Source organism: Miniopterus schreibersii (genome assembly GCF_964146895.1).
Source record: "Miniopterus schreibersii genome assembly, chromosome: 10".
NCBI classification, from domain to species: domain Eukaryota; kingdom Metazoa; phylum Chordata; class Mammalia; order Chiroptera; family Miniopteridae; genus Miniopterus; species Miniopterus schreibersii.
The window spans coordinates 73,462,031-73,747,842 of record NC_138110.1 but is presented as its reverse complement, the minus strand read 5'-3'; the positions used below and the strand labels follow the sequence as shown (position 1 = coordinate 73,747,842).

General features: G+C 47.0%; 5 protein-coding genes across 10 annotated transcripts in view; 2 read left to right on the top strand and 3 right to left on the bottom strand.

The window, feature by feature from the left end:
- Positions 1–7,224, bottom strand: part of MGME1 (mitochondrial genome maintenance exonuclease 1) — a 9,057-nt gene extending 1,833 nt beyond the window's left edge. The window contains exons 1-3 of one of the 2 annotated variants that reach the window (XM_081148538.1): positions 7,139–7,224; positions 5,437–6,016; positions 2,184–2,400 (exon numbers count right to left, since the gene is read on the bottom strand). In XM_081148538.1, coding sequence (XP_081004664.1) covers positions 2,184–2,400; positions 5,437–5,950 — 731 coding nt within the window. In that variant the 5' untranslated portion in view covers positions 5,951–6,016; positions 7,139–7,224. Of the gene's footprint in view, positions 1–2,183; positions 2,401–5,436; positions 6,017–6,801; positions 6,944–7,138 lie in introns of those variants that run through there. The other variant, XM_081148537.1, reaches the window with a different exon arrangement.
- Positions 7,119–33,858, top strand: SNX5 (sorting nexin 5). Of its 3 annotated transcripts, none has more exons than XM_081148534.1 (14): positions 7,127–7,213; positions 7,449–7,534; positions 16,814–16,918; positions 18,545–18,655; positions 19,668–19,789; positions 21,597–21,720; positions 22,881–22,976; positions 24,173–24,278; positions 24,366–24,441; positions 25,559–25,598; positions 25,683–25,769; positions 27,543–27,702; positions 31,308–31,393; positions 33,061–33,858. In XM_081148534.1, the coding sequence occupies exons 2-14, from the start codon at positions 7,481–7,483 to the stop codon at positions 33,109–33,111; spliced, it is 1,218 nt and encodes a 405-aa protein (XP_081004660.1). In that variant the 5' UTR covers positions 7,127–7,213; positions 7,449–7,480; the 3' UTR covers positions 33,112–33,858. The 3 variants fall into 3 exon arrangements, with proteins under 3 accessions (XP_081004662.1, XP_081004660.1, XP_081004661.1); XM_081148535.1 differs by having other exon boundaries at positions 7,173–7,262; XM_081148536.1 differs by lacking the exon at positions 7,449–7,534 and having other exon boundaries at positions 7,119–7,213.
- A 100,618-nt stretch (positions 33,859–134,476) lies between these two features.
- Positions 134,477–182,706, bottom strand: BANF2 (BANF family member 2). The gene is made up of 4 exons (XM_081150040.1): positions 182,614–182,706; positions 173,906–174,030; positions 144,705–144,832; positions 134,477–139,106 (listed from the first exon to the last, which is right to left on the bottom strand). Exons 3-4 carry the CDS (start codon positions 144,828–144,830, stop codon positions 138,960–138,962), a joined length of 273 nt encoding a protein of 90 aa, XP_081006166.1. The 5' UTR covers positions 144,831–144,832; positions 173,906–174,030; positions 182,614–182,706; the 3' UTR covers positions 134,477–138,959.
- Positions 182,707–182,972: 266 nt separating this feature from the next.
- RRBP1 (ribosome binding protein 1) lies at positions 182,973–238,847 on the top strand. 3 transcript variants are annotated; one of them, XM_081149652.1, is made up of 24 exons: positions 182,973–183,271; positions 201,443–203,816; positions 213,549–213,697; positions 214,874–214,996; positions 220,022–220,174; positions 221,080–221,198; positions 223,363–223,516; positions 225,312–225,450; positions 226,757–226,935; positions 227,088–227,122; positions 228,245–228,335; positions 229,198–229,290; positions 231,273–231,365; positions 231,446–231,529; positions 231,668–231,757; positions 232,434–232,526; positions 232,816–232,887; positions 233,467–233,562; positions 234,096–234,179; positions 235,848–235,943; positions 236,755–236,838; positions 237,096–237,191; positions 237,719–237,862; positions 238,298–238,847. In XM_081149652.1, the coding sequence occupies exons 2-24, from the start codon at positions 201,464–201,466 to the stop codon at positions 238,331–238,333; spliced, it is 4,656 nt and encodes a 1,551-aa protein (XP_081005778.1). In that variant the 5' UTR covers positions 182,973–183,271; positions 201,443–201,463; the 3' UTR covers positions 238,334–238,847. The 3 variants fall into 3 exon arrangements, with proteins under 3 accessions (XP_081005778.1, XP_081005777.1, XP_081005779.1); XM_081149651.1 differs by having other exon boundaries at positions 235,848–235,952; XM_081149653.1 differs by lacking the exon at positions 235,848–235,943.
- A 4,507-nt stretch (positions 238,848–243,354) lies between these two features.
- Positions 243,355–274,728, bottom strand: DSTN (destrin, actin depolymerizing factor). The gene is made up of 4 exons (XM_081150250.1): positions 274,264–274,728; positions 250,120–250,427; positions 246,909–246,985; positions 243,355–244,572 (listed from the first exon to the last, which is right to left on the bottom strand). The coding sequence occupies exons 1-4, from the start codon at positions 274,264–274,266 to the stop codon at positions 244,463–244,465; spliced, it is 498 nt and encodes a 165-aa protein (XP_081006376.1). The 5' UTR covers positions 274,267–274,728; the 3' UTR covers positions 243,355–244,462.
- Between the last annotated feature and the right edge of the window lie 11,084 nt (positions 274,729–285,812).

The following is a 285,812-nucleotide window of genomic DNA, read 5'->3' as shown; positions in this document are numbered from 1 at the left end:
AAAAAGGCAGCCCCTCTGAGCTTTCTCTCTCAGGATTAGAAAGATCTGATGTTCGCTTTGCTCTGAACCCTTTATTCAGTATATGAGCCTGTCATGGGTTTGATGGACAGTGTTTCCTAAATTGCACCGGTGAGACCTACAGATGCAGGCCCACATGGGAGTGCTGGGGAACAACTTTTCCTCAGTTCAAGTTTCTATGCTCTCTCAAAATTCCTTGGAATCTCCAAGGCCTCCTCTCTTTTAACAGGTGACGGGAACTGAAACTACACCTATTATTTCTTTAGTTGATTTTGCTTCAAATGTCTATCAGAATGAACCACAACAGACCAGTAACAAAGTCCTCATCATAAAAGACTAAACATCATGGTGCTTCAGAAATTCTCTTGCTCAAAAACCAAGGCTGGGGTTCAAATCCATCAACACTTAAAAATGCAACTCTACAATGAGATACCACCTCAAAACCCATTAGGATGGCTACTATCAAAAAAACTAAGTGTTAGAATGTGGAAAAATTGGAACCTTTGTGCACTGTTAGGAACATAAAATGGCATAGCCCCTATAGAATACAGTACGGTTTCTCAAAAAATTAAATAGAATTACCATATGCTCTAGCAATATTCCACTTCTGGCATATATCCAAAAAAATTAAAAGCACAGTCTTGAGAGATGTATGTATACCCATGTTCACAACAGCATCATTCATAATATCAAAAACCTGAAAGCAACCCAAGTGTCCACTGACGGACGGATAAGCGAAATGTGGCATATACATACAGTGCAATATTCATCAGCCCAAAAGAGGAAATTCTGACATATGCTGCAACATACATGAACCTTGAGGGCATTATGCTGAATGAAATAAGCCAGTCAGAGACAAATACTGTATCATTCCACATATACGACAGAAAGTAGAATGGTGGATGCCAGGGGCTGGAAGTAGGGGGGAATGAGGCGGTTACTATTTAATGGGTACAGAATTTCAGTTTTAACAGATGAAAAGTGTACTGGAGATGTATGGTGGTGACGATTGCACAGTATAAATGCATTTAATATCACTGAACTACACACTTAAAAATAAATGGTCAATTTTATGTGTATTCTGCCACATTAAAAACATGGCTTTTTAAAGAGTGGGAGGCTTTTGTTTTTAATTCAGTTACAGTTGACATACACTATTATATTAGTTTCAGGTACACATACTGACCATCAAAAATTCCTTTTAAATTTCTAAAACCTTAGTTTCAAAAAGGTTCAACGTTCATATTCTCAATGCTGATGTGATACTCTGTGTTAAGAGCAAAAAACAAACAGCAGTACTATGGACATGTTTTGTAATCCCTATGAAAAGTGTCTGGTAGCAGGAATTTCTTATAGGCCTTTGGTAGAATTACTTGTATGGCTTCACTGGTTAATCTGAAGGGCAGCCAAATATAGCCTATTAAATTTCTAGGCACAAAGGGCTCTTCTCAGATATGAGGCAGCTATGGCATGAAACTATGGTAGCCTAAAACACAGTAGTTTCCAGAGTAATATTGTTAATTTTTTTAAATTTAAACTAGAGTTCCAAGGGTTACACCCACAGATGGTTTTTCTCCCATCCTATTGTATTGCTCACATATTTTCTTTGGAATAGGGGTATCCGCAGGTTATATCTACCCTTGGAATCTGGAGTATGTGGGAAGGAAGCTATAGTAAGCTCAGAGTTCCTACCCGTGTCAAAAAGTACCTGGAGCCAGGAAAGAGGTTGACTTTCAGGGCCAACAGATTAAGATGTTGTGCTCGCTTCGGCAGCACATATACTAAAATCAGATTAAGATGTTATTTTTAGGGGCACAGGGAATAAAATGCAGGAATCAAATTGGATCTTATGGTTAGTACCTGGCTTGGGGAGAGGGAGGAGGAACATGCTACAAAACAGGCCATCCTAGGGATATTAAAAAGTTTTACCTTTGCCTCACCAAACATTTTGATTTTGGAACACAAATTTGCAAGGATTATGTGGCTCTTCCCCCTGTACCCATTCTTACCCAATTCTTTTACCTGTCACATAGGTTTTGACTTTACAGAGGCTGTACCTTGAAGCCGGAGTTTAGATGAAATAAGTGTTTGACAGGCACCATCTGTCCCACTTTAGGACAGATTAATTCACCTCCACACTTTGATAAAAACAATCTAATACTTACTGATACTCAGCCACACAGTCCAGCAGACCTACATACTTTAAGGTCTCATGTTGAACAGCGCTTTCAAGAGCTCGAACTCCATTGATATCTTTTAGAATATGCTGGACACTTTCGATGTAGCCAGATTCGAGATTTTCATCTCTCTCTTTTAAGTTCCCCTGGGGTGAAAGTATGCTTTCCAAGGCTTCATGGAACTGTTTCCCTTGTAAAAATATGTCTGAGAAAAAAAAAAAAAAATCAAGGGAAAATGAAAAAACAAAACAAGAACAAACTAGTACTAAAAAACAAATACTCTAAAAAACTGAGTAATAAAATTAAAAATTACACAAGATTTACCTTTAAGTGACAACCCCTGAAACACCACATTTCAGCCCTTGTGAAACCCAAGAATGCACTTTGAAAACCAAAGAGACTGGAATAGTTTAGCCAATAAAATGGCTTAAAATAAAGTCTTTCTAACTGAATTAGGCCAAAACTAGAATTAAAGATCTGGGGCTACAGGAACACACTAATTTATGGTACTGTGAATTTAAGTATCCATTTTAATAAGTTAACGGGTTGTGGTAAATTATTAGAAATTTAGGAAACTGTACTTTTGTTTACTTCTTTTTGCAATCAAAACTTAACTATGGACATAAAAACGGCAGGGAAGCCTTTCACTAGCTGGCTTATGACTGGCAAGAAGTGAAAATCAAGGCACATACAAATTAAAAAGGAATTGTTGTGGGGATTTTGTGGGACTTGGAGGGAGGGGAGGAAAATATGTGATTCTTCTCTTGCACTTTTCTAGGGTAGGGTAGTTGCTCTGTCCTGAAATTTTTTTTCCTCATACACTTTTTTTTTAAAATATATCTTTACTGATTTCAGAGAGAGGACAGGAGAGGGAGAGAGAGAGACAGAAACATCAATGATGAGAGAGAGTCATTGATCGGCTGCCTCCTGCACATCCCCTATTGGAGATGGAGCCCGCAACCCAGGCATGTGCCCTGACCGGGAATTGAACTGCAATCTCCTGGATCCTAGGTCAATGCTCAACTGCTGAGCCATGCCTGGCCGGGCTCCTCATATACTTTTAAGAGAAAAGGCCATGAACATACTCAGCAAATGAAAGAAATATTACATATTCACTTGATTCTCAGTAAGGGAAGGGAAGAAAGAGGGGGCGTTGTGTTAAACAGTGGCCTTGGTGCTTTCAAAATACTGTTATTTATTCTTTTTAAGCAGGGGAGAGTGTGAATGCAGTCCCACGCTACACTATCAATAAGAGTGAAAGGGCAATACACAGAGTGGGAGAAAATATTTCAAGTTATATATCTGATAAAGAATTGTCCAGAATATTAACAAAAAACACCAATGAGATTTAAAAATAGGCAAAAAACTCAAATAGACATTTCTCTAAAGATAAACAGCCAATCAGTACATGAAATGATGCCCATCATCACTAATCATGAGGGAAATGCAAATCAAATCTATGAGATACCACCTCACGCCCATGAGGATAGCTACTATCAAAAGACAGAAAATAATTCAATTTGTTAAAAGTAAGTTATAATTTTTAAAAAGTTTACTGATTTTTTTGAGGGAGATAGAGGGAAAAGCATCAATTTTTGTTGTTCCACTTATCCATTCATTGGTTGATTCTTGTACGTGCCCTGACTGGGGATTGAACCCTCAACCTTGGCGTATCAGGACGATGCACTAATCAACTGAGCTACCCGGCCAGGGCAAAAAATTTTTTAAAAGATTCAAGATTTATTGCAGATAGCATCAAGTCAGAGTAGTCACTCAATAAGTTAAAGGAATGAAAGTGAAAAGTTTTCAAGTTCCAGTATATAAAGGGCATTAAAAAAATTCATAAGTCTCCAATATTCTGATTGATAGAATTGACAGAATGGAAAATATTTTAGGGTTAAAAAAATTAGTAGCAAAAAACTGAAAAAATAAACCCCAGCTATTTCCACTATGATGGACACATGTAAATCAGAGTAAGTCAGACTTTCTTATTCTCAGCAAACTTCAAAAGGTAAATTGATACTTGAGAAACTGACAAAAACCTTAAGATGCCATTAAAAGATTATGTTGCTTGTTTAGAAAGCTGAGAATACAGGCAATACCTTGGGGATATTGGGGGCTCAGTATCACACACACCACTGTAATAAAACAAGTACCTAAAGTGAGTTGTAACTTTTCTCCTTCACTTAGTAAAAAATGCAACACCTGTGAAATAAAATCACAATAGATCGAATCACAATAAAATGAGGCATGTCGGTAGTTTGGTGGTTGTTACTAATCAACTTTCCTCAGAAGGCAATTAGCCACTGCATGGAGTCTTTGTCCCAAAGAGCTGAAAAATGTTATAAGGCACTACGGTCTTGACCATTTCTGCCATATCTAGGTGCCACCTATATACGTAATAATTTTCTTTAAAACACGTGACCATTTGTTTAACATGTGTGCACACATGCACTTTTTTTCTAAGGTGCTTCAAAATAAATGCATTACTCTTAAAAATAAACGTGCTTGTGTACCACTAGGGGTACACATACTGCTCTCTGGGAAGCATAGGCGAAGGAATGCTCAATGTAAAACAGCTTTAAGACAACTACACAGTCCTGATGAGGATCAGCTAATTCATCTGTGCATTTGAATGGACTGTTTTAAGGAAGCTATTCTCTTCACTTGTCTAGTAAGTTTGTAAGTTAGGAGTTGAAGGCTAAAGTTTACTTATTCTCAGTTCCTAATCAAGAGCATCTGATTATCTCTTTACCAAGACCCAAATACAGACTGTGTGTTCTGGCTTATTGTTTTAATTCCACTGGTCTGGCTTGTCAGCCTACGTTAGTAAGTAAAACAAGGGATTATTTACTAGATTCTGAACAGAATGCCTAGTAAACAACTAGAATTCCATCATCATGCTCATTCCATAATCAAAGAAAACAGGCAATTCTAATACTTACGTTTATAGCTTATAAAATACATGAATTTTATACATCACTTAGTCAAAATACTTGACCTCTGCGCTTCAGTTGCATTTGTGAAATGGGGACAACAGTATCTATGCTTTGTAGGGTTGTCATGAGGATTAAAGGAGTTAATACACAAAGTGCTATTTAAAGCTAATTATTATCATTTGAAAGGAATTCCTCACTAGTTAAGGTTAAAAAACAAAGAACACACCTTAGAAGAATGACACTAGTGCTCTATAATTCTAGAAAACACAGTAACAATACAGAACCAGGATTAAGAAAATTACTTGATGTATATTCTGCAAAGCCATCCTCTCCCAGTTCCAGAATCATCCGCTGTTTCCACCTCTCCAGATAGAAAATCTGCTCTGATGTCATGGTCTGCTGAAGGACGCGGGTCACACTAGGTACCTTACTCCTCTGCAAAGGGATTTTCAAAGGACTCGCGGCATCACTCGCTGCACTTGGTTTGAAGCTTTTCTCTGGATTGAAGAGAGGAAACCAGTTTCCCGGAACCCTCGCTTCCTCGTCGTGCTTCGGGGGTTTACACTTACTCACAGGCCCATAGAGTAAAGTGTCTTCCTCGAACAACGACTCTGGAGTCTGAGCGGGGCCTCTGGACGACAAGACAGACTGTACTAAGTCGTCATACTTCTCCTGGTTCACCTCTTGGTAAGGGTTCGCTTTTTTCTTCCGGCCGCAAGCGGAAGCGGAAGTGGAGAAGCCCACCTGCGGGCAGGGTGCTGCAGAAAACCCCCCTGCCCTCCTAAGCTGCCTGCAGACGGCCTGAAACGCCTTCATCTTCAGACTCCGCACTCTCCTCTAGTCTCCCGTGCGGTGCCGAGGGCCTGTTCAGTGTCCGTGATCCTATTAGAGAGAAAAGTGGTGTTAGGCGCCAAAAGTGTTCAGCGTTTTCACTATCAGTGTGAAAGCTGCGTCAGTACGATATTGCACATTTAAAAGCCTCAGCAAGCCCGGCCGCAGGGGCTCAGTGGAGGAGCGCGGCCCCATCCACCGGAGGCCACGGGTTCGACTCCCGTCAGGGCAAATGCCGAGCCAACCTGGATGTGTCTCTCTCCCTGAAATCAATAAAAACGTAGTTTTAAAAATTTAAAGGAAAAAAATAAAGTCTATTCAGTAAGCTTTTGTGACGTGTTTGGACAAAGCTATTTCCAAAGAAAAGGCTCTCAATACGAGGGCCAACACTTATTTAATGCGAAATAGCAGGCGGCTTGGGCAAGACGTCCCCAATGCTCGGTCACAAGGGAGACGCGCAGGAAGGGAGGCGCGAGACAGAAAAACCACCCAGGAGCCCATCCTCTAACGGCCAGGAGTCCGTTAACAATTAACCCCGGATCCTAGGTACCGTGTGGAGATTTCTCATTTAGCCCTCACGCCCTCTAAGGTGGGTGCTACGCCACCCGCTCTGCAGACGCGGGGATCGAGCTGCCGAAGGGCCACGTCAGGTCCGAGCAGGTGAGGGCGGCCAGCAGGGCGCACCGCCGCGATCCCCGTGAGTCGGGGGCTCCCGCTCCTACGCCGCCGCCGCCGCACTGCGGCCGCGACAGAAAAGCAGTGGCCCCTATGGTGGGAGTCAGGACTGGGGAAGAGGCGGCTTAAAGAGAAGCCTAGCCCAGGGCAGGCGTAGGTACCTCAGAGGCCACCACGCTTCGCTTAACAACCACTCCGGACGCGGATTTTCATCGGTCCCGCGCTTTGTTCTCGATTTGAGTTTCGGCCACGGACGGCGGACCCAGCAGGCACCGCGCGCCGCGGCACTCAAGCCCCGCCCCTAGCCTCTGGTTCACCTCCATTGACGTGCACGCGATCCGTGGGGAGTCCCGCCCCTTCGGCCGAAGCGCGGGCGCCTCCAAATCGCGCCCTTTCGCTCTCGCGAGATCTTGTTTACGTCACACCTCGTCGCCATCTTGGGCCCTGGCCGAGTAATAAATATCCCCGCACTAGGGCGCGGTCTTTCTTCAGACGCGCCTTGTCGGGAGTGTTTCTGGCTCTGCGTTCCTCTCGCGGCTCTGTAGTCTGCGGCTTCCGTGGCCCGGAGCGAGGGTAGGCCCCGCGTAGCTTCTTTGCCCGGCTCCAAGATGGACGGCACCGGGTACGGGGGAGGCAGTTGTGGGGGAGCACGTGGCGCGCCTCTAGCCTTTCCCGGGGCTTCTGGGATGGTGGCGGAGTCGCCAGGCCTCCGGCCGCCGTGGGGCAGGGAGGCTAGCGGAGGCGGGGCCGCGTCCGCCCCTCTAGGCGCCCCCGCAGCGACGGCCCAGCCTCTTCTTTCCTCGCACAGCCCGGCAGCCCGCGCTCGAGGCCCGCGTCGCCATGGCCGCGGTTCCCGAGTTGCTGCAGCAGGAGGAGGAGGAGGACCGCAGCAAGGTGAGGCCTTACGTGCGTCCAGGCTCCAGGCGGAGGCCCCGCCGACCTCTCGGCGCCCCACATTTCTTTCCTCGCCCCAAGGGGACTCGGGGGGCTGCTCGTGCACCCGGGTCTCGTGGCGAGGGGCTCCCCCACGTGGGAAGCACCTGCTGGACCCCGAGCGTTCTTTGTTCTCCCTGAGGGCTGAGGGCCGCCTGGTGGTTCGCGGCCCGGTGCCCGGTACCGAGCGGGCGCGCGGCCGAATTTCTGGGGACCCGAGAATGTGTTTTTACGTAAAAAGTTTTTAGAACTTAACCTTGGCTTCGTGAAGACTGGACGGGGAACGTGAGAGCCTCCTAACATGCAGCAAACGGCAGTGCGGCTTAGTTGCCTCCCCACAGTTTGAGAAAACTCTCTTCGGCCCCAATACGGGGACATTTCAAGTCAGAAACCCGAAGCCTGTGTCTTACAACTTTATAAAAGCTAAATGCGTCACTGCGGGAGTTGTGCAATTTTTAGTAGGTGCTCCAGTACTTGTTGAGCTCGGTTTTCACTTCTAAAATGTGGGTATTTGTGTGAGTCACCCCCGTGCCGCCTAGGTCGCGAGGCCCGGAGGCAGGATCCGCCTCCCGGGGCCGGTGGGCTCGGGGCGCCCCGCTCTGCGGCGCCCCTTTGGGCTGAGCCAGCTTCGCGGCTCGTGCGCGTCGGCAGGAGCCCCGAGGCTCTGTGCAGAGTCCTCAACAAAAGTTTTTCTGACAGAAAGTTAAAAAAAAAAGTAATCTGAAGATGCAAGGTACCGCTCCGATTTAACCTGGAAGACGTCTTAAAAAATGTTTACATCTATTTTCTCAGTCTTTGGAGAGGCCGTTTTTGGTCTAGTCAGTACCGAGTTTTTCCAACAAGGGCGTCCCTGCTGTATTTTCGTTGATGAAATACAAGTTTGTGATGAGGGTAGTAGGGTCTTGGACGGAGTATTTTTATTTGAAAGTTGAGAGAAGTTGTTCTTTTTACTAAGACTCAAAAGTGGGGACTTGAGACTCCAATTCTTTCTAGGACAATCCAAAGGTAGATTTCTCTCTAGAAGTTTGGGTGCGAAATAGGCGTTTTGAGAGCAGTTTGATCCACACGCCGCTTCCCTCCCGACCCAGGGTGTTCGCTTTAGACTCACTGCCCTGGGGCCTCCCTCTCTGTCGGGTGCTTACGGAGACTTGCCCGTCATTCTGATCCTGCAGCAAGATTGGAGGATTTTGAAGGCTGTTTTCTGCCCCCATTCCCCTGGTTTTAGTGGCTACAGGAAAAGGACTTTATAGAATTATGTTTCTTCTGATTTTTTGATTGAGAAGTCGGGAGATAATAAAACTTGCTACATTGCTCCAGCACGTGGCTGCACTTGCTTCCCGACCTAATGCCGGTCCTGTGCTGTGTCACCTGCAGGTGGTCTTCTCTGTTCACGTAAAGGGTGAATAGAGGCCAAGTCTTGGGCAAATCTGCGCTGCTTGTTAGTCAACTCAAATGTTTTTTACAGAAAATATTTTAAGTTTAAACTTTCTGATTATTGGCTTTGGAATTTCCATGAAAATAAGAGGTTCATGGGGTTTATTTTTTTAATATCTTTATTTTTATAGAGGAAGGGAGAAGAAGAGAAACATGTATGTCCAGCAGCTGCCTCCTGCACACCCCCTACCGACCTTGGTGCATGGGACCTCGCTCAGCCAGCTGAGCCACACCAGCCAGGGCAAGAGGTTCATGGAATTTAGATCAGCTAATAAAGGAGGGAACATAATTGATTCTTGAGGAATTTAAATACTCATAAAATACTCTTTGCTAGTTCAGCAAAACTGAGAGGAATATTGGTTTTTAACTGGTGTCCTGACACTTTGATTTGGTGAAGGTGTTGGGATTTGCCTCCTTGCCCAAAAAGCAGTCTAAGGGAAGAGTTGCGTGGTGGTTAACGCGTCCTCTACTGATGGGAAGATTGTATTTTGGTAACTTAGAAAAGTAGGATTTTACCAGATGTCACCCCTGAAAATGTTAACTAAAGCATTAACACCAGTGGGCCCCATCTTTATAATAAACTAGTACTGTGCCACCGCCCCCACTCCATGGATGTCCTCAGATGTCTGGAGTTTTTTAGTGGGTAGGGGGGAAATAATTGGAGATCATGTAAACTTTGTTCCTATAAAATAGATTACCCTAGTCTCTAGTTATTTTGCATCTTATAGGTTCTCCAGGCCTTCTATTTGCCAAAAAGCTATTTAAATAGCTGGGCATCATGTGTAGATTCCTACTCACAGATTCAGTGTGTATCTTTCTGTGGCGGTGAGTCTCCTTCCCAACAGTCTAGTAAACGAACAGCAAGTTGAGTATGGGTCTTGATTGCCTCCTAGGACTTTTTTTTTTTTTTTTTTAACGATTCTTAAATTGCTAATAAACTGAAGTTGAGCACATAGGAAAAGCTTTGCAAGGACTAGGTGGTAGCCCTTCCCAGCCTAGTGGCTATTACAACTTGGTTCACTAGTTGGGTACATGGGTTTTGGGTGGATGGTGTCTCCTCAGAGCCACACATTGTTTATGCTGTTCTGGTTTGCAGTTTTTTGTTAAGAGGTGTGAAAGTTGTCTCTAGGGACACTTAACTCTCTCTACCAGCTTAGTGGAAGAATGTTCTAAAATTTGTGTTACTATAGGAACAGTCCTGAACTTTGACCAACACTACGGTAATTCAAATTTACTAAATTTTGTGGACTGATGTTTTTTACATTTAATGGCTTGACTTTTTTTTTTTTTCCCTAAATTCTGGAAGTGTAGGACTTACCAAAGCTGCCCAAATCTTAGTTTTGGGTCAGTAACTTGCACACAGTGTCTTAAGGTCTCCATGATCTCACATTTTTTTGGCTGTAGGAAGAAATGGCCAAGGGAGACTATTAGAGAATTTTCTAGATCCTGAGATCTAAGTTCTCATTTGATGTGAGACCTAGTAAGTGACCAACATCTAATGTAGAGCTTTATTTTAAACCAGGATTTTTCAGCCTGAGCACTATTGACATTTTGGGCTTGATAATCTTTTGTTGTGGGGAATTGTCCTGTGCCTTGTAGCTTTAGCAGTATACCTGGTCTCTACTGGATGACAGTAGCTCCCTTCCCTCCAGTAGTGACAGTCAAAAATATATGCAGACATTAAGTGTTCCTTGGTTGGGAATCACTTTCTAAAATGGTGTGACATGAGTAGGTTCAGGTTGTGTTACAGAGGCTAATCTTTAGTGTGCCAGTTTTTAATTTTTTTTCAGACATGTAATTGTTAAGTTGTAAGAAAATAACATGCTGTATAAAACATAAGTGTCGTTGACTGTCTTTGGGGGACCCAATATTGAGGAACCTTATCAAAAGATGTTAAAAGGTTTTATTCAGTGGGTTCTGGGGCAGTTTAGGATTACAAAGAGGCAGCTCTGCGTTTACTATGTTGAAATTTATTGTCCATTTTGTTTTTAGAGCCCACTTTGGATAGTGGAAACCTGAGGCTCTGATGCTAACAGCACTCAAAACATTGTGGACTAGAATTGCAGTTCGCTAACAAGTGTGCTGCAGGGTAGAACTTAATTTAAAATCGTACTTTTTAAAACATTTTGCTCTATTGTCAGGGCCTGGTTGCTTGAAGTTTTTCAAGTATAAATGGAAAGTTTCTCTGCATGATCTAGCTTTCTAAAAAGCTTCACCTTCAGCATGTTTATTTTGTGATTGGCCACCGAGTTACTCTTAAGAGATAGCCCTTCTAAAAGAGGAGCGTGAGATTAATTCATCAACTGTTTCATAACCCAAAGGCAAACCTTAATATAGAGGGAGGAGTGTGTAAGTTGCAGGAAGAGGCTCAGGAAGCACTGAACTTCAGTTCAGATATTGCGTCCTTGGCTTGACTCCTCTTTTACGAATTTGGTGTAACTTTCAGGCACTGCTGTGTGGTCTGGAGAGAAGTGTAATTTTCTCGGAATAGCTGCTTATATTAACCTGTGGTATGCATTTTGTGCTCTAAGAGTTTATAGTTTACTTGCTTTTGAGGGGCAGGCCTCTAACCTTCATTGTAGTCACTGTTGATGGTGAGTACAAATGCAGAAGCCAACTTCTTGGTCTTTCACTTTATTTTTCTTGAAGAGCAGTACAAAGCTGTAGGTGAGTGATAAAATGAGGTATTGGAATATTTACATCTTGATAGGGGAAATGTGTGGGACTTCTGGCTCAAAGCAGAACTCTCACCAGTAAGCAGGCAGCCTTCTCTTCTCCATGCTGCCATTTGTGTCTCAAACTTAATATAAGCTTAAGCTCAGATAGCTATGTTGCTGAATGATCTTTGTTGGTGGTGAAGGTAAATTTGTGTATTTAACCTATTTCCATCTTGGTTTGATCATAAAGGTCAGGCAGTGAATGTTCTTAAATACCCTCATCAACATGTGTAATGTGTAACATGTCAGGTGTGTAGCAGAGGGCTGTGGACTTGACATACCAAGGAACTTTGGGGGAGGGAGCCTTGGTAGGATTGGGTAGTAGGTGAAGGGCTTTAGCTTTGAATAGAAGAAATTAGTTTTTTATTTGTTCAGCTGCTTCCTCTGTAGCAGTGCTGTGTTGATTCACAGTAGAATTTCTGTGCCAGAAGATCCTTAGAGATCATATAGTTTAACTCTTTAATTTTGTGAACTCATTTGAAAATAATCCAGGTATCTAGTAATTAGATGAACTTCCTGAAATTAATGTTGTTTAAGCCAGTCATTCAACTTAATCTTTCTGGTTCCATGTTGGGATTTGACTAATTCATGGGCTTTGCAGCCATGTGAAATGATGATTGAGTTTATCCATTCGCTGAGTACGCTGCACTTACCTTCTTACAAGCCTCGGTTCCTGTTCTAGGAATTTGGGGCTAAGTAGCCTCCAGATGCACTGCGGTCTGTGGTGTTCTACCATGGACAGCTTGTGTGCTGGTGGACTACCTGTAAGAATGGTTGGTATCAGCAGGGATGGGTCCCTCTAGGTCCCATCTCACCAAGATGAGTGGTGGAAATCTGATCACTTGCTGTGGCCCTTTATCTAGTTTTTTAAGCTTATGGCTAACTTCCTTAACTTTTATCTATGTTAGATCTTCTAGGGGGCTTTGGCTCTGTTGTCCCTGAAGATTGCTTGGTACTGGCAGACCTGAATTATAGGGAAGGGAAGAACCAGTTGTGGGGTGAGGCGGGGGCAGGAGATGAGAAGTGCATAGGTTTACAAGCAGAGCTCATTGCTCTAGTCAGTTAGGTGGTTTTCATGCACCAGTGCATAAGGGAAAGCTGGGATAGAGTGAATAAACAGGTTTCGGTTACCTTCAGGGTGGAAGAAAACGAACATAATTTGAGTACCAGTACTTGAACCATGAAGATGGATTTGGAGAAGGAGATGGCATTAGAATTTCATATAGAGTACTTCTTTCTTGTGGGTCGAAACAGTAACAAAGTAATATATATATTTCATAAGCGTGTGTCCCGTGAGTCTTGTTTTTAGAAGTTAATGCAAATCTAGTGTGTCTGCAAGCAGAAGAACATTTTTGGATTTATTTCCTCAGTAATGAGTATTGGACTAGGCAAGGCATGTATACCTTTCTAGCTGAAATATGGTGTTTTCTGCTTCCTGTGATCAAAGAGAAAATGTGATCCAGGAGGCAGTCTTTTTGCGTGTGTCTTGGCTTCATGCTGCTGACAGACCGTTCTTGGATGTCTTTCCATATTGGCTCTGTCCCTGGTAGGGGTCCCAATTCTGTATGCCGTGGGATGGATAAGAGCAAAATCCTTAGGAGAGAGAAACCATGAAGGGAAGATGCTGATGTGACATGTGCATTGCTTCTGCTTTGGGAATGGAAACAAGAAAAACACTTAAATATATATAAGTGGGCTGCTTTTCTATCTGTTGTAGTTTCCTTGCAACATTCAAATTAAAATGGGGATATATAGAGGCTGGCATATTCAGCAGCTTCTTACATTGTATACAAAACTGGTTAAATTTTAAATGGCTATTCAGCTAGCTCACATTCTAGCAGATCACAGGTACTGTGGCGATGGTTTGTTTCCATTGTGTCTTGTTATTTTGGCTGTATGGCTCTAGTGTAAACCGGAGTCTGTAATCGCCACAACACCACTTATATTTTCTATATGTATATTCTCTGTTCTCCCTTGTGGGTTCTGAATTTCAGAATCTAGCCTTCCATGTTGTCCAGTCACATAGGTGCCCGTTGCCGTCTGTGAGCCATTAAACCTTTTGAAGAGGGATCTTTGTCGTGAGATTTGGACCAAAAGTCGTCCTTAGCTTAGAAGTCTGCAGTTGTCCTGCAGCCAGTGTCATGTCCCCCAGCTGGGAGACTGATGGATGGGTAAAGAAATGCACAGGGATTCTGTATCAGTTTTTCTCTTTTTCAGGCTCTCTTACCAAGCATTTAGAGTTCTTAAAACAGTTAAAAGTTTGCTTTCTAAATGAAACAGTGCTTGTTTATCCCCTTTCTTTCTTGTCACAAGATCATTGTCATGCTTACTGTAAGAATTAATCTGGTAGGAAAGCACATTGGGGACTGAAACTCCACCTAAAACTTGGGGTATATGATGCAATGGTTTCTATACAAATCTACAAGAGAAAGTCAGTTTTAAAACTTACATTCCATTGTTTGAGAATAGGTGTTTTAAATTTGATTCTCACAAATGACCTAAGGGAACTGGGAAATTGAAAAATTAACCCGACTTGGTTCTGAAGCCTGCCTTTCCCCACTGATTTAAACAGCCATTCTTGGCATTTTGACATCAGTAGCTCAAGTCAGAGACTTAGTGTTGGCCAGCAGTGCTAAGCAGTACTCTGGGTGCTTATTTAGGGTAGGGGATAGAGGTGGGTGAATGGGGGAAAGTATATGGAAGGGTACAACCCAGTTCTTATACCCTACATCCTGCTGATTTATTTAACAAGTACTGTGCCGTGAGATTGTGGGGTGTTGGTTTTGTTGACTAAGCAGGAGTAACAATGCTGAGTTTTAAGCACATTTGATGCTTCCGGAGTAAGGGTTCTGTGCTGACTTAGAAGTTTTAAACATTTCACAACTTGTTGCTTTTTGTTGATTTATTATCTGCCTCATTTTCTGGAGGGTTATATGCTACACTATAGGTTATAGGTTCCTCATCCTACTTATACCAAAAAAACATACCAAAAACCGTATTTCTGTGGTGACAAGAGAGGAAGATAATAGTATAGTAAATAGTCTAGACTATTACCTCTGTATGGTTAGGTGTATGGGGAAAGAGGTGAAACCAGAAAATAATTGTTGAGTGAGACAAAAAGCAGCTGGTAAAGTTCATTTTAACTTTGATGGTGGTGCTTAAATAAACCCTATTTACTAGGTTGCATTCTCCTTGGTCCTTCAATCCCTAATTCCAAAGCTAGTCCTTGTGGCTCATTAAGTTTGTTTGGCTTGTAGTGAGCTAAAATGGAATTGTCAGCATGTTCAGAAATTGAGAGATGGCTAGAAACCAGGATTTGTGACTTCTTTAGGAAATGGAATCTCAGGAAGCATGGCACTAGTTGCTGAGCTCAGGGGAATGCACCTTAAACCTACCCCATCTTTCTACCAGTGTCAGTTGCCCCTTTTACACCTTCCCACTTTGTTGCTGTTCTGATTCTGACAGATACAAACATAAGATAGGTGGGGAGTTGAGTATTCTCTGCAGTCAAATTTTAGTGTATATTTTGAGGTCTTTTTGAACTTTGTATTTGCCCAGTGGTAACCTTCTGAAAGGAAGGAAGCTTTTTATCAGAAATGTGTCAGCTAGAGTCACAGGACAAATTGAAGTATCCCTGACCTTTGAGTCTTTGTTTGTAGAGATCTCAAAAATGGACGTAAGAAATACTTGCTTATTTTGACTTAATTTTCCTAGGAGTCAGGAATTCATCTAGGAGAAGAATTTAAATTGAGGTGTCAGGGACTTAAGTATATTGTAATCTTACTAATGCCTGATGTTAAAATCAAGCTCTGGTAACAGAACTTGAAGGTTGTTTTCTTTTGGAAAGCCATTGGTACAGTACTAACTCTGGTTTTTGCAATTTAAATTTTTTCTTAGTGCTAAGAGGAGAACGGAGGTACTGACAGTTTCTAAGATACGGAGGAGAGGGGTAATTCATGCATTTTTAGTGGATATAATTAGTCTTTTTATACTTGATTGAACCAGTTTTTCTAATTTCAAAAGTTAAGTTTGTCAGTTCTTGGTCTTGAACTTTTTATTTTGAAGAAAAGACCCCACAATGACATTTAGGGGGGAAATGCCTCAATATTCCCTGTTCTCTCATTTACTTGACTCCAGTCTTCACTTGGCATTCTCCCTGTGTGCAGTAATCTTAGAGTGTTACAACAACTTTACTTTAGCTCTAGCTTACAGTTGAGGTGGGGTGGGAATACATGAGATGCTTATTTTATGCCGGTTTTCATGCCTTGTTTGTTGTCAGTCCTTGAGATTGACCATCAATCAGCTTGTCTGCTTTAAGAATTATGGAATATATCATACTTTAAATTCAGGACAGAAAACCATTTTAACCACTTTTTCCTAACATTCTTCCAAAAAAATTTTTTTAAAACAATGAACGTGGAGTTGGGTGTTCTTTTCCTCTGAATTTCTAACTCACGAAATCTGTTGCTTTTGCTTCCAGGGCAGTGCTCACACTTTTCCCTTACATGTAACCACAGTGGGATTCTGCTAATTAGGGCCTTTTGTTAGTTTTACAGTTTATTGTATCTAGATTTCTATTCTCTCTGCAACAGCCCCTGAATATAAATAGGTCTACTCTTGAGCCGGGTTTTTCTTTATCTTTTGACCTAGGATCCCATGCCACATGACTGTTCTGTTTTCCTAGTCTCTTCATTCAGATATATGAACGGTCTAGTTAATGCCACTTGTGTGTTCCTTGTACTTTGGGCTTTTATGTAAGAAGTTCAAGATTTCATCCTGTCTAGTTCAAGCCTTCTTAATAACAGTTCTTCCAGGTATTTGGTAAAAGGTATTTTTCATGCAGATGTAAGAATGCACATGATGTTAAAATCATAGTTGCTTTGTTCAGATCACAGGAATGCTTTGTACCTATCCATATGTTTAAGAGGAGATTTCCCTACGGTTTCAAATAAACTTAGATTTATCTCAACTGACTTTGTTCTAAACGATCTTCTATAGACTGCTTTTTAATTGCTAGCTCCCATTTTTTGAAGGATACTATTTAGGACTAAAATGAATTTGAGACTAATAACCAAAACATGTATTTCAGCTGAGATCTGTATCTGTGGACCTGAATGTTGATCCCTCGCTTCAAATTGACATACCTGATGCACTCAGTGAAAGAGATAAGGTCAAGTTTACAGTACACACCAAGGTAAGTGACAGAATGACTTCAATAATAAAAACAATGCTAGGCTGCAGCATTGTTACTAAGGGTGGCTGTGAGAAGACACCTCCCTAACTGAAGTGGTTGTCATTTGTTTGCAGTGTAGCACTACTTCTACATGAGTACCTGCTTCATCTTGTAGTAAGCCTCTAAATATGTGCTCTTGCCTCAGTGTTCTCCACTATGGTGGAACCCTAGGGTATTGCCGATGTTAAGTGTGGATTGTATTCTGCTCTATGGGGAGAGCAAATTAGGCAGTGATGTAGGCAGAGTCATTTACTTATCTACACAGCTGAAATCATCTTCTGACTTTTTAATTTGTATGCATGGGAAGTGCTTGCTTTTCGCATGTTTACTAAGTTCTTGGCCTTTGCCCCACTTATTTCTTGTGATTTAAAAGACTTCTCCAAATTTTAATTTTTATAATTTTTAACCTTTTTTTTAATCCTCACTCAAGGGTATTTTTCCCGTTGCCTTTCAGAGAGTGGAAGGAGGGAGAGAGAGAAACAGAGAAACATCTATGTGAGAGAGACATATCTGTTGATTGTCTTCCACACGTGCCCCAACTGGGGCCAGGGATAGAGCCTGTAACAGGTACATGCCCTTGGCCGAAATCGAACCCTGGACTCTCCAGTCCACGGGCTGATGTTCTAACTACTGAGCCAAACTGGCTAGGGCTATAGTTTTTAACTTTTTAAAGTGATTAGAGAGAGAGAAAGAGAAACATTAATTTGTTCCACTTATTTATGCATTCATTGTTTGCTGCTTTTATGTGCCCTGACCAGGGATCAAACTCACAACTTGGCAAATCAGGACAGTGCTCTAATAAACTGAGCTATAGGGCCAGGACAGGTCTCCATTTTTAAAAAAAATTTTTTTTTTTTAAATTCTCACCTGAGGATATATTTTTTTATTGATTTTAGAGAGGGGAAGGGAGTGGGGAAACATCTATGTGAGAGAAATATCCATCAGTGGGCTCTAACTGAGTCATCTGGGCAGGGCTGTCTCCAAATTTTTAATTTGACAAAAGCAGTATGCCAGTCTGGAAAATGTAAAAAGCTAGCTTAAGTTCTCAGGATGAGTTCTTTTGAGAACACTTTCAGCTTCCTTTTCTCCTTCCATAGTAGTTAAATTGTATTGAATGCTTGTCTTACCCCATGAGCGGTCAAAGGGTTTAATGGGTTTAATTGTCTTTTTAGAACAACCTTATGGTGCTGTTTTATTATCCCCACTTTATAGGGGAGGAAACAGGCACCGATTTAAGTAAAGCAAATAAATATAAGGTCCTTTCCTACGTTTTTTTTCTCTTAATACCTTGGTGGCTTGATTAGCAAACCTCAATTACTCAAAAGTCAGTGCGAAGACTATATATCTACCTGAGTTGACCTAAGAGGTGGAAATTTGTGAAAAGAATTCCTTAAACACATGTTGAATCTTGACTTTGATTTTTCATAGTGGCAGGGAGATTGTGTGTTGCTGCTTTTTGTTCTTTAGTGGATCTCATTGTGATGTTTTGTTTTATTTATATGCAGAATTTCCCATAGTGCAGCTCAGGAAACTGAAACCACTTTATGTAAAATGGTGGTTACCAGTTAACTTCTCTTTTATTTACAGACCACGCTGCCCACATTTCAGAGCCCAGAGTTTTCTGTTACAAGGCAACATGAAGACTTTGTCTGGCTACATGACACTCTTTCTGAAACTGCAGACTATGCTGGGCTTATTGTAAGTTCATTTTGGAAAATGAAACAATTACCGAAGCAGATACCTTCTAACATGCTGTTCATTTTGTTTAAAGAGACTATTACCCTTTTTTTTTTTCCATAATGGATTGTGGAAAGTCTGATTTCATCTTCCAACTAGGGTATGTGCTAGTCGTTACTGTTAAAGTCTAAAATATATGAGAATAGTGTTTTATATCTGTGAATGAATTGAAACATACAGTCTCATTCTCAAAAGTGTTTTAGTCTGCTCAAGGAGTAAAGGAGGCAGTTTTTCTTGTGTTTAGCTCTTGAGAGTTAATGAATGCATGGCTGCAGGAAGAGATTTACTGATTTTAAAGGAGAGTTAAGTGTGGTTTGTCCTGTCATACTGAAGAATCTGGCAAAATAACAAAATCAGTACTGAAACTTATATTTAAGAAATGTCTCTTCACTCAATATTAGAATCCTTTGGTTATCTGGAATTAAAAATTCCTTTTGAATTCTAGAGACTGTTATCTTGATTTTTCCTCAGCTCTATTTTAGTGTACTGATTGTAATATATAAATTTTAAACTGACTTTGAAGCAGCATAAACACTATTGTATCCTACCAATTGTCCATAATAGATAAACTGAACAAGTGAGTGCCCAATTGTAGGGAGGACAGTTTTATTTTTTAAATATATCTTTATTGATTTCCGAGAGAGGAAAGGAGAGGGGGAGAGAGAAACAGCAATAAAGAAAGTCGTCAATGATCAGCTGCCTCCTGCACGCCCCCCGACTGGGAATTGAGCCCGCAACCCGGGCACGTGCCCTGACCAGGAATGTAACTGGGATCTCTTGGATCCTAGATTGATGCTCAACTGCTGAGCCATGCCCGGCCAGGTGGGAAGGACAGTTTTAAATAGACAAAAGGAATAATGTTAAGAGAAAAACAGGTTGACCACAGACAGGGCTGGTGGCCTGTGCACAAGCCCCAACCAGAATATCATTGCTGGGACAAGAATGCCCATGAGTTAATTTTCCTCTGCTGCAGATTCCGCCTGCTCCTACAAAGCCTGACTTTGATGGCCCTCGAGAGAAGATGCAGAAACTGGGTGAGGGTGAAGGGTCTATGACCAAAGAAGAATTTGCCAAGATGAAGCAAGAGCTGGAAGCGTAAGTGGATCTTCTTGATGGGACAAGTATAGTAGTAGTTAATTAGTTACTAGTGCTGTCTTCTAAAACTACATTTTGCAGAGTGTGGGGCATAATCTTGAGCTTTAGACCTTGACTTCTTGGGGCCACTAGCACTGGATAGACGAGTAGTTTTCCCCTATCGTAGACCATACTGGTTATAGAATGCTGGTCTGGCATGGTGAAGTAAACCATTGTTTTTTCATATATAAATGATTCTTCAAGCTGCTGATAGTGTAGGATGCTTTCTTCCCTGAAGCTTGATTACTGGAAACATAGTTGAAACTAGATTGCAGCGAATACCATTACAAAGAAGCATTCTCAGTGATAACTACATTGCAGGTTTGGAAGAAGTCCAGGTCCATAGGAAGTTTATTTTACTTTGATTATAATTTAATTAAAACAAAAATAGGGTTTTTTTATTCTGTATCAGAGTTGGAGGTTTTCATTAAAGTTTCTTTTGAAACCATCCTTAAACTTTATCTTGGCTTCCTCCCCCTGTTCTACCATCAGTGTATTGGAATTCAGAGCCTCATTTCAGCAGTTCTCTTTAATGCTCTGCCCCAAGTCCATATTGTCTAGGGCCAGTGCTCTTACGCCTCTAGGTCCTGAATTATTCATGCATTTGAGATACTGTAATTACCATTGCTGAGGATAAAGCACTGAGCACAAAGCCCACGTTCCCGCCATCAGGAAGTTTAGAGTGATCTTTAAAGTCTAGATTGAGATAAAGCCTCTTGATAATTTTGTGTGTGTATGCGATTTTGAGAGTGCATTTATTAAAGCTGGGGGCAGTACCCTGGCCAGTGTGGCTGAGTTGGTAGGAACAATAAGGTCACGGGTTCAATTCCGGATCAGGGTTGATCTCTGGCCCTGCTTGGGGTACTTGTGGAAAGCAACCAATCAGTGTTTCTCCTCCCCATTAAAAATAAATGAAAATCTCCTTGAGTGAGGATTTTCAAAAAAGGCTGGGGACAGTGAAACAAGGAAGGGGTTAGGATAGAAGAAGCAACAGGAGAGAGCCAGAGCCTAGGTGGGACTGCTCTGGCTCCTTAGAAACATTATGGGAAAGAAATGAGCCAAGGTAGGGTTGCTGTTGATTCACTGAAAAGTCAGAGAAAAGGACGCCTTGGAGGTAGGTCAGGGGGTCAGCCTTGGATGAACTGCCACTGCCTGTTGCTCTCTTGGTTGCAAGTCTCATGGGGACCTTTAGAGTTTAGGAGATGCATGCCTGAGTGGGAAGAAAGGGGTGAGTGTGTTCCTGGAAGGTAGAGCTCTGGGTCCTTTGTCTTGAGGGCTTTTAAAGGCGGGGAGTTTAGGGGAGGATCTTAATAGTGTATTCATCAGCTTTATGCTGATGTGCCAAAATGAGGTTTATTCCCCTAACTTCATCTGTCCTTGGATGTATAATTTCTGATGATTCTGAGCCTTGCTAGACTCAGTGCTGTCTATATAGCTGCAGAATTAAAGGGTTTTCATTGTTTTTAAAAAAAATCCACAGTGTTCTGTTGGCTGCTAAATACCAGCAATATTTGCATGTAGGTTTCAGGCTTTGCAGACTTGCTCCATGAACCCCAGTTACAGTTTCACTTTCCCTCTTTGTTTGTTCATGCCACAGATTCCAAAATGGCAGCTAACTTATTACTTAATCAGATATAAAGTTACACTAAAATGTTTAGGTCCTGTTCAGATATTTTGCTTAGTGGCACGAGCAGAACTGAAAACTGCGTGTGGTAGTGGTTACTAGTTGAACAGTGCCAACTAAATGTCTTATATACTTCTCTTTTAGTGAATATCTCGCTGTCTTTAAGAAGACTGTGTCCTCCCATGAAGTCTTTCTTCAGCGACTCTCTTCTCACCCTGTTCTCAATAAAGATCGCAACTTTCATGTTTTCCTGGAATATGATCAGGATGTAAGGCACTTTTTAAAATTCCATTTCCAGGATCAGTGAAATGTAACAAGAGTATACTTTAAAAATATACTTGATATATTTTCTGCAAAATTGACTTTTAAAGTTCTGAATTTCTTACCAACACAGTGGAAACCTTTTGTAGGTGCTGCTTCCCCTCCCTGGCAGATCAGTTAGACATTTTTATAAAGGGCTGCTTAAGATTTTGACTTTTTCCCCCTTCTAAAGACCAGTTTTCTTTCTCAGTTAAGTTTGGGATTGTTAGAAGAAACTTAAATTGATCCACATTTGTTTTCTTTTTGGCTACCTTTTTGTTGACAAAAGACTTGCATGCTTTTTTTTTTTTTTTTTATGTTTCTGTTAATATGTATGAGGCAAGCCCCAACTTAGAAATTTCCTCAGTGTCTTCTAACCAGTGAAGTTTAATAAACAACATAGAACAGAACAAATTTTACTGAGGATTTAAAAGCCAGTAAGACTTGGTACCTGGCCAGTGTGGCTCAGTTGGTTGGAGCATTGTCCTGTACACTGAAGGGTCGCGGTTCAATTCCTGGTCCGGACAAATACCCGGTTATGGGTTCGATCTTGGGTCAGGGCATGTATGGGAGGCTACTGATTGATGTTTCTCTATCACATCAGTGTTTCCCTTTCCCTTTTTCTCTAAAATCAATAAAAAAGGAGAGAAGAAAAATCTTGGTGCCCAGATAGTTTTCAAAATATCTTTTAGGCCATACTTTTAGAATTGTGACCTGTATTTCAGTTTAGCTGTTTATTCAGTATTTTATTTTAATTTTAAGTGTCTTTATTGATTTCAGAGAGAGGAGGGGGGAGAGAGAGAAAGATAGAAACATCAATGATAAGAGAGTCATTGATCACCTGCTTCCTGCAAGCCCCCCACTGGATGGAGATCAGACCCACAACCCGGGCATATGCCCTGACCGGGAATCGACCGTGATCTCTGGATCATAGGTCAGTGCTCAACTGCTGAGCCACGTTGGCTGGGCTGTTTATTCAATATTTTAGATATGGTGGTTAAGATGGAATTTGTCTTACCTCTTTATCTTAATGTGTGTGCCTTAGAAGTCTTACTTGGAATGTATTCAGGACTTAGCTAGAAAAATATATTTACCATAAACTATTCTTTTGGAATTCTCTTACTTCAGCTAAGTGTTAGGCGGAAAAATACCAAAGAGATGTTTGGTGGCTTTTTCAAAAGTGTGGTGAAAAGTGCTGATGAAGTCCTTTTTTCTGGAGTCAAGGTAAGTGGCTTTTAGCTGTTTAAAAAAGTGCTTGACTTCATGTGGATAGGTGACCTTTTAATTTTTCTGAAAAGATATTTGTGAAACAAATGAGTTCTCAGAAGTGTAATTTTTTCAAATTTTGGATATTTTTCTCTTTGTTGAATTGTCACTTATTTTTCCAAAAATATCCTGTTGTCTTCCTGGAGAGAGGATAAGAACCTTCCTCTTAAGTCTCTGTTTTCTTTTTTTTCGTAAGGAGAGATGTTAAATTATTTTTAAGAAGAAAATTAGCTACAAGATTTAGTCTTTCATGCCATTCTCCAGAACTATACTCTCCGTCTTGGTAGCCCTAGACACTTGACATTTTTAATTTTATTTACATGCTGGTTTCCAAGGACTTGATATGAAGAAAAGAATGTAATATATCTCACTGATACTTTTGTTTTAGATAATACTGAGTTAAGTAAAATATTTAAAGTAAGTTCGCCTGTTTTTTTATAATGTGGCTACTAAATTTTAATGGCACGCATGGGTCACACATTTCTACTGTTCAGTACTGTTCTAGAAAATAAAATGAATATACAAGTCTCTCATTAACCTCATAGATATGATTTGTTTTTTCATTCCTCAGCCCCCTTTTTAACTGTGTTACCTTAATAGCTACTGTTTGATGTCTAATTTTGTCACTTGGGGGCTTGAGTAAGGAGCCCAGAATATAGGTGCTGTGTACAGGGGGCATTGCCAGAAATTTGGAAGTTTGTTGACAGTCTCATTGGCACAGTTTCAGGTGTGTGGGACTGGCCTGTACCCATGCATTTGCAGGGTATTTGGTGTTCCTGGCTGGTGCCCACCAGATTCCAGTATTGCCTCTTAGTCTGTAAATAACCGAATTCATCTCTCTTTAACACGCACAAATGTGGTCTCTCAAGGCTAGGTAACAACCCACTAAGCAGAACTTGCGCTAGGAGAATTGCTAGATCTTAGGATATAGGAGTGTTACTGGGCATTGTTAAATGGTTCTCTGTTGACATTTCTTGCAAACACTTGATTTTTGCTAGTCTTGGGTATGAAATGGTATTTTGTCAATTTGTATTTCCCTAGCTTATAGAGGTTAAACTTCTGCATGAACTTATTTCCTTAGTGTTTTTTCTAATACAAAATACATATTCATATTCTTAAAAGTTTTGCTTCTCAATTTTTCTCTCCTCTTTTAGGAGGTAGATGACTTCTTTGAGCAAGAGAAGAATTTCCTCATTAACTATTATAATAGGATCAAGGATTCATGTGCAAAAGCTGACAAAATGACCAGATCTCATAAAAGTAAATACCATTCACCCACTAGCCACCTAGCTTTGCTAATGTGCCAGCTCTGTTCATATAAATAAAGGGCTGTCCTTGTTTCTGCAGGTGTTGCAGATGACTATATCCACACTGCAGCCTGCCTACATAACCTGGCTTTAGAAGAGCCCACCGTTATCAAAAAGTAAGCTTTTGGGGGGAGGGCTTTCCCCCTAATTCTCTAATCTAAAACTACCAAGTGGTATAATTAAAAGTATGAGTAATGACTATAGTTTTAGTTCTGCTCTTGAGTACAAGCTCATCAAGGGTAGATAGTCTAGCAACTCAAATCTAACACACACTCTGAACACAGACACTTTGTAGAGAACTCAGAGGGCACTTGTGTACCAAAACATGAGTGTTTTGTCAAAGCCTTTATTTCTGTCAAGCCTTTATTACATGTCTCCATTTCTTTTTGATTATTTGAAATTTGCTTTGTGTGTTCAGTGGCACATGGTGCTTGCCACTTTACCTGGCAATACCTTGGACTGACTTGAAGAGATTTGATGAAAGTGGTCATAAGTATAATGTGATGACCCCAGTCTAATCCTGAACTTTTTTAAGAATTACATCCTGTTTCTCTATCCTGGCCATTTTTGGAGTGAGACATTGTATTCTTTAATACCTAGGCTTGGTATAACAGGTGGCAGTATTTCTGATTTGAGAGTGGAAGTCAGCTAATGGCGGAACCAAGATGAGATAGTCTTTACTTAATGGCTTTGGGAAACGTGGTGGTTCATTAGAACCTGACCTTGCTTAACAGTTTTGGCATTGGATAAGAATTGGGGTCATGCCCTGGCCAGTGTTGCTCAGTTGGTTGGAGCATCGTCCTATACGCCTATAGCAGGTTCGATTGTCAATCAGGGTACATAGCCAGGTTGTGGGTTTAATCCCTGGTTGGGCCGTGTGTGGGAGACATCTGATTGATGATTCTCTCTCTCCTTTTCTCTAAATATCAGTAAAAAATTATTAAAAATTAAAAAAGAAAATTGGATACAGATTCTGCATGGCAGGATGGCTGAAGGGGTAGGCTACCAAGAGAGGTTGATACCCATGACTGGCACTATAAATGTGCTCAATTTTATAATCATCTTCTCTACTAGATTGGGTGAACTGTGATGAAAGCACTACTTTGATATGTTAATTCTAAAGCACCAAAGACTAGGACTCCCGAATTTACCCATTCATGTCTTAGAGTACCGATAAGATCATATGTCATACATGATTTGAGACCTTAAACTAAAATCATGTATATATTTCAGGTACTTATTGAAGGTTGCTGAGCTATTTGAAAAACTTAGGGTAAGGATTTTTATGTTGGTCTTCATTATATATTTTATAATCTATAGATTTCTGCTTTGATGATGGTGACCTTTATTTTAATAGAAAGTAGAGGGTCGAGTCTCCTCAGATGAGGATTTAAAGCTGACAGAGCTCCTTCGATACTACATGCTCAACATAGAGGCTGCTAAGGTAAGTCCTTTAAGTCTGCCTTGCTATGACCTAGAAGAGGTCTGATGTTAGAAATGTATTCTTTTTGTTCAAAATGAAGGAAGATAGGAATTTTATCAGGATAGTTTGTGTACTTGATATGGACCTAAATAGAGATGTAAACTGAGGTGAGCTTGAGTTACCAGAAATTGAGTTTATTGAGGAATAGCAAAGGAATGGCAGTTTGAAAAAGGCATACTGTAGCAAGCTACACGTGAGTCTGATGTGGGTTTGGGGTGGGTTGTATTTATGGGCAAGGAGGGTACAAAGAGTGGGAAGTCCAGCCAGAGTTCAAGTAGTGTAAGTTCAAGGGTGGATGTTCATTGGTTAGGAGATTCTTCTGTAAATGGGGCATTTACAAGAAATTGGCCTCTTAGTTCTTAAGTTCTATTCTGTGGGCACATGCATGAGGTTCTTCATGTCTTCCAGTTTCATTTTAGATTGAAATCTTTCCACAATGTTATGCCTTTTTGTGGCATTGTATCCTTAGTTTATATTGCTTGAGAGCAGTAGGGGTTTTGCTGAGTAGACAGATAATAGTTTGGGGGGTTATGAGTTACTGGGTGCAGGACATAACTGAAGACTTTCCAGAGGAGCTATTTCTGAGGCAGAAAAGGTTCTGGGATTTGTGAGTTTTTATTGAATTGCAGTTGTCACTGCAGCCTGTGAGTCACAAAGCATTACTAAGCAAGACTAAGTAGGGAGCAGAATGACCTTTTAGAATGAAACCTGCATTCTCCACTATCGACCCAGCCCTGAACAGAAATGTTTAAGTTATTTTCACGTGAAATATATTGAATCAGGCGACATAAAATTGGATAGGAAAGTGCTGTCAGGATGTAGAAATTCATTATTTTTCCCTTAGTTTAGTTAATTTGTCTTTCGGCATGTTTCCTTAGTCTTATTTGGGTTTTTTTCTTTTTTACATACACTTGACTGTCTTTATAATGGATTTAGGTGCTGATGATAAATAAGATTTTGCATATACACAAAAGTGGACATAATTGAACCTCTTGTATCTGTCATACATACATCATAACTTTTTCATTTTAGATACTGAGGTAACTTTGCTGCAAGATTGCAAAGACTATTTCAGGTTAGATCCTCAGGGCAGACCTCCAGAGGCAGGGTTTTCCAGACGGATTGTGAGAATGTTCTAACCGCTCACTGCCCACTTGCTTTCTGTCCTCTTTTTTTTTTTTTTTTTTTTTATTCTCACCCAATATTTTTCCATTGCTTTTCAGAGAGAGTGCAAGGTTGGTGGGGGGGGTATCTATGTGAGAGAGACACATCAATTGGTTGCCTCCTGCACTCACCCAGACTGGGACGGGATTGAACCTGCAGCCTAGGTACTTGCCCTTCACTGGGAATTGAACCTGAGGCCTTTTGTTTCTCAGCTGACACGCTAACCAGCGAGCCATACCAGTTTGGGCTCTCTGCATCATTTGACTCACCTTGCATTAACTGCACATGTTTTAACACATACAGGTTAATTTCCTGAAATTATTTTCCTAGAAAAAGAAATCTTAGGGTTTTCACTGTTGGGGTTTTTTTTCTCTTGACCCACATATTGAGTTCTGAAAAAGCTCTCAATAATGCCATAAGAGTTCCCAGCTTAATCTTGAGATATAAAAAAATAATGGGAGGGAATAATAGAGGTAGATTACATTTCTGCCATCTAACATTTCAGACAGTGCATTGGTACTGTAGTACTTCGAATATTTTAACTGCCATGTTTTATCTTTTACTTCTCAGGATCTCTTATACAGACGTACCAAAGCCCTCATTGACTATGAGAATTCAAACAAAGCGTTGGATAAGGCCCGGTTAAAAAGCAAAGATGTGAAGCTGGCTGAGGCACACCAGCAGGAATGCTGCAAGAAATTTGAACAGCTTTCTGAATCTGCAAAAGAAGGTTGAGCAGGGCTGCTCTTTCTCTTGTACTTACTATTTGTAAATTGTTTCAATCTTACAGAGAGAAGTTGCGCAAATAGTGCAAAGAACACCATACTTATACATCCTTGGGGTCACCTACCTGTCCACAGTTTGTTCTTTCTGCTTTGTCACTTGCCACACATGCTCCCATGTATGTGTGTGTGTCTGTGTTTTAACCATTTGAGTTTGAGATTAAGTTTTATGTATTATGTCTTTTTTTTTTTTTTCCCTAAAAAGTTTTTGTGCATTTCTCTTTAATTTTCAAAGAACCCCTCTCAGGCTTTTTTTTTAAACACACTTCTTTGCCTTTTTGAAGACCATAATCTCTTTACAAATAGAATGTTTCTCATTTTTGGTTTGCCTATTTCCTCATGATTAGATTCCAGTTAGGCATTTCCAACAGAACACTATGTAAATAGTATGTGCTTAGGGTATGGTATCTGAGGGCATGTTCTGTCTGTCTTCCCCTAAGCAGTTTCAAAATTTTGTGGTATTAATGTCTATGTTGGGCCTTGTCTGAACCAACCTTTACCCTGGTGGTTGCAGAAAGGTGATTTCCCCTTCCCCCAATTCTAGCATTTCCTTTCCTCTAGCATTCCCTTTTCTCTAGCATTCCCTTTCCAAATTAGCACTTGACATTATCTTTCAAGCACAAGCCTTCCCTTTTTCCTACTTTATTAGAGTCATGGGTTCCTATTTTTGAAAACAGTTTTAAAATGTACTATTTTGGTGCTCAGATTGTACAGACTTAGCGAGTGAGGGGTGCCTTTAAGTTGACATGTTCTTATGACATACCACCCATTCTTTTGAACAGTTAGATGTTCTTTGTTAATCATACATTTTCTATTCTGGGCCTGGAAACTGCCATTTCTTTCAGGAGCCTGGATTCTTATTACTTTAGGAATAGTAGTAACAAGATTGGGTTCCACATAAGCTCTTTTTGCTCCGGGAGAGCCTCTACTTCTGGGCCCTTCTGCTGTCAGCAAGGAAATATAGGGTGTGTGCACATGCACTTTGCTTCTCTCTCCCCTCAGTAATCATGAATCCATGATGATGATTCCTGTTCATATCCACAGGATTTTTCTTGTCTTCTCCCGCTCCTTTTTAATATTGCTTTGCTTTCGGGGGAGATGGTGCACCATGTAGTCTTTTCCTTTTTTTTTTTCCTTAAAAAATATATTATTGATTTCTGAGAGAGAGGAAGGCAGAGGGGGGAGAAAGAGAAATATCAGTGATGAGAGAGAGTCATTGATTGACTGCCTTCTGCAAGCCCCCTACTGGGGATTGAGCCTGAAACCCGGGCATGTGCCCTGACCAGGAACCGACCCATGATCTCCTGGTTCATGGGGGGTGGGGCTCAACCACTGAGTCACATCAGCCAGGCTGTGTAGATCTTTTAAAATATATCTGTGTCTTTGATGACTAATAATCTAACATTTTCATGCACCCTGAAATCTTTTTAGACTGTGACTTTAGAAATCTTTGCGACAGACAGTCCAATCCCCTGATTTGGAAAGAAGTTAACTGAGACTCAGCTCATCCCTCTGTGGCGGTTTGAGGGAGCAGCCCTGATGCATGCACTGGTCTGGGCAGTAGTCTTTTTATTTTTAATGTTTATTTATTTATTTATTTTAAATATATCTTTATTGATTTCAGAGAGAGGAAAGGAGAGGAAGAGAGAGAGACAGAAACATCAATGATGAGAGAGTCATTGGTCGAGCCCGCAACCAGGGCATGTGTCCTGACCGGGAATCAAAACCCGGATCGCCTGGATCCCAGGTCGACGCTCAACTGCTGAGCCACGCCCGGCCGGGCTAATGTATCTTTATTGATTTCAGAGAGAGGAAGGGAGAGAGAGATAGAAACATCAATGATGAGAGAGTCATTGATCAGCTGCCTCCTGTGCACTTCCAACTGGGGATTGAGTCCACAATCTGGGCATTTACCCTGACCAGGAATCGAACCGGGATCTCCTGGATGCTAGGTTGATACTGAGCCACGCCCAGCAGGGCAGTAGTCTTTTCCTTAAGAGATCTCACTGCCCTATAGTTCTTAGGGGCCATGGAACATGCCAAACCAAAAAGTAAAGAATGTGTCTTTCAGAACAAATGTAATTATAGCGAGTCTGTACTTGATTCACCCTCAAAACACCTTCCCTTACCCCCAAAGGCTCAGGTTCCCTTGAGAAATCTGTCTCATTTTAAGACTGTTTTCCCAAAACTCTTTTTCCTTCCCTGTGGTTTCAAAATCTTAGGCATATTTGGAAATGTCCTGTCTGTAATAGCTGTCTGTGAACAATACAGTTCTCCTTTGTCTTGGCTCATACCTATTCAGGACTGTAATACCTTAACTGAGGAGCAGAGCTTCTCTGTACAAAAACTCTGCAAATGGCAAGTGGATACGCTCATGTGGCTGTCTTTTAGATTCTTTCAAAGGAGCCTCCTTGCTGCCCTATTAAAATAAATTCTTGCACTTCCCCTCTCCTTTTTAGCAGCTTATTTAAATTTATAAGGAACACTTAAAACTATATATAGGCCAGAGTTTAGTGGCTCTGAGAGTTACAGAGAGGGGATTAACGAAAAACCAGTTGGCAGTTCAGAGATTAATGGATCTTAACCTGCTTGTCTTTGGTCCCAGTTCTTTGTAAGATTTGTGGCTGAACTGATTCTAGTCAGTTGAATGAGCGTAGTAAGACAATGGTGTGGGGGAGACAGAAGGGTTAGTGTAGAGTCGTGGTCTTGTGTGCAGGCCTTAGAGGAAGGACGTGAACTGATCTTGACATCTGGGAAGACCCACTTAGCCTAGTATATTCAAGGTATGGCCATTAACACATCACTATAAAAATTGTGTGTTTTTACTTTTTAATGTGGCTGCTTGCATTATATTTCTGTTGGACGTGCCGTATAGACATGGTACAGGAGGATAAGTTTATTCCTAAGTACCCAACAGCACCAGCTTGAGCTAGGGAGGATTTTCAGAGTTTAAAAAAATATCCTTTAACCCTTTGTGGTCGTTTGTCTGCTCTCAGCCACCAAAGCTTTTTTACTGTTCCGGTCGTATGTCTGCTCTTAGCCACCACAGCAAGGAACCGTACAAATCTTAACTCCATTCATGTATCAGTTCATAATTTCTCTTGTTTATCCTTCATAATCTTGCATGTTATGTATCACTGCTCTTTCAATGGAAATTAATTCCGACCAGTATGACACCCATGTCCAAATTTAATACGACCGCAAAGGGTTAAAAAGCTATTGATTCAAGTATGTGTCACTTACTACCTCCCCAACCCTCTATCTACAAACTGGTTAAAGGCAAGGCTGCTCATCTTAGAGATTCCCCAAGTCAGTAGCCCTTCTCTGAATTTTGATGCTCAGTGATTGGGTGGTGGTTCTTATTTAAAGGCAATGGCAAGCATATCATTACAGTGTCCATAAAATGGGGTGGGTACCAATTGCAGAGAGAATCAGAATGTGAGAAAATATGGTAGTGCTTCAAAGCTTTGGAGATGATTTATTTGGAAGAATAGTATTTGGAAGTTACATGAAAATTGTTCAACTTTTTTTTGGTAAACTTTCTCTTTTGTAGAACTAAGCAATTTCAAACGAAAGAGAGTGGCAGCATTTAGAAAGAATTTAATTGAAATGTCTGAACTGGAAATAAAGCATGCTAGGGTAAGTATTCAGATTAAGCCAACAACTTTTTTAGGGTTGTTTTTTTTAAAGTTATTTTCCAATTCATTATCCCAATGTTATTAGGCAGATGGAATTTGCTTTGTGGTTTTAATCCTGTGTAGTGTAGGTGGGGTACACTTGTTAAAGTGTGTCTATTGTACTGCAAAACAAAAATTCATAACGTCTTGCTGAAACACTGCTTTTGAGAAGATCATTCTTAGTAGTGGCTATCCTGCCTCCTCAAAGTCCTGTGGACCATATTTTGAAGAACCTGTTCTAACAATTTGTAAATGGTATGATAGATGTGTTCACAGTTCTTAATTATCTGGAGTTTTCATGGGAAATTTAAAAAAAAAAAATGTCTTTATTGATTTCATGGGAAGAGAGAACTATCAGTGATGAGAGAGAGTCATTGATCAGCTGCCTCCTGCATGTCCCCCATTGGGGGGTCGAGCCCGAAACTCAGGCATGTGCCCTGTCTGGGAATCGAATCTCGATCTCCTGGATCATAGGTCGATGCTCATCTGTTGAGCCATGCCAGCTGGGCAAGAAAACAAGTTTTTAAAATAAATTGTCTTCTAGTTTTGCTAAATGTCTTCTGATATTCCTTTTTGGTTTAGAAAGGAAGAAAAACTTCCAAATATATATATATATATATTGATGTCTAGCTTAATTTTGCACAGAAAAGTTGGTTTTCAGTGGTAGGTGCACATTAGAATTTACTAGGGACTTTTTAAGACTTTTTGCTGCCCAGACCCATTCACTCAGAACCTCTCAGTGTGGTTTTTTTGGGTGGTTCCTAGGTCAGCCCTTAGTCAGGGAATTGGAGGAGGGAACTGTGTCACTGGCCATCAGCATTGCTTAAAGCAAGAAGACTTAGAATATTTGTGTGTTTTAAATTCCTTTATTGTGACTACAACATAAATGGGTTTATTCACTTGTCTGTTGGTCCTTTTAAATTAGAGTTTAAAGTATGATTTATACATAAATTATATCCATAATGTTCTGGGTGATGTAAGTTTTCTGAATTCCTTTAAAGTGAGAACTATGAGGCAATTGGTGCGAAGTCTTATACAAACATCATTTGTTTTCATTTAAAACCACCCATAACTAATTTTTAGCAACTTTTTATCCAGTCTTCTCAAGGCCTTTATCCTCAAAGAACAACTTATTTATGTAGTAGTTAGGTTAATTCATATAAGCAGAATTGACATGACTGCCTTTGGTAGCCAACCTGGGGTGGGGAGGGTGGAGGTGCTGGAGCTGCAACCACTAGCTTTTTAGCTCCGAGCAGTCCCAGATCCTCTGAGGGAGAGGAGGTTTGTAGGTTGTGATTTTATTTTTATGTTTTTAATTTTAGAGGAAGGGACAGAGAGAGGAAAAAAATATCCATGTGAGAGAAAAATACCCGTTGCCTCCTGCATGCGCTCCAACTGGGACTTTAACCCCCCACCTTTTGGTGCGAGGGACTACGCTCCAACCAGCTGAGCCACTCCGGCCAGGGCTGATTGTGTTGTGATTTAATGAAGAAAAGCACCAACCCAGTTTGGTTGGTTTTGTATCTTGTGAAGAGCTAGGGTGGTGGGTTTGAGTTTAATTCTAACAGATAATAGAAAGTCTTAGGCTCCAGTGAGTCACTGGTCTACCTTCACTTGTTTTTCTTCCAGAACAATGTCTCCCTCTTGCAGAGCTGCATTGACTTGTTCAAGAACAACTGATCTGCCTTTTCTCTGAACGAAGGATATGAATGTGAAAGCCAGCGTCACTTGCACTTAAATCATTACAACAGAAGATTTATTACCTTTGACTTTAGTTTAAAATTATGTTAATAAATATTTTGATTTCTAAAAATCTTAACACTTAACCATGTTGGTTTAAAAATATTTCTACTACATGCTCCTTGGACATAACTAATCTCCTTAAGCATTTACTAATTCAGAGTGTGCAGAATCTAAAACTGGGTTCTCTGTAATTTTCTTTAGTTATTAAGAAAGGGTACAGGAAATATGTGCCTTCTGGAAGCAAGCATAAGCAATTGCCTGGCACATGTAGTCTCACTGTTTCATGTGCCCGTGTCCCTACAAACCAGATATATTAGGGTAGGTGCCAATTACAACCAATAATTCAGCTGCTGTTACAGGTAACAAACATTCCATTCCTTAATGAGGTAACTTTCCCCCTTCTTACTGAGTTTTTAGTCATCTTTAGTGTTTGTACTATAACAAGAGCAAGAACACCTCATTTATCTTTCTATACCCTTTGCAGCACCATTTTTGTAGTTGGGATATAAATATTCGAGAGAGAAGTATCTTAAGGGTATAAAAATGAATTTGGTTTATTTTAGAAAATAGCCGGGTCTACATTAAGAAAGATGTGAATGCCCTCCCTAATTGGGTGGGCGGGGGGTGTGTGTGTGTTTGTGTTTGGACTTTTTGTAAAGTGTGTAATAAAATAATAAACTGTGATGTCATATGGAGTGTTTTTGTGGAAAATAAGCCCAAGATTGCAGTTGCAGCTAAGCCTTGGCAGTGGTGAAGGGCTTCACTGTCTGCCCAGTCCTCCTGGCCTCTGTTCTAATCTTAATGTTAACATTTTTGAAGTGTTTCAGAAGGTCCTCAGATCTGGGTTTGTCTCCTTTTGATTTGATTCAGGTTTGTGTTTCTGGCAGGCTTTATATGATGCTGTGTCCTCAGAAAGGATGTCTGTGTCATCATTGATGATGACCGAGCACTTAAGGTAGTGCCTTCCAGGTTTTCTCTGTGAAGTTTTACATCTTATCTTTGTAATTAGCTATTGGAAAGATACTTTGAGACGGTGTAAAAAATGTTTACCCACCACTTTTAGCCTTTACTCTTAATTAGTTGTAACTGGTTGTAGGATTGCAAAACATCGATATTTGAATACCATAGCATTTTTTTCGTACATTAAACTGCTTTGAAGTCTTACCTCCCCAGCCAGGCACAGGTAGCTGAAATTCACTGAACATAGTAGCTTCTACATTTACATATTTGGGAAGCATGGTGCTGAAAATGAGTGTGTTTAAACTGGTCTGCTTACCTGTCAACCCCCATACTGTCTATAGTAGTGGTTATGTGTGGTCGGGGTGGACAACTCGGTTGCAACTGGTCCAAGGAGCTCTGACTACTGGACCACCTTGTCTCAAGACCTGCTGGGGCTTTGCTACCCTTTGCTCTAGATCTGTTGCTGGGTATCAAGTTAGGGATGCTGTGTTGGGTCCTGGCTCTGCTTGCTGAGAGGTCTAAACGGGTACCCTCCGAGTCAGACACATCTGTATGCTGCAGCAATAATTAAGGTGCCCCTCTAAGTAACTAAGTCTGAAGGTCATTCATGAAACTTCACGCGGTTCTGAGTGGGTGAGGGGTTTGTATTCCTTTTCCTACCCATGTCAGTCAGCCCTGTATGTCCCTGCACTCAGGAACCAGCAGAGTCAGGAAGCAGGGCAGTGTGGGACTAGAAGCTGTGTTGTCCTACATGCCACTGAACCTGTGGGGATGGGGTAAGATCAAAGGAAGGCAGCTTCCCAGTGGGTTCAGGAGGAGAGCCAAGAGGCTGAGGAACTTTCCAAGAAAGCAGGTGGGCATGGGGAGAACATTTTGAAATGTTTTTTCTTAAAGCCACTAGATGAATGGGCCATTTCAGAGCAATATGTTGGGAGACTTGCAGGGGCGTCTGTCTGAAGCCTCAGTGAGAGTGTGCTGTCGATGGTTCGTGATCTTAGGAAGGTTGCGTTGTAGCACACAACCACAGTTCTTAGGTAATGAATGCATTTTACCTAAAGGAAGATAAGGGGATGTGGATCTGCAAGGGAAAACCACCCCTGGTCTGTAAAGCTTTGATAGAAAATAAAGGTTAGTGGTGGCAGTCCAGGCAGTGGGCCAGCTACCTCCCCAAGTGTTCACTTGTTCCACCCCTATCTTTTTGTGTCTGTTCCTTTGGCATTTGCCTTGCCTACGTTTTGAGTTTTCCGGGTTTATTTGAGGGAATGCCTAGACCCAGCTCTGTGAGTTGTGATTTTCATTGGGGAGCTATTTCCAGCAGACAAGTGCCTTGCACCTTCAGCCTTCTGCCTATAGGCGGCAGAGGCACCCAGGGTAGCTACACACACTCAGCTTGTGGGGCTCTTTAGGCGCAACTGAGGGGGTAAGCCTGGCATTCCTACAGAGTTGCTCAAATGATCATCTGTAACAGAAATGTCATGGGGTCTAAGATTGCAAGTTCTTCTGGATGGTGTCTTCCTATACGAGCAGTCCTCTCCAGAATTCACCTGCGCCTCAGATGCCTGGTGATCCAAGATAAAGTCTGTGTTGCTGAGGCTGCTCCTTCTGTTCTGGGACTGATGTTAAACAGCTGTAGGGCGATGGGGTTCAGAGCTGGTCTGTGCCACATGCCTGAAAGGAAGGCGGGGAGGACCCTCCCCTTGCCTGGGTGGGCAGAGCAAAGATTCTTTATTGGAGGTTTGGTTTGTTGCTATTCAAGGGCATTTAGCTTTTTAAATCTTCAATTTTTGACTAAAAGCAATACATTTAAAGAACTGGAACTATAAATTTATAAACTAGAAAGAAGTCCTCTGTTTTACCACATTCCATAATCTTATTAAATGTTTCTTTTTCCTATCCAAATATGTAGTGTGTTTTACAGAAAATGATTCAGAATGCCAGAGTTGTGGGTGGTATCAATTTCTGGAGGTTTCTAGCTCTTTGTTTCTGGAATTGTCTCCATGTTCCAGAGGCCCGAGCTCCTCTTCTGCACCTGACCTTCCCACTGCCCGTCCCACTGGAAAGGGCAGGATACAGGAGGACATCTTGGTCCTCCTGGCCTGGGCCTTCCCTTCTGCAAACCTGGCCTCCTGCAAAGGCTTCATTAGTTAGACCGAATGACTTACGTAGCCCTTTTAGGAGAATTTTAATTTTAACCGTTTTTTTGTTGTTTTTTTTTTAATCTTTATTTACATGCTTTACAAAACTCCTTTAAAGCTTATTTTTTTAAAAAATTGATTTTAGAGAAACACTGCTGCTTCCACTCATTTATGCATCATTGGCAGTTTCTTGTATGTGCCCTGACTGGAGATGGAGCCTGCAACCTTGGCATGTCAGGCCAACACCAACTGTGCTAACTGTCCGTGGCCGATAAAGCTTGCTAAGCTATGGCACCACTCGGGAAAAGGAGAGCCCATAATCGCAGCACACTGCCGTTCACCTGGTGCACCTCAGCTGACGGGGAGCTCGGGGTTCAAGGTGTAGGATTTCTGCTGAACCTCGCTGTGAAGGTTCTGCAGTGGTAGTCTGGCCAGCTGCTTATGTTTCAGGAACTGTTTATTACTGGCCTTATTTTTCTAACTGCCACATCGTAGATTTTTCCCGTCCTTTTGGTGTAGTTTGGAGATGGAATGGAGATCTGTCCTTTGCCTTGTTGCCTCCACACTGCACAACAGAAGGGGACTATTCATGCTCCAAAGATCAACCTAAGACAAGGCAAGATTTGGGAACAGCAAATAAAAACAGTGCTGCCGGGGTGTTACGCTGGTACTAATGACACTTGATTTGGGCCCGATACTCATAATTTTTGGCATAGTTGATGGAAGTCCCAACTTTCCGTTGCTCTGCCCTGCCAGGGTAAGAGGTTTCTGTAAAGCAGGTGAGTGCTGGAAACTTCAAGTTAGAATCAGCCTTTGAGACTCCAGTCAGCTCCAACTTTGGCACCTGGGGCCTCTGCTTCTTGGCATTTTGGGTTTTTTGTTTTTTTTAGTTTTAATGTTTTGATTTTAAAGGTTATTTTTAGAGAGAGGAAGATATGGGGAGAGAGAAACATCCATCTGCTGCAGACAGGCGACCTCTTGGTTCATGGAACAATGTTCAACCAGCCGAGCCATACTAGCCAGGTTCCTTGGAGTTGTTGATTGCATCATGAGCCCATAGTTGCGTTGGAAGGCAGGCAGCCCAGCCTGTCATGTACTGGGGGGCAGAAAAAGTGGCAGGAGGAAGAGTACAGGAAAAGGACGTTCAGGGTGAGAGAAGGAGCCAGTGAGCAAATGGGTGATGCGGGAGCTCCACTTCCTCCCGTGAAGCTGACCTGGGCCTGCTCTGCAACAACCAGCCCGCCCCAGAAGAAACCCTGGCTGGGCTGGGCGCTGGAGAGGGAAGCAGCGGACATTCCTGCTGTGAATCCTACAGGACTTGCAGAAAGGGTTTTTCCCAAAGTCTGGTTTGTGTCTGCAGCGCTTTTGACCCGATTCACTGTCAAAGCGCTTGTCACAGTAGGGAGGGGTAGCGGACATGGAACTGGAAAGGACTTGCCTGAGAGGAGGCCAGTGTGAAGGGGCTCTTGCAGGTCCTTGTTGGGCAAGCCAAGAGGGCGTGTGGCAGGGGGCAGGGGCTGTTGTGGCACTCCAGCATCACCAGGCCTGGCGGTCTGATTCCAGCCCAACCATGCAGATAAGCACCCACTCCCTACATTAGCCTCTTCTGTTTCATTTTAAAACCGAAGTTCGAGCATGATCCTTTTCTGCAAAACCCTTCCCCGGCTCCACGTTTGATTCAACGTAAAATCCCAAGTCCTTCCAACTGCGACCAGGCCCTGCCTGATTGGCTGCCCACACCTTGAGGTTATAGGTTCCCAAGGGGTCCCCAGTAGGGTTTCTAATCCTTTGCAGTGAATCTGGCCTGGCCGCAGTGACACGTTTGTAATCCATTGAGAGGAACAAGTGGCAGGGCTAACTTCCCAGGAGAGACCACAGAAAGCATTGCTCTCTAGGTGCTCCTTGCTCCCTCTGGTCTCTCCCCTCTCCTCTCCTTTCTCGCTGATGCTGGGAGAAGAGAAGCCAAGCCTCACGTAGGAGAAGCTATGTGTCCTAGCTAACTTTCAAGTCATCCCAGCCCAGGAACCAGATGAGTGAAAAGATCTCTAGATAACGATGCCCAATAGAACTCTGGTGGGAATATTCTCTACCTGTGCTGTCTAATACAGTGGTCACTAGCCACATATTAGTGAGGATTTAGATAGAGCACAGAACACCCCATTAAATTTGAATTTGAGATAAATACTTTATGCAATATTTGGGATATACTTGTACTAAAACATTGTTTATCTGAAATCCAAATTTACTGGGCATTGTGCATTTTTATTTGCTAACTCTAGCACCTGGAATGTGGCTAGTGCAATCAAGGAAGCGACTTTTGAATGTTTATTTTTTTTAATCACCTGGGGATATTTTTCCATTACTTTTTTTTAGATAGGGTGGGAGGGAGGGGGAAAGAGAAACATCAATGTGAGAGAGAGACACTGACTGGTTGCCTCCCAAACTCGCACCAACTTGGGCCAGGGGTTGAGCCTGCAACTGAGGTAAGTGGCCTTGGCCAGAATCGAACCTGGGAAAAGAAACCTAAATGAGATCAACTTGCTGGCTGACACCACTGAGCAATGCCAGCCAGGGCTAAATTTTAATTTTAATTCAAAATTAAATAGCCGTATATAACTGGTGGACAGTGTACTCTAGAATTCCAGATCCAGTCGTTCTTGTCACACCAAGACAGTCATGTTTCCGCAGCAGAAGCCCCAGACATTGTGTAACAGACTATTCCCATGAAACCTTGTCCAGATTCTTGACCCACAGAATCCCTAAGTTTAATAAGATGGTGGTTATCTTATGCACCAAATTTATGGTGGTTTATTATTCAGCATTAGGGGCTGGAATTCCCGACTTCCCTGACCATCTCTCCTTGGATCCCTCAGTCCCGTCCTGCCTCAGGCCCTTTGCTCCAGCTGCTCCCTCTGTTCAAATGTCGTGTGTTCTCTTGGCTCATTTTCTCACCAGCATCCAATCTTTGCTCATATCTCACCTTTCAGTGAGGCTTTCCCTTACCACCCTATTTAATCCCTGACCACTTTATTAAAAGAAAATGTTTTTCACAAACCTCTCCATCTTTACTCTTTATATGTATAGCTTATTTTCCACCTCTGTTTGCTTAACTGCACACTCAAGAGGGATAAGCAGGGCTCCTCACCTTTCATGCCTGGAACATGGCCCTTCACACAGGGTCCTGAGTAGGTACTTGTGAAATGAGTGAGCGAGTGTTAAGTAAATGAGGCGATGCCCTCTTTCCAAATGTCCCTCAAGTATGGCTGCTGCTGCTCGCTGCCTCTAGATCCCCTGTAAGTTTAAGGTTTTGTTCTGTCAAGAGGATTCATTCAAAAGACACTTTATGCCAGGCACTGTCCCAGGCCCTGTGACAGATGAGGGCCTTGTCCTCAACCAGCTTCTATTCTAGGAGTGAGGATCTGGGAGGACAACCCCCAAATCCACCATTTAACTTGGAAACAGGCTTGGGCTCCTCCAGGTGCCCAGAGTCAGAGTCACCGGGACAAATGGTGCATCTGGGAGTCCCTTGGGCCCTCCCCCTGCAGTGAGGGGACAGGGTCTGATAGGAAGGCAGAGGCCTGGGCCTGGCCTTTGGGAGGGCCCACAGTCCCCCAGGAATTACCTCCCCCAGGGCCTCTTACCATAGCTCATCAGGCTAATGAGAGGCTCTCTGGCCCCGCCCACTCCCCCTCTATAATTTGCTCATTGCCTTTCCCTCTAATTTTATTGCCTCCTCAGCAGTTTCCCAAGACCTGGGGGCTGGTTTTCAGTGGGAGGCCCCGCCCTGGCTTAATGAAAGGGGCTGCTTTCCTGCAGCTGGCCAACTCTCCTGGGGGGGCGGGGGGAGGGCGGCTTGTTTGCAGAGCTCTACGAGGGTAGGAAGATCTGTTGACAAATGTTTTAGAGTAGGAGGCAACAGCCCTTCCACTCACCAAGGGCCACTCAATACTTTTTCAGACACTTTAGAAACTTCACATTAAAGAGGTGGGGGGGGGGCAGGACACGTGGGTGCCGGACATCCAGCTCTAGGTGACAGCCCCTCCGTGTCACTGCCTTGTGTGGGGTTTAACTTCTCTGCTCAAGTTCCTCGGGTCTTGCTTCCCTGCTGGACTGGGGCTCCTGTGGGAAAGGAGCCCTGCTTTGGAATCATCCAGGCCTTGCATGGACTGGCTCCTGTCTCACTCCGTGGACAGGCTCCTGAAGCTCGCTCATTTCCACATTTATGAGGTTGAGAGGGGTTACTCCAAACACAAAAGGAGGGTCCATTTGGTGAAGTTTTTGCCCCCCCCCCCCCGCCCTGGCTGCACCTACGAGGCATCTGGAATGGCAGTCCCACCTCAGATGGGAACAGTTCAGACTGGTTCTAGGGGCCGTGAGGACCAAGGGAAGCAGTCCATGCAAAGCCTTCATGCTCGCCACAGAGTAAGTCTCAATAAAGTGTCATGTCCTTGGTCCCTGCCTGTCTCCAGACTGCGGGCTGTGCACACTATAGACCTAATGCTATTTGTTCCACTGATTTGGAGCCATTTACCTGGGGGCTAATTCTAGAAGTTCCATCTCTGCCAAAGAGTTCATGTCTCAGGCATCCACAGTATAACCAGAGGTGACGGGCTGGGGCTTTACGTGGCAGGCGGACAGCTCCTGCAGCTGCCTGGTTCTCGCTCCCCTTGAACCTGGAGCTATCCTCCAAAGACCAGATTTGCACAGGTGCCTTTGTCTCAGCCCCTTAGCTAGGCGGGCTCCGGAAATTCAGTGCCCAGCCTGAAGGTGGAGAGTCACCAACACAGATCCTCGCTCTCACAGCTGAAGTCATTTTTTGATCTCTGTCCCCTGCAGGTTCCTTGTTTTACACAATGCTGTTATCAATTGTCCCCAGGGTCCTGGCCACTGAGGCCACCTGCAGCATGTTCCTGAACACACAGAGACTGACCCCACCTCAGGACCTGCCTCTCTGGCCCAGGGCATGCCTGCCTGCAGGGGCCACTCTGCCAGCCCAGGAATGCTCTCAGGTAGTGCCCGGCAAGGGGCAGGGGCTGGGGGGATGGATGGAGGTGGATTCCACACAGTCCCTGCTTGATGATCCCATCTCACCTCCATACCCCCTGCCGGGGCTTCCTGGGGCCACCTCCAAAATAAAACCCTTATGCCCAAATCTTCAAATTGGCTCGTTCTTGGAGGAGTCTAACTAAGGCAAACATTACTGAGAGGTCACCAGTAGACTCCAGAGACTTGCACTTTGTGCTTTCCTTCCCAAATTACCAAATTTCCCCTGAGGTCCCTGGAAGGGAGGCAGCAGGGAGGTTGAGGTGCAGATGGGAGCAGCCTGGAGGCTGCAGGGGAGCCCCCTCCTTGCCTACACCCTTAGTCTCTCTGAACCCTGAGTGTGGAGGGGCTGGTGGCCAAGGTCTAATAGCCCTGTTGCATGTTTTGGGGCTTCATTCCTGGTTGTCCCAAGTGTCATGTGGGATGGGTGGGGCCCAGGAATGTGCATTTTTACCCAGCACCCCAGGGGCCTCTGATGGGAGCCCTGTACTCTCACACTTGAGAAGCTCTCCTTGAGAAGGCCAGCAGGCTGTGTGGACCAGGAGATCCACCGAGGACCTGCTGAGGCGGGAGCTAATCCAGGACCTCCCAACCTGGCACCGGTCAGATTAAGGGTGCTCCTTTTGGGGCACACCTTTGCCAAACACAAGCTGCTGAGCCCCTAGAGTGGCTCACTGTCCTGGTGGCTTGACTCAAAGTACTCCAGGGTTCTGGAGCATCGAGGACATCCGTGAGAGGCTCTCCAAGGCCCTGGGGAGCTCAGTGGCCTGGGGATTCCTGGGAACCCTTCCCAGGCCATGCGCCCTCTGTGGCCTCGGCCACCTGGCCTTGTGCTGTTTCTCACCTTTGTCATTACTTCTTCCCTGGCCTCAAACAGTCTGGTATTTGCTTAAAAGGGCAGGAGCAGGCGCAGCCCCCTTGCCCCCTGTTTTGCACTCTGCCTCGGGCACTTCTGCGCAGGCTGCCCTGTGTCCTGCGGGCGCTCACCCAGGCAGCCGGGCCTTTCCCAGGCTCCAGCACAGCCCTAGTCCTGAGAGCTCGCTCACGTCACTCTCGCCTCCGCTTCCCCCCGGGGGCACCTGGAACCTGTCCTCTGGCTCCACACGCAGCATATCTGGCCTACAGACCTAGACCTGAGGCACTCAGAACATTCTAAACATTCCAGAAATACTCCCGGCTGCAGCACTGGCTCCCGGTCTGATTTGGAAGGAGCCACCAAGCGGTTGTGGTGAAAGGTCATGTTTTTGGAAACAGATATGCACTTCATTTTCTTTCTTTTTTTAAAAAAATTATTTTATTTTTTCTATCACCCTTTATTCCTTCTATGCCCTCTGCACGCCATTCTGAATGAAGTCAGGCCCTGGCGTTGGCGGATGCCACAGCATGGGCCTGGGAGATCTGAACTGGGAGCAGGGAGCTCTTAATGCTGCTGAGAAATGTGTGCTCGGCCTCAGGCAAGTCACTGAACGTTTCTTGTGCCAAATCTATTCCGATGGGATCTTGTCATGTTTGCTTCCTTTGAACCTCAGGGGCACATTTCAGAGAGAGACTGCCTGGGCCGACCCTCCCCACGCCCCCCTTCCCAAGCGCTGAGATGCGTGCCTCGGCCTTGAGCACTGCTCAGACCGCCGCGGTGCAGAGCTGCTCCTTTCCAACCGAAACACTAGCTGCTGTTTCTTTAACTCGTTATTTGGAACTACATTTAGAAAAGTAGTGGCAAAAAGGAGTAGCAAGCGTAGTAGGCAAGTTGCAAGAATAATACAGTTTCCCTGTGTTCCCCCCCTGCGCCCCCGACCCCACAAAACCATAGTGCCACGGTCAAACCAGGGCGTTCACCTCGATACAACGCCTGCAATCCCACCGAAGGCTCTGCGAGGAGCTTGCGTGCTTTTCTAGGAACGGCCTCGTGCTCCAGGAGGGCATTCAGGAGCCCGCATTTGCCCTTGTTCTGTTCTCTCCGGTGTCCAGCCGTCTGCAGATTTCCTGGGTGGTTCCTTGCCTTTCAGGACCTGGATACGCACAGAGAGTGTTGATCAGTTACTTTGCTGAACATCCCTCAGTTCAGGCCTGTCTGGGTCTCCTCAGGATTGGATGGAGGTCGTGCATCCCAGGCAAGGACATCACAGAAGTGGTTATCTACTCTCCACGCGAACATCTTGGGGGAGATCACTTGAGGTTAAACAAATCCCTTTTCTCCTCAAACCTTCCTGGATTCTAGCACCTGTCAGCAGATCTTGTCTGCAACAGTCACCTCTGTGCTGTTTGCCTAATGCTGATTCCCCCCTTCCCTCTTTCCTTCTACATTTATTGATTGGGTCCCCAGTGCAAGAAAGAGTTGTCCATTAATTTATTTAATCAAGTATTTATATCAATATGGACTTATGTATATTTTATTCTATGGGTTATAATCCAATACTATTTTTTAAAAGTATGTTTTTATTTCTTTTAGAGAGAGAGGAAGGGAGAGGGAGAGAGAGAGAAACATTGGTGAGAAACATCGATTGGCTGCCTCCTGCACGCCCCCTACTGGGGACTGAGGCCACAGCCTGGGCCTGGGCCCTGACTGGGAATCAAACCAGTGACCTCTTGGTACATGGGGTGATGCTCAATCCACTGAACCACATCAGCTGGGCCCAATACTATTATTATTTATATTATTGTTCAAATTATTTTAACCCTGGCCACTGGGAAGTCTGTCAGGGCTCCTGTGTTCTTTCAATAAGCCCCCATTTTTTCCGGTCTCACACAAAATTCCAGGATTTGCTGCTGGCCTTGCTCAGCTAATTGTTAGATATCCCCTCTGAGTTCTGCATAGATGGTGAGCTACTGAGGCCGCAGATTATATCTTCTGTTTGATATCAGTTATGGGCCAGATTATGCCCAAAAACATGTTCCTTAGTTGATTGGTGTGTTGGCAGAAAGTCCCACAAGTTGGAGCTGGAAGTTGTGATTGTTGCGTTGGGAGCCGGTAAAACCAGGCAGAACCCAAGTAGGCTCCAACTCTACTGTCTTTTACAGCTTGTGTTCCTTCTACCTGAAAGTCTCCACAGGCAACACCTTGAGTTTAAAAGCTCCAGAATACCCAATCATATTGACTTGTAGCTCCCTTTGCCTGGCTCACAGAAGGGTGCCAAGATTTCATGATGATAACCTTGCCCTTTGCCCAAGCTTTACCTGATTTTACCAACAACTGAGAAAGTTGGGAAGTTTCTTGATTTGGGTTCCCCCAGAAGCTGACTTTACTCTAAGTCTTCAAGTGCAAATACTTTCTATGGGAGGTGACCTCAGTGGGGAATAGAGAAGTGAGCGAGGGAACGGAGGGCCGCCACTATTGCATTATTGTATTAGCAAGCACATCATTACTACGTACAATTGGAGCCCGGTCCTGCTGGAGAACCCGGGAGACAGTGTAGGACACGCACCTAAGAGTTCTCCTGTTCCTCAGGAGCTGGGGTGTTTATGTACCAACTCCCACTAGTTTTTGGTTGAGGGCTGTTCCTGGGCATGTTAATTCTCTAGCTCTTCTAAGGACACAGGTAGCATGGGCTCTTGCCGCTAGAGAAAGTTCTTGGGCTGAGAAATAGGAAGGGTCTACAGGATATAGGTGGGGCACCAATAGCACCCACTACAGGCATGTCCTCACTTTACAGATGAGGAAACTGAGGTGCAGAGAAGCTCAGTGACTCTCCTGAGGTCTAGAAACGGGACGGAGGGCTGGTACTTAAGGCTATGAATTTGAGTAAGGGCTGTGTTAGATGCTTCTCTGAAATCTTCTCCCTTTGCCTCTGCTTCTTAGGGCAGGTTCTTCCTCCATTGCTTGCTCGCTGGCCTGGAAATGACCTCCCAGGCTTGGCAGGGAGTGTGTATTTGCACAAGAGCACACCCCAGCAACTTGAGTGATGGCTTGGCCTAATGTCTTGGTAGTTGCAAGTTCGTTGTTTGAGTTGGATGGGGACAGGCCCCTGTATTATTTCAGGAGGCTTGGTTATGTCAACCCCACCAATAAGCAGTGTTAAAAGATTAGACAAATAGGTGGAAGGAACTCCTGGCTTCTTGTTTGCTTAGACTGTCGGGCTGACAGAGAATCTGTTTATCTCCGACAGGTTCCTCTGACACTTACAGGAGGTAGGACCCTCCGCCCCTCGCACGAGGCTGCACTTGGTGTGTCCCAGTTTCTCACTGTTCCCAGTCCTCTCCTGGACTTCCAGGTCTAGTTCCTGGTTCTTTTTCTGACTACCCCTCCCCACGGCCCCTCGTATATTACCAGGCTCTTCCCCTGGTTAGCTTTGGGCCCTAGGCTCTCCTGATGAGTTTGGAGGGAATTTTGTGCCAGGAGACCTGGGCTCTGCCGACAAATAATCGGGCGTGTGGGAGCGGGCTGCTTCCCCAGCCTCAATTTCCCACAGAAAGCATGGAAAGTTTCAAGAGGAAATTACCCTCGCCTGGCTGACCTCCCCAGACTGCCCGGGACTTCAAAGCAGATGAAGTTACCAAAGGATTGTCACATCCCAGGGCCTGGCTCACTTCCTGGGCTCCAAGAAACATCAAAACAGTTCCTAAGCATATGAAAAGGAGTCCCACCGCTCCCGTACTCAGGAACAGGTGAGTTAAAACAAGATACTAGTGGTGGGGGCAGGGGCGGTGTCCAGCTCCTGGAGGGGCAAGTTGACACCATCTATCACAATAAAAAAGCCATATCCCATATCCCAGAGAATCACTTCTTTCCATCTGCAGCAGACAGTCTCATGTACAGATGCACAAGGACACAGGTGCGCACGGAACCGTTCCCAGCGGCAGAGCTTCTCAACGGTCCATGGGCAAGCTCAGCCTTTATTTCCAACCTGTTGCAAACTTGTACATTTTTACTACAACGCAAGACTAGAGAAGTGAAATTTTCAAGGCACAAGCCCTGGATTTTTATTGTGAAATTTGACAAAACATCACCCTGGCCAGTTGCTCTAAAGGCTCCTAGTGCTTACCCCTGTCCATTGTCATGTCATCAGGGGCTGCTAACAGCTCAGGGCCACACCGGGCGTGCAGCCACAGGCGTTGAGTGCTACTGTGCTGTGCTGCTTGCAAACAAAACAAAAAACTGGAAAGAACCTAAATATTTATCAGTAAGAGAATGTATGCACAAACATATTATGTCCATACTATGAAATCCGTGTACTAGTAAAGAATCAGATGGGGGGATTTATAAATCCTGATGAGGAAGGGTGGCTGAGAGACTGAGTGGGAGAAAGAAACAGAAGCAAACACGCTGCTAAAGGGTACAGCTTTCTCGTGTGTTGAAGGTGAAAAAAATCTACCATAAAACAACACTATATATTTCCTCTGTGTGTATAAATCTGTTTAAACACATATAGAGAAGGTACTGGAAATGCTATTGAGAATGGCAATGGTTTCATTTTTATGAAAAGAATGCATTCAAATATTACCTGTATAATTTTAAAAAACTAACATTTAAGCAAGATTGATCTAAGGCAGGCAAAGCCTCTCCCTAATTCTCAAGTCACATTGGAGACTGAATTTTCCAGACTTTTTGCTCCCTCCCCACTGAGGGACACACCACACACTGCTATGCAGGTGAAATATGGATTAAACGAACGATCAATGTCCAGGGCAAACTCGTGTGAGAAGATGCCCTGGCCCCAGCTGCAGCCTGAGAGGCTGGGAGGGGGCCTAGCTGGTTGGTTGGTAGCACCTGAGCCCCTCGTGAGGTGGCCAGGGGCAGAATAAAGGATTTGGATTTTAGATTCAACTGTAGAGTAAAATTCTAGCACCTGGGTTCTGAGTTGAAGGCAGATTGAACACAGGTAGTTAGTCTTGGCTCCCTCCCGAATGCTGGTTGAAAGGCCACTAAAGGGAGACAGGGCCCTGCAGAGATGGGAAGACAGGGGCTGGAAGGCGGGTGAAGGGATGTGAATGAGTCTAGAGCAGAAACCTCAGTGGGCAGCGGGGAAGGGGAGGCTGCCTGACTTTCACCCAGGACCCCAAAGCCCTTTTGCTTTCCCCTCTCTGGGTTCTTTGACCTTAGAGTCCTGACATTCATGCTGATTTACCTTCACGTGAATCTCCCGGTCTGGAAAATTGCTTCCTTTCATTCTAGTAGCTTTATTGCATAATTGCCTTGATAATCTCCTCCCCACTGTTTTCTCTCCTCTTTTCCTGGAACTCTTCCTAGCTGGATGTGTTTTTCTTGTTTTCTTTCCTAGTTTCCATGTTATCATTTCAAGGCACAAGCCCCGGATTTTTATTGTGAAATTTGATGCTGATCTACTTTTGAAAAATGTCATTGTCTTTATCTTCTGAATGCTTCTATTGAATTTTTTTAAAAAGTTAAACCTTATATTGTGTAGATGCACATGTGGTTGTAAGAAATCATAAAGAGAGAGCCTGTGTACCCTTTACCCTCCCTCCAGTCATAACATCTTGCAAAACTACAGGACAATATTACAATCAGAATATTGACATTGATGCAGTTGAGATACAGAACCCTTGGTCACCACAAGGATCTTCCACGGTGCCCTGTCACACACCCACTTGCCTCCGGGGCCTGTTCCCTCTAACTTATTTCTATAATTTTGTCATTTTAACAATGGACTCATAAATGGAATCACACAGTGTGTGACCTTTTGTGATTGGCTTTTTTTTTTTTTTTTTGTGATGGGCGTAATTCTCCGAGATCCATCCAGGTTACTGCTTGTATTAATAGTTCACGCCTGTTTATTGCTGAGTAGTATTCCACGTTATTGATGGACTACCATTTCTTTAACTATTTGCCACTTAGAGAAATTTAGTTTGTTTCTAGCTTTTGGCTATTGCAAATAAAGCTGCTGTAAACATTCCTGTACAAGTTTAAATGTAAGTTCCCGTTTTCTGAGATGATTGCCCAGGGGCGCAATGCTGGGCCCTCTGGGAGTTGCATGTTTAGGTTTTTTAAGACCCTGACAAACCAGTGTATGAGGGATTCATTGTCTCCACACCCTTGCCAGCATTTGCTGCTGTCACTGTTTTGTGTTTTAGACATTCTGATAAACATCTCATAGTGGTTTCAATTTGTATTTCCCTCATGACCAATAATGTTGCACATCTCTTTATATGCTTACGTGCTATCGGTGTATCCTCTTTGGAGATGTCTCTTCGTGTCTTTTGCCCATTTTCTAATTGGATTGTTTGCTTTCCTACAGACGAGAACAAGTGTTTGCCTTCTTTCTGTATGTACCAGAGCAGCAGAACTTTGGTTGGAGGAAAACTGTGCAGCTGAGCTGACTGGCTGAGTCCTCTACAAATGAGTTATCTCAAGCCTCACGGGACGCTAAGAATGCCATGCCGAACCTTTTCCCTGTTTGTTTATTTCATATTTTATTGTGGTAAAAAATGCATAATGTAAACTTTATTATCTTAACCATTTCTAAGTGTACAGTAGTGTTAAGTATATTCCCATTGTTGGGCAACCAAGCTCCAGAACTTTTTAGCCTGCAAAATTGAAAGTCTGGACCCATTAAACCACAGTTTCCCATTCCCCATTTTCCCCAGCCCTTGGCGACTATCATTCTGCCTTCTGTTTCTATGAATCTGACTACTCATATAAGTGAAATTATGTAGTATTTGTCTTTTTGTGACTGGCTTATTTCACTCATTGTAATGTCCTCAAGCTTCATCCGTGGTGGAGCATGTGGCAGAATTTCCTTCCTTTTTAAGACTGAGCAATATTCCATTGTATGGATATGCCGCATTTTTTCAATCCATTCATCCATCGATGGACACTTGGGTGGCTTATACCTTTGGCATTGTGAAAAATATTGTTATGAATATAGGTGTATACATAACTTTGAGATCATGCTTTTATTTCTTTTTGGAATATACCCGGAAGAGGAATTTCTGTATCATATGGTAATTCTCTGTTTAATTTTTTGAGGAAACTTTATGCTGTTTCCATAGTATTTTTAGTATTTTCCATAATTTTGCACCCTCACCCACGGGGCAGCCAAACTTCTTATATTTCTCTGGCAGGCCTACTTCGCCCCTTCCACCAGTGATCAAGCCATACTGTACCTTCCTCAAAACTCACTCCTCTCCTCCCCCACTTTTACTTTTAGGTTCAGCTGCAGACTTCACCTCATTTCACTGAGAAAGTAGAAGCCATCAGATCCAAAATACTTACCCTCCTCGCATCAGACAATGTTCCTTCCTTTTGGCCACCTTCCCATCTGCTGCTCCCTGTTTGTTACAACCAAGGAGACACACCCGCTGCTGGTCGTGGCTGATCCCATCTTCTGATTCCACCCCCACTTCAAGGAATCCTCGCCTCATTCATTTTTCCAGTTCCTTCCCCATTGCCTGCACCTGGCTGAGTATTTTCTCTTTTAAAAAAACTCCCTTGAGCCCCAGCCGGGTAGCTCAGTTGGTTAGAGCATGGTTGTGGGTTTGACCCCCAGTCAGGGCACATACAAGAATCAACCAGTGACTGCATAAATAAGTGGAACAAGCCTCTCCTTCTCTCTCTAAAATTAATAAAAACTCTCCCTGGAGAAGTTCACATCATCTAAACCAGAAATGTTTAACCTGAATCCAACCATGAGGAAACAATCAGACAAATCCAGGATGTGGGACATGCTACGTGACAACTGGCCCGAACTCTTCCAGACTGTCAGTGCCATGAAAGACAAAAAAATAAATACAAATACAAATACAGAGGACTGTTTTAGATTAAGGAGAGTACAGAGACGTGACAACCAAATGGAATTTACAAACCTCGATTGGATCCAGCACCAGGAAAAAAGAAAGCAGCTGGAGAGGACGTTTCTGGACTGCTGGGAAGCATGGATGTGGTCTGTTCATGAGGTAATGTTACTGCTTCAGGAGTAAATTCCGTCAGGTGGGATATGGCACTTGAGGTTACGTAGGGGAATGGCCTTGTTCTTAGGAGAAGCGTGATGAGTATTTAGGAATATCTACAACTTATTTTTCAGTGATTCATCCCAAAATGTTTCAAAAGCTCCCCATGGTTCTGATGTGCAGCCGAAGGTGAGAGCTCCTGGTGCATGGCTGGGGTACAATGTGGCTGGAGCTGCACAATTCCAGGAGAATAAAAGGCATTTTAAATCCAGAACCTTCCTAAAGGGCTTTTTCCCTTGTCTAGTTTTCCCTTACATGTCAGCCCTGCACAACCAGTGTGCTCAGGGCCCCACAAGTTTCCTCGTAGGACCTGCAAAGCCTTGACCGTGCCTCTGAGCAGGGCTGTGCTGGGCCTGGCTGTTAGCACTTGGCCCCAGGTGCTGCTGGAGCTGTGAGAGGACCACTCAGGGGAGCTAGTCCTCTGAGAGCTCTGGGCAGGGCCACAGCCCGCGTGGCTGGAGAGGAACATGTCCTTTTTGATACTTACTGCTGGTGAGCCAAGGGCTCGGGACTGGGGCTGTATTTGAGGCTGTTCTGTGATGACTGTGTTCATTGTATTACGTGCAAGCCTTCGATGCTCAGCCATGCTTCTGTCAAGTGTGGCCACCCAAGACTTTTAATTCTTTTTACTCTTTTACTGAGGCACAATCCACGTACAGTAAAATGCACACATCTTAAGTAGGCAGATCAGTGAATTTTCACCTACGTGTACACCATGTCACCACCACCCAGATCCGCATGGAGAGCATTTCCGTCACCCCAGTAAGTTCCCTCGAGGCACATGCCCAGGTTTCAGGCTTGATCCCTAGTAGGGGGCCTGCAGGAGGCAGCCAATCGATGGTTCTCTCTCATCAATGTTTCTCTCTCTCCCTCTCCCTTCCTCTCTCTAAAAAAAATCATAATAAAAAATCAAAAACATATTTTTAAGAAAGAAATGAGTGTTTATACACAGCAAAGGAAACATACAAAAATGTATATATCCTTTTAGTCAATTCTCAACTCCCACTGCCCCAATCGTTGCTCTGTATTGACATAGATGAGTTTTGCCTGTTCTTGAACTTCATATGAATATTGTCACATGGGGTGTGTTCTTCTGTGTTTGGTTTCTTTTTCTTAACATTGTCTTTGAGATTTATCCATATTATTGTGTATAAGAGCAATTCATTCATTTTCCTTCTGTGCTATACACAGTGTATTTACCCAGTCTCCTATTGATGGGCATTTGGGTTGAATTTAGGTTTTGGCTATTATCAGTTCAGCTGCAGGGCACATTTTTGTATATATCCTTTGCTGTGTATAAACATATTTTTAAGAAAATATGTTTTTATTGATTTTTAAATTATTTATTATTTATTTTATTTTTTTAGAGAGAGAGAGGAAGGGAGAGGGAGAGAGAAACATTGATGAGAGAGAACCATCGATTGGCTGCCTCCTGCAGGCCCCCTACGAGGGATCAAGCCTGAAACCTGGGCGTGTGCCTTGACTGGAAACTGAACCGGCAACCTTTTGGTGCGCGGGACAACACTCAGCCAACTGAGCCACACCGGCTAAGGCCAGAAAGAAGTTTTGAGGAGGACACAGGGAGAGAAATACAAACAAGGTCAACATTCATTTCTTTTGAGCATATACTGGGAGTGGAAATGCCCAGTCATATGTTTATGTTTAATTTTAGAAGCAATTGCCAACCAGTTCTCTGAAGTACTTGTACAAATGAGGCACCCATCAGTAGTATATGAGGGTCTGGTTGCCCCCCAGCCTCACTCATCCTTGCTATTTTCAGAAGTTTGATTTTAGCTATTTTAGAGAGTATGTGGTTGCAGCACATTGTAGTTTTAATTTTCAGTTTTCTGTAACCATTGATGCTCAGCATCTTTTCACAATTCCTGGCCATTTGGACATCCCTTTGTGTGAAGTTCCTACCCAAGGTATTTGCCCATGTTTTTCTATTGGGTGTCTGAACCTTTTAACTAAAAGTGTTGTGAAACAGTGTCTTACTTATGCCAGGAATTGAGAGGGTCTCAAGTGAGTTTGTGAAAAGGAAGATGACAGAGATAAGGGCCCCTCTTACTGAGTCTGCTCCCCAGGCCCCTGAAACTTATTGATCTCTGTCTCCCCAGCGCCTAAAAGAGGGCCAGGTACAAGACTGGAACCCAGTCAAAGTTCATCAGATATGGGACTGTCCTTTGTTTTTTTTGGAAGGGGTGGTGAGCTGTTGTGGACCTTGCAATCAATGATATTCGTCACTCTCTACTCTTTCATCCCTCTGAAGCTGCGTCAGATCTTGGATCTCTTCCAGTGCTGGACAAGGGGCTCATAAGCAGCCTCAGACCACAGATAGCTAATACAGCCCTGACTCAGACTTGTTGATAAGCCTGCTTGGGTCCCATGAATACCCTCCCCAGAAACTGGGGTCCTGCACAGTCCCCTGGGATTGCATCACTATTTATGCTTCAGTTTCTTTAAAGTCAAGATTTGCATCCAATGGCACAGGTTTCCCAGCATCTAGATCCCTAGATCCCCAGAAGAGTTCCCCAGAGACCTCAGCCTGCCCTCCCTGCCCAGGTCTTTGTTGACCATTTGCTCTACCTACGATGATTTCCAGATTGGGAATTAACGTGGGATACATTGTGTTCTTTTGTATGCAGGACTCTGATAAGCAGCTTCCAGCTCATCTCCTTTGCCACCTGGCTCCCAAGCAGTCCAATCAGTTTGTGAACTGAATGGAGAAATGAATGGTTTAGGGTCTGACTCATCCCCTACTCAGGCAAGCCATCTTTCACTCCTGCCACCGTGGGCCAAAGGAAAAAGCAAAAACATCTTTTCATGATTTTCCAGAGACTCAAAACTTTGGATGTCGTCTTGTCCTTGATGACTTCATGAAGTCCTAACATCCCTTGATTATTGAACATTTTCGTGGCTGCTAAATTGTTTGAAACAGTAAATCCCGTTCCTGCACTGACATCATAATATAAGATGTGTCCAACTGGTAAAAAAAAATGTTAAGAGGGCCCTGGCCAGTTTGGCTCAGTGGTTAAATCATCGGCCCACAGACTGAAGGGTCTCAGTATGATTCCCAGTCACGGGCACATACCTGGGCTGCAGCCAATTGATGTGTTTCTCTCACATTGATGCTTCTCTCTGTCTCTCCCCCTCCCTTCCACTCTCTCTAAAAAAATCAATGGAAAAAATATCCTCGGGTGAGATTAACAACAACCAAAAAAAAAATGTTAGGGAAAAAATGCTTAGTGATGCAGTTCTAGGATCCTCAGAATCAATCAATCAGTCATTTTAGTTAGTTACTTAACTTACATTTATTATGTATGTCTTTGGTGCCAGTCGTTGGGTGATGTATATGATACTGGAGATTTCAGTCTGGTGGTGAAAGACTTCTCTGACTCAGTTTCTCCTCCTGACACTCACTCCTGATCCTCTCCCGGTGTGGGATTTCTCCAGCACCTGTGGATCCTCTGACATCCCACGGAGGGCTGTTGGATCCCAGTCTGGCCAGTTTCCAGTGTCTGATTGTGCTAGGTTGTAATTCCATGTGCTGCCTGTAGGTGCCTCCCTTTTAACACCCGATACTCCAGTGGCTGAAAATTTTGTTTTACATGTGACACATGAGAACAACGTAAAAGTAAACTTGGTGAATTTGAAGTTTTATTTTAAAAAAGTTAATTTTGAATGAAGAGTGACCTTGGGTAGTGCAGGATATGTAAATTTTTCTGGACTAGTGCCTTCCAATAGAACTTTTGACAATCTGAGTTGTCCAATGTCAGTAACCAAGAACCATGTTTCACCAATGAGCACTTGACCTGTGGCTAGTGCAAGTGAGAAATGAAATTAAAAATTTTAATTTTAATTAACTTAAATAGCCATATGTTCCCAGTGGTCATTGTTCCAGGCAGCATAGCTTTAGAACCCACTGTCCTAATGGATGGGGACCAGCGGGGGTGGGGTGGGGGTGGGGATTCCTGTTCTAGAGCTGGACTGGGGAGGTCTCTTTGTCTTTACTAAAGAAAGGGGGTCTTAGATCATCCCAAATGGGAACTGGGAAGGTCAGCCAGGAACTGGAGTTGTGGAGGGGAGATGCTCTTGTCACAGAGCCAAACATGCATGTGAAGAAAGGACAGCCCTGAGGCCTGAAGGGCCTGTGGTGCCTGAGGTTTGCCGGATATTTTCCCTTTTAACTTTTTATTTTAACGTAATTTCAGACTTATAGAAAAACTGCAAGAATAGAACGAAGAATTTTTTTTACTCTTCCCTAGATTCCTCTGTGTGTATTTTTTTTTCTTAATAAGGTGAGAATAAGTTGCAGATATGATGCCCTTTACCCCTAAAGATTCAGTTGTACAATTCCTAAAACTATAAAGGACATTCTCTTATTTAACCGCAGTGCAATTACCCAACTCAGGAAACTTGTATCAGTTCAATACAGTTATCTAATCCCCAGGCCTTACTCAGATTCAGATTTCACCAGCTGTCCCAATCATGTCCTGTCTAGCAAAACAGCATCCAGACCACACGCTGCGTTAGCTACCTGTCTCTGCTCTCCTCCAGCCTGAACCCGGTCCTCAGGTCTTCTTTGTCTTTAGAACACGGGCATTTTTGAAGGATATGGGCCAGGTGTCTTGTGGGATGTCTCTCAGTTCAGGTCTGTCTGGTGCTTCTTCATGATTACGCTCAGGCTGTGCATCTTTGGCAAGGACCCTATGTGAGGAATGCCACGTTCTTCTCAGTGCCTCATACCAGGCGATCATGAGGCCAATTTCTTGGTTAGGGAGACTTAAAACAAAGTTCCCTTACCCATGTTTCCAGTGGGAAGGAGAGTCAAGAAGCCTATGGGAGCCTGGTGAGTTCTGCACGAACAACGCCATTAGCTCTGGGTTCTGAAGGACAGGAGCAAAGGTTCCAAGGCAGAGGGAGGAAACAGAGGACACTCGCTGAGGACTGACGCCCAGGGTGAGCTGAGGCTATGAAAAATGCTGAAGGCAACCACGCGTGCTTTTAAACTGCTTACTTAAAAAACACTAATTTGTTATTCTGTCAATTAAAAATAGAATGTGCCTATGGTAGAAAATACAAAAAGTATAAAGAAGGAAATAGCTACTCCCTAAGTCCTGCAACTAGCAGCCATGGCTAATTTTTGGCACAATCCCTCCAAGCTTTCAGAAAGGGCATTTAAAGCTGTGTCCGAGCATGAAACAGAGTGAGGAAGAGCTAAGACTTCTCTGCTGGGGAAGGTGATGTCACACCAGTGGAGGCCAGCGAGAGAGGGTGGCCTGTGTCCACTCCCTCCGTGAGGATGGCACCTGTAACCTGGGGAGGGGAGAGCTGAGCCAGGGAGAAGGCAGAGCATGTATTCGAGAGCCCAGAGCGGCTGACCTGGTCTTCCAACACTCAAGCTGGTTTCAAAATGACTGGAGCTGGGTACATATTTTACTGATTTGTAAAAATAAAAGGGAGGAGGGAGATTGTGTGGTGACTGGGAAGTCTCAACTTGAGACTTAAGCTCTGTGCACTCCTGATTCAGACTGGGGAGGCCCACAAGGCAGGGGCCGGTGGGGAACATATGTCACCCAAAATAGCCTTCGCAACTGTCTGTCCAGGTGGGTATTTCTCATTCCTGTTTTACAGACAAGAAAACCGAGACTCAAAGGTAAATGACGTGGCAGAGACCATGGGTGCCTCACCCAGTGACCCCAGTCACCAGGAGAGGTCACCCAGAGAGTCCCAGGATGTGCTGATGGCTTCCTGCATCTCCCTGCAGGGTGATCTCTGGCTTTGGAATGTGGGGAATTAACACCCCAAGAGAGTGACTTCCACCCAAGGAGCTGATGGTGGATACCTCAACTTGTTTGCTCTTTGATGAGACAAATTTTTTTATTGTGGTAGAAAATACATTACATATGATTTACCATCTTAATCGCTTTTAAATTTGCGGTACATAGTGTTAACTAAGTGCGCCTTGTTGTACAACAGATGTCTAGAACCTTTTCATCTTACAAAACTAAACTGCTATACCCCTAGAACAGCTCTCTTTTCCCTTCCCCCAGCCTTGGCAACCACCACTCTGCTTTCTGTTTCTGTGAATCTGACTGCCTGTAAGTGGAATCTTGCAGTATTTGTTCTTCTGTGACTGGCTTATTTCACTTAACACAATGTCCTCAAGGTGCATCTATGTTGCAGCATATGTCACGTGCTTCAGGTTACATGGTTAATAGGTGGTTTGTCTGAATATTTATTGCTGTATAACAAACCACCTAAAACTTGATGGTTTAAGACAACAGATTATTGTTGCTCTTGGTTCTGTGTTGTCACTGAGCTTGGCTGGGTGCCTTCCATGTGGGGTGGAGCATGGTTGCAGTCAGATGTTGGTGGGGCTGGAGGCACCCGAAGGCTCGTCTGTGCTGGACGTCCATGCTGGCTGCACACATGCTGGACGTCGGTGGCTGGAGCTTAGCTGGGGCTGTCAGCACAGGTGGCCTCTCCACGTGGTGTGGGCTTCCTCACAGCACATGGCTGGCTCTAGAGAGGAGCATCCTGAGAACAAACGTTCCAACAGGCAGGAATAGGGCACTAGCCCAGGCAAAGGCTTGGCCTCAAGTGGCACAGTGACGCTTACACCATATTCTATTAGGGAAAGCACTCACAGGCTCACCCAGGTTCAAGAGACCCGCTCTTGATGGGGGTGGGGTCAGGTCCACATTGCAGAAGAGCATATGGGCTGAGAGATATTTTTGTGCTTATCTTTGGAAAATACAGTTGACCACAGTGATGGGCTGAGGATTCAAACCCTGGCAGTCTGAGTGGAGAAACCATGGTCTCAACTGCTGGGCTGCCTCCACTTAAGAGATGCATTCTAGGGATTCCTGTCATTTCTAGGGAGGGGGCTGGAGAACCTGCAATAATAGCAAATGAGAAATGCTGTTTTTGTTTATTATGACACAATTTTTATGTCCAGCTTGAGGTGGCCTGGGGAAGTATAGGTCTCAAGTGAATTCTGAAAGGTAGAGAGAGTAACTTTGATGCTGGCTTTTGGAAAATGATGGCACATGGCTTGGCTTCTGTGTAAGCTTTAGGAAGAATGCAGTGGTCATGTGGCGGGAGAGCTTTGCTCCCCTGCAGTGGGCTGAATAATGGCCCCCAAGAGATACCAGGCCCTAATCCCTGGAACCTGTAAATGTTACAAGGAAAAAGGGTCTTTGCAGATGTGATTAAGGATTTTGAGACAGACCCCCCCGTATTAGCTGGGTGGGCCCTAAATGCTATCACAAGTGTCGTTATAAGAGAGAGGCAGAAGGAGACCTGACACACATGCAGAGGAGAAAGTGATGTGAAGACAGAGCAGAGGAAGATTTAAAGATACTATACTTGAAACTTGAAATTTGGTGTGATTTGGCCACAGACTTAGGAATGCCAGCAGCCCCCAGGAGATGAAGAGGCAGGAGTGGATTCTGCCCTGGAGCCTTCAGAGGGAGCACGGAGCTGCAGGCACTTTATGGTCCAGTGACAGTGCTTTCAGACTTCTGACCTCCAGAGCTGTGAGAGAATAACCTCTTATTGTTTTAAACCACCAAGTTCGGGGTAATTTGTTGTAGCAGCCACAGGAAACTAATACACAGCTAAGATAACGTAGACAGTGCTGGTGAATGGAGTGCATAAACTTGTGTGCGGCTAGCGTGTTAATAGAGGCTTGGCAAACTCATCAATAATGAGAACGTTCCAGGGGACTTATGGCAGGTTGCCCAACTCTCTGCATGGTGTTTGTCATTAAGGGGATTCTGTTACCCAGGTGGCGATGGAGTCCGTAGAGGAGTGCTGAGGGCTCTAGGGCCAGCTTTGCCCAGGTCATGATTTCAGTCAACTTTCTGGGTGCAGAATCTCTGGCATCACATGCTCAGGTGACGCAACGTTGGAGGGAGGAGGGAAAGAGAGAGCCAAATTGAGATGAAAGTTATTTCGATAGAGGGTTTTGGAAGTCAATAGTGTGGTGTAGTTTTTTAGAAGAACATAACTTGGGGCAACTTGAGGGAGGGTAGTGCCAGCTTATGGAGGGGGATGGTCTTAGGAATTGCTGGTTGGAGTGCATTGGACAATTTTGTTCCTTATTTATTTATTTATTTTAATTTTTGTTTATTGATTTGAGAGAGAGGAAGGGGGGAGAGAGATTTGTTGCTCCATTTTTTTATGCATTCACTAGTTGGTTCTTGTACATGTTCTGTCTGGGAATTGAACCTGCAACCTTGACATGCTGGGATGACACCCTAACCAACTGAGCTGCCCGGCCAGGGCTTTGTTCTGTTTTTAATGCTTCCTTCCCCTCCCCCTCCCCCTCCCCCCTTTCTCCCCCCCCCCTCCATTTTTAAATGAGAGGCAGGATTGTAAAGAGTAAGGATCCAAGTTTGCTGAATTAATGACCTTTTACCCTTCCATGTCCATTCCCTGCCTTTCTTTACTCTGCTCTGAGCTGCTGGAGGCTGAACTTTTTGGACTTGAGCACCCAGAATATTAAACTAATGCTATGAAACAAATCACCTTGTGTAACAAAACGCAGTGGCCTGAAGCCTCAATAATCATGAAATGTCTCATAATTTCTGTGGGCCCAGAACCTAGGAGCAGCTTAGCCCTGGGGCCCTGCCTCAGGGTGTCTCATGAGGCTGCCATCAAGGTGCCGCTGGGTCTGCATCATCGGAAGGCTGAACTGGGGCTGGAGGACCGGCTTCCAAGAGGGCTCCCTCACGGGGATGCTGGCCGTTGCCAAGAGGCCTCCATTCTCCCCCCGTGGATTTCTCTATGGGCTGCCTGAGTGTCCTCACAACATGGCAGCTGGCTCTCCCCAGAAGAAGGGATCCCAGAGAGAGGAAGGTGGAAGCCACAATGTCTGCTGTAACCTTCTCACATTCTGCCATTTCCACGACCCATTACACAGGTGAGCCCTATGTAATATGGGAGGGGACAGCACCAGGGCTGGAGTGCCACAGGTGGGTCCACCTTGCAGCCTGGCTACCACAGGGAACAGCGGGTGGGGAAGTGATGTGGCCAAAAGAAAACCTGGAGAGGCGGGAGCTGGAGGGTGTGATGAAATCTGCTCCAACTCAGGTTGGCCAAGCTCCAGCCCTGGTTCGGGATGGAGCTCTGCGCTCCTCGGCCTGTCAGGGGCCTCTCCTGCCGGTGCGGGGTGGGAGCGGGGCCTCCTCTGGGCCCTGCCGGGAGCGCACTGCTGCATCCACAGGGGGGCTCGGGTGGGGAGGGCGGTGCATCGTGAAGACAAGGGCTGTGGGGCCGCTGGCAGGAGACAATGGCCTCCATTGAGGAAATATGACATAACAGGCCAGGCAGTCCACGGCCACCACGGCAGGAAACAATAGGTGTTTTAAGAGGGCACGGGAGGTGTTTCTGAGTGGCCAGCGAAGCGGTACCATGCCCTTCACATCCTTCCCACTCTGCCGTCTCAGACACGGTGCCGAGGGAGAAATTTTGCTGGGATTTGTCTGAAAAGGTCAGTTGTTCAAAACAGCTTTTTAAACACACAGTGTCTTCTAACCTTGGTGCAGTTTGTCCTCACTTGGTTCAGGGTGGCGCTTCCCTGACCCATCTTCCAAGTTTATAGTTGTTCTCCGTTAGCATAAGGCGAGGAGAGGTTAGGAACTAGGAGCAGGGGGTCTGAGCATGACTGGTTTCCATGATGTCCATCTCTGAGATCACGGGTCCACCAGAGTGCTGGCTGACATTCTGTCCCAGGAGCTGGGCCTGTGGACGAAGCCACGTGTCTGCTGGCGAGGGGGGTGTCTGTGGGTAGCTTGGGCCTTGGCATTGAGCAGAACCCCCAGTTAGATGCAGGGTCTCTCTTGATTGGTGCCATATGTTAATTTCCAGGGAAGCACAACTTTGCAATCATGTCTCATACCTGAGCACAGAAAAGTTCCCTTATAAGGACTCTGCTTGGAAATGCTGGCAGCTGCCAGGTCACCAAAGGCAGGGGGCACCATGGTAGGCCTGAGTATTCCTGATGGGAGCACCGAGAGAGAACATCTTTGGGAAAGACACTGCTGATTGGGCGCTTAAAGATCATAGTTCAAGGTGTAAGGCTGCCTGGAATATTTTCCAGACCTGTTGGGGAGGACAGGCTGGTATTTCGATCGGGGTTTAGCCACTTACCAATGGGGTGACCTTTTGCAAGTTAATTTGCGCCTCGGTGGAATGGAGGGCTGACATCTCGTGGCCTTCCAGCAGCTGCTTCCCCTTTCAGCAGCCCTCTAATTTCCTTCTGGGCAACTATCCACCCTCCCCCTATTTGAATGTAATCAAAAAGGTCCCTGGAGGGGACGTTTGCAGGAAATGTGCTTAACTCAAAGCCAACCCAAGTTTGCTCCATACCTGTATTGACCTGAATGTGTGGGGTCCTGAACAGCTCTGAGCAAGCTGAATTTTCCATAAATAAAACCATATTTTATTTACAGGGGTAAGTTTATTCTTTAAAGGTAACTGGTCTTAAAACTGAAAAATCATTTGTGCAAACAAATCAGTTGTGCAAATAATTACTCCCTAGTTTCTGGTCACTAAATTCATAATTTCTAGTTGGGTTGTGCATTTTCAGAGCATTGTGAAAGTTATACCTTTTGCTCCTTCCCGGGCTACCCTCCGAGCCCTCCCTGGTCCCTGCCCCCTCTGGTGGGTGTCCTGGGATGCTGGGCCCTTAAGCCTGCATCAGTGGGCAGCCATGGCATCTAGTTTTCCAGCTGGGGCTGTTAAATGAGATGATAATCGGGGGGCAGGAGGCAAGTGAGGTCTGAGTATTTGTACTCCAGCTCCTTCCTTTCTGGATCCCCACGGGTTGGTTGTACCCGTTGTCCTGAAGGCCCCAGCTCTTGCCCAGGGTCCTCTCTGGGTTGTTCTCTCTGGGTTCTCATAATCGTTCATTCACCTTCGGGAATGGTCCCCTGATGTTGCTGGCCCCGGATTTTGCATCACCGACACTGGTTTCCTAAATTCTCCCTACACCTTTGTAAATAGTCTTTTGATCAAACTTCCCTCAAATTGCCCAGTTTGAGTGTGCCATTGTCTCTCCAGCTGCTGTGACTGCCATGATATTCAAAATTTTATTCTGTACAACATTTTTTAAAAGCTCTGCAGTGTCCTCTTCTTTTGAAGGCCTCTGGAGAGATGTGATGCGTGTGTTTAAATCATGATTGTTTGAACTTAAAAAGCAGAGCTGGCCTTTGGAGAAAGAGAACCGCTTTGTGCTTTTCTTCAGCTCAAGAGTGAACCATTTTTTTAAAAGTCACCGCTGCTGGGGAGCACGGACCAAACCGAAGATGGCTTTGTCCCCAAGGGGGATATCTCCAGAAAGCTCAGAGGAAGTCACAGCGGGACTGGAGAGGGAGAATGCTGTCTGTTTGCCACGGCCGAGGCGGTGAGCTTCAGGTGAAGGCCAGGTTAAGGGCTGGGGCGGAGGAGAGAAATGAAGGCAGAGTGGGTGGGCCGCCTGCTTCAAAGGGGTCATGGGAGCTGGCTCTGGGGAAGGGGCGTGAGTCCCGAACACCAGCGACAGTTACTGCGAAAACATCCTAGGCTACGGGACAAGTCACGAAATAAAACATTGGTAGAACATCCGGTGGAAGGTGGTGCTGTCCCCTGTGTGGAAGAATCGTCAGTGATGTGGGCGAGGTTCCTGGTGATAAGCGGGTAAAAGCAGGTTGTGGCGCAGAAGGCAACCGTGAGCCTATTTTCGTGGAATGAATTCTGTATTTACTCAGAGTATATAATGAACTGGAGGGGAACCATGCTTGGCTACACGCAAGGTGTAGCAGAAAGACGGGGAGCGGGAGAGAAACAGACATGAAGAAACAAGGGGGACCAGCAGGGAGAGCCTGAGTCTAGTTTCTCATTTTCATCAGGACTCCCAGTGCCCTTCCATAATCCCCCCTCTTCTCCTCAGTGGGCCTTAAGAGGGGTCTGGTATTAGCCACGTTGGGAATACTGAGACGGTTAGCCTTGCTATTATCAGACCCATTTTCCAGATGTGGAAGAGAAGACTGAGAAAGGCTGAGAGACCTGAAGGTAAAGGGTGGCCCTGAGATTTGAACCTCGGTCATCTGGGTCCAATATTGAAGATTTGCCTCTGTGCTGGAGCTGGATGGCATCCAGATCTGTGGGTCAGGGCAACAGGAGCCGCGCAGCAACTCAGTGGGGTATTTTCTTAGTGGTGGGCAGAAGGGAGGGAGCCCCAGGGGAGTTGAGGACTCGCAACAGTGGGGAAAGGACCAGGAAGAGAGTGTTTGCAGTCACTGGTGAGAGGAGGGCCACATGGCAGGAGGCCCTGCCCCTAATGGCATTGAGGGGAGAGGAGAGGAGGGTGGGATACTCTGCCCCCTCCCGCCCAGACCCCTGTCTCCTGTAGGCTGGCTCCCGGGGAAGAGGAGTTCTAGAGGTCCAGGCAACACAGTCCCTGGGGCTCAGCTCTCCAGGGCGCAGGTGGGGCAGGGGTGACCTGGGATGCAGAGTCTAGCTGAGTCCTAAATTGCCTGGGCCTGTAGGACCACAGCAGGCCAGGTGTGGACGGAGGGGTCTTCTGGACAAGGCCCTCATTGAGCTAACTGCTGCTCAGGTCCTGGAGGCACTAAAGGAGACACGCAAAGCGCTATGGGACTGCATAGACCAGGCGTGGCTCACAATAAAGGTTTGTGGAGGGAATGTTCTCGAAGTGCAGGGAATGGAGACTGAATGGTTGGAGAGGACTCAAGGGGGGCGCCTCTGGTTCTGCTGGATAACAGCCATCCCAGAGTGTGAAGGCAAAGGGGCTGGTGCCACAGGGGCAGACAATGGGGCGAGATGAGCCTCGGCAGGAAAGTGATTCTGATGAGGAGGACTCTGAGTGCCTGGTGGACACGGCTTTTGCCTGCAGACAGTGGGGACCGCCACAGGTCTTTGTGCCCATCACTGGTGTCTTTTTCAAGGTGGGTTGAAGGGCATGGGAAGGCCAAGGGCAGGGATCCAATTAGGGGAGGGCTGGATGAAGCCCTTCTGCCATCAGCTGGACCGACCCTCAAGGGGACAAGGGGCCTCAGAGAGACTGATGCCCACACTGAGCCAGCGAGCCCAGAACCGGCCACTGCTGGCTGGACGTGCTGGAGCCTGCCAGAGCCACCTGAGGGGCTTCAGTGGAGGGTGTCCCTGCCGCCTGGCCCGCAGACTCCGAGCAGCAGCCTCAGGGGAGATTCCCATGACTGGGCCGTAGTGCCTGGCAGGGAAGGGAGGTGGTGGCCCTCCCAGCGGAGCACACAGACCAGTCTTTGTGCTGAGGGGCACAGGGGCTGTGTGGGCTGTCTGCTTGCTCAGTGCTGGGCCCAACACAGGCGCTCTTTGTGGGGCCCAGGCCCAGGCTGGGGGTGGGACAGTGGCTGGAGGCACAGGAACAGGTTTTCCATGGAGCAGCTCCACTGTGGTGTGTGGGGTGAGGGCCCCACAGAGACAGGGTGGGAAGATGGCAAGCTGGGTATGGGAGGTCCCCGGAGAAGGTTCCCTTGGGCCAGCCAGGCAACACCACACAATGGGCAGCCGTCACAGCCTGGCCTGAGCTGAAGGCTCTCCTGACTTGCCCCCTTGCTAATTCAAGCTGCTCAGCACTCAGGGGCCAGGGGGCCCGCCGGTGGGCCTTACACATCTCAAAAGCCCAAAGTTGCTCATGCGAACCGTGAATGTTATCATGTTTGCTCTGGTGACGTGCTTGGTGAGGTGATGGGTCCCTGTGAGTCTCTCACTCAGAACCCCAGCCCCCCAAGGCCCCATCAGCTCCTCCTCGGCTACTTTCTCTGGCCTCCCCTCTGGCTACTTCTCTGACAGCCAACATTCTGTAGTTTACTCAGGTGGTCTCGCCGGGAGGCAGCCAATCAATGCTATGCTCCCACGTCAATGTTTCTTCCTCTCCCTTCCTCTCTCTAAAAATCAATAAGAATCTTCAAAAAAAATCTGTCCCCTTCATTTTATTGCCATCACCATGGCCCTAGTCTGTGGAACATCTTATACTAAGCATTTTTTTCCGGGTTATCTAAAATTCAAATGTAAATGGGCATCTTGTATTTTAAGTCGGTGAGTCTGCCCCCCTCACCCCAATGAGGGGCCACAGCTGGTCAGTGCCTGCACCCATTCTGACCTGGCCCCTGCCAAGGAGGTGTCAGACCCCGGTGGACGCAGCAGAAACCGGGGGAGCCCCGCCTCCCCAGCCTGCCCTCCAGCATTCCCTTCCTGCGGCACTGAGGGGGCCCCTGAATCCTCCACAAGCCCCTGAGAACTGGGCTTCTGTCCTACTCTCATCCCAGGCGCCTGGGACACAGATGTTTCCATTGTACGTGGTGCCAGTGGTGCTGGCTCCAGAGTTCCGATTTTAAGGGCGGGGGCGGCGGGGGGACTGATATTTGTGAGGGTCCGAGGGGAGGGCCTGGTTCACTCAGTGTCTGATGACGATAGTGCCCCCTCGATAGTGCCCCCTCGGTGCTCCTTGTATCTGCTCCCCGCGTTGACACAGCAAGGGGCTATAAAGGTGGGGAAATGGTTCTCTGAAGGGGAATGCGCCTCTCTCCTGGAGCAGGCTGCTTGTGAAATCACTGTGTTTCAACCACGTGGAGTAGTGGTGAGGAGTCCTGTTTAAGGGCAGTTCTGGGAATTGCAAGGACAAAGTCTGGCCTTGCAACTGGTGGAGCAACATAGGGGTGTGGACACTCCTGTGCAGGCTCCCCGAGCCCACAAGGGACAAAGTCCAGGCCCCACACCAGGCCGGTGGCCAGCCAGCCCTGGCTTATCTTTCCAGCCTGGCTCCTCCCGCTCATCTTTTCTTCCTGGCAAACTCCTGCCAAGCGTAGAATCAGAAAGAGCTGGCCATTTGGGATCCGGGAGCAAATCCTTTTACTAAAAGTCTGCACATGAGGAAGCTGTCGCTCGCTCTCAGCGCCTCTACTTTATCATCAGCCAAATGGGGCTAAGGAATTCTGCCTGCTTGCTTTGCAAAGCAAATAGAACCTCCCACACAACCTGAGAGCTCAGAAAGGAGCAAGATTTGTCTCCAGGCCTCCAAGCAGGGAAGTGCCCCAAAGCGCCTTCTGTCCCTTTGAGACCCAGATCCCTGTCACCCAACAAGGTCTCCTAACTGCCCTCACCGACTTGAAGCTGGACACTATTACTGACTTCAGCAATATGTGCTTGGTGACCATTTATTTTTACGTTCCTTTCTGCCACTGCATCTGAGTTCCTTGGTCTGCAGGAAGCCATGGTTCCCTGCACAGTGCCTGGCACACTGGCTCAGTAAGTGCTCAATGAACAAACATAGATGAAGTCTGACTGCCTTGGAGGTATCTAGAATAGAGAGAGAGGCCCTTTCAGCTCCCTACTCCCCAGTGCCTATTCCAAAACGAGTTCATTTCTGTCCCTGAAAACAGGGCCCTCCTTTGGCTGACAGTAAGCCTTCTTGGGAAGAATAATGCTCTAAATTCTGATTAGTACTTTTTATCCCTATGGGAGACCAGCCCTGATTTTAAGCCAGGTTCTTTTATTTGTGTTATTTTATTTAATTCTCACAATAACCCTACGAGATGGGTACTATTTCTACCATCCCCACTTTACTGCTGGAGAAACGAAGGCCCAACGAGGTTAAGTAATTTGCAGAAGTCACAGCGCTAGAAGCAGTACATAAGGAATTTGACCCCAAGCTGCTCTAATGCTAGAGTGCATGCCCGTGAACCTCTGGGTTACGCTGTCTGAGGGTTATAAGGGCTCTAAGAGGAAAGCTTGGGGGGACAGGGTGCTGAGTGGAGGGATGCGTGTGCACTGTGTGTGTGAGTGCGCAGGGAAGGGGATGCTGCACAGCAGAGGGGGCCTGGGGCGGTGGAGAGAGGAGCCGGCGGCAGGGCTGAGCAGAGAGAGCCCAGGCTGGGGAGGCGGCGCTGGGGGACGCGCCCTGCCAAGCCCGCCCTCCCGGCCTGGCCCCCAGCCAGGTTTCACTTGTGCCACTAATGAGAAGCAGATTGAGGACTGGGACAGGCTAGAGACCGGAAGGCTGGCTCTCTGCTACGTGGCGTCCTTCAGCTCGCCCAGAGCTCGAGCTCGCTGTCAGCCCTCTGAGAGCCAGGCGGGGCTTCACAGCTGGCCCGAGGTCTCCCTCCGGTTTTATTTCAGCTCAGGCTGGATTGTAGTAAAAGATGGATTTAAATGCTGCCAGCTTCAGTGCATAATGCAATGGGCGCTGATGGAGACAGTGGCCACCTGCAAGAGAATGTCCCTTTTGCGATGGATCTCCCTTTCTTTCCCCAACATGTAAACAGTCCAGCCCACAGGCCCGAGTCCTCCGAGGCGTCCTGTGGCATCCCCCCGGGAGCCAGGGGGCAGAGGGCTTCAGCAAGGGCTGCTCTGAAGGGTCAGCCTTTAGCCTCCAGGGAGGGCATAGGGGTGGCAGGCTCCATTAGCTTGGAGTCTGGGCGGGTCCTGGTGACAGCTGTATCTCTAGCACCTCAAACCGTGTACCTAACAAACATTTAACCTGCCTAAGATAATATCTCGGCAAACAAGGTCTGAAATGAGCCATGGTTTGAACCTCAGCCCTGGGACTGCTTACTAGTCCGGGAGAGGGCTTAACTTTTCTAAGCTTTAGTTTTCCTATCTCCTAAATGAGAGTATTTACCTTATGAAGGAAGGGTGTTTGGAAGATTGGATCCAAAATTTATGGAGGACTTTGTGTCAGGCATCATTTTAAGTATTTTGCCTGTTTTCACTAATTGAATCCCCACAACCACCTGCAAGTTATTGTTTCCATTCTATGAGTGAGGAAACTGCCACCCAGAGAGGCTAAGTAACTTTCTCAAGGTCACACAGCTGGCAAGAATCAGAGCCAGGCTTCACACTCAGGCAGCTGGCCCAGGGCTCAGCTCTGAACTCCTCCCCACTCTGAAAGGTGCAGAGCTTAGAACGGTGCCTGGCGCAGGGTAGGTGCTCCAGGAAGGTAGCCATTAACGGTTAATTAGCAAACCAGTGGGAAGTAAAACGGAATGCCCAGGGTTTTCCTGAAAGAATTAAAATGATGGGATTTTGTACCAGTCATTGTTTATTCATTCAGCCATTCAATCTTCAACAACTCTCCTGCAAACTTTGCCCCAAATGCAGGGAGAGTGGGTGTTGGGGAGGAAATGGCTCTGGGTTTGTCAGGATCCTTAAAGCCCGTTTAGGGGCAAGGAGCAGAGAGCCCTTCAAGTGAACTCCAGAAGGGTTCCCCCGTAGGTACCTGGCTCGTAGGAGGAGCCTCGCAGCTTCCCGGGCCAGAGGTTGCCAGGCAGCCTGGGGCTGTGGTCCCTTCTCTGCCAGCCTGATCCCCTCTCCCTGCAGACTGACTATGTCCCTGAGGCTTTGTGCTTCTGCTCCCCTCAAACTCAGTGTGTGACAGACTCTGGGTTACCATGGTAACAACCCCAATTTTATATGTTCTTACCGTTCCAGGGTCCGCATCACTTGACTGTGGTTGGGTCTTTCTGAGTCCAAATTCTAATCCCCACCAGGGGCCGGGGTCATCTATTTCAAACCTGGTTGTCTGCTGCTCTGTCCTCGGCAAGGAGGGAGACACGTCCAAAAAATATAGAGTCCCTAGGGAGGCACCCTTTCAGATGGCTATTTCTACTTTTATTTTTATCATCTTACCTCTCTTATCCTGGCCCATTGGACTAGGAGGCAGGGACTTACCACCCACCAAGATCCACACAATGGGAGCACCTTTCCCCAAATAGGGAAAGAGCTGACAAAAAGTGAGGACCGTCTACCAGTCTTTTCTTGAGACTAAATTGTGCCTTCTGTAAGTACGGTCACCACAAAGTACACATGTTCCCTGTTTAGATAGTCAGGAGATTGCTGAGGGGCCCAGTCCAAAAGAGCCTGTGGAGACATCATGAATTAAATATGTTAAATGTGGAATTGGAGAATGTCCCCCTGGGCGGGTCACGGAAGCCACCTCGAGCGAGTCCTCTCATTTTCCTCTTGAGGTCACTGAGCTGCATGCTCTGCGGTTCCGTGTGGCCTGTAAGAGGGGCCCAGTCTCATGCTTTGGGGATTGTCCGTCAAATGTCCGTGAGATGGGGCATGCCTGCTCACGCCCAAATCTGGATATTGTCACCAGTGGGAGGGAACAGCCCCCAGCTGATTTAAAACAGCATCCCGAATAGTGCTTGGCTCCTGGGCCGCTTCCCAGCTTCGTTGGCAGCAGACTTCTCTTCACAGTATGTTTTGCTGACGTGGCTGGTCGCGGGGAGCTGGAGGCACATTTTTCTGAGGACCCGTTTGCAAAATGAAACCCTCTGCACATCACAGCTGTGAAGAGATGTGGCTAAAGGCCAAGGACAGCCTTCCAGCAAGACCCCTGTATCCCCCCACCCTGGGGTGCCCACAGCTCTGGGGACTGGGCAGCCAGGCTGCACTGTGTCCCCTCTCTCAGGCCTTTTGGGGGGAGCGGGGAGTGCCTGTCTTCTCCCTGCTGAGGCTCCACCCTCCCTCTCCCGCTTCTTCTTCCCCCTCCCTCACGCACATCTCGACTTCCAGAAGGCAGGAAACTCCTCCTTGGCTCCTGGGGTCCAAGTGTGACCCCTGGGCCTGCTGCACAACCAGCTTGGGAAGACCAGGGTGTCCCATATGGCTGGGGGCTCCAGGCCTGGACTGGGGGTCTCCAGGAGGGGTGAGGAGGGGCTCTGGCCGACAGGCACATCCCCTGTCCCCCAGCGGGAGGCCCTTGCGCTTTGGTGGAGGTGCCCCTGCCAGGCCAGGGCAAGAAGCTTTGTGCCCAGCTCTCTGTTCCTGTGGAGCAGCTTCCTCCTCTCCACCCAGGCACCCTGCCCAGTTGCAAAGAGACCCAGTCTGCCCATTGCAGCCCCTTGGCAGCCCTCACTACCGCCCCTTCTCTCCTCTGTTTCCAGTCAGATCCGGGTTCAAATCGCCCCACTGCCACTTACTATGTGCCCTTGGGCAATTTGGTTTCCTTATTTGTAAAATGGTGACAATAAGACCTGTCCCAAAGACAGTGCGTGCATATAAATTGCATGTGGGGCCACTATTATTGTTGTTTTATATGTGTTTTTGTCTTTTTCCCTAGTTGGATTAGGCGATGAATCTCTCTTTCGTTTTCTCTCACCCTTTAATTTCCTACGGTGTATGGCACCCAGTAGGTGTGCAAAGGGTTGCTGGTTGAGACGCTGGGGAAGGGGGTTAACACTGCTGAGCTCTGGCTGGTATCTGCTGCTGCATCTGCTTAATGTTCATCTGGTTCTGTGAGGTAGGGAGAGCTACCCATCTTACAGATGGTGAAACTGAGGCTGAGAGCACAAGGAGGTGGTGAACGCAGCCTCACCGGCCTCCAAAGCCCACGGTCTTCCTGTGACACCGGGTTCATGGTGGATTCCGCCTCTTCCCTCTGCCCTCTCTCGTCCTTCTGTCCTTCTGCTCCGTCACTCAGCAGACAGCCCAAGTGTGGTTGACGAAGCAGCAGGAGGGAGGGCAGGCGGTCAAGGTTTCCCGGCTTTGTCTTGTTTTTAACCCCCTTGTAGACATTTGCCTGCCCATCTGAAATGGTCTCGGGCCTCGTGTTTGGAAAGAGCCCCAGATCCCTGCGTACAAAAAATTCCTTGCATTTCCTCGTAAAAGTTTTTAGCTGAAATGGTGGAGGTTGCACCTTTCTTCCCTAGCTCAGGAAACCCGGGGAAGAGAGGACCCCACTGTGCTTCTGGGTCACCTGGGGCTTTTCTGCCCCCAGAGTTTCCTGTTTGGTGAGGGAGCCTCCCAGGCATGCCCACATCACAGCCCTCGCCTGTCCTGTCGGGGTGGGAGGGTGGTGAGGGGGAGGGTGTGCACAGCCTGGAGTCACATCTCCCCCGTCACTAGACCGCTCTGTGAGCCTCCCGGAGCCTCAGGTCTCCGTCTGTAAAATGACTCACTTCGTGGCGTGGTTGTGAGGATTAGATGAGCTTAGGCATGCAGCCACCAAAACCACTATGTTTTAACACACGGTGACGTTTCCCACTCCCCAGATGGTGCCTGGGATCGAGGCTCTTCATTTTCAAGAAAGGCCTCGCCCAGTCTTTCACTTCACGGAGGCTCTCAATTACTTTATCTTGAACAACCAGGCGCTTGTTTGAATGAGACGAGTTACCTGAAACAACCTCCGTTGGTGGTCGTTAGGCCATTTACTGAGGTCATCTGATGGAACTGCACACAGGAGGCTAGGAAGTCTAACCCAGATTTGGAGCTGAATCCCAAGGGTGTGGTGTCATCGCTTTGCAAAGTGAGCGTGAGCAAGTCTTTTAAGGACACTTGAGAAAGCCATAGTCAGTGGTTACATTATGGGTACCACGCTGCTCACGGACACCTCCCCTCCGGGATGAATGAACAACCAGCTGCCCTAGTGTTATGCAAATAGGTGCTCCAGGCTTGGGATAAAAATTCCTTCAAAAGCCTCCTCCAGATTCCAAAAATGCTGTATCACCAAGAACCCAGATGGGGGGGAGGGAAGAAGCTGAGCTCAGAAACCTCTGATGACTCAAAAGATGGCTTTGATGATGGCAGAGATGAGTTGGAAGAAGCAGCAGGAAACTGAGCTCTGGAAGGAGGGTGCATTCGTACAGTGGCCCATGCGATATAGGGTTGTAGGCATGCGGGGCAGGTAATAAATGAATTGTTGGAGACAGATATTTAAATATTGCATCTACTTTAACGAAGATTGTAGATTCAATTAGGTCACATATTCTTGGATCTTTTGAGTGGAGAAATGGGGACTCACAGTTTTGGAATTTTTTATTTGGGTGCTGTTGGTGCCCCCCTTTCCCAAACATCCCCTTTCCAGAAGGCCCCACTCCTGACAGCTATCTCGTGTGACTCGGACCCAGGGTTTCCTCTGGCTGCCTGCATAAGGAATGGCTGCAAACGCAGGGCACTGACACCCTAGCATCAGCCCTCGCCCAGTGGCTAATGGGCTTGGGGTGTAAATTCTCCAGCTCCCTCAAACCTTAAAGGAGATGATGCTGAAGTGTGTTTTGCACGGGGTCCCGCAGTTCCCGGGGTAAACTGCTCAATAACACACCCTTTCCTGGCTGACTTCCATTCTCTGTCTCACTTTTCCAGGGTCCCCTGCAACTAAAGTAGATCGACTAGAATGTCTGTCTCAGGATCTGCTTTTTGGGAAATCCAGCCTATAGTAAGCACATCTGATAAAGGATAGCGGTTCCTATTATCACTCTTCTTATTATTTTGATTAAGATCAGGGAAATGCAGTTCCAGCTTCATGCCCTCCTTCCCCAGGGCTTGTGGGAGCCCAGCCAGAGATCTCTTAGGTCTGCTCAGGAAGGGGGAGGTCTGACTATATATTTATCTCAAAGCAATCTCAAAGTGATTCATTCTCTCTCTCTCTCTCACTCAATTATATGCTTGAGCAGCTAAGCCAAAAATCGGTCCATCCAGAGCAATGAAAAGCTTCCTTTTCCAGACCGTGGGGATTTCTCTCTGATCAATGAGAAAAACACGGCAGCTGGAAAACAGCCGAAACCAAGAGCAGGGCAATCGTGTCTTAGCTGTTCAGAGGAGCCAAACACCATTCGAATGTGTTTTCAGGAGATTCCTTCATTTTCCAATACGGAATTAGAGGGGCTGCTATACACATGGACCAGAAATGTCTCACTCGTTTTCCAGCCCTTTTGTCCCCAAACCGGAATTCATTTGCGAAAATTTGTATCTGGCTCCACTTATCAGCTCATGAGCCATTGTAGGGTATTTATTTTTATATTTATGATTTAGTAATAAAATAACGGCAGCAGAAATCATGTACTTTGTAGTTACCATGTGCTGGTCACTGTGTTAAGAGCATCATGTGTTGTATCTCAGCTGATCTAATGATACTATGAAGAGGCCACTGTTATTGTATCTATTTTATGGATGCAGTGATTTGGGCTCAGAGAGGTTAAATAACTTGTCTGAGATCACACAGCCAGAAAGTAGCAGAAGGGGGTTACCAACTCAGGTAGTGTGGCTTCAAAGCATGGGTTTTTAACCATGGGAAGAGAACCTGCTTTTCACCCCAGAAGGAAAGGAGGGACAGACTGGCTGGGTTGGTTTTCTTGGTGAAGGCCGGGCTCACCGTGACTTGCCTTCCCCAAGGAGCTGGAACAAGGCGGATTTTGATTCTCATGCCATTTCTCCTCGCTGCTCTCTTTTGTGGCGAAGCCGGAGAGTTTTGTAAACGGGGTTTCTCCAGGTCTCAGCTGCCTGTGGCTGCAGAGGGGGCCCCAGCCACAGGGATGGTGGACACTTTCTGGGCGTGCCGTGCCCGGACGCTCATGCGGCCCTCCAGCCCTTCCGAGACGCCTCTGCGTGTCTGCACACAGCCGGTTCTCACTGGAGCCCGCTGCTGTGGTCGGGAACAGTGATCGCTGATCTGGAAAGACAAGGCCATGCAGAAAACATATGGTTGTAGTCATGCGCCACCGTTGGTGACCCACCTTGGGGGGCAGGAAGACCAGGGGACTCTGGGGTGCCCATGGAGCCAGGTAGTGGATGAAGGGTAAGGAAGGTCTCCAAGGGACGTCTAGGGATGCTCCAGGGAAGAGCCATCCCAGGTCCACCTGGCCGTCATTCATTGTGTGACTTTGGCCACATCACCCCTCTGTCCTCTTTCTGCCTTGAAATGGGTGGATGGTTCAGAGGAGCCCCGAGGCCCCTCTCCACACTCAGGGACCCATGGGCGACACCCCCACCCCGTGCTCCATGTGCTGTCTTCCTTTTTTGCGTCCTTGGGCTAATTTGTATGCTTGAGGATTCAGCTGGACCGTAAGTTCGAGAGGCCAGTAAATGAGAACGTCTTTGTGTTTGGATCTGCGCAGAGTAGGGCTAGCACAGTGGTTCCCAACCATGGGCGATCTTGCCCCCTCGGGACATTTGGAAATATCCGGAAATATTTTGGGTTGTCATGACTAGGGGAAGGGTGCTACTGAAATCAAGTGGGTAGAAGCCAGGGATGCTGCTAAATGTCCTGCAATGCACAGGACGGCTCCCAAAGAAATGATCTGGTCCATAATGTCAGCGGGGCCACAGTTGAGAAGCCCTGGTCTAAAGGATGCTACATGGATTCACAGGCTCTAGACACCAGGGACTGTCACGGGGCTGTCCTGTGCATTTTAGGATATTTAGCAGCGTCCCTGGCCTCCGCCATTAGATTCCAATAATGTCTGCAGACACTGATAAACATCCCTGGGGGCTCTGGTTAAGAACCACTGTTTAGAGATACCCTTTGTATATTCTCGCATATATGTATTTATGAAAATATGTCTTTTTCTTATGGTGCTTGGCACATGTAGATGCTCAATGAGTATTTATTAGAAAGAATGGATAACTGAGAATTAAACAATTTGAACAATAAACCAGATCCTATCTTAATGCTGCAGGAGTACAGGTTACATGTATCTTAATGCAAATACAGGATATGAAAAATTTTTTTCCTAGTTTTTACTTGATCAGTTTTGTTTTAAGGAATCCCTTTTTAAAAAAATATGTTTTTATTGAGTTCAGAGAGAGGAAGGGAGAGGGAGAGAGAGAGAGAAACATCAATAATGAGAGAGTCATTGATCGGCTGCCTCCTGCATGTCCTCGACTGGGGATCAGGCCCACAACCCGGGCATGTGCCCTCACAGGGAATCCAACCACGACCTTCTGGATCCTAGGTCGATGCTCAATGGCTGAGCCAAGCCCGGCCATCTCTTTTACTCTTCCCCAACTCTGTTCATCTCACTGCTAAAGACTCGGATGAGGGGCCATGTTCCAGATGCCTCAAGGGCCCATCCTCAGGAGCAGCTGGGCTGCCTGCAACAAGGGCTTCCCTCTCCTGACAGGCTGGGAGAGGCATCAGGGATGCGCCTCATCTGCCCCCAGGGGCCCCTCCCATCCCACCTGTCCTGCTCTGCCAGCATTTGGCTCTCGTGACAAGCTGTGGCCTTGGTTCCAGAAAGAGCACTCTGCCTAAGGAGATGGGGGTGTTAGTCCAGCTTGGGCAATCAACTCAAAGTCCATTTTGTGTAATTCTGGGCAGCCTGCCCAGCTTTTTCCTGGACTGCAGCTGGGCCTGGGATGGTCTGTGGATTTTCCATGTTTCCTGGAGTGGAGTGGGTGGGGATCTGGGAGCTGGGCAGGTGACCTGTGCCCATGACCATCAGGACCTGCTGAGGGAAGACACTTCACCCAGGACCTGCTTACTTATCACTTACTCTGGAGTCAGGGTGGGGTGTATATGGGAATGTATAGGGAATGCACAGTGAGGCAAGGGGTGCAAGGCTTTGTGAAGCCTCCCAGGGAACAAGGCAGATTATGGTCACCAATTATGGTAAGAAATGTGGCTGGATGTGTTGGCTGGGAGCTCATCTGAGGCTGGGCTCGGGGTCTCTCTTTGTCATGGCTTTAGGATAACTTACTACACCATGACTCAAGGCTTCAAAGACACATGTCCCAAGAGAGAGAAATCTGGGGAAATTTTCATAGCCCTGTCCAGCTACAAAGGTGAGGTCCACCCAACATGGTTTATGCCAAACTCTACTAGTTGAGGTAGTCACAAAGACCCATTAGGTTCAAGGTGAAGGGACACACTCACCTCTTGATGAGAGTTTCAAGGTCACATTGTAGAAGAGCACATGGGATAGGAGATACGGTTGTGGTTGTCTTTGGAAAATGCCATCTGCTGCAGGGCTGTAACAGAGTCCAGTCCTGGAGATAAAGGTGAGACCCAGGCTTCTCCAGGTACAGTCCAGGAGCCTCAGAGCCCCGCTAGCTCCCGCTGACTGTTCCCTGCTAAGCTCCTCTCAACAGCTAGGACAAACAAAGCTTGTCCTAGGGACCCAGATATGTTCTCTGCCCAAGTCTCTTCTTTCTTCAGCTCCTCTGCGCCTGCATTACGTCCCACTGATGGGAGGGTTGGGGCAAAGCGAGAAGAGAATATGCAGGTGAGTTTGCTAAGTCTGTGCTTTTAGGCCAGCAACTTTTGTCCATCCCAGAATCGCTTTCTCCTATCCTTGGATTTGTCCCTCTTCCCACTCCTCCCTTCCTCGATATCAAATCTGTTCTCAGCATTGTCCCATGTTTCTTCTTCACGGAGTGACTTTCAGTTTTTCATTGACCTGGAAACCTTCACTCCTCTGAGACTGCTCTCACATGGTCTCTAGGAACCCCTAATCACCAACCCTTTCAGCTCTCCTCGTGTTTGCTTGGCCTCCCTGTGGCATTGATCGTGGTCTGCCTGCCTTCTCGGGACTCTTTCCTTGGCACCCCACGTCTTCTTCCACCTCTCAGACTGGCTCCTCCATCCCAGGATGCATCCTTGGCTCTCTCCTCTCATTGAACCCCCATGACTTCCTCTGTCCCCTGACTACAGAATCGATTCCCTGATTCCTACTTATCTCATGAGCTCTGAATCTCACATTTCCAAATTTCCATTAGATTTCCCCAAAATGGCTGATCGCCGACCATCTGGGTTCCACTAGACCAAAGTTAAACTCAGTGTCTTCCTCCCACTTTGCTCTACTCCTTCCCATGACCCTGAGCGTCACCATGCAGTTTACCAAGGCAGAGACCTTAGCGTATCACTAACGGGTCCTTTTTCCACTGCCGCATTTTAATCGTATGAGGTTCTAGCAAGTCTGTTGCCAGAATATCTTTTTAACCCTTCACTCCTTCCTTCCTTCATTTGTTCATCCTCTTAATTAGCACATATTTATTGGGTATGTACTCCAGGCACTGTTGTGCTGGCTGAAGATATACCAGTAAGCCAAACAGAGTTTTTACATTCTGTGAGGGGCAGAAAGACCACAAGCACACAAATGGGCAAACGCAGAGTACAACAAATGGTGGTAAGTGCTGTGAGACAATAAGGCTGGGTGAGGGTTTGGGAGAGGAGATAAGGCGGTTCTTTTATGTCAGGTACACAGGGAGAGCCTTACTGATCCGTAGCTACAAGAAGGTAATGGGGGTCAGCCATGTGGATATCAGGTCTTTCTTCTCCATCCCCATGGACAGCCTCTCTTTCTCTGCCCCCAAACCATGGCAGTCACCTTCCAAATGGCAATGACCTCTTTGCTTTCACTTTCATCCTTCCCTCTCCGACCCCTTTCGGTGGCTTCTTGTCTCCCACAGAATAAAGTCCTAACTATGGCCAACAAGGGCCGTGACAATTGCTCTTTCCAGCTAAGTCTTACTGTGGTGGGCAGGATGCTAACATGACCCGCAGTCTTCACCCTTCCTTGTTACCCCCTGTGTATCCCTCCCCTAAGCACAGGTACTGGCTACTAGCCAACGGGATAAGGCAAGCGTCACATTCTATGAGATTCTGTCCAAGCCAACTTTTGCTAGAGAGGCTCTTCTGCTGGCCTTGAAAAAGCCAACAGCCATGCTGCCAACTGCCTGTGGGACTGCGAGTGCCTCCAGTAGCTGAAGGCGGCCTCCGGCCTCCACCCACATGAATTTGGGGCTCAACCCTGGAGTCACAAGGAAATGAACTCTGCCAGCCACCCGGAGGAACTGGGAAACAGGTTTCCCTCATTGAGCCTCAGATGGGATCACAGCCCCAGTCAGCCCTGTTTGCTCCTAGAGAGCTGAGGACCAAGCAGACTGTGCCCAGTCCTGACCCACAGGAGCCTGTGCTGGTTCACACCTTTGAGTTTGTGGTCGTTTGTCACACAGCGATAGAAACCCAACACACCTGCCCTTTAGATGCTATATAAGTCCTCAGGCCATCCCTGCTCCAAACAGGTTTTCTTTTCCATGCCCCGCAATGAACACGAATTCTGTACATAAATTCTCTAATCCTACATTTTCTCTCTGGTAAAATCGTGTTTGTCTTCAAAACCATGTTCAAATCTCTTCTCCTCCGCACTCTGGTTGCACGCTGGCTTCTCTCCCCGCCCGTGGTCCCGCACTCGGAGTGCTGGCTGGGATCTGCCTGCATGCCTGTCCTCTGTCTGCTCCCTCTGTCCAGCTCAGGATCTGGCTCAGTGCCTGGCTCCCAGCACATCGAGGGTTCCTCAACTGAGGATGGGGGGGGAGGTGGGTCATGGATGGGGTCCATACTATCCATAAATTCCCTGAAATTGCTTGGAGAATACTGCTTCTGAGCAATTCTGGGTCCATAACCTTCATCAGATTCTCAAAGAGGCTGGAGGTCCTAAAAAGATTAAGATTGATTGAGGCAGGGTGTCGATACATGTTTCTTGAGTTTAAGCCAGTGGGTTGTTGCCCTCTAAGGGGATTTTCACTTTAAGCTTTGTTGCTAATTGTGGCTTTGCTAGAGGGATTTGAAGCTTCCTGGGCATTTTGCTGGAGAGCTGCGATTTGGACATGTGTAAAAGCACAGTCGTGTAGGAGCCCCGGGCTCCATCCCGAGAGGAAGGGGGTCCAGGCTGGGAGAGAGAAAGGAGGCAAGGACAGAGCAGGGGTGCAGGGAAGCCCACACATTCAAGAAAAAGAAACAGAGGAAGAGTCTTGGAGGCAAAGGGGGCAGGGGGCCCTGGAGGCTGGCTAATTCTGTGTTGAAGGAAGGACTGCGTTTCTCCTTTTAATTGTGCCAGGTGCTAGGATAACTGTTCCCCACACTGGCTCCCCTGGGCTCTCGAAGACTGCCTCTGGCGGTGCCAGTGTATTTTTAGGCCTCAGTAAGTGGAACAAAGCCCTCTGAGAGGCAGTGCTGTGCTCTTGGCTCTTGGCTCCGGGCAATGCTCAGCAGCTTTCTGAGAAAGTGCAGGACTCCCTCTTCATCAGCAGCCAAGATGTGGGTCCAGTTCCTCTCCTCTCTCTGAGTCTCTCTCCCATAGGGGCTGGGGAGAGGAACGTCCTTGCCAGCTGGAGGGGGCTGGGACGTGTGCCTGGGTGGTTTGGAGGAGAGCAGACAAGCTGGTCTTTCACCAGGAGGGACACTGCACAGTGCTGATGCCCCCTCCTCTAGCCGCTCACTCTGGGGGAGAAGATGATTTGTCCTGGGACCACCTGGGATTAGGTGGGCAGGGCAAGGAGCTCTAGGACAGGGGCTGGGAGGCTGGGTGGCCCCTGACCACAGCCAGAAACAACCATCCCTGAAGGAGGCAGTGAGGGCAGGTGCAGGGCAGAGCCGCCCGAAGCTGCTTCATGATGACCCGGGTGATGGACTGGCAAGGTCAGCCTTGAGCATTGATCTGCCAAATATTTGTCTGGATCACTGACCCAGTGGACTTCCCGCCTTCACCCCTCCCCGCTTGTACCCAGACCTGCGACAACCGGGCAGCCCTACTCCTTAACCCTGGAAGGGTCAGTGCTCTTTCCCAAAGAGGCCTCTCCAGGCAGGTGTGGCTGGCAGTCCCCTCCTCAGGATGTGGGCTACAGGTGAAGGTAGGTAGGCTGGGGCATGGGCCTGGCATTCCCATAGACCCTTTGTTTGAAGTGGCTACCTCAGCAAAGCTGGGCCGATGTGGTCAAGGTTCAGTGCACCTGCCCACGTAAAACCAAACTCCACAAGGCCAGGCCCCCACGGCCTTCTCCCCGTAAGAGCTGTCCACCCACCCACCTGAGCCTGGGAGGGAGAGGGAGGCTGAGGGGGGTTGGGCTGGGCCTGGGACGAAGGAAAGAACTACCTCAGTCTCTCTCTCTCTTTTACACACATATACTCCGCTTCTCCGCCATGCTAAATTCCAGACGGGCCTCACCCCCAAATCCTTGTGACCCTGTGATCTACTCTTGCTCCATTTGGCTTAATTGAAAACCGGGATTCAGAAAGATTAAGCAACTTGTCTGAGCTCACACAGCCAGGGAAGGGGAAGCTGGGTGTCACACTGATGCCCATTGGACAACCCGCTGCTCCTGAGAAGGGGAGAGAGAGGGAGAAGGTCCTGCAGCTGTTCTCTGAGATTCTCGAATACCAGGTGGGATGAAGGGCTGGGTAGAGGGCAGAGCTGGGTACCTGTGCCTTCCCAAGATTGTGATGGGGAGAGAATTACACTTCTGTTGTTTGGGGTTTTCTGTCATTAGAAGCCTGATACTAAATAATACACTTGTGGCCTCAGTCCCACTCTCTGCATTTGCCTGTCTTGTCCGCTCAGGCTGCAGCCTGACCTCTGGCCATTACAGTCTTTATTTATCCTTTAAGGCCCAGCTAAAAGGCCACCCCCTCCAAGATGTCTCACCTAATCTCCAGCTCCACAGGAACTATCAGTTCCTTTCCCCCTAAGTCTCCAGTCTCAGGTTACTTCCTGTACTGTGCTCTTCATCTTCTGATTGGTGCGTCAGAACTTTCCCTCCGTATCTGTTCATCTTACTCTTTAGATGGAAAGAAAAAGTCTTTGTCTGCCCTAAGGGCAGTGGTGTGCTATAAACCAGCTCCCTGGAAGAAAAAGCGCTCTGATTTGTAGTGCTTGCCAATTCCCGTGGTATAAATACTTACTGTGACCAATTTCAAGCTATGGTGGTTTAATATCAGGCTCAGAAACTTCCTAACTATTTAACAGTTGCCTCTTGTGAACCAGTACTTGTGGGCTCCAGCTCATCACAGCTGACAGGTCTGACCACTGATTATGTTTAAGGTTCGCACTTGGCTGGTCACCTGAATCCTTGTTTGGGTGGGTAATTTGATTCAACTCTTTTCTTCTGGAGCCCCTACTTTGTTTCTAGAAGAGTTTAGAATAGACATCTGGGGAAGGTCATTTGTGAACATGGTGACAGCCATTCTTTCCTCCCTATATCCGTTCCCTTTTGCAACGTGACTTTGCAGCCTCTCCCATAACATCTGGGGCCAGTTTCCCAACCCTTGAATCAGGCTTGGCCTCGTGACTTGACTTAGCTATTGGATTATGGTGGAGGTGACTTCATGACCATTCTAAGCCTGAGCCTCAAGAAGCCTTGAGTCCTTCTGCCCTTGTCTTGGGATCCTGCCAGGTGTATAAAGCCCAGGCTACCCTGCTGAGAATGAGAGGCCATATGGAGCAGAGCACACTATCGCAACTGAGCTGACCTTGATCAGCCAGGTCCAGCACACCCAGCAGCTGGTCACAGATGGGAGAATGAGCCCAGTTGGGACCAAAAGACTTGCCCAGTCCAAACTGCTACCCTGTGGAATCATGAGCTAAATAAATTGTGGTTGTTTGAAACCACAAAGTTTTGGGGTGGTTTGTTACTCAGCAAAAGCTGATAGAATACTATCCTTGCACTCAGAGGTAGCATAGCTTTCGACTGGATTGTTCGTCTGTGACTGAGGTAGAAATAGCCTCCTGCTCCCTGTTACTGCTCAGCCATGAGCCAGAGCTCCAGGGATCAGCACTGTTGACCCCTGCAGCTCACCGGTTCTGGCAGAGTATTAATCCTCTCCTAAACATGGCCTATAGGAACCAGAAGATGTGGACACACTGGCTCCCTGATAGAAGAGTTGGACTGTGTGGACACAGACCTGAGCTAAAATGAGCTCTCCCCTCCTTTGACTTTGCCTGTCCCATGAAGCCACAGGACTGGGACTGAGCAATAAAGACTTAATTGCCTTTTGGAATGGGAAAATTCACAAATTCCTCGTCACTGCCCTGTAGAATGATCTTTTATGATGGTAGGAATAGAGGGTCCTAAATTTTGGATGAAGAGGAAGGAGAGAGCTATGTCTTAAACCAAACTTAATAAAATTCCCCATTCAGTTCAAGAGTCAAATCTTGCCTTACTGCATGAAGAAGTATGTGAAAAACCCAACCCAGGCCATTCTGCCCTCTAGATTTGAACTCCTGAAACTCTGTAGTAGCCAAGGGGCATTCTAGAAAACATGAGAGGAAGCAGACCATGAAACAGATGTGCAGCTGTGTGTGGGGGGTTGTGTGTGGTTCTCTTCTCATCAGCTGTGTGACCTTGGGCAAGTCACCCATCCCCTCTGGGCCTGCAAATGACAAGGGAGACTAGAGAGCTCCACAGCCCCTTCTCAATGTGGTCTTTTCATTGGTCAAAGGGAAAAGCCAGGGAGAGCCAGAGAGGCTGCTGAATGTTGACTGTCACTCTGCCACTGGGGTACACAAAGTACTCATTTGCTGACACGATGCAAATGGTGTCTCCTCAGTTTGTATTTGGCCTTGGGATGCTGTCAGAACATAGATGTTCAACATCACCCCCCTTTCCTGCCCACCTTGGCTCAGGGACCAGAAGCCTTGAACCTGACGGAAGGTGAGGAAAAGCCAGTAGTGTGTGAGGTTAAATAGCAGTCACCCCATCACTGAGTGACGCAGTGTCTCTCGTTGACAAGCTGTGTGACCCTAGGCAGATTATTCTACCTCACTAATCCTCCATTTCTTCCTCTAAAACATGATGTCATGTGAAACTTCTACAGTGCGGAATCAATAAATATTGAACGAAACCGTCTGTGGTGATGACACGTGCTTTATGATGCAGAACATAGTCAGAAGTTCATCCTTTTCTACCCACTTAACAGGAAATTAGGTTGACTCGAAGGTCTAACTTCACCTCAAGCAGCCACACTACACACTCAGACCTTCTGGGGTGTTCTCATTTTCGGTTGCAGGACTTTGGCTTTGTTACATTATTTCTGGGCACCTGGGACACACTTAACTTTTCACTGTAATCATTTTTGGGGGATTTTTCTGGGGACACACTTGGTGCTTATCTGAGGTTCGTTAACGAGATGAAATAAAATAGTCCATCACAAGCGCGAGGTTTAGTGCCCAGACAGCAGACACTTCAACAGCCGCTGGGGCTGTCGTTGTTTCTCCAGGACGCTGGCTGTCCGCTCCTGCTAACCAGGAGGCAGGGTCCAGCCCTGGCTGGCAGGGCCACTCAGGAACCACTGCGCAGGGCAGGTCAAGTGTTGAGAATCCATTCATGTTGGCTCCCCAGACTGCAGATCAAGTGACATGAGGTGCCGCCTAAGGCCATTCTCCCACTCCTCCTCCTGATGGGGACAGGGAAGCAGCGCCTTCTCCCTCACTGCTCACCCCCCCATTGCTGAATGGATCAGAAGCGACCCAAAGATGTCAGCTGAGGCCATCCTGCCCTCAGGTTGGCCTAGGAAACCTTTTCATGCATCCTACGGCTAAGGCAGTGGAGCCTGCCTTTTCTGATCTGTCACTGATCCATCTCTCACCTTTCCCTGCTCCGCTGATCCCGGCCTGGCCCTGTGGACCACATTTCCCAGGCTCCCTTGCGCTCTGGTTTTCTGTAAGTTCAGCCAATGGGAGGCCCTGGTGGGAGATTGGCACCTGCCTCAAGTGGTGTTTGCAGCACTCTGTCCCCTCCGCGTCTCCATCTCCTGATAACGCCTCTCTTCCGTTGTCCCTCCAGTCCTAGGGAAGTAGCAGCCTCTTGCCTCTGGTCTCTGGTTTGCCTCACTTTCCCCTGATCAGGTTTTCAGCTCGCCTACACCTTTGTAACTCCTTGTATTAATTCACTGTTGAGCCACTTGGCCTGGGCTCTGGTTTTCTAATGGGACCTTGACTTCTGCAGTTACCACAGTAGACAGAGGCCCCTGGGCCACCCCTCTGGGTCTACCCTAGAAGAAGGGGGTATGTGAGATCATCCAGCTGGGTGTGTACCCTTGGTCTCACCAACTCCTGACCCAGTGGGGGGCAACATGGCCCAGAAGAGCCAGAGTAGGGCTCTGTAGGGCCTGATGTCCAGAGTCAAAGGGCAGCATTGCTGCTGGGCACCCTGGGAGTTATCCCCTTCTCAGTGGGCCCACTCCTTACTCCTTGGACCATCGGGAACTCATTCTGCTCTCCCATTCCCCTCTGCCAAGCTTAAGTCACTTCCAGCTAACCCTTGTCCTTACCTGTCCTGTGATACTATGCACAAGGCCTTTCTCTAAAGAAGCAAAAACCCTAAATCAGTCTCTGTGGATGTTCTCATTTTTGGTTGCAGGACTTTGGCTTTATTACATTATTTCTGGGCACCTGGGACACACTTAACTTTTCACTGTAATCATTTTTGGGGTTTTTTTTCTGGGGACACACTTGGTGCTTATCTGAGGTTTGTTAACAAGATGAAATAAAATTGTCCATCACAAGCGTGAGGTTTAGTGCCCAAAGACTAGCAGAACTTTGGAAGGTTACCTGGCACAGAGGGGCATCTTAGCTCACCCTGAGAGGATCCCCTGCCTTGGTGCTCAAAAGCCACAGGCCTGGGACTTGACCATGTGACCCTGTCCCCACACCTGCAGGTACAGTGCCTGCCACACACTTCCTGTTCTAGACTCCCTTGAGGCCCTCAGTTCTCACCTGTCCCCTCCCAACCAACACCCTTTGCTGCTCAATGGGTCAGCCAGGAAATGTGGGTAGATGTTTTTGGCAAACCACTAGGCTGTGGTTAACCTGCGGGGGGAGGAGGGGGTGTTGAATGCACTGCTTGGGGGTTCTCCTGCCTTGCCTCAGCCCTGGGCCACCAGGGCTCTCTGCTGGAGCGAGTGGCATATGTATTTATAGTGGCAGTGGCTGTGGGAGCCCGGGGAGTAAATAATGGTGCTTGAGGATTTGGGGTGCACTTCTTACTCGAATTCAATTCCTTCCCAGCTGCCTATAAAGTCAGGAGGCTGCAGCACCCAAGAGACATGCTGTGCTGGGTATTTAGAGCTGAGAGGCTCCTTCTGTTCAGGCCCACAGAGGACCAGGGGATTGGCCCCAGTGTTCAGACTCCAAAGACCTTTGTGTGGGCCCAGGCTGGTCTGGCCTCACAGGCTTCCTTCAGACAAATGTGGATTCAGCCAACTGCAGCCACTCCTTAGAGTGTGGGACGGCTTGGGAGGGTGTGGCCCTGAGGGAGCTCCTGGGCAGCCCTTCTGTGTGTGAGCTTCTGGGTGCTGCTGGGCTGCTGGGTGCTCACGGACAGGCAGAGCCTCTAGGGTGAGCACAGCGGGCAGTGCTCTCTGGAGCCCGCTCCTCCAATGGCACCTGGGGCCAAAATGTGAAGGCACCCTCCCCGTTCCTTGGAGGCATTGCTGGGGGCTGCCTGGAGGAGGCCACAGAAACACTTGTGAGATAGTTGTGCCAGGAAAAACTTGCCAAGTTCCATTTAAAAAGTGAAACAGAATGAGCCTGTGTGTGTGGTGTGTGTATACATGTGTATATGGGTGTGATGTGTGCATATATATGTGTGTGATATATACATGTTTATGTGTGTGTGCATGTGCATGTATATGTGCAGAAGAATGTGTGTGTATGTGTGTTTTATGTGTGCATGTGTGAGCAAATATGTATATATACGTGTGTTGTGAGTGGGTATGTGTATAAGAGCATGTGTAAGTGTATGTGTGTGTGCATATATGAGCTTTTGTATTTATGTGTGGCATGTGTGTGTGCATATATGAGGCGTGTGTGTGTGTGCATTTGTGAAGAAGTATCCAGACCATGTCATGTTATTGGCTTCTGGTTTTGTCCCTTCCTGGGGAGGAGGCTGCAGGATGGTGACAAACCACCATTGCTGGCCAATCCTCCTTCCTGTCACCATCTTTTGCCCCAACTCTTTTTCCTGCTAAAGGCTTTGCCTGGAGCCTGCTACTGGTTTTGTTGCCTAAAGATTATCTGTCTTTCCCATTAATAAAGTTGTGCAACTTTCTTGAGGAAAATTTAGAAAATACCGAAAAGCACAAAAAAGAAAATAAAAATCACCCTTAGTCCCAACTCCCCGAGACCTGGCTGTAGCCCTAATTTCTCATTCTGGGTAGCCTAGCCTTGGGGGATCAAAAGAAGGAAACACAGGCACCATCGTTACCCCAGGCCCTTTGATCCCTGACCCCACACTGGCCAAGTCTTTGGAACTGCAAGGCTTCCAAATTGTCTTCTTTTGTTGTTGTTGAATTCTTGATGGTTCACAAAGTCCCTGAGGTGGACGAGTTTGGCCTGTGTTTAAATCAAAGCTTCCCTGAGCTAAAAGTTGTTTCCTCATGGTTGGGTCAGTCACTTAACGTCTCCAGCTGTGTTTCCTCATCTCTAAAACGGGATCAAAATAGCTATCTTGAAGGGTACTAGTCAGGGTTAGAAATCTCTCCCCTGCCCCTCCCTCCTGCTTCTGGTGGTGTCCCCTGGCTGCATCTCCACTGCGCCTCCAGCTCTGGTTGGGTGGCTCCAAACCATGGGCTCTGGTAACCCCACCCTCTCCCTTTGGCCCTTTCTGTCCTGGCTCTAGTCATGGCAGCAATGACTTCCTGTTGTTGTTAAACTCTGGGTCACCTTGTTAACCTGTTTGGCTTCTCAGAAAGCTGCAAAACAAATCCCCTGTGTTAAATTCCCTCTGTTGAAAGACCTCAAATGGTTTTGGTTTTGTGCTGGGAACCCACCTGACAAGACATGCAAGGCAGTGTCTGGTGCATAGGAAATGTTCAATGTGTGGCTGAGGCCCCTTATGGGCTTGTGACAACCCCATCGGCTAACCCCTCCCTCAAGTGAAGAGGTCAGGAGTACTTCTACCCTACTCTTGATCAAAGCCCTAACTAGGCCCATTTAGTTTTTAAATAGCATGGCCCAGTGGTAAGAGAATGGGCTCTGGAGTAAGGCAGCCCTGGGTTTGAACCTCAGAGTCACCATTACTCGTTGGGTGACCTTGAGCACTTTAAACTCAGATGTGTTCTCTAAAACCAGGGGGTAAGAATAGCGATTCATAGCAATGGTGTATGTAAAAAATGCTTGATGGGAGAAAAAATGCTCGATGGAGAGGAAGTTACCATGTTTAACTATTATGACTAATATTTTTACCACAGTCCCTTCTTTCAAGGACTTGCGGTCTTTTCACTTGGACTTGGGTCAGTGAACATAAAAATGGCCCATCCCTGTTCCTCCCACTATCTCTTGATATTTGGAACATAAAGGTTGCTGGGGAAGGGGTGGGCAAATATGCACAGGGGCCAAGAATCATTTTGGGAAGGAAAAGTTAAAGACCCAGAACCTCCCCTTTTGATGTTGATGTCAAAGCATCTTGAGTGGGTTGAAAAGAATGAGGACCTGGCCATGATGGAGGGCTGTGCTGGTGGGGTCCCCAGCGTGCAGAGCCAAGGTCCAGATGGTCATAGCATGAGGGCCAGCTTGGCACATGCGTGACGTGGACAGATGCACAGAAGTGACAACCCTGGATGCCAGTCTGCTCCTTCTCCGCGGGACACTTGGCAGTTGCTCTTGGAATTCACCCTGCCCCTTCTCTTCTCTGCTCTTGGCAGCATATTTGCTTCTACCCCAAATGCCTTTTCATTTCTTGCCTATCCAGCGAACTTCTACACATCCTTCAAGACCCAGCTAAGCTTTCACCTTTGGGTGACATCCCCGGGGCAGAAGCAAACATCCTTCTCCGTGCTCTCAGAGCTGGTGCAGTCTTCTGTTGTGGCACTTGGCACATCCCCCTCTGTGCTCACATCACAGCTGGGCACCCTTCTGCCATGGCACCTACCGCATCCCTACAATAAGGGCAATGGCGATCGCGACGGCTGGTGACTGCTGGGAGCGTCGCCTACACGCCAGACCCTGTGCCACGTGCCTCGGGCGCATCACCTCACCGAACCCTCACCCCCTCTCTGCGCTCTCCTGTGTCCCCAACTCGCAGACGAGACAGACCGCCACCTGGCTCTGGAGTCTGTGCCTTAACTGCCATCATCTTGGCCGGTGACCCCCGCCCCCCGGCCCGGGGCAAGGAGGCTGGCTGGTGCCCAGCCCGGCGCACCTAGCGGCCTGGCGCCAGCGAGGGGCGCTCGCTGAAGCCGCCGGGAGACGTGAAACACGTGGCGCGATCGGTGCGGGCGCCCCGGCTTTACTAACCCCCCCCCCCCCATCCCCGGCGCGGCTGCGAGCGTTTCCGGACCCCTTGCTCCCCCCAGGTCTGGACCACCTTCCCCGGCCCCCCTGCATGTGGCGCTCCTCGCGGCTGCCACGTCACCTGGCGCGTCCCCGCGCCGCCCGCCGCGCAGGAGCCGACCCGGGCCCGGGCGGGGCGCCGCCGGCCTCTCCCACCTGCGCGCGGCGGCCCGACCCCGCGAGCAGCGCCCCCACCCCGCGAGCAGCGCCCCCATCCCCGCAGGGCGCGCCCGGGCCGCCGCGCTCCGCCCGCGCCCCGGCCCCGGCCCCGCCCCGGGGGAGGCAGCGCCCCGCGCCCCCGGCTCGGCCTCCGCGGCCGCGGCTTCCTAATTTGGAGGGAGAGGAGGTGGGGGGAGAGGAAGGAGGGTGGCTGGAGGCCGCCCCGGGAGGACGGTGTGGGGCACAGGGAAGCGGGGGATGGGCGAGTGGCCGCGCGCGCGCGCGTGTGTGTGTGCGTGTGTGTGTGTGCGTGTGTGCGCGCGTGTGTGTGTGCGTGTGTGTGTGTGCGTGTGTGTGTGTGTGCGTGTGTGCGCGCGCGCGTGTGTGTGTGCGTGTGTGCGCGTGTGTGTGTGCGCGCGCGTGTGTGTGTGCGTGCGCGTGTGTGTGCGTGTGTGCGCGCGTGTGTGTGTGCGTGTGTGTGTGTGCGTGTGTGTGTGTGCGCGTGCGCGCGCGTGTGTGTGTGCGTGCGCGCGTGTGTGTGCGTGTGTGTGTGTGCGTGTGTGTGTGCGCGCGCGTGTGTGTGTGCGTGCGCGTGTGTGTGCGTGCGCGTGTGTGTGCGCGCGCGTGTGTGTGCGTGCGCGTGTGTGTGCGTGTGTGTGTGCGCATGTGCGTGTGTGCGTGTGTGTGCGTGTGTGCGCGTGCGCGTGTGTGTGTGCGTGCGTGTGTGTGCGTGTGCGTGTGTGTGTGTGTGTGTGTGTTGCGCGGGGTGTTGGGGTAGTTCGGGCTCCACCCCCTTTCCCGTCGCTGCGTGGCCCAGCGCAGGGCTCCCCTGCTTTCTGAAGACGGACCGTCCCTCCACATCCTTGGCTGGCAGAGGGACAGGCAACTCTTCGCCCCGGACTGGGCCTGGAGCTCTTTTGGGGGTGGAGGTTGCGGGGATGGGGAGAGCAGGTGGGGCATCCTGGGCCCCTCACCCTCCCAGCGCGGACCCCCCTCCTTCCTCTCTCCTCCCCTTTTCATCTGTTTATTTTCATATGTGGTATTTTCACTCCATGAACAGATAGGAGGCCAGAGACACCTGGATGGGCCAGGGACGCCCCGTAAGACCAGACACCTCGATAAGGGTGCACTAACCAGTTGAGACCAATCTGTTTGTACGTTTTAGGGTTGCTAGATAAAAATACACGATGCCCAGTTCAAGTTGAATTTCAGATAGGCAATGAAAAGTATTTTGTATAAGTATGCTCCACGTAATAGTTAACATACGTATGCCCTAAATATTGCATGGGACACGTTTATACACACACAAAAAAAATTCATTGTTCATCTGAAATTCAAATGGAACTAGGCATCCTGGATTTTAATTTGTTAAATCTGGCAACCCTAGTGTAGTTTCCTTCTTTCTTGAATTTTAAACTCTCAGAATTCTGCACCACCCCCCCACCCCCCCACCCCCCACCCCCCCCAGCTTCCCTCTTTCACTTTCTTGGTAGAGGTTTGGCCTCTAGATTCATGCTCTTTTTAATATCCCTCCTCTCCTGGGTTTTATTTACTTTAGCAAAGTCATACTGGGTCTCAGTTTCAAAGTCTTTGATGTTATGACCAAGAGATTGGGGTTGATGCAGCATACGTTTGTAGGAAGGTTTCTTCGGGACATTGGAAGGGAATTAAACCTCGGAAAATATGCTTGACTTTTTTTTTTCCTCTAAAAAGAAAGTCTGTGGGTAAGGCTCCTTTATGGTCACGGGAGCACGAACAGTGTAGTTGAGGCCAAAACACTCATTTCTCAGGCTGCCCCAGCTGCAGCCCCAGTCAGGGAGTGATTTATCTCCAGCTGCACTGGCGGCTTTCTCAGGGTTTCCATCCTCAGCTGAACTTGTTCAGGGAGGCCCTAAACTTGTAGGCTCAAAGGGATCTGGGAAATCAGCTAGACCAGGGCTTCCCAAATGATACTGTGTGCATGAATCCCTAGGGGGCTTTTACCAGTCCTGGTACCCAGGCTCGTTAACTCAGGATTTCTGGAGGTATGGCCCAGGCATTGTGATTTAAAAAAACAACTCCTCAGGTGATCCTAGGTTGAGACCCATTAAACCAGAGTAGTGAATGGCTGATGTGAGCTAATGCATAAATACTCCAGCTCCTTCCCCTTGGCTGGGATAACTCTGAGGCACGTGACCCTCACCTGTTGGCCGTTTCTATCCGTGGTTGCCCAGTTGCCCACAGCAGTAACTGGCTCCATAAAACGCCCTGTATTGGCTTTCTTTACTTTCCAGGAAGTGCCAGGATGCTTTGGTTGCAAACAATAGAAACCAGGTTTGGGCTCTGGCTTCCTCTCCCTTCGATTCCCTCATCTGCCCTCCTTTGTAGATCACTTTTATTCTCTGTGCTGGCTTCCCTCATATTCCAAGCCTGCACACTCTCTAGATTGTATCTCTGTTCCAGAATTCCCAGCTTAAGATAACTGGTTGACCTCTGCACCACTCCCTGGAGCATTCCATGGAGAGTCCTTTTGCTAAATGACTTCAGTCTGGATTTTCGTATCAATCACTATGCAAGTGGGTAGGACCTACTGAAACTTCTAAACAGTCTAGTCCCACCCCTGGGCCTGGGACAGAGTCAGACACACACAATCTGCATGGTTGCCATGTGGTGGTGGGGCGGTGGGGAGGGGAAGGATGGATATTTGGGAGCAATCCCAAGTCTAAAGGAAGGGGCGGGGTGGGATGGGAGAGCAGAGAGGATATAGGAGGGGCCCAAGCATCCTCAGTTGATTCTCAGACAAGCAGTGACCTTTCACAGTCATGTTTTCTGAGACTCAAACTATGGTACCAGCCCATGGCAGGGCGATTCTTTCTCCAGTGCAGGAGGAGGTGTCTGTTGGCCTTGGCTGTGTCTAAGGGGAGGTCCTACAAGATAGATCCTGGGACAAGGGCTCATGTACCTGCAATTTATTAAGGAAGTTCTCCCAGGAGAAACTTCAAAGAGAATGAAGGAAACAGGTCAAGGTAGGGAGGAGGCCAAGCCAGGAGCAATGTCAGGCAAAGTCCCACAGGGGGTGGCTTTGGCCTGCTGCTTTGGGGAGTTCTGGAGTGTGAGGGATACTCAGAGTTATTTTGACCTGAGTCAAGAGGGCTGGGCTTCCATAGTCCTGCTTCCATTAGTCTTTTACTAAGGATGGCAGGCATTGAGAAGAATATAAAATTTAGGCACCTCTGGCTCCAGGTGAGGAGACTCCCGTAGCCTGAGGGAAGCTCTTCAAAGAAGAGCACCAGGAGCGCACTTGGGGAAGCAGAAGCACTTCAGAGCCGGGAGGGGTCAGGGACACAAGATGGTAAACAGTGATCTGAGGGATGGGGTGGGGCTCCGACGTGGCCCACTCCAGGCTGCCATGCCCATTCAGCCTGGGTGTGCATTCTCACCATAAACCAGAGGTCTCAAGTCTGACGTGCAGGTCCCGCTCCGGCCACAGGTGCATTGTGTTTAGCCTTCATTGTGCTCACTCACCTTAAAGCCTCTGAATTAAATGCCAACATTTAAATCTCAGACGATTTTGACACAAAAATCCAGATCTAGGTCAGATTTGTTATCAGAGGCCCACATCTCCACGTGGCCACAGTTGAGGGAGGCCACAGAGTCTGCCCAACCTAAGCAATTTTACCCGGTGGCCCTGATGCCACAGTCCCCATCATTTCCTATTGTGTCCCAAAAGCATGTGCTACTATTCTGATAGGAGAGCTAAGAGGAGAGAGAAATGTTTTTTGTGTCCACATCTCTGAAGTGGAGGAAAATACACAGTCCAAGGAGGGTTAGTGTGGATACAAGATGGATTTGTGTGTGAACAGTTCAGCCCAGGACACCATTAGGAAGCCGCCTTCACGGTGCCCGCTGGGCCCACTGGGCAGTTGAGCTTGCCCCTCCTGCTATGAGCAAGCCTCACTGGTCTTGCTTTTCCACCAAGATCCAGCTGCTCTGTTCCCCCTCCCCCAGTCCCATTTTGTTAAAAGCAGCTGTTTTTCCCCTTCCAGCTCTCCAAGTGCTGATTTCATTTCTTTCCCGACAAAAGTTTGGAGCCAGGAGGGAAATGGTTTGGCAGGAAATCAACATGCAGCGGGTGGAAGAAGACAGCGCGGAGAAAGCAGATTCTGCGTGGGGGTCTGGGGTGAGGGCTCGGCATGGAGACTGAACCCAGGCTCTGAAGACCCCAAGAGGCAAGCACCGCCTGGAGTCCAGGCAGGGTATCGGCCTCTGTGGAATCTTCTGGGTCCTCTCAGAGTCTCAACAACTTTCGCTGGGGTGGATTTCAAAGAGTTTATTTTTCCAATACTTTCTCTTTTTGGTCTAGCGGGAGAGAGGTGGAGATAAGCTGAGGGAAGCGGAGGGGAGACAGCAGGGCCCCAGCAGATGACCTAACGCCTGTGCACTCAGTTCTCCAGGGGCACTGGAACTCTTACGTTGTATGTGACTGTCGGGAAAGGAGACTTGAGAGGTAATGGTATGGTTAGGAGGTGAGTAGAGACTAGAGAGATGCAAAGCAGGCAAAGCAGGCTCAGGGCGAGTGGCCCTGGGAAGGATACCCAGGGCAAGAGGAGCCCAGTCCTGCTTCCTGGGGTCTCACAACCTCCCCGCCATCACCCCAGACACAGAGCCCCTTCATGCTTCTCATCGAAATCACCTTCCCCTCTCAACCCAGCCGAGCCAACATCTTTGACTAAGTTCTGGAAAAATTCCTTTCTGTGCCAAAAAGGGCTGAATATTTCCAAAACGAACACAACTGAGACACAGAGGAGAAAACCTGGGCGCAGAGAAACGGGGGAGCTTACAGAGTGCAGATTTCTGAGCCCAGCTTGACTGCACGTCTGGTGGAAGCTGTTTGGTGGCTTGGTGGAAGAGGTGTCTGCTTATTGGGATTCCTTGACTCTGTCCAGCCTGGCACGGGGGCTTCCAGCCTGCGAGACCTCTGTCATCCCAATGAATAGGGATCTTTTGAATGATCCATTTTTCCTCCTTGGATATAAATTACAAAACTCTCCTCTTTGGCATATATTTAGCAGGGAGGCTAAGGGAGGTGGGCTGCTGGCGCTGCCTTGATCTCAGCTCTGTTGTCTCAAATAGTTCAGCTCAGGATTCAAAACTGCAGTTTCCACTGAGGGAAGCAGGAGCCCTGCGGTTAATGAGGCCTCTCTGCATGTCATGCAGCTTCACAATGCCTGTCACTGGTTAGTCCCACCTTCCCCATCCCTCCCCACAATGTCACAAAGTGCTCCTTCCAATCATCTCTCCCTCCACAGCTGCTGGAAGAGCCCTGGGGAATGTGCTTTTCTCTATCTCTCTGTCCTTCCAGGTTGACCCACTCAGACCTGAGCTCTGGGGGCCACCACTGTCTGGACACCACTTTGAGTTCAGCTATACTGAGGGCCTTAGAGGCTTCATCTCATGTCATTGTTAGAACACACTTTATGGTGGATACTCACCTACTTTGTTTTAGGGACCAGGAAAACGAGGTCTGGAGAGATTAAGCCACTGTGGGTAACAAGTGCATGATTTGAACCCAGCTGACTCCAGAGCCTCAACTCCTCACTCCCTAGGATGCTTCATCAGAAAGCTGCAACCTGCAGGTCCTGCAGATGCTCCAGCTGCACAAAGGGAGAGGAGGGCCAGTGGCCCTGGGAAGGTGGGGTCAAGCTCAAGAGTATTGTCTTCAGCATCCCCAGGTCTCCACACCATGTTGCATTTCTAGTCCCCACTGCAGGCCCAGCCCAGCCAACAAGAAACCACTCCCTGGTACACAAAACCTTCTTCTCCAGAGCCCCAATGCGTCAGGGCCCACTCATTGCTGGCCAGCCATAATGGGTTTTATTTCTCATCTCCATTTTTTTTAGTTCAGGCAACATAGTGGCCAGTCTAAGCTCTGGGTTCACTGGTGAAACTGACCAGTGAGGAGAGGGGCATCTCTGGGGTCCATCTGACCCAAATCACCAGCCATCACCCTGCCCCCTCCTCCTGCCACAGTGCTGGGACTTCCCATCCTAACAGTCACTCTTTGAAGGCCACCTGGGTAATTGGTTTCTTTTTCTAAACCTGAGCTTATTCAAAGAAAGCTGACTTTGGCTTAGCCTGTGAAAAAATTCAGGGCATCACATGGTTGGAAATGTTTACATGCTTGAAAAGACCTGAGATTTCTCTGAATATGTAGCTTCCTCAGGCCTTCACAGTGAGGTGTTTCGCCCATTTTGTGGCATCAAAAGTAGGAGTTTTTAAAAGGGCATCTGGAAGCATGAGCATCTAACTGGTTATGCCATTCATAGGAATGGTGATAGGCCAGGGGGCTCCACACTAACTGGGATGGATTCAATTTTGCTTAAAATATGAAAATTACAACATTCATTCTGGAATTTGCCAACGCTCATTCTTTTTTCCTTTCACAAGCAATTGTTTAAAAGGTATTTTTATTTCATGTTAAGCTTAATTTTCCTGACTCTTCATTTGAAAAAATTAAACCATAAAAAAACTGGAAGAATAAATATTAAGTTCACCAGCAGTTAACATTTTGCAGCATTTGCTTTATCTCTTTCTCAATATAGAAGCATATACATTGGTCCAAAATATCAGTAATATTTCCTCCCTCCCTCTAACTGGTAGTTCAGCGGGTGTGTGTCTGTCTGTGTTACTTGCTTGCTTAGAAACCTCAGAAGTCACAGGATCTGGTGTTCTGGCCTGGCCCCCTCTCAGCTCACCAAATCACAGTGGCCCCCCTTCTAGCCTCCTTTCTGCCACAGACCCTCACACATGCTGTTCCCTCTTTCTGGAACACTCCTGCTCCCCTTCAGCTATCCAGCTTCTTGTCATCCTGCATGTCACATCTACCAGCTCCTCCCTCCAGAAAGCCATCCCCAAATCCCAGGCAGGGTTATGAGAGGAGGCAGAGTTTGTCACCCTAAAATATGCCTTTTGGGATATTGGTTTTTTTAAGCTGTTTATTTGTAAGAAATAAAAGACTCAGCAAAAGCCTTTGACTTTCCCCCAATTGCCTAAAGGAATTCAGATAGAACCTTCTCCAGGAAGGAAGCTATAATTACAGATAACTATAGTTTAATATGAACTAGTGTGATTGACAGGGAGGACCTTGCCAGGCACCTTTGTCCAAAGTCCTCTGTGTCCCATTGTTAAAGATGGCCCAGCAAACATTTGTTTACCAAACATTTGCTTTTCTGTCTCCAAGTGAATTACCTTCTTGTTTGTTGAAGTCCAAAAACCACACCCCCTTCCCCTTAGCTCAAGATGGCATAGGAGCCCCAACTTCCTGATCTGTGCCCGGGCCCCATGTTCTTACGGAACGCCTGTATGCACATACATAATAAATTCTCTCCAGTTGGTCTGTCTCACACTAATTTGATTTTAGTCCTGCAAGAACTTTGAATGGTAGGAGCAAATTTACAAAGTTACATCTTCTCATCAGGCCCTCTCAGGACAACCTGTTCCCTCTTCTTGCTCCAGGAGGAAGGAACTGGTTTTCATTTGGGGACCAGGCGCACTGCCTGGTCTGTGATAGGCTTTCAGTAAATATTTGCAGGGAGTGTATGCTCCTGAGAGTCCTCCGTTATTACGCAGGAGGCACCAGAGCTAGGTTGAGGGTGGGAGTGGAGGGATCCCCTATGGGGGGAGAAGGTTCTCCTTGTTGATCAGCAGCAACCCAGGGTCAAGTTAAAGAAGAGAAGTATGCCAACAGTGGGCAGTAATCAGCACTAGGGCCAGCTGGATGCGGGCAAGTGGGTAACTGGGCCTGAGGCTCAGGGCTCCCGAGAGGAGCAGGCAAGGTCCCAGGAGAATCAGCCCGGGATTAGATGAGAACCGGGACCCACACAAACAGGGAGGAGGACCTGAGGCCTGAGGGCCTGGAGCTCGGCTATGGCTGGGTGCTCCTGAAGATTATTAAAGGGATTGTAGAGGCTCGGGAAGTGTGCAGGGTCCTGCCTCTACCGTGCCAGGAGCCGTGGGAAACAATGTGTGCCAGTCTCACAGGAGGGCAAGGCTGAGGCCCAGCCAGGGTAATAAGTCTTCCTCCAACCTCTGGAGCAGGAAGGCCTCGGGTGCGACCTTTGACCCCTGAGTTCTACAGTGTCCCCTGAGCTAGGAAAGGTTAAAGGAGGGGCCTGACCAACCTGCAGACGAAGAGCTTTCCCACTTTCGGCCTGAGGTCAGAGGGAAAAGTGAAGTTCACAGGCAGTGCCCCCTCTCCCTCTCCCTCTCCCTTCTCTTTTGAAGAGAGAGGCAGGATGGAGGCTGACACACCTTGAATGTCCTGGATGGCTCCATGGGGAAATACAGTCCCTGAAAAAAGAAAAATTCTAACAAAGGAATAGTGCACGGAAGTGGGCTTGTGTTGTTTGTTTTTTAGCTTTTTCTGTCACTTTCAAAATGTTCTACAATGAATGCCAACTATTTTATACTTTTATGACAAAAATAAAAGCTTTTCAAAGATTCTATACATGTTTCCTGATAATACTGGTTCTAAATCTTTTTTTTTTTTTTTAATCTTCACCCGAGGATATTTTTTCCATTGCTTCTCAGAGAGAGTGGAAGGGAGACTGAGAGACAGAGAGAAAAACATCAGTGTGAGAGACACATCGGTTGGTTGCCTCTTGCACATGCCCTGAATGGGGCCAGGAATCGAGCCTGCAACAGAGGTATGTGCCCTTGACCAGAATCGAACCTGAGATCCTCTGGTCCGTAGGCTGATGCTCTAACAACTGAGCTAAACCAACTAGGGCAGGTTCTAAATCTTGACTGCATGTTGTAATCACCTAGGTTGCTTTAAAAATACTGATGTCTGGGTCCCAGCCCAAAACAGTTCAGATTGCCCAGCCAGGTGTGGCTCAGCGGTTGAGCATCAACCTAGGATCCAGGAGACTGAGGTTTGATTCCCGGTCAGGGCACATGCCTGGGCTGCAGGCTCGATCCCCAGTGGGGGGCGTGCAGGAGGCAGCTGATCAATGATGACTCTCTCATCACTGATGTTTCTATCTCTCTCTCTCCCTCTCCCTTCCTCTCTCTGAAATCAATAAAGATATATTTTAAAAATTAAAAATAAATAAAATAAAATAAATAAGATACCAGTAAAAATCAAGAGCCCAGGTGACTACATCAGTCTGGAACCATGGGTTGCACACAGAGGACTCAAAGGATAGGCCTGAGAGGGCTGGAATCTGTGTTTCAGAAGCACAAACGCAGATTGGAAGTCACTTACAGGGGGTTAGTCAAGATGTGGCTGGCACGAGCACTGTTTGGGCAATGTGGGGTCCTCAGCCTTTGCCATGAAGCTTTTTTGTGCCTGCCTGTTGGGATGACCACAGTTCATTACTACTTCCTTTCCTGTGGAGATTGGATCTGATTCCCTGTCCTTGAATCTGGGTTGGCCTGTGACTTCTTTTGATGAATAGAATGCAACACAAGTGATGCTATATAAGTACTGAGGCTGCAGAGATCTGCAGCTTATGCCTTTGCCTCTTGAATTGCTGCTTTTTGGAACTGAACTGCCACTTTATGAGGAAGCCCAAGTAGCCAAGTGGAGAGGCCACACAGAAAGCTCTCCTGAGCTCCCAGTCGGCAGCCAGTCCAGATGAGCCATATTAATTATGCCATTCTGTACCTCTCAGCCATTCCAGGGTTCCAGATATACACCACATGAGGCAGAAAACCATCTGGTCAACCCAAGGACTTGTGCGAAATAATACATTGTTGTTGTTTTGAGTCACCAAGATTTAAGTTTTTTTGTGACACAAAAATAGGTGGCTAAAGCAGGGTCATTTCTGCTCTATAGGTGGGAGCGGGCCAACCTGCTGGAAGGATACATGGGTTGAACTGTCTCTGGGGCCTTGGAGGGATTGAGATAAGGGCAGATCTCAATAAAGCAAGGATTTAAGAAACATTTATACTTAGCAAAGTAATATATATATATATGTATACATATATATACACATATATAGATATATATACATGGCAACAACTCAGATATATCCGAAAAGCTTACAACGCTAACTGCATCTTGCCTCTTACCTCTGTAGTCTCCTGTCTTTGTCCTATTAAATAACAAAAGTTCAACTGAATAAATTTAAAGATCAAATTGGTTTTATTCAATGATTCATGAATCGGGGAGCATCCCATCTAGCAAATAGAAAGGAGCGCTGAGGAGCTGTACAAAACAGAAGACTTTTATAGTCAGGAAGGGGGTGGGACAAGAATGTTACTAGCAAAAAACAAACAAAAACAAAAACAAAAAACATTTTGGTTTCCCCTTTGGGGGAAGAACTGGGGTCTATCAGGAAGGTTACCTCATCAGTGCTGCTAAGAAAATTTCAGGTTGACTGGTCACATCCTGGGAGGGGCTGAAACTGCAATTAAGTCTTGGTTTATGACATGGAGCTTAGAACAAGTGACTCCACTTTGGACCTATTATTTCTTTTTTAACAGTCGTTTACGATGTTGGCATTTTTGAGGACCACAGACCAATTTCTTTGGGAAATGTTCTTAAGTTTGGGCCTGTCCCTTTCCTCATGATGAGATTCAGGTTGTGCCTTCTTTCAAAAATATGATCTTGCCAGTCACTCTCCATCTGCAGACCTAGTAGGTGCAAAGTTCACAGCATCTGTCATTCCACAGGGAGGAGCCACTAAGCCCAGTTTTTATTCTTACGCCAAGGCCCGAGAGTTAAATAACCTACACACTTAATGACAGAGCTGAGGTGATATCTGGGTACCTCTAGAGTAGCTCAGAATCTTTTCCATTGCACCTGGTAAACTAAATGACAGCGACAAACATGTTTTTATTTACAGCTTTTTCCCTGGGATATTACACGCTTTCTAACCCAGCCCTTTGCTGTGTTAATTGGAGTAAGGGATAGAAAGGCAACCAGAAGATGCCAGAGGCCAGAGAGGCTAAATTGATTTTCGAAAGAGAACATTTAGAGCTACTCTAGGAAGGAAAATCTCTTGGAGAAGGCGTGTAGGAGAGAGGGTGGAGGAAGGGAGAAGGGAGTGGGACAGAAAGCTGGTAGGGGCCAGAGGGTTTGAGGGTGAGAGAAGATTGGGTGGGCACCTGCCCTGCAGTGTGGGGCTTGGGAGAGATGTGTAAAAGGATTTTTTAGGAAGTTTCTAGTGGGCTGTGAGTTTGGAATAGGTCCCCCACACTCCACTCCCTCTCCTCCTACACTTGCATCTTTAAGAGACTCTACAGAAAAAAACAACAACTAAGGCTTTGGCAGAGGACCTTGTTTCATTTGAATTTAACTCTGTGTTGAGACTGGTCCCGAGGTGGCTCAGTTATATTCTGGTCACATATGAATGGAGGTAAGATCATTTGGGTCAACTGTAAGGGCTACTTTTGTTCAACAAACACAGGTGAAACAGGTTGCCCTGACAGGGTTTCCTGAGGACTTCTTCAGACCCAGGGTCATCAGTGTTGTTGAGTTGGAGAAGACACAAAAAGAGTTTCACTTTATTTCCCTTTAATTATTTCATGAGTGCAAGTTTTGTGTCCCCAAGTGGGCTGGACATTCCAAGGCAAAAGTGTTGGGCAGGAACCAGCAGCTGCTCTACCACATACTGCCTGTTGAAGTCCCTCCCCTCTGTGGACCTTAGCTTCTCCACTTGCAAAATGGGGCTGTAGACACCGACTTTCAGACAGGATGTGTCTGACAATCTGGATATTGCTTCTGAGAGCACTTGATGGGCTGCAGAGCATGGCATCTGCAGAGCATCTTTGGTGACTCTTCATGTCCCATTCTCATTTAAAATGACACCAAGGTTGATTGAGCACTATAGGGCTGAGGGATGAACCACTAACCTCACAGCCCAGGCATCTCAAATTCAAAACACATTCTTGGCTTTCCTTGTCCTGGCTTCCCCTTGTCACTGTGGAGACCAGTGGCCAGGAAGCATCTGAGACCTCAGAGGGTCCACGAAGGATGCTGGGCCTAGTGCAGGGAGGCTACTTACTGGAGAAAGGGGGGGCCTTGGAGAAGTCCCCTGGCCCCAAATCTCCCCTGTGAGCTGCCAGTAGGTAGCTCCTCAGTCTTTGTCTGGAAGATGGAACCATTTTCAAGAATTGACCATTAACATTTTAAATTTCTCTGAGAGAGTATCTCCTCAGAGCAAACTAATAAATCACCTCTGTCCTCAGCTCACAGCCTTGGTGCAGAGTTGCACAAGGCCCTTTGCTGTCCCTCACGTCAGAGCCCATCTGCCCAGCTGGGGCCGTGCCCTCCTCTCTTCTCCCTGCAGTCCCATCTCCTGCATCTCTCTGCCTCCAGGTCACCCTCCACTGTGCTCAGAAGCCTTCCACGGCTCCCCATTGCCTGATGAGCTAACTCCTCAGCTCTGCTTTCCAGTCCCCCTGTCTTTGGGGTTAGCCTTGCCTGTTTCAGTAAGATCCTTGAGGATTCTCCCTGGCCCCTGCCTCTAGCTATTCTTCAATAACCTTGGGCTTTCCCAGTCCTGGGCCTTTTTCCAAGCTGTTCCTCCTACCCAGAATGTCTTCCTTCACTCCTCTCTACCCATCCTTCAAAACTCATCCTAAATGTCATCTTTCTCAGGAGGTACCACCCCCTTAACTCACCCCCAACCGGGCACGGTCTCTCCTGTAGCTTGTTCTTGGCATTCACCATACCCCATCTTGTTTTTGTTTTTTGGAAACCTCAGCAGATGCTAGAGGCAGTGCACACCAGAGTCTATTTTGTGCATCTCTTCCCAACTCCAGATTCAGTGAAATCATGCTGGCAGTTTTAAATCAACCATGGTGGGAGTATTTGTGCCAGGAAAGTCAGCAAACACAGCAAATCAGGGCCCCCACCCCCTCAGAGAGCTGGCTTCCCAGCACATTCCTTTCAGGAGGCTGTGAGCTGCCTGAGGGGAGGGAGAGATTCTCTGCAAGTCCACTTATCTTCCTGTGCACACCTCCTGACATGCACGGCACTCATTGGGAACGTCAGCTTGGTTGCGTGGATTGACTCATGCGAAGCAAGGATCTACTGAATGGGCCGTGGGGTGGGTAAGGTAGTGGGGTCGGCAGAGGGGGAGAGCATTAGGGCAGTACTGAATACTAAGGTTTCCCAAAGACCCTGTTACACTTCAAGATGTCATGGGCCGAAATGGCCCCACCATCACCTGGCCTCCCGTTTTTACCTCCTTTGTTTGAAAAATTAGAATAGTTATAATTTTCCCATCTGAGATAGAATAAAGATGGTCACAAATTTTTTCTTACTTTTCCCATTGTGTTATGGAGCCTATGTACCTTCTCTTTCAATCGCTCTACGGCCACTTAGCCAGTAGGAAATGGCTGAAGTGCTGATGCACTGGTTTCTGGACTCAGGCTTCATGCCTGGAAGCCTCCACTTCGTGTGCTGGGGTGCCTGCTCTGGAGCCCAAAAAGAAGTTTGACGTCTGAGTTTGTCATGCTAAAGAGGCCACATGCAAGCACTCTAATCACAGTTTCTGTTGAGCCCAGGCTTCAACCCACTGATCCCTCAGCTGGACACTGAGTAACTGCCATAGATGCCACGAGGAGCAGAAGAATCGCCCAGCCTATCCCTGCCTGAACTTCTAGCCCATGAAATCATGAGAGATAATAGAATAGAATGGTGCCATTTGGGGGTCACTGAGCTTTGGAGTTACTTGCTGTGTCGCAGTACTTACTTACTTACTTACTGTGTTTCAGACACAGTGCTGGGCTTTTTACTTGTTTTCTCCCAGTTAAGGTTCACATTGCCTCCATGATGAACGAAGCCTTATTATTATTTCATTTTTACAGATGAGGCAACTGAGGCATAGAAGGGTTGAGAAAATGTCACACCAGTACTGCCCTAGGTCCCAGCAAGAGGGAGACCCTGCTTTGGACACTGTACTTTGGAGGGCTCTGCTCTGGCACTTCTCTGGCTGTGCTCCCCCCACAGGCTGAGGAGTCTGGGACTATAGGACGTGCCTACTCAGAGCCCGTGAGACCCTGGATTTCCTACCCAAAGGGCAGAGAGCCTTCTCCCAGGACCTGTGTGGGTCTTCTCCCTGGGTGCATCTTCCAAAGGAGACCTATGACTAGAGCATGCAGGTGCAGGGGTGGCCAAGGGGCAACTCTCTGTGGAAGTGTAGGTGGAACTTAGATTTGGGGCTGGATGACTGTTGTGTGTGTACAAAAGGCCTTTGCAGTATCTGGTGGAGTTGATGGGGGCAGGCAAGGGGCCAGGCCTTGGTCTGGCCAGGTCTCCCTGCACTGCCACATTCTGGAGTGGAACTCTGTGGAGCCGTAGAATTCTGAATTCAGACTTGGCTTCCCAGGTCTTATGATATAGTCTATCGTCAAGTTAGGAGCATGGAACATTTTTTATTGAACAGCTCATTTGCTTGATTTATAACATTTAGATATTTAGACAAATGTGAATGTGGGCCTCGATTTGGCCCTGAGACTCAAGCCTGTAAGTGCCAGATAGGGCAAGCCCAAGGCTGGCTGAAGCCATGACCACCACGAGATATCTCTCAGAGCATGTTGCCCACAGAAGAGTTGAGGGGTGATAGACATGCTAAGAGAAGTGTTAGTGCTTTTAGGAGCACTGCAGACAGCATTGGATCATCTCAAACTCAAGTGGCTGTAGAGCCAGGCAAACCTCTAAGAGGCTGGATTTAGGGAATCCAGTTACTTGAGAGGCAGGTGCTGGGACCTTCTAGGAGGGAAAGGAAGTGCCTTCAGGCCCCGACCTCACTCCTTAACAAGAAGTTAACCGATGAGGCTGAGACTAGTGGCAGCTGGGTGATATAGAGAGGGAGAGGAGCCCGCCCTGTCTGCGGGCTCATTCCTGGCCTTCTCCAACCCAAGAACCACACCCCACACCGCGGCTGCAGCTCCAGCACCACACTGAGGGGGTCTGTTTGCCCCTTTGCCAACTCACCAGGGGCCTGAATGTTAGGCCGGGGCACAGGCTAGTGCGGTGGTTGTCAGGCCAAAGGAAAATTTCAAAGGATATTTGATTATGATTTAAAGCAAGAATCAAAGAGAGAAACTCTGGTGGTAGGAAATTCTTTTCAAAATCATTTTTTGGGGGAAGGCGGTATGAATCTGAGCCCTAAATTTTTCCAGCCTTCTGGGGAGTGAGGCTTGTCCTCGCAGACTGTTGCTTCTTTCTGGCAGAGACAACGTTTCCTGAGATTGACTTAAGATCAGTTTTTCCTCTCTTAATAGGAAATTCTGAGTGCATGAGGTAAACCGTGTCTGGGAGAGAAGGAATGTGTGGAGTGGAGCTGCCAGGGGTTTGCCTCCTCCAGGGAGGTCTGGGGAGGAGCCTTCTGCTTGCACATTTGTTCATGGACAGGGCCTCCTCAGAGAGTGGAGAATGGGGCATTCACAAGTTAATCCTTCTTGAGTTTCTGGTCACTGTGAGTGCTCAATCTGACATGTGGATTGGGGACCCTCCTAATTCAGAGGGTGGTGCCTAGGCCTGAATGAGCATGTGGAAGACCAGTTCCATCTTGGCTGAGCCGTAGAGACCCTAATTTGTGCCCTGGGAGGGCAGAGACTAGATTGGATGGTGGGGAGACCTGGCTGTTGGCAGCATCATAGAGCAGCAAGTCCCAAGATGATTCTAATGTATAGCCAAGCTTAAAACCCATTAACTTAACACAACCCTGAAAAAACCCCAAAAGATGCAAGAAGGGAAAGAACCCAAGGCTTGGCCCCATGAAGCCTGGGAGGTTCCTACTGAGATGTCTGTGAGGCTCTGCTCCTCCCACTGCCCTGGTTGGTTTGGTTCCCATGGGGCTTTCTGCATGTAGTTAGCATATGTGAGGGTTGGGGAATGGGAACTAGAAGAACAGCATGGAAGCCAAGGTACAAAGAGTTATTAGTAAATGTCGGTGGGGCCAGTAGGGTTTATAAAACTACTTGGAAGTCTTCTTGATCCCAGACTTTTGATCCGAAGTTGGTAGTTTGACCAACTTCTGTTGCCTTCTCCGGGAATTAACTTGTGTCCGGAAATGATGCAAATTCTAACAAAAAACACCAAATACCCATTTTTAGAGCATTTTGCGTCAACCAGCCTACCAATAGTTAATGTACCTTTCCCCCAAATGGGCAAAAGATGGTTTCAAACAACTTTATTTGTGGATGGAGGGGCAGGAAGTATGCTCATGAATATTCACAATTCTGCCTTCTGGCCTCATGCATTAGAAAATACTATTTACTCCTAAGGCTAATGAGCTCTTAAATTTCTTTTGTGACAAAGAGGTTTTATTTTTTTGGATAATTTATTTTGGTGTCTGTTTATTTTCTGGGAGGGATCTTTTTTTTTAAGACCCTGGGCACAGTTCAAGAGCAGAGTGGAGTTTTAAATTAACCCCCCACATAGAAAAGCCTGCCAACCTAGTGGTAACATTAATGAATGCTGCACTAAGAGGATGAGAGGTTTGCTGCGAGCCCAGTTCCCAGGGAGATTGATGTCTAATGGGAATCACATAATCAACATGCCTGTGAAATGCAGAAGACCATGCAACTGAAGACCAACGTGGAAATGTGAATGCGGACAATACATGATTGGAATCTGAGACTTTCAGGCACTGAAGGGGCCTATGAAGCATCTTGTTCAATAACCTGTGAGGCATTAGCACCTCCCTTATACTACTGCTGAAGCAGTGCAGAGACGGGGCTTGTTCTCTCTCTCTCTCTCGCTTTTGTTGAGTTCTGGCTTAGATGTCCACCCACAGATTCTCTCTACAACCTCCATCCTGCTCCATAAACCACTCATTCGCTCTTGCTCCATTTCTGTCCTCTGTGCCGTGTCAAAGAGGCTGGAACTCTGCAAGTGGCATTTCCCAGGCTCTCCTGCCAGTAGGCTTCTGCTTAGGGTCAGCCAATTGGAGGTACTGGAGAGATCCTGGAAAGCAGCAGAAGAGAAAGCTGATCTTCTGTTTCAGACTGTCCCTCCAGCAGAGGCAGAATGAACGCAGGTCCCTGCTCAGGCAGCTCCAGGGGCTCAGCAACTGGTGGCTCTGGGTTATCCTGTCTTCCCCGTTGCTCCTCTAGCCCCACAGGCGATCAGGGCTTCCTGCAGTTATTCATCTTTAGGTGGCTTTCCCTTTCCCTGTTGGCAGCTCTATCCCTTCCAGTATCTTTGAAATACCTAAGGAGGTTGCCGTTTCCCTGACAGAAATTGATTGAGAGACTGTGTTAGCAGGATTACTAGAGTTGTATCAAGGTTTATGTCTCTTCCAGGTGACAATACATATTTGAGCTCGGCTATATTGTCGTCTTCTAGATTTTTCTTTATCATGTCCTTCAACAAGTGCCTCTCTCCCATCATGTGGCACCCAGGCTGTCTCCATCCTGGCCACTCTCCCCTGAGCACACCTCCTTCGGCTGCTGCTTATTTCAAGGGATGTCACAGCGGTGCCAGTGTCCAGCTACAGTCAGCCCAGGCCAAGGAGAACAGGACTCTCACCCTCCAGTTCCGCACCATCCTTCATGGATTAGCCTGTGACCTTGCTGGAGATCGGCAGCCACACCGTGCTGCTGACACCTGGATCTTCCCCCTACGTTTCAGTCACTGTGTTCTTGATAAGCTTTGTTTTCCAATCTAACACTTGTGTGGCAGTTTTTGTTCTCATAGGTTTTTGTTTGTTTTGTTAAATAGTTAGGAACTATGGGGAGCTCCAGCCAACTTCTAACTGTATCGCCCTAGCTGGTTTTGCTCAGTGGTTAGAGCATCGGCCCCTGGATCGAAGGGTCCCGGATTCGAGTCCAGCCAAGGGCATGTACCTTGGCTGCTCCTCAGGTGAGGATTTAAAAAAAACAAAAACAAAAACAGACAAAAAAAACCCAACAAAAACTGCCTCCAACTGTATGTACCGGAAGACTTTTTCCAAAAACCACAGAGGGCTGCTCTGCCTATGATTATCAGATCAGAAGGGCCAGAAAAATTCATATCCCCCAAGAGTAGCCCTCAACTGATAATGGAGGGGGACTTGATATATAAGTACCTGGCCACTGGGTTGTCACATTAACTCCCACTAAACCTCATCTTGATCTACTCAGTCCATTGCTCTGTAAAGTTCATTGAGACTCCTAATCCTGTTCTCCAGCATACTTTCTATTTCTCCCAGTCTCTTGTCTTCTGCAGATTTGCCAAGCAAGACTTCTACCTTACAGTCACAGACACAGAATTAAAATGATTGAATAGAACCTGGCCTTCCATAATTTGCCCACTCAATAGTCCTTGCCTGTTCCATTCATCTTGCTAATAAGACCCTGATTTGTGTTGGGAGAGAGAAACATCAATTGGTTGCCTCCCATATGCACCCCGACTGGGGATTGAACCCACAACCTTTTTGTTGTATGGGACCATGTCCCTACCAACCGAACCACCTGGCCCGGGGCGCAATCTGTCTCCTGGCCGTTGCAGTACTCCATTTACCAGCCAAGCACACTAAGCCCGAACAATTTCAGAGCTCTAATACCAGGCATGCTCTAACAGTGGGCAATCTGATCTTTTTAAAAATGAAATGACTTAGTTTACAAAATGACTTAGTTTACAGCATTCTGGGTTTTAAAAGGTTCTTCCAAAAGTTTGACCTGTATCCTGTTTTGAGTTTGTCATTACAGTTGCTTATTAACTGGCATTAATAAAGACCCTGGTAGTTATTATCTGATAGTCACAACTGTTTAGAACCTTAGGAAATAGACCAACGGGTGAGAAATATGAGAGTCTGATGCTTCAGGATGCTGACGTGGGCTCAAGGTCGCGTCAGCCCTGCAGGGCCCCGAGACAGTGGTCCGCGGTGCTTGCAAAGCGTTTCCGGCCAAAAAGGGAAACCAGAGCTTGTCGCTGGGGCCACTTCACGCCCCACCTCGAATAAGGACCCGGCAGGCAGTATTCCCTGGGAGCCAGTCTCCTAAGTTTTTAGACATCACAAATATGATATGTTTTCCTGGATGTAAATGCCCCCCAAACATCAATTCTCACAAATCAAGGACTCGCTGGGGTCCTGGGCTCTGTCACTTTCCTCTCTAGGGGCCAGGCCAGGAAACTTGGCCCAAAGGGTCCTCGGGGAATTCTTTGGTTTAGACGCCGCAGAGCAAGATGAAGAAGCCACCGGACGAGCACCTCCCTGGCACAGCCGTGTGACTCTGGGGAAGTCACCCGCTCTGAGACCTAGTTACTCATATATGAAATGAGGGCGTTGGCTAATCGGGTGGTTAGCATTAGGCACTGGTGGTGCCGCTGCCCCCCGCCTGCCCAGGGCACGGGGTGCTGGTCAGTTACGGCGCCTTCTCTCTGAGCCACGTGTTGGCCCCAGGACCCTTCCCAGCACAGCGAGCCCGGAGCCGCTGCTGAGCAACCAGAGCTGGCAGGTGGGCTCAAACTTGTTTGCCGTGCCTGGACTGGACGATCTCTAAGGTTCCTTCTAATTTGAACTTGTTGGACTCTGTGAACATGTAAACCAGGCATTGGAAAGCTATGCCCTCAGCCCAAACCCTGCCCCTGCCTGCGGTGTGATAAAAGTTTTATTAGCGCACAGCCAGGCCCACTGGTCTGTGTGTTTGGGCTGCTTTTGCGCTACAGCAGCGAAGGTGGGTGGTTGTGACAGAGTCTGTATGGCCCGCAGAGGCTCAGGTATTTCCTTTCAGGTCCTGTACAGTAAAGGCTGTGCACCCTCCGATTTAAAACTCCCTCTTTCCCTTCAATCTTTCCTTTCAGGTCATGAGGGAACGCCTCTCTGTCCCCAAGCACCCTGGTGGCTGAGGACATTCCAAGTGCCTGAGGGCCTTTGGCATCCCTAAGTCGGAAGGAAAGGAGGAGACCAGCCAGTGGGGGGACTCAGGGAATAGGGACCTCATGGTGCTGGGGTAGACGAGACTGGTGGGAGCTGGCAAAAGTGAAAGAAGATAAAGGTACGTCTGGACAAGAGGGGCGGAGGTCTCCCCTTCGTGCTATCGCCGAAGGGCCACCCTGGCCAGCTTGGCCTGGTATCCAGGTGGAGCCACTTTCTGAAGCTGGCTGCCCACTGGCTTCCAGGAGTAGTTTGGTATGAAAAGTGCAGGCTTGGGCCTTGTGCTGTTTCCTGAAAGAACCCACCACCTTTCCCTGGTCTGTGGACAACCACCGCTGCCCACCTGGACGCGGGCAGGGGTTTCAAACAGCACGCTTGATGGCTGTCCCAAGAGCGGGCCCTGGGTGGTGCTCCTCTAGCCCTGGAGCAGGGGCTGCCATATCTATTTTCAGTACGTGGGGGCCAAACCCTTTGCCCAGCAATGACCGCTGCAGGGAGTCTTGTGTGATTCTGGTGGGCGTAACAGACTCTAGTCTCTTCTTTTCTCTCCCTCCTGGGTCTCTTGGGATCCCTTTTCCAACGCCTGTGTGCTTTGCTGCTAGTGGCTCACCTGCAGCCTTCCCGGACCTGCTCTTGGGCCCTCGGGGGTCCGCTCACACGGGGAACCTGAAGTTCCTGGGAGTCCCAGTCTCCCTGCGGGCAGCCCACTGCCGGTGACTGGAGCAGAGGCCAAAGCCTCGCTCCTCCGCCTCCTCCAGGTGTAGCTCCCGCCCCAGCACTCTGTGGGGTGAGGCTGAGGCTGGGGCTCCCTCACCTCGTGCCCATATGGGGCAGGCCTACACCGAGCCTTGACTGACCTGGCCAGTGAACACAACATGCCACTTGTACATTCAGACGGTTTATCACTCACATAGACAGTGAAAAGGAGGGTGAGCCAACGGTGCCAACTCCCCAGGTCCTTGTTCCACACTCCAGAGGGGACAGCACCAACAGGAGAGGCCAGATGACCCAGTGCAATGGGGACCTCCACCCCCACCCCACTGTCACTGAGGAGCCAGTTCTAGGCTGCAGCTCAGGGGGGTAGGGTAGGAAGTCCCGTTCCTTATCAGACCCCTGGAGGTGACCAGAAACTGCCTCAGGACAGCCCCGGGGAGACAGAGAGGTGAGAGAGGCACCCCCCCATGGGCCTCTCAACCTCTCCTGTTCTGGGAGGATCCAGGCATCCTGTCCATGCTCCTGTGGCTGCTCTAACAAGCCATCACAAGCTTGGTGGCACACACAATGCAAACTTGTTATCTTAAAGTCCCGGAGGCCAGAGGTCTGCAAGGGTTTCTCTGGGCTGAAATCAAGGTGCTGTGGGCTGCACTCCTTCCCAGGGCTCTAGGGGAAAATCATCCTCTTTGCCTTTTTCAGCTTCTAGAGGCAACTGTGTTCCTTGGGTCGTGGCCCTGGCCGGCAGTCACATGTTGCCAAGGGACCTCTGCTTCCATCATCACATCTCTCACCTTCTTACAAGGACCCCTGTGGTTATGATGGGCCCACTCAGATAATCCAGGAGAATCTCCCCATCTCACGATCCTTAACTTAATCCCATCTGCAAAATCGTTCTTGCCATACAAGGTAGCATATTAACAGGTTCCATGGATTAGGACAAGGACATCTTTGGGGAGTATTATTCTGCCCATCAAGTTCAGATTAGCTGTGGTTCAAATCTTTGCCTGCATGGCCTGCTTGGCTACATGTGAGATCGCCGGGTGACACGATGGCTGTTCCCACTTAGATTTCAGCTGAAATCCAACCTTACCTGGCTGCCTTCTCTCCTGGATCCTGCTCCTTTCACGCAAGGCCTTGGTGAAGGCCTGGACCCAAAGTGGCCCATGAGAGAGCCCTGTGTCCCCAGGAACCGGCCGCTCTAGCATCTCCGCCAGCTCAGTCATGGGCTGGGTGCAGCCGGTAGGAGGCGCAGGCAACTTATAGCGAAGGCTTCAGAGCCCAGCAGCTGGGCCCTCTGTCAGTTATGACCCCTGTGCTTGATGTCTCATGGCCTCCACAGAAGGGCACAGCCAACTGGGTATAGAATTCGAACTTTATTCCAGGTACGTTGGGGGTTGGGGAACTCTTGGATGGATTTAAGCCAGGACAGTGACATGGCCTGGTTGGTGGTTTTGTTGGTTTTTTTTTTACTTTCATAGTTTATGTTTATTTTGGCTGTAGCTTTTTATAGTCTAATTAAAATTTAATTTTTGATTGGTGTTTTTAAACAGTCACTCTGGCTGCTGAGCAGAGAAGGGATGGTGGGAGGCGGCAGTGAAGGGGCGGGTGTAGGGTTGGGTGGTGGGGGAGGCTCTGCCCTTGTCTGGGGAAAGGATGGTGCTGGGTGACCTGGCCCACTGCAGTCCTCAGGGGCACTCAAAGAAGGAGGGAATCGGAGACCTCAGCTTCCAGCTTCTCAAATCCCATGGGGCCTGCTACTTACTGCCCCACCCAACTCCCTTCCCGTGAACTCTGCCCCTTTACCTCAGGCACAGCGTTTCCCCTCATCTCCCCACATCCCTCCTTGGTCCTGATCCTCTGGACTTCTGCTCCCATCTCTGCCGGAGGAAGGCATTTACTCTTTCCTGAGCCTATCCTGCACCCCTTGGGAGAAGTGCAGGGTCCAGAGCCCCACTGTAGACCTGCTGAGTGGGCAACTCTGGGGCGAGCCCCAGAAGCCTGTGTTCTAACAAGTCCTCCAGGTGATCCGGATGCATTGAGAACCTCTGCTGCACGCGCATTGGAGTCACCTGGGAATTCTTTAAAAGCCCTGATGCCTCAATCCCCAGCGAGACCTCTCAAACTAGGATCTCGGGGGGGAGGACCTGGCTTCCATACCTTTTTAAGCTTCTCATGTGATTCCAATGAGCAGTCAAGACTGAGAACTGCTGTGGGCTGTGTTCACAGTGTGGTACACATGCAAGCCATTCAACAAATATTTATTGAGCCAATAACATGTCCGCCTGGTATTAGGTGATCTCTGAGAATACAGAGCTTGCATCGAACAGGGGCTACATCAAATAAACAAGGAGATACAGTTGTGTGTATACCCATATGTGTAGAGGGGAGATGGGGTTGGGGAGGGTGGAAAACACAAGACCAGGAACAGGGACAATAGAACCTTCACATTGGGTCTTAAGGACCTGGGAAAATGGATTTCATGACATCGCCATTGGTAGGCTTTTTATGGGGAAGCAGAGAGGAGCTACACCTTCTTAAACTCCTTCTACATGCCCAACACCAGAAAAAGCCTGCCATTAAGAAGTTTCCTGGGGGAGGAAGAAACACAAGAGAAAGCGTTAAAACCATGCACTTAGCTCAGCGATGGAGACAAGCTAAGGGCATTGGGTGGAACAGGGAAAGGCAAGAGGGTGGGTGTCGGTGAGGAGCATGGTGGATTAAGGAGCCTGCAAGGGGCATGGGGCAGAGCGAAGAGAAACCTGGGCGCAGATGGAGAGGTGTGGTTACATGTGGGAGTAGGACCACCGCAGGGAGCTGTCATGGAGGCCAGGTCTTGGAGACACACTGGTGTCCTGTGTCATCCCTCAGCCGCCACTGACCACAGCTGCAGCATGAACACTCCCTGTGCATGCGGATGGGTCCCCCCCTCAAGCACCCACCACGGCTCTCTTGTTCTCTGCCTCAGGGAAGTCACAGCCCTGAGAAGTAACCCTCCACCAGTGGGGGCCAAAAGTTCAGCTAAATATCCCTGCCTTTTGTCCTTCGCAGGGGCAATTCCAAGGCGTATCCTACACGTTCCTCAGGGGGCCCAGGAGGGATGGAGTCCCAGGCGCCCGCGGCAGTAGCCCAATAACACTTGCTGCCTTTGTTTCTCTTCATTTCGCTCCTGCCTCCGGGGACCACCTCCCGAATGAACTACCCGCATCTCATCCTTGCCTTGGGTTCTGCTTTGGGTGGATCCAAGCGAAAGCAGGAGAGTTTTAACTGAAAGAGGTCAAAGGAGAGTTCCCAAAGGGACTAAGTGGGCGGTAAGGTAAGTTCTGAAGCGTGGCCATCGGATCCAGCCGTGGGAAGGCCACTGACATCCTTGCGGGGTGTGGGGGGGAGGCAGCCCCAGGGGCTGAGGAATGAATGCAGACCGGGAGGTGGAGACAGCTAGCACTGCAGGGGACGTTCAGAGGCGAGGGGAGGAGAGAGTCCTTCTCAGTTCAGCTGTACCTTCCTCTACTTCCCACTCCAAGTCCCATCGCACTCTGCCTCCTCCCTGCCAGAGTTCTCCGGTCTCCTTTGGGCGGTGGCATTGCTTTGTAAATGGTTTTGGGGTTTTTTTTCTGGAATTTTCCATGATGAGTGTTCCTGCACCCCAGAGTCTCCCACTCACGGAGGCAGGGTTTCTGCCCCTTTCTCGGTGGTGTGGAACCACAGGCCATGTACCCAGCTCTGGGTTTTGGAACTATTGTCTGCTTTTTGAGGCTGCCTCAGACATCCACCCAGCTGTCCCCAGCCGTGAGGTAAGCGGCAGCCAATGGCGGAAAAAGAGGCACAGACAAAACATAACCATCTGTGCAAGGTCAGCCAGGAAGCCTGCGGCAGCCTCCAGTCTGGGACTCAGAAGGCAGCTCCCCCAGCCCTAGCCCCATTGTAGTGAGCTAAGCCCACACACACTTCCAGAAGAGGAGGGGAAGGAAGTCCTTGTTTCTTTCTGTCTGCAGGAAAAGGGCCTGTGGGTGCCAACAGCGTCTGGGGGGCCACCTGCAAAAGCCAGCGGCTGCTCTGCTAGAGGGTGGGGCAATGCCTGCTGACCAGGCCCGGGCACCACTGTCGAGAGCAGCCCCGACCTGCTTCTGTTCTGAGCCCAGGGCGGGCATGCACTATGGGCTAAGGGGGCTCGTTTACTCTTCCCCGATGCCCAAGTCCAAGCCTGAGTCACGGGAGGCCTTGGGTTTGGAAGGAAAAGAGGAAAGGGAGGGAGAGAGGGAGAGGTGGAGAGAGGGAGGCCTTACCCCTGGAGGGGCTGAATAATGTTGGCCGTTTCCTCTGTCAGGAACACACTTCATGCCACATCCAGTCCCTCCCTGTCACCCAGCGCTGCTCGTTTTCTTCATGGCGTTTGGTGTCTAAAATCACCTTATTGCTGTCTCCTCCCGAAAGAGCATCCTCTGTGCGACCAGAAACTGCACATTTTCCACTGTTATGTCCACTCCTAGGGTGAGCCTAGAATCTATTCCTTTATTTGCCATATTTGTTGAGCTCCTACTGTGTGCCAGATACCACTTTGGCACCTGGCTGGCAGGGAGGAGCTGGGTCCGGCTGCTCTGGAGGGTGGCGCATTTCGAGTTTCTTTTGGTGGCTGGGTCTGGAGGCTAGATCCACACTCCCTCATCCAGGAACCGGGCAGGACAGAAAGGCGGCAGACTGGGGATGCGGGGGGCACGGCTGGCTTACCTGGCTACCTAGTGTTCCAGTTATCTGCTGCTGCACAGCACATCACCCCCAAACCAAATGGCTTGAAACACGGCCTTTTATTACTTGTTTTTTACATTATCACTTGCTGTTCTGGAAAATACAATCTGATACAATTAGCCTCTTGAGTTTCAGCTTCTCCATAGAACGATTGCGAGGGTTATATAGATGAAAATTTGAATTTTAAAAAATGAGCTAAAACAACTAGCTGATCACCTAACGTGCTTTCTGACCCTTCAGACTCAGAGGCTGTTACCTTTTGCTTCATTTTTTAATTGTTCATGAAGACCTCAGAAGGAAAGATTTCTTGGGCAGTGATTGCCACGCTTTTAAAAAAATTTTTTTTGAAATATGTTTTTATTGATTTTAGAGGGAAAGGAAGGGAGAGGGAGAGAGATAGAAACATTGATGAGAGAGAACCATCGATCAGCTGCCTCCTGTATGTGCCCTACTGGGGATCGCGCCTGCAGCTTGGCCTGTGCCCTCAGGGAATGGAACCTGTGACCTCTTGGCTCATGGCTCGATGCTCAACCACTGAGCCACACTGACCGGGCCCAAGCTTTTTTTAAAAGTCAGGCTTATTGAGGTGTAATTTATGTACAGAAGTCACCCTTTTTAGTGTGCAGGTCTATGAGTTCTGACAATGCATGTGGCCACCACCACGATCAGGATATGGAACATTCTCACGAACCCAAAACCCCTGTGACCCGTCACGGTCAACGCTTCCTTCCCCAGCTCCTGACGAACACTGATCTGTTTTTTGTTCCCATCGGTTTATCTTTTCTAGGAATCAAATGTGCCCTTTTGAGTCTGGCTCCTTTCACTCAGCGTAATGCCTTTGGGACCCATCCCTGTTGCTACACGTCTCACTTCATTCCTTTGTAATGCTGAGTAGTTGTCGGGCAACTAGCTGGGCTGCCCTTTATCTATCCCAAGCTTGTTCGTCAGATAGGAAATTCTTTCAATGAAATCCAATGTGGGAACTCAAAGCACAGAGCCGAGGAGAGCCCAGACCTTCTCGTGCGGTCATGGGTGGTGGGGTAAGGAAGCCAGGGGGTCCTTGGGACACAGTTTGAAGGCTCCTGGTCTAGCCACTTGTGACTGAGCCTGTCTGTCCTACAGCCTCTGTCAAGTTTTGAAATGTCTGTGGGGTTTCTCTCCCTGGAAGGTGTTTTCCATTATCCCAAGGAGGTGGACTTCGGTGAGTGAGGGACCGTGTGACAGTAGGAGGACAGAAGCTTTGAGGCCAGTCTGTCTTGATCTAGGCGCGACCTTAGGTAGGTTCTGGTCCCCTTCGGGTCTCAGTTTCTCCATCTGCAAAATGGGGATTTAATGAAAATAGACACACATGGGGAACCCTGGCAGGGAATGGGGAGAAGCTGAGGATGCTCTAGGCCCCCGGCTCCCATTCCCTTTCCTCTGTCCCCAGCCAAGAAGAGGACCCCGCTCCAGAGCCACCACCCTGCTGAGCGATGCTGGGCCGACGGGAAGACAGATGTAAGGAGCAAAAAGCATGGAGAGCGTGGGGCGTAGGGCGGGAGGACAATCTCTTTTTGCCTTTTCTACCTAGAAAAGGAACTGCCCCTTGGCCCTGCCCTCCTCTGGCCAGGACAACTGGAGCCCCAGGAATTAAAATTCTTTCATGTGGCCGACACCCCACCGCTCTGATGACGCGGTGGGGACGCCAGGGTAACATCCCCCAGCTCCCAGCATCACTGCTGGTGTTCTGTCCTTTGGCTTGGCAGGGAAGTGTGGTTAAACACCGCGCCAGCGTCTCGTAAGAGTGATGGTGTTCTCGCTGGAACAAATAATTAACAGGGACATTGTACAATTGAACATCCAGGAGCATCATTTTCTCAAAAGCCCTGGGACCATTAGGTTCACGCCCTGTGGAGAGAAAGGGTTTACTTTCCTGGAAGTTGATTTCAGACTGTTCTTCTTGTGATATCTTCCCAAAATACTCCCAGCACCACCCTGGACATTTTTGGGGCCAGGACCACCTTAAACAAATTATCTTTACCTATTTTAACCCCACTGCTGACAGTAACACAACTGTCATTATACTTCCAGGTCATTCAGATTAAGAAAAATGCCCCCCCCCCCCCCCCGGCTCGCACCCTACACTGGCTCCAGACTCAAGGATAGCACCCTGTTTTATTCCATTCAGCAGTGGGTGGGTCTTGCACTTGTCTTCCCTGGGCTTCCAGAATCAGTGGGACCATGCTGCCCTAGACTGTCCTCGGTGGGGGGACATCTGAGCTCCTCACGTACCAGGCTTGGTTCTCACCCAGGAAGCCCAATTGGTGTGGCCCCAGGACCTTTGCAGTAGGAGAGAGTTTTCCACTGTGGCTGAGACACGTACCCACGCAAAACCACCCCCGGTGAGCTGGTGGGGCTCTTCTCCAGGAAGGATCTCGTGGTCCAGGCTCATGAAGAGGCTTGACCGAAACATCCAAAATGAGCAACAGAAGCAGCGATTCTAACCACACCATAAACCCACCTGGAAGGCTGCTTCATTTCCCCTTGTCTGTGTCTTAGGTCTTCATGCTACTGCTTTGCACTGGCTGTTCCCTAAGCCTGGGACACTCTTCCCTCGGATATCAGTAGGGTTCACACCCTCAGCTCCTTCACATCTTTGCTGAAAACTCACCTTCTCATGAGGCCACCCCTGACCCCCTATTTAATACCACAGCCTGACCCCCAACTCCTGCGCTCCCAGCCCCTTACCCTGTTCTCCTTCCTGTCTCACAGCATTGAGCTCTTTCCAACATACTACATAATTTACTTATTCGTGTGTTTATTATTTAATGTCTGCTTTCCCTGAAATAACGCGAGCTCTGCAAGGCAGGGGTTTTTGTTATGTTATCTGACCTATCTCAAGTGCCTAGAACAGTATCTGACAAACTGAAGATGCTCAATAAATAGTGTTGGATGAACAAATGAGTATCTCTGATCAGCAGTGGAGAGAGCCCCGAGGGCTGAAGACAGGTGTCTGAAGTCTGTGTCCGTCGCTTAGTAGCTTTGTCAATTTTACACATACCATTTGGCCTCTCTGAGCCTCAGTTTTCTCATCTAGAAAATGAAAATAATAGTATGTCAACTTCACAAGACTCTAGTAGACATACTAAAATAAATAAAAAGAAACAGAGATGTATTAGTTTCCTAGGGCTGCTGTAACAAAATAGCACAAATGGGATGGCTTGAAAAACAATAGAAATTTATTGTATCACAGTTCTGGAGACTAGAGGCCCAAAACCAAGGTGTGAGCAGCCATGCTTTCTAGGGAAGGATTGTTCCTGACCTCTTCCAGCTTCTGATGTTTGCCAGCAATTCTTGGCATTCCTTGGCTTGTAGACACATCATTCAAATCTCTGCCCCCATTGCCACATGCCTGTCTTTTCACTGTGTATGTCGGTCTCTTCTTCTTAGAAGGACATCAATTGTATTAGATTAGGGGCCCACCTTGCTCTAGAATGACCTCATCTTAATTTCATCTGTGACAACTGTTTCCAAATAAGGTCACATTCTGAGGTTACAATTCCAGCATATACTTTTGGGAGGCACAATTCAACCCATAACAAGGTGAGATTAATTTTAATAATATACTTTATTTAACCCAATATGTAAATATATAATCAATAGAAACCATTGTTAATGAGCTATTTCGTCTTTTTTCCTTCTAAGTCTTGAAATTAATGTGTGCTCTATGCAGACAGAACATGTCAACTGGACTAGCTGTATTTCCAGTGCTTGATCTTCATGGGTGTATAGCAGGTGTGGATAGAGTTAGTACAAACATGCAATAAGTACAAGGCCATGTCCATTTAACAGCAGCCCAAGGGGCAAACTCACAAGAGAGGTTTCATATCTCAGACTCTAGGCATCCTTATATTGCTCTCAACAGCAGTTTTTCTACCCCACCCTCACCCCCACCCCAGCCGCCAGCATTTTTTGTGTGTGTCCAGAGCAGTGTAAATATCCTGCCAAGTAGACGTGACCCGAGGTTAGTGTTTAAAAAAACATATTTGGAAGCCCAGCTGAAAGATGGACAGATTTATGACTACTGAGCAGGGGAGGGCACAGTAAATTGGGCCTCCTTGGGCCTAGTTTAACCTGAATCCAGTTGGCCCATTGGCTTGGGGACAGCATGCTGAGCTCACATTAGGGTGGGTGCTCTCCAGGCACCCAGCTTCCCTTCCCGGCTTCTACCATCCACACATTTCATCTTCACCAACCTTATACACCCGCCCCACCCTCCTCTGAAGCCAGGGAGCCACCTTTAATTTGGAATCCCAAAGGATCAAATTCAAGACTACCAAGAGACCTTCAGCCCTATGCTCAAATCAAGGCTGTAGCCCCCAGGCTTCCAGAAGCATGGACCCTCCTGCAGGGGATCTGGGAACGTGCATTCAGGGCCCACTTTACGCCTTAGACTGCTCTGCCAAGTAAAACAGATCTGGCCCTGTCCAGGCTCCAGTGCGTTGCTCTATGCTTGACTGTAGAACTCCTGGGCCTTCCTGGGTGGGACGGGGTGGGACAAATGGGCTTCTGCTGCATTTCATAAGTCTGAGCTTCAAGCCCTCCTTGAAATCCAGAACACAGGGGAGAACCCAGCCGCTCCAGGCATCCAGCCCAGTTCTGTAGAAGGCTTCTCACATCCAGCCTTAACTTCTGCTCTCACCACTCTACTGCGGCCCCGTGGCCTCATCTATTCCTTTACTCCTGGAATCCTGGCTGCTGCTTTCAGTAAAGCAATCACAGCCTGCCTGTTTCTGAATCCCCTGTCCTCTCTGCCACGGACCCAATGTGTGTGCCCGGTGAGTGTCCAGGCAAGGGCCCAAGGCCTGGAGGCCCAAATTTAGTTTTGTGCCGCGTTGGATGCCGTATGTATAAGAGAAGTCCTGCTATTTGGGGCTGGAAACAGGGACTCAAGGGTAAGTCGTTTATTGGGAGGTGACTCCAGGAGACATTGGTAAGGACTAGGGGAGTGGGACAGGGAAGGGAAGGAGCCAGTGTAGGTGTGTTATGGACCAGGTGACTGCTGTGGGAGGTAGTGTAGTGCCCACTCCTCAGGAGGACCACCCTGGAGGGAGGGAGGGGGTGTTTGTGCACCAGTTCTCCTCAGGGGATGTGGGGTTAACCTCCCTGACCTTTCCAGCCCAGCCTACTCAAGGGCAGAGCAGCCTTCTGAGGCTTCAGACAAAGAATTTCTGTAAAGAGAGGCAGATCCTGGCAGCTGGGATTGGTAATGCCCAAAGAATACGGCATCCACACCTGCTACAGACGGGTCTGAACATCCGTCCACTCATTGTCCTGTTGGCCATCTACTGTGCCAGACCAAGTGCTGGTGGTGGGAATGCATGTCCAACAGTGAAGGGAGGGAAGATTGAGCCGTGGGGGCTCAGGGGGGGTGTTGGGGAAAAGGGGGAAGGTGCCGACCTTCCAGCTGCACATTTGCAAGCTGGTCTGCAGGGCCGAGACCACGAGTGTGGAGAGGGGCTGGACGGCCATCCAGGGCAGCTGCGTCAGGGATCAGCTCTCACAGCCCAGCTTCACCTCAGTCCCATCTGTTGTCTTGGCCAACATGCAGGGGGCTCCTCTGTTTGGGGGACTTTAGCCTCTTTGGGGGACTCACGCAATTTGAAGACTCAGTCACTTCGGGAGTCTTTTCCACCTCCTTCAACACGTTTTTCTTGGAGCTGGGAGTTCTAAGATGGTCCATTTAGCTCTGTGCTTCCAGAAGAAAATCTAGGAACCAAGGCAGGGAGAGGAGAGACTGAGAGAGGGGTGGAGTGAAGACACGTTATAGAAGGGAAGGCACCGGGAGGCGGGCAGTGAGCGTCAGAGCCTCCTTCCCTTCGAGCCCCTCCCAGCCGGCCTTCCCCTCCCACCCCCCTCCCGGTCTTGTTTGGCCACAAGAGAACAGACGGGAGGGGAGGGAGGCCAGGTGAAGGGGCAGTTCTGTGACCTAGAGGTCACTGACCAGCACCTCTCACCCCAGCCTGTCATGAGGAAGGGACAGTTCCTGAAACTCACTCAGCAAGTAATCTTTCACCAAATCCCTTGGGGAAAAACTCATAACCCACAGCTATTTCTCGCCATGTGCCAAGCCCCAAGTAGAGCCAGCATCTGGTTGGTGGGGGGGGGAGAGGGCAACGGGCTGGGGTCAGTGGCCGCCACTTGAAGGGTCTTATGGGAACTTTGAAGCTTCCCTCAGACTCATCCGGGGTCTCTCATCCCCCCCCTGGGACGGGGTGAAGGGTCCAAGTGGAGGAAAACCCAGAGGGGGGAGAGTTCCTGCCCGTTGGGAGAGCTGCCCAGCCCTGGTCTCTGTCCCCCTCTCTCCCCCCCCCCCCAGGCCCTTTTGGGACGCCCAGAGCCAACCCCTGCACCCTCAACCCTTCTTTCCTCAGAGCCAGGGAAGGGAAGCTAATATTTACCGAGTGCCTGGCACTCACCTGGCAACCCCCATGTCATGTCATCCTCACAAGCAGCTCTTCAAGGCAGGTCTTTGCCCTCCTGGAGCTTCATCTGGAGAGAAAGATACTTAAACAGGAAACTTCAGGACATGCAACGAATGCCATGAGGAGTGAAGGCCATGACCAGGAGGGGTCAGGGAAGGCTCCTCTGTGATGGCTGAGAGCTGGAGGGGGAGCCGGGAGGAGCGATGGGGCCCTTATTGAGGGTGGTTGGTGCACTGGGAAGACTGCTGTTCTTGGTAGGTGAGAGCTGACAAATGTGACCTACTCAGGGACCTGAAGTGGGCTCTGCAGGGCAGAGGGAGATGGGGAAGGATGGGGGAGCGGTGGTGAGAGACCAGGCTGCAGTCAGCTCTGGAAGGGCTGCGTAAACCATATTAAGGATGACGGTGGCAAGGCATTGAAGAGAGTCAACCACAGGAGTGACCTGCCCAGCTTTGTGGTTTTGAAAGACTCCCCATCACCCCTACACCTCATCTCCCTCTCCCCCACAGAACCCATTTCAGGTCCCTAAGTAGGTCATCTCTCTGATGACTTTTTCCATGGCAAGACGGAGGGAGATGGGACCTTGAAGGGGAACTCCCTTAATGTTACATCATCAGTTATGGTTTCCACAATACCTCAAGCTCCTGTGGGGTCCTCAGGAAGTTCTTATTCCTGTGGCACCCCAAGAAGCCCACTTCCACCAGCAACAGGTGGGCCGCAGAGCATACCCCACTGATAACAGGACTTCCTTACGCCGAATGTACTCCCACAGCTGGGCAGTGACCCTGATATCAGGCACCTGTCTGCCCAGTGAGCCCAGATGCTCCCCATTGAACAAAGTGAGGCAGGCTTTCTTACTTTGGTGAATATCCAAGAGCCTCCTACACCCCTTTTCTCCCAGTGGATCATTTTGCAGGATGAATGATCTGAAGACCCCACACTGGGAAAGTCTGTGTAGAGGGATATTTAGGATGAAGTATTCTTAGAACACTTATTTTTGTTTTGGTCCCTGGGGTCTGTTTTCCTCCAAATCTGAGCCTGAGGCAGAGGTTGGGCCCAGCAAGGCATCTCTCTTGGGACTGCCAGGGTGGGCACGGCAATGCCCGTCCACTCTTGCTTTTGGCTCCATCCAAATCTGAGCATCGGGTTGACTTGTCCAATTTTGTCTAAATCAGGAAAAGATGGAACCAGGCCTCTGGGGAGTTCTGAGGAGCTCCAGGGCCCACAGACCCTTACACATGAGGGATTTCTCTCCTCTGGAGCCCATGGGGCCTTTGCACCTGCCAGTCCCTCTGGCTTTCCCCCCAGATGTCTGAGAGCCCACTCCCTCACCTCTCAGGCCTTGACCTTCTCAGTGAGATTCCTGAACACCCTAAAATTGCCTCCCTCCGCTTCCTGTCCACTTTCTTGCTCTCTCCCTCCTTAAGTCTCTCCACTACTTACCACAATGCTCTGTTATCTAATTTGCCCATTGTTTACCCCCCTCAGCCCCAGCTAGGAAGCAAACACCAGGAGAGCAGGGATTTTTATCTGTCTTGTTCTGCTGTGTCCCCTGAGGCTACGGTGCTGCCTGGCACACGGGAGATACTCTGCAAACAGGTCCCGAATGAATGAAGGAGTGCCTGCTGTGTTCCCATTAGCACTCTTTCTTCTGATTTTGTTGTTTCTGCCCAGGGGAGACCAAGTTGGCAAGACCGATCTGATTTAGAGAGGTGGGGGCCACACCTGGGGCCACACTGGCTTTATTCAAGAGAGACCTGTGAGTTATTCGCTCTGAGCCAGGCACTGGGAGGGGAGCTGACAGGATTCTGAAACCCATCATGAGACTGCTCACCACGGTTAGTGGATTCAGCCTAGAAAACAGGGCTCCCTTGTGCTTTAATTGATGTTGCCTTAAAAGTGTGTGTGTGTGTTATACAAAGTGAAGTTTCTTTCCTCGACCCCTTAAGTTCCCCTTCTCCCCACAGGCAACCCTGCTGACAGTATTTTGTACTTCCAGAGATGTTTGATGCATTTATAAGCACACGAGGCACATTCTCCAGCATGCTCTTCTTTCACTTAACATTAGGCCTTGGAGGTGCTTCCAGCTCAGAGCATAAAGCTCTCCCTCAGGAAAGGCCACTGAGTGTTCCATTAGGTGGAGAGAGCGTAATGGAATTAACCCTCCCATACCCACGGGCACAAGGTAGTGTCCACTTTTTGTCCTATTACAAGCAATGGCATCATGTGTGTACCTTGTGGAGAGAGAAGTTAGGAGTTAGGAAGGCAATCTACCCATGTGGCTTCAGAATTCATTTCACAAATATTTATTGGTGCGTATTTTAAGTGCCAGGAGTGTTGCTAGAGTCTGTGAAGCTCTTCTCTTGGAGCCAGTCTAACAATGAATCTCTATTTTTTTCTTCCCAGTAGAAATTTCTCATGGATTCTCAGGTAGGGCTGGGAGAAGGGGCAAGTCCAGAAGAGGCTCCTCTTTGAGCCACACGCTGCAGGCTGGGTTTTATGTGGAGACACTCAGCCACATGCTGGGAGACTCTCACAAATATGCATCTGGGCAGCCTGAGGGGTGTGAGTTTGTCTGGATATATTTAGAATGAGCCCCAGGCTTTAGTGGTGACCAGGCCGGAGAGTAAATAGCTGCCTGCAGGGGCATTTAAAGCCAGCAGAGAAAGAGGCAGTAATTGCAGAGCTCAGGAAATGCTGTACTTGGGAACTTTTCTGAAATGACATGCTATTTGACCCAATATTTTTCCAGAATGCAGAGACCTCTTTGATCTCTGCGGCCAGCCTCCCTCGCACAATGACTGGTTCGCAGCGGGGGCTCTGGAGAAACTTGCTCAGCTGGGGTAGAGGCTTGTAACTGGGAGGACTGGGCTGAGAGTTGGTGGAACGTGTCTTGGGCCTAATTCTTCCAGGAACAGATAAGAGAGAGTGCTAGTGGATGACTTGGGAGGCAATTCCTGGAAGCCTGAGGAGGGGAGAGGGGAGGGGAGAGAGGGATGGGAGGGAGGCCCAGGCAGAGTGTAAATGGGCAGTTTCTGGGGCCCTGGGAGCCTGCACAGAACAAGCTGCAGAGTCGCCCACCTTAGGGCAAGGAAGGTGGAGTATTTATTCCACCAACATGGATATCGAAAGGTTAGAGGTTGGTGGTGCGCAGGCAGGCTAAGTAGCCATCTCAAATGGTGAATAAAGAAAAATTGAATTTATTGGAGGATGGGGTATCCAAAGGGAAGGGCTACACAGCACTGAGGCGAAGGGCATTGGGCCCACGATGGCAGCAAAAATATACTGAGGACAGTGAAACAAGGAAGGAGCACAGGAGAAATGACAGGAGAGCCCAGGCTGGGCTGCTCTGGCTCACTGAGAAGTCAGAGAGAAAAGGGGGCCTTGGAGACAGGTTCAAGGGGTAAGCTGGGGACGAGCTGCCATTGCCCAGTGCTTCCCTGGTTGCAAGTCTCCTGGGGTCCCCTGGGAGGAAGGAAGGGGGATGGAGACAGCGCTGGCGGCTCCCCTTATGGGGAGCATGCACTGGGTCCTTTGTCCTGAGTGTATTTATCTCTTTCTTGCAGGGGGAAACCTTAGGGAAGGCCTCAGGGGAGTGTGGAAATAGAATATTCATCAGCTCTCCAGGGGTGCTCTTTCAGGGTCGTGCTCCCCACTGATTGGTCGGTGCCAGGACAAGGGGGTCATTACTCAATGTAGCTGGTCCTGAGGCAGCCACAGGATCACTTGTCTGGTTTTTCTGCCTTTCTGGGCCTGGAGCTGAAATACAACTGAGGCCTAGATGTTATCTTTAGGGAGGAAACCCTCAGGGGTCTAAACTGCGTGACCAGCAATATGCTGGGGGAGGAAAGGTTACCCTGGGGACAAGGTTCTTGTTTTCCCAGTTTTGCCCCCTGCTAGGCATCCAGGGCTTCCTGCCCTGGCCCCTGGGGTCTGTACCTGGCCCATTTAACAGTAAGTAATTGAGGAGGCCTGAATTGTCAGCCCTCTCAGACTTTGTGGAATTTTTAACTGGGCCATAAGCTGAAGAATGGTGCAGTGATGTCAGCCTCAGGCACTGTTCCCCCAGGGGGAATTTGGGTAGGTGAGGCTTTTAGGAGGGGGAGGGGGCTGTGGAGGGACCTAAATCACACCCTGCCAACGGACTATTGTCCCTGCTGCTGGCAGAGCTGTTCTTGTTCTTACCCCCAGTCAGAGACTTGCACTAGGGACATCTGAATTCTTCAAAGAACGCTCTAGTTTTGTTCCAGCCCCATAAATTTCAAGTATACAGAGCTCGGTCCCAGTTCAGATAAATTCATTAGAGTTTTTAAAGTGGGGAAGAAGACAGACAGACACATGGATAACTGAGAGTCATCTGAGGAGCCATAGGAAAACTACTGGCCGCTGAGGGCCCCGTGGTTCTTCAGGCCCCATGGAGCGGGAGGTGTCCTGGCCAGGACTTGGAGGAGGCAGCCTCTTGGCTGGGGTGAGGGGGGGAATGCAGTGGGGTCTTGCCCTCATCCAGCCGTGGTGGCACCTGGAGGTCCACAAGCTGCATCCCAGGTGTTCAACTTGTGCTGTTCGCCTTTCAGAACCTTTGGAAAATGGGATTGTTTGCTAACACTTCTCAGTTGGGAGGCTTTGCATAAAAAATCCCTTGGGGCCAACCCAATAGCTTTTCTTCAGCCTCATACACTCCTGATGCAGGCAGGCTGGGGACTCAACCCTCAGTCCCCCCTGAGGAGACTTCCACAAGGGATATATCTGTTAGACATGAGCAGAGCAAGAATGATGGGCCAGGCACAGAAAGTCACTAAGGCTTCTAGCCCTGGATGCCTAGCAAGGGGTAAAACTGGGAAAACAAGAACTTTGTCCCCAGGGTAACCTTTCCTCCCCCAGCATATCACCGGTCCTGTGGTTTAGACCCCTGAGCTGTTCCTCCCTAAAGATAACATCTAGGCCTCAGTTGTATTTCAGCTCCAGGCCCAGAAAGGCAGAAAAACCAGACAAGTGACCCTGTGGCTGCCTCAGGACCAGCTACATTGAGTAATAACCCCCTGCCCTGGCACCGACCTATCAGTGGAGACCATGATTCAGAAAGAGCACCCCTGGAGAGCTGATGAATATTCTATTGAGACCCTCCCCTGAGGCCTCCCCTAAGATTCCACCTGCAGGAAAGAGGCAAATACGCTCAGGACAAAGGACCCAGGGCTCTTTCCCCAGTAGGGAAGCATGCCAGTGCCATCTCCATCCCTTGGAGGGGACCCCAGGAGACTTGCAACCAGGGGAACAATGGGCAGTGGCAGCTTGTCCCGGGATTACCCGCTGAACCTGTCTCCAAGGCCCCCTTGTCTCTCTGACTTCTCAGTGAGCCAGAGCCGCCCAGCCTAGGCTCTCCTGTTGCCTCTTCTATGACCTTCCTTGTTTCACTGTCCCACGTGTATTTTTGCTGCTAACATGGACCTAATACCCTTTGGCTCAGTGCTGTGTAGCCCTTCTCTTTGGATATCCCCTTTTCATAAATTTAATTTTCCTTTATTCACGTTAATCTTTCACTTTCACCTCAGTTTAAATGAGTTTTTCAGATTAAAATGGAATTTCTTTTTACTGAAATCTTTACAGGCAAAATGATACGACGTTTGGGACTTGTTTCAAAGTATACAAGAAGCGAAGAATGGATCAGGTGTAGCTGCAATAGGATTGGTCGTGAATCAATAATATTTGAAGTTGGATCATGATGGTCATGTATTATTTTTGTCTATGTTTAACGTCTCCTATAAACATTTGGGGAAAACTTTAAAATTTACCGTTTTTGTCAAGGAGCAGATTAAATGTGACCATCACAGAGTAAGAGCAAAACTGGATGACGTGCTGCAGGTATGCAGGGCCTCAGGAGGTTTGGTAGATGGAGCCAGCTAGCACTCTCCCTGCACATTTTACTCTAGAGCCTGAAGTAACCTGAACTTTGATTTTGGAAGTGGCTTTAATTCTAGAAGAGAATTTAGGATTCTTTTTTGGATTGTAAGAAAGTGTACTTAGCCTCCAGAGAAACCTGATGTGGTTTTAGCATCACATGGGAAGGGAAGTACAAGGTGCTCTCAGGCCGTGGGGGGCTGGAGCTAGCTCACATCGGCTTTTAAGAGCAGTAGACTGCCCGGCCGGGCGTGGCTCAGTGGTTGAGTGTCGACCTAGGATCCAGGAGGTCACGGTTCGATTCCCCGTCAGGGCACTTGCCCGGGTTGTGAGCTCGATCCCCAGTCGGGGGCGTGCAGAAGGGGGCGGATCAATGACTCTCTCATCATTGATGTTTCTATCTCTCTCTCCCTCTCCCTTCCTCTCTCTGAAATCAATAAAGATATATATAAAAAAAAGAGCAGTAGACTTATACACACTGTATCTGTGTTAATAAAACCATAACTTTCTGCCAAAAAGAAAAAAAAAAGAGCAGTACACCTGATCTTTCATATATATATACACCATGTGCCTTGTGTCTGGCTCCTTCTGCTTAACGTGATGTCGCTGTGCATAGCTGTAGATTGTTTCATCTCCTCACTGTAGGCTATTCCACTGGATGGCATTTATTTATTTATCCATTCTTTTATTATTATTGTTGATTCATCTTTTTTCAATTCATTTATTCATTTTACTGTTGATGGACATTCAGGTAGTTTTCATTTTGGGGTGCTATGACTGATGCGAAGTATCTCTTGCTTTCCCCTTTAGCCAACTTCTGGGAGGAAACAGCAGAGCCACGGGATGAATGTGTGTGGCAGGTCAATGCCATTAATTCACAGGACATGGTTCGTTTCTTGGGGGGAGGGGCAACCTATGGTTTTCTAAGGCTTTTGGACCTTTCTATGTTGGGTGCAAGTTGCCTGACTTTGTTGGGAAATATTTTCATTTTAAAGGAAGCTGCTGCATCCTTCCACATCCTGACCTCCAAAGAAACTTCCAGAGCCTGGATCCTGTGGGACCACATTCCTTCTTCCTCCCAACCCAGCTCAGGGGCAGGACCTGCCCCAAGGCTAGCGAGGTGGAGGTGTGATCACCATGATGAGGCAGAAGAAGGGAGGGGGAGTTGGGTTGGGAGAGGGAGGGTAGGAAAGAGGGAGAGAAAGAGACTGAAGACAGAGATACCACCAGCTGCAAGACACCATCAGCTGCAAAGCAAAAATGAATGAAACCTGGGGGTTGTGAAGTAAAACCATATAGATCTGGGGGAAAATCTATAGCTTCAAATAGGTGACAATTGTGTTTTAAAATCAAACTGTTGTGAGGTATGGCTTCAATTTGAAAGGCTCACAAGACTCAGCTAAAAAATGACTCCAGGGAATGAGATTAAGTGAGGTCACTGGGCCAACTTCTGAAGCAGCAGAAGTCTTGGCAGGAGGAGAAAGGCCTTCTGGGACTAACTGGGACCTTCCACCAGGTGCCCAGGGCCATATTCCGAGGACAACGGAAACCTTCCAGGCCTGCAGGCCGCGGGGCCTAAGGGAGTCCTTCTCCAGCCTGTAGCAGTGAGAGTTTCCGCCTCCCCTGTCTTCACCAGTCTCACTCAGGGCTGGGCACATCTCTAAATGCCAGGCTCTTCAGAGAGGTAAGGGCCATAACAAGAAGGCCAGGCTGGGGCTGGGACTATTGTAAAGCAAGGAGGTGCTTGCCTTGGGTGCAATATTTAAGGGGCACCAAGAGACTCAGTAATTAGGAAAAATAATATTTTAATGTGGTGTTTTAAAAATCAAAAGTAATGCAAAAAAATCTGTGATGAACAAAATATCAAAACCTTAAATGGAGACAGGATCCAACCCTGCACTTGTCTGACCCTACCTTACTTACTTCCCAGCCCTGGTTCCAGTAAAACCTAGTTTATAAAAGTAGGCAGCTGGCCTGCAGACCATAGCTTGCCAATTTGGTTTTTAAAAATGATTGGGTGAAGTTTATCATCTTTTTTTTTTTGAATCCTCACCTGAGGATATGTTTTTATTGATTTTAGAGAGAGAAGAAGAGGGGGGAAGAGAGAGAGAAACATCCATCAGCTGCCTCCTGCACTCCTCCTACCGGGGATGGAGCCCAACCCAGGCATGTGCCCTGACCAGGAATCAAACTGGCGACCCCTTGGTGGTGGGACAACACTTAACCAATGGAGCCACCCGGCTAAGGCCAGAAAGAAGCTTTGATGAGGACACAGGGAGAGAAATACAAACAAGGTCGAAAAGGGAAACAGGAGCAGGTCACGTGGGACCCAGCAGTGCCAGAGAGTTTGGGTGTTTTCTGAGTGCAATGAAAGGGTGCTGCAGTTTTAAGGATGTGCTGTCATAATCTAACTTTGTTTTTAAAGAATCCTTCCAGGCAGAGAATGGGCCGTGGGGGCAGGTGTGGAAGCGGTGGATGCGTGGGGAAGCGGGTGTCATCTTCCAGAGAAAACCTGTGGTGTGGCATGGAGCTAAGGAAGTGGGAAGGTTCTGGATGCATTCTGGAGTTAGAGTTGATAAGACTAATGATGAACTAAACATGAGGGTGAGGGAAGGGGAGACTGCACCTTTGGGGTCCAGAAGATGTGATTGCTTCTATGCTAGGCCATTGGCAATATCCCCAAAAGGGACTGTCACTTGTCACTTGTCACCCTCCCTCATCTGCCTGGGATGTTAGGACAGGGGCTCACAACCCTCCTGAGGGAGGCAGCACCCTCCCTATCAGACATTTTTTTTAAATTAAAATATTTTTAAAATTACAATCGAATATTATATTAATTTCAATTGTACAGCCTAGTGGTTAGACATTATATGACTTATAAAGTGATCCTCCCACTATACACATGCTGTACTTTATATTCCTGTGACTATCCTGTAACTGCCAATTTGTCAGGCAAACTTTCTTAACCAGGGGCCAGGCTTCCCTTGATGGGCACTCAGGAATCTTGGGGTTAAAGGAGAGATGGGGAGTTTGAGGAATTATTTGTAGGGATTCTGAAATGCCACCGAGAGGCACTCCATGCTCCTCCTCAGCCCCCAGGCCCCTGAAAAGCACCTGAATTACTGTAGCCCACTTGGAATGTGTTTGGCAATATCTGGGAAAGTTAAATGTGTCTATACCCTTATTAGCCAGCAGTTCCCAAGATGAATGATAATACATCCACCTAAAGACATATAAGAGTGTTCTCAACAGCACTGTTTGTAAGTCAACAAACCAATTAGTCAATTTGTGCAACGGAATAGTATGCAGCCGAAACAAAGGATGAATTGCTCCCTTCGATGAATTGCTGCCTGTAGTGTCGAGCACGAGTCTCACAAACACAATGTGGAAAGAGCCAGACATGGAAGTGTACATTTTGCAGCTCCCCCTGAACCCAGTTCAAGAGCAGGCTAAGCAATCTCTGCTGCTCGATGTCAGGATAGCGGATACCTTTGGGGCGGTGAGTCTGTCTGAAGGGACCTAAGGGGCCCCCCCGGCTGCCGGTAATATTCTATTCTTGCTCTGGCTGATGATGACCTGGCGGCATTTCATTTCTGAAAAGTTCCAAGCCACTTATTTATGATTTGTTCACAGTTTTGTTGTGTACATTACACTTCAAAACCTAAAAATTTTTTTAAAAGACCATGTTCTATCATATTCATAAAACTTTGTTCTAAATACCTTCATTCTTCCCAAAATTCAAATGGACTTTCAGAAGACAGAGATGTGCAATATTGATAATATTTGAAAGAACATTTTGGGCGTTAGTGGCCATTCTGAAGGAGGAATTCCAGAAATGTTCTGAGCCGGGACTGAATGGCCCCTCACAGTGGCTCCTTCTCCAGGGGACAGGGTGGCCAATGAACTTATGGGGCAAATTAGAAGGGAAAGTCCTTGGGCCCTTGAGTTGGGACCTCTTGCTGGTAGAGGTGACCTAGGAGCAGTTCTGGGGTCGGGACCAGTTCTGAATTGCTCGGGACCCAACCCTATAACCATTAATTATGGGACTTTGTCCATTCACTTATGAACTCCTTAAAAACATTGCTGTATAGTTTGGGAATGTTGGTCATTCTCCCCCCCCCCCCCCAAACTGGAAACCCCAGGAGCCTGGTCGGAAATGTCCCACAATGGGAGGCTCCTGAGGGACTCCCTGCTGCTTTGCCAGCCTGGCTAGAGAAGGAGTTTCCTGGCTTCCAGCAGTTTCTTCCTCTCCCGCCCTGCGCCTGTGCTGGACTCAGGAAACCGCCTGCTCTGCGGGGACCAGTGGCTGCTGTCCATGTTTGGGCATGGGAGCCCGGTCCCTGGAGGGTCCTGGTGAGTTCACAGGAGCCTGATGGGCAGCTCAGGGACCAGGGCTGGGGGGGGGGGGTCACTGGTGGGCTCTGCTCTGCGTGGGCCCTGGAGAAGTTTGCATTCCTAAAACCCAGCCACAAGCTGGCTGATCTACAGGGCAGAACAAACAATACTCAGGGCAGCTACCTGACCAGTTTGCTCCGGAGCTGAGCCTAGAAAGAACAGCTGATTAGGACTTGTTGGAAGACCAGAGTCTGTCATTGATATCTAGGGGGAAGGTGGAAGTGGGCCCCCAATTTTATAAGGAGAGCTCTGAGCACCATCTGTCAATGAAATTCAACAGATATTTTTGAGCTCCTGCCTTCCTAAACCGGGCACTGGACCAGGCTCCAATGGTTCATTTTTGTGGGTTGAAATAATAAATGAAGTAAGCTAATGTATGTAGTATATTAGAAGGTGATAAGTGCTATGGAGAAAAGTAAAAATAAAGCTGGGAGAGGAGGTAGGGAATGCTGAGAGGGCCTCATTGAGAAGTGCAAAGGCCACTGACCGCCTGCCAGTGAGTGGGTGTAATTCAACACATTATTACACATAAATTGGATGAATCGTTATATAACTGTTAAACCTATTTTTCAACAATTTAATAATAAGTGAAAAATGTTTAAAACATATGAATAAAGGAAACAGGGTAACTAGGATCTCAATTTGCTTTTTAAAAATGTACACACGTGCATGCTGTTGTTGGCAGCGAAACGGCACCAGGTGTTAGACTTCGGTTCAGCAACCTCGGTGCTCGAGTTCTGGCTAAGAAAGAATTCAGAGCCAAGACCCAAACTATAAGAGAAAGTTTATTTAGAAAGTAGCAGTAGTGAGGTAGAAGAAGTGAGCAGTACAAGAAATGGGCTCAGGAAACAAGTTGTAGAGACAAAAGAAGGGCCCTTGGAGCTTAGGAAAAAGAGAGAGGCAAGGAAAATGCACCTAGGGGACAGGGGTAGGAAAGGTGAGGGCATGTACCACAGAGAGAGCCACACTGGGTCCTCCTGCTAGAGGGTATTTATCTAGAGATCTCAGGGGAGGATCCCAAAAGAATATTCATCAGCTTCCCAGGTGTGTCCTTTCAGGCTCATGGTCTCCACTGGTTGGTTGGTGCTAGGGCAGGGGGTCATTAGTCAGTGCAGCTGGTCCTGAGGTTGACTGTGGAGTAGCTTGTCTGGTTTTGCTGCTTTTCTGGGTCTGGAGCTGAAACCTGACTGAGGCCTAGATGTATTTGATTCCGGTAAGAACCTCATTGCACTGGAGGCTTAATGCTTAAGGGCTATTCCCTGGCACCCGCATGACTAGCAACATGCTAGGGGAGGAAAGATCAGGGAGGGTCCTAACCGCCTGACCAGTGATATGAAAGGTCGGGGGTCTAAACTGCATGACCAGTGATATGCTAGGGGAGGAAAGGTCACCTTGGGGGTGAGGTCCTTGTTTTTCCAGTTTTGCCTCTTGCTAGGCACCCGGGGCTTTCCACTCTGGTGACCTTCTGTACCTGACCCACCGTCTTTGCTCTACTCATGTTGAACTGCTTACCACACTGTCATACGAATGAGCCCCGAAAAACATACTAAGTGAAAGGGGCCAGTCATAAAAGACCACATATTGTATGATTCCATTTACATGAAATGTCCAGAATAGGCAAATCCATAGAGACAGAAAGATTAGTGGTTGCCAGGGGCTGGACTAGGGGTGGGGAGTAACTGCTAATGGAACTGCCAATGGTGTTTTGGGGGATGTGATGAGAATATTCTGAAATTAAATAGTGGTGATCGTTGCACGACTCTGAATAGAATAAAAGTCACTGAATTGTACACTTTAAAAGGGTGAATTTTATGGTGTGTGAAATATATTTCAATAAGGCTGTTGTTAACAAATGTATACCTGTGCAATTGAAGAATGACTGGAAAGAAGTACAATGAAATATTGGACAGTAGTTTTTTGGGGGAGTTAATTTTCTCCTATATATTCTCCTATATGTCAGTGATGGTGATAAACCTGCACAAAGACAAAGAACAGTGACAAGTATGGAATAGAACAAAGTGTTCTCAGGGACTTTCTGTGCGTCTCACCCCCGCCTCCCATGGCAGTGATTTGTGATGTTTGCCCCAATTTTCCTTTCTCCCCGCTTCCAGCCCACAGCACTGCATGGTACCCTTGGGGTTGGGTGGGACGACATAACTAGTTCCGGCCGGTGATTTGCTAGTAAAAATGACATGTTACTTCTGAGCCAGAGCGTGTAATTGCCAGCGTGAGGCACCCCCAGGGCTCTCTTTATGCTGAGGCAGCCTTCGAACAGTCAAGGTGGGGGCTGCTCTGTCATCAGTCCCCAGCGCACCTGAGATGGGCAGGTGATGTGAGACACGTGGCTTGGTTCCTTTAAGCCACTGAGTTTGGGAGGGGGGCGGGTTTGGTGTCGCTGTTGTCACCGCCCAGCCGGTGCAGGCTAATGAGCGCAAACAGTGAGCTCCGAGGAGCTGCTGTCCAAAATAAACGGGCGCAGTAAGGTCACAGTGCGTTGCCGGAAGGCACGCCATCTCCTTTTCCATGTAAAACGCCTTTCTGTTTTGAGTTGTCTTCAAAACAAAGTTGGGAGATAGGAGAATCAGATATTTTCCTTATTTCACAGATGAGTCAAGTGATTTGTCCATGGTCCCAGACTGACTTAGCGGCATTATCCAGGTCTTCTAACTCTGTCCAGTGTCCTGGCCGCAGTGGTTGCTCAGGCTGGTCCAAAAAGATCCAATGACTGGACCAGATCAAGCAATAAAACAGCATCATTTGTGCAATAAGTTTTCTCCTTAAAATAAACTGGAGATTTGACTACGGAGGGGAAACCGTAAAGAATGGTTTGAACCTATGAAAAATCTGGTAGAAATGTGTGGGAATGTGTCTGAAGGGCCTCAATCTACCTGTCTCTAGAGCTCTAATTCTTTCTATTCCAAAAATGTAAATGTCTTTTTTTTCAGATTTACAAAAGTAATACTGCTAAAAAGTTCAAATGATGGACCACTGTACAAAGTGGAAAGTGAAAGGGATCCCGCCCTCTGTAACCACTGTTGAGAGTTTGATGTTTCTCTGTCTCTGTCCAGACTTTTTTCTATGCATATACCTATTGGAGAGCTAGGATCTGTTCTAGATTAGATATCAGTTGGATATCTATCTGTCATCTATCTATATCTATCTATCTATCATCTATCTATCTATCTAATCATCTATCATCTATCTCTATCATCTATCTATCATCTGTCTACATTGTTTATGCAAATGAATCTTTCTCTCTACAAAATCCATCTACCTTCCACTGCCCTAGATAACTCCACTCCCCGTTCTCGCTCACGGTCTGCCAGCTTGTTTCCTATCTCACTGAGAAAACAGGAGGAGAAATTCCACACTCTCCCACCCCCACGATGGCCCACGTCCCTGGTCAGGGTCCCCTGCCCTTCTTTCCTTGCAATGGTCTACTATGAGAGAGCTGTGTGCGCTCCTAGCCAAGGCCAGTCCTTCCTCCTGTGTCCTGTCACCTACTCAAGAACACAGTGCCAGCAATGCTCCCCTCTCTCCTGGAATGGCTGCACAGCATGCAAAAATGTCCAACGTCCATTCCCAGTCCTCACCGCTGCTGCCCCATCAGCAGCATTTGAACAGTTGCCTCCTCTCTACTCCCGTGTGCCCCCACCCAGTCTCTGTAGCTCTCTGTTATCCCTTTGTCATCTAAACATGGAGTGCCCAGGGCTCACTCCCAGTGGCCCTGCATTCAAAATAGACCCTGGTCTGACCCACCATCGTCTCTCAGTGGGATATTGTGTAGGCTCCCAACTGGTCTCTGTTCTCACCCTTGCCCCTTGAGACTGTTCTAAACACAGTAGTGATCCCTCTCATTTATATGTCTGATCATGTGGTTCTCTAATGAGTTTCCATTTCTACCTGAGCAAAAGCCAGTGTCCTGCTGATGACCCACAAGGGCCTGCACCCTTTTCTGACCCCCACCCTTTTCTCTCTGGCCTCATTTCCTGCTGCGTCTGGCTCACTTCACTCCTGCACTCATCAGGCACACCCTCCCTCAGGGCCTTTGCACTGGCTGTTGCCTCTGCCCGGAATGGTCTCCCAATCGTCCCATGACTCTCAGCCTCATCTCTTTCAGGACTTTACTTCCCCTCTGTAATGAGGCCTCCCCTAACTACCCTATTTAAAATTTCCCATCTCCTCACTTCTCTTGACCCCCTTTTTTCTTGCTATATTTTCTTCATAGCCCTCACCCTGAAACTAACATATAAGGTTGAAACATATTAAATTGTCTATACTCAATAATTTTTGACTCCTCCAAAAGACAACTCATGTCATCCAAATTAATATATATTTTACCTATGAACCTTCATTTTCTGCTCTTCCCCATTCAAATACCAGCTTCTGAGGGAAGATAGTTTTGTCTGCTCTGTTATCTGCTATCCCTAGAAATGTACCTGGCACATAGAAGGTGCTCAGTAAATATTTGTTGGGTGGTTCTTTTTAAATAACCTGCTTTCCTTCTTAATGCATCAGAGTCATCTTTCCATGACCATTTGAATGGGTCTCCCTTATCCCTTCTAATGCCTATCCCTGGTAGGTGTGACCTTTGCGTCCCTGAGAGCACGTCTAAATCCCCAAATATACCCTCCACCACCACCACCAAGGTGGCTCTGCAGGCAGTGGGTACAGATTTAATGTCAGGCAGCCTCGATTGAAATCATTTGCCAAATCATTGTGGCCATGTTACTTAACCTCTTTGGTCCTCAGTTTTCCCATCTCTAAGACAGAGAGAACACCCCTGGCCTCACATCTGGGTGGATTTGGGGAATGCTAAATGGGGGGGTAGTGTGTGCTTAATCAACTGTTCTTATTTCTGTTTGTAAAGATTTAGAGCAGCGAACATTTAAAAATTGTATATATGTTTTAAAATTATTATATATATTTTCAGAAATACTTGCTAAAAGGTTTATCTGTGTGAGTCAGCTATCTTTCAGTTTCTTGGAATAAATCATCCAGGCCACCCACAACTGGTCACACAATTGATAGCTCTTGTCTCTCTCGCCTTCTGTAATTGTCATAGTTTTGTCTTACCTTTTTCCACTCTGAGTCATGCTTTTTAAAAAATACTCTGTTCAAAAAGACTCACATAGGCTGAATTTTTTTTTTTTTTTCTGGAGAACTTTAAAGGAGAGATCAACAGCAATACAGTCATAGTAGAGGAATTTAACACCCCACTGACTTTACTCGCTAGATCTTCCAGACAAAAAAATCAACAAGGAAACAGTGATTCTAAATGACACACTAGATCAGATGGATTTAATGGACATTTACAGACCATTTCACCCCAAAGCTGTAGAATATGCATTCTCCTCAAGTGCACATGGGACATTCTCAAAGATAGACCACATGTTAGGACACAAAACAAACCTCTACAAGTTCAAGAAGATTGAAATCATATCAATCATTATTCGGACATTTACACCATGGAATATTATGCAGCTGTAAATATGAAGGATCCCTTACCCTATGAGACAGCATGGTGGGACCTGGAGAGCATTATGCTGAGGGAAATATGCCAGTCAGAGAAAGACAATGTCACATGATCTTACTCATATGTGGAATCTCATGAACAAAATAGATTAAGAGACATAGAAGCATAGAAGCACAGAATCTCAGAGGGAAGGCAGGGGGTTGATAGGTAGGTGGGGAGAGATTAACCTACGAACTTATATGCATATATGCCTAACCCATGGACACAGACAATAGTGTGGTGAAGGTGTGGGGGGAGGAGTGCAGGGGAGAGGGGATCAATGGGGGGAAAAGGCGGACATTTGTAATACTTACAAAATAAAAATTAAAAAAATTAAAGTAGAAAATAAATAAATTAAAAAAAATACTCTGTTCAAAGCTTAGGTTCCACAGTTCTCCCCATTTGTTCCCCCACCACAGTTGCTTGGTTTTTGGGTAAAAGTATGACTCAGGATGGTTTCTAAAAAGTAAATAAAGTAGGAGGTTCCCATGATACACATGGAGATATTCTACACTCTAAGGCCTCACGTGGGAATTCTATCAGTTAGCTATAGCTGCATGACAAACATCTCCCAAAATATAGTAGCTTAGAATAATATGATTTATTTACATGAGTCTGTGGGTCAGTTGGGCGGTTTTTCTGGTCTGGGCCAGCTATGGCTCACCTCAGCTGCACTCACAGATCTGAGGTCAGCTGATGGGTTGGCTGGTCCAGGAAAGCCTCACTAACATGTATGGAGGTCGGCTGGCTGTTGGCAGAGGCAATGGGGACAACTGGGCCATGTGCCTCTCATCCTTCTGGAGGGCAGCCCATGTTTGTTTGCATGGTGGTCACAGGTGCAGGAGAGCAAGAGAGGCCTAGGCTCACAGATGTCACAATGTCACATCTGCCATAATATTTTGGCCAAAGCAAGTCACAAGGTTACTCCAGATTCCATAGGGAGGGAGATTGACTCCACCTCTTTGCAGGAGGGGCTGTGGAGTCACGTGAAGGGTATAAATAGGAGGAGCAAAGGGTTGTGGGTATTTTTAGAATCAGTTGCTACAAGGTCTTTCTCCAGGAAATGGGCGGAGGCCTCTTACCCTACAGACTCCAGCCCTACCCCTTACCTGTTCCTACACGGTCCCTCAACTCGTTCTTTCTGGGCGAGTTGTGTTTGTCTTTCCCCTCATAGCTTCTCCTCTCCCCCCTCCCTGTCTCTCTTGTTCTTCCCCTCCCTCTTCTCCGTCCTCAGCTTATTCAGCGCTGCCCTCCCCCTTTAACACCAAGCTGAAATGTCACCTCTTCCTAGGAGCCTTCCCTGACCACTCTCACCCATACCCACTTCTCCTTTCTTTAAATACCAATAAACAATCAGTGCTGTACATTTTAATATCTAGGTTTTTAGAGCTACCCATGCATGAAGCTCCTAGCAGGTGCCAGGAATTTTCATCTTCCTAATGCTTGAGTAGATACTGTTATCATTATCATTTTACAGCTGGGCAGCTGGGCCAAGAGGGTGACTTTCCAAAGGGCATAGAACGAGTGGTAAGGGGTGGATTCTGTTTTCAAAGCCAAGCCTGTCCTGCTCCAAAACCCACCACGGCAGAAGCTGTGGGCGCCCTGCTGGCCACGTGCCTCGCTCTTTCTACTTCAGTGCACGCGGCTGGCCCGCCTTCCAGCTGCGGCGCCTGCATCTCTCTGCCCGGCTGCTCTCTCAATGGGCTTCATTCTGCCCACGTGGCAGGCTCGAGAGCTGAAGGATTCACTTCCTACGGGGGCAGCGCTCAACAAATGACTGAGAGTGGTGCTTAGATACCCCAGGGTGGGGTAACTAAATGCCTGTCTGCACGGGCCCCTGAAGTCCCGGCAGCACTGTTGCCCACAGTGACAGACAGTGATGACCCACCTTTATGGGCTGCTTTGCCCTCGCTGCCACACGCCTCCCTCCCCTACCACATTTCCCGGGAGCACCCCTGAATACGCTGCTTTCGCTCAGCCCATGTTCCAGGGCCGGCTGCTGGCTGGCTGGCTGGCTGGAGCTGACACACCTTCCAACACCTTGGCTAGTTTGCCCTCCCCTTTCCCAGTCGCCTCTCGTCGCCTCTTGTTAAGTTGTAAGCTCCCTGAGGCTAGGGAAGCTCGCACTTCTCTTGCTTTTTCCATGGCATGTGATCATCCTCAGAACCTTAGACGCTCCATAAATGATAATCCAAATCGTTTATTGATTCACGGGTATTTCCAGACTACAGAGATCAAGCCAAGAGTCGACATCTGGCCCCTCTTCCTTGCAGACAGTTCAGCTCCTATTTAAGATGCTGGTCAAATCCGTGACAATTTGTAAATATTCTCAGGCACCGACCCTTTCCCAAATCATCGAAACAACTGCCCTGCCGAGTAGCAGATGAGCTTTGACTGGGCTGAGGGCACAAGGCAAGCCTGCTCTTCCCGAGTGTCCTTAAAATGCTTCTGGGGCTCCACGGGCTAATGCGACCCTAACAAGATGCCAATAAAAATCTGAAATAATCTGATTTTCATTAGTTGTCCTTTTCTACTCACCCATTAGAGTGTCCCTACCAGTTGTACAGTGTCCAGTACTTGTACATGGAACAGAATTGAAACAGATTGGATAAGCTGATAGCTGGGCTCCCTTCCAGCTCGCAGCTGTGAATTCTCTCCTGGGTGCCACATGATGTCCGAGCTCTCAGGAGGCCCGGCTTGAGGAGATTTGAAGAGTAGGGACTGTGTTCCTGCTACGCACCACATACCTAACAGATACTCTTTTAGTTGATTCACCCTGTGAGGCAGGGTAATTACCTTATTGCCCCCACTTTCCAGATGAAGAAACTGAGGCTCAGCGAGGTTAAGTAGCTCACCCAGGGTAAGGTGGCATTGGCCATAGCTCTTCTCTCGGTGTTGACAGAAGCACAGGAGAGCAAGTGGAAATGTGCAATGAGGCTCAGAACTGGCGCCGTCATTTTAGGCTTGAAACATTGGCCAAGTGTATGTCCAGGGGCTGGGAGTTACTCTCCCTCTAGTGGGAGGAACTGCAAGATCCCATGACAAAGGTGGGGCATATAGTGAGAAGTGGGGAATTGGAGCCAATAACTTTATCCACAAGGAGGACAAAACTCGACACAAGGGAATGAATGGCTGTTGGGAAACATTCCCAGTGTCTGTGATGGAGATTTTGGGGAGCCGGGTATGTGGAAATAGAGTGAGGGACACTACTTCCCTCTCTCCTTTCCCTACAGCCAACCTGCTCCTGACTTAGAAACTGAGTAACTTCCAACACCATGACTATTTCAGTGGAGAATTAATCCACTGAATTAATCTGTGCAGGAGGGAGCAGGGGACAGGTGCTGGATGGTCAGAGCCTAAGCTCTCAGGAGATGGAGCTGTTCAAATCTTTGGGCCAACCAGTTGGCTCACCTGGAATTCTTTTTGGCCTCTTTTTGGGGAGAGCTAAAGAAGCAAAGCTAGAGAGTTAAGCAGACCCCAATAGAAATATCCCAGTCATATTATAAACTTAGGAAATATAACAGCTGTGGGGCATTCAGGGGGAAAATAATGAACGTAATTGAGTATTGTCGTCACTATATATTTCCACTTTTTCTGAGTTCAGAAGAATCCCTGCCCCTTTGGAGTTAGGTATGACTATGTGACTTGCTCTGGTCAATGAAATGAAAACATAAGTGGAGGGTATCACTCTGGGCAGAGGCTTTCAAGGACAGTGTGTAATTCACCATGGCTCCGTCCCACTGAGTGGTGCCCACGCAAGCACATATTGAGAGGGAATCTCCATCAGCTTCAGTCTCAGTGATGACAACAGGCAGCCCTCACCTGATGGCATGTGCTGAACATGTAGCACGAGACAGAAGTCAACCTGTCGGCTAATTCCTGACCCTTAGAAACTATGTGAGATAATATTGTTTAAGCTACTATGTTTAGGGTTTATTTGTTATGCAGCAATAGATAACTAATACACTGACAAAATTTAATTCCCATTCTTAAGCAAAATTGTTCATTCTTTTATATAAATATATGCTGAGGTATTTGGCACGATATAGATGCCAGCAGAATGATAGTTACTTCTGGGTGGCGGACTTTGGGTCATTTTTCTCGTGTTTGTCTTTTTTTATATTCTCGAATCACTTTTCGTAACAAGCACGTATCATTAAAATTAAAAACAAAAATAACGACTCTGAGCCCCGGTGTAGGTACAGCACGTGTCATCATTACCCAGGCGGCAGAGCGAGGAGGTGCGTTCATAGGAAGCAGGAGCACCACTCCTTCAGGCAGTTAGAGCTCTCCTGGGCCTCACACTCCGTGGCGCCACAACAGCAAATGAGCCACCTCTGAAACTCCACTTCGTTCTTGTGCATCAGAAGGAACTGTCCCAGCAGGGTGTAAGCCTGTGGAGGGGGGACGAGGCAGGGAGGAAAATGGGAAAAGTTGTAATAAACCTGCTCAGATGTGCTCTTCCTCCCCCAACGTGAGGGCCCGCGTGAAAATCGAAGGAAGGGCGGGTCATATTCGAGGGAGACTGGCAGTCCCCAGAACCCTGAGTGGGAGATGGGGATTTGGGGACAGGCCCTTGGTGAGATGTAAGGCCAAGTTAAATGCCCATCCCTCGGGGCCTGGTTGGGGGCCGTCCAGTCTGGGACGAACCAGAGCCTGTGAGCAGACGAATGACCTGGAATCTTGTTAAAAGGCAGGTTCTGACTCAGTAAGTAGGGTGGGACCTGAGGGCCTGCATTTCTAACATGCTCCTGGCTGGTGGTTGTCTAAGGACAACATTTTGAGTAGCAAGAGCCTAGCATACCTCTGATGCTCCCTTCAGGCCTCTGATCTCCTATTTCTCACCCCCCCCCGCCCCCCCTCCGAGTTAGAGATGCTCTCCACTCCACTACTTTCTCAATTAGTCTAGCAAAGGGTTTCTAGCCCTTGACACTGTTGACATTTTGGATAATTGTGTGTTGTGGGGGGAGGGGGCAGGAAGGGTCATTCTGTGCATTGTAGGAAGTTTAGCAGCATCCCTGGCCTGGTAATTGCCAGCAGCACACACCCTGAATTGTGACATAACTATCTCCAGACATTGCCGAATGTCCCCTCGGGGACAAAAATCTCCCTTCAATTAGAGTCACTGTACATGGGACTAGCTGGTGAAGGGCTTCTTAGCATAGATTTGTTTCTGCATGAGAACCTGCAAAACCTGGGCCTGTTTCTGCATTTTTGAAGGTGCAAAGTATGCCCTGCCCCATCCTGCAAACTGAATGAAGTGAGTTCAATGTGAGAGTATTAGCACAGTGTCAATTCCCTTTTCCTCCTGGGTGCAGAGCCCTGTGGGTGGAGCAGAAGGCATAAAACACTCCCATCTTTCCCTTCTGAAGAGTCTTGAAGGTGAAAAACATGTGTAAAACAAAGATTCCAGGATTCCTAGTCTATGTCATTCTTAGTTTTCTAACTACTTTCCCCACAATGCTTCATTCCTTTTTTCCCATTTTAATCACACTCTGACTGGTAAGGAGCAAGGACCACATGGAGAGAGGGACATTCAAGACTATATGACCACACATTGGCCCAGCCACCAAACAGTGAAGCCTGGAGATTTAAGGTCACGTTAAGTGCCCACCTCTGGGAGCAGCTTGGAGGCTCTCCAGCCTGCAATGGACAAGAACCAGTGCCCACATCTCGAGTCCTGGGCCATCTCCAGTGAAACCCACTGGCGTCTGTTTACTTTCAGTTCCATAAAACAGAGCAAATTTCGTCTTGACTGAAGGGAACATATTTTTTAAAAGAAATTAAAGCTGAATCCCTGTCATAAAACATACCCAAGCATTAGAGTTTGGGCTTTTACACTTGGGGTCATGGTCCAGTTATTTTTCAAAGAGAAAAAGCCAGGATTTCATGGACATTTAAAACTGCTATTTTAATCATCCTAAAAAGCAGTACAGTTGCGTAGAATAATCTCTTTTTACTTTATAAGTATTCTCAAATTTTCAGCAATGGATTTTACTGAGATGTTTTTAATTGAACGTTTAAAAAATTAAAATTTATTGAATGTTAGTGGAGCCAGTTGCTGCAGTAGGTGTGGGAGGTGCAGACGTGAATATAACAGAATTAAGAAACACAGAGCTTCGTCCAAGGAGAGAGAACGTTGATGAGGAGGATGATGATGATGATGGTAGGTGGCACTTCTGAGTACCTTGGGTGAGCTCCAGGCCCCTGGCACATTTTAATCCCTTTTTATTTTCTTAAAAAAAATGTATCTTTATTGATTTCAGAGAGAGGAAGGGAGAGGGGGAGAGAGAGAGAAACATCAATAATGAGAGAGTCATTGATCGGCTGCCTCCTGCATGCCCCCGACTGGGGATCGAGCCTGCAACCTGGGCATCGAACCTCGATCCCCTAGATCATAGGCTGATGCTCAACCCCTGAGCCACACCAGCCAGGTCACTTTAGTCCCTCTATCCTCACCTGTGCCCCGTCCCATTCTCTAGATGGAGTCACCAAGAATTGGAAGGTTGAGACCCTGTTTTCCTCAGCCCCATTTTTGCACATCCCAACGGTCCCCAGTTGGGCTTGGCATCTGTGGGGTCCTCTGCCACTTTGAGGGCCTCACTGCGAGCATCCCCTGGTCTGGTAATCGGAGACTCCACGTCCACACCAGGCTCAGCAGCCGGGAGGCCAGGGAATGCATGGTACGCAGGGCCAGGAGCAAACCTTCCAGGAATGCTGCGGGAAGCAGGGCCTCGTCTTGCAGCCTCCAGAGCCAAGTTGCAACCTGACGCTCCCTTCTCCATTTTCTCTGGAGTTTCACCCTGCTGCCTTCCATCAGTGAGGAGGGACAGTTGGCTTGCTTCACCCTGCTCCCGAGGGGGCGCCGGAGTCCTGGACTCCCATCATGGCCCTGCCCGCTCGCTTTCCCTGCTGGCTTCAGAAAGCCAGCCCCTGACCCTGGAGAGGAGAAACTGTCCCTCTCCCTCCTTGGGCCAACGCTCAGAAAAATCTGACTGTAGGAATGATGACGCAGAGACACAGAAATCCTGAGCAGGCATTCCCACGCTCCTACCACCCTGGACAGTGGTCCCCTCGAAGCCAAGGATGTTCATTCTTTCCTGTGGCAGCCATGTCCACATGGCAGGATGGTGGCCCAATGGCACACTTCCCCTCAACCTCAAGTCCAAACAGCGAGCAGGCCTGGACTGCCCTCGTTTGCCGTGCCCAACCTCTTGCTAAACAGTAGTAATATTTGCGCCTGCACTGGGGTTGGGTTCCCTTGTGTGTGACCCACGCAGTCACACCGGGCCCTGTGCTCAGGAGGCCCCACTTGGTCTAATTGTGAAATTTTTTTTTTAAAATATTACAGATGCCCCTTTTTCTCCCCAATGACCCGTCCCACCCTGTCCCTTCCCCCTCCTCAGTCCCTCTCCCCACCATTGTCTGTGTCCTTGGGTTGTGCATATATGAGTATAAATTCTTTGGTTACTCTCTCCCCCTCCACCCACCTGCCTTCCTCCATCCCTCTGACATTCATCAGTCTCATCTATGCTTCCATGTCATTGAATCTGTTCTGTTCATCAGTTTATTAAGTTCTTTAGATTCCACGTATAAGCGAGATCATGTGATGTTTGTTTTTCGCTGCCTGGCTTATTTCTCTTAGCATAATTTTCTCCAGGTCCATCCATACTGTCCCAAAGGGTACAAGATTCTTCTTTACAGCTGCGTAGTATTCCAGAAATTCTTGATACCTTTAAACAAGGGGCCTCACATCTTCATTTTGCAGTGGGCCTCACAAACCAGGTGGCCGGTCCTTGTCCGCACTGATTAAACTTTTCAGTCTTCACTGTGACACCCGGCCTTTTCAAAACGTGACTGGGAGGCGTCCCTCTCCTTCTCAAGCTTCTGCTTTCCTTTGCCAAAGCCCCCAGGTCCTCAGCACCCACGGCGATGCACTTTCCATCGCTACACGGCCCCACTGTGCGATGGACAACTTTCTCTCTGTTTCTCTAACTCAGTGATTTTCAACCTTTTTCATATCATGACACACAGACTAATTACTGAAAATCCATGGCACACCAAAAAATATATTTTTTACCAATCTGACAAAAATAATGGATATAATTTTGACTCGTACACGCTGGACGGCTATCGCTGTGTTGGCTGTTGTCATTTTTATATTTGACAATCTAAGGGAAAAGAGGCCAGTGCCCCTGACTAAGTAGTCAGGTATTGCATGTTTTAAAACACGGGAGAAAATAAAACGTTATTAGGACTAATTTCACCTGTTTCTTTTTCAATATGTAATCAATAATATTGTAACTAAAAATATTGATGAGATACTTTGAATTTTTGTTTTAAGCCTTTAAAATTGCAGTGTGTATTGTCTTAAACATGCCTATCACCCCACCTGTAATCCTCATTAAAAACACAGTTAAGCTGGAAAAGGCAAAACTATAGGGACAGAAAACAAATCAGTGGTTGTGAGGGACTGAGGGTGGGGAATGTAAAGATCATGAGGCGCATTTTGGAATGACAGAATTATTTTACGTCTTGATTGTGGTAGTGGCTACATGAGTGCATGCATCTGCCCAAACTTGCAGAACTGTGTGCTAAAACGGTAAAATTTACTGTATGTAAATGAAATTATTTCTTAAGTGATGCATATGTCTGACCAACGATGAAACCTCACAATTATGGACACACTAAGTCGCTGGTGGTAGAAGCCAGACCACTCGTCACATCCGGTGTGGGGGGTGGCAGTGATCTGGAAATGCCACAGAACCATCTGGAATTCTGGAGGCATCTGGCCATCGGATCCAGGTAGTGAGTCCATCAAAATTCATTGAGCTGAACCCTTCATGTCAATGTAAGTGTGCTGCACCACAGTAGAAAAGTAAAAGGGACAATCGTTTCTTTTTTTAAAAGAATTTTTAATTTAGAACGTCTCCCCTAGTCAGACTTGCCTACTTTACTGTGCTCTCAGGAGTGGTCGGTCCTAACTCCTTTCTCTGAGAAGAAAAGACTCAATGTACCTCAGTCGTGGAGCTCCAGCTTCCTAACAGTACCACCTATTGGATAGTAAATTGGCTGCTAGACTGGGGTGATGTTCAGACTGTTTAGCATCTGGTGCAAAGCAGCGTGTGGGTCGGAAACCCAAGGCCCCGTAGTCCAGGTGCCTCCTGGAAGCAGCCGTGCACCGTGCGGGTGCGAACCAAGCTGCGTGTGGGCCGTGCCCGCAGCAGCTCCCGCCTCGCCGGGTGTTTCTGCGCTTTCTGCCCGGCGGTGCAGGCTGATGTTGACAACTGAAGGGAGCAAGTGACCATAGTTCTGCCGGTGGCGCCTCTCTCGATGGAGCCGGAGCCGTGCCAGGCTCCGTGTGAATTTCCGTCAGCCTCTGTGCGTGCTCCCTCTTCGGGTGCTCCCTGGGACCACCTCCCATTCTGTCCTTAAGTTCCAAGCAGCCTTATAGCAGCTCCATAGAAACAATCACATAGAGAAGAATGTTCAGGTGCCATTATACATCCTTGAGGCCCTTGGGCTGAGAGTGACATCTTCAAGCAGCTCCCATCCTCTGACTCCGGCGTAGACCCCAGACTGCTATCACTCCACCTGCCTTCTCCAGGCCGGCGCCCTGCTAGGGCGAGTGAGACCCCACAGGTCTCTTTATGGGTGTGAGGCCTGCACCCAAATCATCCATCCCAACAGCTCAGCCCCAGGCTGGGGCCCCTGTCGACCTCCGGGTGTTTGAACACCGAGTGAATCATGCCTGGCTCAGCTGCTCGCAGCCAAAGAGATTCAGTTTCCCCATCACCCACTGGCCCTTGAGGCGGCCCGAGCACGTGGGTGGAGCCGGTCACACAGAAGCATGCGGCTCCCTGCCAAGTGGCAGTTTGCTCTCTCACAGCCACTTACGGAGGGACATGGAGCAGTGGCTGCCATCTGGCAGAACTAACTAGGGGAAGAGAGGCTGGGAAGAGAAGTTGGAGAAATGAGGAAAGAGGAATTACCTTGTTGAAACCTTTGGAGACCAAATTCATTGCAAGTTCATGGCTGATCCCATCTACCCAGACAACATCTTTTTCTCCAATGGGTTCAGAGAGGAAAGCTCTCAGCCTGGCAGACATGTGATCCATCTCTGCAACAGCAGTGGAGGAACAGTGTTAAGAAACGGCTGGCCGCTCACCGTGTGAATGGACATCGGGGAACTCCCTCAGCCTGCCGAGAGACAGGCAGGGAGAGATGGCAGGATCCCTTTCACCTCCCAGATTTATTGGGGACTTTGAGATGCCAGGTGCCATGCCCAGCACTGAAGGCCTTTACACATCCGTTTCCACCTGGATGGACTGAGATGTGTAATGATGGCTGCACATGAGCCTAACAAAACCCCACAAATATCTGGGTGTGCTCGATACTAAGAACTGCAATGATCCTTTCCATCTCTTCCCATGCTACATGCTTAAAGAAACATTGCTTCTCTTAGCTAATTATTCCACCTTCTGAATCACACAACACTTTTTCATATTTTTATTTTTAGCATTTATCACACTCTGTAATAGTTGGTTGTTTGGTTGTAAGTAACAGAAAGCTCTTAAACTGGATCAAATATTAAAGAAGACAATAACAAAAGCCCAAGGGTAAAGGTGGGTAAGGCACAATCAGGTCACAGCTCCATTTCTCTGATTCTTTCCGTTTTTCCTCCTTGCGTTGGCTTCAGTCATGGTTGTTTCTCCTCACGGTGGTGAAATCGCGGCTCCAGCACTTATATTCCCCAACAGTGGCACCCCAAAAAAGAAGAGAGAAAGGTGTCTCTGAGGAGTTCCAGGCAGAGCCTCATTCAGTCTCGAAGGTCTGCATAGAGTCACTGTGTAAGCCTAGTGTCAGCTGTATGCCCCAGTCCTAGACCTGGGAGTGGAATTGGCTTTCTCTAAGTCACATGTAAGCTGTGAGTTCGAGTATAGTTACCTGAACAAAACCAGGATTATTATTCAGAGTTGGGGAGATAGGTGTTAGAGCCATGTAACCATAACATCCCACTATGGTCCACCCTTTTGGTGAACCAACAATCATACCCACACTTGGCTTAAAAAAACTCATCCCTTCCCCTAAAGGGTGAAGTCCTATGATTCAGCCAGTTGTTGCATTCAATTCAAGTTCGTTATTTTTTGGAAGACACATCATAGTTTCCATCATGTCTGAAAGTAGCTACTGGTGGAATGGTAACCTATGAACTAAATTCTGAAGATCCCCACCATCAGCATAGCCAGCAATGCCAAGAAAAACCCAGGAGACCTGCATTAAGCATTTCCAGAATGGGAGTTCTCCATTTGGAAAAGGGGAGCAATGAGAAACACATTCGGTTGTCCTTGGTCAATAGTACAAACAATATTGAGGAAATAATGAGGACTCCTTGTCCTGGTGGTAAAGCAAGTTCCTAAGTCAGACAAGACGGCAGCCCCCAGTTCTGAGTTTGAGTGTGTCTACTCCATCTACTGCCATGTTAACATCTGAGTGGGCATGAGATTGATGCCTTCCAAGGAGAGTCCCTGTTTTAACAGCCACTTCTTGTAGGTACAAGTTCAGAGATTGTCCTGAGTGATGGGCAATCTCAGGCCATAGTTGACCACTTGCTTTGACAATTCAGCTCCCTTAAAAATTTAATGGGTTTCTTCTATTTAAGTTCATGGGCTGGTAGTTTGAGCTGAGCTACTGACCTCAGTATCCTTCGTCTGGCAGCTGGCCTCTGTGCCTTGCCCACTGCCCAGCTCCTCAGATTAGTGGCATCTTCCTTCATTTCTGAAGTGGAGAGCTACCCAAATTTGTTCCTTTCCATCCAGCTGTATCCCAGCTGCATCTTCACAATAAGTCAATTGTCCCCTTTATCAAGCTTGACATCCTTAAGATGCTTGGAAGAGATGTGGAAACTGGGGCAATGTTTTTCCGGGGCCCCACTCTTTTTCTTCTGATAAGTCACCCAACTTGTTGCCTCTGTTTTGACTTTAGCCAGAAAAGTCAGCTTTCCAACCCATCAGGACTTGCTCGTCACTGTCCAGTCACTTTCGATTGCAGGCCACAGGCAGAAAGGCCTTCTGCTAGCAAAGCTGTATTATCATCTCTCTCCACTCTCAAATGGGCACCTTGCCCCTAAATATGAGTCTTCTGGGACCTTAATGAAGACTACCAGAGGTAGCCAACATCCTGAATATTTCCCACCAGATCTCCAGGTGTCATGTCTCCATGCTCAGAAGGCCTGTGACCCAGGGTACAACAGGCCCACCAGACCAGCCATTTGGCTAAACCAGGATCTCCATCTCCCTAGTTGGAGCAAAGACATCCTTGCTGCTCTCTGCGTGAACATGTTTTCAGCCAACCCACATTTAAGGTTTGCTCACTGTCACATCCTCTTAGGTTATGATACAAGCAATAGAAAATCCAGCTCAGCGTAGCTTACACAGTAGGAGGCTTTATTAGCATAAGCTACCCGAAAGTCCAGAGGTGAATCACATGAGGTTTGATCAAGACTCCAGCTTGATGTCCCTGCAACACTGTTGACTCAACCTTTCTTTACATATTGGCTCAATCCTCAGCTTGGTTCTTCACGGAAATAATAGGGCTGCAGCAGGGCCTGTAGTGGTCTTTTTAAGCTACCCCCCAACCCCCCACCCCCCTGCCAAGAAAAATGCTGTTTTTTCCTAGAAGCCACCAACAAATGCCTTCTTCAGTCCAAATCATCAGATGCCAGGCTCTAAAATGCTATCTATGGCCGAATATGAGTGTCCTACCTCTAGTTCAGAAAGTGAGTGTTACCTGCAAATCACAATGGCTGTAGGGTGGGGATGGGGCACAAAATCGGGGTAGTTGCCATGTCACTGGGGGTAGTTACCCTATACCACAATACAGAACCACCACATATTCCCCAGTAGATCATAAGGTCCCAAGGGCCTCAGCTGCCTCTGATGGCCTTTGCTCCCCACCTGAGCCCCAGCCCCAGTGCTTGGTACTGAGCCTTGCACACGGTAAGCACTCAATGACATAAACGACAGCTGCATCCATTGCTTTCAAATGTCTCTCTTTCATAGCACTAGTCCCTTTGCCTGTCTCCACACTCCCAATTCTCCTCCAGACCTTTCTGTAAAGTCCAGCTCTCCCTGTAAGCCTTCTTGCCCTCAGATGTTTTGTGACAATTCAGATGAAACTAAACTGTTCAGGAAGTACTGGATCTGGCCCTGGCTGGTGTGGCTCAGTTGGTTGGGTGTCATCTCACAAAAAGGTTTTAGGGCACATGCCTGGGTTTCAGGCTCGATCCCCAGTAAGAAGCATGCAGGAGGCTGTGTGAGGATGTTTCTCACATCAATGTTTCTCTCCCTCTAAAAATCAATTTTAAAATCTTAAAAAAAAAAAAAGTACTGGATCTAAAGGCACCAATCTTAGGAGTCAGGGGGCTCCTAAGGAAAGTGGTCTAAACGTGCTGGCCGATTCTAGGAAAGGAAACATAAGGCAAGAGAGGTTGTCCAGGTCCCCTGACCCTGTGGGTCTCAAATACATGAACATGTGAGCTGCAAATACATTATATACAGAGGGCACTGATCTCTCTCTCTAGCAGCTAACTATGAAGATTGCTCTCAATCTGTGAAAATGTGTTGATGGGTGAACTCGGCAGCACCCATCACCTCGTGGACAATGAACCAGGATTGGTGGCTCAGCTCAGGGTGGGTACGTAAGAGATCGGGATTTCTGAGTAGGAGAAAGGGCCCGAGCATGCTGGCAGGGCTCCCCAACTCTGCTGAGGGAAAATTCCATTCACTATCCATGTTGGCCACCTGTTAAGTCAAACATCTCTGCCCATTATAAGAATAAATGGAAACTACAACATCGTTATCAGTTTACCAACAACATCAAAGACAGGTAATACCTAGTAATACCTTGCATGTGTTTGCTTTTCTCGCACACCTGATCTCACTTTGTTCCTTGGAATGCTGTGGAGCATGGGCAGTGATTTTACTCTCCCAAAGACGCACTAAATAACCGGGCTTTGCATTAATTAGGATGCCTTTGTCCGAAATAGTGGTTCTCAACTAGGGACAAATTGCACCCCCATAACATTTGGCAAGGTGTTGGGAACACTTTTGGCTGTCACAACTGAGGGAGGGGACAGTGTGATCGGCATCTAATGGGTAGAGGTCAGGGTCGTTGCTAAACATCCTATAATGCACACAATAGCCCCCTACCCCCAACAATTATCCTGCCACCACGTCCATAGTGTCAAGGCTGATAAACCGTTGGCTACAAGTAACAGAAAGCTTTATTCAAACAGTTAAACAAGAAATACATTTCTAATCTCACATAAACAGAAATCCACTGCTGAGATGGACCCAGGATTTTGTCAGTCAGTGCTCTGTGTTATCAAGTACCAGCCTAGCTGTCCCCACGGCCCCAAGATGCCTACATGGAGACTTTCAAAGGAAGGAGAGGCCATTTCTTCCTGGTGGCCCCGGAGCATCTTCAGTAGAACTTCCCTTAGTTTCGTTGGCCGGACCAGGCAACACGCCCACCCAAAAACCAATTACTATCTGGGAGAGAGGGACCACGTGGAATGTGGATGAAGTCAGCCTCCTGAGCATGTGGCTGCTCGGGGAATGCAAGAGAGTGAAAGATTCTGTAAGAAGAAGGGGGAGAGGAGGTTGAAGCTGGGTAAGCAAACGACCTAATGACTGTGTCCACTATGTCTTCCAACCCTGCTCTAATATTCCGTCCATCACAGCTAGTGCTTCTCAAAGTTTCCCATGTGTGCAGACCACCCGGGGGTTCTTGTTAAAAACGCACGTCTTCTTGATACAGCAGGTCTGGGGTGGGGCCCAAGATGCTGCATTTCTAACAAGCTCCTGAGAAGATGCCAATGCTGCCAGCCCACAGATCACACGTCGAGTAGCAAGGTGCTACATGATGCCACTTATTCTTTTTATGTTATTTTCTATTTGTGTTATTTTCTATTTAAAGTACAGATATCTCCCCTTATTTTGGGGGAATACATTCCAAGACCCTCAGTGGATGCCTGAAACCGTGGATAGTACCGAACCCTGTAATATACTACAGCGATTTTCAACCGGTGTGCCACAAGAATTTTTTAAACATGCAATACCTGACTATTTAATCCGGGGCACTGACCTCCTTTCTCTTAGATTGTCAAATAAAAAAATCACAACAGCCAACCCAACAACAGTTGTCCAGTATGAATGAATCAAAATTATACTTATTTTTTTATCAGATCGGCAAAAAATATATTTTTTGGTACGCCGCAGAATTTTAGTAATTAGTTTACGTGTGCATGAGATGAAAAAGGTTGGAAATCGCTGAGGTGCTGTTTTTCCTACACACATGTACCTTTTTACTTAAAGGAAGCGCTTTACCACTTCTCTTTGGCATGTCTGGATTGCCAGCATCATCTGTGCTCTGGGGCCACTAGTAAGTGAAATAAGGGCTACTTGAACACAAGCACTGCAATACCTACTGACAGTCAATCTGGTAACCACGAAGGCTATTTAAATGACTAATGCGTGGGTGGGGATCACATACAGTGTGGAGACAGTGGACAGCGGATGATTCACAGCCCATGTGGGATGGAGCAGGACAGCCCAAGATTTCATCACGCTACTCAGAGCGATGCACAACTCAAAAGTTATGAATCATTTATTTCTGGAATTTTCCATTTAATATTTTTGGACTGCGGTTGACTGTGGGTAACAAACTGTGGAAAGCAAACTGCAGATAAGGGCAGACTACTGTACACAGAGCATAAAACTTACCATCTTAACCATTTTTAGGCACACGGTTCAGCGGTGTTAAGCATATTTACATTGTTGTGCAATCATTCTCCAGAACTCTCTTCATCTTGCAAAACTGAACCTCTGTCCCCGTTGAACAACAAATCCCCATTTCCACCTTCCCCCAATGGGCTTTCCACCACCATCCTAACATCTGTCTCTGTGAATTTGACTTCTGTAGGTGCCTCATTTTGTCCTTTTGTGACTGACTTGTTTCACTTAGCTTGATGTCCTCAAAGGTCAACCACGCTGTGCCGTGTGTTAGAAGTTTCTCCCTCCTTAAGGAAGCTCACTTTATATGTATACATCGCATCTTGCTTATCCGTCCATCCGTCGGTGGATGTTGGGTGGTTTCCGACTTTTGGCTGTTGTGAAAAGGCGGCTATGAACACAGGTGCACAAGTATCTCTTCAAGACCCTGCTTTCGAGTCTTTGGGGGTATATACCCAGAAGTGGGACTGTTGGATCATAAGGTAATTAATTCTGTGCTTAATCTTTTGAGAAACACCCATACTGTTTTCCGTAGTGGCTGGACCAATGTCACTTAATCTTAAACTTGACAGAACATTAGACTCTCATTGGGAGATTTACAAATTACAGATGCTTGGGTCCCACTTCCAAGGTTTGATTTAATTAGCATAGCTTGTGGCCCGGACATTGGGATTTTAAAAAACTCCCCAGTTCAATATGCTGCAAAGTTTGAGAGACACTGCTTCCTTGACATTTGGTTCTTTCTCATGAAACTATGAGCAGGTTTTCTGGGATGATGGGACTCCAGCTAAGTGGGACTTTATGGTGGGCTCTCTAGCATCTGAAGCACCAGATGGCATATGCTCAGCAGCTCACAGACAGTATCTACCCCCCATCCTCACCCCCAATCACAAGGCACATCTTATCTTCATTAACCATCAACAGGAAGGTTTAACTATGACCCTTGATGGCTTTGAAGTCAGAGAACTTCAGAGCAAGCAGACCTCAATACCAGCCTATCCACCCCTTTTCTTTTTAATTTAAAAAAAATGGTTCTTTACTTCAAAGGAAATTTTACCTGGAATCCCTTTATATAAAATAGATCAAAGCAGAATTACTCTGTTGACTTGGGAATGAGGTGAGGGCACCAGAGAGGCTCCTCTTCCCCCAAAACACAAAGTCATCTCCATGGCCCTCCTTGCACTCCCCCAAACCCTTTCTGATCTAGCCTAAACCCCTCGTTTTACCCATAAGAAAATGGAGGCCCAAGAATTTAAGTGACCTGCTCAAGATCATGCACCTAGCAAAGTACAGTTGGCTCCATGTTTCGCAGAGGTGCGTCCCCCTTCTAAATCACTCAGCATTTCCTGGGTGGGCTTCCAGGTGGCTGTGTTATGGGCAGATTAAGCACTTGGCCACCATGTGACAAAACTACTGCAAATGCCTTAAATAGTCCTGTAAGAGATTCTCGTGTTTACAGTGTATTCTCTCAATTACTTCATTTTGAACCACAGAGTACTGTTGGTGTGGGGGTGGGAGGGCACATTGACAAGAAATGACCTCAATCAAGTCTGGTTTTAGATGCTTAGAGAAGTCACCTGTTTAAACAAGGAATAAAAGTCAATGGAATCTAATCATGGTTCCCAAAGGAATGACCTCTTAGTTGCAGATGTTTGACTTTGTTTAAAGATCATTTTAAAAATCTATACAATAGGTCTTTACGGGGAGGCATCACAAATATGCCCTATTAGATAAATGGGGTGGAAGTGATGCCACAAAAAATGGGTATTTGGGACTTGGGATACAATTTTCAATGGGATATTATACACGAATTCAAAAAAATGACATCTCTTAACAGCAACCATTAGCTGAAATTGGTCTTTGTTCTCTGAAAATCTTACAAGGTGACTCAGAAAGTGACCACAATGGTGAAGACACTGATGCGGATCAGTGTCTTGAGATATAAATGGAAAAAGTGCTATATTTCTAAGTATATTATTTTATATGTGTGATTTTAAATGTGTGGATTAAATTATGGAACCAATATGTGTGAATTAAATTATGGAACCAAATGATATAAGTAGACTATTTATACGCCTAAAATTTTATATTCAAATGGCCAAACATTTTGGGGGGTCTTCTTGTTGAGAAAATGGGGTATTATCATATTTTCATGCTTGCTTTATATTTCGGCATATATGGGATTGCCCCAGGAACTGAGATGTTAAAAGTCAAACCAAGTTTTTTTGCCCTCAGCATTTACTGAGGGTGGTAACAAGGGGTAGGTGGGGGAAGGGGAATCTGCATATATGTTAACATTATTGAAAATATTTTGCTCTATAAAATGTCCCACGTAATAAATCTTTTGGAATTTAATGCGGAGAAAAAAAGTATACCTTTCAAAATTGGTATATTTCTACCTTTATGATAAAAAGAATTTGTAAACATATTTCTCTTTTTACTCAGCCTGCTAGGAAGCTTTGAGCTCAACATGATGACCGTATAGAGAAACTAGCGTGGATTAAAACCCCTCCCTCATAGTGCTCATTTACTTTGTCTGTTCAATGCCTTCATTTTCTCTTCCCACCTTTAGTTTAAAATTTAAATACATGTGCTCAAAGTACTCAACCCTTAATTAAAAGCTGCTTTATTATATGTTCAAAGCCCCAAACATATGGAGAATAGAAAAAGTTCTAAACTAAGCAGATTTATGGGAAAATTCAGGATCCAATTCTATGTCCTCAAAACACTGCAGCCTCAGAGCACCAGATGAAGGCAAGAGAATGGGGGTGAGAAGGACCTCAGGATTGTCCCTACAGAGGCCCTTGGTCTCCAGTGACAGGATGGTGGGATGATGGAGTTGGACCAGGAGGAAGGGAAGAAACTGCACACTTCCCACCAATCAGGGTCCAAAAGGATGCTGCCTGTCAAACACCATTCCTGACTCTCAGTACCCCCTCCCCTCTCCCAAAGCTGCATCTTCTCGCTTCAAAAGACCAGGCTGGCCCCCTCCAGTCACTCATAGAGAAAGGGTGGGGAGAAGGGTGGTAATGTTTCTATGACATCGAGGTCTGACTCTGAGGAGCCCCTTTTCCCTGTTAAGCTGCTAAGTGTCTGAGGAGACCCCATAAGGCTGCCTCCCTTTTTGGAAGGAAGCTCAGGGACTCAAGACATAGAGCTCGGGTATGTGTAGTCAACTAGAGGATTACTTTCCGGGCGCCCGTGCTCACCACAGTGTCCCGGGGCTGGTGGGGAACCACTCCTCACCTTCTCAGGCACACCTATGAATGGCTTTCGCATGAGAATTGCTCACCTGGGGGATCTCAGCCGGCTGGCAGCCCTCTGCCCCACCACCCATGGGTAGCCTACCTGAGGAGGAACTAACAGAGAGAAAAGCAGATCCGAGAGGAGGCCTCCAGCAGCGCAGACAGGAGGGAGAGGTGCCCAAGCGACGGCATCAGCAGTAAGAGGGTGGAAATAGCTGTCCTTTCAATTACTGGCTGTGAGACCTTAGCTCAGTTTCCTCATCTGTAAAGTGAGGATCATATCCCCCACCCACAGCATGGTTGTGCAGATCAGATGAGTTAACTGACTGTCAAATGCGTAGTATCCTGTCTGGAATAGAGGAAGCACCACCACAGGCGGACTGATCCACTGGGGTTACATTCAATCGTTATTCCTCAAGCCTGTTATCAAACAATTCTCTATGGGTATATGGTCAAGTTGATCTGTTTCTTCCAAGCACTAGTATCTTCTAAAACATGAGCTTAATGTGTCCTTCACGCATCATGGAAAGTTCTTGGCATCCACCCCTGTGAGAGACACCCTGTGTACCCTGCTCAGCATCCACGCTCTCTTCTTCTGGGATCATCACCCCTACTTCCTTGTAGGGACCAGTTTTCCCCAAACCTCATTTTCTGTCTTCCTGACACCCTGGCTCTAAGGGGCAACCATGGTCAGGCCCGGCCAATGAAACTACAGTATCACTTTGGCTATAGCGATTGCTTCAGAAATGGGGACCCTACCTAGCCCAGGCCAAGTCTGGGAGCTCTGTTAGAATCAGTGTAAAAAGGCTGTCTTTCTCTGGAAGGACTGGGGAGCTGGTGGGATGTGGGTGCATAACCGCTGGTGCCCATCTCTGCCATTTCCTGTGCCTGAGAGCCTGCCTGGGAAGGAAGCAACATGTAGGAAAGCAAATCTGAGGGAAGGAAAGGGACAGATGCCCCAATAATCATTTGCAGGCCTGGGTTTAGCCATGCCTGAAGGCATCTATCCCCAGACTCTTCAGTTATGTTAGGCAATATTTCTCACTCTCGTTTAATTCTGTGTAAGTTGGGATTGTGCTATTTGAAACAAAGGGTTCCAATGAAAACGCCCCCGATTTCACGCACTTAGTCATTCAGCAAGTTACGGCACTGCTCCTACTTTGTGCCAAGTACTATGTTAGGCACAAAAGCATCTTCGTTCTGCCCAGAGACTTGTGACAAAATTAGTCCCCTTGGCTTAGGCATCAGGGATGGAAAAAATCACTTTTCAATGACCATTAATGTTCACCGCTCAAAAATAAAGGTAATATTTGCCTTCCTTGTCCTTAGATCCAAGCCTAGAATGACAAATAAGACCTTTGGTGGCTGTCTTACACATGACACTTTAAGGCTGAAAATATTCCACTGTATGTATGTATATACCACATTTTATCATCACCTATCGCTAACTGGAAAGTCTGTAAGTGGTTAATACCCAAATAAATTCAGTGATTCCTCAGACTTTTACCGAGCACCATTTGTATACCGGGACTTGAGTTAAGTCTATGAGCCTGGAGGACCAGGTCTAATGTAGGTACCTCTTCCAGAGAAAATGTAATTGGCTCATCATGAGGTATAACAAGCAGAACTCAGAGATAAGGGTCGCATTCCTAGAGGCAAGAGGTTCCCTCTTCAGGGAGCTAGAAATGAGGAGGATTGACTTTATGGACCCTAGACTCCACTCAAAGGGCAATCTGGGTCTGAAGGAAACTGCTAGATTGCTTCTGGGTATGCTGAGTTGGGGGTAGGACACCTGAGCCTGATCTTAGCTCTGCCCATGACCAGCAGTGTGACCTTGGGCAAGTCACTTTTGTTTCATATTTATAAAATCATAATGCTGGATGTGCTGGAACCCACTGTTCTCACCTCTTCCAACATTTTATGTCTTTGTTAATTTATAGTCTTTAGATGGTACAAAATTTATATGGGTCTACGATCCCTATTCTGCCATTTTTGAATCCAAAAGTTTCTGGAAACCAGAAGATTTTTAAAAAAACTATTTGGCAGCAAAACCTGGCCTGAACTGACATGAAGCTATTTATAGTTTTTATTATCCCACTTAGTGTGAATATTTATACATTTGTCACAGGAATATTAATGGGTTTGTTTACAGGGTGCTGAGCCAGACTCCACTGGGAATTTTCTGTAATATATAGAATATGCCTTTCTAAAATTAAAAAAAAAAAAAAATTAATTCCCAAAAACATCTGGCTCTAGGGGTTTTGAGTAAGGTATTCTAGACCTATGCTAAGATCACTGTGCCTGCAGCCAAGACAGCTGCAATGGTCCCCTGAAGAAGCCACATGTCTCCCCAGCTTGTCTACATTACACCTTTCTTATCATGGCTCTAAGTCTCCCAATCTTCTTCCCCTGGATAAACTTGTTCCCTTTCTCTAAAATCCTACCTATGCTGGATATCCTTTGTGTGGATAGTGGTTCTAGTTGGGACTGTTTCTGGTTGCATCTTTCCTTCATGAAAATATTTCCTCTCCTCCAAAGCCCCATTCTCTACAAAGGATCAAGGGCTGATCTAAAAAAATAAGTCATCGCCCTAGCTGGGTAGCTCAGTTGGTTGGAGCATTGTTCCATATACCAAAAGATTGTAGGTTTAATTTCCAGTCAGGGTGAGTATGGGGGGCAGCCAATCAATGTTTCTCTCTCACATTGTTTTCCCTCTCCCTCTCTCCCTCTCTCTCCAAAAATCAATAAAAACATATCCTTGGGTGATGATTTAAAAATATTTTTTAAAAATAAAAAAAATTAAAAAAAATAATTCATCTAGGGAATGGATGCATGTATTAGTTACCCTCCATGGACAATAGAGACTCTTAAAAAAATTTTTTTTTTAATTGAAGGCTCTTTAAAGTGGCCTGGATAGCTGACTACTCACAGTGAGAAACTGAAAAGAGAGAGCGTAGTAGGTGTTATTGGTGCCATGCCCAGATTCCTTGCACCAGCTGGTGCACCCATTCCCAGTTGCTAAAAGTGCTCACTAACACGCGATGGCTCTCCTGGGAGTATTGGCTTCCATTGCTAATGGAAGCCCCCACACCTGGAGACACCTGGGAGGTTAGGGGGCCCAGGCCCTGTCTGAGGGCAGCCAATGACCCCTGACACTGCGGTACAACAACCCGGACCCCTTGTCTCTAGGTGGGACGAACTCTCTGCCACAACCCTACTCCAGAGTTCCTGTGGGATCAGGCGGAAGATGATTCCAGCAGGCACCAGCCCTGCTCAGCTTCTTCCCCGGCCCTGCTCTCCCCACTCTCTCCCTCACTGGGCCACACGCACCTGAATCCTGGTCTCGGGGAACCAGCCAGAGACATAACACTTTGCTGACTTAGCTACCTGTCCCTGTACCACTGGGTGGTGCCTAAGAATAAACAAGTGCATTTTCTTTGCACATCTAAGCATAATGCAAGTGAATTTGTGACTGTCTCCACTGTGTAGTTATCAATGTCTTAAGGAAAGAGTGACTCTAATGAGGGGTTTAAGGGATGCAGTCTGGAGGCGGGCAGTCAAGACTACTTCACACTTTTCTGCCTGCAGGGCTGACTGAGTGGCTGCTGGGCTGGTCTGTAACCCAAACCTCCCATGAGGATCCGTTCCCCCAAACTAGCATAGGCACATTTAGGAAATATAAATACAAGATGCCCAGTTAAATTTGAATTTCAGATAAATAAGTAACTTTTTAGTATATCCAAGTATTTAACAAGACATACTTATACTAAAAGAGATATTCGTTGTCTATCTGAAATTCAGTTTAACTGGCATCCTGCATTTTTTCTGGCAGCCCTCTTCCACACCATCTGACTCGGCAGAAGCCCCGAGATCTGCTCCCACTCCCAACCCTCAGCTACTGAGTGAGCTGCAGGAGTCAGAGAGTTTTCCTGTTGGAGTTTTGCTCCTGGCTCAGCCTCTTTCAGGCAAACCACTTCTGCCTCCTCCCACTCTGATTCTGCTGAAAGCCACGGACTCACGAAGTTTGAGCTAAAGAGGAAACAACATAATAATACATAGCGAGGGAGATCATTGTGGTAGGACAACATGTCACTCAGAAGTCACCTCAGAGACAAACACTAGTTTGGACGTCAGCATGTCCCTGCTCATCTGGAAAGAACGTCTAGTGCCAGCTGAGGCTCACCCTGAGACTCGGAACAGAATACGGGTTGCAGGCAAGCGAGAGAAACGGAACCAAAGGGGGCCCGTGTTTGTTGAGCACCTACTACGCTCCTGTCTCTTTATGGCCATCATCATACTTAACCCTCGAAATTAACTTGGCAGCACCAGAGAATTTTTCCTATTTTGAGAGATGGGGAAACTGAGGCCCAGGGGGAAAGGCAGTACTGGGATGTACCCCAAAGCCCATGCTCTTCCCTCTGCAGGATCACAATCAGAAGAGCAAAGGCAATCGATTGTAGCAGATGCCCCCCTGCCTACCCACATCCCCTCAGGGCTCACAGTCCCCACTGCAGGCACCTGTGGGTAAAGCACCGATAGGTAAACGAACACACAGTCCCTGCACCCCTCAGGCAGAGCATCTGAGGCTTGTTCCAAGTCGCCTCCCAGATGTCCCGAGGGCCTGCGCCTCGACTGCCTGTGGAGGGAGCCTGCTCCCCATCACAGTTACCCCTCCCTGTCTTGCTGCCTCGCTCCCTTACTTGTGTGACCTGGATTCCCTCCCAGATTAACTACAAATGGCCCAATTTATGATGGTTCGGCTTATGAGTTTTTGACTTTATGGTGGTGCAAAAGGTACACATTCAGTAGAAACCACACCTGAATTTTGAATTTTGGTCTTTTCCCAGCCTAGTGTACGCGTAGGATACTCTGGTGATGCTGGGCAGCGGCAGATAGACGCAGCTCCTGGGCAGCCACGAGACCACGAGAGTAAACCACCAAAGCTCTACAGTGTGTTCATTGTGTTCGGTGACGGCCCAGCTGTGGGCTAATGTAAGTGTTCTGAGCATGTTTAAGGTCGGCTAGGCTGAGCCGTGATGCTCAGTAAGTTAGGTGTATTAAATGCACTTCTGACTTACCTCATTTTCAACTTACTGTGGGTTTACAGGGACATAACCCCATCAAGGGTCCAGGAGTATCTGTACTTGTACTTAAATTAGATTCTCAAAGTTGGTGACCAGGAAACCCAGCCTAACAGAGTAGTTAGTGTTCCTCCAGTCTTCTTAAGGCACAGGGCCAGGCATTTCTCATGTGTTATCTCATTTAATCTGCCCACTATGTGAGGAGGTAAGGTTCTATGATTATGCCCAATTTTACAGATAAGATACATTAATTGACTCCGGGCATTGCTGCACCTCAAACACAAGTGTATCTCAGGCTAAATCTGTGTTCCAAGCAACTGGGTCATCAAGAAAGGCTTCCACTGGGTTTCTGGGCTCTGAGCAATCACTTTCTCTCCTTCCAGCTCTGGACTGAATTCCTCTACTGAGGTGCAAATACAAACTGGGGCTGCAGCGTTGGCTGTCAGCTAGCAAGGGGCATCTTACTGTATAGGTGGAACTGTACAACTGGTTGGTGTTTTAAGCATTGCACTGCTTCCATTCTAAGATATGTAAGGCCCACATTCTATGTGTCTTCTACTTGTTCTTGGGCAGACAGAGAACCTAGTCCAAGATTTAACTTTCCTCTATCCCTCTGGCGCTCACATTTTGTGCACCTTCCTTTGTCTGCTGGTTCTCAGCACAGCAGTTTCAGTACCTTCTAAGGACCCCTCCAGTTCTGCATGTCTCTGGGTCTGAGGGTCTGAGGGTATGCATCCATGCATCTGTGAGTCTTTATTCAGAAATGGGCTCTAAGTGACTTGCCCAATCTTCCCAAATGCAAAGACCTACTAAAGACTTAAATAAATAAATAAATAAATAAATAAATAAATAAATAAATAAATAAAATCATAGCCTTGTTGACTCTGGCTTCAGAAAGGAGGTCTTAGCAAGAGTTATATTCTTTCTGATTTGTATCCATTCAAAAGCCAGGTTTTCAAAGCCATAAAGAAAGGATTTCCCAAAGATTGCCATTGATTTCACTGATGGAATTCTCATCTGAGCAGATAATGAACTATTTGTATTACAAACAGGACTCTTGCAGAGACTGTATGAAGGAGTTTCAGTAATTTCTGCAGACCTTTTGGATTTTTGGAGCCATCAAAAGATGGGCCTGTTTATTTAAGCACATTCATGGACACAGAACATAACCATATTCCTTAAGGGGAAGAGATTCTGGCCTCCTTGGTCTGGGCAGGACAGTGTTCCTGAGGGAACCTGGAGGAGCATTAACTGCTCTCTTAAGCTGAGTTTCCCGGTCACCAATTTTGAGAGTCTAATTTAAGTACAAGTACAGATACTCCTGGACCCTGATGGGGTTATGTCCTGACAAACCTATAGTAAGGGTTTGTCTCAATGCTGGATTGTGAGGAAAGAGTTTAAGCTGGAAGGGATCTTAGTCATGGTCACCTTTTTGAAATCAGACACCCTTTTGAGTATCTATTAAAAGTTCAGATTAGAGGTTACAAACACAAAAACCAGAGAATCTAGGCAAGTGAAAAAAATACATCAGTGAGCAAAGACAGTGCAAGAGCAATGATAAACAAGGACTGACATTTGGCATTCATCAGGGAGGTCACAAAATGTCATGGACCGTGGTTGCCTGGGGTCTCACACCCCACCAAAAGGAGGTAGCACCCTCGTGGGTCCCAGGTGTCCAGATCTTATGAGTCATTTTAAGAGAAGTCTCAAACTTTGATCTTTATGTGCAAGTTACCAATTTTAAAATATTGGGCAGTGATTCAAATATCTGTTATGCAACATGGACCCAACAAAACAAAGCTGCACCACCAGTTAGCCTCTTTTGCTGCAGACTTTCCTCCAAGCAAAATGCCCAACTTGCACATATATAGTTTGACTTCAAGTTTTGGGGGCTGTGGACCAAGGTCCCAGGTTAGGAACCTCTGTTGTCAAGTTTCAGCTCTTATGAAACCCTTGACTTTGGCTGAGTTGTTCTCATCTTCAACCTGGGAACATGCTCTGATCTTCCCAAGGATATCTACAAATGGGTAGCCACCATTCTTGCTTCCACTCCGTCTTCCACCCAGTGGCCAGGCACTACTCCTAGCCCCTTCCCTTAAATCCTCACTGGGATTTTCATCTCAAAAGCATCCATTGATGCTCAACATCACTAATCATCAGGAAATGCAAATAAAAACTACAATGATATCAATTCACACCTGTTAGAATAGCTATTATAAAAAAGACAAGCAACAACAAGTGTTGGCAAGGATGTGGAGAAATGAGAACCCGTGTGCACTGATGGCGGGAATGTAAATTAGTGCAGTCACTATGGAAAACAGTATGGAGGTTACTCAAAAATTAAAAATAGACCTACTATGATCCAGCAATTCCACTTCTGGGTATTTATCCAAACAAAATGAAAACACTAACATGAAGAGATATCTGCACACCCATGTTCATTGCAGGATTATTCATAATAGCCAAGACATGGATGAGTGGATAAAGAAAATGTAGCATATATATATACAGTGAGATATCAGGTCATAAAAAAAGGTAATTCTTGCCCTGGCTGGTGTGGCTCGGTTGGTTGGGTGTTGTCCTGTGCTCTGAAAGGTTGCCAGTTTGATTCCACATCAGGTCACATGTCTGGGTTACAAGCTCAATCCCCTGTAAGGACATACAGGAGGCAGCTAATTGATGTTTCACTCTCACATTGATATTCCTCTCTCTCCCTCTCCCTTCTTCTCGCTCTAAAATTAAAAAAAAAAAATCAATTGAAAAATACTTTTTTTAAAAAAAATGAAGGAAATCTTGCCATTTGCAATGTGGTTGGACCTTGAAGGCATTATGCTAAGTGAAATAAGTCAGAGAAAAACAAGTAACATATAATCTCATTTATATGTGGAATCTAAAAAATTTAAAAATAAAAACAAACCAAATTCATAGATACAGAGAACAGACTGGTGCTTCCCAGAGGTGTTGGGTGGGGAGTGGGAGATGGGAAAAATGAGTGAAGGTGGTCAAAATGTGAGTGAAAGTGGTCAGCCTCCAGTTGTAAAATAAATAAGCATGGGAATGTTATATACAACATGGTGACTATAGTTAATAATACTGTATTGTATATTTGGAAGTTGCTAAGAGAGTAGATCTTAAAAGTTCTCATCAGGAGAAAAAAAATATCTGTAGCTATGTGTGGTGTAGCCTTATTGTGGTGATCATTTCAAATAATTATGTTGTACATCTGAAACTAATGTAATGTTATATGCCAGTTATATCTCAATTTAAAAAAAAGCATCTGCTGGTGAAGACTTGATTTCCAGTGCATGCCAGGGAGTGGTCCCCAGTCTCTTCCCCTCAGGTGGCCTTGAGTGTGATGACTGATGCCCACCCAAGTCATGCTTGGCACTGGCTCTTCTCTGAGGGGTCAGGTTCACATGCCCCAACCTAGTCTACATCTAGTTCTCTGTCTGGCCTTTGGATAGAGTCACCTGAAAGTGAGTAAAGAGACACATATACCACCCCTCCTTTTATATAGAGGAAGACTTGGAAAAGCCCTTTGCATTAGCTGGAACTGTGTTATTTTATTTTATTTTTTAATCCCCACCCAAGGATATGTTTTTATTGATTTTTAGAGAGGAAGGGAGAGACAGAGAGAGAGAGAGAGCGAAACATCGATGTGAGAAACCGATCTGTTGCCTCCCATATGCGCCCCTAATGGGGATCGAACCTGCAAGATAGGTATGTGCCCTGACCAGGAATCAAACCCTCAACCTTTTGGTGTATGGGATGATGCTCTAACCAACTGAGCCACCCAGCCGGAGCTGGTTAGATCTGTGTTTGATCTTGGCTTTGCCCTTTACTAGCTGGGAGCTCAAATCTGATGAGCCTCTCCATTCCCGCCATCACGTAAGGAATCATTACTATGGATAGGTTAGGCACGTTGCAATTCCACAGACATTATCTTATTTAATTCTCAGAACAAAGCTGTAAGGCAGGAACTCATTTTAGCCCCATTTAATAGGTGAAGAAACTAAGGCCTAGAGAGTTTAATAACACATCCAAGAGTGTGCACTTGGCAAGGAGAGCTTGAATCCTTTGTGTTTAGCTAATACTTGTGAGTTCTGCCAACTAACTGATGTCCACTTTCTCTTTTTTATAACTGTGGGCCATTAAGTGGCATAAAAGGAGCATGTATGAAGTGCCCAGACTAGAGAGATCCTCAAAAATGATCCTGTTATAACAATCACCTGGCGTCAGCATGCCACAGCCCTGATGCACAATCTGTCTTGACTTAAAGGGCATATGCCTGCCTCCAGGAACAAGATTTTCCTCTGGCCTGTCCTTCCTGGCACTCTCAGCACCCTTGTTGCTGATGATTCTTTCACATTTGGCTAAGCATCGAGCCTCTCAACCCCATCAATGGCGTCATCTTGCAGGTCAGGTAGACATGTGTTGTTAAGTCCAGTCCCTCATGGCTTTCTGCACTTTGAATAGTTCCCTTCAGATCTGCAGCAGCGAGGGACATGTCCCAGGCAGGGCCAGCACTCTGCGCTCCCGTAGCCCCTCACAGAGGCCATGCCACAGAAGCCTAAGAGCAGTTAATCAAGGATGTTTGTGAGAAAAGAGAATAAACACTCTCCAGAGGGAAGGAAAGCAACCAGCACTGGGATAGGGCTGCCCTGAGGTACACAGCCATGCTTCTCTGCAGCATCAGATATGGCACGGTACAGCAGGAGGGGATAAGTCCGATATTAACTAGTTGCGTGACCTTGCCCAAGTCAGTTTCCCTTTCTTGGCCTCAGTTGCTTCATCTATAAAATGGGTGGCGTGGAGTCAGCTTAATAATTTCCCCATACTCTTGGTGATTCACAGTGCATGTCAGCTTATTCAAGGCCCTGACAAGACCTGCACAGAGAGGGAACAATTGACTTGGCCTAATCCATTATTTCTTGAGCTTCCTGGGCCACACAGCCTTTTCAGTAATATCAATTAACATCCATTGGGCCAGTGCTCAATGGATTGTGCCTTGGCTAATTTTCAAGTCTCTTCTGGTGCTAAAGTTCTTTAGCTCAATGGTACCTCTGAGTCTGTGCTGGGAGATAGGAAGCCTGGTTAGCTATGGGCCTCCTGGAATTGATAAGGCCCCTGCCCTCTGCTTTGCCAGCCATCACAGAACATCTGTTCTCATGGCCAACTGTGGTGATTTCTTGGCTTCCCATCAGCTCTCCCTCCTTTCCAGTTTTACATGGAGAATCAGACCTTTCCTGCTCTCATTCCGTGTGGCTTGGGTGGGGCTGTCCTCACCACCTGGCTCCAAGGGAGAGTACACACGATCCAGGCCTCCCCAATGAGATTACACTCTTCCTGGCCACAGTGATTCGTTCACTGTGGGCATGTGGCTCCGGCTAGGCCAACCAGAGAGAACTCAGGCACTTTTGCTGGAAAAATTAGAAAATAAATTGTCCCTCATTTTTCTGTAGTTGCAAAACAGGAAGTTGTCTCTTCGCCCACTTGGGGAGAGCATGCCTGAGACAGGAAGGCATAACTGAAGATGGGGACAAGTAGAGTCTTGACAGTATCACTGAGGGCCTGGATCCAACCAGTCCTGAAGCTGTGGCCCTCAGTCATTTTCCTTTAAACTAGCTTGAGTTTGGTTTCTAATTCTTCTTGGTTTCTAATTGCCACCCCATCAGTCGTACAAGGGACATGGTGAGCATCAAATATTAAAGTAGAGGAGGTAGGGGCCATAGGCCTTTGTGGAAAATGTGTGGGAAGCATTCAGGAGATGGAGTGGGTGGTTCCCCATGGTAGGGTGTGAGCATAAGCCCACAGGCCCAGGAGAAGGGGCTGATCACTGATCACAGGGACTCCAGCAAGAGTGGGTAATGCTTAACCCAGTGTAGTGATGCACCCCCGGTGGGATTTGGGGCACTGTGAGGCCAAATCTAAACACAGGGTCAGCCCTGACCATGTACCCTAATCCAGCCTTGCTACTTCAGTTGTGGTTGTGGATTTGCAGTCTTTGAATCTCCTGGAAGCTTGTTAAAAATGCAGAACCTCAGGCCGCACCCAAGACCTGCTGAATCAGGACCTGCACTGTAACAAGATTTCAGGTGGTTCGTGCGCACATCTCAGTTTGGGAAGCACCACTACAGTTATTGGTAGCAGGCAAGGTGGCCATCACCAGTTCCTCCTGTATGCACCATTGCCCTACCCATCAGGAGGTGGACAATTTCCACTCCTCTTTTTTCTGGGCTCACCCTGTGACTTGCTTGGACCAACAGAAGCCGGCTGTCATATAAAAATTCCAACTATTCTGAGACTGCATGGAGATGCCACCAGAGGACCTATGAGTTCCAGGCAACTGAGGGAGGCCTTCTAGGACTACCTAGTCCAGCCCAGCCCCTAGCTGAATGCAACTGAGCAAGTGACCCTCATTGGTTACATGGAGCTGAGCCCCACTCAAATTTCTGGCCCATAGAATCAAGAGAAATAATTAATCATTGATGTTTTAAGGCACTAAGTTTTGGGACTATTTTGTTACACAGCAAAAGATTATTGAGGCAGTGACTGTCTTTCCTCCAAGTGAAAGGAGGCTGAGGAATGCCCCCAGGCCATCTGCTGGATGTTCATTCACTTTGGACCCTGGGCTGAGCACTTTCCACTGGCCAGGTGCTGTTCCAAGCACTGTTCCAGGTCTGGGGTAGAGTGCTGATGAGGACAGACACACTCCTGCTTTTGCAGAACTGAAGTTCTTGTGCAGGGAGACAGCAATAAATGGGAAAACACAATGCAGTGGACTGAATGTTTGTGTCCTCAAATTCACATGTTGAAATGCTAACACTCAGTGTGATGGTATAGGAGTTGAGGACTCTGGGAAGTGATGAGGTCATTCGGTAATTAGGGTGCAGCACTTATGAGGATAAACGCCCTTATAAAAGCCCTGCTCTCTCTCTCTCTTTCTCTCTCTCTAGCTCTCTTTTTCTTTCTTTCCCTCCACCATGTGAGGATACACTGAGAAAATGACTGTCTGCAACTTGGAAGTGGATCTTCATCAGAATCCAACCACGCTGGCACCCTGATCTCAGACTTCCAGCCTCCAGAACTGTGATAAATGTCTTATAAGCTTATAAGCTTATTGCTTATAAGCTACCCAGTCGATGGTACTTCGCTATAGCAGCCTGAACTAAGGCACATGATAGTTTCAGAGAGATAAGAAACAATTTCGAGTGGGGATGGGGACAGTATCAGACAACAGCTGATATCACCCCCATCGCCACTCGAAGGGGCTGTAAGGAAGGTTTCTCTGAGGTCACACACTTGATCTGAGGCCCTGATGTTGAGCAGGGGCAAATAGTAAAAAGATCAGGGGAAAAGGTGACGCTGGCAGAGGGGACAGCAAGTGCCAAAGCCCTGAGTAGGGACATGCTTGCTGTCTGAGGCACAGGCAGCCAGTCTGATGGTGAATGCAGACCGAAGGAGGAAAGCTGAGGCTGGGAGGTGAGGTCAAGAGATGAAGTCACAAAAGTCGTCAGGGCTACGGCTGCTCCATCCAGTTTATTGGCCACTAGCCATACAAGGCTATTTTACATTAAACTCAAACTTAACATTAAAATTAAGTATAATTGAAAAAGTCAGTTCCTCAGTCCCACTAGCCACATTTCAAGTGCTCAATAGCCACATGTGGCCACCATACGGGGCAGCGTAGATGAAACATTACCGTCAATGCAGAAAGTCCTATTGGCCAGCACTGGCTATGGAACAAGTAAGAAGTAAGCCAAGGTTCAAGGTCAAACCATGTACTCTTGGCATTCGTACTTCATTAAATCCCTTGAGGTTCCAGTTTTCTCCAGGATTAAATGAGGCTCTTCCAGCCTGACAGTAGGTCCAAATTATCCACAGCGAGATGCCAAGGCCATGAGCAGCTAAACCGGGGTCTTACCCAGAGGGCATGTTCCAGGCCTCATCCATGGTAACTGGCAGCAAAGAGGCCTGTTTAACTGACTTCTTTGCAACCTCATTTAAGCTGTCAATTTGGGGCTCCCTGATGTGAAAAAAAAAAAACAAAAACAGAGCATGGCTACTATTTCAGGGCAACATGCAGAAAGGAAATTGCTACAATTAGCCAGAGCTGATTTCGATTAGCATATTTTCTTCCTTGGTATAAAGCATCTAATGGTGTGGAAACAGCTGCTCCATCTTTCCCGTCAAGCAAGGAGCATGGGCAGTGGACCAGGAGGGCCTACAGGAAGCCCAATATCAGCCAGGAAAAAAACCAAAGAGGGGCGAAATAACAGCCCCCGAGGATGGAGGAGTCACTGGTGGTTTGTCTTTCGGACGGATAAATAGGAAAATGCTTCCTTGCACATGCCTGGAGGCGGCAGGTGCGGGTGCATTCTCTCCGTGGAGTTACAGAGACCTGCACTGACATTTAGTATCTGTGGCATCTTCACAAGTTTCCTAACATCTGTGACAGTTACATAACCATCTTCATCTGAGAAATGGGGACAATGACACCCACCTGATGAGCTGGGGCTGATTACATGAAAGAATCTCTGTGGACACAGTTGGCATACAGTAGGTGCTCAGTAAATGTTGGCCGAAGCAGAATCTTGATGGGAAAATCTTGGGAAACGAAGAGAGATGGGCGAAGGGATGTTTGATTAGCCTTCACGCTGGTTCCAATCCTGGGCTGTCACTCCTTCCTTTATTCAACAAATATCCATTCTGCGAATTGGACCACCCCCTTAACCAGCCTGGCTTCCTGGTTCCTACTTGCGGCCCAGCAGGTCCATGGAGCTAATCTCTACAGTTCCTTCCCGCTTTCCCTTCCTAACGAAGCTCACAGCCACCCTGGAAGTCCTGACCTACCTGGGTTTCAACTTGGAGGATTTGCAAGGTATCAAGACCCACATCCTACAATCTGAGATTTGGCACAACCTTTAAAGATCTTTTGGTCCAGCTCCCAACTGATCACAAGGATCCTGTCCCAGCCTTACTGATGGAAGGCACCTACTTTGCCTGGACCCTTTCACAGGCACACTCTTGTTCCCCTTCTATTTTCAGAGAGCTCTAATGTTAGGGACACTTCTCTATGTGGAGTGCATATAAATTCTAGGTTAATGTCCCTCTTAAAATGTGGCACCATCACAGAGCACAGTTCTCAGTTTCTGCATCTATCAGCGAGCACGAGCATACCTACTTCCCCTTCCCGGTGATAGGAATTAAGAGCAATAACATAGGTAGTGGGTTTGACACACAGTAGGTGCTTAATAAGTGTTTGTTCCCTCCCTGCTCTCCAAAGGAGGACTGGTCGGGCGGAGGACCACGGGCCCTCTAGCTCTGTTCCCCTCGTCAGCTCTTTCGTTTTGGTGGGGCCTGGGCTGGGCCTAACGTGTTCTTGGCAGGCTTGGCAGACTCTGCGTGAAGCAGAGGACTGTGTCCACCATCACAGTAAGACCAAGGAGGAAGGCGCAGCCTCAGGGTAGAAAACTTCCCCCACCACTCACCTCGCTTTCTGCCTTAGACACTCAGGTAAAGGCAGGAGCTGCTCAAAATCTTGGGTCCCCCGAGAAACCACCTGTGTGGGAGGTGCCGCGGCTGCGCAGACCTCTTGGTTCTCACAGGCAGTGAATGGCCCATCTGGATGCATGAAGCTGATGGACATATAGGCTGTGGAGTGCGTGACAGTGGGGGAGGCTGGCTCTGCCTCCTGGTGCCCCGGTCCCCACAGTTGGCTGTAGAGGCCTGTGGCCCTCAGACCACCCTCAACCAACTGCTGGTGGCCCAGCTGGGAATAGCCAGCGTCCTGTCAGAGAGACAGCTTTCATGGGAGCCCTGCTCCCATGCTCCCACCAGTTTCCATTCTGCCTACTCTACTGGTGTTCTAATCCATCTGCCCACTTCCCAGCATGGTCTCAAATCTCTTTCACTGTCCCTAAAGGGAAGGAAGAGATTTGATAAACCTGGGGGCATGGGGAGTTGGATTTAAAACAGCCAAAGAGCCAGGCCCTGCGTGGCTCAGTGGTTGAGCATCGACCTAGGATCCAGGAGATCAGGGTTCGATTCCCGGTCAGGGCACATGCCCAGGTTTCAGGCTCGATCCCCTGTAGGGGGCGTGCAGGAGGCAGCCAATCAATGACTCTCTCATCATTGATGTTTCTCTCTCTCTCTCCCTCTCCCTTCCTCTCTCTGAAATCAATAAAGATATATTTTTAAAAACCCCAAAAAACAGCCAAAGAGAAAAGGCGAAGTGTCAGAGAGGAGGGGCCACCATGCACGTTTTTGGAGGGGAGGTGGTTGCAGCCTGCCTTGTCCCACTGGGAAGCTATGTCCACCCACACTGCTCTGAGGAGCTTCATTGGCTCAACGACTGCCTGTGACCTCGGCTGACACTTGGAGAGATGCTCCAGTGGATTTCCCACCTGAGAGCCTGGCCTCTCTGCCCTGAGCCTCTATCAAACACGCAGTTGACCTTTGTCCAGGGAGCTGGAGCAGGTGGTAAACTGTGTATTGGAGGTGATTAGAATATCACTTCCTGCAGCCAGTAAAGCACTGGGCCAGCCTGCCATCGGCTGTATTTCTTTGCATGGGTCTCAGGAAGTCTAAATACTCACCAAGAGTGCCTGGTAGGTCAGCGCACAGGTCAGCTTGTCTCAGTTGCTGTGCCCCTGTAAGTGCAAGCCAGCCCTATGAGGGTAAGCTTATATCCTGGGCCCAGGGGCAAGTCAGTCCCAAGATCCTGAATGGACTACATTGTGATGTCATACCACTGGGGTGGCTCCCACAAGACCTGCTGTCACTGCTGGTGTCAGGGGACTGAGAGCTCCTCCTGAACAAATTAGCACATCTGGGTACTGTTCTGGGCTGGCACAGCTGGAGAAAATGAGAGGTGCCTGTCCTGGAAGAGATCAGTCAGCCTGGGAGAAACCACCCCAATGCCACATGTTCTTACCCCTGCCTAGCCTGGGTCAATGCAGTTACACCACGCCTAGTTTTCCCACACAAATAGACCGAAGGGGGTAATCCTAACCCTTCACCATTCCCTTTGCACACTTTTTTTTTTTTTTTTAAATATATCTTCATTAATTTCAGAGAGAGGAAAGGAGAGGGAAAGAGAGAGAGAGAAACATCAATGATGAGAGAGTCATTGGTCAAGCCCGCAACCCGGGCATGTGCCCCGACCAGGAATTGGACCCTGATCGCCCGGATCCCAGGTCGACGTTCAACCGCTGAGCCACACCCGGCCGGGCCCTTTGCACACTTTCTATGTTTGATTTAAAAGTCTAGGGCAGACCTCTGACTTTTCCCCTATTGCCCACCTGGTGTGTTCAGAGGGCAACCAAAGGAATAAAGGAAAACACAGGAATATAAATCTCCCCCACTCTCTGTCTGTCTCTTTAGTCAAATCCAACACAGATATCTTTCAGGTTATCTTCTATAGTATACATGCTTGTCTTTTCCATTGGCGGTCATTGGTAATTAGGCACAACTTATATTTAATAAGCCCCCTCCCTAAAGAAAAACTCACAAAAAGGGCCAACGTCTAAAAGGTTTCTAGAAGCTCCACCCCCTTTCTCCTCCGGTGCTTCAGGTTGGGAGTGAGAAGCATTCTTACCAAAGGGCAAGTGAGCTTGCCTTGGAGTCTAAAATTTAAAGTCTAAAATAGTGGTTTTCAAATGTTAGGTTTGTTTAAATCACCTGAAAGGCTTATTAAAATACAGATTCCTGGGCCTCACCCCCAGAGTTCCTGATTCAGGAGGTCTGGGGTAGGTCCCAAGAGTGTGCATTTCTAACAAGTTCCCAAGTGATGCTGCCACTAGTCCAGGGAGCACACTTTGAGCAACAGTGCTTGAAGATGTAAGGGGTGCTGGGCTCCTGGGTTTGATTCTACAATAGCAGTGCCGGCTGATAGCAGTATTCTGGGGTTGCCGGAGAGCAAACAGGAGCTGAGGCCTCTGGGTTCAACCAACCTGCTTCATTGAAGATCTGCTCACTGCCAATGCTGAGCCATGTTGGGAAGGCACAGCTGACGTGTGTGTCCTGCCCACAGCCTCTTGGCTTTATCACTTCAGGGCACAAAAGTAGCCTGACTTCCTGCTGCCACGACCTGTGTGTGTCTCTTTGCTTGGGGACTGCCTCCAGCTGCTGGAGCCCACCTACCTGCAGGTGGTACAGATGCAAGGCCAGGAATTAAAGTCTCCCCATGAACATCCTCAATTGATGACTGTTAGCGGTTGGTAGATAAATACCCCAGCTCCCTCCCGCTCAGTGTGGTAATGTAGAGGCGCGCCCAGTACCATCTCCCAGAGGTCCCCACAAGACCGAGTCTCAGCTGCCCACAGTGGTAACTGGCTTGATAACGCAGCCTACCTTGCTGCCCTCCCTCTCCTGGCTCACTTCCTTGCTGCCCCGAGTTTTCTGAGATGGCCCCCTAAGTCAGTGACTTGCAACTTGAGTCCTGGTTTCAGGGTCTGCTTTTGGGGGAATCCAAACTAAGACATCATGAATAAGGAGTGGTTTCTGTCCTTAAGTTCACATTTAGAGGGGGTAAGACAAATAACGTAACTTCGCATGATTAGGAATTTCTAGGAACTGCTGATAGTTTCAGGTCTCTGGGCAGATGAAGGTGTTCTGCTGGTTGCCCTTTAGAGTGTCATCAAGGGTGCTTTGGGGAAATGCGGGAGCTCAGCCTGTACTCTCAGGTGGAGGCAAGCAGGGAGAAAGGGCCTGGCAACCTGGCCCACAGACCTTTTCTTCCACACAGGAAGGCCAGTATGTGGTACCTGGCAGGGCACTGATTCGCTATGCAAATTCCTCCTGCTTTTCACCTTTCCGGACAATTCCTCCTGAGATAAAAATATGCAGGTGGACCCGGCACCATATAAAATATGACTCTGTTAGGTCCAGGGGCTGGTGGATGCTTGGAGAAGGGTTGATGGGGGTCTCTGCTGGCCTGATCGGATTAATATGATTTCCTAGGTGCCCAGCCCCAGTCATGGCTGTGCCCAGCCTCACACCTGTAGTTAATACAACTCCTCCATTGTGTTCAAATGGGCCACAGTCCCCGCAACTCCTCCCATGTATTCCTTTCCGTTATCATCAGCAGTCCTCCCAGAGTCCCTCCACACAAACATACAGTCCAAATGACAACACTGCACATGGCATCAAAATACTCCTTACATCAAGATCCCACCCCCCTTTAATCAGACCCTTCATGCACAGAAGTTCCGGAACTGCCCCTGAATGGACCCAGTCGCTGCTTGGCTGGGCAATTTCACAGGTCATCTTAGGGAGCAAAGCACTCCAAAGTTCTTCTTTCCTCACATTTCAACTTGCTTAGAAGGAGAGTGAAGCCTCTTGCAGTAGAGCACTGAGTCAATAACAGTATTAACCTTTTCAGCATTACCCAGGGCTCAAAAAATAATTGGCTACAAAACAGCTATTAGCTCTGTGTCTAAACATAAGAATCACATCATGAATGGGCCCAATTCTGACAGAGCTCAGGACAGAGCTAAGAGGTTTAAAAGGCTTATATGTCTTCAAAGATAGCAGTCTCAATGTCCACCTCATATTTTACACACCCAAAGCCACAAAAATGCCTTTGACCCAATCATTTTACTTTTGTGATTAATTTAAAGGAAAAACCAAAAAATATTGTTTTATATAGAACATATATATAAATATACATAGAAATGATATTTCTAAATAACTAGAAATCTGTGCACTCATGTGTTAATTTCAGCATTATTTAGAATTGTAGGAAATTGGAAATAATTTAAATGTCTAATAGAGAAATGATTAAATACATTGTAGAGAATCTCCTTGTTGGACTATTAAGAGCCGTTAATGATTTAATGGTCATGAAGACTACAGGGTAACAGAGAAGAATGTTAAGATTAAAGGTAAATTTAAAAAACAGAGAATAAAAATAATTACAACTACGAAAACATTTGCCTGTGAAAAATGCTCAGCATCATTAATGATCAGGAAAATACAAGTTAAAACCACCACACACTCACAGGAATGGACAAGACCAAGAAGAGCAGCAATCCTGGGTGCTGGTGAGGCTGTGGAGTAAACTGAACTCCCAGACACCATGAGATGGTACCACCACTTCGGGAAATTGTTTGGTATTTTCTATAAAGTGAAAGATACAGATCTACCCTCTATGACCCAGCAATTCCACTTCCAGGCACTTACCTAAGAGAAATGAAAACATATCCACAATTGTACAAGAATGTTCATAGCCTTCTGCAAACTAGGACACACTTTACAATGTTAGTTGTGATGTTTCTCATAATAAAGTAGGTCCCTGCCTTTCCTCACCCTTTCCTCACCATCTTTCACTCAGGTTCCTAAAAACTGTCAAGCACATTCCTGCCTCAGGGCCTTTGCACATGTTATTACCTCTGCTTAGAAGACCATTGTGCCTACCTCTTCCCTCAGCTAGTCCCTTCAGATGGCTCAGATTTCGATTCCAGTGTCACTTGAGGCTTTACCTAAACACCCTACAATAGCTTCCTCCCCACTATCATTTTCTACCTCACCGACCCTGTATTATTATTATTAGTATCTGAAATCACTTTGTTTTGTATAGAAAGTAGATGTCTGTTTTGTTCGCTGCTCCATCTCCAGCCCCTGGAGCATACGAGGTGCTCAAAAATCATTTATCGAATGAATGAACAAATACTTATTGATAACTAGGTGACACACTATTTATCCAGTTCAGTCTGCCAACTGTTTTCCAAAAACAAGAGACTGTGAGGCAAACACCGCTGGTCCCCACCTCTGCCGAGAGCGGGAAGGCACCCCAGTGGCCGAAGGACCCTGCCCGAGACGTGCCTGGCAGCCACGGGTCCAAATGTTTGCCCCGGACGCTGTGCTGGGTGAGGCTCCAAGCCAGCGCCGTGTGGCCAGGACCCGAGGAACAAGGGGAGCCTTGTGCTGCCCACAGAGATGGGGGCTCTGAGAAGGGCTGGGCAAGCACCCCCTCCGACTGCACACCCCTCTTCCAGCCAGGGGCCCTGCTCCTGCTCTTTCCCCCCTCCTTTCCCGACTGCTGGGGCGGAATGGGGCCAGCCAGCCTCACCTTTGTTCCCCGTGGCTCTCCACGCGGGGTTTCTTTCAAGTGCTCCTGCCTCGGAAGAAGCCCTGCCAGCGCCACAGTGGAATTTTCGAATCCATGCCAAGGATGGAGCTCATTAATTTTCCTGCCTGAAAGAAAGAAAACACTTCTTTAGGAACTGGCGTGTTCAGGGCGCTGCTGAAGGAGAGCGAGGCCTCTCTGCAGGGAGGATTAATCCAGGTTGTAGGTGGGTCATTCGGGGAAAACCCAGCACACGGCCAAGGCCTCCACGGCCTGCGAGGCCCGAGCACCTCCACACCCAGGGCCCGGCGCTGCCCGGGGCCGAGGGCCGGGTGGCACTGCTCAGAGACTCGAGCAGGGGTGGGAATGCACCTCCGTCTCTCCCTGAAGTGCCCACCGGTACATTTCCAGAAAGTTCTTTTGCCCTCTCTCTTCCTTCCTCTTTTGAAACGTGCATGACTCCTGGAGGGGGTCACAGCTGAGGCCCTGCTTTTCAAACTGGAAAACAGGTGGGCCATCCCCAGTGCCTGGACTTGACACCACCATTTAAATAGCCAGAATCTTTTTTACAGTGGTATGTAATGTAACACTTCATTTTCTATTAAAGCAAACAACGCGTATTTATTCATAGAAAATCGTGTAGAAAGGAAAGAGTGGAAAATGTCACCTGGGGTGTTTGGGACTTCAGGTGATTTTCTACATTTTTCTTGATACTTTGTGTTGTATTATCTGCATTATATATTCATATACGTCGCTCTCATGTCATAAAAATAACAGTGAAATGGTTTCCATTTTTAGAAAATCTGCCTTTGTGGATGTATTTTGGAAAATAATGCAAAAAATCCCATGGACCTTAATTTAAACTGAACGCCTTCCTGGTACAAATGGTTTAGAGGCCAGAGACCTCCATCCTCAGCATCCACCTTCACTCTCTCCTGCCGTTACAGGCATTTGGGTGAAAATGTTTAAGGAGCATTGCACGGTAAGTCAGTAAAACTTTAGTCTGAGTTAGTCTAGTTTACCTCTCTCTCTCTCTCTCTCTCTCTCGCACATGTACACACAAGCACGTACACACACACACACACACACACACACACCCTCAGATAGCATCTAGAACTCTGTAAGTCTGTAAACTCACAATGAAATGACACTGTAAGAAGGAATGGAAGTTGCCTAAATTAAACTGGCTAACTGAATTCTGCCCAGGCCTGGGTTTTCTTGACCACAGTGACCAACAGCAATCTGAAGAGTGTCAAATGGGGCTACCAAGTAAGTTCTCATCTCTCTAAATAGGAACTTTCTGCAGCACACATTCAGATAGGAGATTGGAGTGTTTTGTGAGCCGAGACAGTCTGCTTGATCTATTAGTTGGTCAAAGGGCCTGCCAGGCCAAAGGCAAAAAACTGGACTTAATTGCCCTACCAGGCCCTTCTGGATTTTATTATTCTTTCTTTTTTGCTTCTGGTTTAAAGACTCTCTTCAAAATTCTCACTAATAATCTTTAAAGCTGATTAACAGAGTTTGAGAAGAGCCACACGATGATTACGTGGTTGAGGAAAAGACATGGAAGAAAGCTTTAGGGAGCTGCTGTTTTTAAGTCTGGAGGGAAGAACCCAGGAGACGGGATAGAATAATGATTTTTAAGTGCCAGGCACTTACTAGCACACACTCCGTGAACACTTAACAGAGTACACAGTGAGGTAGGTGTGATTTAAGACAGACGTAAGAAAGGATTTCCCGAAGCTAAAAGCAGCTCATTGCAGAACTGGAAATCACAGGGAATTCAGAGAAAAACACAAGACTCAGGCCTTTTATAAATTTTTATCATTATTGAAGAGCTATAATTCTTGTACACAGAATCTACCAACAAACTCTGGTGCCCAGTTGTCCTGCAGCAGCCTCTAAATGAATGAGGTCATGGGGAGAAAATGTATTCAGAGACTTTGTGGAGGAAGCGGGTTTTTTGTGGGTTCTTCAAGGGCAAAGAAAGAGCAAGTTCAGTCCAACTTTGTGCCCCCCACCAACAAGAGGGCGCCTGGCAAACTTAACGCTCGATTCCAGAATGAATGACCAAAGGCAGCCCTTGAGAGATGGAGTGGGAGAAGATGGCTCACAGTTGGGGAAAGTGTGCTTTGGGCAGAGGTACCAAGTGGGCATAGATGGGAATAGGTGGAAATTGTAGGGGGTGGAACCAGGCTATGGGATTCCACAAAAGTCAGGTGGAGAGATGAAGATTTGATGTGATGGGAATCATTTTAGGCTCCTGAAGGGGAGGCAAGACAAGATGGAAATAATGGTTTTAGAATGTTAGGTTTGCTAAAAGTGAGCAGGATGGATTGGAAAGACAAAGAGAAAAATAGGTCTTTCATAGTATCTGTATACCATTTCACTCTTTACTTGGGAGCATTTACCACAAGCTGAACATTAGTCTAATGAATTATTGATTGCTTGCCCCCATCTCTACTTGGCTATAAGCTCACTGAACATAGGGTCCTATTTTTCTTGTTTTCTTTTGAATTCTTGGCACCTAGTATAGACCCTAGCATGCATCAGTGCTCCATAAATATTTATGGATAAAGTAAATAAACCAGAAATTGCAGGGAAAGTTCTAGTCCTGAGTTCTTCATCACTGGTAATCTTAGAGAAGAGCCAAGATGTCTGACTATCTAGGTTAGTTAAGGATACTTTCCGCTCAGGGACAAAAAATGAATGAAGCCCCATGTGCCTTCTAACTCAATGGCCCTCGGATTTTGTCTCAAGAAAAATAAGACCCTATGTTCAGTTAGCTTATAGACAAGTAGAGATGGGGGAAAGCAATCAGTGTGAGGCATCTAGCCATGCCAGGCTGACCTCAGGGCCATGAAGTGTTTCTCATGACTGATATTTCCCATCTGAGAAAGAGAGCTATAATTCCAGAAGTCCCAGGACAACATAGCTAGGCAGCACAACTGGACAGTGTCTACAGTTCAATTAAAACATTTTTGATAGTTTACCAAATGCTCACTGTTTTCCAAGGAGTAAACTGAAGGGGAGACCCCATGGAGTCCTGGAAGGTCAGTGGAAAGGAGAAACATTTCAATAAGTCATAGGATCTGTTACACTTGCTTGTTTCCCCATTGGCTTTTCCATGGAAAAGCAGAGAGATGAATCATGGAAAGATGCCATTTTTGGAGTCTCCAAGGCTTATTTAACTTTGTCATTTACAAGTGTGAAGTCTTGAACAAGCTACTGCACTTTTCTGAATGTCAGCTGCCTTACCTGTAAACTGAGGGTAATGATAACACCCCCCTCTCATGGTTCTAGTAAGGATCATTTGCAAAGCACTTTAGAAACAGGAAAGTGCCAGGCAACCCTCATTCATCTAGTTTCCCCATCTTGTTTTCTTTGGAGATTCATATCCAGCCATTGGATCAATCCTCATTTTTGCAAAAGCTCCTATAGCTAAGCTCAGTTTCCAATATCATCCACACAGCAAACCATTCTTAACCAGGTTATTTTTTGCTACCCTTAGCAACCATAAAAATTGGTAATTTGGGTTCACTCTTACCATCTCTCTTCTTTGTGTAAGTTTTATTTTTCTTTTGCCAATTATTACAACTTATCTATAGAAATTTTTAAAAAAGTTTTGTTGGGCCAACTTTTTTTTAAATTAAATTTATTGGGGTGGCATTGGTTAATAAGATCATATAGGTTTCAAGTGTACATTTCTATGATACATGATTTGCATACTGCATCGTGTGCCCACCACCCAAAGTCAAATAATCTTCCATCACCATATATTTGGCCCCCTTTACCCTCTACTACCCCCATCCCTTCCCTCTGGTAACCACCATACTCTTGTCTGTGTCTATGAGTTTTAGTTTTGTATCTCATATGAGTGAAATCATATGGTTCTTAGCTTTTCCTGACTACCTATTTCACTTAGCATATTCTCAAGGTCCATCCACGTTGTTGCAAATGGCAGTATTTCATCTTTTCTTATGGCTGAGTTGTATTCCATAGTATATATGTACCACATCTTCTTTATCCAATCCTCTATCGAAGGACACTTTGGTTGTCTCTATGTCTTGGCTGCCTTGAATAATGCTGCAATGAACATAGGGTGCATATATCCTTGTGAATAAATATTTTTGAGTTTTCTGGCTAGATAACCAGACGAGGGATTGCTGGGTCATGTGATAACTCTATTCTTAATTTTTTGAGGAACCTCCATACTGTTTTCCATAGTTGCTGTACCAGTTTAAATTCCTGCCAGCAGTTAATGAAGTTTCCTTTTTCTCCACAACCTCGCCAATATCTGTCACCCGTCTTGTTGATAATTACCATTCTCACAGGTGTGAGGTGGTTTCTCACTGTAGTTTTGATTTGCATTTCCCTAATATCTAGTGAAGTTGAGCATCTTTTCATATGTCTATTGGCCATTTGTATGTCTTGGGAGAAGTGTCTGTTCAGGTCCTTTACCCATTTTTTAATTGGATTGTTTGTTTGGTTGGTGTTGAGTTATATGAGTTCTTTATTTTATTTGTTTATTTTATAATATATCTTTATTGATTTCAGAGAGAGGAAGGGAGAGGGAGAGAGAGATAGAAACATCAATGATGAGTCATTGATCAGTTGCCTCTTGCACACCCCTGACTGGGGATCGAGCCTGCAACATGGGCATGTGCCCTGACCAGGAATTGAACCGCGATCTTCTGGATCCTCGGTTGACGCTCATCTGCTGAGCCACGCCTGGCCGGGCTATATCAGCTCTTTATACATTTTGAATATAAACGCCCCTTGGAGCTGTTGTTTGCAAATATCATCTCCCATTCTGTCGGTTGCCTTTTTGTTTTCTTGTCAGTTTCTTTTGCTGTGCAGAAGCCTTGTAGTTTGATATAGTCCCATTCATTTATTTTTGCCTTTACTTCCCTTGCGTTTGGGGCCAAATTCGTAAAATGTTCTTTATGACCAAGGTTCATAAGTTTATTACCTTATTAATTTTTCTTAATTTATTGTTTCAGATCTTATATTTAGGTCTTTGATCCTAAATCTATTGAGTTAATTTTTGTACATGAGGACAAACTGTAATGTAGTTTTATTCTTTTGCATGTGGCTTTCCAATTTTCCCAGCACCATTTATTGAGGAGGATTTCTTTTCTCCATTGTGTGTGCTTTTGGCTCCTTTGTCAAAAATCATTTGCCCATATACATGTGGTTTTATTTCTGGGCTCTCAATTCTGTTCCATTGGTCTGTGTGTCTGTTCTTCTGCCAATACCATGCTGTTTTGATTATCGTAGCTCTGTAGTATCATTTGAAGTCAGGTAGTGTGATACCTTTGGCCTCATTCTTTTTTCTCAGGATTGCTTTGGCTATCAGGGATCTTTTGTGGTTCTATACAAATCTGATTTTCTTTTCTATTTCTTTAAAAAATGACATTGGGATTTTAGTGGAGATTGCATTAAATCTGTATAATGGTTTGAGTAATATGGCCACTTTAACTATGTTGATTTTTCCAATCCATGAACTCAGAATATCTTTCCATTTCATTGTATCTTTTTCAATCTGTTTTAATAATGCTTTGTAGTTTTTAGTAGGTCCTTCTCATCCTTTGTAAGTTTATTCCTAGGTATTTTATTCTTTGGGCTGCAATTGCAAAAGGATTTTTTTCCATTTATTTTTCTGAAATTTTACTATTCATATACAGGCAAGCAGTGGATTTTGTATATTGATTTTGTATCCTGCAACTTTACTGTATTTGTTTATGGTTTCTAATTGCTTTTGGTGGAGTCTTTGAGGTTTTCTATATTCAGAATCATGTCATCTGCAAAAAGTGACACTTTTACTTCTTCAATCCCAATTTGGATGCCTTTTATTTCTTTCTCTTGCCCTATTGCTCTGGCTAGGACTCCCAGAACTATGTTGAATAAGAGTGGTGAGAGTGGGCATCCTTGTCTTGTTCCTGATTTTAGAGGAAAAGCTTTCAATTTTTCACCATTGATATGATATTAGCTGATAGGGTTTGCCATATGTGACCTTTATTATGTTGAGGTACTTCCCTTCTATACCCATTTTATTGAGTGTTTTAATCATAAATGGACATTGCATCTTATCAAATGTTTTTTCTGCATTTATTGATAAGGATTATATGATTTTTATCCTTTGTTTTATTAATGTGGTGTATTACACTGATCAATCTGCATATGTTGCATATGTTGAAGAAGTGATTTTTCTTTACGTGTATAACAACATTACTCTGATTTTGAGTAACAATACTTCAGAATTTCAATTGTCTGGGATATCATAGGTCCTCTGCTCTAGAAATGTGCTGGCTTTAGAGTAGAAGGATCTGCATTCTGTTTTTAAACTTTTAAACGCTACATCTGTGTTCAAAGGAGTTCAAAGGTCCTTACATTCATGCATTCATTAAAGAAATATTTATGAGTTTTGGACCAACACTGTTGTTGCCTTGTTCACATCCCCTCTGCCATTCCTGTGCATACCAACAGCCTCTGATTTCAAATACCAGCAACCTTCTTCCCCAGGGCTTTCTCTGGGGTTTGGGCTGGAAACGCCAGGAGCTGCCTAGCCATGCTGACCCATGATGGATAGGAGTTGGTGAGTAAGTGCTCCAGCATCCTTGCTTCTCAGTTTGGGCAACTCGGAGGCATCCTTGATACTGTCTCCCAGAGTTCCTCAATGGCTTAGGCTTCAGCTGTCCACAGTGGACCTTGCTGATGATACACTGTTCACTGGCTGTCTCCCTTTCCTTGTCTCATGTCTTTACTTCCTTTCTGGTGATTCCTGGGATCACCTTCCAAATAAACTGGTTTCACTCAAATCTTTTTCTCAAGGTCGTCATCTGAGGACCTCCAACCTAAGGTGAAATTTTACCAGAACCAAGGCATTGGGCTAGGTGTTTAGGGAACATAATGATGCAGCAGATAGAGCCACTGACTCCAAGTCCACAGTCAGACAGGGAGTGAGATGTGTGCAGAAATGTCAACACGAACATGTACAAAATTTCATTTTTTAAATCCTGTTGCATGCCCCTCCCCCATACACACACGCGCACACACTCCTCTCTGGTTCAGAATAATATTTACGGAACATGTATTTACTGAGTCTCTACTCTGTGAAGGTGCTAGGTCAGAATTGGGTAGAAGACACTATTGTGACCACTCCCCTCCTAACTCCCACCCCCTTCTGTGCCCTCTAGGCATTCACCTTCAGCCAAGGGCTCCTTGCTGCTTTGCTCTGGCTGATGGAGACAAGTTAAAGCTCTCAACCAACAAGGCCTGGGAGTGGGTAGATAAATAACCCACTTCCTCACCCCACAGGTAGGACATCTTTGGGGTGTGTACCACATGGTTTCTGAAAGCCCAGAGACAGTGAGCCCTGGTTGCATACAGGAGTCGCTTGATACTGTGCTCTTTATCAGCTCCTTCCCATCCGATTTCTCTGCCATGATTTCCTGTGATCATCCCCAAAATGAGTGACTTGAACCCAAACCCTCCTGTCAGGATCTCTTTCTGAGAAAACCTAAACAGTAAGTAATATAAAGGAAGCCTCTGCCCACAGAAAGGCCCTTGAGGACAGTTGGGTCTTTACTGGGTCAGTGTATCACTCAAGGCAGCTTTCGAACACAAATGAATGAATGAATTTCCTGTCTAAAACCTAGAGGGGGCAATTATTATGCTAGAGGTATATACCCATTTTTGGAGAAGTTAACTGGTTTACTCATGCTCAGTTAGAACTAGATGGTAGCATATGCCAGCTAGGAGCTGGATTTCTTGATTTTTATTTCAAGCCAGAGCTTGCCACTGGAAAGCTAATCCAGGTTAATTCCTGTTGATTAATCATTAATATGCTAAGGAACTGCTGAGATTAAAAATAGGAATGAATGGTGTTATTTCAACCCAGCCCCTCTTTATTCCCTCGACAGCTTATATTTTCCACATCTTCCTAACACTAACTAGTATAGTACCAGTGACCAAAAAGGCGGTTATGTGAAATTGTCCAAGAAATGGATATTAGGAACAGGATTCTGCAGCCACAGGGGCCAGGGAAGTCATGTGGGGCAGATCAGGCTTGGGCAGCCCTTTTGGCCTCTCAGAAACCTTAATTTCAAAGACAAGTTCAAAGAGTTAGCTTTAAGAGACACTGATATAACAGTTAAAAACCAGGCTTAAAATGATCTTAATTCAAAGACTCGCTTGGTTATGAAGAGAGAGTGTTGGCTTACATTGGGAAATAACTTCATGTAATGAAGAAGTACTGTTCGCTCAGTTTTCTGGGAAATGGATGTTTTATTCAGTCAGACCCGCTCGCCCTCCCATCACAAGGAGTAAAAGCCATATGGTGGCCTGTGATTATTGCTCTGCCAGCTGTGGTTTGGATGAGAAACTCAGACTATGCCTCAGTTGTACCCCCCCTAAAAATGAGTGCAATGACGTCCATCCTCCAATTCCTTATGCATTTTCTGGCCTTTCCACCCAATTCCTCCATTTACTCAAGAAAATTCTTTCCGGTGCTGATTTCAGTCTCTTTGAAACTAGAGACTTGACCTCCCTGGATTGACACCCCCCCCCCCCCCCCCCCCCCCCGCAGAGCCTGTTCTCACACCCCGGGCCTGAGCAGAGGCTGTTCTGGGGGAAGTTAGTTGGGTGTAAATAAAGCATTTTTTCCGGCTGTTGGTGGGTTGTGCAGCCCTGCTCAGGGTAACACTCACTGCGATCTCAGCCTGGCGGGGTGCAGGGGCGCAGGCTCGGCGCCACCGGGACTCGAACCTTCCGCCACCCGCGCGGGCAGAGCGGGCTTCCAGTCCGGCGGACCCAGAGTGGGCGTGGCCGGTCGGCGCCCCCTCCCCCGTCTGGCGGAGCGTCCGGCCCCGCCCCGCCCCGCCCCCGCGCAGGGCCGAGAGCTGCGCAGCGCGGCCCCGCCCCGCGCAGGCTCCGCCCTCCGGTTCCCTGCAGCTCCTCCCTTCTCCCATTGGCCAAGGCGAAGACCCTCCTCTCCGCCCAATGGTCGCCGCCGCTACTTGGCTCTGACTGGCCAGCGGCCGGCGGAGTGGCGGGGCGCGGGCCAATGGAGAGAGGCGGCCCGATGAATGGCTGGCGCGGGTGGGGAAGGCAGGAGGCGGCGATCCCAGCGGTGGGGGCCGTTCGCCCGCTCTTAGGCAGAAAGTGCCACGACTCCACACGCGCGCACGCAGCCAGCTAGCGGCCGGAGCGGACGGCGGACGGGGCGGGCGGCGTCGGGGTCGCGGCGCCTGCAGCTGCTCGGGGGCGCGTTTTCGGTAGAGACTTGGCCGGCTTCTCTCTCCCGGTTCCGCGGCGGCGACGGCGGCTTCTGCCCTCACGCTCTCCCTCCCGCTTCTCAGGCTGCAGGTAAGAAACTTGGCCGGGCCCTGCAGCGGCGGCGACGGCGCGTGGGCCGGGCCGTCGGGGCGTCGGGGCCGGGGCCGGGGCCGGCCGCGCCGCCAGTGACACGTCTCCTTTGGCGGCCCCTCCCCCGGCAGCGCCACCAGCAGTTTCCGCGGCCGCGGACCCTCGGAGTCGGGTCGGGCCCCGGGGGCGTGTGCCGGGCCGCTCCTGTGCAGGGGCGTCGGCCCAGTGCGCCCCGCGATGGGGACCCGAAGCCCCTCGCTGTCGGGTCACCTGCAGCGGCCCCGCGGCGCGACGTGGCGACCCCTCCCTCACCGCCGGGCCGTCGGGCCGGCCCCGCGCGCTCCGAAGTTGGGCGAAGAAAGTTGTCGGCGGGGCGGGGCGGCGCACAGCTGGCGGTGGAAGGGGTTACGTTTCGGGAAGCGGCCGGATGACGTTGCCGGGCTGCAGTCCGGCCTGGGGAGGGTGGGGGGACGGGCGGAAGGCAGCGGAGGCTGGCCTGGGGGAGGAGGGCGGGATTGAATGAGGGGCCGGCGGGCCGAGTGCGCCCGCCTGCGGGCCGCGGCCTGGAAGCGCTTCTGAGGGCCAAGCGGGCTCCGACGGGACGGGCCTGGGACGCGGGGCTGTGGGGGAGGCCGTGCGGGGACCGAAGGCTGAACCGGGTCGGTCCCAGTTCAGCCTTCGCGGCCGCCGTGGCAACTTCCCGGAGTGCGGGAGGCGGCTCCCTGCTCCCCCTGGCGGCGGGGCTGGGGGCACCGTTTTCCCCGCCCAGCGGTGCGGAGCTCAGCTCTCGAGTGCCCAGCGTGGGGACCGGGGCACCTCGGGCCCTGCCCGCCCCGCCCCGGCCGCGCCACGATGAATGGGCCGGCGGTGCCAGGCCCGGGCGGAAGCAGGCACCTCCGGCCCGGTCGGCCAAGCGCGCTGGCACCCGGCCTGGCGCCCGCCCCGGCCTTATCCCTGGGGCAGGGGAGGGCAGACTGGGGTCAGCGCTTCCACTGGGGCTTCCAGGAAGTTCAGGCACCCCTCCCCAGACTACAGACCATAAATGATAGGTCAGTATGTTGAAATGGTTATGGGAAGGGGTTTCTGAAACCCCAGCACTGTTGAGGGTGACCTCGACCCAGCTGTTTCACTCCGGGTTCCACTTCCCTGTGTGCAAATCAGAGCTGCTGATGTTTCTACTTAAGAGAAAATTTGTGAAGACCCAACACGTAGGCAGTAGTCAACAAGTGTTGGGATGAGTTTCTAGGGGCCTGTGGGACACGGGAGGGAAGAGGAGCCTGGGTCTGGCTCCATCCTGCCAGCTGCAAATGCAGGGCTGGATTCCATCCCTGTGCCACCATGCTTACACTCTGCACAGGTCCCTTAACCTCTCTGAACCTGGGTTTCCTTATCTGTAGCCTGGAAATAGTAAAACACACTCACAATTGGGAGCTGGGCAGCCTCCCAGGCCAGTGCTGGATAGAACAAGGACCTTGTGCAAACAGAAGGCAGTTTGGCAATACCTCCTAGGGGTCAGAGGTCAGCAGAGACTAGGAAGCATCAAGGAAATGAAACTTATAAGACGCTTGGGAGCCTCCCATGTCACTGTTTGCTTAGTGTGCTGGAATCTCTTGATGTGAGGCCAGAACCTGGCTGGCACTTTCTGGAGTTCTAGCCTCACATCCCAGGCTAGAGATCTCTTCAAGAACACTGCTGCAGAGGGTCCAGACATCTAGGCCTTTTGTCCAGCACTCCCAGGAGGGGCAGCTGCATGTTTTACACCATCCCTATGCTTTTGGGGAGCATGTATTCTCCACTGACCCTGCCTCCTGCTTTATACTTTCCCTCTGTGCTTGGTTGTCTTAACTAACTTCCTGTTAATTTGACACCAGAGAAGTCTTGGTCATCCTACAACACTGCTGCTTACTGTGGTGATGTCTCAGTTCTTTATGAACTTTCCAAAGGTCAGCCCAACTATGGGCTGCCAACCTGTTCCCCTTCCAGAGAGTAGCTTCTGGTTAAGGTCCTGGAGATAACACTTCCCTCTCTATTTAAGTAAAGGACAGAAGATGGGGACAGACCTGGTAGGTTGTTTTCCCTTTACACAGCAATTTGAACCTGGCTTGCAGGGATTCTGGGCCCTGTTGAGGGCAGGAGGAGAACAGGAATGGTGTCTTGGGGTTTGAAAATAGAAGGTGTCCAATGGGTAGAGCTAACGGCATGCTATAGCAGAATTCTTTCATAGTTAGGAATCTGCCTCTGACCATCTATAAAGAGATTAAGAAGTTAGAGTGGTACCTTGGTGTATGATTATTTTTTGGTGTTGGGAAAGTTTAAGTAAATCCCAAATCATTGAGTCACCTTTGAGCAATTTTCCTCTTTGCTGAAATGAGCCCTAAGTGAACAGGCTGCAGTAATTATACAGCACCAAACTCCATTTAGGTGGTTGAATACAAGTGATTTAATTGGAATATTGGTTATTATATAGCAAGGACACTTTTTAAAAGTGACCGTATCACAGATTCTTGCTCTTTTATTCCTGGGAGCTTAAACTAATAGGTGAAGGACACATAGGCAGGGAGTCTTTTGAGACTCTTTTGAGCAGGTCTTTTGAGACAGCAGATTTTTGTTTGCTAAAATCTTATTTTGGACAAAAAAATGGTCAGTCAGAATTATGAAGGCAGGACTGTGCTATTTCATCTGTACATCCTGGACCTGCAACGGTTAAGGCCTAGCCTGTAAAACAATAAAAGTTGGCTAAATGAGGTACACCACAATACCTATTAACTTAGTCTTATTGAACAAATAAAGCTGAGCCCGACTTGGTTTTAAAGGTTTACTGTTTAGAATTAGATTCCACAACTTTGACATACATCTAGGTCTTGCAGCAACCCCATTCTGTAGAGTAGGTATGGTTGTCCCCATTCTGTGGATGAGAACATGGAGACTCAGCTGGTCAGGTGCTTGTCAGGCCATTTCCCACTGCCCAGTTGCTGATTGATGTGGGCACAGCCTTAATAATGTTTACCTATAGGTCCATATAATTCCATACTTGCTGGGATAGTAACTACTCAAGGGAGGACATGGAACTAGAAAGATCTAAATTAAGAGCTTCAGGTGCCCAGCTAGCTCAGTCTGTAGAGCATGAGGCTCTTAAGAGCTTCACTGGAAGGAAGTTGGGGACTAAATTGAATATGTGGTAATGCAAGAGGGTACTTTTCATTTCTTTCTCAAGCATCTCATGTGTGCTGGACCTTCAAACACTATAAATACAAAGTTGTGAGACCTAGTTCTTGCCTGAAGAAGCTTCCATCTAGAAAACTGTGTTGTCCAATATGGCACCTACAAAGAGCTATTTAAACTTAACGTTAAATAAAATTTAAAATTCTTAGTCATGCTACCCACATTTCAAGTGCTCAGTAGCTACGTGTTTGGTCAGTGGAGATTTAGATCATTTCCATCATCGCAAGAAGTTCTCTTGGACAGTGTTAGTCTAGAGATAGTATTCTCTAAACATTCAACTCTGTTCCTTGGATCATTTAGGCATATTAATATGTTGAACTATATGAAATTGCCCATTCTATATGTCAAAAACAGTGACTAGTGGCAGTTCATGCTCTTCAAACTAATGAGATATCTCACCTTTAGAAAACACTCCCAACTCTTTGGGTACATTGTAAATTGCATACCAAGAAAAAGAAAGGAGGGCGGGCACACAGATAGTGGCCCTGCCCTGGAGAGATTCTTCCTTAATAACAATAGCATCAAAATGACAAACCAAACACACAAAAATCACTATTGGGCACAAAGCATATGGCTCGTAGGGAAAGTAAATATTTAATTCTAAGTGAGAGAACCTGGGCAAGAGGGCCACTTAGTATTATAGAAAATTAACTTGGGTACTTCCTAGGAGGCTGTTTTCTTGGCCCAACAAATTCTGATGAGTCTCTTGAAACAGGCAACCTGACTCCCAGATCTGAAAACCAGGCGTAGCTAGTGTATTTCTTTTAAGTGCTATAAGTGACATGTGTCTCCCACCTGTCTAGCAATGGGACACAACTTTATAAAGGAAGTTTTCTATATTCAATTACTTTGACAAGACTGGAACAGCTGCCAGTTCCCAAACCTTAAATATTCCAATATACTGGCGTTTTTATACTTGGCTGACATAAATTGTTTCCTGGGTCAGTGACTGTTTGCAAGGCTCTATTATACTAGTGGGCTGATCTTGGTACTCTGAGTAGAATAACATAAAACCAAAGGTAACAACCCAGAATGATGGGCAGCTACTTACTCTCTTCTTGGTTAGGGAGGAGGTCCACTAAGATTGTGCCAGAAGTTATCAGCTCTTTCTAGTGATAATGAATATCATCTGCTGGCTCAAAAGCTGGGATAAAGGACCATTTTAAGCCCAAACCTTTAATTCCATAACCTAACCCTGGTTGAGGTATGAGCAAACAAGATATGTTTTAGACTGTTTTGAGACTGCTTCCGGGCTGGTGCCCTGTATAGACACCATGCAGAACTTGGTCTGCACATGATGTTTGCTTGGACAACCTCACGTTACTAAACAATTAAACCACTTTTTTAAAATGGAGAATTTTTCCATAAAATCTAGATTTTTGGGTTCTCTTGGAAAAATGGGAATTTCTGGCCATACCAGATCTCCCTTCTTGAATGGCAGGCAAGGGCCATACTCTCTCTCACCAGCATCCTACCCTGGTTTACATGACTTGTGTGAGTATTGGCCATCCCTGAGAGGGCACTGTCTACTCCAGCGTTAGAGAGCAGAGAGGAGTTGGGGGGCACCTGAGTGGTCACCAGTGTCTACTGTTGAGCTGCAGTGGGACAAGCACTGGTTGGGGTTTTCAGTCTCAGAAGTAAGTGGTGTGAACTTGGACTTTTCCCTTCCTTGGGCTTCGGTTTCCTCCTCGTGTAAAATGAAACTAGGCCAGATGGCTCCATCTTTTAGGCCACACTCCCTGGTTTATCCTTAACTCCTTGCTTTCTCCTACTTGTATAATAGCAAATCCTGTCAGCTCTACCTTCAGATCCGAGCTGGAATCCAGCCATTCTCACTGCTTTCACTGATACCATCCTGATCCAAATCCCTCTCATGTTGCCTGGGCTATTTTTTATTTGATAAATATTTATTAAATATTGTTTTTCCTGGGTTATTTCATTAACTCTGAACTGGTCTTCTTGCTTTTGCTCTCACCCCCTCCCTCCTAGTCTATTCTAAGAGAAAATAATGTCACTTTTCTGTTTCAGATTCTCCTTGGCCACAGTGCCTACAGTGGCACTCCAAGGACCCCATTTTCACTCTGGTCTCACTCCTACTGTTTCCTTGTCCTCTGCTCCAGTCACACTGGCTCCCTCTTTGTTTCTCAGGCATGCTTCTGCCTCAGGGCCTTTGCACATGCTATTGCTCTCAGTGGGGAGCTTTTTCCCATATGGCCACATTGCTTGCTCCCCCAACCTTCTTCAAGTCTGTGAAGTGTTACCTCCCTGACCACCCTATTTAAAGTGACAGTCCCTGACAATCCCCCACCCCTGCTCCAGCTCCCTGCCCCACTTCTCTGTGTGATAATTCTCTTGATTACCACCACCTGACAGTTTGCATATGTAACTTATTTTGTCGTCTTTGCCCTTGCAGCATCATTCGCGCCAGGATCCCTCACCAGTCTGGGCTCTTCCCAGGTCCTTACTCCAGTTCCCTGTGAATTGGCAGCTCGCTTCTGTATTTCCCTGTGTAGCTGATGAGCATCAGGTGGGGCTTGCAGAGTAACTGAGCATGTCAATGATGACACACTCACCAGAAAACAAAGTTATTTTTGGTATGAACAAAGCTGGTTTGCTCTGAAGAGAGGTAGACTTTGTGTTTAGTGGCACCAGTGTTCCTCAGTGATAGGAGGGACAATTCTTTCATTATAGCTGGGATTCCATTCTCTCTTCTTTTAGTCAGACTGAGGAGTAAGAAATGTTGCTGAGATGCACCTCCTGCCTCCCTGCACGGTGGTTTTCTTTCCTCTGGGAGGACTTGCCAGCGGAAGTCGGGAGTATAGGAAAGTTATTGGGACAGGTGGTCTGGTTGGTAAGAGGCCGTTCCAGGCCTAGCCCCCATCCTTCATTTCTCCTCTTCTCTTCCTACTTTGCTGTTAGGTAAAGAAATGAAAAATAGATCCTAGAATTCCTAGTTGTTTCTGACCAGAGGATCTGACCTACTCGTCTGGCCGTAAGCTCAACTGGTATGTTTTTCTGGAACTTCTCATTCAGTCGTTAAAATGCACAACTCAACTACATCAAAAAGTGTTTTCTCTTCAGTTAAGACCCATCCCGAATAGGAATTAGATGTAGCTTTATTTCTGTTGAATACATTTTCATTTCTTTGTGAGTTCTAGACATTTGTAGTAATTAGAAAGAATCTTAATTTTCAGAATTTAATAGTAATCATGATGATGGAGGGAAGGAGGGAGTCAGTGCTAAATAATAAGTGAATTATTGACACCCCGAATAGAAAGTCTCATTAGTGATGTGTCAAGGGAGATTTAAAAGGTCACCTTCAGCCATGACTCTGAAGCCTAGCCACTCTTTGCTGTGTTCCCTCGCTTCCCTCTTAAGTTGGAAGATCCTGAGCCTTACTCTGAACAGTTTGATTTTTAAAAGTTGCTGAGAAGGATGGCACAGTGGGCTTGGCCACAGACAGTGAGGGTCTTGGGACGGTGCCTGCCTTGACCTTGGTTCCAGCTAACATCGTCTGTGCACCCGCGCACAGGCAAGGCCTGGGAGGTGGCAGGAGTGAAAGTGCTGTAACAGGTTCTCCAGTCATTAAAGATGCTCCTCCTTCAAGGTCCACATGATCATCTCTCTACCAAGGTTGGCATATGTGTACTATTTTTCTCTTTACTCAAGTAAAATACATACACAGGAAAACACAGTCATAAGTCTATAGATCAATATGGGGTGGGCAAATGTAGGTTTACAGTTGTTCCTTTGGAAAAATATGTAAGAATAAACTCTGTTTTGCATGCTCACAACTATAAAGCTACTTTTGCACACCCCTGTATAAATAACTTATACAAACTAAGCACCCTGTTTAGCCAAATCTGTGAAGATCAAAGATTATCACACCCCCTGCCACCCTCTGCCACAGCTCCTCTTGTGCCCCCTTTAGTTGCTGTCCAACCCCCAGGATATCTGCTGTCCTGATTTCTGTCTAGCACACAGGTTCATTCAGCCTGCGTTTAAACTTGATGTAAATGGAATCATATGGCATATGCCCTCCTGGGTCTTTCATTGGTTATGTGTGGGGTTCATTCATGCTGTTGGGCTAGTTCATTCTTGTTGTGTAGTACTCCGTCATGTGAATGCATCACAGTTTATCCATTTCACTACAGATGAGTACTTGGATAGTATCTAATTCGGGCCCTATAATATATTATAAAATACAGAGTCTTGACCACGTGTCTACATTTCCTTCCTACAAGTGGGATCTTGGGACCCCTGGAGACATAGGCTCAGCTTTAGAAGAGAGTGATAGACTTTTTTCCAAAGTGCTGGTATTAATTTGTACTCCCACCGGCAATATATGAGAGCTTGGAATATATTATACAATGGCTGACTTTAAAAATGAGCCAGAATGAAGTTCGAGTTACCATTGCTGTTAATAAGAACTAACTCTCATGCCGTAGTTGCCCTTGTTAGAGAGATGGGAAGATTTGGCTGCAGAATTCCTTAATCAAAGATGGGCCTTTGCAGAAGGCTTGGAAAGAGGGTCAGATTTTATTGCCGTCTCTTAATCACAAATCTGAGCGGAAAGGCCGCTCCTCTCACTGTAGTTAAGTGAGGGGAGGAGCCCGGCAGTGCTCTGATCTGGAGATTTGAGGTTTTCCTCAGACCCCCTCCCCGCCCAGGTTAATGTACTGAGTGTTGGAATATTAAGTGGATTTCTTAAAAACAAAGGAGCCAGCAGTTGGGTGGCAGAGGTCATTCAGCCCTAACCCACAGTTTCTAACCTGAAAATCTGCACACCTCCTGGAATCCTGTGCAGAGCCCAGGGTTGGTGGTATAAGGACACTGCAGGCTCTCCCCCTCCTGGATTGTTATATATCCAGGTTTGGCTTTGGAAGGCTCCCTAGCACAGTCATTTCTCCTGTCATGTAACAGAAATGATCTCCTTTTTCTTCCAAGAGCTTGGCTGGCTGGGATTTGTGTTGACTAGGAGTGACAACATCGCTAAATGTCAGTAGCTTAAAGAGGAAGGGGCACTGTGTTTCTGGTGATAGGGTGGCCTGCGTGATCGGACTGGGGCTGGGTAGGGCAATTGCTGCATAACATACAGACATCTTCTGAAAGCACTGAAAGATGTGGAAGATACTGAGGAAGACAGGAAGCTGAAATCTCCATGAGGAATAACCCTGGATTGCAAGCACAACCCTGAGGGCATTTGGCGAACTGGGCAAACTGAGTTTTGATGGCACTCTCTGGGCACAGGGGGCAGGATGACAGAAGACCTTCACGCTTAGAGCTGGAACCACAGAGGGCTCCCATACATTCGGGCTGAAGGCAAGTCAGAAGTAGGCCCATTTGCCTGGTGTGAAGTTGAACTCACAAGTTGCCCCTCATGTAGATCCCATGACCTAAATGATAAATTCTCAAGCCGATTTTTAAATTCTTTATTTTAGAGTTGACCTGGACAAAATAGCACTCTTGGTTCAGGCCACAAGCAAACAGATCTTTGAAGGACTGCACCTTTATTCCAGGCTCAGTGAACCCCCAGGTGTAATTTATAGAGGAAAGTGAGGAGCCCCTCATTAAGAGTAACTGAACACAGAGTACAGAGCACCGTGAACGAGGAGAGATCTGTCAGAATACAAGACAGTGGAGTGGTTAACACCAATTTTAAACACCACCTCTGGTCAGAAACAGCTTGGAATCTAGGATCTAGTTTTCATTTCTTTGCCTTAAATATATGCCTTTAATGTATGTATTTAAACTAAAACATACATTAAGAAAGAAAAGATAAAAATAAATGAGCTAAGTAAGCATCTCTCTCCAGAAGTTACAGAAGGTAAAATAAAGTTAAACCAATCAGAAGGAAGTAACAGTAAGAAGGAATTAATGAAACAGGAAACAAATATACAGCAGAGAAGTTCAACAAAGCCAAAACTTTATTCTTACAAAAGATGAATAGTGTTGACAAATATCAAGCAAAATTGACCAAGAAAAAGGCATAAATAATTAATATCAAGAATGTAAGATGGAACTTCACTACAGATGTGGTCAGCATTAGAAAAATGAGTGATTATTATGAAAACTTGTCCTAAATAAAAATAAGTCAGTATCATAGATGTTCATTAAAAATATCTGAAAGATCCAGAGAGGGTGCTGTACCACACATCATAGATAGAAGACTTCTTTCTTACCTCTCAACATGGCAATAGTTTTGCAGGTTCTGACAACATAAATTTCTAGGAAAATATAACTTAAACACTGAACCAAGAAGAGAACCAAGAGCCTAATAAAAAGGATATCTACGACAAGCCTATAGCAAACACCACACTAAATAGCAAGACACCTAAATTTCCCTTTGAGATTAGAAAAAACAGGATGTCTGCTCTCATTCCTTCTCTCTAGCACTGTGTGGGAGGTCCTATCCTGTGCAAAATTCAGGAAAAGTGAAGCAGAAGATTTAAAGATTGGGAAGAAAGGCACAAAAACTGTGATTCATAGGCAATATGCTTTTATATGTAGAAAATTTTTTTTGATCTACAGATATGTTACTAGAACTAGGCAAGGTTGCTGGGGGAAAATCAATTGCATTTCTGTATACCAGCAACAACAGAAAATGAAATCTAAAAGAGAAACATTGGCAATAGTGTAAAAACCATGAAGAACCAGGAAATCACTTTCCAAAAGCATGAAAGTCCCCAAGTGCATCAAAGTTCCTCTACCAGGATACCTGTGTTTTTCTGTTTAGATATGATCTTTATAACCGTATAAATGAGTGACTCCTATCCTGATGTCATATTTAGTAGAGCCTTCATTCAGTGGATGTGCTGAGGTTTGCTTGGTGGATACAGTGAAGAAGAGACTGGTCCCTGCTTTCTGGGAGCCTGATGTCTACTGCAGTTAGAATTCTGTCGTGGGCTAGCACATTCTAACTGTTCATGTCCATTTTGAGAAGTCAGGATTCTTGATTCCTACCTTGTAGGCATGTTGTCTTCATAAATGAGGCAAAGCCTATAGCCTTCTTATAAGCTCTCAGAAGATTTAGGTCTATTTATGTACCTACTTTTCCAAAGACTATTGTGGAGAAATACAAAAACTTGTCAATTCATTATTTTTCCTTAGGCATAGAAATAAATTGAATCTGAAATGGCCGATGAATAAGCAAAGGCTTATAATAGAATACATTTCTATTTTTAGTGTTTAATCTTTCTTTAAAATGAGTAGCATTGTTTCTTTAAAGTAGAAAGTTACTTGCATCCTATTAAAGCATCAAATAAATTATTTCAGACTACATCTTTTAGTTACAGCATTTCTCTTGGTAAAAAAAATTCAAAAAAAATTCAGTGATTATAATTAAAATTTTAGATCAGGTGATCTGAAAATTACCTTCTCCATTTAGAAATGTTAAATAAAGTGAATAAACCTGCTTTTATTTTATTTATTTTTTTAAAAATTCCATTTCTGTTATAATGAGCAAATCAGTTGTGTTGTTTTATTTTAAATATGTTTTTATTGATTTTTGGAGAGAGAGGAAGGGAGAGGGAGAGAGATAGAAAGATTAGTGATGAGAGAGAATTCATTGATCAGCTGCCTCCTGCACACCCCGTGCTGAGGATCAAGCTTGAAACCCAGGCATATGCATGTGTCCTTACCAGGAATTGAATGGGGACCTCCTGGTACATAGGTCAATGCTCAACCTGCAGGGCTAAACATGCTTTTAAAAGCATAGCTGAGCTTACAAGATAGTAAAAGAGATTGCCAGAGGTCATAAACCAAGGGTGAGGGGAGTGACTGGCATCCAGGAGTAAATTAACCCTGGGGTGTGGGTGGGGTATTGTCAGCCAGAGTCTTTTTGGGTCTTTGGCCTTTGGTTTTAATGTCCAGTTGGGGACAGGGGTTTGTATAAGGTGGGGAGTAGGAGCCTCCCCTCATACACCCAAGTAAAGCCTGTACCCTTGAAGGTCCACACCCTCAATGAAAGGAGACTAGTGGCAAGGGGTGGTAACCTGTGGAGCTTATCTGTTTTGTCCTGAGGCTGGGGAGGCAAAGTCTCCTGAGAATTTGTAACTGGGGGTCCATGCTGGTTGTAAAAAAGTAGTGTAGGGCCTGGTTGAATGAAGCAAAGATAAAACAGCTCTGTAGAGACAACTCCACAACTGTGCCAGGCAGGATTGCCGTTGTTTAAGTCTCACCAAAGATATGATACAAAATCATTATTAAAGGCATAGAAGTAGGTAATGAAAAACATTAATGGGAAAAATAATAGTAGGGGAAAAAACAGAATGGCTTGAAAAGAACAAATAGAATAAGTTAAAGGACCAATTATAGAGCTGGTTAGATTTAGCTAAAGAGACAGTTGGTGAAGTGGAACGTATGTCTGAGGAGTTTTCCCAGATGTCTGAGGAGTTAGCACAGAGAGATTGAGGTCTAATTAGGAGTTCTATCACAAAGAAACAGGCAAGAACATTTTCAAATAACTAAGTGGTCAAGGGTTTTCCAGAATTGATGAAAAACATGACTTCTCAAACTCAGCACAATGAGCCTGAATAAGATCAATAAAAATAAGTACACATTGAAAAAGATTTTTAAAAAGGTATTATAAAGAAATGACAAATTGATTGACAGCCTGTTTCTCAATAGTAACTACCCCCCCCCAAAAAAACACACAGAAGACAAAATATATCTTCAAAGCAATGAGAGAAAATAACTGTCATCTATACTCAGTTAATCCATTCAATTTCTTCAGGGCTATAAGGACTGAGAAAATTCATCAAGAATATACTTTGGGAGGACCCAAAAAGAAGGAAGTGAGATGCAAGAAGCATTGATGAGCAAGTAAATTGCTAAACATTTGGCTAATTTATTTTTTTAATTATTTTACTTTTTAAAAATATATCTTTATTGATTTCAGAGAGTGGAAAGGAGAGGGAGAGAGAGACAGACAGAAACATCGATGATGAGAGAGTCATTGATCGGCTGCAGCCCGCAACTCGGGCATGTGCCCTGACCGGGAATCGAACCCCGATCACCTGGATCCTAGGTCGACGCTCAACTGCTGAGCCACGCCCGGCCGGGCAACATTTGGCTAATTTAAACGAGCTGTTTGGAACAAAACAACAATGGGAAGTCACGGTGTGTGTGATGGAGAAGGGGGATGGGGTGCACCATGGTAGAAAAGGGGCTCACGTCAGATGGAAGGCTGCCAAACTTCAGGCCTTCTACAGGTCTGTTGGGGAAATGACTGGAGGCATTGGTGAAATGAGGTCAAATATGTTTGTTGGGGAAATGTATAGGTAAAAATCATTTTAATTATAATTTTAATAGTCACTAAAAAATAGAAGTGCAATGTATAACTTTTAAATACCATAGAGGAAAAGGGGATATAACTTAAATAGTCCAACAGAATGCAAAAAAAGGTGGGGGAGAGTAAGCAAAGGAAAAAGCATTGTGAATAGGAAGCACAAAGTAAGGGTAGAAGTAAGTCCAGTGTATAGGAAATCACAGTAGATACTGATGAGCTAAGCGTACCCGTTCAGAAGACAAATTGACACACTGGTCTTAAAATAAAATTAAGCTGTACACTATTTTTAAGAGTGCTACTTAAAATATATGAACACGGAAAGGTTTGAAAGTAAAAAATTGAAAATGATTCCAGGTCAATATTAACCCCAAAACAGTTGGAATAACTTTTAAAATGATCAGACATACTAGACTTTAATGAAAAAAAACCCACACAATTTATTGTAGGGATAAAGACAGTCACTGCATGATGATGGGAGGGAGGAATAGCAGCTACTTTATCAGGAGGGTGTAACAATTCTGATCCCACATTCACTTAATGCGATGGCCTCCAAATAAAGCACAGATTCCCAGATTCCCAGGAGAAATTGGTAAGTCCATGTTTATAGTAGGAGATTTTTAAAGCTCTCAATAACTATTAGATTAAACAGGCAAAAAATTACTATCATTCTATAAAAGATTATTAAGCTCAACTATGGATATAGTGGAACCCTTTACTTCATAGATTACACACGTATTTATAAAAATTGACCACAGTCTCACAAAACTCATCAAATATTATACTCTAAATCAGTGTTTTTCAAACTGTTGTGAGCCTCAAAGTCAGTGTAGTTGGTTGTGAAAAACCTTTTAACATTTTTTGATGGCATAGAAAATATCAGTGTATCCCACTTATTAATACTGAGTTACTATCTCATGAATGTTTTATTTATGTGTGTATACATACATATGCATACTAGTGTATGTGTGTGCGTGTGTGTGTGTCCATCCTTGTTCACATAAAAAATTATTTTTATGGATCATACAGAACAGATTCTCTGATGACATTGAAATTAAACGAGTAATTGTCAGTGGTAATTCAATCCCCCACGTGCTTGGAAAGGTAAGGAAACTGCCACCACACAAATCTAAGAGATCATATGGGAATTAGAAAATACTTAAAATTGAACAGTAACGAAAATACTATGCGTTGGAGCTTGTAGGGTGAAGCTACAACAGTACTTAGAGGGAAATTTATTACCTTAAAGATTTTCTACAAGAAAAAAAAAGGCCCAGAAATTAATAAATGTCATGTCAAGAAGTTAGAACAAAATAAACCAATAGAAGCTGGAGGAAGGAATAATGAGAATTACATATACTGGATCACAAACCCAAAAGCTGGTTCAGGAGTTGACATTGAAATTGAATCAGCGATTTGTAATATCCAGGACATGGAAACAACCAAATGTCCATCCGCAGATGAATGGAGAAGGAAGTTGTGGGACACACACAGGAATATTATTCAGCCATAAAAAGGAGGAACTGCTTTTTGTGACAACATGAATGGACCTTGAGGGCAGTATGCTAAGTGAAATAAGTCAGAAAATGACAAATACCGTATGATCTCCCTTATGTATGAAATCTTAACTAAAAAACTTACCACATGGAAAGAGTGATCAGATTTGTGGTTACCATAGGCAGAGGGAAAGGGGAGGGGGAATTGGAGAAAGGCAGTCAAAAGGTACAGACTTCCAGTTGTGAGATAAATAAATATTAGGGATGTAATGTATAATATAATGACATGATGACTGCTGTAAAGTTAAGAGAGTAAATCGTAAGAATTCTCATAACAGGAAAAATAATTTTTTCTTTTTTGTTTTTGTATCGATTTGCAATGATAGATATTAACTAAGCCTGTTGTAATCATTTCACGATATACGTAAGTCAAATCATTGTGCTGTACACCTTAAACTTATACAGTGCTGTATGTCAATTATGTCTTGAAACTGGCAGGCACACACCTTCTCTACCAACCTGGACATGGCCTATGGGAAACCCAGTGGGGATTTCAGAAGCAAAGCACCCCAAATGCTGATCTTGAGAGCACATTGTGAGGCATCACTGGCTTTATCATTCCTGGGAATCCGGGATCTCCCATGATGTTCCCACCCAAGCTGACCCTGCAGAGCAGCAGGAAGGCTGGCTTTCACTTAGGTTTCTCTGCTGTTTGTGGTCATACGGCCTTAGCCTTAAAATGCTTCAGTGTATTACTCCTTAAGACTAGGGCTTTGTATTTTTCTGTGAAAGATTTCTTTTTAAAAAATCCTAACCTAGGTATTAGTGGTGGGGATATAATTCCTTTTTAAAAAAAATTCTAGCCTAGGAATTAGTAGTGGGGATATAATTCCTTTTTAGAGCAACTCGTTCTGCATAAGTTGGGGAGACACATTTACACTGCTATTAAACATAAACTTGTGTGTGCTGCAGAGGGAAATATTCTCCCAAGCGAGCCTTTCCCGATTCTAAGCTCCCAGCAGAGAATATATTTTGGATCCCATGTTTGCCTAGCTTGAGTAAGATTCAAGGCTGATTTGCAACTTTGGCTTTTCTACCCAAACCACAAGGCTGCACAGGCCCCACAGTGGTTGGAAGGGACAGGCTCTCTTTGTAGTAGCTGGTGACCCTGTAGCTCCCTGGGAGACCACCCCTCAAGCGCAGAGTTGTTGGGAAGCCACTTGGAGCTTATGGAGCCTTCTTCGCCTGGGTGACTCACGTCCCTGGTGTTGTGCTGCCTCGGGAGAAGGGGGCTCTTTCCGAGGAATTCTGTCATCTGAATAGACTGAGTATAGGGATGATAAAGTAGTTTTTGTACCTGAGTGTGTCCACGTTGGCGAAGTTCTGAGCGATCCTTCTGAGGACCTGTTGTTTCGGTTGGTGGGTGCTCACCAAGAAATGGAGGTTGACCATAGAATATTCCAGGGCTTCTTGTTCCTGCCTTCCCAACTCGTGGATCCCTTCAGGGCTAAGCAGGCAGTTTCCTCTTCAACACTTAGCTTGTAAGTGTGTTCCTGGAAGGACTAATTTGGGACAGCCTCTCTTGACTGTCATAAATGAGAGTGCCCTGGCTGTGGGTTGCACCGTGAAAGGTCAGAATCTGCTTGCCCAGGTCGAAGGTTCCATGAGCCCACCTCGGACTTCATTTGCAGAGGTTCCGAGCGGAATGAAAAGTTTGACTTGGTTCTGCAGACCCAGGGTGGTAGACTAGGAGCAGTATCACAGCTACAGCTGACAGTTTCCACCGTGGAAAGCACTTGGGTGAAGTGTCTGTCAGGAGCACATTGAACCCTCTGCCTAGCAGGGTTTTATTAGAAAGGCACAGTGGAGCATTGTGCTTGTTCTGCAATGACTAATTTTTCTTAGGACATAACGCTGAGACATTTAAAACAGTCTCTCTTCTCAGTTCCTTCTTTTAAATGCCCTATGGTCAAAATTTAGATTCATGATTGTTTAGAAATTCCTACTCTCTTTCCCTTTCCCACTCCCACGGAAAGAGGAATCTCAACTTCGAAGCCAATGACAAGCCTGGACACTGTGTCTAGAGATTTGGAGGGGTTATGCCAGGGAGGGGCGTTCACCTCTCTTGCTCCTCTCTCTTCTCCCCCTTTCAGCTTTCCTTTACCTACCTGTCTTAACACTCATTCTGTTCACTAATTGCATCGCTGATCCTCTGTAGGGGGCTAGGCTCTGTTTCTCACTCTAGTTCAGAGGGATGGGAATGTGCTAACATCAAAATTAGTTGCTAAAAGTTGAGTGTATCCAAATAAATAAACCTCTTGGAGTTTCTCACTAAAGTTGAATCTAGCCTGGCCTGTCAGCCAAGAAAGTGTGGACCAGGCTGCCTCTGACTCTGTGGACTTTGGTCCATGGACAGTAAGAAGGGGTGATCCATCCTCTAGGTTTGAAGTGTGTCACCGGGCAAAGGGCCCCCTCCCCAGGGTGAGGATTGGGCTGGTGACACTTTCCTCCCTCCCTCTTTGCAGCCTCCGGATGTGAAATTCCAAACCTGGAGTCTTTTATTGCGTGGAAGCCTCCCAAGACTGGTACCTCCCGTTTCCTAATTGCAGGTTCCATAACTTTTCAGCAGCTATCACTGGCAGAAGGCCATTTTTTTCCTCACCAAATTCTTGGTTACTTTTCAGAATTGTAATGAAAAGGTTTCCTGACCCTGGGTAGTTGTATTTATCAACACTAGGGAAAGGGAGGCAACAGAGTAGAGATGGCACACCAGGGGCTTGCTGGCCAGAATGTATATAGCTGAAAGACTAGAAATGTTTGCTTTGACTCATTAATGGCGAATGCCACCAGATGTTAGACCTGGGTCCTTGAAAGACTTCAGAGCCAAGACTGAAATACAAGTGAAAGTTTATTTAGAAAGTCACAGAGGTAGAGAAGTGAGCCATGGAAGATGTGAGCTAGCTAGGCTGCCTGGACATAGATGGGGGGGGGGGGGTACCATCCTCTGGTCTTATGGTCTTTTACCTGGAAGTCTTGGGAGGATCTCAATAGAATATTCATCAGCTTTCCAGGAGTGTCTCCTCAGGGTCATGGTCTCCACTGATTGGTCAGTGCTAGGGCAGGGGATCATTACCATAGCTGATCTTGATGTCAGCCATGGCCTCACCTGGCCTGGCTTTGCTGCTTTTCTGGGTCTGGAGCTGAAACACAACTGAGGCCTGGATGTTATCTCTAGTTTGACTAATACTCTGTCTCAGTGGTCAACAGACCTGAGCTTTGTTCCTAAGATTATTTGATGCATCTTGGGGGCTTAATGCTTAAGGGAATGGTTGTGCAAGGGCTTATATGGGAATCATATGAGACTTTTCTCCAGCCCCCTTGTTCTTGCTCTAAGGGGTCTACCACATGACTAGTAATATGCCAGGGGAGGAAGGGTCAGAGGAGGGTCCAAATCGCATGATGACCAGCAATATGAAAGGTCGGGGTCTGAAGTGCATGACCTGCGATATGTTAGGGAAGGAAAGGTCACCCTAGGGGTGTGAGGTCCTACCTTACAGGTGTCCATTGCTAGGCTCCCGGGGCTTTTCACACTCATGACCTTCCATACCTGGCTTATCAAGTTCCTGCTTTGCTTGTGCCTGTTTAACTGCCTACTATATCAGGCTCACATGATATTTTTCCAATTTGTCAATTTCACATTGAGTAAAAAAGATTTCTGGCCTAATATGAAAAAGAAAAAGCTCTTTTTGCACAGTGCTTACATTTCAGCTATGCCTGGTTGACACCTGCCCCCTAATTTAGTGGGGCATTTTTGCCACAGTCCTCAGTACTCCCCATTGTTTTACTCTTGACCTGTGCTTGTGCTCATGTGCATCTTTAACTCCTGTGGTGGGGAATATCTTGAATTGTGATTGAGGCTTCTGAGTCCCCAGGGTATCACATGCCCAAGTACAGACCTTCCCTCTGCCATCTCTCTAGTGCTTTGTATCTGCTTCTAAGGAGGGGCAGGTAAGAATGTATGGCATCAGAGATTGCCTGGATTTGTTTCTTCTTTGACTTTATCAGTTTGAAGAATTAATGAAACCTTAAGTTTAGTGGTGGGGATGGGAATGGAAAAGGAATACCCCAGTTTCTGTAGAAAGTAATCTGTGTGTCTGTGTTTGGCAGGTGAACGGAAAGCAAGCCAGAATGGACATTTACGACACTCAAACCCTGGGCGTTGTGGTCTTTGGTGGATTCATGGTGGTGTCCGCCATTGGCATTTTCCTGGTGTCGACCTTCTCCATGAAGGAGACGTCCTATGAAGAAGCTCTAGCCAACCAGCGCAAGGAGATGGCAAAAACTTATCATCAGAAAGTAGAAAAGAAAAAGAAGGAGAAAACGGTGGAGAAGAAAGGAAAGACCAAGAAAAAAGATGAGAAACCCAACGGGAAGATCCCTGACCACGAGCCAGCCCCTCAAATGACCGTCCTCCTCAAAGACCCAGGGCGGCCACCTGCAGTGGCTGTGGCTCCAACTTCAGTCCATCCCCCTGTGGTCATTTTCCCTATAGCCACGGTGCCAGCCATGCCCCAAGAGAAGCTGGCCTCTTCCCCTAAGGACAAAAAGAAGAAAGAGAAAAAAGTAGCAAAAGTGGAACCAGCAGTCAGTTCTGTAGTGAATTCTGTCCAGGTTCTTGCCTCAAAGGCTGCCATCTTGGAAACCGCTCCAAAGGAGGTGCCTATGGTCGTTGTGCCCCCAGTGGGTTCCAAGGCCACTGGAGCCATGCAGGGCAAAAAGACAGAAGGGACCCAGAACCAAGGCAAAAAGGCAGAAGGAACCCCCAACCAGGGCAAAAAGTCAGAGGGGGCCCAAAATCAGAGCAAAAAGTCAGAAGGGGTTCTGAACCAGGGCAAAAAGGCAGAGGGGCCTCAGAACCAGGGCAAAAAGGCAGAAGGGCCCCAGAACCAGGGCAAAAGGGCAGAGGGGACCCAGAACCAAGGTAAAAAGACAGAGGGACCCCAGAACCAGGGCAAAAAGGCAGAGGGGGCCCAGAACCAGGGCAAAAAGGCAGAGGGGGCCCAGAACCAGGGCAAAAAGGCAGAGGGGACCCAGAACCAGGGCAAAAAGGCAGAGGGGACCCAGAACCAGGGCAAAAAGGCAGAGGGGGCCCAGAATCAGGGCAAAAAGGCAGAGGGGGCCCAGAACCAGGGCAAAAAGGCCGAGGGGTCCCAGAACCAGGGCAAAAAGGCGGAGGGGTCCCAGAGCCAGAGCAAAAAGGTAGAGGGGCCCCAGAACCAGGGCAAAAAGGCAGAAGGGGCCCAAAACCAGGGTAAAAAGGCAGAGGGAGCCCAGAACCAGGGCAAAAAGGCAGAGGGGGCCCAGAACCAGGGCAAAAAGGGAGAAGGGGCCCCCAACCAGGGCAAAAAAGTAGAGGGGGCCCAGAATCAGGGTAAAAAAGCAGAGGGGGCCCAAAACCAGGGTAAAAAAGCAGAGGGGGCCCAAAACCAGGGTAAAAAAGCAGAGGGGGCCCAAAACCAGGGTAAAAAAGAGGAGGGGGCCCCTAGCCAGGGCAAAAAGGCAGAGGGGAGCCCCAATCAAGGCAAAAAGGTAGAAGTTCAGAATCAGAGCAAAAAGGGGGAGGGAAACCCAAACCAGGGTAGAAAGGCAGAGGGAGCCCAGAACCAGGGCAAAAAGGCAGAAGGGGCCCCAAACCAAGGCAAAAACACCGACGGGACCCTCAACCAAGGTAAAAAGGTAGAGGGCACATCCAACCAAGGTAAAAAGGCAGAGGGGGCCCCCAACCAGGGCAAAAAGGCAGAGGGGACCCCCAACCAGGGCAAAAAGGCAGAGGGGGCCCAGAACCAGGGCAAAAAGGTAGAGGGGGCCCAGAACCAGGGCAAAAAGGCTGAGGGGGCCCCCAACCAAGGCAAAAAGGTGGAGGGGGCCCCCAACCAGAGCAAAAAGGCAGAGGGGGCCCAGAATCAGGGCAAAAAGGCGGAGGGGGCCCCCAATCAGGGCAAAAAGGCAGAGGGCACCCCCAACCAGGGCAAAAAGGCAGAGGGGGCCCAGAATCAGGGCAAAAAGGCAGAGGGGGCCCAGAATCAGGGCAAAAAGGCGGAGGGGGCCCAGAATCAGGGCAAAAAGGCGGAGGGGGCCCAGAATCAGGGCAAAAAGGCGGAGGGGGCCCAGAATCAGGGCAAAAAGGCGGAGGGGGCCCAGAATCAGGGCAAAAAGGCGGAGGGGGCCCAGAATCAGGGCAAAAAGGCAGATTCAGTTGCTAATCAGGGCACAAAGGCAGAGGGTATTGCAAACCAGGGGAAAAAAGCAGATGGGGCCTCCAATCAAGGCAAGAAGGCAGAGGGAACCCCAAACCAGGGCAAAAAGTCAGAAGGGTCCCCCAACCAAGGCAAAAAGGCAGATGCATCTGCCAATCAGGGTAAAAAGGCAGAGTCAGCTCCTAACCAGGGCAAAAATGCAGATATGCTTCAGAGCCAGGAGGCACCAAAGCAAGAGGCTCCTGCAAAGAAGAAGTCTGGTTCAAAGAAGAAAGGCGAGCCTGGTAAGTAGCTTTGATTTCTTTATGAACTTGGAGGAAAAGGCTATCTTAAAATGGCTTATTGATTCCCTTTAGCCGGGGAAGCCATCTGTATCAGTTAGCTATTGCCACAACAAGGCTGCATAACAAACATTTCCGATTTCAGTGACTTACACCGGCAGTCATTCTTGCTCATGCTTCTGTTGAATTGGCTGGAGGTTGACTGATCTGGGTTGGCTCTGCTGAGTGGCTCTGTTCACACTGTGGTTCAACTGGGTTTGACTCCTTTCTGCAGGTTGAGTGTAGGTCTCTTCCACATGTGTTCATTCTGGGGCCCAGGCTGAGACTTCAGCGACTCTCAGGGCAGAGACCCTTCTCATGGTGATGACAGAGTTATAGGGCACATTTCAAACCAGTGTCCTATTGGCTAGAGCAAGTCATGTAAGTGAGCCTGAGTTGGGACGGCAAATCTTGCTTAAATGTCTGGCTGCCTCCTGCAAGCCTTTTCTGTTGTGTATGGCACCTGGTATTTTAGCATAGCCTCATTCATTTCTCTGTGTGTGTTGAGTGATAATGTTTTCAGGGAGCAATGGTTTTCACCCCTCCCACCCCCAGAGTCCTGTCTTCCCTTACCCTCTATCCCAGTTATTTAATGGAGCATTTTATATATATAATATACATTAATTTCTTGTTATCTTTTTAGTTCATATTACTGTAGAAATTGGGCCAGTGAGTTTCTATTTCATGTTCATCACTCCTTGCTAAAATAATCTTGTTTTCCTAGTAGATTTGGAAAATGAATTGCATTTGTCTTGATGAGGCATATGAAGGGGTCTGAAATGTTTGGACCTATGCTGGGTAGCACAAGGTCCTATGTTTTTAGCTGGGTTTCCCTTTCTTGCCCCTTAGTGAAGTTATATTACCTTTTCTCAGGCTCCCACCCCCAACTTTTAGGGGGTGGCATTTGTTTAGGCAGCACTCTGCTTCATGTGAGGGGACCCATCCTCTGTGAGTGGCTTTGGGCTCCTGCTGAGGATCAGGGACCAGCCACCTGGCCCCATAGGTCAGGTCAGCCTCTCAGGCCCTTGAAAGCCAAATCGCTCAGCCTCAGCCCTGCTTCCACAGGCTGGAGGGAGGGCACACTGCCCTCTTTTAAGGTAATGTTCATCTTGTCATTACATCTTATATGTGGAGTTTAGTGTTCCAGAATTAATCTGACTCATATTTAGCATCTGTGGCTCTGACCGTGTTGCCGAGTGAGAAGCAGGCCATGTTCTTTTCACAAAGTTACACCTCATGTCCCTTGAGTTAGCCCCAGCTGCATGCTCTTGACCTTGCCTACCAACTGAGGTTGAGCTTCTCTGTGTCTGTCCAGGGTTTTTCTACCTCCAGCTTCTCCAGGGCTATGCATGCCCTGGAGAAGGGAACTGTGGTCATAGCTCTGGGTGGGTTGGCTGGCCCTGGGTTTCCAGAAACTCAGGGACCTGGAGAGTAGCCTTAGTTGGTGGGGAGGTGGCCTGATGACAGTGGGGAAGTACTTGGGGAGTAGGTTCCCAATCACTGGTGTGGATCAGGCCAGGAAGGGAGTTCTTCCTCCAAATTGAGGAGATTTTGACTCAGGTAGAGAAGGTTCCAGGGCCATGAGGTTTTGACCATGGGCACCAAAGAGCTAGAGTCTAGGTCTGTGTTGTCCACTATGGAAGCTGCTAGTCACATGGGGCCATCCATGTAAGTTAACATTTGAGTCAATCAAAAGTCAATAAAATGAAAGAATCTGTTACACTAGCCATGTTCCAAATACTCAGTGGTCACATGTGGCCAGCAGCTGCCCTTTGGGGCAGTACAGATGAAGGAAAATGTTTCCATCAGCACAGTAACTTCTGCTGGACAGCGCTACTCTAAACAAGAGTCATTAGGGTGATGGTCTCTTGGGTCACCTTACAGGTGACTCTGCAAACAAATGTGCTTGTAGCCTGGTGGTGCCATGTAGCTCCTTTCTGCTTTGTTCTGTCTGCCTGTGTCCTGAGTGGGGTGGGGGTGAGCTCCTGTTGTCTTCCATAGCACAGTGAGATGTGGCAAAGGAGGTCATGGAGGCTACGGCTGGCCATGACATGTGACAAATCAGTAGCAAAACCTGCCCCAGAGCTGGGGTCCACCAGAGGCAGGGTTGCTTCCTTAGTCATCACCAGATGGGGCCCTCTCTGACAGATGCCCAGAGGGAGACCCAGCAGGTGTGGAGGTGGGCACAGGACACACTTCTACAGGTCCAACTTGGAACTATTCCAGAACTTGTGATCTAATTTTCCTACAAGAGCAGATCAGGGCCACGTGACAGCTTTTACCACTTGTCTGAGGCCAGATTTGACAGTGAACACCTGCCTTCCTAATCCTTGCTTTTTAAAATTTGTTGCTTTTTAAATATGTGCTTCCAGCAAACAAAATTCAAGCGGTATAGACTGACGGAGGGTGAAAATACAAAGTTTTTCTTTCCACTTTGTCCCATTTACCACTCACTTCCCAGGGGGACCCCCAGGAGATACTCTGCTCATCACATCAGACGCATTGGATGGGGCCTACAGTGCACGCAGCTTTGGAACTGGCTTTCTTTACTTACAAGCGTACTGGTGACATCTCCTACAGGGCTGCCACTTTTCAGAGCATGAATGTGTCATTATTTAAATGACGTTAAGTAGTGTGTGGTTTTTTGCTGCTAAAATTATATATTGTGTGAGTATCTCTAGAAAATAGACATGTGACCTAGACATGTGATCACTAAGTCAGAAGGTAGGTACGTTTTTAATTTAGGAAGACAAGACAGCCTCACTCTTCAAACACATTTCACTATTTACCATTGTCGCAGAGCACAAGAGGCCCACATGAATGCTTCCATCGCCCTCCTGCTGACTGCTGCTCGTGGCACCATGGAAATGGTGACAGTTTCAGGGGAGGGTCATAAATGCAGGTGTGGAACAAGGAGAAAATACCTGTTTATGAAACAAAGGGCATGTTGTCTTGTCTCAGTGTTTGGAGAAGAGGGAATTCACGGAACCATAGAGAAGTGGAAATTTCCCAGAATTAAAGCTCCTAAGCGTTCGCAGTGCCATGCGAACCTCCGTTGATTCATTCTCTGATAGTTACTCAGCCCGTGTGCGTGGTGCCCGTTAGGAAAGCCACGTTTCTTTCACAGGAAATGTGTGTATGTGGTGGTGGTGGTTTTTTAAAAACCTATTTTTGTCCTCAGTCCTTGCTTGCATAGTTATGCTGGCCTGCCTCCCCCAAACCTAGCGTGTACTATGGGCATGTTAGCATTACACTTTCAGGAGAGCTGTTTGTCCTAGGACCTGGAAGTAAGTTCAGATTAGCACGGTGTGGGTCTAGGCCCTGGATAAACCAAGACTTAGCCTTGGCATGTACAGGATGCTCGTGCTGGAGACTCCCCATTTAGATGTGCTCTAGGACATAGGGCTTCTGCTGGAGCTTGGTTTGCGTGGAGTAGCAGCTGAGCAAGGCCGAAACCAATGGATGCCCTGGGCATGGCCCTCCTCTCTTGGATGGCTTTATACCTGACACACTCCCTGTCTACAGATGCAGACTTTACTCTGGGGCCAGAAGGCCACTAGGACAGGGTCCAGTAGAGCCCAGCCACCCTCCAGGAGACAGGTGTTTACAACCCCATGATGACCACATTGTCAGACACACAGCCCATGTGGGAGAAAGAGGGCATCTTTGGGGGACAGGATTATGGGTAAAACTTAATATTTTCTTTTCACTCTTCTGCATTATTTCCCAGTTTTTCTGTAACATGTATTTTTTTAAATAGAAAAGAAACAAAAACTCTATTATTTGTCTGAGTCAAATAAACAGGCCCTCGTTGTACCAACCAGAACTCCTGTCCTTTCGAGTGCTGTGAGCAGTGCAGCCCTGACCAGAGGTCCCCTGAGCGTCCTCTGAGCAGCAGAAAGATGTCCTTGTACTTTTAGGGGGCCAGGTGGAGAAAGAAAGTGGCCAGTTCTTCTCATGCCTGCCCCAGGCCTGGGTTCCCAGTAAATGCTCAGGAACTGAGCTTAGAAGGAAATGTGAAGGTGGGTCTTGCATTTGCGAACCGGGGGCCTAGCAGCTGCATGTTGTGCCAGGCTCAACAGGCCACTTCTCCCTCTGCCAGAGCGAGCAGGTGGAAATGTAAATAGGATCATGTTTTATAACCTAATGAATGAGACAGGGGTCACCAGAGGTCAGGGAGATGTGGAGAAATTTTCAGACCTACCAGGAAAACTTTACTCAAGGTGTCTGTAGCTTAGCAGGGGCCTCATCCTCATCTTCAACTGTGTAACTTGATAAGGAAACCACCCCTTCCTTCCTCCTGTTCCACCTCCCTTCCCCCCATGCTGTCCTTTGTGCTGTGGGCTTGCTGTGTCTGGGGCCTGGTGCTGGGGCAGCACAGGGAACGTGATGCCATTGCTCTCAACCAGATGTTTGGTTAGGTGCTTGGTTCATGAAGTTCTCCTCCATGAATGTATGCCCCTAACATTCCGAAAGGTAGATTTGTATTTTTACCTGTTTTACAAAAACAGAAACCCAAGCTCAGCTCTGTTTTGAGACATCCCAGAAGTACGCAGCCAGCAAATGCCAAGGCAGGGATCAGAGCTCGAGCCTGAGCCTCTGTGGCGCCCCCTGAGGGCTGAGGCGCCAGACAGCTGTGTGTTGAGAGTAAGTTTGATACTCTTTCTTTTGAAGTTAGCTAAGTTCTTCAGGGTCTGCAGCTTTGAAGGGATCTCTGTGGGGCTTCTGAGCCTTTATTCACTTTCTCTTAGTTCTTCAGATCCATCTCTTTTCTTTTTTAAAAGAACAAAAGCATCTCCTAGGGAAGCAAGCCAAGTATTAGTGTGGGACTGCCACGTCTTAGAGAAGCTGTAGGTGGTGTTCATGGTTCAGATATGAAGTTGATTTTTTTTGGAATTTGAGGGGGAATAAAGTCATGCAACTTATGGATTTAAAAAAAAATCCATTAGACATCATGAAGAGCACAATTTCCCAGTTAGCTAACAGATCGCTTTTTTCTCCAATCCAAGGAAACAGCCATAGTTGCTTCTGCAGCGACGCACACTCCCCAGATTCCCTCTGTGGCTCTGCTGCGTGAGTACCACGTGTCCTGTGTCTCCTCCGCCTGTCTTAACTGGCACTTTCACCCCAGCTTACCTTTTCAGGCCCAGCCTTTTGTAAACTGCCAGTTACACAGTAGGTCCATACTTTGTGTATGAGGACCACCTGGATCTGGCTGCCCTAGGCAGGACTGCCAGGCACCTGCAACAACAGCTGGAGTTGAGCTGGAGCCATGGCAGGGCTGTGGCAATAGTCTCCCATTGATCACCAGCTGTCTGGAGCTCAGGAGGCAGTTACTGGAGAGGTTCCTATGCCCTCTGTGTTGAGTTAGTAAGCTGGACATGAGCAGTGCCAGGAGAGTTCCAGGAACTGTATACTGGAGGGGCTGGTACTAAAGCAGTGCTGGGCTGTGGGACCCAATGAGTCTTCTTTGGCTGGAACCTGCCAGCTGGGGAGCCTGGTAACTATGCAGGTAGAGTGAAATTTTTCCCAAAGGACCCCAGTTGACAGAGATTCCTGTGTGCCTTTTTTTGAAAGACACGTTTAATTTTAAGTGATTAAGCCTCCATTGTGGTCACAAAAGGGAGCTTAGTTTTGGAATTTGAAGCATTATGCCCATTATCTGAGTTGAGAGCCCAGGAAGGAGATGGCTCCTTGCTTACCTCTTTGCGCTGCCCCTTTAACCTGCTGTATGAGGACAGCAGTGCAAGGCAGGAGTCAGAGGGTCCACAGCCTGTGGTGCTCTGTCCATGGAGGGCAGGCTCCTGGGCACCCCCTTTGTATGACTTCCATTCCATTAGTGGGAGTAGGAGAAGGGGCAGAATTGCTTAAGCCACCCTGAGCTCTCCCTCCTAGGTGCACTGTCCGGGCAGAGGTCAGCGTCTGCGACTGGGGCTTGAAGGTGGCCCTGTGAGTGGATTCTTCAGTGCTTTACCCTGTACCAGGCATTGTTCCAGCCAGCTGCAGTGAGGCTGTAAGGGAGGAACAATCACCCCCAGTTCACAGATGAGGAAACAGGCAAACAGAGGTGAAGCCACTTGTCCAGGATGAGCAGGCAGGAAGGAGCTGAGCTGGAATTCGAGCTCAGGCCACCAGGGGCCTTGTTGTGACTATGGTGCCTTGCCCAAGGGCAGAGGTGACATGAAGACTGGACTTGACCCATGGTTGTGTTTGGTTAGCCCCACAGTGGTTTTCTTTATCTGTTTTTCATTGAGGTTGCTGTCAGCACTAAAGGTCAGGAGATGGCACATAAAAATCTGTTTCCAGCTCTCCTAAACAAGTCCGCAGCCCTGAGGCTTCTGGTTCAGATCATGAGGTCCATCGCCTGGAGGTGAAGGAACATGCCCAAGGCCACCCTGCTCAGAAGAGGCTTCCCCCTGAGCCCAGGCCTGTCCCATCCCTGCCAGACAGGCGCCTGGATTACTCCAGAGCAGTGGGATGCTGCCTCTCCCTCTTCACTCTCCTGCTGCCTCATTCCTCCCCTGGCCTCCCTGGCCTGTTGCTGGTATTGCAGATTTACCAAAGTAGGCAAAACATCAGCTACAGGAGCAGGCCCTCAGTGAGCTGATCTCGTAAGATTTCACTGCCTCACAGTCTTTATGAAGTCTGTGGTTGGAGAGATTAGATGTTGAATCTTTGACAAATTTATTTAAGTACCTTAAGATTTCACAATACCAAGGATTATTTCTAGTCTTCTGAGTATTGGCTGGAGACGTGTGATGTGCAGACACGTATTAACTCCTGTTAGTATGCTGTTTGTTGATGCAGTCAGTGTGCCTGTCTCCTAGTAACGGGTACCTCGTCAGGGTGGGCTTAGTGCTGCTGATGTGGCGAGAGGATCTTGAAACCGAGATAAATGTGACCCCCACAGATGTCCACAAGTTCTGGTTCCTGCTTCCACGTCTTTTTTCCTTTCAGTTTTACTTCCCTGATTTGGGAACCATAGAGACAGCACCATTCTTACCTAAAAGACTTAATGAAAATGTAAAGTTATAGCCCTCTAAAAATAATGTAGAAGATAGTGTTTGTATGAGGATGGAGAAGGCCAGGAAAGTTTCTGTGAGGGGAATGGATAGGGGAGAATTAAGTTTTGCTGTACATAGCTTTGGATTGTTTCACTTGTTACAAGTTTTTATTTGTTCATTACTATATCTAATAAAATTTAATACAATTACACTTAAAGTTTAATTAAAGATATATTAGAATGACACTCTCACAGAGTACTCTCAGAAATGGTTTGTGGACTGGGTGTCTTGGGGTCCATCTCTCCTAGACCTCCAGGAGGGAATGCACATTTCTCAAGACCAGTGGGTGATTGATGCTTGTGAAGGAAATGACATTTCACAGACAAGTGTAGTTGTGTTACCTTGATGTTCCCTTCACCCCAGCAGTGCACTCGGGGCCTCAGGGGGCCTAGAAGGATGGCCTTCAAGAGAGGCCCAAGCCCGTGGTCACTCTGAGGCCTCTGTGGGGACAGGGGCTGCCAGGACTTAAGCGGGGTCCCTGGGGCTGAAAAGGAGCCAACTGGCCTGTCCAGTAGTAATACAGTGTGAGCCACATGTGTGCACCATGTATGGAATTTAAACCTTCCTAGTAGCCACATTTAAAAAGGCAAACAAGAAACAAATGGAATTCATTTTAGGATGTATTTTATTTAACCCAGTTTATCCAAAATATTATAATTTCAACATACAATCAATATAAGAAATTATGACAGATATATAACTTTTTTATATGAAATTTTTGAAATCCATAGTGTACCCCCACTTGTCGCACACCTCAGTTTACATTTCCTTTGTCCAGTAGCCCCTGTGGCTGGTGGCCAGTGTACCAGACAGCCCAGGAGTGGACTTTGTGAGTGATCACAGGAAATTGTCTGTGCAGTGATCAGCTTCAGAGAGGCTGTGCTGCCCAGTCTTACTCCAGTGGTGTATTTGAAACGAGTGGTCCTCCTTCTGGAAAACACTGGCAGTAAACATCTGTCTACAGGCTGAGGGAGGAAAACAGGAAGCCCTTAAACCAAAATGCTGTCAGTGGGGTTTTCTCCTGATAGTGAACTAGAGAGTGTTTTTAATTTTCTTTTGGCTTAGCTGTACTCAGAATTTTTTTCTAGTGTTCATAAGTTTACCATTAAAATTACTGCTTATTTTATATATATTTCAATGAAAAGACAGAAGGCTAAAGGGGATAAGCCTTCCCCCACCCACACACCCACCCATTTTCAGGATACCCTTGAGCTCTTAGACCTTTAATGTCACCATGGTTATTTCTAATCTTGAGGTTCACCAAGGTAGAAAGCTCTAAAATGAAGGTGCTCATAGCAACCAGCTCCCCCTTCTTAAGGTATCATGCTAAATGCTTTGATTTGTGATGAAAATATTGTGACAAGCCAGAGAATTTAGGGTTGCTATGGAAACCTCCTGCATTCATTGTCCTTGGTGAGGTGGGCTTAGCTAAAGGGGCCACTACAGGTCAGCTTGTTTTCTTGGTTTCAGCTCATTTTTGGCCCTGTCACTTAGTGGTAGGGCAGCTTTGAGCCTCAGCATGAGGAATTCCCCGGGCATTTCAGGCAGGGCTCCTGCTAGACGGGGCACCTCAGTTCAATCTTTCTTGCTTTGAGAGCCTGCAATGAGAGCAAAGTTTTTTGAGGGGTGGCATCAGAAGTGTTTCAGAAGTGACCATCAGTTTTCGGCAAATGTCTCTGTCTCCTCCAGAGGTCACTAACGGACTGAGGAGGGCTCAGGCCCATTCTGGAAGAACCCAGCCCAGCATCTGTCTCCTAAAATGTGCCTAAGCTTTATCCAGGGAGAGCCGGAAATCGTGTTTGAACCTGGATGTGTGGGAGGCAGCCTCCTTTTCCCTGGGGCCTCAGAGAAGCAACCTTGGAGACCTGGGCCTTTTGCTTTCCATGCTTCTCCCCTGGCCGTGGGGTGCAGCTGTGGGCACCTGTGTTTGTGGGGAATTACAGGCTCACTGGTCATCAGGGCTGCAGGGCCATAGGGCTTGGTCATGCAGGGGGTGAGCCTTGCTGGGCTGTTTGAGAAAAAAAGGAAGAAAGAAGGATCCTATCTGAGAAAGAAGGAAAAAGCATCTTTGCCTTGATTAATTCTGCTTATTTTGATGATAAGGGTGGGGAGTATCTCCCTCAACCCAGGAAAACTCCGCCTTTCTTTGCTTGGGGACCTCCTCGGCTACCTTTGGACAGTCAGGAAGGTTGAGCAAGGCCCTCAGTCTATTCCATTTCTGAGTACAGACAGTCCCCGACTCACCCATCATTCCTACTATAGTCTTTCAACTTTATGATGATTTGAAAGTGATACACATAATAAATTGCATGAGATATTCAACACTTTCTTATAAAATAGGCTCTGTGTTTGATGACTTTGCACAGCTGTGGCCTAATGTAAGTGTTATGAGCACGTTTAAGGTCAGCTAGGCTGAGCCATGATGTTCAGTAGGTTAGGTACATTAAATGCATTTTGGCTTACAATGTTTTCAACTTACGATGAATTTGTTGGGACGTAAACCCATCATAAATCAAGGAGCCGTACTCCAGGCAGCTGGACAGAGTCCTCAACTCTGACTGGCTCCTGCTGCTTCGGGGTGTGAGGGGCTTGGTTACTTATGTCTGAGTCCCTGCTCCTTCCCTCTGCACAGGGCCCCTGGACACCGACAGTCCTCTCTACCTCCCCTACAAAACGCTGGTCTCCACAGTCGGAAGCATGGTCTTCAGCGAGGGTGAGGCCCAGCGGCTGATTGAGATCCTGTCTGAGAAAGCTGGCATCATTCAGGACACCTGGCATAAGGTGGGCCCACACTCCCCTGTCCACATTCAGTGGCCTCTGCAGCTGGCCTGGGTAGTTGTGCCCTTATTCTCTCCCACTCAGGGACCTGTGAATTGTAGTGGTTACCTGGTCCTGGGGCTGGTCACACCTGGCTGGCTAAGCTGCACAGGGAACAGCTTCCACTTACCTTTCTCAGCAAAACCCTGCTGCCCTTTCCCAGGCAGAGGCTGTGTGAATCACCTGGCACATCCTTTGGCTTTAGCCACAGACCAGCCTTGGCCGGACCACGGAAACACAAAGAACCAGTGCAGAGCTAGGGGTGGAACACAGTAGCTGGGGCCTGGCCGGTTTGTGGCCAGGGCTCCGGGTGCAGGAAGGAATGTGTGTAGGGATACACTGTGAGTGAGGGAACCCTGTGATGGGCCCAGAAGCACCTTCCCTCCTGCTGTTGGCCAGTTCAGAGGCTGGCCAAGTGCTGCGTGACACATATTTATTTGTTCCTTAATCAGAGTTGGAATTGTAGGAAATTTTGATGGAGATTTTTGTAACAGCTTAGTGGTTCAAGACATTGGTGAATGTCCTGAGAGGCCAGTGGGGCTTCCCCTGCTCCTTGCCCTTGCTGAGCTGTGATGGGTCATGCAGTCTCAGGGAGCTGCTCACTTAGTGAGCATGGGGGGAGGTTTCCTGGGTGTGAGTGGCTGGAGAAGGTCAGGATGACCACTCTCTCTGAGGAGAGAGGCCTGAACTCCCTTCAGGTTACTGTCCCCAGAATACACTTCCCCTCCCATGGCTTCTGTGCTTCAGCCAGCAGCCTATAGGCTATACACAGCCGCTAAACAGTGGGCACTGGAGCAGAAACAATGGCCACTGCCCTCAGTGGGGCAGGAAGAGGCCCTGGCCACCATTGACCCGAGTTCATCGGAAACACCATGCTTCTAAAAACTGCCTCAAAGATGCTTTTGCTAAACAGCTTCTGTGCACGCGGGTTCTGGAGGCTCTACAGAGTGGGTGGCTAAGGCAGAGGTGCCTCCCCCCAGAAGTGTCTGGAATCATGTTGGAACCTGCTTGTCTTGAAACTCCTCCTACTTCATTGGTACACTGCTCTTTTCCTGGGTCAGGTTCTGATTGCTGGGTTGGGGGGACAAACCAAGGGTCTGTCTGTACCCTCTGTTAATGTGGCTCTGTGGACATTTCTAGGCCACGCAGAAGGGTGACCCTGTGGCGATTCTGAAACGCCAGCTGGAAGAGAAGGAAAAGCTGCTGGCCACAGAGCAGGAAGATGCGGCTGCTGCCAAGAGCAAACTGAGGGAACTTAATAAGGTACTGCTGAGCGCAAGCCCTGTCCCTGCGCCCCTGGGCTGTGGCCAGGGCTGCCCCTGGGTTGTGGGGTCGCCTCCCCACTGTGGCTCCTCACTCGGGCCTGCCAAATATAACTCCCTCAAACCAACGCCCACTGCGACCCTGACGCCTGAGGCCAGCCTGTGAAGCCCCTGTGGTGGCTGCCTTCTCAGGACTAAGTGCAGGGTCGTTAAGTAGGGCCTAGGGCCCTCAGTATGCGATGGGGGTGCGGCATGACGTCACTGGCCTGCCCCACAGTGGCAGGCCATCGTTTTAGGGCATACACCCTGGAAGGAGGACGGGCACAGTTGGTCCACAGTAGTTCTCTTGAGACTTGGAGCAAACACTCATGGGGAACTGGGCGGGGGGTGCTGCTTTTCTCCCTTTCTGCTGTCTGTGGAGTGATCCTACAGGGAAAGCCTGTTCTTGTGTCAGCTGATGGCTGGTGTGTAACCTTTGTACTTAGTGAACAACAGTCAGATGAGTCAGGCACATGCACAAGGGGCCGCTCTCTGCTGCCAGAATTCCCTGGGGCTTCTCCCCTCTCCTGAGGAGAATGTCCTGGTGCCCTAGCCTGTGGGCTAGGTTTTCCCAGCAAAACACTGAGCATTGCTCGCACCCTCTCCCTGCTTACCTGCCTCCTCCATTGGTGCAGGAGGTGCAGAGGGATTGCCTGGGCCTCGGGATGCCTCACGATGTCTGGGCTGCAGCCCCTCCTCTGGGCATATCCATCTGCCCATTGGAGAAGAATCAGAAATGAGGCAGCCTGAGTTTCTGTCCTAAATCGGAGGGCTATGGCTCTGAGCCAAATGACAAAGTTTGGTGGGAGACGGCAGGAGTAGAAGATGAGCCTTTGGTTGATTACTCTTGGTTAATGCTCTGCCCAGGAGAAGGAAAGAAAAAGGCAGGTCTCGGCCTTCACTAGAGCTTGGTAGCTTCTGCCCAGGGCAGGGTGTGGGTGCCTCTCTTCTCAAATCTGTCCACACGTGGCCTTCATGCGAGCCTACCTTTTGTTGGTTAAATGCAGGGTGGCTGGAGCCATTTGCCCTCCTCCCAAGAGCTGATTGCACATGTCTCTTCCTGGTAGACACTCCGTAGTGTGCCCTATGCCAGGAGCATTTACACCATGGAAGTGGGCCTGCACTACAAATCACAGCCCTCCCTCTTGAGAGCCAGCTGACCAGCACACTACTGGTTAAGAGTCTGTGGTTTAGGGGAGCCATTCTTTCATACCCTCTTTCTGGATGAACTGATAATGCCTGTGAAAATTTGTTGACACCCCCAAAGTAAAGTTCAAGTGAGAAGAAATAGGAGTGAGAGTTTCCACGGCTGGTTGGTCATGTGGTTGCCTGGCTAGTTCCTTGCATTCGGCAGGTGTGATGAGTGAATAGGTGCAGCCTCTGACAGTCATGTTGGCCTCTTCCCCACTGCTGGTGTCTCGGCCACCTTGGGCAAGTGCATCCTGCAGAGGTCCTTTAGACACTGCCCCTTGTGCCGGACACTTACTGCTCTCCCTCAGTGGTGGCTACTTCACAAGATTTCCAAAGCCACCGTGGCAGCTAGTTTACAAACCCTCCCCTCAGGTCTAGATACATTTCCAGCCCTCCCATGGTAGATCTCTCTGGCTGCCAACTGCAGGGGCCTGTGAGATATGCAGGGGCGCAGCCCTTGGTTTTCATTACTCATCTCGCCCTCCAGGAATCCAGGCCTTGGCTCCAAGGTGAGGAGATGTTTGATGGTGCGTCCCACCCTCCCTTTTCTGACTACACCCTCCTCCTTGTAGCCTAAGGAGGTCCTCTTGGGCTCTCAAGTGCTAACCTGGTCCTGCGAGACCCTCTTTAAGTTCTGCCAGTGGCTCCTAATCTTCAGACCTGAGTCTGCACCCTGAGCACCACCTCTGTCTCCTATCCCCATCTGCTCCACAACCTGCTGCACCTTGATCGCCTCCTCTGGTCCCCTTCTCCTGCCTTCCATTAACTTCATATGCTTCTCACTGCTGAGCTGGCTGGAAACGTTTTCCCTGCCCTTGAAGACTCAATGTGCTCTCCCTTGGGAATCCTTCCAGAGCCCCAGTCTTGTGTCTCAGCACAGTGGTCATCATTGCAATAATGTGCCATTGTACTTGTCCCTTCTGGTGTTTCTGGCTACCTTGCTTGGATTGGCCCAGCAGGCCACCTATCACCAAGTGGCTACCAAGGCCCGAGGCCAGCTAAGAGGATACCTTGAATGGCTTTTGCATTGTCATCCTTCCTCCCTTTGCTTCTGGAACCTGTGGGCATCAGGTCCCTGCGTTTCTCGGTTGAGAATTTTGGGCAGAGCTGATGTGTTGACTTCATTCTTGTCACGTCTCCTAGCCCAGCACCATTGAGGAAAGTTAAATGAGAAACTAAATTTGAGGGAGTGTGGAAGTTCCTCTTCATTCCCCATAGGAGCTGGTGAGAGGGATAGGATATTGTTTCCTCCACGTGTTTTCTTTCCCTTGTGGATTATTCTCTGCGACAGATCCATGTTTCACAAATGGGTGAAGTCCCAGCAGAGTTGGGCTCAAGGACCATTTCAGGCACCAGCTGCAGGAGTTAACAGGTGTGGGCACCCTAGACCTCTGTCCTGGCTTTCTGACAGTCCTCTGGGCCCTGTGCGTGGGTTTAAGGAACCATGCATGGCTTTGGTGCAGCCCTCTGGAAAACCCCATCTTTCTAGCTGTCGTCTTCTCAGGTACCAGGTGCTCTGTCATGGGGCCCCTGTCCTGAGGCAAAGCTCTGGAGTAGACCCCATCCTGTGTTCTCTCAGCCTGGGAGATCGGGGTCTAACTTCATGCAGTCAGGGAGACCCTCAGGGTGGACGTGCTCCCAGGGGTGGGGTGGGAGATATTCTTGGTGGCAGACTGTTTTAACAGGCGCTGCCTTCTGTCCGTGCCTTAGCAGGCCTTGGAAGTCCACACTGAGTAGGGCCCACTCTGGGGCTGGAGAGCAGAGTGCCGTTGCTGAGCCAGCAGTGCTTGTGATGGTGCCAAGCCGCCTTTTCCAGCCCAAAGAAAACTGGGCTCCAGTCCTCCAGTCCCCACCACCACTGGGCACGCCTTTCAAGAAAATGACCCTGAATCTGACCCTTGCAACTGAATTAAGAATTGGACAAACAAGAGGAATCCTGGGATTCTGAGCTCTTAGAAGACGAAGCCAAGGAGGGCTAAACAAATGCCCTGAGGGAAAGCTGGCCTTTCTATGCCCTTAAAAAAGCCCAGAGGCAAAAGAAAGGGAAATCCCATTGAATTCTGCTGGCCTTGGGACCCCGGCTGGATGCCCAGAACTGCAGGAGTCCTGCCCAGGGTGGAGAAAGCTGTCCCTAGACAGATGCTCAATGCCAGCCTCTGGGTATCCATTAGGTGTGGCCAGCAGAGGTGGGCAGAGGATGACGCATATGTGGCCGCACCACTTGCTGCTGGTGTGGCTGTGGCCACTCCAGGATCTCTCTGAGTTTTGGTTTTTTTCTTCCGAGCCTGGATCCTGTACTAGAAGGGGTCTCCTGCATTGCTAGTGTGTAGAGTTTGCTGGTGGGGCTGGCAGGGGCATGTGTGTTAGAGGAAGCTTGGTGGAGCTTTGAATTCCTGCTGCATTGCCTTGCCCTGCTTCTTCAGAGATGCCGGGCCAGCCAGAGGAGTGGGGCACCTTTTTGTTCCTCCCACTTTCTGGGACCCTTGTGGACTCAGTCCCAGGTTCCAGACCACCGCTGCCACTTACAGCTGCTCCCCAGCCTGGGACAACATCTCCTCCCCAAGGGTCAGCGAGCTCAACTTTAAACTGGTGATCAAGATCCTTACCTTATGGAGAGTAAGGAATGAGACCCAGGGGGGCAGGGCACACAGTGTCAGCCTCCCCTCCCATTTCTGTAGATAATCAATGAAGTGTTCCGGAGTCTGGACCTCATGCTCCCGTGAGCTCTCTCCTTGGTGGAGCCAGGAGGAGAGTTATCTTTGAAAAGTAGGGCTAGTGGGTTCCAGGGATCCCAACCACACAGAGCAGCGCTGATACCTAATGGCCCATGATGCACCCAGCCCCACCCCTTGCCTCCGATTCTTTCCCATCTCAGACAGGAGGGACACTCTGGCCCTTTGGGATGGGTGTCCCTGGCAGCCTTGGCCTAGAAAAGGAGAGGATTTCCCATTTCTCTCATTCATTGCCCAGGATGGGGAAGGGACAGGGCCTTGAATCTCATGGGATTCAAGTCACCCAGGCCAACTGGACCCATGCCAAGTACTTGTCATTCTGGCTGGAAGGCCACTGGCCGGAGAGCACCCCCTCCCTAGATGCCTATTGCCTAAACTCTTCCTCGCACTGTGACTCCCTGTTTCCACAAGGCTGCGTCTACTGCCATTCCTTCTGGGCTGACGCAGATCCCAGCCAACTTCTCTCCCTTAGCCCAGCATCCTGTGTTCATCGTGGCATCTGACACTGCCCAGAGCAGACATTTCCTGGGCTGAGTGGCCGCCCACACAGACCCAGGCCCTCCAGGAGGGGGGCTGACTCCTCAGCCATGGTGGGACAGGCAGTGAACCATGTCCCCACCCCAGCCATCAAAACTTGGAGCCTTGTCAGTCCTGACAAAGGTGCTCAAGTAGAGGTAGGTGTTCTGGGGCCTGGATGTCAGGGACTAAGCCAACTGGAGTGTCGTAATCCCAGCAGGGCTGAGCCAGGGTCCCTGAAGAGCCCAGGGAGAGTGTTCTGTGTTTACTCACCTCCTGCCTGTGTCCACTACATCTGTTGTGGCTAAGGCCTGACATCCAGCCCTTAACTGGCCAGGCCAACAGGGTTTTCTGGTAACCTTTTGTCTCCTGCTTGTTGTCTGCTGTGGCTGGCGTGGATCTGCCTGAGAACTTGGGAAAAGGGGTCTTGTGGCTCTGCTCTGATGGCTCCTCCCAGCCCCAGCCCCATTTGATGCCCTGCGTTCTGATGATCTGGTCCCATCTGATAAGCTTCTGCCCCTGCCTAACCAGCCCTCTGCTTTCTCCAGGAGTTCACAGCAGAAAAGGCCAAGGCAGCAGCCGGGGAGGCCAAGGTGAAAAAGCAGCTGGTGGCCAAGGAGCAGGAGATCACAGCCATGCAGGCCAGAATGCAGGCTAGCTACCAGGGGCATGTGAAGGAGGTGCAACAGCTGCAGGGCAAGGTGCGCAGTGGTGTGGGGGCACTGTCAGGGGACCAGGGTGGGCTGGAGTGCTTCCCAAAGGGAAGCTGAGGATGCCCTTGGGGGGTGGAGGTGGGAGCTACAGAATCTGGTTCGTTTTTGGAGGAAGCACCTGTTTTATCTGGCCAGATAGTGGCAACCAGCCTACTGTGTGTTTCATGTTACTAACTGGGAAGATGTAACATACATTTGAAAGAGCACTTTTTGAAAACAGTCTGGTCCCAAGTGGCCAGCCCTGAGTCCTGTTTCCTGGGTGCCTGTGAGTCAAGCTCTCAGCCTCCATGTGACCCTAGAGTAATGCTGGCTCTGCCTTTTCCACTTGAGGTTGGGAGGATCACCTAAAGCAAAAGGCCCAAGAACTGCCCAGCTCTGGAATGGGGCCAAGGGAAGGCCTGTCCAGCTTGGCCTGTGTAGTCAGAGCCCTGGGCCTCATCTTCTCCAGCCTGCGTTCTACTCCTGGTGGGCCACAGGAGGCCAGAGGGCAGAAACTGAGGCTTCCTTGGGCTAGGTGTAGCCGTGGCTGTGGCTGTGTCCTTTGTCTCACACCTAAGAGGCAGAGTGTGTGAAGCTTGCCTGGGACTCGGCTGAACACTTTGCTGCCTGGAGACCATTAGCTGGGAGGCCTCAGAGGAGAGAAGAGGTTTGTGGCTGGGGGTCACTTTTTGCCCTAAGCTCCCGATGCTAGAGCTGTTCAGTTTTCAGATTGCTTGTTCTTAGCGGCCCTTCCCACCTTGTGTGGAGAAGCGGAGCCCTTGAGGGTTTTATCTGCAGGCTGTGACCTCACTAACCTTGCTCCAGAAGTCAGCTCTCTTTGTGTAAGGCTGAGCAGCACTCTGATACCCCATCAATGATTTTTTTTTTATTTTTTTCCCATCAATGGTTTTTAGATCCGGACTCTTCAGGAGCAGCTGGAGAATGGCCCCAACACACAGCTGGCCCGCCTACAGCAGGAGAACTCTATCCTGAGGGATGCCTTGAACCAAGCCACGAGCCAGGTGGAGAGCAAGTAAGCTCAGTGCCCCCAATCAGACTGCAGTGGCACAGTCCTGTGGGCCTCCAGGGCTGGGGTGGGTCCACGAGCCTCTTGCCAGGCTGTGGCTGGTGCACTCTAGTTTCTCACTGGATCTGGGCCTGGCTTGTGCCTCTGCACCTTCCATTTGGGGCTCTGCCCTCATCCTCCATCCCTTAGCTGGTTCCGAGTGGCTGAGCCCTCTAGCACTTGGCTGGCATCCTCTCAGTTGGCCAGGCTGCAGAGAGAAGTGAGCTCCAACATGCCCGTGCCCATGCCTGTGAGCAAGTGCCCCTCAGGTCCTGGCTGGTGCCAGCATCTGCTTCCCTGGATGAGCAGATACTTTTTCCATGTCTCTCTTCACAACATCCTGATTTGAGGCTTTTAAAAACTTCTGATTGTGACCTAAAGTATCAAGGCCAAGTGGATTGTCCAAGATCAGAGTTTGATGTGGTGTAAGGACCTGCCATGGGCCTGAGCGCCTTGCTTCTCCACTGGGGATGGGGTCTGTGCTAGAGAAACATTTGCTTTTGATGCATTGGTGATAAGTCCTGCTTCACAGCACACCGGCCCAGCCTGCTTAGCAGAGTTCTTGATCTCAGCGTTGCCTCTCAGGAGCTGAAGTGCTAGGAAGTCCACAGCAAGTGTCTGACCCCAGAGGGCAGCACAGAGCCTCACCATGTTAAAGACCTTGGCGTTCTTCTGACTCTCTAGTTTGAGCATTACATTCTCAACAGGCTGGCTTGAAGGCGCCCCCTGCACTTTCTTTTTATTCACATTTCTTTGTCTTCCCTTGGCCTGAAGCATCCTGAAGGGACTTTCTGGGGATCTGCATTATCCACAGAGCATCTCCTTTTGTTAAGAGGAGAATGGACTAAGGTAGAGAGTACGGACATGCCCGGGATCTAGACCAGAGAGGGAAATCAGTGCCCATACGCCTGTTTTGCTGGTGGCCCTCCTGGCACAGAGTGAGATCCTAAGGCCACCTTCCCCAGGCTGGTTTCTTCTCTCCGGAGGTCCCCTTTGGGTGTACATGCCTTCATCTCCACCCTGGTCTGTCAGCAGGTTGGAGGTTTGTGGCAGTTTCTTTTCAGCAGCCACAAGCAGAAGGTGAACATGGGGATGGAGGAGCACTCTGGCTTCCCATCACGGAGCATTTACTGTGGCTCCATCCTGGGGAAAGCTCCAAAGCATGGAGTCCTGTTGCCCTGAGGTGGCAGCCACTGACTGTCAGTCTGTGGGAGCTCTGCCCATGTGTATGGGTGTTCCCAGGCCCCTCACAGAGCTGCAGATCAGTCCCAAGGGGCCACCCACTCAGCCACCCACCTTCATCCACGATCCTGGAGTCTAGCCTCTCCTGTGAGCTCTCCAGCCTTGGATCTTGGTACTATACAGCATGAGCTGACGGCCCTGCAGAGGGCTTTGGATGGCCTCCCTGGTGCAGATGAGGAAACCCAAGTCCACTCCCAGCAGCAGCCAGAGCTGGTCTTGGCCAGGTGTTCTGCCTCCCATGGTTGTGGACAATCTTGTCTTGCCCCTTCATCTTGCCTGGTGCTGTCCCTTGGCTGGACCGTCAGTCCTGTCTTGCATGCTGATTACCTCCTCACACTAGGAAAGGCAGCTGTTGAGCTGCCTCTTTTTCCTGTCAATCAAGTCTTCTTCCCTCCTGAACTTCTCTGGTCCTGACACCCACCTTCTGTGCAGTGTTGAAAGCTGTTTTGTCAAGTGCTTCAGCCTACCGCTTCAGGTGGCCTCCAGTGAAATGGGGCACATGGATTCACTCCAGAGGGCTGCTGCCGCCAGCCTGCATCCCAGGGCTTGTTTGGACCCCGGTTGGCAGTGAGGAAGAGAGTGTCTTGCCTTTTTTTAAATCTGAATTTCCAGATGTTTGGGAGGGGCGCCCATGGGATATTTTAGTGCACATTTTGCTCTTTGCTCTCTCTGGTCCATACAGCATGCTGGTCAAACCCCACCTGGCTGATAATGCAGGAGAGGCTTTAGCAATAGTGCCAAGATTCAGGCAACTACTTAGGAAAGAGCAGATGTCCCGAGGGAAGGCTTCTGTCACAGTCCCAGTCAGCCAAGGGCAGCTCTCAGGCTAGCAACAGCTGACTTGAGCCCTCTTCTGTCTGTCAGTTGGGGGCTGGTGACTGTCTTGCAGGCAGAATGCAGAGTTGGCCAAGCTCCGGCAGGAGCTCAGCAAGGTCAGCAAGGAGCTGGCGGAGAAGTCGGAGGCAGCACGGCAAGAGGACCAGCAGCGGAAGGTTCTGGAGTCCAAAGCAGCTGCATTAGAGAAGCAGATCCTGCAGTTGCAAGTGAGTCAGAGTGGCGGCCACCTCTGTATACTGTTCACCCCACCCAGCAAACCTGTCTGTGTAGCAGGGATGGGCCAGGGCTTGCCAGCCACACAGTCATGCCTTCTCAGTCATGACTGACAGCTGGAGACTCAGGCAGGGCTGGAGCTGGAGCCCTCAGCCATGGCCTCCTGAGTATTAGTGCTAGCTTGCTAGTTTTGAATGGGTGCTTTCTATGTGCTAACCATTGTCTAAGCATTTTACAAGCATTAACTCAGCTAATTCTTACTGTAATCCTAAGAGGTAGATTCTGTTACTATCTAGAATTTACACATAAGGAAATTCAAGGCACAAAGAAGTTAAGCAACTACCCCAAGTTCACACAGGCAAAATTTCAACCTCTGGGTCAGGCCCCAGAGCTTGCTCCCACACTCACTACTACCTCTGGCACCACACCTCTGGCTATAGCCATCTAAGCTAACATTAGCAGCCTCTGGCCTCAAGGTGGGGTGAGTGTTCTTCCTTCTCAGCCTCCACATGTCGCCTGGCAGCTCCTTTTTCCCAGGAGGATGCCCTTTTCCAGGGGAAGGAAGATTGTCCCCCTGTTCCCAAAGTGCACTGGGCAGCATCTAGTGTGGCCACTCAGCTGCTTATTGGCCTGATGACTTCTGGCTCCCCAAGTTGGCCTGTTTTAGGCAAGGGTGACAGGTTGTGGGGAGCCTTGATACCATGCCTGCTTTGCATTTAACTTTTCTGGGTAACAAGGAAGTCCTGCTGTCCAAAGGGCTCTGGGCCTCTTTTCTGCCCAGTCATTAAAGCTAGGCTGTAGCACATGGGGCAATGGGGCTGTCTTGTGGAAGGGACTAGAATGACACAAAACTCGAAGACCAATGTGTTTGTGTACATATCAGAGACTTTTATAAAACGGAATACGGATGAATAAACATGTTTGGGTTGTTCTGGTGGAATTGAGGTGGAAACTGTGGTGGTGACTGATTTTCATGTAAAGCGGGTCCGCCAGACCAATGAAATCAGAACTGCTGGGCTAGGCATGGCCATGATTATGTTCTAACAGCTCCTGGACGGGATGGTTCCAGTGCCCAGGGTGTTGCCATTCCATGTGTCATTTCTAAGGACCTGGCCTGGGGCCAAGGCCTGGGCCTGGCTCATCAGTAAGCTCTAGGCTCTGAGCATCTCCTGCCCTTTCAGGCCTCCTCCTCAGCCTCGGGCCACACCAGGGTGTCCATTCTTTCCCCTCCTGATACCAAAGATTCTGGGAGTGGCTGGCCATGTGTGGAGGGAGACCAGGGCATGGCGTTGACAGTGAGGCCCTTGTTGTCTGTTGTGGGCTTTCAGAGCCTCTGTTTCCCCGTCTGTGACACGTACATGACAGTAGTACCTGTCTCATGGGCGCTGGGGTTAACCTTGTAACACATACACAGTGCCTTGTACAGAAAAAGGGCTCAATAAATGTGAACCATACAAGAGCCCACACAGGAAATCTCCAAGTTAGACTGGGGGTTAATTGTAGGAAGCATCTCTCTGTGTCGTGCTGAAATGAAAATGGGTTTTTTTCCCTTTTGTGACTGTTCCCCTTCACCTGGGGCCCCTCCACCCCGAGCCAACTCTTCAGGGGCCAGGGTGGTCATAGCCTTCTGGCTTTTTCCAGTGGATGAACTGACTTTAGAGGTCTGGGCGCGTTTTATAAAAGTCATCGGGGTGGCTGGCACAGTGTTCTGCGTGACCTCACAGCTGGCTGAGGATCTGGCCTCCCTTCTGAGTCCTCATGGCACTTCTCCCTTTGCCCACTCCCCAGGCGTCTCACAAGGAGAGTGAGGAGGCCCTGCAGAAACGCCTGGATGAGGTCAGCCGGGAGCTCTGCCGCGCTCAGACCAGCCACGCCAGCCTTCGGGCAGACGCTGAGAAGGCCCAGGAGCAGCAGCAGCAGCTGGCCGGTGAGGGCTGAGGCTTGGCTTGGGGACCCCTGGGGGGGCGGTAGGTTCTCTGCAGGGGCCAGAACCTGTAGAGTGTGCTAGTCCTATTAGTCTGTGAGACAGGTTGCGCCCTGTCAGGACTGACTGGAGATGCAGGGGTGTGGCTCACTCCCGTGGGAGAGCTGGATTGGGGTGGAGTTTGTGAGGGCAGGGTGTGGGGACGATAGGTGGGAACAGCCTTTGAGGGCTGGGTGCTGGCCGAAGGAGCTGCCATCTCCAGCTTTGTTTGCTGTGAAGCCCCACCTGGAGCTGTGTCTGTCGGGGAGCTGAGGGGCTCCTGAGGTCATTGCTGGCTTTCTCGGCTGACTTCTTCTGGACCTTTCTGGCTCTCCTGGTTCAGTTAGCTCAAGAGGCCAGGTTTGGAAGGTGGGCCCATGGTACCCCTGTGCTTACATGTCTGCTTCACAATCAGGAGAGGATGGTGAAGTCGGGGCATCTAGGGCCCCTAGGGAAAGAAGACAGACAATGTCAGTGACAGCTTGATGGTCACTTGCTCACCAGTATTTCCTGAGTGACTGCCATGGCTGAGCACTGCTGTAGGCACCTGGGGCATGGCCAGGAGTGAAGCAGTGGGCATCTGGGCACCGTTCTAGCAGGAGAGACAGACAGATAAATAGACACACGTCGACAGGGTCAGACAGAATGTGTTCTACAGACCAGATGAACAGCACAACCTAGAGCACGTTAGCAAGCTGCTTCTGTGAAGAACCAGGTAGTAAATATTTGTGGCTCTGTGGGCCAGATGGTATCTGTCACAACTTAACTTTGCTGCCATAGTGCAGAAGCAGCTCCAGACAATGTATAAATAGACAGGACTGGCTGTGTTTCAATAAAGCTTTGTTTACAAAACGGGTGGCCCATGGGCTTGGTTTGCTGACCCCTGCTCTTGGAGCCAGGTGTGGCTTTAGTTGGGCAGTTTGGGTTGGGGTGTTTAAGCTGAGGTCTGGATGATGAGAAGGAAGGGGCAGAGTGGTCGGCAGGGACCCGTGCGAATGGGAATGAACTTGAACTTGGTCTGTGCAAGAAATAGAAGGTCAGCGAGTAACTGAAGCAAGAAGGCAAGTGGCCAGTGTGGGACCAGGTAGGTGGCCTCCCTGTGCAGTTTGGGTGCTGTGTTCAGGGATGGAAATGCTAAGAGTGTTTGGGGCTGGGATGGCATGGTCTCATTTGCACTTCTGGATGCTCTGATGCTGGGTGGAGAATGGACTGGAGGGGCAGGAGTGGTCCAGGGGACTAGAAATGAGGTTCTTGCTCCCCTTCTGGCCAGAGCTGCACAGCAAATTACAGTCGTCCGAGGCGGAGGTGAAGAGCAAGTGCAAGGAGCTGAGTGGTCTACACGGGCAGCTCAAGGAGTCCAGGGCAGAAAATTCCCAGCTCACAGAGAGAATCCGGTCCATCGAAGCCCTGTTGGAGGCAGGGCAGGCCCGGGACGCCCAGGATGCCCAGGTCAGCTGGCACTTCCTCCCTGGGGCTGATAGGACCTGACCCGGACCCCACCACCACTGTGTAGGGGATGAGAGCAAGTCTCCTCTCCCCCAACTAGTAGCCAAATGAGGTAAGACGCATGGTGACTGAGGAGTGCTATTGTCTCGTTCCAGGCCAGCCAAGTGGAGGCCAACCAGCAGCAGGCACGGTAGGTGGAGGTGGAGGGCCGCAGCCTCAGCAAGGGTGCCCAGAACCCTGGGAGCCGGGCCTTGCAGCAGGGCACCCGGCTCTCCTGGCAGGAACCCCTTTCAGAGGCCCCCTGCCTTGTCTCCATCCCTTCAGTGACTTTGTTAATCCTCACCTGAGGATATTTTTTCCATTGATTTTCGGAGAGAGAAGAGAGGGAGGGAGGGAAAGAGAAAGGAAGAAACATCGATGTGACAGCGACACATTGATTGGTTGCCTCCTGCACATGCCCCGACCAGGGCTGGGGATGGAACCTGCAACCCAGGTATGTGTCCTTGACCGGGAATCGAAGCCTCCACCCTTTGGTGCATGGGCTGACGCTCCAACCACTGAGCCATACCGTCCAGGGCCTGGTCCTAAATCTTAATGCAGAAGGTGACATATCCATGTGTCCATTTGAAGCTGTTCCTCAGAAAGGCTAGTACAGTTCTAATGTCAGCCTTTGACTTTCTGGATGGTGAGATTGGACAAAGCCCACTGGGCCACTGAATCTGGAGAGAAGTGTGAAAAGATGGGGCCGACATCCTGCCAACCCCCTGTCTCCTGGGGTCTGACCTGGGCCACAGACTGAGGGAAGAGCCCTTGGGTCTCAGTGGAGTTAGGTTTTGGACAAAGGATGGTCCCACTGTACCCAGTGAGCTGCTGAGAATAGCGGCGTTGAGTCTCTAGGTGTGCAGGTGACAGTGCTGCATGAGCCTAGTTCAGGTGTACTCTGAGAAGGGCCAGCGGACAAGTTCATTGGGGACAGCAGGACCAGGTTGATCAAGAGCCGTGTAACCAGGCAGTGGGCTTTGTTCACTAGAGGAAAAAGCTTCCTGCAAACCCTGCTGGCGGGGCCCGTCCCTGCTCTGGCTGCTGTGGCTGCTCTTACCTCCACAGTCTCAGTGACTGTAATCACCAGGTGGGACTCTGGTGGCCTCTGGGTTCTGCACCCTGGTCCCTGGGCACTCAGGATGAGTGAGAGGAGTGGGAGGTGCTTCTGGCTAAGGTGGCCACCCAGGCAGAGGAAGGGTCCCTCCCGAGACAAGACTGCAGGGACCGTGTGCCTTCAGAGCCCAGCAGTGACCCCACTACCTCCCTTCAGCCTTGAGGAATTGGAGTCCCAGGTGCGGTGTCTGGAAAAGGAGGCCGCTGAGCTCCAGGAGGCTGTTGAGCAGCAGAAAGGGAGGAACAATGTGAGTACTGGGCGCGTGTGTACGTGGAGGAGGCACTGAGAATGTGTGTGCGCAGCAGGGCCGGGGATGGGGCTGGTCTGGATGTCAGGAAGGGGCCTACTCACCGCTGAAAGCCTGCCCTTGGGGTCCCTCCAGAGTCCTGGGGCAGACTCCCATTAGATTAGCTTGGGTCAGTGTCCCAGCATGAAACTCCCATGATGGGGACAGAATGTGCTGATTGTCCTTGCCGGGGTCATGTGGTCAGTCACCTTGAAGTGGAGAGGCTAGTGTCAGGAGAGGGGGATGTGGAAGTCCCTCGACTGTCTGTGTGTAGGGAGGGGGGGGTCCCCACTGGGCCTCTCGGCAGCATTAACACAAGGCCAAGGTGCAATGGAGCCTTGGCTGTGTCTTCCCCACCCAGCTGCCCACCCACCACCCCTCACAGAGCCTGGGCTTTCGGGCAGCCCTGTCTGCTTTCCCCAGAGGAAGTTCCACCTACACCTCCCTGTGTCTGGCCTGGCCAGAGCCAGCCAAGGGGTTAGTGCTTACTGTTTGGTTACAGGAACCTCTTTTTTCTTAGGAGCCAGGCTGATCCTTCCTCCTCCAGAGTAGAGCCTCCCTAAAAAGATACTTAGCTGCCTCATGCCCTGTGCCACAGCCACCCATAGTGGCCTGCAGCACCTTGGCCTGGTGGTAGTGCTGCCGAGAGAGGCCCAGTGGGTGTGGCCTAAGAGAAAGGCTGCTTCGTCTCTTTGCAGGCCCCCTGTGGGGTCCAGAGTGGGGTCAGGGAAGCTCTGCCCTGCTGAGACTCGCCGAGGCAGCTCCTGTGGGATGTGTCGGGTGCTGCCCCGCCTGGCTGCTGACTTTCCCGTCTTTCTACCAGGATCTCCGAGAAAAGAACTGGAAGGCAATGGAGGCACTGGCCTCAGCCGAGAGAGCCTCCGAGGAGAAGCTGCGCTCCCTGACCCAGGCCAAGGTCAGAATCCCGTCTTAGACTTGCCTGGTAGTAAAGACTCGACCAGCAGCACCTGTGTAGTTTAGCAAAGCACAAAACTCATAAACTGCATGCAGCGCAGCCTTGGCCCTGGGGTGTCTCAGATCCACAGCAGGGTCCAACAGGAGGCCGGCACCCAGAGTGTCCCGCTCCTGCACCTTCCTCCTCCCCCCCTCCTCTGAGTGCGCCCTAAGATAACAGGTGTAAGTGTACTTTTGGTTGCTTTTCCTTACCTGGGCCCTTTGCTCTCAGGGGGTAGAGACAGAGGCCGTAGAGGCTGTGGAGGCCGTGAGCTCGACCTTGGGCCGTCTCTGAAACCCTTATATTTTGTCTGGTCCTGCTGCTTTCTCAGGCCCTCTGGAATCATGGTCCAGTAGGTTCTGTGGTTGCTCTTTACAGTAAGTCACAGGGGGAAAGATATGTTTAGCAGCACTCAGGCCCTGAAGTCCACGCTGGTCCTAGGCTCCATGCAGTTGGGGTTGGGGAAAGCGCAGGCATCTTAGTGTCTGGGGCCCTCACATCACTTCCGGCGCCCTGGGCTGGGAGCCAGTGCTGAGGCTCAGGCTGGGGTGGGGGGAGGGGGGCATGGCCTGCAGCAGCAGCAAGTGGAGCCTCGCCCACCGTGTCTCATGTCTGTCCTGCTATCGGGAGCTTTGCAGGGACTTCATGAGCTTCCCAGGAAGCCTGATGGCTGTATAAAAATGGGCCCCTGAGATGAGGCGGGAGGTGGAGGGCTGGCCTTGGGTTCCATTGTGGCAGCTGTACTTAGACTCCCAGAAGTGACTTGAGAGCCTGCCTGACCTTTCTGTGGCAAATGCAGAATCTATGACCAGAGATGTTGCCTGACTTACTTGTGGTCACACAGCCAGATAAAGACAAGAGCTGGCCTCTGGGTCCCCTTGCTCTGGCTTTGGACTTCCATAATTTGGAGCCTGAATGGCAGGCCACAGGCATTGCCTGTGGGTCACTGGTGAGCCAAGAAGCATCTGCTTCTAAGACTTGAGTCCAGACCATGTGGGCGCTGTGGTCAGGCTGGGTGTGTCAGCTACCCCCATGTGCACGCTCCCGAGCACCAATCCACAGCGCTAGTCCAGGGGGAGTTCCTACTGCTGCCTCTGGGGCCTAGCTGAGCAGAGATTGTGGCAGAGCTGGCAGTAGGTTCAGCCTGCTGGGGACAGGTTATCAGAGAAACTTTCTTTTAGCCAGAAGTCTCCTGTGGCCGCCCCCCCAGGGTATGGAGAGAGGGGTGTTACCTGTGTCCAGGGGACGCCGCTGTCCTAGGCTTTGCTTTATAGTTACTTTGGCCCTTCTCCATGCTTTGAGTGGGAGCCTCAAGGAGGACAAATGGGGCCGCTGGCCGAGCATTACATGGCCACAGCATGATCATGCTTTGGGAGGATGTGACCACAACCAAGGCCTTGTCCCCGCCGAGTTGGTTTCCGTCTGCAAAGTGGGAGTACTGATTCTCCCTCCAGGGTTGCTAGGTGTCCGCCACCCTTGGCCAGCGGTAGCTCCTGACTCTGGTGGCTACTGGGAGAGACACCTCTTTGCCTCCTTGTCGGCTCCCATAGCAGCTTGGACCCCACCCTCCCCATAGTGTGTGTGTGTGCGCGCGTGCGCGCACACACACGCGCACACACACACACAGCCTGGAAATTGAGACCTGATTTAGCCTGAGTGTCTGCTGGGAGGTGTTGGATTAACCTGTATCTGCCACATGGGCCAGCCTGCTATCTCCCTTTATTAGAGCTGAGTCTGTTTAATATAGACCATGCACAGGCTGGGGTGGCCAGAACTGGCCACTGAGGTTAAACACACGCACCCAGTCAGTGCCACGAAGCCACCCACCTTCTTCTTTCACCCTTGTCCCTCCCCTTCCTGGGGTGGAGACCCCAGCATCTCCAGGAACAACCCCGGGGGTTGCCCTAAACCTCCCTGTCTGAACACCACCTTCCCCCCTGCAGGAGGAATCCGAGAAGCAGCTCAGCCTGATGGAGGCACAGACCAAGGAGGCTCTGCTGGCTCTGTTCCCAGCACTTCCCAATTCAGCCCACCAGGTAGAAGGGGGAACTGTTCCCTGGAACCCCACTGCCCATCAAGAATGTCACTGAGCCCCCTTTGCACATTTTTGTTGCAGAATTACACTGAGTGGCTCCAAGAACTCAAAGAGAAAGGCCCGGAACTGCTGAAGCAGCTGCCAGTGAACACAGAGACACCCTTGGTAAGTGAGGCATAAACGCCCTTACAGGGCTGCATGGCTTTCCTGTCCCTGGGAAGGGAGATGTTTTAGTTTCGTCAGGCCACCCGAGAAACCCTGGTGCTTGGCTAAGCAGAGCCCTGTTCTGCCCTCTCCCCTTAGGACCTGGCCTCCAAGCTGAGGGAGGCCGAGGAGACCCAGAGCAGCCTGCAGGCCGAGTGTGACCAGTATCGCACCATTCTGGCAGAGACAGTAAGGCACAAGGGTTGGGCCTCTGGCTAGGCTTCTGGCTGGGCGACCTTCCAGGGGGCTTCCAGGAAAGAGTTTTTAGGGCAGGAGACAGGTGGTGGTATGGAAAAGCCCATTGGCCGTTCTGGAAAGAGCCCTGGGTTCAGATGCAGGCTCTGTGGGACCTTGGGCTAGTCACTGCCCCAGTCTGGGCCCCATTTTGTTGGCTGAATGGTGGGAGGGATGCGGAAGGTGCTCGGGCCTTCATTGCTCCTAAGCTATGGCGAGGGCTGGGGTGAGGTTTGGGGCTGCCCTTGGGTGGGAAGACTTGGCGAAAACAAGGAGCGGTCTATGAAGGGAGAGGAAGAGGTGAGCATTTGGCTGACAGCTGGTGTGAAGTTGTGGCCTCCAGGAGCAGTGCTAGGTCTGTCCTGTGTTTCTCACCCTGGGTCACGGAGTTGCACTGGTGGCGGACTCAACAGAGATGAGTGCCTGTGGCCTCCTGTGGGTCACAGGCCTCAGTCCATGTGTGGCCGAAGCCTTTGTTCACACCCTGGCCAGAGGGCCCACTCCCTATGTGACTGACAGAGCAGGGCCACGCTGGCCATCGGGTGGTCATCGCCGGGGGACTGAGGGCAGGAGGACAGTGTTGAGGCGGGGCGGGCCTCGCGGGGGCCCTGCCTCACTGCCTGCCCCCCAGGAGGGCATGCTCAGGCACCTGCAGAAGAGCGTGGAGGAGGAGGAGCAGGTGTGGAAGGCCAAGGTCGGCGCCGCAGAGGACGAGCTCCAGAAGGTAGGCGCCGCCCTCCCCGCCCGGGCTCCACCTCCCTAGCAGTTGAGGCAGAGTGTACTAAGAGGGTGGCTGGGCCGGAATTCCATAGCATCCGGGGGGCGGTGGTATCATTTGGAAGCAGGAGTCCCCTTTGCTGGGTTTCGGTGATGCCATATTTGTACGGCGGCTGTGGAATGACAGCTGCGTCCTCACCTCCAGGAAGAGGCTGTTGGGTCATGCTTGGGGGGGGGCACTGGGATTCCTGAGATGGGGCTCGCGCCTGACACTGGGCTTTCCCCTTGCCTCGTAGTCACGGGTCACAGTGAGACATCTCGAAGAGATTATAGAGAAGCTAAAAGGAGAACTTGAAAGTTCAGATCAGGTACGTGCGAGGGTCTGCTCACAGCTGCTTTCCTTACCACAGAGAAGCGTTACCGCGGAGCCTGTTAGTTACTTTCCCTTGAGGACCACGTGTCTTAATGGCTAGGGGTGCTTGTCAACCCTGCTTTCCTTAGTGGGGGCCATTTCCAGCCCGAGCAGCCTGAGACAATGTGGGCCGTGTGCAGAATGCCCGGCCCTGGTAAGCAGTGGCTTCTGCAGTGCCTTCGGAGTCGTGGGAGGTGTGTGAGGTGGCCCCACTGCCCCTGCAGACAGTCAGCCTTGGCCTTGAAGAAGGGGCCCCTGGTATCCACCCAGCAAGCCAGTCCGAACGCTCTCCTCCCCGACTGCTGAGGTCTGAGGACACAGACCCAGGAGTGCTGGAGTTCGGGTACCATTTTTAGGAAGGGGTTCTGTTGCCATGAAGTTGTTTCTGCCTGGCTTTGGTTGGCTGCTTAGCCGACGGGCCTTGTAGGTCTCTCTAGGCCCTTATCCCAGGGCCAGCCACACCTGTCACCCCATCACCCTACCCTTTTCCTTGCTGGCTGACTTGAGCCTCTGACATGTGCGTGTGCGTGTGCAGGTGAGGGAGCACACCTCGCTTCTGGAGGCAGAGCTGGAGAAGCACATGGCAGCCGCTAGTGCCGATTGCCAGAGCTACGCCAAGGAGGTGGCGGGGGTGAGTTTCCCCGGGGTCTCGGCCTGCCCGGAGTTGCTCCTCAGCAGCTCTCATTCAGATGAGCTCGAAGCCCCAGTTCTCAGGCTTTGCTGTAGGCCATGGGCCAGCCGACAGGGCCGGGGTAGAGCCAGGTCAGCTGTCAGAAAGAGAATTCTCCACCTCGCTTGGTGACACCATTGCTGGGGGAAGTGGATTTAAATCTGATAATGTTTTCTGATGTCAGAAGCAGAAAGCACAAACCAGGCACCCCGATTCTGGTTCGATCTCAGACTTTTGGCCTTATTTTGCAAGACAATCCGTAAACATTTGCAAAGGCTCCAGATGAGGCGGACAGTGGATGCCAGCTTTCCTAAGTCTTCAAAAAAGAATGGAGCTGTCGGAGGCTTGCGAGCCCACTGGGCTCCTCTGCCCTGCAGTGTTCTTAAGGGTTAGGGTGATGGGATGGATTAGATTGTGTGTTTAGGTGCTAACAGGAGCTGGTTTTCTCTTCTCTATCCTTTGCCCCCATCACCTGGGTCTGTGTACTCCTCAAGCTGAGGCAACTTTTATTAGAATCTCAATCTCAGCTGGATTCAGCCAAGAGCGAAGCCCAGAAACAGAGCAATGAGCTTGCCCTGGTGAGTGAACGGGGGTGGGGCAGGGGGTGAGACATGGAGGGGGTGTGTGTGTGAGATTAATTTCGTCTTGCTTTTACGTCCTATCAAAGGTAACACAGTGTAATGGGGCCAGGCTTTGATTGGCTGTGCCAAAGGGGCTCCTTGCTCATTTGCTCAAAACTCCAAGCTGGGCCTGGGGCTGCCAGGACCAGTGTGCTCAGGCCCCACCTCCCGTCTCTCCTGGGGCAAACTGATCCTAGGCCACAGGGCTGGGTACCCAGGGAAGTCTAATCTCTGCGAGTCCAGTGCCACCTGGGGCTTCTGGGCTTGGCTGCTCTGCCGCCCCCCCCTCCCTTGGCTGTCACACATGCCTTGCCTTCTGTGGGCCTTGGGCCTTTCCTGCCTGCAGCAGAGGCTGAGACTAGTTCCGTCCAGGCTCTATGCCTGGCAGTAGAAGCAGACTTGTAGGGCTCCCTGCTGTGCACTTGGCCTCTGGGTTTTCAGTGTTGGTGTCTGATCACAATCCGGTTCATCAGGGTCAGCCCAGCTTTACAGAGGCGGGCCCCACCAGTCCCAGTACCAGTTCCAGGGCTGGAGCTGCAAGCAACAGCCTGGAAGGCCACAGGCGTGTGTTCTGTTTGACCTTCATAGTCGTTTTTAAAATTTTGAGTTAATATTTAGAAATTGGGAGATTTTTGAGTACAAATGTGTGTCTGGGTTTCTGTGAGGGGACCAGACGTCTTGGGTGTGGGCTGTCATCCCCACAGCAGCATCCGCCGAGCCAGCCCCTGCATGGCGCACACGCTCCTGACTCCCCGGGGGCCTTCCTTGGGACTCACACCAGAGTGTGGGTTTCATACAGACCGAGTCACCGCCTGAGCCCGAGGGGCCGCTCCCTAAAGCAAAGTCTGGGTGACAGGCTCCTGGGACACTGCCCAGTCTGGGGCCATGTGGGTAAGATGCCCGAGTCCTCCTCATTGGCCTGCGTGATTTGGTGCTGCCTTTGGGGTTTTGGGAGTGAGGGAGCAGGCCCCAGACACTTGGGGTGTCTGAGATCACTCCGATCCCCTGGAAAGCGCATGCCAAGGGAGACCCCCCAACTGGAACCTTTACCTGAGCTTCATGGGTGATACTGCCTCTTCAGATGAGGGTCAATGGTCTGGGGGCTTGGGGACCACCAGATGTGTCACCTGGCCCCAGTAGTGGCACTCAGGTGTTGGAGGGATCTTATTAGGCAAGAGTGTCATCTCATAATCTTTGCTAGACTCCATAAAGGTGTCTAAACAGTGGACTGTGTCTAGAAGGAATCCAGACCGAGGCTGGGTGCTATGCTGGTCGGCCGCCTCTCACTCCCTTTTGTGTTCCTTAGCTCTGTGTGCCTTGTGTCCATCCGGGGTCACTTCGCTCCTGGGGAGATTTTGTGCCAGCTGGTCTTGGAGCAGAACATATTGGTCAGGCCAGCCCAGGCCCGATTGGGCCCTGGGCCTAGGCTTGGCACAGGTGAGGGGTCGTGTCATTGGCCCCCCTGCCCCAGTGAACCTGCATGGGGACTCTGGCACAGGTCACAATAACCAAACCAAGTCCCCTGTTGAGAGCATTTGCGGTCCTCCCTAAGGGATCTGTGTGTGCACGCAAGGTGGGTGTGCTTCCCGCTGGGCATTTGCACAAACCCACCCCTCCCTGTTTCAGGTCAGGCAGCAGTTGAGTGAGATGAAGAGCCACGTAGAGGATGGTGACGTAGCTGGGTCTCCGGCTGCTCCCCCAGCAGAGCAGGACCCTGTCGAGGTTAGGGTGGTGAGCTGGTCCTCAGATGTTTGTCACTAACCGCCCTGGGCCCCCTCCATCCCAGTTGGAGCGCAGGGACAGCAGGCCTCTGTTCTGGCTAAACACCGCTACGTGCAGCCTTCACTGCCTGCTGTCCCCACCCCACTCTGCCCCGATACCCAGGAGGGGGTCACCTAGGCTCCGAGGAAGCCACAGAGCAGATGAAAGGGCAGGGAAGGTGTCTGGACAGGGCCATATTGGGGGCTTGTTCCTAACAACGTGTGTGTATATGCGAGAGGGACTGCAAGAGGGAGGTGGGGCTCCAGGCCTGTGATTAGGGTCTGACCTCCCACTCTGGGCTTGCTGGGACATCACTAGCAGGGTCCTTGCTCTCCAGACTTCTAACCCAAGTAACTGCCCCTGAAAGCCCTCACCAGGAGGTCGGGGCCTGTCACCAGAGCAGCAGTGGGTGGTTGCTGGGTGGGGATACCACTGTGGGGGGGGTTGCCCAGTGGCTCTGAGGCAGCCTTGTCCTGTGGGCCTCATTAAAGGTGCCTGAAGTCAGCAGAGGTCCATCAGCATCTCCCTTCAGCCGCATCAGCTTTCGTACCCAGAGGCCGAGGCACCATCTTCCCCAAAGGGAGAGCTTTGGAAACAACCTGGTTGGCTGGCTTGTGGGCAAAGGCCACTCCAGGGGGCCAGAGGCAGGGAAAGGCAGGAACACTAGAAGCAGCTAGGTGGGGCCTCCAGGACTCAGCCTGCCCAGGAGCCCTGGGCTCCCAAGAGGGTCCTTCTCCAGATCCCAAAGCATGTTTGTGGTGTTTCCATGTAGCTGAAAACGCAGTTGGAGCGGACAGAAGCCATCCTGGAGGATGAACAGACGCAGCGGCAGAAGCTCACGGCTGAATTTGAGGAGGTTTGACCCTGCCTGGCGGCCCTGAGCCAGCAGCTATTTTGGGGATGGTGGAGGGTGTGGCCTAGGGAAGTGGTTTCGGGTCTGGAGGGTCCCTCCCTTGAGTGTTGCTGTGCAGTTGGTCACCTGCCTCATGTCCAAAGGCTGGAACTGTTGTCCCATCATGCTGGGTGCCCTTCCATCCCCAAGCGGGCTAGTTGGGTTTGTGATGCAGCTCACCTGACCCCATGCCCTAACCCCACTGCCCCTTCTCTGCCAAGGCTCAGAACGCGGCATGTCGGCTGCAGGAGGAATTGGAGAAGCTCCGTGCCAGCCCCCTCGAGTCTACAGAAGCAGAGGCAGTCACACAGCTGAAGGTAGAAGGGTGGCTCTGCTCAAGGCCAGCTCTGGGCACCGGCTTCCCATTGTCACCACCTAGGGCAGGAATGGGAGAGGAGCCATCTTTCAACTCCTCGGGCAGGCTGCAGCCTAACTTGGTGGTTGGGGGCATTCCCTAAACTTCCAGTGTCATTTAAGACAGCCACTAGTCAGAATGGCTATTCAAATTTAGAAGTTCATTTCCTCTGTCACAGTGGCTATATTGCACGTGTTTGGCAGCCACCATGTCTGTCCAGTGGCTGCTGTGTTGCACAGTGCACATTAGAACATGCCCAGTGTCACAGGAAGCTCTGCTGGCTGTGCTGGTGCACAGGGCATAGGCCTAACTGTAACCTGGGCTATATGCTCCCGATCATCTCTGCCTATCTGGGTGACCAGGGACAGCATCCTCCTGCCCCCAGAGGGCTCCCAGTTCCCACGGCATTGGGCCCTGCAGGCTCAGTCAGGGGGCATTCCTGATGTGTGGCATGTGAGGGCTGATCCCCTCCAACCCTCTGATCCACAGGAGAGACTAGAAAAAGAGAAGAAGTTAACGAGTGACCTGGGCCGTGCTGCCACCAAATTACAGGAGCTTCTGAAGACGACCCAGGAGCAGCTGGCGAAAGAGAAAGACACAGTGAAGAAGTTACAGGAGCAGCTGGAGAAAACAGTGAGTGTCCTGGCCATGCAGGGCCACTGGCTCTCTCAAGGGCTGCTAGGAAGGGTTGGGCATGGTGCTGGGAGCCCCAGGACTCCCTGATGCAGGACCAATGGGAGACACAGACCTGGGGCAGAAGATAGTGGGGATAGACTTCTGAAGGCAGCTCTGGATGTGCAGTCTCCATGGCTCTCTGGTGAGAAGCACGTCTGTGACCCACTGCCAGCCCAAGGCCTATGAGACCAAGGCTCTCCCCCAAACTCTGGCCCTCTGCTCCCGCCAACCCTTAGGCGTCTCTGCCAGCCCCAGGCATCAGCTCTGGTCCTTGAAGGGCTTGGAGTGGTGGGGTGTTAATCCAGGGGAACTGGAGGTCCCTAGGAGTTGGGGTGAGCGCTCCCCTTGGCTCCTTGGCCCCACTCTCTCCCTCCCTCTGCCTTCTGTTTACAGGATGGTAGCAGCTCAAAGGAGGGCACCTCTGTCTGAGTCTCCTCTGTGGAAAAAGAAGTTACTGTTCAACTTACCAAAATGCCTTACACATTCCTCACAAATACACAAACAGCGTTATCCAGGCCCAACTCCGGTGGCTCTGAGAAGCCATTAGAGACCAGAGTCTCTTAGAACCACAGAAGTAGATCTTCCAGACCCCCGTTTGTAAAAGAACTTGTCACATTCGATAAACACTATTCCCCAGGACCAGCCCTGGATCACCGCAGAGCAGACACCAAAGCCCTTACCAGTTGTGACAGACCCTGGGGCTGTGCTGGGGAGGCCGGGACCTCTGGCTGTCTGTATGTCGAGATCAGTGCAATTGTCTCTCAGTGGGTCGGGGGTCGGGAGGCGGGCGGACCAGGTGGTGAGTCTCAAAGGCTGTGGCACAGACTGGAGGGGCCCAGCCCAGCAAGGCAGCAGCCCCTTGCCCCTGGAAGAAGTTGCCAACCAGAACTGATGTGTGACCTCCTGGATGTTAATGCCATTAAAATCAACATTGTCGCCCGGCGCTGCGGTCTCGTCTTCTCTTCTGCTGGGGCTTCCCCACTGGCTGCTGGGCCTGGGATGAATGAAGAGGGGCTGGATCCCTTAGGAGAAAGCAAGTGTGGTTCTTGGTTTCTCTGCAATCGGGATCAGCAGCTCTGCCTGAAGTGGGGGGTGAAACACACTGCTTCCTGGTCCCCAGCACTTTTCCCCATTGTGACACCCAGGCCCCAGTGCCCACCAGGCAGGATGAGCAGGGCCTGGGATGCCAGGTGGCCAGATGCACTGACTGCATGCAGTCCCCACCCTTGAGGATCTGAGGTTATCTGAGCAAGGCTGTGGGTGGCCTCGGCTGCTTTGTGCATTGAGCTCCGTGAGTAAATAAGGGGGGTCCCTGTCCTTCTGGCTGGGCCCTGTCCAAACACCCACGCTTCAGGAGGGGCAGACCAGGGTTGGAGCAGCCAGCTGAGACTTCCTGTGATCTCCAGGACCCCATGTCTTTGGTGGCCCAAGACAGCATGGTCCAGAAAAATCTTGGGCCAAGAGGTGTATTGGGGACTTTGTGAGAAATAGGAGCCTGGAGTTTAAACAAAAAATGGATTTAGGGGCTGTCACAGGAATTGAAACACGCCAAGAATGGAAAGTGAATCTATGTAGCCTGGGCTCTTGGGGGCAGACATCAACCAGTTCTGTCAAGGGGCTGCCTGAGCCAAGCACTTCCATTGCCCAATCCTCAGAATCCTGGGAGGGGGGTCTGACTGGCTGAACTTGCCTGGGGGAAGGCCGAGGCACTTTGTAGCAGGTCCAGTCAGCCAGAGGATGGTGGGCTCCCAGAGAAAGGCAGCCCAGGAGCTAGTCTCCACCACCTGCTTTGGGACCTCCCTGCATCTCATGCAGCCTTCCTTTCAGGTGGCGGGTTTGACTCCCTCGGGTAGGTTGTCATGAGAACCTCAAGACCTTGGGAAGTACTGTGCATATGTATCCTTGAACTGCCTTCAGCCCCCACACTGAGCATCTGCCAGGGGCTGGGCAGTGCTGACCTCAACCTGCATGGCCAAGTCCTGCCCCTGCTTTCATGAAGTGCCTGGTCTATGGGCACCTCACCATGCTGTGTGGCATTTGTGTGTTAAAATCATATTGGAATCGGTGCTGGGAATTCTGGGAAGGCTCCCCAGAGAAGTGAGCTGAAGCTGGAGTTAACCAGAACAGACGCGTTTGTCAGGGGAAAGAAGAGTTAAGGCTAAAGGGACAGGTGTGCAGGATAGGTTATGAAGTATAGAGGGTCTGGACAGGTAAGGCAGTAGGAATGATCCCAGGTATTTAAGCAAGGGAAAACACCTGTACCTGATCTAGAACTCTAGAGAGGGCAGAAGTTGAGGGAAGCCCATGGGACTTGGACGTCATGGTTCCTGGCTGAGCAGGGGAAAGTGACCATTATTAACACCTGCCACCAGCCACGTGCCTAGTCCTCCGCCTGGTTCTCCTGTGAATTTTTCAGTTCCCATGGGAGGTGAACTCCCCCCATTTTGCAGATAATCCCACGAAGAGAAGGTAGTGCACCATGTAAAAGGCAGGCAGGTTACGAACCCATCTCCAATGCTTGGCAGTGCATCAGGCAGCCCAGGGGGTCATTGGGAGGGAGAGTGTCATCTAGAGCGTTCAGACCCCCTGAAGAGTGGCCACTGAGCCCCATGAACCTGTGGCCCCTCACACCACATCTGTGTGCCCTGTGTCTCTCTCAGGGGCAGGGGCTTGGCACTGGAGGGCTGGCCCTGTGGGGCACAACTTGTCCTCCCATACCATGGCTTTATGTAAGGTCAGTGTTTTGGGCCTTGGTGAGTTCCCTCCATGGGCCTGGGAGCCTGCATTTCCAGTAAGTTCCCCACCTTGCCTCACTGACTGCAGAACTGAGAACTATGCTGGCTGGGCAGATGACCTCTGAAGGCATAGGAATGGGAGGACCTCAGGGAAAGAAAAGGCACAAGAAACCTTGGGGGTACCAAACGGCTGCCTTTGGGTTCTGGTTGCAGCCCTGTTCCCTCCTCAGACCACCTGGTGGGCACTCAGTGTCTGCCTGTGGGAAGGAGGTAAAAGTGCAAGGTTCTGTGGGACTCAGGAAAAAGGTTACCTTAGAGGCTGCTTGGAGCTCAAGCTCTGAGGCCCAGCAGTGGCATCTCCCAGGCCGGCAGAGGGAGCCAGAGTTTGCCAGGCAGCCTGCCAGGCTTCAGTCTGGCCTTGTCACGAGGACTGTTACTGGGCAAGGCTTCATCACCAGGCTGGGGAAGGAGGAAAAGAGACATTTGGGAAGGTTTCGGAGGCAGCCGCCCTCTGCAGATTGTAGCATAACAGGCCAACAGGCCCCCTGGTGTCCCACCACATGGGACTGACGTCTGGGAGCCTGGCTCATGGGCCTGGCAACTCACAGGCCCTGGTCTGCAAGTATAGTGACACCCCTACAGCACCTGAGTGCTGGCTTTGTAGTCACTTGGAATGAAGTTTGTGTGGAGGCAAGAATCACCCAGGCTGGGATGGAGAATTTGTCAACTAAATGGCACCAGCTGGCCTGCCATCAGGAAGCACTATCCCAAAGCCTGCTGCAGAGCCCACAGCCTGGGCGCAGTGAGAATGCTCATTGTAGACCAGCAATTTTCAACCTGTTTCATCTCACGGCACACGTAAACTAATTAATAAAATTCCGAGGCACACCAAAAAATGTATTTTGATCTGACAAAAAAACACACAGGTATACTTTTGATTCACTCACACCAGACAGCTGTTGTCATATTTTTATTTGACAATCTAAGAGAAAAGAGGTCAGTGCCCCTGAATAAATAGGTAGTGCATGTTTTACAAATTGTTGCGGCACACTGGTTGAAAATCGCCATCTTAGACCACCAACAAGCAGAGCTGGGACTGGTCACCCTCCACAAAGGCCTCAGAGAGCCTCCTTCAGGTTTGAGTCTAACAGGATTCAAAGCCCAAAAGAATTGTTTTCCTTCTCAGTTCAAGTCTCCTCTAACCTAGAATTCCAGGTGTTAGAAATGAAGACCTCTCCAAGGGTCCAAGGGGAAGAGCTAAGGACCAGAAAACCCGAGTTGCCCTGGTTGTGCTACTCATGAGTTGTGTGAACTTAGGCAAGTTACTTGACCTCTCAGGGCTGGCTACTGAGGGCACTGGCCACAGGCTGGGTAAGTCTCCTTTCTGCTACCCTTCTGGCCCTGAGCAGAACCCAAGGAGAGCCCTGGCCCACCCAACACAGCTCCTTACAAAACCAACCTTCCCCTCTGAGAGCCTGGCACCTGGAACTTCCCTCTCTCCCAGCCACAATGCAATTAATGGCCCTTTTTGCCAGAGCTTGCTTGGTCTGGATACTTATTTCAGAAATATCCCACATCATGAGAAAGTGATATGCCCCTGGGTATATCCAGTCTCTGGTAGTTCAAAGAGCAACCAACCATCAAGAAACAGAAGCTGCACTTTCTGTGCGTTGACCAAGCCAACACTCTGGGCAGTTCTGCAAAAAGGAAACCACCTAGCTAAGCCTAATTCTATTCAAATCCTTGTGTTCACTGTTTTCTCAAGTTCTCTGAAATAACAAACTTCACAGTCAAGTTCTGAATTTCTATTAGCAGTGGCATTATCTGCTGCTGTCTTAGGGCAAAAGAATACTCACTAGATGAACCCTAAGCTTTCCACAAACACGTTTTTGTCATGTGTTAACTCTTGAAAAAGCATATGTTTGCTGAAACCAGAATATACCTGCAGTTTTATTTCTTACCAATGTCAGCTGAGGTCCCAAACTAATTTGCATCAGAATTACCTGGAGTGCTTGTTAGCAGGATTCTTGGGCCCAACCCTCAGGAATCCAGTAAGACTCAAAAGTTGCCCTAGGTAGAAATCTGATTAACATTCCCAATTTCTGGAATAACAGTGAAGTGTTGGGAGCTGTTTACATTGTATTACATCCCTGTACACTGCCTAAAATCCTTCCCATAGCATGCATCTCCCACACACACGGACACACACCTGCAGAGAGTCGAGGTTAGACCAAGTTGTACCATGTTCCAAGCTAAAACCACAGAAAGACTTTCTCCTAGAACTCCTTGACCAAATACCTGGCTCTATCTGCATGGCTGATGGCTGCGCAGGGACACCTTAGGCCTGCAATGCTCCTCAGGAGGCCTCTTACTATATACCGTCACTAAAAGCTCTGCAATAGAAAAACAAAATTCGGGATGAAAGAATGACAGTCAATAACCAGCACTATTTTCTACACAATTTTGAAAGAAATACTTTGATTAGTCTTTTTTTGCACCCCAAATAAATCAGAGGAGATAAAAAGCCTGGTATTTGGATAAACATTTGGAACAAGAAATATCGGCAACTTTTATACCAACTTTTCTCATTCAGTAAGGGGAGGGAGCTGTGACCTTAACTATAATTGTCCGAAATACCCAAACCTCCACAACTTGCCCCATATACGGAGACAAACTCCTTTATCCCCAATTCAAACATGAATAATACACAAGAGATTAAGTTAAAAATGCTTCCTTTATTACATAAAGCCAATACAGCTACTTCTAAGTTCAACTGTGCATCTCTATGTTGCTATGCCTGTGATGTTAAAGACAATCACTTCCAAGTGTCATCAGGTAGCAGTTTTCTGTGGGTGTCATCATTTGTCACACCTGCTCCCCATTTCACATACAGCTGACAAACTGCTCTAGGAAATTAAGTTCTCCCAGGCCCCAGAGTAAACAAACCTAATGCTCTTCCACACCTTACTGTGCCAGAAACAGTTCTGAAGGAGGACATAATTAAAGCTATCACAAGTGTCCCAGCTTATCAATATACTGTTTTATCATTTTCATTAACAAGGTGCATTACAATGGAGCCCTAATTTGCATTATAATTGGTTGTTACAAAATACTGCACATTTTCCTGAGGACACATGATTCTCAAGATGCAAGGTCACTCGCAGAACAGTCACCCATCTAGTAAGTGGAGAGCTCACCACAGGTGCAAGGAGTTTCCTGTACTCCAACTACGTGCCTGAAATAGTGCTTTGCAAGCTCAGCGCTGATTATAAGCATACACAATTCTGAGACAGTCTTCATTACACATCTGGTAGAATTAAAAGACTGCCTGACTTAATCTTACGGTAGTTAGTATATTAGTGTTACTACATGTTGTGAAAATTATTTTCCATTATTCAGTTTAGCTCAAGAGAGAATAAAGAATTTGGGCAAATTATAACCACATTATGACCAATTCTCTAAGCTAAAGAAACAAAGTAATTGCTGAGGTTAACAAAGTTGCAGTAATTCTCTTTATATGACCTTGTACTGTTTTGTGAACTGCATTATTAAAAATCATGAGCTTAGCAAAAATCTTTACAAGCTAACTCATCGAAACAGGCATTTGGCCAATAAGAATTTAATTTCACACCAATAAAACTTTAGATTTTAGATTTACTTTAGGGGTGTTTGCACATGTTTATAGATTATTTAGTTTACTCTAACAGATGACAAGATAGCTCCCCCTCAGTGAGACCCTGGCCTAAACATGTTTGCTTTACTTATATAGCAAGAGGATAACATTAAACATGGAAGCTTTTGATTTGTGGCACTGAACGATGATCTACACAGGGCATCCTTCAAAAGCTACAATTAAGGATCCACCTAGCTTTTCAGCAATACAAGCCCGATTGAGGTCTTCTGGACCATTTGCTTGACATTCGTGTTTTATGCCTAGGGAGGAAAAATAACAATTCTATTTAGAATTATGGCAGTAGTTTACCCATTTTATTTCTCTAAGATATCAAGCTGTTTAAAAGGCCAGTTCTAATATGGATAGAAAAGCTGTGGTATACACAAACAACAAAATACTACACAGTAATGAGAATAAATAATCTGTAATTACATGCATAAAAATGAGTAACAAACATAATGTGACTGAAGCATACATTCTGGATTATTCTATTTGTATAACACAAAATCAGCCAAAGCCATTTTATGCTGTTAGAGGCCAGGGTACTGGCTTCCCTTTGGAGGAAGAGTAAAGGGAAGTGGAGGTGTGACTGGAAGGGGCTCGAGTGAGACCTGCGGGGACTGGTCATTGAATCAAGAAACCACCATTATGTCAGTTTGAAAATTCATTGAGTTCTACAATAATTTATGACATACGCTTTTTTATAGATATGACGTACTTCAATACAAAGTTAAAGAGCAAGTCTAGAAATATTTTTTCCTGTTTTTTAAAACAGAAATAAGAATTTGATATTTTGATTGTAACTGATTTAGTCAACTGCTGAAGAGTAAGAATATTTACAAACGGCATTCTTTTGTTCTATAAAACAGCTCTTTAGTGGTATTACATGTTTAGGAAATCGATCACAATGAAAATTGTAAAATGTGTTACTAATTTGCTTTCTCAGAAAAATTACATCACCACAGTGCAGAATGAGCTCAATTATGGAGCTACATATAGTAGCTCCTCTGTAAATAGCTATCTTTTAACTACCTGCATTGTTTCTGATTTTCCATAATTTTTTTTTAATTAAATGTCTTTACTGATTTCAGAGAGAGGAAAGGAGAGGGGGAGAGAGAGGTAGAAACATCAATGATGAGAGTCATTGATCAGCTGCCTCCTGCATACCCCCTACTGGGGATGGAACCCACAACCCAGGCAGGTGCCCTGATCGGGAATCAAACCTCGATCTCCTGGATTCTAGGTCGATGCTCAACCGCTAAGTCATGCCCGGCAGGGCTGATTTTCCATAGTTTTAAGATAATTTCTTAAGCTGCTGAAAGCATAACAGGTCAGCCAGCTTTTGGACCATTTAGGACTGACTGGAAAAAGCCAGTGATGGCTTCACTGGAGAAAGGTGACAAGGTGGCCATCTTTAATATTACCCTATCAAGTATAGGTAGCAATTCCCTTACTGAAACGCAATGCAGAGTAAGAGTGAGGAGGAATCCACCCTGAATCCTTTTCAATTGCACTGTGGAAGTGTTGAAGCTAAGGAGTCAATGTTAAAACATCAGTTAACCAACTGGTGAACACACTTCTGGGAAACGGCCCAGTGTGAACTCAAAGGCATGGAGAACCTGCAAGGCTTGAACTACGCAGCATACGCAGCAGCAGGTTCCAGGAAAGAAAGCGAGAATTTTGTTTTCCTAAGTAAAATAAGTTAGGTTAAACCTGTACAACTACAAAAATGTAAAAATCAGTCACAGTCAAACAAACAAAACAAAAAACACACTGGGCCAAGTCCTTGTGACCTTGGCTCACCCAGCTGCTTGGAGCTAGCACGGCAGGAAGGAGGCAGGGCAACCTCTGAGACCGAGCTCATACAACCAAGACGATCTCATTCTACAGCTGAGAGAATCAAGGCCCAAGGAGATTAAGCAGTTTTGGTCAAGGTCACACAGCAGTTAGATGACAAGCTTAGCCCTAAGTGCAGGCCTTTGGGCACTTGCCCCATGCTCTTTCCAGCATACCAACATTTCCTCCTGGCTGGAGACAGTATGGTCAGGCCTCTCATCAGGATCCCAATCACCCAGTGGGCAAGTCAAACATAACTGGCCAGCTCAAGGAGGGAACTTTCCATTGGATACAGATGAGTCAATTACCTAAAATCATACCATTCCAAAGTAAAGCTAGAGATAAAAGTATTCTTTCCCATTTATAAGCATTTCCCTTTTCAACTTTATGTCAACTACAATCAAAGGCAAGAGCAAATTTATCATTTAGTATGAGCAATGTAAATCATTTAGTCTCCATCTGTTACATGAGAACTTGGCAGCATCTCAAATGAGTTTAAAACCAGCCTGAACAAGTGATACACAATGTGAAATAAAGTTATTAGATATGGGCCATGCAGACCCAAAATGACGAGCACAAGGTGAGGACACACTGAAAACCAGGTTCAACCTTCTGGGTTTTTCCTCAGAACAGTCAGTGCTTCCCTTCTTTGTGGTCAAGGCGCTCCAAAGAAAATAAGGTGCTTTCTAGAAAAGATGTAGCCCCCATTCCAGGGGCTCACCACACCTCTAAAGTATTTGGAAGTAAATCTAGACCATACCTTGAAATTTCTTTTTGATTGCATCCTTGGAGCTCGCATAGATCATTTTACTTTTCAGGGGTGCTAGCTCTGGTGCCCTGGATAAAGAGAGGCCAAAAATGAAATAACTGGTTTAGAGAAAGTACAATTTACATCATGTTAAACATTTGCATCAGTGATGGGGGAGGGTCCTCAGAATATCCTGGGAGAGTTTTCCTAACTACACAACTTTTCTATGTCCCTACCTCCTCAGACAGAACTGTTACGGGTGGGCATACATAGAATGACTCAGGCTGAACAACTGGGGAAAAAAGGAGAGAACCATTGGCTAAAAATCAGATTAATGGGGCCAGAATAAAAGAACCAAGATTGACTGGATAATTCACTGTATTACAGAATTCGTTTTCTGTATTTACAATAATTTTTTTTTTTAATTTTATCAATAAAAGCTTGAGTTTAGGTAATAACTACCACCTTTATATAAGGTTTTTAACCCCTTCTGGTTAGAAAAAGTTTCAAAATACTGAGAATAATCTGTAAATCAAGTATCTGCCACCCCAAATTAAATGCTAGTAATTTAGCATTTTTGCTTCAGATTGTTTTGTTAAAAAGATTATAAAGTGAAAGTTCCCTGATTACCCCTTCATTTATGTCTATTCCAATAGCAAATTCTGACCACAAGTACTTGTTTTCCATCTTAGTCTAACATAATGAAACGTGTCCAAAGGATTTCTTTTTTAAAGCTTAATGGCAATTCAAATATAGTTATGCCTTAATTGTCAATATTACTACTATCTTGTAATTACAAGGTTTTCTGTGCTGGCCCCATCTTGAATGAATACTGGAATTAAAACACATGCTTCACCACTTTCTTCACCAGCAATATTGAAAAATAACAGAAGTATTAACAACTGACAGAAAAATCTCAGCCTATTCAAACTGCTGTCTGTGAATGCATCACCTCCCAACCTGGGCCTACCACTACTCCACACTACCAAGATACTGAAGTGTAAATGGAGTGTAGTTAAATACTTTTAAAGCACTTAACTCCATTCCCTGCCATATTTCCAGGATGTTCCACAGTCCTTAACACCATGGGCTGGCATGGACCTCACCTAGTCTACTCCTCCCACAGTGGCAGAGACTATTCCTGGGAACCAGGAAAAGGGCAGCTCTCTCTCTCTCAGAAGCTTCTTCCTCACTCTAAGGTCCAAGGAGGAAGGCTGTCATAACAATCACCTCAGGTCTGGCAAATGTTTGAACTGCAAAGTGGGTACTTTTCTTATGCAAAATAGATCAAGGATTGGAACAAGTATTTGCTGCTCTGATTTTACTCTGACCAGATTTTTACAACTCGGTTAAGTAGGAGTTGTTCCCTGGGCCCTTTAAACAGAGCCTGTCATGGAACATTCCTAATGGCTTTACCTTTTCTTTAAAAAAGCAACAATGCAAAAAGTCTTTCTACTTTTTTCCCCCAAATGCTTTTTTATATGAAGGATCATTTTCATAATTTAAGAAAAAAGCATAAAAACTAGGGGGAAATAGTGCAAACAAAGGAAAAAGAGGGTGGGGCAAAATTAGGTTTATAGCTGTTTGTATGGAAAATAAGACATTAATTAATAAGTAATAATACAAGGAAAAAAATCTGTTTTGTGTACTCACAACCGTAAGCCTACTTTTCCCCTATCCTGTATTCACCAATTTAAAAGCTAAAGCCTTACCAAATACGTTTTTTATGAATAAAAAATTTTTTAAGCTAAATTATTTATTTAGCTGCTGTATCTGCCACTCAGCTGTAAATCTCAGAATAGCTGCTTTATTTACAGCTATTTCCCCAGGCCTAACACAGTACCTGGCATGTAAGAGAAATTACGTTTAATGAATGTACCTTTACTCAAAGCAGGAATGTGCTCCTTTTGTCTCAGCAACTACTATTTTTATGTATGTACATATATAACACTTTTTCACTTTAGAACAGGAGTGTGGAACCTTTATTCTGCCAAGGGCCATTTGGATATTTATAACATCAATTGCAGGCGATACAAAATTATCAACTTAAAAATTAGCCTGCTCATTTGGTCAAACATTTCATTGAAATTATTGAATTTTGAGGCCTGCCTGTGGTTGCCTTGGCAGGGCCAGACCAAATGATTTCGTGGGCCTTACTTATATGGCCCACAGGCCAGACGTTCCTCACCCGATTTAGAACAACACTGTCCAACAGAGCTTTCTGTAATCATGGAAATGTGCTGTATCTGTGCTACTCAATAAGGTGGCCACTAGTCACATGTGGCTACTGAGCATTTGAAATGTGGTGATTCAACTAAGAAAATAAGTTTTAAATTGTATTTAATTCTTTTATATCTAAATAGCCACAGTGGCTAGTGGCTACCCTTATGGACAGTGTGAACACTGAGCCATCACAGTTGGAGGCAATGATAGTATCAACGTCAAAAGTAGCAAACCACAGAGGCACAAGCATAGGTGTATAAAAAAGAAGGAGGCTGGTTCCTGGCATTGCAAGTTAGAGGATTTTGGCAAGATAAACTTTCTTCTCAGTATTCTAGAAAGAATTTTTAGAGAAATTTTAGCTTACATGGGGTTCAGAGGATGCATAGAAATCTACCCCCCTGTCCCCTTCCACCACCAAAATAATCAACTATTTAGTCATCTTTCAAGTAAACAAAGAGTAGTTAAAACTTAGTTTTGGTCCCACAAACATCAATCCAGCCCTAGCCAGTTTGGTTCAGTGGTCAGAGTGTTGGCTTGCAGACTGAAGGGTCCCAAGTTGGACTCCGGCCAAGGGCAAGTACCTAGATTGCAGGCTCGATCCCCAGCCCTGGTTGGGGCGCATGTGGGAGGCAACCAATCGAGGTCTTTCTCTCACACTGACGACTCTCTCTCTCTCTCTCTCTGAAAAACAATGGAAAAAATATATTCGGGTAAGGAAAAAAACAAACAAAAAAACCCCACATCAATCCAGCTAAGACCTTTACTTTTTTTCTTTTTTTAAAAATTTAAATGTTTTATTGTTGACACTATTGCAGATGTCCCCCATTTTCTGCCCCTTTGCCCACCTCCACCCAGCCCTTATGAAACCTTGTAAATAAAAATTAAATGACAATGACTGCAGACAGCTTGACTGAAATTACTTTGAGCCCAGGAACTGGTTCTCCAAAGCAATGAGATTAATTGAGTTTTACAGAGGCTCAATATTTCTATCAATGCTTACCATAAGAAAAACATCAGCTCCTCTTTTCTGGATTCCTTGGTTTCAAAGCTTGCATCATACAAAGCATAGCGACAATCCTTCTCAGGAAGCATTCCCACAAAATGCTTGAAAGGATCAGTTATGGTTACACCAACATCTCCAACCAAAATCTCTTTGCCTTCTTCTACAATGATGCACTTTTTGTCTGCACTGAGACAAAAAATGACAGCCTTCTTTCTTTTCTTGATTTCTTCTGGTGTGGAACACTTCCTTACTTTCATGTCATAAAAAATGCGACATACTTCATCAGCAACTTGCACTCCTGAGGCCTATAATGAGAAAAGGAAATCAGAAAGAGGCTTATAATTTTTATTGTTCCAAATATAAAACACGATGTAACTTTTGATTACAGATTGATAGACACAATTTTTAAGGTATACTTATCATCCGGCAGGGAAACTGGAACACCTGTGCTGCAACCACTGATTTCAGTCACTGAACTTTTACAAGATTATACATATAAACCATTCATCACTAGGGAAGAGTCATCGATGTAACCCCTTGTACCTAAATCCTGAAAAAAATATTTCTGAGGTACTGGATTATTTTCTTCTTATAGAGGCTGCTCAGAGCCCTAACAGGGTAGTCATCTCCCCAGTCTGGTTATTAATATTACCCCCCATTCTTTTCATAATGCATAATAGATGGTCAGAGTGGTTGGGCTGGAAAAATTCCATTCCTATGGCATGGCTTTCATTAATAAAAGAATAATTAAGCCTAGCCGGGCGTGGCTCAGCGGTTGAGCATCAACCTAGGATCCAGAAGATCAGGGTTCGATTCCCGGTCAGGGCACATGCCCGGGTTGTGGGCTGTAGCCGATCAATGACTTTCTCGTCATTGATGTTTCTATTTCTCTCTCTCCCTCTCCTTTCCTCTCTCTGAAATCAATAAATTTAAAAAAAAAAGAATAATTAAAAGGTCTTTGTTCTACTCACATTTCAAAATTATTTGATTAATATTCAGTAACATAATACATAATAGTCACATGCCTTTAAATTTTCACTTAAAAAAATCTCCAAATTTTAAATTAAGAGTAGAATAAATAAGATTGTTAAGAGACTAGATCCTAATTGTTCCCACCACAAAAAGAAATGATAATTATTCCTGGCCAGTTTGGCTCAGAGGTTAGAGAGTTGGCCTGCAGACTGAAGGGTCCTGGGTTCGATTTCGACCAAGAGCACGTACCCCAGCTGCAGGCTCAGCCCCGGTTGGGGCGCATGCAGGAGGCAACTAATCGATGTGTCTCTCCCACACTGATGTCTCTCTCTCGCTCTCCTTTCCACTCTCTCTGAGAAACAATGGAAAAAATATCCTCGGGTGGAGATTTAAAAAAATACACGATAATTACGTGATGTGACAGAGGTGTTAGCTAATGCTACGATGGTAATCATATTGCAATATATAAATGTATCAAATCAATACCTTGTACACCATAAACTTACACAATGTTATATGTCAATTATATCTCAATTTTAAAAAAGAATAAATGAGAAAATATTTACTGCTGTGACAAAGAGGACAGCTTAATTTGGGATTATACTGACCAGAAAAATAAACTTTTTACCATGTTATATTTGCTATTCTGAGGTGAGAAAGCGGTTACACAAGATTTTTTTATTTTAGTTACACAGAATCTTGATAGCAAAAGCTCCAAAACCAGTTTTTAATCTTCTCGTCTTCTTTAAGGAATGTTTATATATTAACTTTACTATATCTATAATATTTGTATGCTTAACTACTTTGGCTTTGCATGTTAGCTTTTCTAAAGCAATAATTTAAACTTAATAGAAAATAAATACTAAACAATGCAAAAATATTGATAACCCAAAATTAATGTCAAGTAATTTAACTAAGAAATAAAAATACATATGAGATGAAAAGATAACCCATACACTGGGAGAAAATATTTGCAAATCATGCATCCAATAAGGAACTTGTATCCAGAATACATACAGAACCCTTATAACTCAATAATAAAAGAGATATTTCTTCAAAGAAGATATAAAAATGGTCAATAAGCATTTGGGGAAAATGCTCAGGACATTTAGTCATTAGGACAGTGTATAGCAAAACCACAATGAGCTACTGCTTCACACCCACTAGGATGGCTATAACAAAAAAGAAAATAGCAACAAATGTTGGTGAGGCTGTTGAAAAACTGGGACCCTTATACATTGCTGACAGAACTGTTAAGTGATGCTGTTGCTTCAAGAAGAAACAGTGTGGCAGTTCCTCAGTAAGTTAAACATGCAGTTAATACCTAGGAATGCTGAGAAATGAAAACACATGTTCATACAAAAACTTGTACATGAATGTTCACAGCAGCGTAATTCGTAATAGCCAAGAATTAAAAAGAACTGATGAATGAATAAACAAAATGTGGTAATATCCATACAATAGAATATTATTCAGCCATAAAAAATGAGGTACTGATACATGCTACAAGATGGATGAACCTTGAAAAAGATTATGCTAAGTGAAATAAGCCAAACATAAAAGGCCACATTGCATGATTCTATTTCCACAAAATGTTTAAAATAGGCAAATACATGGACAGGAAGTAGATCAGTGGTTTCCAGGAGCTAAGAGGGGAGAGGAATGGGACTGCCTACTAACTGATATGGGGTTTCTTTGGGAGTGATAAAATATTTTGGGGCTTGATAGCACAATGGTGGATGCACATCTCTACAAATACACTGAAAACCAGTGAATTGTACTTTATGGTGTGTGAATTATATCTCAATAAAGCTGTTACTTAAAAATGTATGTAAGAATTCTGGGGGCTAAAATACACTAAAATCCCAGCATTTACTTAATCATATTAATTAAAAGAGCTATAATCCACTTTAAATTCCATCTAATATTATCCACAGGTAATCATAATCTACTTCACTCCTATCTAATCTAATCCACATTTTGTTTATAAATGAACAATTCACTCTAAAATAACAACATGGTAAATACAGAAAATTAAGACCAGAAAATTACTTCAAAAGCTACACAATCTTATCACTTTCCAACTTTTAAAAAGCACTTCTTCAACCTCTAACTGCTTTAAGGAATAGTACTGTTCTAATCTTCACAATTCATCTGTGTTCAGCAAGGTAATAAACTTTAGTTTACTTTTTTGAACAAAGATGAATAAAATGTTCAAAGTAACAAAATAGTGAATAACTAAAAACAGACCCCAATTCTTCCAACTCCCAAGTCTACAAATGTTAATTTGTTAGTCCCACTTGCCAATCCATCTTTAAAAGCATGAAGACGGTATTTAAAGCCTTCTATCAACCAATCAATATTTGAATAGCTGTCAACATCTAAGTGAAGTATCTCCAACACTTGACATTCTGACTTAGAAATTAATCAAACTGATTATGCACCAGTTAACTGAAAACAGAAAAGAAATTTGTATTCAGCAATTAAAAAAACAACTAACCTCAGCCAAACCAAGTTGTAATTTACAGGCACCTTAAAAAGCTCAGTAAGGAGGAGTTTGGGCTTTTTCTATAAAAAAATGAAGTCTGTGCAGGTCTCTGATGAGGAGACACCTCTGCGTGAAGAAATTAACACTGAAGACTGTCAAGGAGAAACTGGCAAAGACAATGGACACAGGGAGACCACTTTTGAGACAGCTACAAATATCCAGGGGAGAAAGCTCTGAACTAAGGCAGTGGAGTTGAAAACAAAATAACAAATCCAAGGACATTTCAAAGTAGAACCAATATAGCTGAGTGAAACCATAAAGAAGTAGCATCATAGAAGACCCAGGATTCTCTAGACTGGTGAGTAGAAAGGTTGTAAACAGATGGGGGAGATGGGTACAATCTGACATGTTAATTTTAAAGATTGTGCAAGACATCTAGGTGGAGATTTCAACTGAAAATATGAGCATGGATCTAACAGATATTTTGGACTACAGTCTACCACAGGCACCAACATTAAGTAGCAAAAGAGAAACAGGTCAAGGGGACTAAGAAATGATAAGAAAGCTAAGAAGTAAAAGAAGGGAGAAAACAGCATTCCAGAAGCCAAGGGAGAGTATTTTGAGGAAGGAGATTAATAATACCCAAAACTGTAGAGTTTGAGAATGTCTGAAAACCTCAGAGCACTTCAGGAGACTGGAGGAATGGGACAGAAGCAGGGTAACGGGCTGAGGATCCACAGGGAATTGAGGAGGTGAAAACAGGAGGATTAATGGTGAAGGGAAAAGGGAAGATCGAGTGCTAACCATGGAAGCTGTCTTCTTATCAGGGAAATTCTGACCATCCTAAAAGTTTAAGAGCTCTTGAGGGAACAAGAGAAAGGATGCCAAATACTAAAGAGAAAAAACCCCAAAAACCTAATACTGAGTACTTATTATTGTCAGACACTTCTAAATAACAAAAATTCTATGAGAAAGCTACTACTACTATTTGCTTCTTACAGATTTGAAAATTGAGGCATAGAAAGATTAAGTAACATGGCCAGGGTCACACAGAAACTGGTAGTGGAACTGAGGTTTGAATTCATGCAATTTGGCTCCACAGAATACTCATAAACACTCCTAATTAAGAGGCAGCACTCTAAAGAGACTGAGGGGATGGAGAGCACCGATGGAGACGTTAGTCTTAGTTTCCTCTGAAATAGGAAGAAGGAGGGTAACTATTGGAGGAAGGGACACTGCTAAAAATTGTGTTTGACAGGCTCCATTTTCTTTGTCAAGTATAGGCCAGCAGGAGTAGCACAGAGGTCTGAGAGCATACTAGGTCAAGATTTAGAATTGCAAAAAAAAAAAAAGATTTAGAATTGCTTTTATGGGGAGTTCCAAAGGGAATCACCCAAGGACAAACAACAGGGCTCTGAGAACATCAGAAGTTTCAGCTGAGGTCAGAGACGGCGATGGTAGAGCACTCTGGCAGAAAGCAGATGCTGACAGGATGGCAGTGCAGGTGGAAAGAAAGGAATCTGCATTATCTCCAGGAGTTTTTATCCAAGCCTGAGGTTTCAATCATCTAATCCCAATGACTCACACACTGTTCAGACTTCTGCTATTCTGAGCCTTTACATCCAATTTGCTACCTAACATCTCCAGCTGGATGTCTCAAAGGGCTCTGACCCTCAGCACGTCCAGAGTCCCCTTCTAGTCAGTTGGATTTCTCAGGAAGATACTGTCATGTATTTTTCCAAGACATCATCATCCGAGTTACATAAGCCCCAAGCCTGAGACACCCTCAACAATTCCTTCTCCCTTGCCTCACTAAGCTCTCTGGATTCTCATATATTTTTCCAAGACATTCATCTCTCCCTCTCTGTTGCCACTCTTCCAGCCCAGACCATCACTGCCTGTTATCTAAATTGTTAAAATAACCTCCCAAGTGGTTGCAGGGGAAGGGAGTGGGAACAGGATGTGTGTACCATACTGTTTTCTCTTCCTGGACACACAGGAAGACTAATATTCCCCAGCCTTCCTTGAAAGTTCACCTGGGGCCAAATGACTGAGTTCTGCTCAGCAACAGGTGGACACAGAGCTATAAACCACTTCTTGGCCAGGCTCTTTAAAAGTAATCTAGCTCCATCTTCCCCCGATAAAATGACCTCGGGAGATACACTTCAAGATAGAAGAGGGCTGCCCAACTCCGCTGACTCTACATGAGAGAGAGAAATCTTCACTGTGTTAAGCCAATGAGATTTGGGATTCAATCTGTTACCATAGTTTGTTAAAATATAACAGACTGCCCATACCCATTGCTGAGCCCCCTCCGCTCGCCAATTCATTTTCTACATTGCAGCCAGGGATCTGAAACCCAATCCTACCATGTTTAAAACACTTCAATGGCTTTCCACTGACCTGAGGGTAAAAAGAGTAATAATTGTTTAGCATGCATGCTCTCACCCTACCCACCTCTCCAGCCTTATCTTATACCTCATGCTCTGCAACCTCAATACCTGGGCCTTCTTTTAGTCCTATTTGCCATGCTCCTTCTGACCTCAGGGCCTTTGTTCATACTATACACTCTGCTATACACTTTTCAGATCAATTCTCACTTTGCAAATAAGTTTTCTGGGTCAAAACCACTATTTCATGCTTCCATGAAATCACGTATCTTTACCCCACAGCACTTAACCAGTTCCAATGCTCTCTAAGGTTATTTAATGACTGTCCCCCCCAAACAGGCTATGTCCATCTTATTCACTACTGTTCCTCTGAGAAAATCAGGGAGGAGTAAGACTCCCAATGTGGTTTACTTGACTACTGGAGAAGATAAAGACAGCAATACACAAATCGTCAATACTCGGTAAAGAGATGATTCCGTGATAAACTCGAATGGGAGTTTAAAGAAGGTAGGGATTAAGTTAGGGAAAGTGGGACACAGGTAGTTGGGGGCTCACATATAAAATGACCTAAAGCACCCCAAGATAAGAGGACTGGACGGATGAAAGGACAGTTCCTGGCAAAGGGAACCTGGCACATCTGGTATGAGAGGAGGGTAAGGGAGGAGGAAATTGAGATGTGGACTGGGTTCAGGAGGAAAAGACCACAAATGACAGGCTCAAGAGTTTGGAGACAATGGATATTTTTAAAAAAGAAAAGTGAAAATGACCAGCTAAAAGGCTAATTCAGTAAGCAAGGCAAAAGGTGATCAAAGCCTTCACTAGGGCAGTAGGGGGAGTACAAGAGAGAGAGCTGGGTGCCGATAGTGTGCAGGCATAAACATCTGTGCTTGACTGCTGGCTGGGAGAGGGATGATGGGGGGAAGGAGTCAGAATAAAGTGGTTAGTCTGGTGGTCAAGAGGCTGGTTAAGGCCCTGGACGGTGGTGTGGCTCAGTTGGTTGGAACAGCGTCCTGTACAATGAAAGGTCACAGGTTCGATTACCAGTCAGGGCACATACCTAGGTTGCAGGTTCAGTCCCCAGGCTGGTATGTGTTCGGGTGTGTATGAGAGGAAGCCAATTGATGTTTCTCTCTCCCTTCCTTTCTCTAAAATCAATGAGCATGTCCTCAGGTGAGGATTAAAAAAAAAAGGTGGCTGATTATTATCTCCACATGCTCATCTTCTCCCATCTTTCCACTGTGATGGCTTTAGAGTTGTTGATACTAGAGAAGTATGGTTCTCTATGACTAGTAACATACTACTAAATTTTTCCATGAAAAAAAAAAAAATCGCCCTGGCCTGTGTGGCTCCGTTGGTTCGGTGTTGTGCCAGGGGCCGAGAGGTTGCCAGTTCGATTTCCGGCCCGGGCACATGCCCAAGTTGTGGGCTCAATCCCCAGTAGGGGGCATGCAGGAAGCAGCAGATCGATATTCTGCTCTCACACTGATGCTTCTCTCTCTCTCCCCCCTCTCTCTTCCTCTCTCTAAAAATCAGTAAAAAATATTTTTAAAAAAGGAAAAAAATCCACCAGGTAAAGTATGTATTAGAGTCAACTGTATTGAACAAATATGCTTAAATTTGTTATACCTTGATTTACTTAGCATATCCTTCAACTAGCACTGACATGAAAGATTAGACAACTGGTCCCTAGATTCGTGACAATGATTTTTATAAAGTAAAACTAAAACCATGAGGACAGACTGAGAAAGCAGGGAATGTTGCTCCTACAACCTGGTCCGACACTGTTGCAGGGCTCCTCCCTTCCTACCCTCTAAACTAGCACCAGCATAGCTCCTCTCAACAAGCTGGTAATTCTTTTACCTTTGATTCTAGGGGGTGAACTGGAAAGCTTGGAAAAAGATTAGTGGGATGGAAAGAAGATAAAATAATCCTTACGTAACTATAGTTTATAATTATCTTGGAGGCCAAAAGAAGGTAACTTGAAATCAAAGCACCAGAATTACGTGAGCAACCAATCCATCCATGCTTCTCCACTCACTAGCTATTGTAACCTTGGGCACATCATTTAACATCTTCAAAGTAAATTAAGTCCTTCAACTAATTTATTTAGGGTAGAGCACTAGACCAGTTATCAAATTTTAAAATGCACAGGAATCAACTGGGGAACCCGTTAAAATGTAGATTTCACAGATTCTGACTCAGGGTATCTGGGGTACAGTCTGAGATTTTACATTGCCAATAAGCTCCAGGTAAAGATCACTAAAATGTAGTTCTAAAATTTCATGAAATATAATAAAATCTTAGTTCAATGCTAATTTACTTCTTTGCCTATAAGTTTCCTTTTTTAAAAAATATGCTTTTGTTGATTTTAGAGAGAGGAAGGGAGAGGGAGACAGAAACATTGGATGTGAGACAGAAATACCCATCAGCTGCCTCCTGCATGCCCCCTACTGGGGATTGAGCCTGAAACACAACTAGAGCATGTGCCCTGCCTGGGAATCTAACCAGTGACTTTTTGGTGTATGGGTTCAACCAACTGAGCCACACCAGCCAGGGCTGACAAGTTTAATTTTTATAATGAAGCAGCAGTAATAAGAGTATCAAAGTAAAAGCATTTTTTGTGCCACAGACTGTTGATGAAGCCTATGGGTGCTTTCACAAAATGATGTTTTGAATAAAATAAAATATGTAGCATTACAAAAGAAGCCCCAGGCTATATTGAAATATAGTTCATCTATGATGATGATTATGAACTCCTGTGAGAGCCCTGGCCAAGTAGCTCAGTTGGTTGGAGCCCTGTCCCGATAGGCCAAGGTTGTGGGTTCGATCCCCAGTCAGGGGACATATAAGAGGCAACCAGTGAATGCATAAATTAGTGGAATAAAAAATAGATGTTCCTCATTCTCTCCCCCCCCATCAATAAATAAAAATTAAAACAAAAAAAAAGAATTCCTGTGACAGTATTAATTTTGTTGGATTTGTTATCACAAAGAAACATTATGATGAATCTCAAAACGGCTGTGATATACAGAATCATTTGTTTTTTTCCTTTACACTGTGCTTTTACCTAAAAGAAAATGTCCTCTCCCATCACTCATTTTTCAGTATTTCTCTAAAATGTGAGAGACTAAGATATTAAATACTCAGCTGTCGAGAAAGCTAAAGTTTATTTTTAAAAGCAAAATCAAGTTGTTTTGATTTTTAAAATTTTAGTTTTTATATTCAATTACAAAGTTTTAAGAATGAAGACTATTAAAGGATACTCTGAACATAGCACCAAAATTTGCTGCACAGCTAGGAAGGAAAATCTGGAGTAAAAATAGACTGCTATTGCAACAAGAGCTTTGTGATTACCTTAAAAAGATATGTTATCCACAACTTCAGTTTCACTGTGTTCTGTACTAGTGACCCCTGGAGAAGAACAGTTGCTCTTAGAACTCCACCCCATGTCAAAACAGCTACTGTTAAATAATTACTTCACTGTATTTTATCTCACCTGACTACCAGTTTTTAGCTTGTTCATGAAGCATAATGGATCTCAAACCTGTCTGAGTATCCACTGGAAGAACTTTTGTAAACACTGATTCAGAGATTAAGTGAATCTGAGGCACTGCTTTAATACTCGAGATTCACTCAATATACTCTTCTTTAAATAAAGTTACTACTCACAAACAGAAGGCGAAGTAAATGTTACAGAAAATTTGTAACACTGGATATTTTAAAGTTGAGAATGAGAGAACACTTAAAACATCAATTTTCTCAATTCTAGCATAAGGGTAGTGATCTCTGAAAGGAGCATCAAGTTTTTTCTGGATCAATTTTTGTAAACAACTAAACCAATTCAAACCCTAAATGTAGTAATTTACAGCCGCCCATCCCAAACAAAATATCAGAAACAGTGGTCTATTTCTATACTACTAACTCAAGTAGGATACCTGACTTTGGCTCCATAATTAATGCCAACTACACTTTACCCAAGCCTCCCTTATTGGAGAAAACAGGAATAAAAGCTATTTCCTCCCTCAGAAAATTAATTTAAAAAAAATTATTTTTCTAAGCAAAGAGAGTCTGAAATATTTTACAGTAGGATATTGCATAGCAGAAAAATACGTTTATAAACCACCTGGCAGAAAATAGTTCCTTTCTTAACCTACCAACTGTTGAAAACCCAGCATAACTGCTAATCAAAGGAGTTGGGGAGTTTAAAAATGGGTTCACAGTTCTCCTTTATTTACACCATGTCTTGCGTAAGGACCAAAAGAAACAGAAAACTGCCTAGAAAATATTTGGGCTTTTGGCTGATACTTCTGAGCAACAAAAAATCTAGTGACAGTGCTTAAGAAATGAGTAACATTTCTATATAGAAGTGTTGAGGGCCCTGTGTTAAAATGGGAGCTCAATGCATCCATCAAAATTTATCTCCCTCCCAAAACTCCACTGAAAGTGCAAAAGGTGATTTAAAAAAAGAGAAAAATGAAAAAGAACATAAACCCACAAGAACAAGGAGAGCAGGGGGGTAAAAAGGGAGTTCAAATAAGGAAGGAGTGAAATTAGTCTGAGAAGCACTTGCGACCCTGACCCCTCCTGACCTGCCACCCCCCCCATATCCCTGTAATTACGGAGTTTATCATCTGGAGAGGGTACACAGTAGGTCTTCCTGGCTTAGTCATCATACTGAAAATAGGAGAACATATGCAAATAAATGCTAAGACACTTTCCACCATCCCACCATCTTGAAGCCCGACTGTCGAACAGAACTTTCTGTGACAATGCAAATGTTCTATATTTGCACTGTCCTATATGGGAGGAAGTACCACACATGGCTACTGAGCACATGAAATGTGACTAATACAAATGAGGAATTAAATTTTTAATTTAATTTTAAATAATTTAACAGAAACTAACATAAAAATAACTCTCAATACTAAAATAGTATGCTTTGAGTAAACAAATTTATAAAACATAGTACATACTTTTCTACCTTGAAAAACCAGTGTATTATTTAAATTTATGATTTGTTATTTCTTGTGTTTTTGATAAGAGCCATTCTAACACATAGTCAATTAATTTACGACAAAAAAGCCAAGAATATACAGTGTGTAAACGACAGTCTCTTCAATAAGTGGTGTTGGGAAAACTGGACAGCCGCATGCAAAAGAATGAAACTGGATCACTATTTTATACCATACACAGAAATTAACTCAAAATGGATTAAAGACTTGAATGTAAGACCCGAAATCATAAAACTCCTAAAAGAAAACACAGGCTATAAACTCTCACAAAGATCTTGGCAATGACCTACACCAAAAGCAAAGCTAACAAAAGCAAAAAATAAAGTGGGACTACATCAAATTAAAATGCTCCTGCAAAGCAAAATAAACCATAAACAAAATGAGAAGACAACCTAACAAATGGGAGAAAATACTTGCAAATCACATATCCCGTAAAGGGTTAAGATCTGAACAGACATTTTCCCAAAGAAGACATACAGATGGCCAAAAGGTGCTCAACATTAACAGGGAAGTACAAATCACAACCACGTGAGACATCACCTTAACTCTTAGTATCTCTATCAATTCCTTCTGCCCAATATATACACACAATCCCCCATCTACCCAGAATTGTGAAGCTGTGTAAGTGTTCACTTAATCAATACAAGTTCTCTACTTCATGTTCTATTTTAAAAGTCACAAATATATATATTGTATTTTTTTAAAGTGTCTGATATGTAAGCTTCACTTAATTTCAGGGTAAATGCTAGATAAGAGCCAATAATGTACACAGTAATCAATATACAAAGAGCATGACCTTTAAGAAATCAACATCCCATAAAATACACTGACACAATTCAAAATTTCTGCAATCTACACCCGTTAAATAACTATTTGATTGTGCAGCTCAAAAAATAAAAAAGGCACTATTAAGTAAAAATATATCTATTAGTAAGTTTACCCAAGTAGAAAGAATGACTGTTTCAAGCATTTATCAATATTGGAAAAAGACCTCTATAATATTCTCTCATCCTTCAGTAAGACAGGAAATTTACAGAAGAATATATTCCACAACTGGGGGATGGAATACTACTCACCATAAAGAGGAACAAACTGCTGATGCACAAATGCCTTATTCTAAGTGAAAAGAAGCCAGATTCAAAGTGCATGATTGGACAATTCCATTTATATGACATTTTTGCAAAGGTAAAACTATAGGGACAAAGTCTAACCAGTGATTGTTCAGGGTGGGAGGAAGAATTAACATGGGGAATTTTTTTGGAGTGAAGGAACTATTCCATATTTTTATTATGGTGGTAGTTATATAACTGTATACATTTGCCAAAACCTGCAGAGACTTAGAAGCATATATACATCAAATACTACTCAGCCATAAAAAATGAAATATTACCATTTGCAACAACATGGATGGGTCTTGAGAGTATCATGCTAAGTGAAATAAGTCAGACAAAAAGGACAAGAATCTTATGATTTCAGTCATATGTGAGATATAAAATAGAAATCAACATGTGAATGAACAAACTCATAGACAACAGTATGGTGGTTACTAGAGGGGGAGGGGAATGGGGAGAAGATAAAAAGGTAAAGGGGTCAGATGTATGGCGACAGAAGGAGACGAGGCTCTGGATGGTGAGCACACAATGCAATATACTGATGATGTGTTATAGAATCGTACACTTGAAACTTACATAATGTTAATAACCAAAGTTACCCCAATAAATTTAAATTTTTAAAAATGGTGAATTTTACCTTATGTAAATTATTTTGGATGGAAAAATTATACATTAGTTCTAGTCTTTATTTCAAGAGCAACAATATAAAAATATTATATTCACCTTTCAGAAAGATTGTTTTGCACACACAATAAGGTAAAGCAGCAATTTTCAACCTTTTTCATCTCATGGCACATATAAATTAATTACTAAAATTCTGCAGCATACCAAAAAATATATTTTTTTGCCGATCTGACAAAAAAAGAGGTTTAATTCTGACTCATTCACACTGGAGGGCTATTGTGCTGGCTGTTGTCATTTTTTTATTTGACAATCTAAGGGAAAAGAGGTCAGTGCCTCCTGACTAAATAGTCAGGTATTGCATGTTTAAAAAAGTCTAGTGGCACACCAGTTGAAAATTGCTGAGCTAAAGGTAAAAGATTTCTCCTTGGTTTAACAATTTGGCTTCTCTCTGGATGATTAACTAACATGTACCAAGATTAATTAAGTGAACCCAAGATAGGAAACAAAACAGATTTGATGATGTTGGTTAATTGCTCTACCTCTGTTCCATGGTCACATTTAGTTTCTAAGCCCTACCAATTCCTCCTTACATGTGAATTTCTATTTCTTCTCATCTCCTCTTAAAATCTCATAACACTATCAAGATTAAGAGTCTTCACCAATTCCCAGGCACCGACAAGATAAAGTCCATATTCATTAACAGAGTATAAAAAGCCCTTTATCATCCAAACTAACCTACTTTTCCAGATTCATCTTCCACCATAGGCAATTGTATTATTCACTCATACCTTTCAGAAAGCAGTTTGGCCATTTATATCAAGAGCCTCAAAATAACCCAAACCCTCTGACCCTTTAACTCAGTAATCCCACTTTGAGGAATTTATTTTGGGGAAATAATCTTCATAGTACTAAAAATCAGATGGCCCAAATAAATAAAAACAGGAGAATTTCAAAGAAAATTATAGTATATCCACAGATACATCCATTAAATGGTACATCCATTAAAATCACGTTTATGGAAAGTTTTTAATGACACAGGAAACTATGATTTAAGTGGAAAAAAAAAGAAGCTGGATATAAAGTTTAACATACAGTGTAATCTCAACTATGTAAAACAGCATAGAGAAAAGGAAGTTTATCTCTTTGGGAATATAAGTAATTTTTATCTTCTCTCTAGTTTTCTGTATTTTCAAAGTTTTCTGTGATGTGCATATTTTTAAAATATCAGGACGACACTCTAACCAACTAAGATACCCGGTCAGCACCAGAGGGAATCTCCACCCAGTCAGGGCACATACAAGAAGCAACCAATGAATGTATAAATAAGCTGAACAACAAATTGATGGTTCTCTCTCCACCCCCTTCTCTCTAAAATCAATCAATAAATAAAAATTTAAGAATGTCCTCTTATTCACCTATTCATGTTCATTCAGTAACATCTGTTGTGGGTCTACTATGACAGAGTCATCTTGCTACTGAGATATACAAACCCTCTCTTAAGGAGCTTAACAGTCAAAGTGTCTGTCCCTGTGAAGTGCACATTATAATGGGGAAACAGGTAAGAAATAAATGAACAACTGAATGAGATAACTGCAGGTTGTAATAAGTACTACCATGAAAATAAGGTAGAAAGTGAATATCTGGAGATTACCAATACAGGTTTTTCTTACACAGTTGAGTTCATCTATAACAGTTTATATTCTTTATTTCCCATGTTCCAAAGTGACAAGGGTGCCAAGCTAATTCAATGGGGGAAAGAATAGTGTCTTCAACAAATGGTGCTGGGACACCTGGATATTCACATGCAAAAGAATGAATTTGGATCCCCAGAACCTACAACAACACAGTCCTCCCTTAACATCATCAATAGGTTCAGCAACTTTAAAAGAAATGTCATATAATAAAACCAATTTTACCATAGGCTAGTTGATATAAACAAGAGATAAGTTCCTATGGCATTATAATGAAGTGACATAAAACGAGGATCTGCTGTACCTGGTTCCTAGAAGACACCTAGCAATCATTTATTCAAAGAATGAGCACATATTTAAAATGGCCTGGAATAAAATGAGCTAAATGTTAATACTTGGGTTGGGATTCCCATTACAACTAAACTTTTTCTTAATGTGTACAATGAACATTATTATTATTATTGTTATTATTATAATCAGATATGAAGTTAAGGTATTTTAAAGATTTGTAATATTTCTGGATCAATTAATATTCTTCAAAGTTCTAAGAACCTCAATTTTTGCCAAACTATTTTATTTTAGCTTCTTTTACAGGTCCCTAGCACAATGACACCACCAACTACCTAGTAGCTCAGGTCTAAATATTAGAAGTTATTCTTGATGTCTTTCTTTCCCTTATGCCACACATCTAAATTATCAGTAAGTTCTGTCAGCTCTCCCCCCAAAAATATACAGTTGACTCTTGTACAACATGGGTTTGAATTGCACAGGTCCACCTATAAAAGGATTTTTTTCAATAAATACCTGTACTGTTTTCGATCCATGGTTGGAAGCCTGCAAATGCAGAGGGCTGACAGCATGCATTGATCTACTCCTTTTTATACAGACTTGAGCATCCATGGGCTTTGGTATCCGAGGGGGGTCCTGGAACCAATTTCCCACAGATACCAACAGTAGTTAAGTTTTGGGGGAGTCAAAAGTTATACATGGATTTTCGACTGCACAGGGGTCAGTGTCCCTAATCCCCATGTTGTTCAAGAGTCAAGGGCATATCCAATCTAATTACTTCTCACTATCCCATTAACAATCCCAATCCAAGCTACCACCATCATCAATTGCCTGAATAATAGCAAGTTTCTTAATTAGCCTTTGTCCTCATTTGTAAATCTCCATACATTAGCGACAGGGATAAATCACACCCCATTCCACTACGTTACACCCTACCACTTCCCACCACCACAAACCCAGTGGTTTCCTGAGGGAGTCAGAATAAAACTCAAATTCCTCACCTTGGCCTAAAGACTTCCTGTTCTAGTTCCTGCCTACAATCCATTTCTTACTTCTCTCCCCTATCTGCACTAAATTCTACCTACACAAACCTTTTTTGTCCCTGGCATGTCAAACTCATTTTCTTTTCAAGGAATTTTACTTAAGAGTTCCTTCCTTCTGCCTGAAATGTTTTTCACATGGCCCGCTCTCTCTTACAATGCTAGTCTTAGCTCAAATATGACCTAAGAGGCCTTCCTTAACAATCTACCTAAAAGAAGCCAACTCTTCAACTACTCCCTATTGTTACCTTATTTCCTTCATACCACTTATGATTATGACATGATCTTGTCATTTTTTAATTTTTCCTCCCACACAGAATTACTCTCACAAGGAAAGGATTTTGTTTTCCAGTACTGTATCCCTAGTACCTGGATCAATTCTTGGCATATCAAATTTCTCAACTATTTACTGAACAAATAGTTGCTATTTTAAATCCTGCAGACAATGAAGAACTATATTTGATTTTCCATTAATTACTTCAGGAAAAATATAACAGTTATTTAACTCTTTAATAACCAAAAGATATTTTTAATCAAGAATTGAGTCACCTGAAAAATCAAATTTAAAAAGCTGGTCATGAAAAAAAATTGAGAAAATACAATGATTCCAAGTAAAATAACATTAAAGAAATAAAACAAGCTCTGGCTTGGCAGCTCAGTTGGTTAGAGCATCATCCCAATACGCCAAGGTTGTGGGTTCAATCGCTGGTAGGGCACATACAAGAATCAACCAATGATTGCACAAATATGTGGAACAACAAATCGATGTTTCTATCTCTCTGCCTTCCTTTCTCTAAAAATCAATAAAATAAAACAAATGCAATGCAGTGTACAAAGGGGAGGTACTATTCAATTTAGTAGTTAAAACTCAATTTCCATTGCATTTAAAAAGTATAGAGGAGCCTGGCGAGGAGTGGCTCAGCGGTTGAGCATCGACCTAGGATCCAGGTCAGGGCACATGCCCGGGCTGTGGGTTCGATCCCCAGTAGGGGGCGTGCAGGAGGCAGCCGATCAATGACTAATCAGTGATGTTTCTATCTCTCTCTCCCTGAAATCAATAAAGATATATTAAACAAAAAAAGTATACTGGAATAGAAACTATAAAAATTAAAGTAATCCATCTCCATGGGATCCTATCCCTCTCAACTAAGAATGCCCTTTGCCTGGGCCAGTGTGGCTCAGTTGGCTGGAACATCGTCCCATACACTGAAAGGTCAAAGGTTCAATTCCAGTCAGGGCAAATACCCAGGTTTCAGGGTTCGATCCCCAGCTGGCAACCTATCAGTGTTTTACTCTCACATCAATGTTTCTCTCTCTTGCTCTCACTGTCTCCCTTCCTCCCTCTAACATCAATGGAAAAACATGTCCTCAGTTAAGGATTTAAAAGTAAATAGAATAAAATAAAAACATCTACATTAGTGCCATAAAAGGAATTCATGTGCTATCTTAGCACTGGTCCTTAGACATGTACAGAAATGCAGAGAATTAACACCAGTGTTAGTATCCATACTAACTTCCCATTACCAATAGGCCAATTCACAAAGTCTGAAGATAGTTCATTAAAGTGGTCACTAACCACACACACATGGTTTAGTGTGTCTATTAAATGTGGCTAATGGGACTGAAAAACTGCATTTTAAATTTTATTTCATTTTAATTAACTTAAGCTTTAAAATTGATTATCAATTCCATTACTGGAAAACTTGTAAGTATGCCCAGAACAAATTAGGTATGTGAATCTACTTTTTCAACAGTAAAATTTAAATCTAAATCTAAATACATATCAAATATTTCTTACAAAAACTGAACATTTTAATTAATGTATCGTAAGTTTAAAATATATACTGATTTCAAACTTGTATGAAAAGGAATGTAAATGTCTCATTAATTTTTATATAGATTAAATGTCGACATATTTCAGATATGTTGGGTTAAATAAATTTCACATTTTCTATTTTTTAATGGGGCTACTAGAAAATTTAAAAGTACATATGTACTTTGGGTGATGAACGCAATGCAATATACAGATGACGCACTATGGAATTGTACACTTGAAATTTATATACTTTTATTAACTAATACCCCAATAAATTTAATACATTTTAAAAAATATGTTTTTATTGATTTTTTTGAGAAAGGGAGAGGGATGGAGAGATAGAAAAATCAATGAGAGAGAAACATCATTGATTGGCTGTCTCCTGCATGACCCCACTGAAGATCAAGCCTGCAGCCCAAGCATGTGTCCTGACCAGGAATCAAACCACTGACCTCTTGGTTCATGGGTCAATGCTTGACCACTGAGCCACACTGGCCGGGCTAATAAATTTTTTGAAAGTATATATGTAACTCGTATTTTATTTCTGTTCGACAACACTGGTTGAAAGGTTACTTACAACATTCTGAAAACAAGATTTCAATGATATGAGAATTCCTCAAGGCTCTAGAGCTTCAACAATTGCCTTACAAGACTGCTCCCCAGCAAGTTGAAGGAGTCTTGCCAGTATTTGCCTGTGCTTTAGTTTTTGTTCTATTACAACATGAAAATACTACCACCATCAAAAATATGCTATGAGAAACCACTTTAAAGTAAACACTAATTGAATTAATCCAAAAGCACAAACACAGTAAGAAATTCGTTTTAAATGTACGTTTCCTGCTACAGTATGCACTGAAGCATCCAACTTTCAAATGCTCATTCTGTGCCCTGCTGCAACAAAACAGAGCTCTTTGATGTTCACTCACCGGGTTAAAAAAAGCCAAAATCTCAGTCTTTTCATACCTTCAACAACAGATTAAAATGTGAATTTTAGAATTTTAATTGCATTTTTACTTAAGTCAATGGCTTTTTAAAGACCTACATAAAAACTGATTCTTAAATTTTAATATACCAAAGCAAATGACATATATTACAACGTCAGCTACTGAAAAACTTATCTTCAGGAGTTAAGAATCACTAGACTAAAAACTACTCAACTCTATGGGGGTCCTTGTACAGAAAATTCCATGACGAATGTCAGTAACAAGTTTGTCAAAGTATTACTAACATGAACCAATCTGATGTTTATTTTTCTATAATTCTCCCAAAGTAAAATTTCAAGAAAAATGAACAAGGGATAGCTTTTAGAAGCACAAGTTCAAGTGAAAAGTAACGTCGAACATCAAGGCAAAGAGGCAGGGAGAGAAGAAAAAAGCTGGGATTAAAATATTTCTGAAGTGTTAGGTGTAAATCTTTGGGTATGGCTTTCATGGACAATCTAGAGAGGAATATTATGCTACAAGGGAAGGAAATTCAAGATACTTCAGTAACAATCTTCTACTTATTTCTTTATTATGTTCTGTGGTTTAGGTATGCAAATAGCAGAGAATACAGGCATACATATCTCAGAGATATTGTGGCTTGGGTTCCAAAACACTGCAATAAAACCAGCTGTAATCTTTTTGCTGGTGGAGGGTCTTGCTTTCAATTTGTTAAAAAAATTCAACGTATGTGAAGAGCAATAAAGCAAAGCACAATAAAAAAGGTATGCCTGTACAGTAAAAAGACTAGGCCTAGTTACTCAGAGACTAGAGAATTGCTCTGTAGATAAAAGCAATACATATATATATGTTAAATCCAGTTTTTCAAGAGTTTCAAGATTTTTTTCAAATTTCAAATATGGTGTTCATCTCAAAGTATCTTAATTATTACTGAAAGAAAATATAGTTACTTATTATAGAAACACAAATGTTTGGAGTCTTCCTGTATAGTAAGTTAAACACCATTTTGATTTTTTTTAAAGGTGGTTTGTTTTTTGTTTTTTAATATATCTTTATTGATTTCAAAGACAGGGAGAGAGGGATAGAAACATCAATGATGAGAGAGTCACTGATCGGCTGCCTCCTGCAAGCCCCCCACTGCAGCGGGGGGGGGGGGGGGAGTAGGGGGGACCGAGTCTGCAACCCGGGCATGTGCCCTGACTGGGAATCGAACCGCTATCTCCTGGATCATAGGTTGATGCTCAAATGCTGAGCCATGCCGGCTGGACACCATTTTGATTTAAACCAATTCTATTTATAAAAAAATAGTCACAGTTATTGGTTTTGTTTTGCATGTTTGTTTGTTTTTTAATAGACTACTTTCCAGAGACCTCTTAGGTTCACAGAAAAATTGAGCAGAAAGTACAGAGTTCCCATATATCATGTTTTGTTTGTTTTTAACATTTTTGGCTAGATGAACTGCCTAGGAAAAAGACAGGTGCAAGTATAAAGCAAAGGATGCAAAAATGAAACTCTATCCTGGATCACTCTGTATTCTACCACTACCAGGCCTTGACAATGACAGGTGTCTAGAATTAAGAGACAGTGTACTGAACTTTCCTTACTTAGCTTGAGAGGCTTGCAAAGAAACTAGGTGCCAGAGGAGAGAAATGAATCCTCTGTATGCAGTTCAGGCCTTGACAATCACTTTCTTGTTGATTTTCTTTTAACTCTGGATTTACTTGATGGCCCTAAAAATTAGCTTAGATGAAGACATGATGAGTATTTTACACAATGTCAAGTTCACCAAATGTGCATGCATATAAAAACATAAGATGCAATAAACATATGAAAAGATACTCAACTACTACTAATCAGAGAAATACAAATTAAAGAATGAGAAAATATTTCACACCCATCAGACTGGCAAAGGTTTTAAGGCTCATAATAGCAAGCAGTGAAAAGAAACCGACAAACAGGCTCCTGAATGTAGACAATGAGATGGCTGCAAACTAGAACCTCCGCTGGTAGAAAAGAAAATACATATGCATGGTCTCCAAGCCAGGGCTTCCACTTCTAGATATAAACCAAGAAGACACCCTGTAGGGCTAGAGAAGCAATATATAGTAATATGCAAAAATGGAAACAATCTATTGCAAAAATAGTTGAAGTAGACAAAAAAAAAAATAAAAGGACAAAAAGCTGGGCAAATTTCTACCAACCGGGCAATGATTAAACTTAATATAGTCATAAAATGAAAAGTATTCAGCCATTACAATAAAGAACTAGAGACACAACTAAAACTAAAAATCACCACCCTGAAAACTGACCAATTTTAATTTTTTTAAGTCGCAACAGGAGACACAAAGCATAACATTTATATAAAATTTAAAAACACAAGGCAATACAGTATATATTACTGCAGATGCGTACATGTATAGCTAAAAGTATGGAAATATCAATGAGAATGAAACACATTAATTTCAGGTGACTATGCTGAATTTTACCTGAGCCCTGAGCTCCTGGAAAGTAGTGCCGGTTAAGAAACCCACCCCCATCATTTTGTGTTCTGGGGAGCACTAGCAAAAGGATTCGGCCCTTGCTCACTGGGAGTTAAGACCAGTCTGGGCGTATGCTTAAGGCTCCTGGTTTACCTGCCCCATGTCCCCACCCCACCCCTTTTTTGGGGAGATGATCCCATTAATTGATGTCTTCCCAATTGCAATAGCCTAAAAAAAATCATTTCCTTGCCCTGGCTGGTGTGCTCAGTGGTTAGAGAGTCGGCCTGCACATGGAAGGGTCCCAGGTTCAATTCCACAATGTTAAGGGTTAAAGTTAAGGGTTAGTCAAGGGCACAATGGGGTGGATGCCTGGGTTGCAGGTTCCCCATCCCCAGTTGGGGCTCTCTCACACTGATGTTTCTTCTTCCCCCTCCCCCCTCCCCCCCCTTCCCTTCCGCTCTCTCTAGAATCAATGGAAAAAATATTCTCTGGTGAGGATTAACAAATAAATAATTTCCTTAAGTTATGGCACATTATGTCTTTGACACTGGAGTGGCTGGTTATCTCTGGGGAGGGGAGGGACTGGGATAAGAAGATGCACACTTAGATAAAATGGTAATGTAACCTGAAATACAGCAAAAACCTTTTTTCTAGTTTTTGTACAAAGGGACCTGTTATTCTGTGTAGTTTTCTGCAAAATTCTAAATTAATTATTAAATTATTTTAAAACTTGATGTGAATTCACAAGTCAGTCTGCTAGTCAGTTTTCTGATATGTTAAACAGGCACATGAATACATGCCCAACATATTCCACTTGGTTGTTATAAGTGTTTTTGCTAGTCATCAAGTGGTACAATACGTTTGTAATTCAGTTTGAGTCAATTAGTTCAGTTTGTTACAGCAGTGTTTGGATTAGGATAAAGTTAAGGGTTAGATTATCATACAGACCTTTACTCTGTTTCAGGGGCAACACTACACTCCTACTTCCCAGAGAGCAATATAGCTGTACTGCAAACGCACATACTATCAGCAACAAGAGGAGCTAGGTGGGTCTGTGTATGTCTCAATCCACACCCAACACCAGAACTACTGAGTAGATGGCCCAAAGAACTTGGAGGGTAGGCTCTTTCTTCCTTTCTTTCCTCCCTTCCTTTTCTTTCTTTTCTTTCTTTCCCTTTTTTCCTTTCTTTTCTCCCTCCCTCCCTCTCTCTTATTGGCACTGTAAAGTGAGACTGAAACATGAAATTTCATGGTAAAGTGCTCTGAGTGTTATCTTTTGAGTTGGTTTTAAATTGCTTTACTCGAAAGTGCTTCTAGAAGACTTGGTGAGTAGCAGGAAGTTATTTTGTTAATGTAGAACAAAACCATCAGCAGTTAAAATGTAACCTAAAAAAATTAAAAATTTGAACCAAGTATCCAGCCAACAGATGTAAACAGTTTCAGATACAGAGGTGAAATACTAAAATCTGGGATAATAAAGGAACTTTCCATCTTAACAATATTCTCTAATAGTTGTACCAGAGGGAAACACTGTTCTCATGAGGCTAAACACAAGAGGAACCTTAGAAGTGGTCAGTCTATATTCTGAACTTTCTTTGCAAGCATCCAAACACCACGAGCTTTATAAGATCTCCTTGCCCTCTCTACGCCAACAAGCAGAGAATGTATTTGAAAGGTATTTGGAATCGCCCATCTTGATTTTTATTTCTCCTCCCCCAGGAATCAGTAAATAAAACAGATTCTTCATTTTATGTGAATTACAGAAATATGGAAGTAAAGCTTTAACTAAAGTTTAACCATTTAACTAAAATTAAAATGCTTGGTCCTATTTTCAAGCATTTGAAACAAAATGCTTGAAACAAAATAGTTTGCAGTCTAGCAACTCAAAAACATATAATGCCAAATCAGAAGACCCTAAAGCAGGTTCCAAAGCACTTTCATCGGAGCTGATGGTCTTACATTATTATTAGAATGCAAAACCCTAGATTCAAAGTCTTTCAGTATAAAGTAGAATATATATTTATAGTCTTAAAGAGGTTAAAAAGTCTTAAAATGCTCATCCTCTTTGTGGCTTACAGAATTAAACCAAAGAAGAACCAGAAACTGAACAGTAACAAATTCCTGATACATATCCTCAATCACCAAGAAACTACTGATTAATCTCATTTTCTTCCACTAATGAGACCGTATGCACAGTCACGAAAGTTGCAAATCTTAAGAAAACCAAAATTATTATTCAGTAGAAACATTCTGTATGCAAATAAACCGGTACCAACTGCTTCCAGGCAGACAGATGCAACAGTGTAATATTTCTAGCAAAGTCTGGTGAGCCTCTGCCTGCAAATCACTGACCAAAAATGGTAACAGCGTGTGCGGACTAAAGAAAGCGACAAAACGTTCTCCTTGATCGCAAGAACACAGTTTTACAGCACACTAGAACGACGGCGTAGACGGGGAAATGTGTCAGTTAAGCAAATTATCCATCACCTAGCAAATACTGAGCATCTGTTTACTTTTCAGATGCTCGGAAAACTTAACGGACTTCTACGTAAAAGTTTTTTCCTTTGTTTTTATTAGTATCCCAGCGTCCTGCCCACAGCTCGCACGCTGAGTTCCGGCACAGCCAAACGGTTTACAGGTAAAGGAAAATGTCGAGCCCCGCACGGAGATCGGGCGGGCGAGGGTTAAAGCGGCCGCGGCCGCCGCAGGAAGCCGAGGGCCGGAGGCGACCAACGGCGCGGCTGCGAGGCCGCCCGCCCGCCCTTCTCGCCGCCACGGTCCCGCTCGGAGTGGTCATTCCGCCCTCTACGGCCGTCCAATACAGGCCCTATTCTCCAGACCGAGATGGACAGTCCTTCCCGGCCGCATCTGCGCCGGGCTTTGGGGGAACGCGCCGCAACAAGGCCCGCTCCGGGTTCTCCCGCTCCCCACCCCGGGTTGCGGGACCCCCGACCCCCAATCGACTGCACCAAGGGAAGGGGGGGCTCAACCCCGCCTGGGGCTACCAAGGCCCGGGCGGGAGGAACGGCGGAGGCGTCGCTCCGGGGCGGCGGCCAAGCAGCAGCTGCGACCGACGCAGCGGCCGCGGAACCGCCCCGGGACCCGGGGGCCCAGCGGGCCCGCAGGCGGCAGACGCCCGAGAGCCTCCCCCGCCGGAGGACAGCAGCCCGACCCCGGTGCCTTGTGGGCGAGGAGGCGGCGCTCGCCCCTCAGCGCGACCCCCGCGGCGCCCAGACCCCCGCCGCCCCCGCCGCGTCAGCTCACGCCTCGCTCTCCCTTCCACTCACCATCTTCGCCGCGGCGGTCGCAAGGACGCGGGGCAGGGGGTCGGCGGGTGCCGGGTCTGCGGAGCCGGCCGAGTCTGCTGCGCGTCCTCCTCAGAGCCGCAGGGCCGAGCGACCGAGCGAGGCGGCGACGCCGGGAGCGAGCCTGCGGAGGGGAGGGAGCGCGGACGCGCGCCTCGGGCCCAAACACGACGGCGCACGTCACGCGCGGCCCGCCGTTGCTACGCAACCGGAAGGCCTGGTAACGCCCCGTCCGGGCGGCCCTCGAGACTACCGGCGGCGGGGGGTCTTCCTCACCTTCTGGAGACTGGGGTCGCTCCTCGCCAGCTCGGGCATCACGGGAGTGGGGGTGGGTCCTCTCTCTTCCGCTGGGGGCGAGGAGGCGGAGCGTGGACTGGCACCTGCCGGGCGGGTGGCCCTTCCCCCCCAGGAGGCGGAGCCTCACGGCGCCCCGCCCGCTGGAAAGCCGCGGGCCGTACAAGGAAGCAGCTACCTGGCCAGGTGTGCGCCGCGCGGGGGGCGGGGCCTGGGGCGGGGCGGGGCGAGTGGGCGGGGCTGCGCGGAGGGGGCTGCGCGGAGGGGGCTGCGCGGAGGGGGCTGCGCGGAGGGGGCTGCGCGGAGGGGGCTGCGCGGAGGGGGCTGCGCGGAGGGGGCTGCGCGGAGGGGGCTGCGCGGAGGGGGCTGCGCGGAGGGGGCTGCGCGGAGGGGGCTGCGCGGAGGGCGCTGCGAGCGGGAGCCGCGGGCGCGGAGGCGCGGGCGGCGGCGGAGGGCGCGCGTCCCGCATATTTTACCTACTTTGGTGCGATTCCGCCGTCCGCCCCTGATTGGCCCAGCGCGGCACGCCGGGCCCTCGTGCGGGGAGAAAAAATCTGTCCATTTTTCCTCCTTCCGGAGGCGACGGTGGCCATACCGAGCGCTGTGAGTCACTGCTAATTTCAGGTCTGGAAAAAACAAGGAGCGATTTATTTAGCTCCGGGAACTGCCCGGGAAGGGCCCGGGCGCCCGCCGGGTGTGGCCGGGAAAGGCCGCCTCGCCTCGGGGCGACGGCGCCGGGCCCGCTGCTCCCGTGTTTTGGGTTTTCAATTTGGGATTGTGTTTTCTTAATGGCCGGTTGCATCAGAAACACGGTTTTCAGAGGGCCAGGAGGAATCCCGAAGCTTTTCCCGAGGGTGTTTTTGTGGGGAATAAAGAATTTACATCTGGGATGATTATTTTATTTTAGGTTTTATTTTAAGATACTGAGGACATCACGACCTCTACCAAAACTATTTTAATTCTCCAGAGGTGAGGCTTTTGGACAGGATGGGCAGTGTGTTGTTTTGGTTTGTTTTTTTTCCTGAGTATTAATCTAAAATCTAGATTTTAAGTGGCTTTTATTCTGATCAGCATAGAAACTCATTTCTTATTACTCTCGTGTTTTCTTTGTTTTCTTTTTATATATATTTTTTTTACTGATTTCAGAGAGAGGAAGGGAGAGAGAGAGAAACATCAATGATGAGAGTAATTGGTCAGCTGCCTCCTGCAGGCCCCCCCATCAAGCCCCAAACCCAGCATGTGCCCTGACCCCAAACTCAGCGTGTGCCCTGACCCCAAACCCAGCGTGTGCCCTGACCCCAAACCCAGCGTGTGCCCTGACCCCAAACCCAGTGTGTGCCGTGACCCCAAACCCAGTGTGTGCCCTGACCGGGAATCACACCTCAATCTCCTGGATCCTAAGTCCACGCTCAACTGCTGAGCCACACCTGCTGGGCATTTTGTTTTCTTTTTAAGAAAGGAAGCAAGTTGTGACAATTCTAAGCCTGTACAGTCTGTTACAAGATTTTTGGCTGGCTGAGCAGTGGTTCTGAACTTAAAACTCATTTAAAGTTAGATTTGTGTGCCCCCCGACCCCCAGAGTTTCATACACGGTATATCTGCCGTGGGACCCGATAATTTGCATTTCTAACAATTCCCAAGTGATGCTGATGCCACTGGTTGGGCGCTCTGAGAAGAAAGGACCTTCCTGCATCTGCCTGCAGCTGGAACCCTTTGTTTCTCTGCCTGGTTGGGATTCGGTGCCCGCCTCCACTTCCAAGTCCTGAAGACTTCCTTCCTAGTCCAGAATTGAATGGTGCTCATTTACGGACGCAGTCGGCCTGCTCCAGCCTCTCTTCTGCATTTCGACCTCCACCAGAGTTATGTCCAAACATAAGAATCTGACCCGGTCACATCGTTACTTAAATTTTTCTGTGGCTTCCTCCAGAATTCTCAGCCAGCTTGGCGCTTCTGCCTCTGGCCTCAGCCAACCTTTACTGCCCCGTCTCCCACATCTTCCAAAGTGCCCAGTTTTCTTCCAGAACCCTTCTTACTCTAACTGCCATAATCATGAGCTTGCTCCTTTCTCAGCCTGAGATACTCCTATAACCCTGCCGTCTGAAGACCTCCGACCACTTCCCTAGAGACCGGTAGTGCTCCTCCTGTAACCCCACAGTTCATAACTTCTCAAATCTTGATGAGCACCCAGGTCACCTGAAGATTTTGTTAAAATGAGGATTCAGTGGGTTAGGGCTGGGATCTCAGTTGCCCCCAGGTAATTTAGATGCTGCTGGCCTGCAGCTTTGAGTAGCAAGACTTTATAGTTTTTCCAGAGGCCAGAGGGATTTTTCTCCAGTATTTACTGTGGGAACCTGGTAGGGCTTCCAGGGGTAAAACCCACAGAAGTGTGGGAGCTCCCCCTATGAATGAGTCTCCCTAGAGTTTTTAACTCTCAGACTTGTCCACATTGAGCCTCCAGCAATTTGTCAGTTACAGTTCAAGTTTTCCTTCCCTGCCACTGGTTCCCACAGTGGTTTCTACTTAAAGAGTCTGCTCTGGTGAGCAGCAATTCCCTATATTTGCCTGTCTCCAGTTTGGGGGGCAGCAGTTAGCCTGGTGTCCTCACCTCTCATGAATCCAAGAAGAGTTGCCTCTTCAGCTTTTTACTTGTCATTAGGACGGACTGGCAACTTTCAAGCTCCTTACATGCAGAACTGGAAACTGGAAGTTCACCCTTTTTAAAAAGAAGTACCAGACTGGGTGGGTTTCCACTTGTGTCTCATTGACTAGAACTTAGTCATATGGTTGCAAGAGAGGCTGGGTTATGTGGTCTGTTCTCTGAGCAGAAGTGTGCTCACCTAAGAAATTGGGGTTCCTTTACTAAGGAAGAAGGGGGAAATGGACATTTGGAGGTAACTAGTGGTGACTGCCACAGGTACAGGATATTGTTAGTCCCATTCTACAGATGAGGCAAGGTGAAGAGCTGTTCCTTAGGAGCCCAGCAGAAGAAGTGATCTGCTTCTAAGCCCATGGCCTTTACTGTCAGGCCACATGACACATCTCTCATGGCTAATGCTGAACAAGAAAATGAGGTACTTCTTGTTCCTTCACATTACAGGGGGTCTTATGCAAAACAAAGCAAATGGAAACTGTAGAAAATACATTCTGGACATTCAGGCAGCCCCTAGGACCCAGGCATCTATTTTTCTTTTTAAATCCTCCCCAGAGGATATTTTTTCCATTGCTTTTCAGAGAGAGTGGAAGGGGAGGGAGGGAAGAAGGAGAGAGAGAGAGAGAAACATCGACTGGTTGCCTCCTGCATGTGCCCCGCCTGGGGGTGGGGAACAAACCTGAAACCCAGGTACGTGTTCTTGACTGGGAATTAAACCCACAGCCCTGCAGTGCATGGCTGATGCTCTCGCCACTGAGCAACACTGGCCAGAGCTCTTAGGAAAGAGCTAAATGCATTTAAGTATACTCACGGGGCCCTGGCCACTGCAGGTCGGTTGGGTGTTGTCCTGTGCACCGGAAGGTTGCTGGTTCGATTCCTGGTCAGGGCACATGCCAGGGTTTCAGGCTCAGTCCCATGTGGGAGGCATGCAGGAGGGAGCCTATTGATATTTCTCTCCCTTCCTCTCTCTCTAAAAATTAAAAATATATTTTTTGAAAAGTATATTCATGGGGATGATGCAGAACCACATGGTAACACAATTGATTTCTCTGTTGGTCCATATGGTAGGGCCAAAGTCATATACCACTATTTTATAACATTAAAAATTGGATAATTATGACATATTTTTCAGGTAATATGTACTCTTTGAGTTAACCTATGAGACAATGGAGTAGAAAGTGGCACGACAATCTTAACCAACGGTTATTAACCCCTCTTGGACCAAATGTTCCCTCTGAGATTCTGATGGAAATTATAGACCCACTCTGCAGAAAAGTAGACATTTGCTACTACTCACAAAGCTTAGCCTACGATTTCAGGGAGTTCATGGGCTACCCTGATGTCCATCCATTAAACTAGGTATTTCAAGAAAGGTTTTGGGCCCTGGCCAGAGTGGCTTGGTGGTTAGAGCGTGGGCCCACACACCAAAGGGTCTCAGGTGTGATTTCCAGGCCCAGTCAGGTCAAGTGCGGGAGGCAACCAATTGATGTGTCTCTCTCATATCGATGCTTTTCTCTCTCTCCTCCCCCCCCCTTCCATTCTATCTAAAATCAATGGGAAAATATCCTTGTGTGAGGATTAAGAAAACAAAAAAAACGTTTTGGGAACTGTTCAAAAAGGGACAAATAAAGGAATCAAGTATTTGATATAACGACAGACCCAATGACTTCAAACTCCAGAAGGTAAATAAGCCTGAGGGTTGAGTGTGATCACAGTTACACAGTCATGAAGAGCAGGAATGACGTGAATAGAAATTTTGCAGCAAATCCTAACATAAAAATGAGGGCTTCTCTTAAAGCCCAAAAGATGTAATTTTAGGACGAACGGGAGGACTGTTTTACATGGTGGGTAAGGGGGGAGGAAGGTGGCGATGGAGAAGAAAGGCACGTCATGGTAATAGACTGACGGCGGCAAGCTCTCTGGTCGGGACCCATTTTTCCGCACCACCCTCCCATTCTGCCCTGCAGAGCTCTGCCTCTCCCACGACGACCACAGGGCAGGAAGACCTCAGGGCCAGCAAAGTGTCCACCCCCGAGGCTGCCAGGTAGTCCAGGAGGTGCTGGAGCCCTGCCGGGGTGTGGGGAGATGATACTAACATATGCAAGGGGACTGCCCAACCCTGGGGCTTTTCCTCACCCCACTTTTACCTCCCCTGCCCCTGAGGACTAAATAATTATATCCCGGGACAAAGGGGCTTGGGTGCGGGGAAGTCATCAAGAAGGTCCTCCTGGTTGAGGTGCGGGGAGTTGAGCACAGATGACAATGTCAGAGGTTTCTCAGCCTGATGCCTCCCCATCCATCTCCCCCTAAACTCTCTGGGTGTGGCCCCTGTTCTCACCTCCTCCCCCAGGTAGTCTGTGCAAGACCAGGTAGAGGAAAATCCTAAGGATGTGTGTAGGAGTCCCTAGGTAAAGATAATGCGACACAGGAGGGGTTCAAGCATTTTTAAAGAAAGCTAGCCAGCTGAATAAACTCAAGCTGAAAAAGCAGGCCAAGAAATTAAAGCGAGCACAGTAAATATTCCCAGAGAGATAAGGAAAGATACTGGGAAACCAGGAGCAAGAACAAGCAGTTATAGAAACAGTGGAGACGTTAGGAGTATAAAATGTTCTTGAACTAAAAGTTTCAGTGGATGGGCTGGAAAACAGTGCATGTACCTAAAAAAATGATGCGAGTTGCTAAATGAGGTCAAGGAATTAACTCGCAAAAGATATCTAGAAAGGAGAGAGATGCAAAGAATAAAAAGAGAGTCATAGAGGATAGAAAAGGGCCAGGTATCTGTAAAAAGAAATTTCAGGAGAGTGAAATTAGTAAGCAGAGGGGATAACTGCAGCTTTAGTTCTGTTTCATTTTTAAATTAATCACTGAACTCATTGTTTCAACATCTGTGTTGTGTCTGCAATGTGCCAAAGCTTGTCCACAGCATGAGTAAGAAAGAAAAGGCTCCTGCTGTCCCGAAGCTCAAATTCTAATCAGCTACAGGCAGACAATAAACAACTAAAAAAAGTGCTGGGCAGTGATGGGTGCTTTATTAACAACAAAACTCGGGGATGTGACGGAGGGTAACTGGGGGCTGGGAAGGCGCATTTAAGTAGGTGCTCAGAGAAGCCTCTGAAGAGAGAAATTTTAAGCTGAGACTTAAATGTCAGGAAGGACTCAGCTGTGTGAAGATGGGAGTGGGGAGCATTCCCTGCAGAGAGGATGAGCTGGGGGTGCTCACAAACAAAAGACACTACAGTGCAGCTGGACCTGGAGGGCCGGGGGTGGACCCCGCTGAGGCTGAAAGGGTGACCAGTAATCAGGTCGGGTAGGCCCTGGACCTGGGAAAGAGATCAGGGTGGACTACAGAACAAGAACAGAATTATAGCTTTATGTAAGCGATGTATTTACAGTTATATTACATCTAGATCCTCAATTATAGTAAGCGGAACATAGGAAATAGACAATATTCAACTATCTTTGACCTACAAAAGCAGGAATTTCTTGTGTTTCAACCTAATACACGCTGCCCACGCAGGAGTCCGTGTAGCCTGGCCCTTTTAAAGGATATTTGCATCACCCCATCATCTATTATTACCACCTGAATTTCTCACGGAAAAGAAGAGGTGTTAAAAACATAAAAGTTTGTGTTTGGAGGCAAAAGAAGGATCTTGGGTGCATTCACAATGGGATACCACTTTGAAATATTTTCAGTTAGATCTGACAGATGTTTACTGGGATCCTACTGTGTGCCAGCTGTGTCCATGTTTGCTACCAGGACTACAAAGATAAATAAGTCATGCGCCTGCTACAAGGAGATCACTAGTGAAAATAGATCAACGTCAAGATAAAGTCCGCCCGGGTTCCCTGGAGAATTCTCAGGATCCTAACTGGTGGGGTAGATCATGCTGGGGAGATGTTAACAGATCTTAATGAGTGAGGCATCCCAAGAGGAAGGAAGTGTGTGTTTGTTACCGACATGATTTCTCATTTAATTACGAAAAAGATGTCTAGAGGGCTCACTCAGAGATGGATATTTGGAAGGAAAGAATACCAAATGTTCCTATTAAAAAATGAGACTCCATGGGCCACAATCCCTAAATAGATACAGATGTGACCATCGTGTGCTTTAGGGGGCTGCTCTGGCTTGCCTCCTAGTTTCCCCTTTATCTAGGGGTGGAATAAGGGATATCAGATGATAGTTCAGGCAAAGAAACCCAGCTCTGCCCAACAAGAGAGCTCTGAGCAAGTTAAAGCACAGCTCCGCCAGAAATAGCCAAGAGGCAATGGTTGTGATGTGAAATTTAAGTGCCTCGTGGTGTAACTGTTTTGCTTTTATCACTAAGACTCCAGTATTTCTATCACCAGTAGTGCAATGAGGTATTTGATACTATTGTTACAAGTTCTAGTGTTGACTGGCTGTGTGACCTCCTGCAAGGTGCACCTCTCTGGGCCTCCCTAGCCTCACCTGCACACTGAAGGTGTTGATGAATTTAACCCCTTTAGCTCTAAAATGTGATGCCTGTACTACACAGATTTATTGAGTATCCGGCACAACATTAGCAATTTGTGGAGTATCTATTCTAGTATCATTTAGGCAGACCCTTGAATTTTGATTTATAAACTAGGCCTTGAGCTCTTGACACAGGGCCTGTTTTTACAGCAAAATCAGTAACTTGGTATAATTGTCCAGGGTTCTCTCAGCTATCCACAACTGGGGAAAGGGAGCTGATGGGCACAAAAGGAGAAAATAACATTCACGTCACACACTCTTACGTGTAAGTGAGAGACAAACATGTCACATCTTGCAATCTTTTTTTTTTTTTTTTAATTTTGGTCAGTAAGTTCAGGTCCAGTCATTAAGGGGTGGTCCCCTCGCAAGAGTTTCCATGCTGGAAGTGGAAGGAGTTACTTGCTCGTTTATGTTCTGGCCCCTGTGAAAAATCCTCCCTCCCACCCCTGGAGCCAGTGAGTCACTTCCACCTTCAAACCTCTACGGCTTCCCTTCTTTGCGGCCCTGCCCTCACCCCGTGGAGACAGGAGGGGTCTGGGCTGTTGGGGAGGAAAGGAGCTTTAGGCCACGGGCCACACATCTTGAATAGCTTTAACATAGAGAAGGGTCCTCCACACAGGAGAAAGTGGTATGAGGCCTGATAAATGCTGCGTGGGGTTTCAGATTCAGCCCTTTTCCTTTTATTTTAAGCAACTCTAAGAAAGAAACACCCATAGAAGGTACAGCGGGTTTCGGGTTTATTTTATGACTCATGGAAATTTCAAAAATGATAAATATTGGCTCAGCAGTAGCCTGACATAAGAAACACTCAACTAAACCAGACTCTATGGTTACAAGAAACAAGGAGCGTGTGTTCAACAAATAAACTGTGGCTCCACTTCTGAGCTTTCAGAGGAAAAAAAGCAGAAAGCATTGCCTGGCTTCTGTTAGGGGACCTTCCTGGCCAGCCAAGATCTCATTTGTTTTTCCTGAAGCCAGAACCTCCTGAGATGGATGCAGTGTCTTCCTAGCCAGGCAGCTGTTTCAAATGCCTTTGGTTTTATACTTTATTTAGTCCAGACTCTTTTTGGCTAATATAATGAAAATACTTTACCAGCCATAAAAATTGAGGGTGAAGATGAAAATATTTTCCCTTCAGGAGAAAAAAGGTAAATAAATGTTTTCCTTCCTGAGTAACAATCCTTCCACATCTCTATATAGAAGAAACTAGACATTCTGGAGAGATGTTAGGAATCCAGAACATCACCTCATTTCAGAGAAAATGGAAAAGGTAGGAGCCATAGGTAATGGCTGGGCTCCTGAGCAGAGGTTTTGTTTCTTATGAAACAAGGTCAGCATTACCTTAACGTTCCATCAGCTGATTTTATTTTCTAAAGAAAATATACAAATATTTATAACCAGGGAAAAAGCTAGTGTAACAACTTACTGAGAACTAGTAATGAGTAGTTTGACTCTGCCTTTTAGCTGGTTTATCCTGTATAACTGTTGTAGGTTTATTAACAGAGTACCATTACTTACTAGCAGTGTTCTTTAGAATTGGCTATCCCTACATACAACAAACTTTTCATTGTAGAGTCATGATACATACATGATTAGGATTAATAAATGAGGAAAGACTCAGGCCACAGCTCTATGCATCTAAAACAGGGGTGGGCAAAAGGAGATTTACAGTTGTGAGTACACAAAACAGTTTATTGTGTTATCATTTATTCATCATTTATTGTATTATTTTTATCATTATTATTAACCTATTTTTCCCACCCCTTACAATGGCTAAAGGGACTGTTGATGTGTGGGTCCCAAGCCAGGGACCCGGGAGGAGGCGCCAAATCTGAAAAGGTGTGTCTTTAAGTCTTCCAGGTCTTGCTGGTGACCCTTCTACAACCAGTCTTAGGCATACAGACTTCCCTTGGGAAAGGGGAGGCCTTGTTGGAATAGACCTAGGCACCCAGGACTGAGACTCTAGAACACATAGTAGGGGAGGAACAGCTAAGGTCACCCCATAAGCTCTTGCTGAGAATCCACCATGAGATAGACGAAGTGCCTGGCATGGTCGGGAATACCATGCAGGAGACAAGACACCCCAGCCATCTGCCCTTTGACCCAGCTGCCGGGAAAGTGACCTCCAGTTTCTCCAGAGAGAAACGGCGAGAGCCAGATCAATCAGAGATGTGACGTGTGGCCCGGGCGCTACGAGGAGACGGGCCTTCTTTGGGAGGACTGGCCCTCTGTACTTTTTCCTTCCTTTGCTTCTCTGCTCATCTTATATTAATAAGTGCTTCAGCCTGATGGGGAGGGAGCTCTTTCCACCCGAGAGGCTGTGGCAGGAGTGTCTCTGCAGGTAGCCAAGGCGATGCTGGCATCCACAGAGGCAGCCGTTGTGTGGATGGCTCCCAAGAACACCTCCCTGTCTGCCAAGGGAGAGGGAGCCCCCCGGGCCCTGAGCCATGACACAGATGGGCCCTGGGTCATCTGCTGGTGAGCCAAAGAGCATTAAAAATAATTACACAATGAAAATCCCTTTGATGCATTTTTTCCTGGTTATTAAAAAATTCAGGTTTATTGAAAAAATAAAACTCTGAAAATATACAAGAAAGAAAAGTGTTTTCAATTCACTGTCCCATCACCTTTTTATCCAATAATAAAAAAGGTGATTAAAAATTGTTTTCATTATACAAATTATCTGGGAATACCTTCTCCTCATTCGAAAGTCATATAGAAAACTTCACCTGTACTGCCCTGCATTTCTTTGTCCCTCACCAAAGGAATCCCTACCATTGGTTTGGAATGTGTCCTTCCAGAATTATATATATAAAACTTATTTATTTTTTATTGATTTTAGAGAGAGGAGGGGAGAGGGAGAGAGAGATAGAAACATCAATGATGAGAGAATCATTGATGGGCTGCCTCCTGCACGCCCCCGACTGGGGATCGAGCCTGCAACCCGGGCATGTGCCCTGACAGGGAATTGAACTGTGACCTCCTGGTTCATAGGTCAACGCTCCACTACCGAGCCACACCAGCGGGGCCAGAATTCTATATATTTACACACACACACACACACACACACACACACACGTGTGCGAGCGTGATTGATCAATTGACCGGCATTGCTTTGTAATTCTATGATTTTTTAAAAAAAGCTAATAGCATCATAGTCTTTCATCAACTTGCTTTTTTCACTCAGCAGTATGTCTTGGTGATCTTTCTATGGCTGTACTTTAGAGACCCATTCCATTCTTAGCTCTATTACATAGTGTTCCATAATAAGAAAACAAAAGTTTATTATTCACCTTTCTGAGAAATATTTAAGTAGCTTCCAATGACAAATAAGCGTGCAGTTAACATCCTTGTGCACATGGATAGTACAGATCATAACTAAAAAGTCAACTTCAGGGTTGAAGAATATATACTCATTTAATTTCTGAAACCTAAGATAAACTGCTGTTCCAAAAGGCTCTATTTACTCTCTTACCAACTGTGTATGGAAGAGGACTGTCTCCCTACTTCCTCACCAACTCTGGACATCGAACTTCGTAAATTTTGTCAGTCTGAGGGACGAAAAATGTATCTCATTGCTTGCATTTGCAATTTCCTGATTACTAGTGATGTTGAGCATCTTTTCTCATGTTTATTGAGATTTTTTCTATCTTCTGTGAAATACGTATTCATGTATTGCTGTGTTTTCCTTTTGTCTGTCTCTGATTTTAGTAGTATTTTTCTTTAATCTTCACCCAAGGATATGTCTTTTATTGATTCTAGAGAAAGGGGGAGAGGGAAAGAGGGAGAGAGAAACATCGATCAGCTGCCTCCCTCACATGCCACGACCGGGGATCAACCCCATAACCTGGGTATGTGCCCTGACTGGGAATTAAACCGCAACCTTTCGGTGCACAGGGTGACACTCAACTAACTGAGCCACTCTGGCCAGGCTACATGTTTTTAAGTTACATAATTTATTCCTTACCTTAGTACCTCCATTAAAATGAGCATAGAATGAACACAGTTTTTTTGTTTTGTTCTATTATTGTCACTAGAGTGTTGACCCATTAAAACAAATATATAGAGGAAACTTTAGTTCATTTAATGATCTGA

Excerpts from the sequence above, each read along its gene's own strand:
- SNX5 (XM_081148534.1), top strand. The coding sequence starts at position 7,481 with ATGGCCGCGGTTCCCGAGTTGCTGCAGCAGGAGGAGGAGGAGGACCGC. Across the intron at positions 7,535-16,813 it reads AGGAGGAGGACCGCAGCAAG|CTGAGATCTGTATCTGTGGA; the intron begins GTGAGGCCTTAC and ends CATGTATTTCAG. Across the intron at positions 24,279-24,365 it reads AATGACCAGATCTCATAAAA|GTGTTGCAGATGACTATATC; the intron begins GTAAATACCATT and ends TTGTTTCTGCAG.
- BANF2 (XM_081150040.1), bottom strand. The coding sequence starts at position 144,830 with ATGGATCACATGTCTGCCAGGCTGAGAGCTTTCCTCTCTGAACCCATT. Across the intron at positions 139,107-144,704 it reads TCTCCAAAGGTTTCAACAAG|GCTTACACCCTGCTGGGACA; the intron begins GTAATTCCTCTT and ends CCCCCTCCACAG.
- RRBP1 (XM_081149651.1), top strand. The coding sequence starts at position 201,464 with ATGGACATTTACGACACTCAAACCCTGGGCGTTGTGGTCTTTGGTGGA. Across the intron at positions 203,817-213,548 it reads AAAGAAGAAAGGCGAGCCTG|GGCCCCTGGACACCGACAGT; the intron begins GTAAGTAGCTTT and ends CCCTCTGCACAG. Across the intron at positions 223,517-225,311 it reads AGCAGATCCTGCAGTTGCAA|GCGTCTCACAAGGAGAGTGA; the intron begins GTGAGTCAGAGT and ends CCCACTCCCCAG.
- DSTN (XM_081150250.1), bottom strand. Across the intron at positions 246,986-250,119 it reads GAGCTGATGTTTTTCTTATG|GGCACCAGAGCTAGCACCCC; the intron begins GTAAGCATTGAT and ends CTCTTTATCCAG. Across the intron at positions 244,573-246,908 it reads AATCAAAAAGAAATTTCAAG|GCATAAAACACGAATGTCAA; the intron begins GTATGGTCTAGA and ends TTTCCTCCCTAG.